Genomic DNA, 288,358 nt, shown 5'->3' with positions numbered 1-288,358 from the left:
CATGTAAAAAATGGTCTTGTGATCCATTATCAAAAATAACTTTTAATGTGCTGTCTGCTGACAACTCAACAGGTCCTCTTTTGATTTTTTTTTGAAAGCAAAAACTTGGAAACTATCTTTTGCAAGAATTAGACTTGCAAAAGGATTTATTTCCTAATCTTTAAAGTTGTTCACCTTTTCAAAATCAATGCCAGTATTTTGAATTGTGCCTTTGTTTGGCCTCCCAGGGGTCTTTCCGCCGTGGGGCAACACCCAAAATAAAACGCAGCACAGGGGACAGGTATGCCTGCCTTTGGTCAACTGAAGGAAGGGAGGCTGGCAGAGAGGCGGCCAGAAGATAGAACCAGCCTGGCAAAGTGCTTTCCCAGCCAAATGAACTCTAGGCGGGAGCACTTGTACTTTCTATGTGTAGAAACTGGTTCCCTACCTCCTCCCTGGTGTAACACACCCTGCAAGAAAATCCTCCTGATCCCCAGGACTCCAGGTACCTCCGTTTAAAGATCCAGACAGTGTTAGTTTAAAGCAAAAACAACTGATAGAAACTCCCCCCCCCCAAGTTTATTTTATTTATTTATTAACCAGTTTATTTTTGATTAGGTAACATGTTCACCTAATTAAAATTAAGAACTAAAGGCTATACAGTGAACCTCCACTCTCCCACCCCTGCCCCTCAGCCACCAGTTCTCTTCTCCAGGCAATGACGTGAAGGGTTCTTGTGTAATTTGCCAAGATGACCGATACATGTTCACGTAATTATGAACAGATTTTCTTTTCTTCCTCCTGTTTCATAATTGTCAGTGTGCTCTACACATTGCTTTGCATCTTACTTTTTTGTTACTGTTTTGCTTAGAAGTTACATTAGAGATATTTTCATATCATCATGTAAAAAATACCCTCATCCTTTGTTGGACAGGACAATATTCTCTTGAATGTTATAATTTGCTTCAACAGGCCCATATTGATGGCTTTTTATGTTGTTTCCCATCATTTCTATTGAAACAGCACTGTGATAAATGTATTGCGTATATATCGTTTGCATATGTGTGACTGTATTTGTTGGGAAAGTTCTAGAAGTGGAGTGTCTGGACAAAGGGCTTGTGTTTGCATTATTTCAATTAGACGTTAGTGTACCGCTCATCTCCAAGGAGAATGTACCAGTTTAATCTGCCACCAGCAAGGTATGAGAGTGCCTGTATTAGTTATCTATAAAGTCTCTAACTATTACTGCCTAACAAATCACCCAAAACTTCGTGGCTTCCAGCCACAATAATCTTTTTTTTTCCTTTTGTTGTTTCTGTGGGGCCCGATGAGGGGTGGCCGGCTGGTCATTCTGCTGTGGGATCCTCAGGAGGTAGCAGCCAGGCGGTGCCTGGGCTGGAGTCCTTTTAAAGGCGTTCTCAGCTGCGTGACTGATGCAGGACTGGAAAGAGCTGAATCACCAGGGGTTGGAATGACTGGGACCACTCAGGTGTCTCCTTCTGTCCTTTTGTGGCCTACTCCAGCCTCGTGGCATCAAGGTAGCCAGACTTCCTTGGAAGTAAGGAGCAAGAGAGGTGCCCAGGACACACAATTTAAGGAGGCACTTTTTTAAAGGCTGACCCTGCACCCGCATGACACCAATAGTGAGCACTTTGCAACATTTTGTGCCCCGGCACCTCCCTTGCCTCACCTAGGTCCCAGCCCCGCTTGCATGTCACACAGCACCCCCTCCATACTTCATTCCTCAAAAGAGGGGCAAGCCCACCCAGGGGCGCGGGGAGGGAGCGGAGAGGAGGGCACTCACCTTGATGGGAACGTGTCAGTCAGGCTGTACAAAGAGCTCTGTACCTTTCCGGCCTGATGAGTGAAACATGGCTTTCTATTTGTTTTTTTAAAAATAAACTTCTTTCTGAACATAACTGAACCATGCTTTTAAATTTGCATTTCTCCTATTGTGAGTGGGGGGAATGCCTTTGCGCGTGTGCTTCCTCCTCAGCTGTCTCCACAGCCTCGGCCCGTTTTCCGTCGGGTAAATCAACCTGGGTGGAGATGAGGGAGCCAGAGAAAGCAGATTCGCCTTTTGTCTGTGATGTGAGTTATAAACATTTTCCCCAGCTTTTGACTGCTTATCGTGGCTTTTCCATAGAAAAAATAATAATTATTTTTTTGGTCATACTTGAGAAAGCCTTTCTCCTAAAACTGTAAAAGTTTTCCCATGTTTTCTTCCACTGTGTGTGTGTTTGATCTGTTTTGTTACATTTTTACCTTTGATGCATTTAGTACTTTTACTCTAAGTATGAGATACAGATGCAAATGTCTTTTTTCCCAGTGACTATCCAGTTGCCTTGAAAGGTCACCTATATCTTATCAAATTCCTGAGGTCTGTGCGTGGTCTTCTGCCCACCCTCCCTGTGGAACCTATGTGACATTCCACACTGCTGTGAGCATGGTGGCCGGGTGATGTAGTTCAGTAGCTGGTAGGGCATTTGCCAGTGGAAATGATGTCCTTTCTCAGAGTTAAGAGGAAAGAATTTCGGGAGACAGGAGACTCGTGTGTGGGAGGTTGAGGTTTCAAGGTAAGATTCACTGTAGAAGCAAAATCAAAGGACTGCCCTGCGGTTCCCATGTCCCATCTCTGTCTATCCCACCATGGAAAAGTCCAATCCTATCTTCATCGGGCCCAGAAACAGGGCCCGTGTCCAGACATTTGGCGCCATCAGTTCAGTCCCGTCATCTCTGTCACCATCCCGCTAGCTTAGCCTCTGTTCCAGGCAGCCCTTCAAATGGCTGTGCCCAGGCCGCACTTGGAGTCCGCGTGGCTGCTGGTCGTATAGCTGCTAAACCTACATGGCTGCTATGGAGAGAAAACACCCACGCAACTGGGGTGATGGCACGTTACCCAGTAAGAGAGAGACAGAGAGAACTTCGTTGAGCTTGGATTATACTATCTCAGTTTTGGGAAGGACCAGGCACTTTTTCAAACCAACCAGTCAACTCCCCAATCTTTCCGGGGCTTCCGATGGGTCCACCCCCTAAGCAATCTATTTCTTAGATCTTCTGGGGTTTTATGTCCCTTGTCTAATCCAATCCTATCCTTTCCTCAAGCTAGACAGAGAGGCCTCTGTGATCACCATCTTGGCTTCCACAGGGCATGTGCCCAGCAGAGGAATTTCCCCTTATTGTTTATAGTCCTGCCCCCTGTAGTCTGCGGGCAGAAGCCACCAGCGGTTCCCTGGGAAGCGTGGGAAGCTGTCGCTGCCTAGTGACCGGGCCCAAGCTCATGAGGCTGAGTGTCTGATTCCCTCTGCCCCCTTCCTTTATTAATATCAGCTACCTGCGCTAACAGGGCTCCTTCTCCTCATTACTCTCATAATTTTCTGGAATACTGTTTTTAGCTGATTTTACCATGAAAGCAAATTTTTAAAGTTAATTGCATGGTGATATTACTAGTCACGAAATGTGATTAGGATGAGTGAGCCTCACTGGGGTTTTGGGGATTTTCTGCTCATAAAAGAAGGGAATGGGAGGTAACCTGGCCTCTGAGGAAGAAAACTGGCACTCGGAGGAGCTAATTTCCATCTCAAATCCGCAGACTGTTCTGTAGCCCTGACCCAAGCCACGATGATCCTTGAACAGAAATGACCCAAAGCGGTGAAGATTAATGAGGGAGGGGAAAAAAGAAACCCTAATTTTTTACAAGATCATTTTCGTTTTAATAATTTTACTGTGCCAAGTCTCTCAGTGTAATTGAGTCTTTCCTTAGTGATTAGGAATCCTGCATCACTGCTGATCGTTCTTCTGTGGTGCCATTTGGGTATAAATTTCTAAAAAGCAGATTTCCCCTCAAAGGTGGTAAGGGAGTGGTGGGCGGGATTTAGTCACTGGAGGTTTCATTCATAAATATTGTGATGGGCTTTTCCATAGTTTTCAACAAACTAATGAATCTAATGAAAATCTCCTAGAACCGCATTTTTGTTGCTTTTCCATTTCGGTTCAGGATTGTAAACATTCACATTTCTATGTTCTGACTAATGTACAACAATTTTAAAAGCATAGGATTTGGCTCTGACTGAGACTCTTCTACTGAAGGAATCAAAGGCATTTTGCTGTTGTTTCTTTCCCATTCTCCTGGGGCACGAGGAGATCCAGCAGTCTCCTGAGGTACATGCTTGTAAAATGCCTTGGGTTTGCAGAGCTTCTGCGATTATTATTTAATAATGGGTCTCAGGATTTCAGGATTTCTATCAAGGGAGAAAGCAAAGCTCGAAAGTTCAAGTAAAGCATGACTATAAAGCCAACAGGAACTGAAAATGTGAGAATCCTATATTGAATGGTGTCTACAAAAAGATATATCCAATTCCTAATTCCTGTATTTGTGAGTGTGACCTTATTTAGAAATAAGGCCTTTAAAAAGTTACTTTTAGTTGTTGGGATATAATTTACATATAACATTGTATGAGTTTAATTTGTACAATGTGCTGATTTGATACATTTATGTATTGCAATATGATTACCACCATAACTTTAGCTAATACTTCTACAATTACCATTTCTTTTTTGTGGTGAGAACACTTAAGATCTAGTGTCTTAGCAATTTTGAGGTATCTAATTCAGTTCGTTGACTACTGGAAAATAGGGTCATTGCCGATGTAATTAAGTTATGGTTCTCGAGATGAGATCATTCTGCATTTGGAGTGGACCCCACATCCAATGACTGGTGTGCTTACAGGAGAAAGGTGAGGGAGCCTGGACACACAGAGACACAGGGCGAGGCCACGTGAAAATGGAGGCAGAGACTGGAATGATGTGTTTCCAATCCCAGGAATGCTCAAGATTGCTTTTTCTGAGCCTCCAGAAGGAACCAACCCTGCTGACACCTTGATTTCAGACTTCTAGTTCGTAGAACTATATAAGAATAAGTTTTTGTTGTCTTAAGCCGCCCAGGTTGTAGTAATTTGTTATCGGCAAAATTATATGTGTGTGTGTGTGTGTGTGTGTGTGTGTGTGTGTGTGTGTATACATACACATGGCAACCACAGGAAACTAATACAAACTCTTCTGCATGTCAAGAGAGGCTGAACTGAACAGCTTTCAATTGAGTCCAGCAAAATTGTGGACTAGAAGAAATACTCTTCAGCAGCTTCCTCCCTTCCCACAGACCCCCCATTCCATCCTGACCCCCGTGCCCCAGTGCCCACTCTGCAGCACCCCTCAGGCCTCTCCTTCATGATTTTCCCTCCTCCAAGTTCCAAAAGCACCCTCACTTCCTCTTCAAATAGTCCCCTGAGCCAAGACCCCCACCAGGGGTCAGCTCACAACAGCTTACACACTTGTTCACAGCATGGTGGAGACCGATAATGTGGAGTGTTGACCCTCCCAGAAATATTCTAATTTTTAAAACAGCTGGAAAGGACTTCACCACAAAGGACTTCTCTGTACTGAGGGCATCTCTGGAATTGGCACACGGGTGGGGTGGATGGTTGTGCCGTGCTCTTCTCCCATCCTAACCTGCCTGCCTCTCCCCCTGTGCCTTCCCAGAGACCCTGGTTTCTGGGGCCTCAATAGAGAAAAGGAAGGACCCCAACATCTCCACCTGCACACCTGCCCTTTCTGGGCCTGGCACCCGGCAATGAGCAGGGACAGGGTGGGAAAAGCAGACTGTCCTGGAGGTTAAGGCTTATGGGGGAGTGTGGAGGAACTTCTTGGAAGGAAGGGAGCTTTTCCGTGAGGGTCACGTGTAGGCAGAACTGGCTATGTCATTTTCAGGGCCCGGTGCCCCAGGTTCAAACTTATTAAGAATTTCTGGATGGTGACAGCAGACTGTCAAACCACGCCAGGGCCCTTCAAAATGTGGGGCTCTGTGCCCCCTCGTAGGCTGCGCACCCACGAAGCTGGCCCTGTGTGGGGGTCGCCAGAACTGAGGGGCTGTGCGTACGTGGATCCCCGAGTATCTATTTGTGGGCTCAAGCTCAGCCCAGAAATCTGTGCAGGACAAAGAGGACCTGCCATCATGAAAAATGAGGGCAGGCGTGGGACCCCCAAGGGAGGTGACATGATGGTTGTTCAGAGGAGTTTGTGTAGAGAAAAAAACATAAAACAGGAAGATGCTCAGATATTTAAAATTCCTCCACCAGGAGGGCTCCCGGTGGCCAGGGAGCTCTTGTTCTTGGACCCCAAAGTCATCCGGCCTCTGCAGGCCTAGGACCTAAATGACTTTGTATAAGCAAAAGGGTAAGAGGGTCGGGATGGGGAGTTTGGGGTGAGGGAGGTTAGGATGCTGATGCTAAGGGGGCTAATAGGGGAAGGGTCTAAAGGGAAAGGTTTGGGGGAAAAGAAACAAGTTGGGGGGACTTTTCTATGTGAAATCCTGTGTGAGTGATGTAACCCCCACCTCCATACCCCATCTCCAGCCCCACTCCCACCCCTCACTCCAGCAGATCTTCAGTAAAGAATGATTTCTCGGGAATCTATGGAGTGAGCTTCTAGGGAGGGGACGAGCAGAAGTGTTTAGTCAAAAATGAGAGCGCAGGGTTGTGGGCGGGCTTGCATATAGCAGCCTTGCTACAGTGGAGAGGAGGTGAGCTTTCCCAGGACTGGCTGCAACGAAGGGGCTCATTGAGCTCCGCAGCCTCAGAAAAATCACGATGAAAATTGTTCTGCCTGGCCTGGCCGGCGTCGCTCAGCGGTTGAGCATCAATTTATGATCCAGGAGATTGAGGTTCGATTCTCAGTCGATCAATGACTCTCTCTCATCATTGATGTTTTTATCTCTCTCTTCCTCTCCCTTCTTCTCTCTGAAATCAATAAAAAAATGTGTTTAAAACATTGTTCTGCCTTTTCATTTAGTCCCTTAGCTAGGAAAAATCATGAGGAAAGAAAAAGAAAGGTTGGTAGGCAGAGTCTGGTTGGGGTGGGTCCAGCTATTGAGGAGAGAGAAGGGTCTGCAGGACTGAAGGTGGTTTAGCTCTGGGAAGAGTATGGAAGCCTCAGGCTCCATCCTGGCTGATAGCAGACAAGGCCCTGATAGTCCCCTGGCTAAAGTCGTGCAATTTCTACTCCTCCTGCCTGGATCGCTTTGGGCTTTAACCCTACCCAGATTCAAAATTACTACCCTGTTACATTCCCTCCGGCTCCTGGATATTTTGCTGATGAGTATAACTATTATTTTTCTAGTCGATAAACACTAGTGATTGACATTTTAGTCTAGAAAGTGCTATCTCTGCAGATCTGTAGTTGGGGGATGTAAGTATGTCTGGCTGAACTCACCTGTGGTTAAGTTGGTCTGAAGCCAAAGTGCATGTCATGGTAACTGCCAGTCTGGAAAGGAACAGAGCATATCTTCTCTTTCCAGTTGCACATAGAAAGAAGTTTTTATTTGTCCTAAGTAAATGTCCAACAATGTCCCACCTAAATAGGTTCTACAGGTGAGTTGCCTCAAGATATAATGCGTCCCCTAGAAACCCTGAGAATGCTCCCACTGATGTTCAGTTTCCATCACCTGGTGTGAATGAAGGGTGGGGGGAACATGGCTGATGTTTGGCATTCTTGAGTAGGGTGGGGAAAGGAACTTCCAGTCACCTGGTTCACCCCTGAGGCCCCGTCTCTGAGAAACACCACTGTTTCTTACCTCTCTCTCGAACTGAAACCTTAGCCGACCTCAGCTGCGGGGAGATTCCCAGGCACAGCACGCTTGCACATGACAAAGCAAAATCCAGCCATTCACTCCTAGCCCGTGGTTTCACCTTCAGATCTCAGGCATAGAATTAACTCGGGTGTGTAATCTTCTAAAGCTATCACTTCAAATCTACTGTATGTACCTATGTCTCTGCTTATGGAACTGTTCTTTATAGTCATTCAAACATGCCAGAAAATATTAATATTATGAACTCCTAAAACATCATTTGATAAAGAAATGTTTTTTTTTTAAAAGTATTGTTTCTGTATGTCACAAAAATATAGCAATACTTGATTATAAATTTCTATATTGTAAGTTAGGGTTGCACGTGGCATTTGATGCCTGGAAAGGGTATTTGCTAGTTTAAAATAACTTTCTTTTTCATCCTGTAACACTTGTTATCTCTCCATTCCAGCCCCCCACTCCTCCCTCACCCCCCACCAAGAGAGAGCCCGCTGCTGGAGGCCAGTGGTCTCATTCCATTGTTGAAAGGACTGAGTGAGATCATCCACTTGGGGATTCCAGCCATCAAGTCAAATGTTTGGGTTTGTTTTGTTTGGTAGATGAAAAAGCCCAACTTGGCTGTCTCCCAGTCCATTCTATATACCACTGTGTGAAAGCCAAGACCAAGAGTCCTCCCAAGAAACAACAGAATATGGATAGTTCTGTGAGCTAAGAAGCCAACAGTTCTCCATCACATCCCAGCAAAGCTGTTCAAATTCCAGCACGTTTGCTTGTCCATAGTCTCCAGAAGTAGCAGGCAAAGGAGCAACCACAGCTGCCCAGGTTCACTGATTCATTCTTTCTTTTCAACAAAGATTAACTGAGCATCTACTGTGCCAGACACTGTTCTGAGCCCTGTGGCTATAGCCATGATCAAGATGTTGATATAGAGGTAGAAGGTTCAGGACACCCATAAATTGTACCACATAAACAAAAGTCAACCCTGGAGAGAGATATAGAGTCTTAGATCCTTATGACAAGGACACTGTTGTCAACCGTCCCTGACCTCCACCCTCTATCCCATGACCATCCTGACAAGTGAATGTGGCCAATGGCAGAAAATTCACTTCTCAAATAAGACTGTTCTTCCCATCCATCCCAGCTTTGTCCCCTAGAACTGCCCGAACCAGAGTGCTCCCTCTCCTCCACGATCCCCCTGCCAGAGTTAGAAGGCAGCTGCCAGGTTTCCATAACTCTTCACCCTCAATGTAGGGGCAAGGATATGGGAGGACGGCCCAGACTGTCCAAACTGAAGTGCAGAAATGCCTGGGCTTCTCCAGAAATTGCTGATGTGCATGTCCACCAGAAGTCTGTTTGGATGAGACTATGACAATCCTATTAGGAATTAATTCATCCAGAGAGAAGACTAAGACTGAGGCGACCAGTCTGACCCAATCACCAAGCCTTGATCATTCAGGAAAAGGGCAAACCTGAGAGCTCTGGGTCTCAAAACAGATTTTAAAAATAGTCTTATAAGTATATGTATAGAAAAAGAGTGAGACAAAATGTTGATTTTTTTTTTTTTCTTTCTGGGAGGTGGGATTAGGAGTGATTTTAATACCTTCTTTATACTTTTTTATATTCTTAACATTTTCTACAGTGAATGTACAAAACCTATTAATAGAATAGAATTTTATTTCGAAAATCATTTAGAAACTGATTTTCTACAGTCATTGAATTAATGCTCCTTTTCACTGTAGGACAAAGGACTTTTAGTTTCTAAATAAACAACATTCTGTTAATACTAGCTGTTAATATTAGCAAATATGCACCATAGAAAATGCTGTTGATATTAGTAAGGATGCGTTATAGAATGGCCCCCGTGTTATCTGTGGGTATTAGCCCTCTCTCCCCCAGTGTGGGAAAAGAAAGTCCCTGGCACCAGGCCAGTAAAGACACTTCCAAATGCCTTGATGACTATCTTTCAGCAAACAAGCAGCAAATTTTCATTAGCATCTGTATAGTTTTTAAAAATGAAAGTAACCACCAGTAGAAACTCATTTTCTCTGCAGAATTGCACAGGATCTCTCCGAGACAAGGGCATTAGGGTAACATTTCCAGAGCAGCTAAGCACTGCTTCTTAACACACAATCACATTCACTAAAATTGCTTTTCCGAGGTTTAAGAGATTCATAAAACTGATCAAAGACATTTATACACATCAAAATTACTATCTAGACAACTTGGGTTGTCGTAAATAGGACTTCGGGAAATAGTAACTCTGAATTATATCTGGTGACCATTGATTATTTAATGCATGGGATAAGATTTCCAGTAAGCATCTTAATGTTCTCAAAACTATGAATTCCATTTTCCTTTCCCCTGTTGGTTGGGTGGTTATCAGACTTTGTTTCTTTCTAGCATGAGGGAAATCACACAAACGTGCTGTTTTCTACTTCAGCAATGAGTTGAAGGGTACAAGGTGAAAATGTCCGCACTACCCTGGTTTTGAGACTGGCCCACTGGACACGCGTGTTCCCAGATGGGCCCGGGATGGGATGGGGTCCCCGTGGAGGCAGAGGCACCGAGGGTTGGAAGGGAACGAGACTCCTCGGCAGTCTTTGATCTGGGAAGTGGTCTTTAACGTCACCGAACAAAACATTTCAAAACCAAAGAGGAGAGGGGGGATTGAAAGGACTAAAATTACTGCCCAGGGCGTGGGATTTTTATGGTCCAGTTTTTTCTTTCCCCCAAACTCTTATTTAGTCTTAGGGAGCGATGGCTCCATCGCAGCCGCTGCAGAGATAACTGGTTAAAGCGGGGCTCAAGGAGGTGACGCTCCTGTTCCAGAAGGAAGTACACCTGCACCGGGACTGCTCTCATCTCGGGAGAAAGAACTTTAGAGAAAGCGAGACTTGGAAAAGTTGACTCTCGGCTTTTTGATGAAGTGCTTGGGCTCCTCTAAAATTAACTTTAAATGAGCCCTACGTTGCAGCGTAGCTTGTAATCTGAGAGTTCGCCCAAACGTGCATTTAAAGCCAAACTCTACTGTTAGACACAAGCTCCTCTGTGCGTCTCAGGGGTGTTCTTGCTAGAGGCACAGTTCAGCGCTCAAAAGCTCGGGCCCTGGAACCAGGCAGCTAGGTTCGAATCCCAGCTTCGCGACTCCGTAGTGTGACCTTGAACAAGTCACTTAATCTCTCTGCGCTGTGGTTTTCCACATCAGTAAAGAAACAATGACAGAATGACAGCAGTGACCTCATACAATTGGAGTTAGAATTAAAAGAGTGAATATACGTAAACCATAGAGAATAGTGCTTCCTGTACAGTAAATGCCACATAAAAACTCCTCTCCTCCCTAGCTGGTTTGGCTCAGTGGTTAGAGCGTCGGTCCAAGGACTGGAGGGTTATGGGTTCGATTCTGGCCAAGGGCATGTACCTCGGTTGCAAGCTTGATCCCCTGCCTAGGTTGGGGAGCATGTGGGAGGCAACCAATCGATGTGACTCTCTCACATCAATGTTTCTCTCTCTCTCCCTTCCACTCTCTCTGAAAAGCAATGGGGAAAAAAATATCCTCAGGTGAGGATTTAAAAACAAAAAACTCCTCTCCATTTTGGGGAGGACTTCGCCCTCTCTCTCTTTCTACAATGTATGAGAAAATAAGAATAACCGCTGTTATTGTAACATGTGGCTGTTATTATTGTGTTCTAAAAGAATGACTATCCTTCTCAAAGTTTCTAATTTATTATCAAATAGAAAATCTGGCATGGGAGAGAATGCAACTCCATATTTTGAAATTGTACCGTACTTGTTTCTTTACAGGTTGTGTGTGTGTGTGTGTGTGTGTGTGTGAGCACCCACGAGGTACATTTTCAAGTGTGACTTTCTAAAGGGGCATTTCGTAATTTCTCTACATGGAAAAAAGCCTGAAAATGTGTCAGCTTTTTTCCAGCTAGTAAAGCAGTGAACCTAAATGAGATCTTAATCTAAACCTTATATGGGAATAACAGCACTTCCTAGATAGAATAGCATCTTCCCGCTCCCTCCAGCAGCCTGCTTACCTTTTCCCTGCAGCTGTTTGTTGGGCGTTGGCACTGGGAAAGCTCCTACTAACAAGACCCACGGGCCTTCCTGGCCTGCGTGGAGATCATTCTGCCCTACGACGTGAACTTATTTCTCATTTGTTTTGTGTGTTTTCTGTGCACTTTTCCTCCCAAATTTTACTTTCCTTTAACTCCTCCTGGAGTTCTAGTGAGAGCCTCTCTTTTCTCTTTCATTCCCTTCAGTAGTTACTTGGCATTTCCTACTTGTGGGCTCCACTTCCCCGAATTCCGATGCTCTGCACCAATTTGGAAGGCCTTTTATTTTTCCTTTTCAGGTCATCTGTGCAAATCATTAAAGCTAGAGGGTTACTATTAATGATTGATCAGCTCCATTAACACAGTCTCTCCTCTGGAAAAGCTTACTTTTCTGGTTCTGGGTCTTTTACTGCAGAGCTTGTTAAGAGTCTTTACTTCTTAAAGAAGTTGCCTCCTAAAATCTTAAAATTTCCTGTTTATATACAGGGCAGGGCCTTGCTGAACTCTCTATGGTACCGGCAGCTCCTAAACTTTGCCAAAAGGCTCTGAGTGGGACCCAGGAGGAGGTGCCACGGGAATTTAATAGCAAGTGTCTGCCTAGCTGCCCCGGCTCTGCTAGAAACTATGAGGAATCACCCGCCTAGAGCTGGGATAGAGATGGTGCTGCCAGTGGATGTCGGGTCCCTGCCATGAGCCTGAAGGGGTCTTGGTGCTAAAGAGGAAACGGCACCCTCTTCTAGGTCCCCAGGCTGAGTGGATAAAAATCAGGGACTGAGTTCCCATAATCCTGGCCACCAGAGAGGTTGTTATCTTTACCTCCTGTCCATACAAATAGTACTTACAGGAAATCTGGACTTCCCCAGATCCCTTCAGTGCCACCCAGGGTCTAGAGGGTGTCGTAGTCTGTTTCTGCTAGAGTATGACGCTAGTCACAGATCAGAGCAGTTCCGCAGGGGCTCAAAGTTTCTGTCCCTCTGAGTTTCTAAGCCCTGCCCTGTATCAAATGCTCCCCTCCTACAGCTGTTCCTATGAATAACTGTTACTCAGGATGCCAGCAGACCTGTGTCTCCAAGCAGCCATCTCTTCCCCACTTGGGAAGTGGGGTGTTTGAGAAGGAATGAATCACTGCAAGCTGCTTTATGATGCAAAACCGAGTTCTTGTGAAAGGCGGGGACAAACCCAGCAGCCCCCACCCTCCCCGCCACAGGGCTTGCCCCACAGTGTTGAGTTTCTGGGTCAGGAAGAACCAAACGGGGTGTTCACCCACATGGCCAAAGCGGCAAATCCCCAGCAGTCTAGCCCAGGCGTGTTCTCATGGCTTGGTGGAGGCACGGGAGGGAGGGAGTGGATGCAGGCAAGCTATTTGATCCTGTTTGTGAGGTGTTGCTAACTAACGAACTATTAGCCAAAGTAAGTCACATAGCCCAGCCCAGAACCAAGGATTAGGGAAACAGTCTGTCTCTTTAGTGAGAAGACCTATAGAGTCACATGGCAAAGGCTGGTGGATGCAGGGAGTGTTGCAAATAACACCCTTATCCTGGTCCCACCTGGTGTTAAGCTCACTCCACAGGGAAGATGAACTCCCATTATAGCAACCCCAACATAGTGATGGGATGCAACCAACAAAGTCAAATCTTTGTCCCTATGACTGATCTGGAGCAAGATCTCTTTGTTGGATTATTACAAAAAGTATTTAGCACAAAGTCATTTTTTGTTTGTTTTTGTTTTAGGCAAGTGTTGGAAGATAATTCTCCATGGGTCTCTCCTGTTTTTTCATATCTTGTGAGCAGAGGCACTAATTGTCATTTGTTCCTAATTATATTTTCAAGTATGTTTATGCAGCAAATGGCCTTGGAAGGTAGAGAGAGTGGCTCCCTGTGGAGCAGAGGGCAAAGGGCAGATGTCTTCCTCCAGAGCGAAAATCAGGCAGACTTCCTCACTCTCATGATAAAATATTCAAGTTCCTCCAAGCTCGTGCTTTATCAGCTTTGACACAAAGCCCGCACACAGTGTGTGCAACATTCACCTGTGTCCCACCGCATTGCCCCTGTGGGACTCGGGACGAGGGCCGGGAGGGGCCGAGGCAGCTGTGGAGCTCTTGCTGCTTGCTGTGCTGTGAGCAACACAATTCCGAGTCTCTGACCCACAAGTCACGTGCTCTGCCAGCATCCATGAAACTATGCACGCTAACTTGTACGTTTGCAATTAGCACAAAACTCTCACACCCTTCATGACTCTTGACACATCCTCATAGGCCACCCATGTATCTTGCTCCTAGGAACACCAGGATCTATTTGCCATCGCCATAGATTCCCTCACCCCGACCTCCGTTGGTCAAAGCACCCTGATTGCTGCCCGTTATAGTAAGCCTGTCCTTCTTTGCTCTGATGATTAACTGCCACCATCTAGTCTCTGTCATTTCAGAATTCTCATTCCCATTGATCCCAGGGAGTCTATTTCCATGACAGCACCTCCTACGGCAAACCCTGGTCCCTACCAAAGATAGCCACCATCAAATTTCTCTATGCCAGGTCTCCCTCACCTGTTCCCCTCATTGTCCTAGTGAGGGAACACGCCCTCTGCCTTCCTGAGGGATACAGTATGTTGGTGGCTCCTGTGGTCTTGCTAGCAAGCCTAGTCTAACAATTCCACATATCTGAGTTTCCTGAATGCTTCATTAACACTATACGAAGGCAATTCCAGCATTTCCACCTCATTTCCTGTGGCCATTGTTTGGTCTTCGAGGAGCTCTCCCAGCAGTATATTAGGACGGGTCCTAGGTGTCCTTTCTCTGATGGGCGAAGTGTGGGAGGGGGCTCCTATGTCAATAACTTCCCCCCCATCCGGCTTTATGTCCTGCTCTTGCCACCAGTCCATCTCCCATGCCCCCACCTGGTTCCTTTAAGATCCACATGCTCCTGTGATCCTTGGTTCCTGCTGGCACATATTATCCAAATCCCACAGTGTCTTTGATGTGTACGAGTTTTATTCCTAGAGGAGCTGCGTGTTTCAGACTGTGCCGAGACCTCATCTTCATTGTGGGCTGGAGACAATACAGGGAGGCAGGTGACCTGTGGAATACGGACATCCAGTGAGGCTTTAGCAGAGTCTGCAGGCAAGGGGAGGGGAGTCTGTTCTGCTCTGGCAGGGAAGTCCCTTCAGAGGGCATGAGGCTTCCTGCTTCTCAGGCTCCTCAGCCAAATATTCCCAAACCAAATTTCAGGGTCTTACCCTATTTCTTACTGACTTTGACAGAAGAGATTTGTTGAAGCTGTGAATTAATTCCCTTTGCAGCTCTGTCACTCTTACAGTTAGATCCTGGGGCCAATGGTGAGCACACTCCACCCTGCCACTGCTGGAGGCCTTCTGGCTTTCACATCATGTCTTCAGCTGTTGGTTAGCTAACCTGAATCATTTCAGTCAAGGTCCTCAGTCTTTGTAACTTCTCTCGCCCCCATTCCATTCAAGTGTCGTAGCTGGCACATAACCCAGTGTTTCACCTTCTACTGTACCTGCACAAGGCAGAGTCTTAGTGACCGTGATTCTATGCCTGTCCAGGGTTATCCCCACCACACTTCAAAATCCCATCCTGAGAGCCTGCTTTCTAAGACCGCTGCTATTAACTTTTTTTTTAAAATTTATTTTTAAATAGATTTTTAGAGAGGGAGGGAGTGGGAGGAGGGAGAGAGAGAAACATCGATGAGAGAGACATGGATTGGCTGCCTCCTGCATGCCCCCTACCTGGGATCGAGCTTGCAACCTGGGCCTGTGCCCTGACCAGGAATTGAACCAGCAACCTCTTGGTGCAGGGGTCAATGCTCAACCCCTGAGCCACACCGGCCAGGCACTACTAACTCTCCTAGACCAGGGTCTCTTAAAAGCAGAGTCTGAGACAAAGGTTTGTGTCAGCTGATTTACTTGAAGTGACCCCCAGGAATAGGCATAGGAAACTAGGGGGATAAAACTGGGAAGGAGGGAAAGCCAATGGAAGGATGCCTCGCACAGCAGTGTTTGCCCCATCCTGTTCCTATTAAGACTGAGTAGGGTGGGTGGGGGTGGAAGAGGCCATCGAGGGGATAAACGGTGATGGAAAAAAATGAAATAAAATTTTAAAATTTTAAAAGAGTTTTCCCTTAGACAAATTTTTAAAAAAATAAAAAAGGTTGAATATTATACGTCTTAATATATAAAAGCTCCTACAACTGGTAGAAGCTTTTATATATTAAAGAATTTTACTCTTTTACTTGTAATTTAAATAGGGTAAATGCAATTTTTCATCAGTATGTCTTCCCCATCTCCCTCTTTGCTTGTGCAGAGGAGTTGCCATGAAGAAAGTTTTCTTTTCATGTAGTCTAGTTTGTCAGTCTTCTCTTTTATGGTTTCTTAGACTTGTATCATACTTAGGCCTTCTACACTCCTAAATTACAATATATATATATGTCTCTTCTATTTCTTCTAGTAATTATATAGTTCTTTTAAATCTTCTAATTACCTGGAATTTACTTTATCTTTGTTTGGATGACTACACAGTTGCCCCAATATCATTTCTAAATGAGCCATTTTTCTCTGCTGATTTGAAATGCTAATGACTCTATCTATACTAAATTTCTGTTTGCATTTGGGCCTATGTGTGCACCTTCAGGTCTGTTTCATTGAACTTCATGACTATTCATGTGTCAGTACCATACCATTTTGCTTATTATATGTTGATAACATGTTTTACCACCCAATAAGGCTTGTGCCCTCATCTCTCTTCTTTTACAAGATAGAAAGCTTGTTTGTTTTTAGTTTAATCCTGATGCTGGACCCATACCTAAGGGGGAGACCCGACTCTCCAACCTAGCTCATGTATTCTTCCCAGGCCCCTGTCCTGAGTTAGGCTCTCTATGCTCTCATTCCCCTTGCACATTTAGAAGATGGTTTACTGAAATGTGAGCCCCTCTATCCACACCCCTTTGGCAGGGACTTCCTTAAAGACCTCCCCTAGTAGTGCTTCCTAGAGGGATACACCCTCCCCTGGACCAAATACAGGGCTTGAAGTACTTCTCTGGTTCAAGTTCTCAGAATAAGTTCTGAGGTTTGATGTTTTTCTCCAACTAATGTCAAATAGCAGGCCTGTAATTTTCCTAAATTTAAGAGTATTTTCCCCTGGCTCCCTGGCTGGCTCAGACTTGTGAAAATATTCTCCATTTCAACCTCACTTCCTCTAACATTGTGCAAGACAGTGTGTGGCAAAGCCTTAGAATATAAAACGTTTCTGACATTTCACTCTGCGACCAGCCAATTTTTCATGCGATTCTTTTCCTTTTTATAAAGACAAATTAGAAAGCAATCACTCCCGTAACCTTTGGCTTTGTTATTTCTTTATCCTTTGTGCTACCCGGTCCTATTTCCCTGCCCATCACTCTTTTCTATTGATTTTGGATGGTTTGGTGTTTGCCTTTGTGCTTTGCAAAGAGAGCCATTGATTTTGAATGGATCTAGAAATGTTGGGAGCTTTTGATGACACAGCCAGTCTTGGTGTTGCCACTAAAGGCATTGGACACTGTCCTGCAAGTGAGTTTATTGTCTCAGTCCTTGATTATGGAAATGAAGATTGCTGACAGCTAGCTGCTGGCAAAGACCTTTAGAGTTATCAACTGTGTATTCATGACATTGAGAGGCAGGAGTGACCTATTGAATGTCCTACTGAACCACTGGTGGCAGATGTGTCTTCAATTTCAACTCTAAAAATAAGGTATGGCATAATGGAAGGAACAATTTGGATGGCGAATCAGGAGACCTGAATATAGTCTTGATATGCTCTGGCTAGGTGGAATTCCTCATCAGGTTCTGGAGAGAAGTGTGGCTGAATAACTCATAAACAGAAGGTAGTGGCATACAGACTATTCCAGAATGTCCCTAAATGATCATGTGTTTAGTGAAGGCTACCTTATGTTTTTACCTTTACTTCTCACAAATCATCCCCCAGATTCTAACCCAGTCTCTAGAGTACAACACATGAGAATTTAGTGGCCAACGGGTAAGCAGCAGAACAGAGCAAAGGAAAAAATGTAAGTCATCTTCAGGGTGGAGGCTAGATGCTAATCAGTTGAAAACAACCTATAAATATATAGGAAGTGTCATGGTGTAGGATGCGCCCCTCATCCTCAGAGATGGTACTAGGAAGGTGACCATAAGGAAGCCTTTACCCAGAAGCTATCTCAGGTGTTTGCTGCTGACTCATCTGCTTCCTGCTGGGCTGACCTGCCCAGTGTCCCCTGTCACTGAGGTCATCCCTGTCAGTGGCCCTACCTCTGGAGAATAAGGAACTGCTCCTCCATATAAAGTGCTTATGTGGGAGGCAGGTAGACATGAGCAGAGCAAGGATGATGGGCCAGAACAGAGGGTCACCAGGGCGGAAAGCCCCGGGTGCCTAGCAAGGGGCAAAACTGGGAAAACAAGGACCTTGTCCCCAGGGTGACCTTTCTTCCCCTAGTATATCCCTGGTCATGTGGTTTAGACTCCCTGACCTTTCATATTGCTGGTCATGTGGTTCGGGCCCTCCCCTGACTTTTCCTTGCCTGGCATGTCATTAGTCATGTGGGTTAGACCCCCTTAAGAGAGGGAACAAACAGGAGGCTGGAGAACAGCCCTTAAGCATTAAGCCCCCAGGACAATGAGGTTCTGACCCACATCAAATACATCTAGGCTTCAGTTGTGTTTCAGCTCCAGGCCCAGAAAAGCAGCAAAACCAGACAAGAGATGCCATGGCTGACCTCAGGACCAGCTGCAGTGACTAATGACCCCTTGTCCTGGTGCTGACCAATCAGTAGAGACCATGATCCTGAAAGGACACACCTGGAAAGCTGATGAATATTCTATTGGGACCCTCCCCTGAGACCTCCACACAAATACCCTCAAGACTGAGGACCCAATGTGGCTCTCTCCATGGAGCACGCCTGGGCCTTTCCCCACCCCCTCCCCCCAGGCACGTTTTCCTTGCCTCTCTCTTTCCTAAGATCCAGGGGCCCTTTCTTTTGCCTCTTTAACTTGTTTCCCGAGCCCATTTCTTCTACAGCTCACTTCTCCTACCTCTGTGACTTTCTAAATAAACTTTCACTTGTATCTGAGTCTTGGCTCTGAATTCTTTCTGAGCCAGAACTCAAGTACCAAGGTTGCTGAACCGAGATCTGGTCTGACTCCATGGGTCTAACACCTGGTGCCATTTTCCCACCAGCACTTAGGGACTCAGGCACTAAAGTGTAACGATGCTCCAAGGTAAAAGGAATGCACCTGCCCTTTGACTCAGTGATCCCTAGGTGAAAACTTGAGAGAGCATTAATTTGAAAAATGGATTTTTCAGTTGCTTGGGTTGTGGTACAAAATATGTCCCCTTGAAATCATCAATAACTTCTATGATTCTCATGAGAGGGGAAGTTTTAAGGGCTGCTAAGGAAAGAGCTCACATATGTGGTGAGGGATAGGGAAATGGGTGGCTGAATAGTGAGAGCTGGGATTTGGGCTCATAGGTTCATAAGCTGATTCACCTGCCAGTCAAGCAAGACTGTCAAGGGCAAGCCTTTGAAGCGAGAATGAAGACATATCTCAGGAAAACACTCACCCACTTCATCCCAGGCTGAGTCACCCTTGTTCATTCGGATCCATTTATGCTTCTTCTCTTCCTGGATATTCAGGGGAACCAGGGGTCCTGGGGCCAACTAGGAGTCAAAAATATTTCTGAGGTCATTTTATTCTTGATTTTCATCTAATTCAGGGGTGGGGACCATCCGGCCCGTGAAATCATCTGTTCTGGCCCCGCCAAGGCAACTGCAGGCAGGACTCAAAATTCAATAAATCGAGGAACTTTTCTCATAGCTAAGTTTCAAGTTGATAATTTTGTATGGCCCTCAAATGATGTTATAAATATCCAAATGGCCCTTGGCAGAAAAAAGGTTCCCTGCCCCTGATCTAATGGGTCAGTTCTCACTGGTAAATCAGTGTGTCCTGGGTGGACTCCCTCAGCCAGAGCAGCCCTGACTCCTCACTAATCCCAGTAGCAGGTGGGGTGGAGCAGAGCGGGCCTTCTCTCTCCCGCGGTGGACCATGCGTGCAGGTGGCTGGGGAGAGATCCTGCTCGCACCACACCCAATTTCCCTTACCCAGCTCCTCCTCCTGGTGGTGAGGTGACTCACATTTTCTCTTGGTGGAGTTTCTGGAATCCTAGAATCTCGTAACATTCATTTAACTTGTTATCTTCCACAATTGTTATCTCACCCAATATTTGCAGTGAAAGAACCTAGGAAATGAGTCATCCTGGATGTAAACTCATTGCGGGGAGGGGGGGCGGGGGGGGGGGAGGAAAAACCCAAAAACAGTCCTCTTTAATCTGATAAAAGATACCTACCAAATTCCTACTGAGAATGGATTAAGTACATAATGGAACATTACCCAGAAGTGAAAGTAAATGAATGACAGCTATGTCATAAAATGGATGTCTTAGAAACGATGCTGAGTGGAAAAAACTATTCCCAGTCTATATGCTACAATCTCCTACTTATGAGTTATTCAGCAGCCTTTCTCTCCAGAGCCTGGTAAGGAATTCCACCTAGCCAGAGCACATACAAAAAAAGTAATTATCTACATACTGTATACAATAAATAGGAATTTTATAAAGGTAAAATCTAGCTAAATGAGCCAGCTAGCTAGATATTTCAGTAGTACACATGTGTAAAACACCATGTATGTGTATTCATTTCCTGTGGCTGCTGTAACAAATTACTACCAACTTTGTGACTTAAAACAACAGATTATCATTCTTTCACAGCTCTGGAGGCCAGAAGTCTGAACTCAGTTTCATGAGGCTAATACCGAGGTATGGGCAGGGCTGTGCTTCCTCCAGGGCCTAGGGAAGAATTCATTCTTTGCTTCTTCCAGCTTCTGTGGCTGCCAACATTCCTTGGACACATCACCCCAATGTCTGACGCCATGGCCACTGCTTTCTTCTCTTCTAGAGTCAAATCTCTCTCTGCCTCTATTTCATAAAGGACACTTGTGATTGTATTTAGGGCCCACCAGGATGATCCAAGATAACCTCCACATGTCAAGATTCTTACCTTATCACATCTCCAAACTCTGCCATATAAAGTAACAGGGTTAGGATATCTTAGGGGCCCATTTTTCAGCCCACCACTAGGCTGGATAAATACTAACTTCAGGATCAGAGGTGCTGGAACAGTCACGTACAGTCTTGCAAGAGCTGATTCTCACATCTTGTCCCAGCTCCAGACTCAGTAACTTCAGGTTGGTAGCTTGAAATCAGTCATGTGGAGTATTTACACCACAGAAATGGACGAGCATTATAGATCAGAGCTTTATCCCCCCCAGAGAACCGGTTTACGCTGCCAGGGGGGTGGTTGCTTTCTCAGAGGAGTTACTCTCTTAGGAGACAGAGGAGTGAGACTGGTTTTGGTAATACTCTAGTTTTTAAATTGGGTAGTGTGCTAACAAATGTTTCTCATATTGTTTTTTTAAGAACTTTTATTTTTCAATTACAGTTTACATGTTTGTTTAATTATAATGATTTGACCTGAAATCGATTTACATATACGTGGGTGTACACACATACACACACCCCTATATAGAATATTGAAATTTTTTTATTTGAAGAGAAAAAAGGGAAGACAGCAGGAAGTTTCTGATCTTTCAAAAAAGAAACAACATAGTACCAACTGCTGGTGAGAATGTGGGGATATTAAATCTTTCATACATTGTTGGTAGAAATGTAAAATGGGACAGCCATTCTGGAAACTAGTACGGCAGTTTTTTACAAAACTAACCCACTCTTATGGTACAACCCAGCAATTGCTCTCCTGGGAATTTATCCCAGAGAAATGCAAATTTATGTCCACACAAAACCTAGGCACAATGTTCATAACAGTTTTATTTGCAATAGCTAAAAATTGGAAACAACCAAGATGTCCTTCCTTCAATAGGTTACTGGTTAAACATACTATTGTGTTTAATTATTGATACAGGTGAAGACTTGGATGAAATTCAAAGGCATTATGCTGAGTGAAAAAACCCAGTCAGAAAAGGTCACATATTGTGTGAATTCTTTTATATTATATTTTCAAAATGACAAAATTATAGAGATGGAGAACATATGAACAATTGCAAGGGATGAGGGATGGTGGAAGGAAAAAGGGTGGAGAGTGAGACTATAAACAGGGAGCAAGAGGGAGGGAGACCTTTGTGGCGATGGAATACGTGGTGTCTTGATCTTGGCAGTGGTTTCATGAATCTGTGCATGTGATAAAATGGAATAGAACTATATACACACATCGTATCAATGTAACTATAGTTACCTAAGATGTAACCATTGAGGAAAACTGGGTAAAGGTACATGGGAGGTCCTATTCTATCTTTGCAACTTTCTATGAACCTGTAAGTAGATTCACAAAACTAAACAAAGGTAAAAGAAAGTTCAAGTTTCAGAAGAAAAAAAAAAGTGAAAAGCTGTGATTGCCTTTTATACTCCCCCCCAAAAAAACTCAACACGAAACCTAAATTTTGAGCTAGTATCTCCTTTGGTTTTCCCCAAATCACCCTTCGAAAGAGGGTAAGTTCCAAATCGAAGCCCCGGCAGTTATTCAGCATCGTGGCCGAGCACCCTGCCTCCCTGGGCGACGTGCTCCTCCCGAGAGCCTGGCTTAAGGCGTCTTTCCCACGTTTCCCCGGGCTGGCTGCTGTTCATGTGGCCTCGGCCTGTCCCTCGGCCGCGCCTCGTCTCAGCCAGCGTCCCTCTCACCTCCCCGTGGCGATCTGCTCATCAGCGTCAGGAGCAAACACCGCTTCTTCTTCACCCTCATCTGCTGGAACTTTCCTCCTCTGCCACCTGCTTTTAAATCTCTGTCCACGTCTGCCTCTCTCACCTTCATCACGGACGCCGACCACTGGGCACAGGTTAAACATTTTCTGACGCTAGCAGTCCACCAAATTCTATGTATTGTCTCTCTGTTGGATTATCATATTTGCATTTTCCCTAGCCAGATGATCAATAATAATTCTTTGTTTTCCTCTTCTCTTTCGATAATTAAATTCCAGCCAGGATCAATAACATCAATGGTAGAAACGCTAGGTCCTTTTGTCACAACCATGCTCAGTTGGTGACAAAGGGCCACCTCAAGAAAAACGTGACCTTGGCTTAAAAGCTGAGGCGTATCCCAAAGGAGTTACCACTAGCTGGAGGCTGTCAGCTGTAACCACGCTGCTTTCAGCTGAGAGACAAGGCGTTTCCTGGGGGGATCTGAGCAGCTTGTTTCCACGTCTGCACAGGCCTTGATTTCTGAATCCTCTCTCTCAATCTTCCTTTACTCCCTCGTTCGGGTGGAGCGCCTTCTCAGGAGTTCCTCAGAGTACTTAGAATGTAAAGTTTTTGAGACCTACAATTGTCTTAAAATGTCATTATTCCATCTCAGGCTTCACAGTTTGCTTGGGTATAGAATGCACATCCCTTTGACCCATAATTTTGATGGCACTGCTCTACTGTCTTCTAGATCCCGGTGCTGCCATTGATAAACCTGAGGCCATTCTGTTTCCCACTCCTTATAGTCTCACTTGTCCCCCTACATTTTTTCTTTCTCCGAAAACTTTTAAGATCTTTATTCCCAAAGACATTCCCATTGTAATTTAAAATAATATGGCTTGGTGAATGCTTTTTATGCCTTAGGTTGGGCACACACGGGCATATTCAACCTGGGGAGTCATGTCATTATAAACTGAGAAACTTCTTATGTTACCTACTCCACCCTTTCCTCACTCAGTGTTTTTCTGTTCTCTCTTCCTTGACCTCTGTTAGTCAGCTGTAGAAATTTCTGGATTGACTCTAACCTTTTTTTTATCTTTTCTCCTGTTGCCTATTTTTAAATCTTTTTTTCATCCACTCTGTGGAGGACATTTTATCTTCTAATATTTCCAATAGAATTTTTAAATTTAATCTATCATGACTTAAATTTCCAAGGCCATTTTTTCTGTTCTCTAATTGTTCCTTCATAATATCCGGTTCTTATTTCATAGACCAAATACCTTCCCCCATTTCTCTGAGGGTGTTAGGGTTGTTGGTGGTGGTGGGTATTTTTTATTTCCAGATCTGTTCTCTGTATTATCTTGATTTTCTTCAAGTTATTATTTTTTCCTTCTTATATGTTTTGTTCTCGTACAAGTTGGAGGTTTTCCTCAAATACCTGGTGGTCCTTAGTTGTCTGGTCAAATTTAAGAGTGAGATATTCCACAGATCATTAAAATGTGTGCAGGTGGGCTTGTTAAATGGTAGGCTCTGCTCTAGGGAGATCAAGAGGTGACCCGGCCTTTTAAAAGGTCAGACCTGTAGAACTTTTCCTTGGAAGCTCTAAGTTTCTTACAAGGAAGAAGACTCCAGCCTTCTCTGGGTGCTACCCTTCTGGCTGTTTGTTCTGAAAGCCAGGAGGAAAGGGGCTCTCTATTTAGTGTATAGATTTTAACTCAGCTTCCTTATTTCATAGGGCATCTCCCTCCCACCCTCCCCTAAGATCTGCATTGTTCTGATGGCCCAGAATGAGGAGCTCCTTGTGTTCAGATTTCCCAGAGAATAAACATATAATTTCCAAAGCGGGGAGAGGGAAGCATGGGAGGTAATTGCTTGCTAGGTGGGGAAGGGGCAAAGACATGGGGTTTTTAATTCTCTTTATACAACTTTCAACTAGCCCTCAGTTTTCATTTCCATAATTAACCTACATCCTTCATAACACCTAACAGGTCAATTCCTGAGACCTTCCTGGGTTCTGTGGTGTGAACAGGCCTGCTCCTCACTCGCTGGTGCCTCTCTCCACAGTACTCAGAGGTCAGCTTTCCACTGTCCCCACATCCACTTCTTCCAAAAGTTTCACCTCTAAGTGGCTGTTGTCCCCTAGTCTTTGGAATATATATTTGAATATATATTTGAGTATATGTATACATATATATGGTCTTTATGGCAGTCTTCCAGACAGAAGGGATACAAATGCATATTTTCAATGTACCACATTTAATTGAAAATCCCTGACATGAACTTCCAGTGAGGTTGCAGGAAGCTCACAGTCATTTCCCTTTACCTTTATTCCAATTCTTGAAACTATTTGGGCAACCTTGTGACACATTTAGGGGAAATTGAAGTTTCAGTTCCTATTTTTAATAGGTATCCCAGCATCCTACGACTGTGAAAATGCGGCCTCCTTCATTGTCCTCGGTGTAACACAGTGTTCTCTATGCCACGTGCCTGTCTGTCAAGGCTCGGGCTCGGTTATTTTCCTTGCTGCTGGGGAATATCCCGCCATCCGTTTGCTTTGTGATTCATACTCCCAGCTTTGGTATTAAGGGTGGGATAGGAGTAACCCTGTGTAATGTCATAACTTCCCTGTAGAAATCCAAATCAAAAGCCTTCAGATTTTTATACTCAAAGGCTAAGGGATGGCTGCCCAGAGAGAGTAAATGTTTTCACTAAAAGCAAAAGAACAATTGTCTTGCAAGCACAAAACTGTGTTCTGTACCTCTCTTAAGAGCCATAAAATTGCTCGGGGTAAAACAGACTCCAAAAGTTGACCAAGCCAACCACTCATGCAAGGCTCAGAGCCCCCCCTGTGCCCCTCCCCACAAAGGAGGCTGGAGGCTGTCCTTGAGCAGCTCCAGTGTTTACTCCTTAGGCAACATCTTCGCCCTTCATAGCTTTAACTGTGCTTATTTTTGCCATCTACAGCTTATTCGGCACCAATAATGGGCCCCGCTCTCTGCTAAGAGCTTCACAAACATCTCATTCACTCCTCATCGCAGCCCTGGAAGTGTTATTGTTCCCATTTTGCAATTCAGAAAACTCAGAGAAACGACCTGCTTGCCCAGGGTCCCACAGCTACAAGTGGCAGGGCCAGGAGGTGAACACTGGTCTAGAGCTGTAACGCCTTGTTTTTTCTATTTGTTCCTTCTTTTCAAGCCCACATACCCCCTCTCTGTCGCCTCCACCCAGGGGGGCTATTTCTGTCTTTTGAGAGCAGCGAGGGAAAAGCCAAACCTCTCTTCCACTCGAGCACTCTTCAGCTATTTCAAGATACTTATCTGATGTCCTTCCACTCCAGGCTAAAGCTTTCTTTAAAAAAAAAAAAAAATCCATGTATGTTTTAGGGGCATTAAGTGCACTTCTCCCTTCAGTTTCTTAATTCTTGTGCTCCCTGTGGCATTGCAGGGCCACCGTCCCGCCCCCCAGGGGGCATCCCCGGGGCCTCTTGAGTGTGGTTAGAAGCTGGTGCCCAGAGAACCGCGCCGACTCGGCCCCAGACCCACCTTCGTGTAGGACCGGGATGGGCCTGAATAAGCTGGAACATCTGGTACGTGGGCCCCTGGAGCTGCACCACACTCACTGGACTTCCTCCAGGAGACCAGCTGAGTCCTGGGCAGGATTAATTGCTTAATAAAAGGCTTCTTAACTAGACTTTGTTGTGTGCCATTAAAGCAGCTTCAAATGATAGGATTCACATTGAGCAAACGCCCCTGTAAATCCCACGGAGAGTCTGGTTCCTTGGATGCAAGTAGGTTATTTACTGTGCTGTTGCCCAAATTCACCTAATCATAATCCCATAAGGGGCTTATTTAAACTACAGAGCTCTGCACCTCACCCCAGACCCCCTAAGCCTGAATCTGCAGGGGAGGGGACCTGCCATTTCAATAAGTGTCTCCAAGGGATTCTCATCATGACCCAAGTCAGGAAACCAGTTTCGAGGAGTTTGTTGCCTGAAAGTCTATTCCTTTTCTTTGCAAATTGGAGGAGAAAAGATCTGAATAAAAAAGTAGTGGTTAATGTTATGTGTCACCTTGGCTGGGCCATGGTGCCCAGATATGTGGTCCAACATGCTTCTGGCTGTTCCCGTGAAGGTGTTTTGGATGAGATTAACACTGAAATTAGTGGACCTGGAGGGGAGCGGGCTGTTCTCCATGATGTGGTGGGCCTGGTCCACCTGAGGCCTGAACAGAGCAGAAAAGCTCACCTCCCCGAGCAAGTGGGAATTCAGCAGCAAGCGGCTCTCAACTGCAACCCTGGCAGTTCCCTGTGGGGAGTGGATGGAAGATTTGAGGAGGAAAGAAATAAAGAGAGTTACAGTGTTTTCGGAAGGGGTGAGGGGATGGAAAGGGAGTCACTGCTCCATGAGTGAACGAAAGCGCTGTGACAGCCCGGCTGTAACCTTGCGGGGCCACAGCTCACACTGAAAGGCCTTGGAAAGCAGCAGGGCGAGGCCGAGGCCCATCTTTAACACTTGATTTGTTTTCAAGTCAGACTCACTGAGGTATAACTGACCTCCAGTAAAACCCACCTTTTTAAGTAGAATGTTCGGTGAGTTTGATGAATGTATAAACTCACTAAATACTGCAACAACAGAGATAGAGCATCTCCTTTATCTCAAACGGTCCCCGAATCCCTTTTCAGTCTCTCCCCTCTGCCATTCCCAGCCCCCGGCAACAACTGATTTGTTTTGTCATTCTGGTTTTAAATTTTCTAGAATTCTGTGTAAATGGAATCACACAGGATGCAGCTTTTTGTGTCTGGCTACTTTTAGCATAATGCTCTTGAGAGTCATCTAACACTGTTGCGTCTCTCATAGGTGTTTCTTTCTCTTGCTGAGTGGTGTTCCATCCTACGGATGTACCACAGCTTTTCCATTCGCCAGTTCACTGACATCTGGGTGGTTTCCAGTTTGGGACTATTATGAGTGACACTGCCATGAATATTCCCATTCAGGTCTTGGTGCAGACAAGCGTCTTCATTTCTCTTGAGTAAACGCCTAGAGTGGGATGACTGCCCCATATGCTGAGTGTATGTTTACTTACCTTTATACAAAATTGACTAACTTTTTCAAAGTGGCTGTACCATTTTGCATTCACACCAGCAATGTAGTGCAGTGTAAGTTTGTTGACAAAGACAATTCATTATAAACCAAAATACAAACACATTTGCGCCATCAGCAGGGACAGAAGCTTAGCTTTGTGTAAAGCACTGCTGAAGAGCGCTGAACCTGGAATCAGATGAGTTGGGTGTGTACTAGTTTCAACAGTATTTCTTCTGTGACTCTGGGAAAGTCAATAGACCTCTCCAGGCCTATTTCATGCATTTGAAGTATGGAGATGACACTCTCTGCCTGCTTGGGGATGCTGTGAGGATTAAATGAGAAAAACACATGAAGCACTTCATGAAGAATGATAAATATAAATTACTCTTATTATTCTAACTACCTTCTTTGGAATAGTATTTGTTGCAGGAGGGTTTAACCATGTGAGGACTGAGAACATGTACAATAGATTTTTACTTCTCTGGGGTTTCTTTGGGGCAATAATTTATAATTCAAGAAAGCCACTGAAGTTGAAAAGGTGGTTTTGTCATTGAAAGAAGATATTTGTAGTTATTTGGGATGAACAACCAGCAATTCTCTTTACATCCTCTATAAACTTTCTGACCTCAGTCTTCTAATCTGTGAAACAGGGGTTAGAATTCCTGTCCTGCCTCTCTCACAGGTTTGATATGAATATTGAAGAAAAAGCTGAGCATTATAAACTGTAAAGTGTTACAGAAATAGTTGCCACCAGTGAAAGTTTTAGAAGAAAACGTTCATAAGAGTTAATTAGAAATTATTAGATAACAGTATCCTTTAAATTTTTCCCTTTTTCTAATGATATGTAGTAAACAATAAACTGATAGGTGGGGGAAATTGCAAGAAAATGCTATTAACATAAAAGATGTATGAAACTGATACCAAAGAGACTGAGCTACCACCTAAGTCCCAAACCAGCACTCACGGTGCCTTCGGTGGGAAAGGATCGCGGCCGCCACTCCCTCCGGCGGGCTGACAGTGGGGTTCACGCGTCGTTCGCAGCTGCAGGAGGATGGCTGGTCTGCATGTGCATCCAAACATCTGCTTTCAGTTGCTGACTTGGATGACACATGAGTTTGAACATGTCACTTGAAATCCTTTCTGGGAGCCTATTAACGGCATGAGAAAAGCTGTTTCACAGCGGCATTTTTGACAGCACCAGGAAAGTTTTAATAGATATGGAAATTATTTAACTCTCCATGGGAACCGTGTGGGGGGAACAGAATGCAAAGTGCAAAACTGCATTTGGGAACCGAAAGGTTACGTGTGTTCAGCACGGAACGGGGTTAATCAGGCCTCTCGCAATTTACGACCGTGGCCAGGCAGTCAGCTTGGGCTTCTGAGTCGTGGTCCGGTCCGCGGGACCTGGGTCTTCGGGTCTGGCCCTGCCTTGTGGGGGGGCCTGTGGTCACCTCGGGCCCCAGCAGGAAGGGGAGGCCGAGGAGGGGGGCTTTGGCGCAGCCCCCCCTCAGCCTTGCGTCATCGATGCGGGAGCTCTTTCTTACTAGTAAGTTGTTTTTCTTCTAAACAAAGCCAGAGCACTTATCATACATTTTTTAAGTGCCTTAAGTTTACTACCAGTTGTGCTCTTCAGTATTGCTTTTGTATATACCTAAAACATTTTTCAAGCGTCAGGGGGCATGCCCCATTTTTAGTGTTCCGAAAGTTGGGGTGCACTTTCCTTCTCTCTCCAGGCTTTCAGAACTTCGTAAAATGTGCCCTACCTCCTAAATGGAGAATACTCAGTTTCACCCCGTAAGCGAGCCTCTTCATCGCAGTTGCCCGGGACGTTTTGCAGAAAACGCGAAAGGCAGAGCCCGCCCTGCCTGCCTCCCTCACAGGCCCCTCCTGTTGGACGCTGTCTGCTCCCCGCTGTCCCCCAGCCCTGCCTTAGGGACACTGGCTCCTCTCTGTCTTCACTCAGGAAGCGGGTAACCAAGTAGGCTTCAGGGCCTTTCCCGCCCTTCAGTAAGTGTATCAGGCTGTTCTAGGCCAAACTACATCCTACCTTTCTGACGAGTGCTAACATCTTAGTCTCAGAAAGCTGTTCGATTGCAAAAAAAAATTCTGAGCAGAATCAAGCAAAGGATGGAGGAGAGGGAAAAGACGCCACTTTATCTGGCAATCAGTCATTCTATGGATCGCACGCAGTGCAGTGGGCCACAGAAAGCCCTGCAGGTTCCTGGGCAGGGCCCAGGCCTAATGAAGGAGGCTCTCTGGGGCAGAGCCCAGGAAACTTTGATTTAGCTGGGTTCTCAGGGTGACTCTGATGCAAGGGGTCAGAAACTCTGCGATGGTGTGATGTGGTCAGTCCAACCAGTCTCTTCTGGAAAGAGGCAGTGCTGCCGATCAAAAGCTAACATTATTCGTGACACCTCACTTGTGATAGAAAATCCTCCTGAAAACTAGGAGCAAGCTAAGAAAGCCAATAAGACACGTGAGCCATCAAAACAGACAAACAAAAAACAATCAGCAAAAATAAATAAATAAATTAGAGTTAAACCTAAATCATAAATAAACTAGATTTACACCTGGGAGGGAAAAAAAGATGAGTAGTATTGGAGGCCCTTCTTTTTTTGAATAGTCTAAAACAAACAAATGAAACCCAAAACAAACAAAAACACCCACCCATCTTATCAAATAGGTGCTGCCTGAAGGAATAGCGGTAGCAGTTCTACCTGCTGGCCCATGATTTGGAGAAAGCATTTTCATTCTTTTCCATAACGTAGAGGAAGAGATGATATACTCAGAGATCTGTGGGCCCCTCCTCTCAGGGCCCTCCAGAAAACCTTTGGTTTCTGACCTGACTGAGAAATGTTTAAATGTCCACATGTACAATCAGATAATCCCCCAAATGCCTTTCCCCTGGTCTAACTCGATTCAGATAACTGTGTTTGTCTGTGAGAAACCCTCGGAGGAAACATTCAGGCCAAATGATCTCATGCCTGGATTTTGCAAAACAATATGTGCACAAGACCAGAATTTCTATCACCATCGAATATGTGCCATTCCCAGATCCAGAGCCAGGGTATCTTCAGCAACGTGGCTCCTCTGCCACGTCTGAGTCACTTCCTGGGCCTGGCTCCAGGACAGCCTGCAGACCCCTGGCCACCGCACAGGCCACACAAGGAAGCAGTTCTGGACTATTTCTAGGAATGGCGTTTTTTAAAGTTATTTTACACTTATCTCACCCATTTTGCTATCCCAGATGTTTTTTAAAGCAGAGCCAGCAGGGCTGAAAGTGATGTTTTATTTTTCCTCAAAATAATTTGAATTTTCTGTTGTGTCCAACGGAGGGAAAAACCCAAAGATGTGTAGTGGTGATAATGCCTGACAACCCTGAAGATACTGGACTGGTCTCTCAGGGCAAAATTCCGGAGATTTATTTGCTGCTTTGGGGGATTAGCCGCCTTTGCACCCTGTTTGGGGGGAACACATGGAGGATTAAGACTCTACTTTTCCAGAGAAATTGATGACGTAGGAAAAGTTGTGGATCGAAACTGTGACCACAAAAAATGGAGAGTAACACTTCTGGATGCTTGAGTTTAGGAGACTACATCACTGTGGTTGGAAAGCTCTCACACTATCTTCTGCTTGTCACTTCTGGAAGGGCCGCTCTTGATGTGGCATATATGACCTACACGTATATTTTCCGGTGAGGAGAAGAGTCAGGGGACTTGCTCTGTGCCCTGCCTCTGGAGAGAAGATGACTGTTTTCAGACAGGCCTGTTCAGAAGGAGCCACATCATGGGGAGCCCAGACCTGGGCACTACGTCATGATGTCTCTGAGCCCAGCTACCCCACACGTTGCCTGCCCAAGTACTTCTTTTGGCTTTTTTTAATATATAAGGTCTGAAATCTCACCATTAGAAATTTATTTACATAGATAGATCTCTATAAGAGGTCAAATAAGAATGAGTTGGGGGCCTAGAATGCTCTTCCTGTAGTTCCTGTTACCTTACTAACTTGGTACTATAAAAATCAGGTGACACTTCTTACAGAAAGCTTTTCCCTCCTTGGACATTGGGTCTCCTATGGGCCCTCACAGTTTAGGGCTGTGTTGTCACTTCCCGTTTGTGGTTAGCATTCTCTATTGGACTCCCTAGGTAGGAGCTGTGTATTGTTCATGGTCGTAACTCCACTGGTCTGGCACATAGTGTTTATAATATCAGTTGAATGAGCCCCTGTATCTTGAACTGTAAAATGGGGGTGACAGTGGTGATGATGCCCTTCTCAGGGTGTCTGTGAGCATGAGATGAGATCATCCACGTCAAAATGTTGGTCAACTGAAAAGAGCTGTGCAAATGGAAGTCATTAAAATAACTTGTCAGGAGGTGGGAGCGACATCTCAAACCTCATCATCTGGAATACTTTCCTGGGGCCAGTTCTAAGTGGTTACACTTAGAAGTCACTACACACATAACTTTGCTCTGTGTTTACACCAATATTCTTTGCCCTGTGTAAACCTGAAAGAACTTAACCCCAGAGGTGTTCTCAGAGTTTGTCTTTTTATAGAATAAATAACTGGAGGTTGGGAAATCAGACACTAAGAATCTGTTTGAGAACTAGTTTGGTAGATAATTGCATTAAATATTAAGGTTAAGAGCCTAAGGTGAAAGGAAACAAGAACTTACTTGTTACCTATGTGGACTGTGATAGAGCAGGAGACTGTAGTGAATTATAGAAAAGATGCCAATTGCTTCCTCCCCACTCAGAACCCCTCCTTAGAGAATTTGCCTCCCCTCGGAGCCCTGTCTGTTCATAGCTGTTTGAACAGGGGTGGAAAGCCATAGATCAAGCCTTCTCACCTTAGAGAAGGAAAGCTAATGCCATTTAGATTGTCGAGAGTTTGAACAGAGACGCTGAGAAAGAGTCTGCCTTGGAAATATTAACAGTGAGCCCCGTTGGGCTAGACTTGAAGCCGGGTGCACACCGAAACAAGGACAGCCGAACCAGGTGCCTTGGCCTTGACCCACATTTCTCCAGGCCCTGTGTGCGTGTCAAGGTCAACTCTCAGAAAGGATGTTTCATTTTAAAGGTAGCTAAAATGTAATGGGAATGAAGGGGACTAGAAAGTAACACACCTATATTTAAATAAGATGGAAAAAATAGAAAAATTAACGGTGCTTATTTATGGTAGAAGCAAAAGAGATTTTTGTAGAAATTCCGGAGGGACTTCGTAGGCTGGTTCAAGTTCTTTAGAGACCGATGACGCCGGTGTCTTGTTATGTTTGCTAAGCTTGTATGAAAAATAAGTTGCCTGCGGTACAAGTCCATGTCCTGTAAACGGTGGAAATGGAGGCTAAAAAACAAAAGGACCCGTGTGCAAGGTTAAAACCGGGAAGAGGGAAGTGGTGAGGAAGGAACAGAGGAAAAGCCGCCATCCACGCTTGTCACCTGTGGCACCTAGTTTGGCCGCACCTGGAGTTGGCGGGAGGAAGGACTTTGATGGGGCCGGTGGAGACAGAGTTGGCTATGACCGTGTAACCCATGTACAGCTTCCTAAGTCATATTTAAAACTGGGCTGTGGCTCTTTGGAGGCTGTATTTGTCTTTGAGAGGAGGTGGTCATAGGAAGTCTGGATCGCTGTCACACTGCAAACGTAAAACACCATGCTGTACTTACAAGACTTGAATATAATGTACCTTTAATTTCAAGACTTCCCAAAGACCTCTGCTCCATGGTTATGTGATTACCACTTCTGCAGATAGAGCTTCAGAGGTTCTCCTCTTCTGCTTGTAAGTCCTAGAATCCTTCAGGGTACTCGCGCTTTCCTTTCCTTTGTTTGTCCTCAATCATTTTTTTCTTCTTTTTCAAGTATTGTACATATAGTTTTTCTACCAATCTCCTTTTTGCTTTTCAGAAAAATTCCTTTTAGATGGTTTTCCATTTCAAAAAACAGTTGGTGCTCAGAAACCTGCAACCCGAGAGGAAGGAGGTAATCGCCTTCCCAGTGTGCCTGCCGCGCTTGCCTTTAGGAGCTCAGCACACCAGGTGGCATTTCAGGCCCCGCATCTCAGAGCAACGTGAAGAGTCTGAAAGAGCTAGAACACTGAGGCCATTTGTAAAGTGTTTGCTCTGTAAGTACAAAGTTTGAGTGAATTTCAATGTCAGCTTATCTCAGATTCCCATTTGTTGTTCATTTAAATGATAAATACACTCAATTTATTGCTCTAATCTTGTACAGGCCGAACTCTGGATCTGCCTGAACATTCTGGTCCCTTTCCAAGTCCACATAATTTCTAGCGATTGCCTCCCCAGAGCTCTTCACTGTGATCCAAGGCTCTTCTTGACTTGCCAAACTGTAGATTATGTGGGGAGATTGGCGGTGCTGGTGGTTTTCTTTTTGGCTACTTCTTTACTTTCATAAATAAAAAATAAGCTATGAAATACTCCCAGGCAGTCGGTAATCAAATCTATCCATCCTTTCTTTAATCAAATGCTCAGTGAGTGCCTACTGTGAGCCAGGCACAGTGCTTGACCTGGGGGTGCAGTGACGACAGTCATAGAAACGGTGACAACGTGCCTGCTCTCACGGTGCTCACAGTCTGACACGGGTACCAGGGAGAGAGGTAACAGCAGGGCTAAGGTGCAACCCCTAGAGGCCCAGTTTGACACCCCCCCAAAGAAGAGGGCTGCCCCGTTCCGAGCTTTACATTGTATTACGTCCCCTGCAGCGCACTCTGGGCGTCACTGTTGGATGTAAGACCATTTCTTCTTACTCTGTGCAGGGTTGGAGGCCTAATGAGAACGCTACACATATTTTAGTACAGTAGGAATCAAGCTGCCCTTTTCTGCTTTTCATTTCGTTGTGTTCTTTCTTTAATTCCACCATTAATCTCTCGAAGGTCTTCTTTGTCAGGAGTTCTCAGAGAACTCGTAGATAATGTCAAGGATCTCACTTGTCCCTCAGGGGCTGTCCTTGGCTCCAGAGAGGGTAGAGCACCAGGATACATCTGAACAATAGTGGACAGCACTTAAAAAAGATTTTTAATTGTCAGGGGGAAAAGAGTCTGTTCTGTTAGTATCACATGCACTATCTTTGGGACAATGCACTTGCTCATTTGGGCCGTTAGGATAAAGGAGGTAAGAAGCCCTAAGTAATATTTTTCATCAGTAACTACCGCAGCCCCAAATCATGCTGGGGTTTGTGCAGCCTCCAAAAGAAGTTCAATGCCTGACCTTTCAGAAGTGAAAGGTGTCATTGTCATAAGCAGTGCTGTTGTTACAGTCAGGTGCTCCTCATGGCCTTTTGCTGGGAGTAATGACTGACTGTTTTTAAGCACTTAATAAAACCTGGAGTCCTACGATGATATATCTTAGCCTCTGTGATCTGTTTGGACACTTATCGCATTACTTCTTGAGGAAGCCTTTTACCGAGACAGTGAAGCTTGGGCTTCTACCTGGTCACAGCCTTTGGGTCTTTGAAGGCAGCTGCTCTGCAAATCAAAAACCCCTATTTTCCTCAAGAATTCCTTCTACACTCTCCTGGCTGCCTGATCTCAGTCCACTGGGCAGTAGGTCCCACATTTCTTCCTTTGTTGTGTCTCTTACGTTGGTCCCTTCTCCCTTTCTCTTTTAACACCTTTACCTGTACTTCTGTGAAAACTCTCTCTCCATAGACATAATTAGACAATCAAAAATCTTGGGAAATATAACATTAGACTCAATCTAATGACTGTTTTTTGGAGGGCATGCAAACAAAACCATGGGCATAAACACTGCCAGTCATTCTGGGTCAGGATTTTAAGTGACATCTAGTTTCAGTTTCACACGCAATTTGCAAAAGAGACCAGGACCAAAACTTTTAGACACAGGGAAGCAGTGTACCTCTTCTAAGAGGTAAGAGCTAAATCTAGGCAGAAATATCTCTATATCCATTAGAACATACCCCCCCAAACCCATCAATGGCTCCCTACTGCATCAAGTATAGAATCTAGACTTCTGAGCAGCCTTTCAAGCACTAATAGCTACCAAGTAAATTAGTCTATCTCTTGCCTGTCCTCTCGAAAATAAAGTTCTGTGTTTCCCTGCCTTTCCTCTCTGGTTTCAGCAGTTTCCTCCATCTGAAACGCCTTCCTTCTTACTTCTACCTGACCAGTCCTCAACACTGATCTCCTGCCTCAGTCACCCATGACACCTGAAAAAAAAGAGAGAATTAGGCAACTCGACTCCACCTCAGACCTAAATATCACATCTCAGGGGGGAGAGCCCAACTCATATCTTTCTTTAAAATGCACTTGCCTGCCTAATCCTTTCATGCTCAATTCAAACCCCCCTCTTCCGGGAAGCCTTCCCTGCCCATGCCAGGGAAGAAGGCCCTCCTGCCCGCCATTAGGAGTGCACTCAGAGGCACATGACTCAGCCTTGTATAAGCCTATGTTAGCTCGGAAGCTCTTGGACTGTGAAGCCAAGTCTTACCACCTCCTGTTCTCAGGCCACTAGCACAGTGCCTAGCCTACAGTGAGCTTTGTAAATATTTACCAGTTATTGGCCCCAGGCTGGAGGGACAGGGCTGACCAAGAATAGATATGGAGCATCGAGGGCAGAAAACTGATGCTGGATCTGAGGCAGGGTGTGTTGTGGGGTGGGGAGGGGCAAAGGTAAGCCACATGAGGACAGGCAGGATTGCAAAGGAGCTAAGTTGTGTGCAGGCCAGCCGAGAACAGGGGCCTCAGAGGTGGGAGAAGTGGACTGAAAGACCGTGATGATGCAGAGGGTCTACGAGCTGCATTTTAGGGCTTTGGGGAGACAGCTTTCAACTGGAGAGAGGCTACCCTCTGACCCAGGCAGATAATGCAAGTCCCCAAGGGTCCAAAGGTACTGAAGAGAGATCCTAGACTTGGATGGGGGCTGGAAGTAGGGTGAAATACAGAGAAGGGGCTGCTTCAAGTGGAGGTGGAGGAGGAATCCAGAGGTGGGGTGGGGTGGGGTGGGGAGGAAGCATGCCTGCCTTAGAAAGACCGATAAACTTCTTGAGTCAGGTTTTAGTCATTCATGAGTTACTTGAGCACAGACTTACATACCAGTTCTTCCTTTTATTCCCCTACCTGATTCCCAAAGTAGGTAGGCCCTTTAAAAGGGCCGAGTATCCATAAGCGGGGCACAGAGGGACCAACGCCTGCCTGCCCGGGACCCTGTCTGTTGAGAACAGCCTGTTCCCCCATCGGAGGGAAGACTTGCCTGGGCCAGGCCGGCCAGGCAGGAGCCTTTGAAAAGTACCCAAAGAAAACTCGACAAAGGAGCCTTCTGTTTGGGAACAGGCCTGGGGTGCCTGTTTCATCACAAACCCTTCCATTTCTGTGATTCCGCAAGTGATAGATACTTTTTAAACAGAAGAACTAGATCTTCCCGATAACACAGCCATTGAAACAGTCCCACCCTACCACAGCTGGAGGATCCTCCAGCCAGAACATCTGATTTGAAACAAATGGAGAAACTCCAGCTGCTGGCCCAGGGGGTTCCTCTCCTCCAGATGGGTGGGTCTCCAGGGAATAGGGACTCTCGGGCTCCACTCAGTGATCCGTGGACCCTAAGAAGGAAACCCCCCGAATGCCAGCACCTGTGCCTCCCTTCTGGCCCTGAAGATCCTCTCTCCCCAAACCTCCCCGCTTAGTTTGCTGAACACCTACCTGCTCTGTGGGCTTGGGGGTGGGCTTAGAACAGGAGCCTGAGACATAACAGTATGATCTCAAGATACGGAAAGATGCAGAAAATGATGAAATAAGTGAACTTAACGTTTTTTAAAAAAAGGATTTTTAAGTTTTTGAGTCAAGCAACAATAAAGAAAAATCTTTCCACGGGGGTGCGTTTTTCCTCATTCAGGATAGTTCAGCAAGGGTTTCTGAGCACCGACTGTACCGGGGGCTCGGAGACGCAGGCATCTCAGCCTTGCCCTCAGCCTTGCCCTCAGCCTTGCCCTGAGAAGTCTGCGTCCTGGGCTGGCTGGGCTGTGCAGCCTTCCCTCCACCCCCCCCACCCCCACCCTCCCATCCCCCCCATCCCACCCCCGCCCTGGGAGAGCAGCCTTAACCCAGCCTGGGGGGCAAACTTTCAAAGGAGGCAGAGGTTTATACTGTGCACTTCCTCCCATCTCCTTCTGCATCCTGCGCCCATCGCCCAGCCAGATTCTTGGCATATAGACAAAAAGTACATCTCTCCCTGTTACTCAACATAAAATGTTCCTAAAGGCCAAACAACTTCATTGCTAATCATTAACTAATAACCTTGAACATAATAATCATCTTTTTCCATGTTTCCTTTATAGAAATCAAATCAGTGCTATAACGTATGAAGAAAAAAGCCTTACCGCTTTTCGGTCTCTTTCTTCCATTTCTTACTTTCTTTTTTTTTTTTTACTTTTGCAAGATAAACCAGTGAGTTTTAATATAGTGAACATAGGTTAGTTGGTTTGGATTCAGATTTCACATTATAACTAACCTCTTAAAAAGTCCCATTTGTTGAGTTTTGGTGTTGTATGAAAGAAGACTACCCACATTTATGCAGAAAGGCTGTTAAAATCGACTCCCTTTTCCTACTGCTTATCTATATGAGGATGGATTTCTTTATATAAATGTATATCTTCAGCCAAGCAACATTGCAACAGCTTGAACGGAGAAGCAAACATGAGCCTCCAGCTCTCTTCTAAATCATGCATAAAGAGATCTGCAAAAATATGAAACAATGTCATTATTCTCACTAATTACTTTTTGGTTTGGAAAAATATGTTTATTAAGTGAGATAAAATTCACGTAATGTACAATTCACCATTTAAACTATTTTAAAGTTTACAGCCCCATGGCTTCCAGTGCATTCACAACCATCACCACTAATTTCAGAACATTTTCATTGGCCCCCAAGGAAACCCCACACCCATTAACATCATTCACCACTTCCCCCACCCCAGCCCCTGGTGACCACTAATCGGCTTTCTGTCTCTATACATTTACCTTTCGCAACATCTCATCTAATAGGCTCATATAATATGTGGCTTATGGTGTCTGGCTTGTTTCACTTAGCATAAAAATGCTTTCAGTGTCTACGTTGCACTATGTATCAGTACTTCACTCTTTTTTGTAGCTTAATAGTACTCTGTTGAATGGACATACTACCACATTTGGCTGGATGTTCGGTTTGTTTCCACTTTTTGATTCATGAAAAAGGTTCTATAAACATTCATGTGCAAGTTTTTGTTTGAACAACTGTTCTCAGTTCTCTTGGGTATTTACATAGGAGCAGAATTGTTTGGTCATGTTTTAACCCTATGTTTAACTTTTCCAGAAACTGCCGAACTGTTCTGAAGCAACTGCATTATTTTATATTCCCACCAGCAATGTATGAGGGTTCCAGTTCCTCCACATTACCAACACTTGTTAACTTCCCTTTGTTTTTTTATTATAGTCATCTTAGTGTGTGCGAAGTGGTATCTCATTGTTTTTTATTTGCATTTTCTCTAGTGACTAATGCTGTTGAGCGTCTTTTAATGTGTTTATTAGTCATTTGTATATCTTCTTTGGAGAAATGTCTATTCAGGTTCTTTGCCCATTTTTAATTGGGTTTTTGTGTTTTTGTTATTGAGTTATAAGAACTCTTTATATGTTCTGAATACTAGACCCTTATCAGATATATACTTTCCAAATATTTTTTCCTATTCTATGGGCTGTCTTTTTGTTTCTTGATAGTGTCCTTTGATGTACAAAAGTTTTAAATTTTGATGAAGTGTAAGAGTTTTATAGTTTTATAGTTCTAAGAGTTTTATAGTTTTAGCTCTTACATTTATGTCTTTAACCCATTTTAAATTCATTCTATATGCTGGGATATATTCTAACATAAGTTCTCTCTAGATATAAATAAAATAAACCTGGAACTGAATCTTTTAAAAGCATTTTCTTACTATCCAACTGCCATGTAGAATGCTTGGTTAGGTTACTTTATTAGAAAAATGGCCAACAATTAAATCATGGCCCTGCCTAAGGCTTTGACAATAAACTGTGAGACAAGAAACTCACCTTTGGTTCTCTTGCTCCACCACTGCCTGAAATGTCCTGTGATAATAACTGAACCATCACAACTGCAGCTTGTACTTTGCAAAATGCTATAAACTATTGCTAATAATTTCCATGAAGATGTGTCAGATTTGGGGTTTAAAAAATATAATAAAACTATAAAGTCATTAAAAATCAATTTATGCATACGAACAAGCATTATTAAGTGGCTTTATTTTGCAATGTTGAGAAATGAGAGAAATGAATACATTTTCTCAAGGTGATTTCACAAGCTAGCTCCTTGAAGAACACAGTAAATGCATGAAGAATCTCTTACATTAAAATGTTAGCAGGTTGCTGGCATTGCTGCCTTCAGATACTGGCAAATTTCCTTTGCCTTCAGATACTGGCAAATTTCCTTTGCCTTCAGATACTGGCAAATTTCCTTTGCTTACAATATCATGAGCTTGGAAGTTTTGGGAAGTGTTCTGGGCTGGAGAAAGAAGCTAAGCTTCTGGACCACAGCCAGTTTCAGACAAAGAATAAGAAAGATTTAACAATTTGTTTTCTAAGCTTGAAATGTTTCTCCTGAATTCCTTTTGTGCTATCAGTAGACGTGGTAGTTGCTTTTTTCTTTTGAGGTCTCTGAAGTTAAAATGCACTTTAAAGAATTGTTTATTTTTGAACACGCATATCATATTGTCTTTCATCCTATGCTGAAGTGGCTGCTTTCTATCAGGTCACAGAAAGTTCAGGTTTATCAGGGAACTTTGCACTGAGAGATAGAGTCCTGTTTTAGAAGTCACAGAGATGGTTTCTGATATTAGCTTTATTTTTAGGATGTGTATATTGATTTTTTTTCCATGTTAATTTTGATCCCATCAGCAATCAATAAATGCATTAAGAATTGCACTGAAACTTTATTTTGACTTGAAAGTCAATAATTCCATTAGAATTTGAGGGCCTTATCTGGTTTACAAAGTTAGGAAGGTTTCCAGAGTAGGATTTGTATGACTGCAAAAGATCAACCCAGAAGAAGGTAAAATTTCCTTTAACTTGTTATTAAGTGGTTGAATTAGCTAATAAGGTGATGCCCACTGGGAATACCGATTTAGGTCACTGGTGCATTTCACATGTCCCCATAATAAATGACAACGATATTTGATTCAACCCAATCTGGATAAACTTCTGCAGAGTCTCCCAGCCTCCATCAGCACCTGGATCATGAAATGCCCTGGGAGAGCCTTTCCTGCAGCCTGTTCAAGCTGATATCTTTCAATCTGCTGGAAAGTGTTCAGTATGCCAAGATTTATCAGCACTATCTACTTCGGTGTAGTTTGAGTGATTGAGACAGAAGTTGGCATCTTCTAGTACCTGAAGGCCTGTCCTTGGCTTGGGTACCAAAGAAAGCTGGGCCCAGCTCCACAGTCTGGTGGCAAAAGCAAGGTTTTGACCCTGGTCTTTAAAGTTTCCAGGAGGGAAGCTCCAGCTTTGCATATCTGTGGCTGGAGCCCTGTCCTCTGAGATGAAGGAGCATTACATTCACCATGTCCCACGGGAATGCGCCTGCTCGTTTCATATTCACTGCCCCTGTGGCTGGCACATCCTGCCACGCATTACCCAGCCTAGGAAACTGGGGGTCACCCTTAACCTCGTTTTCTTCACTGACCACCCAGTTGGCACTGCAAGCCCACCACCACCAGTGATCTAGGTCCCCATCGCCACGTTCCTGGAAGACAGACCTCTCCATTCCTGCCCCTGTTCTCACTGAATCCATCTCCTTAGGCAGCAGGCAGGGCAGTCTTTCTAAAACAAGACCCGATCTCTTCTGAGGTTGAAAACCTTCCGTGGCTTCCCGAGGACCTCGGATGGAACTTCATAGGACCTTTGGGGGTCCCACTAATACCCACCCCTCCCCCAGTCATTCCTTCCCACCTGTCACCCCTCCTCCTGGTGTGCTCGCCAGGCCGTCTGGTGCTTTGGGCCTTCGTGTGTGCAGCCTCCGTTGTCTGAGTGGACTCTGCCCTACCTTGAACCCTGTGCATTTCAGCCTGTCCTTGAAACAATGTCATAACTGACTCCCAAAGACCCTTCTCCAACGCCTCCCCCCGCTGACTGTTTTCCGGGCTGCTGGCCCCGGGGGCACCCGCTCTTATCTTTCCGCCGCGCTTTCACCCAGATCCTTCCGTCTCATCCCCAAAGCCTGGGCACCATAGATGACTAGGACAGGCAATCTACAGCGCTCAGGGTCGTGCATTAGAGGACTACGATATATTACAGCTATTTATTTAATTCTGGCCCCGTTGGCAATTAAAATATGCACGGATCTTCATTGAACTCCATCCAGTCCCTAGATTTCAGGCTCCTTGAGGATGAAGTCCAGGCTTAGTCATTTTTGTATCCCACTTACACACAGTAAATGTTTACCAAAATTAGTCCCGGTTGTTGATAGCACAACTGTTTCTCCTATCAATTTTTTTCTTTATTTCTTTTAAAAATTAAGATACATTTCACATGCCATACAATCCACCCATTTCAAGTATGTAGTTCAGTGGTTTTTAGTATATTAAGAGTGGAGCGACCATCACCACAATCTCCACAATTTTAGGACATTTTTGTCACTTCCCCCCCAAAAAATCATACCCATTATGAATCACTTCTCACTTCTCCTTACCCCAACCCCCTCTCCAGCCCTAGGCAACTGGTAATCTATTTTCTGTCTCTATAGATTTGCATATTTTAGACATTTTTATAAATGGAATCATACAGTATAGTCTTCTGCTACTGGCTTCTTTCACTTAACATAACATTTTCAAAGTTCATCCACGTTGAAGCATCCGTTGGTACTTTTATGGCTGAAAATAAAAGGAATGATATGACTAGTAAAATAAATGTCTGTGCCACTTCGCTCAGTCATTCGTTGACGGGTATTTGGGTTCTCACTCTGGCTGTTATGAAGCACTCTGCTGGAACATTCGTGTGCAGGCTTTTGTGTAGACAGGTTTTTATTTCTCTTTAGCATGTCTCAAGAGAGGAATCTCTGGGACATAAAGCAATTCTGTTTTTCACCTTTGGAGGAAACAAGAGGTGAAAAAAGAAATGGCTTTTTTTTCTTCTTTTTTGGGTATAATTTGCTTAAGACAAGACTCCTTTGTTTTTCCTTTCTTAATTGAGGAGGCCCAGAGGCTAGATAAAAGTTAAGTTCAGATAATGCAGTTTCAGCCATGACAGAAACACAGTCTAGACACTTCTGTCATCTCCTGTTAACTTTCTGCCCTCTCTGCTCTGCAGGGCAAGAGTTTAATGCTTTCTCCCCGTGAAGATGCTGCACCTCGAAGTTTAGACTGTCCAGTGTTTCTTATGTAAGAATTTCCACGATTCAAGTCCTCTTAGAAGTTAGTCCCAGGAGAAAGGTTGCCTGCCTTGAGGAGCAACTATGATTCTTTTACCATCATGGGAACTATATTACTCACTGCGCATGGTTCTTACCTTGGCTCTGCGAAGCCCAGAGCAAAATTTAATGCTCAGCTATGGAAAATGAGGACCCTCGTGAAAGGAGCTCTTACTTTCTTCTGTTATTTTAAATAACAAGTCACCCCAGGGCCATTTGAAAGTAGCAGAATAGTTAATATTACTCAATATTTTTATTATCAATAGAAAAATGATATATCTTCTAATTCTAGCACCATGTGAAAACAGGGTGCTCAAGAATTAGTAGTTTTACAGATGCACATGTTTGTCCTTCTTGTTTCTAGGAAGAAAACTGGCAGAGAAAGTAAGAGAAAAAATTTCCTCACATGTAAGGTTTTCAGATTGGAGATTAGATTTTTTTTTTTTAGACTGGGCCAGATTATGGGCAAGTATCCTCTTCACAATGAGAAAATAAAAATAAAAATAGCAGTAGTTCCCTCAAATTCTCATCTTAGCATTGCTATTGAATCATGCAGAGTGACTATTTTCCAAATTTTATTATAGGGCAATAACTTACTAGGGTAGGGTAGTAAATACTTACTAATGAGGGTAATAGTAAAACCTTACCTTGTAGAGGTTTAGAGAGCAACACATAATTCATAACAGAAAAGACAAAGCTCTTGGAAGCACAAGTCAGGGGTCAGATGTACAGCAGTGTTGCTATACGGGGAGAAGCAAACTTTCTCTGGGTGCTTTTTGGCCTGTCAGGAATACCATTAAGTCAGCTAATCCCCTAAACTTCTTTGTATTTTGGACCTCTTCTGAGAAAGTTTTGTAATCCAGGAAAGTGTCTGCAGGTGAAGATTTGGAGTGAATAAGGATTGAGTGAATTGAATTTGCCAGTTACATGTTATTGAGCAGCTAGGATGTTGCATAAATTGCATGCAACTTATAAAGTAATATTGCAGTAAACCATTCTCACTGTATGGAAATTTCCACCTCACTTCAGGGGTAAGCTCATTTGGATGGGGGCCAGATGGATTTGTTCATGAGAGTGGTGACATAATAGGAGGAAATGAACGGAGCACCTTCTTGGGTTGAGTTTAACCGGAGTCACATGGAGTACGGTTTTGGCACGAGAGGCAGGAAAGCAGACTACTTCTTTAAAAGTTAGTGGCAAATTGAAACTATTTCTTCATTTAGAGAAGAAAGGAAGGCCAAGAGGTAGAGACTGGCTGGAAGATAAAAGTGGCCAACAGCCCTCAGTTTTTCCCAGGAAAGAGCAATGCCTCAAGTTCGGAGTGCTTATTTCTCTCATGACTTAGTCACGATGTATGTTGAGGGCCATGTTTCTCCTTGGCTCAGTCGTTGATGTTGCCCTTAACAGATGTGAGAGGAAAAAGCAAGTCTTTTCTAGAGATCATTGATATTTTCTTTATCAGGAGCTCAGGGCCCTTCATATATGACTTGGTCCCACTGCTGTCCTATTATGTGGTTACTGGGAAACCCTAGGTGCCTACTGGTGCTTGTAACATTTGTTCTCCGTTGGAGACACTTAGCCACCCTCCTTCTTCAGGGAGCCTAGCACCTGGGTAATGGGGTTTCAGTACAGACGGGGAGATTTCTTTTGTGCTTACAGGCTTCATTTTCACCCTTGACTTAAAAACTGCCAGTTGGAAGCAGAAGTTGAACTATGACGTTACTGTCTGCTGGAGGCTTTATCCAGGCCACTTCTGTGGCCCAAACGATGGCTTCTGTCTCATGTAGATCAGAGCACTGATTTCAACAGGCTGGGTCCTTTTTAATCAGGAAGGCCTTTTAGGTTTTTGTGCTCAAAATCGCCATTTCTCAACCTGTATTTGTCAAGGAAAATGGGGTCTTATAATTTTAGGTCGCTTTTTTGTACAATTAGCTCCAGGGACTTAAAAAAGCAGAATGATAATTTTAAGAGACTGATTTTCACAGGGCCCTAAGTTGGTGAACTGTAATTTTGCTAGTTCCCCTGAAGAGATTCTCAGTTTAAATCATTTAATTTTTTTATGTGATTTTTAAAAGACACTGATTTCTAAGGTTGTGTCTAGCACTGAAATTCTATGATCACAGTACAAGGAAATCTGTCTCCCAAAATGGGGGCTAGTGGTGGTGGATTTGAGAGGTAGGGTTTTATGAAGATGAACAGGCCAATGTGATCAATCTTCAGTATGCGGACAATCATGAAAACATTTCAAAAAATGTTACAAATGCATATTTTACTTAAATTCCAAACAGATTCATAGTCAGAATAGGACGCAAAGTGTTCACCATGACAAATGTCCAGCCCTGATGTCAGTTACACCAGGTGGGGCGTAACGTTCAGAGGGCTGAGTGATGTGCACAGAAAGCACATTCAGAATCACAACATTTTACCCAGGCCCAGGGTAACTTTACCTTATGACCCATCTGGCGGTTCACAATTACTTTCTTCCAAGACCTCCTTGCCACTTGATCCAACTTGGCAGGTTCCCTTTCATTTCTTCCTCACGTATGTCCCAGAGTAAGTGTTTTCTGAAAACGTGGCTGAAGCACAGGATAGAAGCAGCATTCATGATACCCCAAAGTTCCTGTTATTGCCCTTCTCTCACCAGCCCTGCCTTTCCAGGGAGCCTAGCAGGTGCTTTCTTTTTGAACTACACCTCTTAGCCTCTCTCTCCTCGATTCTCCCTCCCCTACCCATCCTTAATTTCTTGCTTTCTATTAAGTATAATTCATCTATTCTTTAGATCCAAATGATCCTATCTGGAGATACTTGCTTTGATTTTAGTTCAAATAGCAATAAACATTGTTCTGAGAAAACTTTTTTTTTTTTTTTTTTTGCTTGTCCATGGTTTATTGATATTACAGCTCAGCAGAAAGATTCAAATGGCTCCACGTGGTGTTTTGAAATTCATTCCAACTGTAGGCTGAGTGACCTGCAGGGTGGACTGCCAGAGTCCAAGAGCTTCAGCATTTCCTTAGCGTCAGGATCAACTTCATGATCTCCTGATCCAGGGCTGAAACCTCAGGGACACAGTTATCTCTCTGCGCCCTGGGGCTTGATGGAAATACCTGTCAGGGGCCTCTTTGAACCTGCTTCATCAGGTGTGGGACATACCCTGCTATCTTACTGCGAGCTTCTTGCTGGGAACAAGGACTGGCGATCTCCTCGCACACGCGCTTGTGGGTGTGGAAGTTGTCGCCCAGGCGTGTGTGGGACTTCTCCATGATGACCCTGGCCGCCTTCTTCATGGTCTTGGTGTGAACGTGCCCATCTTGGTGGATCCCTGGTGAAAGAGCCTGAGAAAACTTTGGTTTTTGGTTTCCCAGGTGGTTCTCCTGTGAATTCAACAGCACAAGGTATAAATGGGTGTAAATTCCCTAATTAACACGTCCCAGTAGGTATTTGCTGTCAGACATTGTGAAAGATACGAAACCATAAGGCTCGACTCTAGCCCTCGAAGAGATTAAAATGTAGATGAGGCATCAATTCAAGCTGCATACGTATGAAACGTGAAATATCACCAAATTACACGAGGGGAGACAGTTTTGTGTTTCTCTTTGTTCACTGATGCATCCCCAGGGCCTGAATTACCCCTGGCATGCAGTAAGTGCTCAATAGATGTGTGGAATGAAGCACAGTCTCCTTTCTAAGCAGAGCAGTAAGTGCAGTCTGCTCTGGCGCCAGCATATTTCTGTAACGAGAGCATACGTAACACTGCTTAGCTCATTCATGATTGATACGTAGGGAAAGGATATTAGCAAAATGGGGTGGTTGTGTTGGTTCACATGCACTTGTTCTCAGCACCTCGTATTTTGCATCATCAAGAGCAGCTGCAAGCAAAACACATGGCAGGACGTGAGTGGCAGAGAGCGCACGTGCTATGCCCGATGCCCGTTCACCTGATGCACTTTCTCTTGCATTGGTTTAGCCGTGAGCTCTAACTGGGAATAGCTTATCGGGAAGAGGGAATTCACCTCTTATTTGTACATTTTGTGCTCATCTTCCTAAGTCTGCACCCTCGGACAACTCTCCTCCCAATCTCACCTCTTCCCTCCACCTTTTAATAAAGTCCTATATTTATGTTTACTGTAATGTTTCTTAGGAATTTAACATGGCTCATAAACTCTTGCTGGTATGGCTTTTTGGAATGGTTGCTGGTTTTTTTGTTTGGTTTTGTTTTTGTTGTGTGTGTGTGTGTGTGTGTGTGTGTGTGTGTGTGTGTGTGTGCTGAGGTCCTGCTCAGTGAAGAAACTTCACTGGGCATTTGGGGGAATACAAAGAAATGTAAGACTTAGGTCCTGCCTTCAAATAATTACAGCCCAATCGAGGAGGCCGTCACTGTAACCCTTGTGCATTAGGCCTGCAATAAGCACCTATCTGTATTAGTCTGCCAGAGCTGCAATAACAAAATACACAGACCAGGTGGCTTCAACAGCAGAACTGTATTTTCTCACAGTTCTGGAGGCTAGAAATCCAAGATCAAGGTGTTGGCAGGTTTGGTTTTTTTATGGGCCTGTCTCCTCAACTTGCAGATGGCCACCTTCTCACTGCGTCTTCACATGGTTTCTCCTCTGTGCACGAGTGTGTCTCTGGTGTCCCTCTTTTTAAAATTTTTTACTTTTAATTTTTATTGAATTTATTGTAGTGGCATTGGTTAATAACGTCATTTAGGTTTCACGTGTACCGTTCCATAGTACATCATCTGTATATTGCACTGCGTGTGTGTTCACAACCCCAGGAAGGGTTGCTGTTTTTGTTAGCGCTCTGGTTGCAATGTTACATAGATTTTTGAGTAGTTTGTTCCTAACTCTGTTTTCCCCATAAACCTTGTTATTTCTGTTGTATGATTTCAAAAATGGGAAGAACGCACACATCCTTTTATAGAAGAAATGTACTACGAACTTCATTTTCAATAAAGCTAAGGGGGACTTGGCTGGGAGAGAAGATTGGGGAGAGCACTCCAGTCCTGGCAAGGGCATCAGAAACTCCCCCATGGACACAGTGAGGAACCTTCTGCGGGGAGGGGAGGGCGCCCGGCTGGGGAGGGCACCGGGCTCCGAGGAGCTGTAGGAAGATGGTTTTGAATAGAAAAGTTTTAGAGTAATTCAGAATTCCGTGTCAAAGAGCTTCCCCAGCGGGAAGCGGCCTGCCTGAAGGGTGTTCTGGAGCCCTTAGCCTGCAGGCTTGCTCGGGCGCATGGTGCCCGCGCCAGGGACAGCCAGGGAGGGGACCACTGAAAACATCGGCCTCGAAGTGCCGAGAGCCGGGAGGGTGGCCGTGGTCTTGAGGACGGGGCAACTGGAAAGACCTTAGCAGCGAGGAGCCCGTGGGATCAGCTATTGGCAACGGAGGGCAGAGCCCCAAACTGACCGCTGGGGCCTGAGTTCAGGGGCTGGACACAGGTGTCCCAGGCAGGGGGCTGAGAAGTGGGGGCAGGAGGACGTCTCACGGGGAAAAAGACTCTTAAGAAGGGTTTGCTCGGCCAAGTGCCGCGCCCTGACGTTTAAACCTTAAGGACTAGGGATGGTGACCCTCACCCGCGGCCGCGGGGCGGTGCTGGGCGTGGCGCTCCCGCTCCGCGCAGGGACGCTCCCAGGCTGCGGGCGAAGCGCCCGAGGGGTTCGCGCCCGGGGCGGGGAGGGCGCCCAGGGCCCCAAGCAATCCCCCGACGCCCGTCCGCGACGGTTCTCCCGGGGCACTCCCGGGGCCGGGACACGCGCCCCGAGCCCCGCCGGGAGAGGGCGACGCCGGGGTCCAGGCGCCCCCAGCCCACCCCGCCTCGGGCTCCCCGCGACCCCGGGCGCACCTTCTCCCCGCCCGGCCCGCGCCTGGGGCACGGCCCGGGGCGCTCGGAGCCCGCGGTCCCCGCAGCCCGGCCTCCCGGCGACCCCGACCGCGGCCCCGCCTCCCGGCCGCGCGGCGCGCTCCCCAGACGCCCTCCGACCCGCCCCGGAGGTCCCGGCGGGCCCGGGGGCTTCGCAGGAGCCCGGGAGGCGCCGCCGGGGGCGGGCGCGGGGACCGGCTCCCAGGCCCCGCCGCGCCCCTCCCCCGGGGCCCCCTCCCACACCCGCGCGGCCCCGCAGGACACTCCCCTCCGGAGGCCGGGCCTCGGCCGCCCGCCCGCGCCCCGCCCGCGCCCGGGGAGCCCCGCGCCGACCCCTCCCCCGGACGCCGGCCGAGCGCGGGGCCGCCGGCGATGGTGACTGGGCAGCGGCGCGGGGCTCGCCGCCTCCCTCCGCCCCGCCCTCTTCTCCGCCCCCGCGCCAGCCCCGCGGCCGCCCGGCCTGGCCCGCGCCCCCGCCCCGCCCCGCCCCGCCCCGCCCGCGGACCCTCGCCCCTCGCCCCTCCTCCGCCTCCCTCCCCTCCTCCTGCCCCAGCGGCCGGCGGGCGCGGAGCGCGGCGGCTGCCGGAGGCGTAGCGGGAAGCCGGCCGGAGGCTGCGCGGGCGCCGGGCCGGCGGGTGAGTCGGGGCCGCGGGACCCGCGCGCTGCGGGAGTGAGAGCCCGCGCCCCGGGCCGGCGGGGTCGGCGGGGCTGGCGGGGCGGGCAGGGCACCGCGCCGGAGCCGCCGGGACGGTGTCCGCGCCGGGAAGCGGCGGGAGCGGCGCCCTCTGCTCGCGCCGCGGCCGCCGGCGGCGGGAGTGGAAAAAAGTTGCGCCTGGAGCAGCGCCTCCCCGGGAAGCCGGCGCGGCCGGCGGGAGGGTCCCGGGCGCAGCGCGGCGCCTGGTACCGCGCCCGGGGACCCGGTGCCGCGCGGGGGTCACGCGGGCTGGAGGAGCGGGCGCCGGGTGGGCAAGACCGCGTCTGGGGCGCGCGGGCTGAGCCCGTGGGACGGGGCGAAGGGCCGGGGAGGCCGCGCGCGTCTGGATGCCTTCAGGCACAACTCTTTTCTTTTCCTTTCCCTTCAGCGGTCTAGTGTTCTTTGAACTCTCAAAAGCAAAAGGCTTTTCTACAGCCCCGTTCAACGTTTATTTCTGGAGGGTCCTGAGTTTCCTGAGCGTCCAAGGGCGATTTCAGTGGGAGCAGATGGGAGGGAAGACCAAGTCTTACCCCCCCCCCGTCCCCGCGCCCCCCCCCCCCCCGGGCGTTTCCCGCGTCTCCCGGTGTCTCTACGTCGGTGTGTGCCTGCCTGTAGGCTGCTATCAGGGACCCACATGTAAAACTAGAACCGTTTGAAATCGCAAAGCGGCCCCTGCAGCCGAGCGTGCGCCGGACCGGGGACGAGCGGGGCGGGGCGGGTGGCGCCCGCGCTGCGGGTTAACCGGGAGCCGCCGCCCGAGCTCCGCGCACGCCAGGTGCAAGCGGTGCTCGGAGGCTGATTTCCTAGGCATGGCCCTTTTCTGGTCTCTTCTACGGGTCCTCGTCAAAAACAGCTTTGGCTCAGCTGTTGAGCATCAACCTGTGATCCCGGAGGTCGCGGTTCGACTCCCGGTCGCGGCTCCTGCCGGGCTGCGGGCTCCGTCCCCAGCAGGGGGCGTGCGGGAGGCCGCCGATCATGACTCATCCCTGATGTTTCTCGCTCGCTCTCTCCCCCTTCCTCTCTCTGAAATCAATAAAAACATATTTTTTAAAAAAACATGACTTTTCCTTTTCAAGTTTTAGAGAGAGAGGAAAACATGCTGGTGGGGAGAGGAAATGTTGCAAAGATAGAGAAAGGAAATAAACCCCAAGATTCTCGTTTCTTTCTGCTCTCATGCGGTGGTCGCCTTGTTATTAATCCATGTCAGAAATCTGATTCTGATGAAATATTTGATACCAGATAAAGCCCCATGTTAAAATAGTATTTCCCCCAAGTGGTCACACAGGGAGCAGGTGTGTGGCTGGTTGTGGTTCGCAAAGGGCGCAGCAAACATTTGATGCCAGGAAATAAGACAGCCTGTGTGTTACCAGAGCCGATGGGGGTAGGAGGGGGGGTCCTTTGTCTTCCGAGAGGTTCATTTAGGAAGAGTATACTCTGCAAATGAACATTCTTGAATATAATTTGAGTCATGATGCATGAACCAGTAATTGGTTGATAGAAAGGAACAAGGGTATTTGTGGATGAGACCCAAGGGATGCCTTCTGGGAAGATGTGTACTGTTCATCCGTGTGGTGGGCTCAGAATTGATGGCCTCTGTCACAGAGATGTGTGGACTGATGAGTTAAAGAGATTTGGGGGAATATAGTGTTTGGGCGAGGCAGGAAGGAAAAGTCCATAGTAGAAGATAGAAAAACAATATGTAGAACAGTACATACCTCTTTTTAATGAACAGTGTATCTCTACAGCGTCTCAACTTTTTTATTGCAAAGAATTGGCAAAGTAGGAGACCCAGATTGAGGCTGTTGAGTTCCCAGAGGTGTCACTATCTCAACCGTGGACAAGTTACTTAATTTCTCTCAGCCTTGGTTTCTGTGTTTGTAAAATGGTAGCGATAAGAGTCCAAGTCAAAGAATCACCTTGAAGATTAACTGTGATTACTTTTGTGTAGGACTTGGGTGGTATCTCGGGCTAAGTGCTCAGAAGTGTTAATGATGGCTGTCAAGTGTTTCAAACACCCAGGAAAAGGCAGTGCCATTCTAAGAGGTGGGATGCAAGGACACCTGATGTTAGAGCGAGCAACTGCTGCTGACGGCAGACCCTGAGTCGAGGCTGTACCCATGCCCCGGCAGTGCTCACCCAGGGTCTTTCTAGAACTTGCAGGCTGCATCCTTTTGGCCCATTCTCGCCAGCCTTTTTTGGGACTCCCGTTCCAGGGAGAGAGTGTGTAGTACAGGCTCTGTGTTGCCCTGAGGACCAGAGCCCAGGTGTGGTTTGCAATTCCAGGCTTCACTACCCGCTTGCAGTGTTAAATTCTCATGTTCCAGGTCCCACCAAACTTAATATCCAGATTGTATCAAGGGGAAAGAAAAAAACCTTTCATGGTGGACATGGTGAGTGCTTCTCTTGGGAATCCTAAAAGCAGTGTTTTAACTCAATGCTTACTCCTCGTAGAAAGATACAAATAGCAAGTAAATAATCTCCAGAATTTATCCCAAAAAGCAACTTTAAAGTATCTCTTGAGGTTAATGATACATTGCTCAGTTTTTACTAAGGTTGTACCTAAGAGCAGAGTAAACAAAAGGCATTCTTAGCAAAACAGTATTTTCTGAGCTGGGGAACTATGCTGTATATTGCCTTTCTAATTTGGGAGGAATGCCAGTTTGTTTGCTCAATCACCCGTTCTTTTATCCTGTCCTTCGGCAAATACCCACGGAGCCTCTCCCATGGGTCAGGCTCGGTTCTGGCTTCTGGTAACATCAAGAATGAAGAGCAAGCCTCTCCTCTCACAGAGCACACATTCTAGTTGGAGAAGCAAACCTGTGTGCAAAGGACCTCCACAGACCCTGGAAGCTTCCTTTTTGATTCGGAAGAGCCTGCACCTGGAAAGCAGCGAGCCAGGTGTGCTGCTCTTCCGCAGGCCAGCCTGACCAGAGGGAGTGATCTGGCTGGGGGCGGTGGCAGGGCAGCCAGTCTCCCATAGGGATAGGAGACAACAGGGAGCCTATTTCCTCCTGCGCTTTATAAAAGTATGTGTCCAGTTGGAGCCGCGGCTGACTGGAGCCACCAGCCCATGTGCCACAAAAACAAACAGCAGTTTTTCTCAGAGGTGAGACTTCTCAACCTTAGAAAGGCAAAGAAGGAATTAAAGGTCAGATCTTATCCACTTAAAAAACCCAGAATGTGTCCAGGGAAGAGCCTGGGCTGCCATTTGAAATACTTGGCCCTTTCTTGCGGTAGAAGGCGGGCTGAAACAGTGAAGGAAAGAGTGGAAACCTGGTTTCTCATGTACCTGCAAGGTTTTGTTTCTGTTTTTTACTACTTTTTAAAAGTCACAGTAATACACGATGCCATAATAATGCATATGTTTGGAGTCTGGAAGGTAGGTCACTGACAGCAGTTGCCTGGACTGGAGACACGGCTGTACAGGGAGGTACCTTAGGTTGTAGGGTCTTGGGTGCTGAGCTGGGGAGTCTGAGCTTTATCTCAAACGCTGTGTGGAAGATGAAGAATTTGCAGCAGGTGAATGATGTGATCATATTGTGCGTTAGAAAGAACTCAGTGGCCTGAGATGGGCTAGGTGACAAAGTGTCAGGGTGGGGGACAGCAGGTGAGCTGGGAGGCCGCTTGCGGGAATCCTGAGGGCACTTGGTGTGGGAGTGAGGGAGTGGGGCAGGTCCTGAGCGACTCCCCACACTTCCTTGGTTATCTTCCAGGGGCGAGCACTTAAGAAGAGGGAGTTCAGGTGACTGGTATGGGTCATGGTGCCATTTACTGGGGTACACAGCTGTGGGGAACCTCAGCTTGGGGAGATGACAAAGAGTAGTGAGCTGAGTTGAATCCACAGCTGAACTGTGAGCCTTCCAGAGAGACATGCCCAGCAGAGAGTTGGATACACAGGCAAGAAGAGAGGTCTGGAGCTAGAGATGAAAGATGGAATTGTTTTTACAGTAGTGGCAAGTGGTTGGCTGGTCAAGATTTCCTGAATAGTGCTCAGGGTGAGAGGAATCTGTGTCCTTGCCACTGAAATTTTCTCTTCCATCCTTTCAACAGGCCTGATGGGTAATTAAGCCCCTACCCTGGCCTTAAATGACCAAACTCTTACTGGTGTTACTTTGTAGACTTGGTGAGATCTGTTTATGTTCTTTTGAACTGAGATGGTTACAAGAAGTATATAACAAAATTGTTCTAAGGAGTGTATGTAGAATGGTTCTGAACATATTTAACAGGTAGGATGTAAACTGATAAAATTTATATTTCCCAACCCCAGCAGCACACACATATTTTATGAACAGAACATTTTGTGTTCTTCCAAAATTCATGTGTGGAATGAAGCCCTAATCCCCAGTGTGTTTGGTATTTGGAGGTGGGGCCTTTGGGAGGTAATTAGGTTTAGATGAGGTCCTGAGGGTCAAGCCCATGATGGGATTAGTGCCCTCATAAGAAGAGGAAGAGAGACCAGGGCACTCTCCCTGCCACTGTGAGAAGCCAGGAAGAGGGCCCTCACCTGGAACTGAGTCTGACGGCACCTTGATCTTGGACTTCCAGCCTCCAGAACAGTGAAAAATAAATGTCTGTTGTTTAAGTCGCCCAGTCTGTGGTGTTTCGTTATAGCAGCCCAAGCTGACTAATGTACAAGCATATACAGTATTGTATTTAAGAAAATGTAAGGTGACCTTTACTTGGTGAGAAGGTAAGCTAGTTTTGTGTGCATTTACAAAATACTGGACATAGCTAAAGAGGTATGTTATCTGCATGTTTTCTCTGTTTAACCGTATTACCATCAGCTAGGTCAAGAGAAACACCTAACTTTGACCTTGACTTGGCAGGGAAGAAAGGAGAGCCTCAGTGCATTTTGGCTTTTTCTTCATGTGACTTTGTTCTGATTTAATACACATTCAAAGTGTCATTATTGACACTGTAAAAAATTCTCAGACATAATTAAATAAGACTTCTGAAATGTTTAGTTGGGGTGAACTTTTGAGGTTTTCTTTAGGACAGTGCAACCAAATGAACTTTTAAGACTCTCCACGTGGTTTCTAAGATAATGGGTGCTAAACGCCGTAACCAGTTACAGTATTCGAATGAGGAGCACTGCGGGTTTCAGAGGCTTCATCACAAATAATGTTTAACACCGACTGAGGTGACATTAGCAGTAAAAGCGGTTCTTTCCTCGTGTCTCCTTGATGCCCTGAGAAGAGCTCAACAGGGCGTAACCAGGTGGCCCAGCTTTTGGCTGCGTGAGGCTAATACAGGAAGGATTTGCCGCCCAGGCTGGTGTATGAAACTAGGGTGTTGTAGCAGGTAGTTTGTGGCCTTTTAAAGCACTCCCTGTGCGTGGAACTAAGAACATCCGGCTGTAGATTGAAACTCTGATGTTAAAAGTGCACAGACCGGTGATGCCCCCTGGATGGCTGGTGGGCAGCTGCACACATATTTGTGGTTCCCAGGTCTTTATCTATAACTGCTCTACAACCCTTTCTCCCCAACATGAATTTTTCCCCCTTAGAGAGGGTGGTCGGGTTCCTCCTGGTCTCTTGGGAAGACACAGCAAGAAGGCAGCCGTCTGCAAACCAGAAAAAGGGCTGTCACCAGGAAGCTTGAGAACTTGTACTAGGAGGCCTAACTTTTGTTTTCCTGTCCACAAGGGACAAAGCTTATCCGCCTTTTTATTTGAAGTTACCATATGGCCCTCAGGGGCCATTGCTGTTAATTTGAGTTTCATTCATTTGTGGGATAAATAAAAGAGTGCAAAGTAGACCCTAATGAATGCTTGTTGAATTGCAGGCGTAGTATTTGATTTGCGCACAGCCAGACCATTATTCCTCTCGCCGCTGTGGGTTTAGGGAAGGCCAGTGGGGATTATCAATCATTGTCAGTCTGTGTGACCAGCCATAATGCCTCACCTCACCCAGGCTTTTCTAACAGGGGTGCCGTTTAAGGGAACATTGGTAGCCGCAGACAGACTAGAAGAATGTAGACCAGAATTTTAACTGGTTATGTTGGACTAGTGGGCTTACAGGAGAAGGTTTTGTTATGTTCCTTTTTTCAGATTTTCAGTAAGTAGCATGTTACTTTTAAAATCAGAACAAGACAGTTGTTGGTGGGGGTTTTTTGTACATGTATCAGCAGTTTGGCCACAATACTGTACATCTTCTAACATCTGTGGGACATGCATTATGCAACAGTTCTATGTCTTTAAAAAGAAACAGAAATTCCTACTTGTATGAATATAGTTACCAATACTGGAAGGCTGGGGGACTGGAACCGGGACTGGGTACTGTGTCCCAAAGCCGGAGTGGGCAGCTTCGTGGAACCAGGAGGGAAGAACCCACTCCTTATTGCCCGCGTGCTCTGTGCATTTTCATAAACATTGTAAGTGTGATCCGAGATGGGTTTCATTTCTACAGCTAAATGTGTAAGCATCTGTTTGATTGATAAGTACTGAGTTAAGTCTGATTGATAAGAAGTACTGAATTAAATGTGTACTATACTGACATGTTTGATTTTTTTTTTTTTCTTTTTTTAAACTTTCAGTTCAGCAGAACTTGAACCAGCAGTGAGATCCTAAATATCCCTTTAGCAGCAACTTCTCTACATGCCCGGAAAATTAGAGGGGCTCCTTTTCCTCTGCCGATTCTATTGTTCAGCATTTTCTTTCTTTCCACATGGAGCTGGGTTGTCAAGGGCACCTGGAGTTCAAGCTTCCTTTCTCCTGGGGAGGCGGCAGTGGGCTGGCTCTCACATGTTGTTTTCTGGCTTTGAGGCGCTGAGCCAGTTGTTTAGGGATGGCTCTAACTGCGTAGACAGCAGCCCCACTTAATCTGCGGATAAGGGGTGCATGGCACACACTTATTGGGACAAATTAACCTCTTAGCAATTTCTTTAAAAAATTTTTTCTTTTGCCCATAGGGATCAAAATTTCTTTCTTTTTTGCATTTTATTTCTTTCTTAAATTTATTTTTTAATGACAGTTGACATACAATATTATTTTAGTTTCATGGGTACAACGTAGTGATTAGACATTTCTATATCTTATGAAGGGATCCAAGTTTATGAAATTAAAAATAATAGACCAGATAGTCTGGGAATTAAAACTTACCAGTAAGCAGTCTTCTTTTTTAGATAAATGACTACCATTTGTATATGAAATATACACTTTAGAAAAACATGGCTCCAAACTTTAAAAACAATCTAAAATCACACCCATTCTTTTAATGGCTAACTATTCCTAGAAGATGATCCTACAGGGAGAAATACGTCTAAACAGAGACTTACTCTGTCATTTGCTCTTGTTAGCATAGTCCTTTCAGGGTTCTTCTGCAGTGCTAACTTGTAATTTACCGGCTTAATTACTGATTCTGCATGGACTCGGGCTGTAATATGTAACATAGTGTGCAGCTTAAACAGGTGACTGTAGGTCATTTTTGATCTGAATCCTTTTGGTAATGGGCATGCTTAAGTTGTCTGTTTACATGGTTTTTTCACTTTGTGCTTAGGTATATAGTTCTTGGCTTGATTAGTAAAGGGAGCTCAGCGGATGTGTGGAATTTTAAACTATTTTAAATCCAAAGCCAAAAAGAGCTGTAGCCACGCAGAGGCCACACTGAATGACAGGAACCCAAGTGGTGGTGGTGAAAAGGTGCGACGGGTTGTGTATATACCTGTGTGGAGAGGTGGCTGCAAACAGGTTAGGATGGGCTGATCAGCTGTGCTACCGGGGACCACTGCTCCCCGCGGTCTGGAACCTAGACTGGTGGACACTAAGTGTGCTAGCTTTCTTAGCAGCTACATAAGTCAACATCAATTGCATGTTTTTTAAAAAATTTAAACATTTTTTAAACAGAATTGCCGTCAGGTTAGATTTCCTCTAGCTTATTATATACTGGGTGTCCCCCCCCAAAATGTATACATACTTTGAATAATTATAAAGGCAGTGTTTATTAAAATACATTTCATTCTCCAAATGTAATAGAAATCAGCTGTTAAAGCGTGTATATGTTTTTTTGAGACACCCTCTATTTGTATTTGATGTTTACAGTCTTGGCCCTGAGGCTTCCCGTTTCTCCCTGTGAAATTCCAGCTTCCTCACTGTGTACATGGCTTACACTGTCTGGATACTGTTGAGTTCTGCCCCGGCCGCCCCTGGTCTGCGCGCCGCTCCCCGATACTTTCTGCTCGTCCGCATTCGGGTTCTGTGCGTGGTTTACTGGTGCCCTCTGTCCAGCCTCCCCGCCCCGTCTCCGTCATTCTCCGAATCCTCTCAGTAGCCAAGGGCGCGTCGGCCCCTGTAGGTGGTTGGAGTCTGTGCCAGGACACAGAGGAAGCTAATCGTACCCGTGACCTCGACCTCATTAACAGGGTGCTGGAACCACGAGAGCCAGCACGGCTCATATCGCTTGACTTGGGATTATCTCTGCTGATTTACGGTCATGGGTCCCTGCTCCTGCCCGGGAAGGGAGGCAGACGTGAGAGCCAGATGGAACGGAGGGGACCACGGTCACTTCCTGCCTCCTTTGCACTGCCTAAGAGTTGGGCTTTGATCGTTAGCTGGCCATTGGGCTCTGCTGATGGTGATCTGGCCTCAAGACAAACCGACACTGACTAGATGTGAGTACAGAGTGGGGGAAGAAGGCCTCCTGGAGTCTGGGGCGTAAGTGGGTGGGCTGATGACCCGGATGTCCCACAGGTGGGGTTAGAGTCTCGCATTGGCAGTCTCCACGCTTTAAAGCAGGGCTCCTCAAACTTGGATGTGCACAAGAATTAGCTGGAATCTTTTTAAAGTGCAAACTGATTTGGTAGGCCTGGGCGGGGCCTGGGACTCTGAATTTCTAACAAGCTCTCCCTGACTTTGGTGCTGCTGGTTCTGTGGACCACATGAGTAGCAAGGCCTCACCTAAAGCTGGGACACGAGTAAGACTATGGAACCGTCACCTGGAGGCTGAGGGCCGAGAAGGCTGAGATCGGGGAGGCGCCTGTGGGGCCTGACAGAATTGGTTGCCTGCTGCTCAGGGCTGATCTCTTTTAGGATGAGCCTGAAGGCTCTCAGCCCTGTCTCTTCCTTTCGGGCCTGTACCAGCTGTCAGGAGTAGCCCTGCAGGGAGGGAGGGGAGGGAGAGTCTTCCAGGCAAGATAGAGTTAAAGGGAGAGGTTTTGTTTTGCTAAGTTTTAGTTACATTGACTTCCTCATTACATGTTGATTATATTCCATATTTAACTAGATAAAAAAGGCTCTAACTTCCTCCAATTAAGCTTGCATTTTTCTCATACACCCTAGCACTTTGAAGTTATGTAATTAGAAAGTTACCTATTGTTTCATTTAGAGCATTATTTCTAAAACTCGCCTGACACTGCTGCGGTGCTGGCTAGAGGGATACACTCTCAGACTCCACTCCTACAGTTTTCACTTTATAGGCCTGGAGTGGGTCCTGGGAGTCTATATTTTTTAAACAAAGTATCTAGATGGTCCTTATCAGATAGGTTTTAGAAACAGCAGGCTAGAGGAACATCAATTTAGAAACTCATCTGTCCGAGCCTGTGGTGCTAGCAGTGTCTGAGGGGTGCCCTTCCCTGTTCTTTTCTTGGCCTCTTGGATACTTGGTGGGGAAGGCTGGCTTCCGTCCCGTTGGCTCCACTTCCATTTTTATCTTGACACATGCTTTTATTCTTACAGAGAGGCTCTTATCTTCTTGGATGGGACCAAATCAGAGAGCCTTTTGTCAGCAGTGTCAGTTCTGAGGCTGTTATTTTTAGGAAGGTTTTACAGACATTGATTATTAAGTGCTTTCAGGCATTCTTGAAAGAACTGGGCTATAAGCTTTGGGCCCCTGCAGAGGTCTTAGGAATGTCTTGAGGCCAACTTTTCCCACTTTCTCCCCTACTTTGTTTCGGACACTGGGGATAACGCACATTCCTTTCCCAAGTAAATGCTGGCCAGAAGTGGCTGAAGGCCCCCTCACCCTCCACAGGCAGCTTGGTTCTAATCCAGGTGAACTGACAGACTGAGGAGTCGGACTTCCCACATCATTGTATCAGTGTTCATCTTCATTTCTACAAATGCAGGATCCATCTCAGCCCCACCATAGGGGCACAGTCAGCCTGTGAAACAGATGAAGTGGGAAATGTTCACTGCGATGGGACTAGGGGGCTGCAGAAAGGGTTCCTTACCCACAAGCGGAATTCACTGACTATTGTGCCTAAAATTTTACCATTAGGGGACTTTGGGTGAAATGTTTCTCTTTAAACCTCTTGTTCAACGCGGAAGCATCTGTAGGACAGCTAATATGTTAGTTATTTGTATCTTAACAGGAATAATTTAATAAAATGCTTCTTAAGATCAGTTTGATAAGAGTGTGAGTTTGATGGGATGAAGTATGAGTACTGTGCAAGGAGGAGAGGCCTGGGCGCAGGGCCCCAGAGGGCCCCTGGCGGCACCAGGTGTCTAGGGCAGCTCATGAAGAGCCCAGGGTACCGGGAGGGCACTCGGCGGAACTAACTCTCGTTCACTTTGTGTGTGTGTGTGTGTGTGTGTGTGTGTGTGCATAGTGGGGACTTTAACATCCTCGATGATGCCCCTGGCACACTTCTATCTCACATGGCTATTTCACATACACTTGCCCGGTTGAAATGAAAAGCCAGGTGATTTATATGTGAAAATCAAGGTTAAACACCATAATTGTACTTGGGATTCTTTTGCTCTTTTTTTAGTCTATTTAATTTTAAGAGAGAAGCTCAGGAAACGATCCTGTTTCTGTACCTGCTTAATAGGTGAACTTGCCAGCAGGAGAAACCTTAAGAGGCTTTTCTCAGTCAGTTTTGAGGATGGGGGTGTGATTCCCCGTGGCACTTAGGTGTGCCTTAGTGCACGCTTTTTCGTTTTCTCTCCCATAACCATACAAATACTTCCAGGTTCCGGAGTTCTCAGCGTCCTCTGACCTCTCTGGCATCAGCTGGTACCTCTGAAAAGGCTCCTTGTCGCCTTGCGTTTTCCTCACGTCAGCTCCTACCCGCTGCAGCAGGTCATGATTACCACCTGTTCACATCTGTGTCTCTGTGGACTGTCAGCTCCCTGAGAGCAGGGAACTTGTCACATTCGTGCAACTGCAGGCGAGGCATGGTTTTGTCACATAGAAGGCCTTCTTAATCATCCTGTGAGGGCGCTGTTGCAGGGGAGGGAACTGAGGCACAGGTAGGTTAAGGCCCCGGCTTAGTCACCCTGCTGCTGAGTTACAACACTCGGATTCTCACCCAGGTCATTTTGACCCCACCCCTGGGCCAGGTAACCCTGGCCAGGTTTTCTGCACTGAGACCAAGGAGCCTGAGACAAGTCGGCAGGTCTCTCCTGGGACTGGGACAAGACTGACTGTTCCAAGTTGTCAACTATGGCCCTTTCCTGTTGTTTTTTTCAGGTGAGCTGGGAAGCAGGCTCTTGAGTGCACGGCTGGCCTGTGGCGTTGCCTCTCATTAAGGAGCTCCTCGTACAGGTAAGAGTTGGTTCCTGGACGTGCTCATGCCCAGGTCGGTTGTAGGAAAACTCTGGCCATGACGGTGCACTCTGATAATCATCCAAGGTTCTCATTCATTTAAAAGAATACCCTTAAATGCAGGGCCTCCTCTCAGGCCGGTGTAACATGGTCCCCTGCCCCCTGGAGAGTTACCTGGTGAAGGTGTTGCCTGCCCAGCCTCCTCCTAGGCATCGCCGGCCTTCTTATCACCCGGCGCTCTTCCTTTGTGCTGGGCACCCCCTCCCTGCACCCGAGTTGGGACTTCAGAATCCCTTTTCCTCACTGAAGACCCTGCCCCGGTGTCAGTTGTTATCCACGGAACTGCCTGCCTGCTGCGCCGCGGGCCGCGCTCGCCGTGGCGCACTGTGCTTGCTCGTGCGTGTCTCTTTCCTCTGCTCTGTGAGTTCTTTTCGCTGCCGTCTCCCACCCACCCGCCGTGGTCGCTGGCATGGAACAGACTTTCAGTAAATGGGTGGATGTTAGTCTGAGAGGAAAAAATGCCCTAGGAAACTAAACTGTGGCACAGAAAATCATAATGTATTCCTAAACCCATGAAATGGTTTGTAGAGCGCCTTTTTGGATTAATTACATGGCTGTTTGCTCACATTACCTCGCTTCATTGAGAATTTATCATAACGTAGTCAGTAGGCGTTTAGGTTCTTACCCCCGTTGGGAAGGGTGGGTCAGGAGTTGCCAGTGTCATCCTCCTGAGCGGTGAGAGGCTGGGTCATGGAGCAGTAACGTATTAAGTGGCAGCCGACAGCCCTGAGCGTCCAGCCTGGCTGCCCTGGGAGAGACCGTTGTCAGCTGGACCCTGGGAGCCCTGTCAGCCCTAGGATCCAGCCTGGATCTGAAGGTATAGGCCTTGAAGGAGCGGGCGATAGACTTTCCCAGTTAACAACCCAGAGGAAATCAAAATATTTCTGAGTGGCTTGAGCATTTGTTTTAAAACACAGTTTAGGTTTAAATAATTTTAACAGAAACCTTTTTAATCAGCGTGTTTTGGTTCTCCCCATACCTCGCAGTGCGCTGGGTTCCTTGAGAGGCTCGCCGGTGCCATTGTGCTCCATCCTCTGGGTTGGGAATAGCAACCCCCTGGGTGGTGTTTCTCCTGAATTTTGGAGCCAGAATGGGGCCTGGGGCCTTTCAGAAACTGGTGGGTGACAGAGCTCATGGAAGCCGGGGGAGGGAGTGTACGTCATCTGACCGAGGCCCACTTTCCCGTAGGAGAACAGGGTCTTGAGGTTTGCTCCTGCTGTCTTACCCTGTTTTTACATTAGCGCTGCTCACTGTTCGGCCTTTCCAGGTGCTGTGGTTGGCTGTGTGCAGCACTAAAGCAAAGAGAAAGAAGTTACCTTTTGGTTTCTGCATGTGCTTTCCACAGCCTAGTCGAGGTACCAGCCAGCAGTTCCCGTGTAAAAGCTGTCACATAACCATGGTTTCCTCTGCCCGGTGCTGAGCCCTGTGGTGCAGCTGCCAGAAAGGGAAATTAATGAAGGACAAGGCAATGCGAGAAATCTGATCTCAGCCGATCCTCTTCATGTTCTTCCAGTTTCCTAGGACTTGGATGGAGGGAGGACCTGAGCTTTCCCCAGGAATTTCCAGTCTCCATGGAATCAGTTCCTCTGTCATACTCAAAAAACAAACTAAGAAAATGAATTGCAGTTTAAAAGCCCAGATGTTAAAATACTGAGTGTGTTTTAGCTTTTTAGTAGGTTTTGGAATTTGAGGTATTACGAACTCTTGTGTTGCACCATCTGTTCAGAGACCGAATGCGAGGTGGGGGTGGCTGTGTGTCTGGTCTGCACACGGCCGAACACAAGGGGAGAGCTTACCCAGGTAGTAAGAATCAACTCACCGAGCTTCGGGGAGAGAGCTGGTTCTCAGAGTGCCTCAGGGTCTAGAAAACAGTTCAAATCAGGTTGGGGAAACATGGGGTAGACCAAGCCATCAGGCTATCCTGAGCTGGTTGGAGTGTTGGCTTTGATCCACAGACACTGTCCAGCTCGGGCCCCTTGTGTCCAGGGAAGACATTTGAGAGCAATCCGAGCAAAGGCAACCAGTGCACATAGCAACTGGTCTGCTGGTCTCAGACTCCAGTGTCCTTAACACACTGGTCTCTGGCTGGTGATTTCCTTTATTGCTGAAATGCCCAAGAGCCCAGACGGCAGCTGCCGACAGACACACACACTCCAAATAAATGGCACATCTCCACTCGGGTGTGTTTGGTGTTTGCAGGTGAACCTTTATCTTCTTACAGAAGAAGCAAAGTCTCCAAAATAGGCTTTCAGGCTTCATTGTGAAGCTGCACCCAGGTATTGACATCTCTGGGAAGAGTTTGCCTTTTTCCATTTCCAGAGCGCAGTCAATGCATAATTTAGGAACCGCTTTTTCCTTTGATCAGGCTGCTTGTCAGCTGTGATTTGCTGGCTGCTTTGTCTTACCCACTGTGTTTTGTTGATTTGAAAGAAAACTTAATACGTTCCTGTTTCCAGGAAGAGCTGGTTTTAAATGGAATATCTCAGAACTTTGCTTTACGAAAGGTTTGGAGGTGTTTTGATCACTCTCATGTCCTCTTTCAGTTGAGAAATAACTTTCCTGTTTCCTCACATCTTTTTACAATTAGGGACCTGAGTTGGAAGGAAGCCTTTGGATGACTAGTTAATAAAAGTAACTTTTCCAGATAGGCTAAAGAGAATGAAAAAGCTTCCTCTTCATTTATTTTAATGCTGAAGAGTAAATGTCCTGCGTTTGAAATGGTTCCCTTTCTCTCTGGAGCATTCCTTCCACAAGCAGTTTCCAGGCTTCCAGGATTCTGTTCTCCGGGTTCCTTCTTCAGAGCTGAGGGAAGTTGGCTCCCTTTAGACTGACCCCAGTGATGCTTATCTTTCCTCCCCTTTACTTCTCGATGCGCAGTCCTGGTGCTCACCCCGCCTGCATTTTATCTGCCTGCCTGGGGTGGCTCCAAGAAGTCCATCCACCCTCTCTGGTGACAATCTGAAAAAAACACAAACAGCTGGAGCCCCCCTGCCTCCCAGCAGGCCCGGTGGTGGTGGTGGTGGTGGTGGTGGTGGTGGTGACAGGGAGGGGAGAGGAAGGGAGGGAGGGACAGTTCCCATCCTCCCTGTTCCTGGGTTCAAAGTGCAGGGAACTTTTTATGAGGGTGACCGGCCCTCCCAAGGTGCTGTTGGAGTGGGCCTGGCTTTAGCCTGGTGGGCGATTAATCAGCGACCTCCTCCTCTGGCCTGCGCCTTTCTGGCTAAATTGACATTAATTCTGAGTGAGAAGGGGCTGCTGCTCCTTTGAGTGGAGCACCGGGCAGGGGTGGGAAAACATTTGATCTTGTTCAAAGGGATGTCTCTGAAGCATGAAGATTGAACTGATTGTGACCCCACCCCCGGGGGGAAGGAGAAGTGCCCTCTGGGGAGCCGGCCTGGAACCAGCCTGGAGGGTGAAGCCAGCAGTTTCTAATCCCATTGGCCTGGGGGTCTTCAGGGTCTCATATCTGTTCAAAAGAGAGAGAATTGAGGTTGAAGGTAATAAAATCGGCCTTAAATTGGAGGAGCAGGGGGTCATTTCATCTAATTTTGTGGTTGTTACTGAGGAGTAAAAGGCAGAAGAGATAATTGCATTAGCTCTGCTGAGATCTTTATCATAGTGCGATGGCCTTTGTGGATGCAGCCGGGCCTCAGAGGGGCTGGCCCTTTCCTTCCCGGTAAACCTGGAGGAGATTTCCGTAGCACCAGGGAGGGCCCGGGGGCCACACTAATCACTTAGGGCACTGTGGTCAGTGGAGTTTCTTCTGCCCTGACTGAGAGTAACTGGCTTAAAGTGGTTGCTACAGGTCCTGCCATCCCACTCTACTCGGGAACATGGCATTCACACCAAAACTAAAGAAATCCGCTGGACAAGAGAGGCCGTCAAGAGGCGGGATGGTGTCTTTTACCTCTCAGGAAGGCTTGCCCTCATCTGCTGTGGACGTGATTTATTAGGAGCGTGGTGGTCATCAGATTCCTTTGAGCTGAGCAGTGTTTAAAGTGTTAAACCACGAGGTGGGGAGGTAGCAGAATGGCGACAGCTCTGCCTCCTGTTTAGTGCCGTTCTGTTCACGGTGGAAGTTCATTGCTGCTGCCTCATAAAAGCCCTGCTGGGTAGGCAGGTGCTTCTCTCCATGTTTATGGAAAAGAGAGGACAGCCCAGAGAGGTTATGTGATTCGCCTTAGGTCTCCCGTAGGGGAGGGGGAATCTGGGATTCTGCCTCTGGACTTCTAACTTGTAAATTAAGCCCTCAGTGATCATAATGAGAAGAAAGGGAGCGAAGAAGAGGAGGAAGGGAATGATAAAACGTCCTCCAAGAGAAGGGAGAGCAAGTGTGTTGAGTCGATAGTTCTCTGTACCAGCCAGCAGCTGGCACCATTCCGCAAAGCAGCTTGGTTTCTCTCAGCAGGGAGCACCGAGAGGGGTGGGTGGGAAGGGCTCTTTGTATGTCTGAAACAGCCATAGGCTCAGTGCGGAGTAACTTCTGGAGAGCCTGTGCCTGGGATCAGAGGTCAGAGGCACCAACTGTCTGCGTCACTGCCTCTTGCTGGTTTATTTCGGGGCCCAGCCTTTTCCGTGCCCATCGTGATTCTCACATGCTCTCCTGAGTGCTTTCTAGTCTCCAGCTTCCCCCTCTTGACTGTATACACTTCTGCCCAAGTTCGTGAACTTAGCTTTGGAAAAAAGAAAACTTCTATGGAGATGTGCTACTAAAACCGTTAAGCACCATTGAGAGCATTTAATCATAGCTTCGGTTTGCCCAGTTCTTATAGAAACCTGTTCCCCACCCCCATTGATTGAAGAGCTGATGTTTTCCCGAACAAGTGGATGATGGAGACCGTAGACGGCTCCCTTTCGGGTGGATGTGGTGCCATTGGGAACTCCCAGAAGGTGAAACTCCAGCCAAGTGTTTTCCTGAAATGTTATCTGATGGGAATAAGGCGAAGGCTGGGAGGGGTAGATTTTCGCTTGTTTCAGTAATGCTTCTCCATATCCTGTACCAGAACCTCTGCCCTGCGATGCTTCGAGGCAGCAGCCCTCTTGCCGTGGCCATGTGCTCTTCCTTTCCTTCATTACTGTGGCTAATCAGAAGTTGGCTGCACTTCAGTGCCTCTTAAAAGCTTTTCTCCCTAGCTGTGTCCAGGAAGTTGAAATGCAGTGTCAGAAATGATGTGAGTTGATGAAGAAGAAATAAACAAGCGCAGGCAACATGTGAGGCGGCCTTGGCAGCCCTGCTTCTGTTTTTCTGTAGTTTTGATCTGAGGAACCAGATTTCCTCCATGTGGAAGGAGTGAGCCTGCGAGGGTCCCTGTGCCAAGGAGCCTGGGATGTGCATGCCAGCGGGCCTTCTAGATTAGGGCTCCACTTAGTCTAATAAACACTGGGATGAAAACGAGTTGTTTACGCTTGGCAGAATGGCTATAAGTCACACATGTGCAGCCTGAGCTGTATGTATGTGGAGTAAAAATAGCATCTGTTGGGGGAAGAACATTCCAGAATGCTTCAGCCCCTCTTGGCACCAAAGCAGAATGAAGAGTGGGGGAGCTGGGAGGGACTGAACAAGCTTCTTGTCCAAGCCCTTTCATTCCAGTTTAATTTCACTGAATGACTTGATTCGAACCCCGTGAGGGCATGGACCCTGGTCTGTCTTATGCATCTGGTCCCTGGCATGTACGAGGTGCCTAATATGTGCTTGTTATGTGCGTGAATGATACGGATGAAGCTATGACTTCCGACTTCAGTGCTCTTTGAGATATTTTTATAGGCTGAAAAGTCTGGAAGCAGTGGTGCCAAATGGCTTTTACGTAATTGAGGCTTTCTTGTGATTGCAGGTAGATTAGGAAATGGAGATGTAGCAAGATTAAACTGATTAACCCTTGAAGTTGTTGGGGAGACAGGCTTTCCCAGGCATGGGGTGTGGGTGGAAGGCAGGACCCCTGCATGGTGGTCTGTGTCAGGGGTGTCCCTGGAGGTGGGCGCAGCCTGGACTGTGGATTGGTGATGGCCCCAATCACTCAGCCTCCCTGGATGAATCAAGACAATTGCCTGGAACAAATAGGCCTGAAGTTGCCCATCTCCCAATGGCTGGGAGCCCAGCTCTCCTTCTGTGGCCCATTGCCTCCTTCTCGGCGGGATGTGCAGCTTGCAGCTCACAGACTTGCAGTGTGTGGAAGATGCTGTGGATGTGACTGAAAGGGCAGGAAGGCTCAGCTGTCTGCACTGACAGAGAGATGCCATTAGCCAGTTAATCAGCATCTCCACCACTGCCCAACCTCATTTTGAAAATTGCAGCCCTGCCGTCAGTGGCCTTAGCCAAGTAAACCGGATCTTGCCGTGTGCTGTGCTTAGAAACCCTCAGTGGTCAGCCACGCTGCTGCTTCTGGGCTGGTGAGGCAAAGCATTGCTGTTCATTTATCTCCCAATTTAACTTCCCAGTTAATTCACACCAAAAAGATTGATCATTGCAAGGGAGTTTTAAATTTTGGAATAGCTACAGGACTTTAATTCAAGATGAAAAGTTGCCAAAGAGAACTTGTAAGGTCAAGAAATTTTGTTTAAATTCACCAACACTGAAGAGAGTGTGTGTCATTGTTTGCTGCTTGGTTGGTTTCATCCACCTACTCTGGTCCTGGCTGGGGGGGAGGGAGGGGTGTCTTTAAACTGACCTTTAGGCCTTGAGGTCCAGGGATGAGTGTGTTTCCTCTGGAATCCGTGGCAGCTGACTACTTTCAGTGGGAATTTCTGTGCCAGCTCAGGGGGAGAAAACCCATTTCCTTCTGGAAATCCATGCCTCCCAGCAATCCCTCTCACTGGTTCACTTGACTTCTGCTGATATTGACTTTATACGTCATCTATTTGCTTCTCTCCAGGAAATACACAGCGGACACCCAATCTCCTAGTGGGCATAAGACAAGCTGTAGGCTAACCCTGATTGATTATTTCAGAAAAAATTCGCTGGGTTATTGGCTTCTGCTCTGCATTGAACATCACAGGGCTTATTGATCTAACACTGGCAGGCATTCTGTAGGCCAGAGGTGGGCCTGACTAGGTCTCCGGAGCAACAAGAAGAATGACTACCATTGACTAGATATTAGAGCTTGAATGAAAAGATTAAACTTAATCTTGCGCAGTGGCCTTGATCAGACCTAATTTTCAGTGGAAATCAGGCCTTAGGAAGTGATTTATGGTTGTACCCTCATGGTCTGGTGTTTGAGCTGCTCATGGGGGGCTGCTCCTAGGCGCTGGTGTCATTGTTAGTGAGCCTGTCCTGTTGTATGGTCCTAGCATAGCACTTTGGAAGTGAATAGTAAATATTTTACTTGAACCTCAAATATTCTATGTGCAAAACCATGTAAATGAGCAACAAATTTAATTTTTAAAAATACATATATGTTAGTAAAAACAGCGATTTGGAAAACCTGGTTTCTTGAATTCATTTACATGTGGGGAGAACCTGATTCTTCTCTTTAGAATTCTTGAAAGTACAAACAAAAGTGACATGGGAGTGTCTGACTTCCCAGCTTTGAGCCTTGAGCTTTTATGAAGGGTAATTTAGAAAGCAAACCTTTTAGTGGAAAAGTATTTCACATTGTCTCTTGATGAAGACACACTTTTTGTCTTATTTATTTACTTATTTTATTGCATGTGACATAGTTTCAATTCAGTAGGGGTTTTTTTTTGTTTTTGTTTTTTGGTGGTTTTTTTTTTTTTTTAAGCAATCTATGGGGGGACTGTAGCTACAGTGACACAAAAGAATGTTAATGGAAATTTATATAATAGTGTCCATGATTATGAAATTAAAAGCTAAAATGTAATGAAATTCTGTATTCAGGGGGTTCCAACTTGCTATAAAAAATTTAATGTTAGCTTTGGCCAGTATGGCTCAGTTGGTTGAGCATCCATGCGCAGAAAGGTCACCAGTTCAATACGTGGTCAGGGCACATGCCCAGGTTGTGGGTTTGATCCGTGGTTGGGGTGCATACATGAGGCAACTAATTGATGTTTCTCTCACATCAGTGTTTCTCTTTTCCTCTCCCTCTAAAAAAACCAATAAAAACATATTTTTAAAAAATTTTAATGTTAGAAAATTGGTTCATATTTGTAATTTTCTTATTGCAAAGTGAAATAATGTATATGCATTCACTAATTATTCCTCAAATAAGGTATAAAATAATCTAAGTACAGTTTTATAGGGCATAGGAGTGTAAAAATCAAAGTTTGTGGCTATTTTGCAAGCATCTTGCTTCTCTTTTTACAGCACAAACCAGAGAAATCTTTGGTGTGCTCTGCCTGTCTTTTCTTTCATTTATACCTTCTGTATTTTCTCTAGATGATGTTCTCGCTGCTGTGCTCTTTCCCCAGAACCAGGATTAAATCTCGGACCATCACCCCAGTTTAATCACCCCATTTGCAAGGCCAGAATCGTAGAGTCTTCATGAGAGGACCAGGTTCTTCTTCCAGTGGGGCCAGGCCCCAGGGCTGTCTCACTCATGCCTCTGGTTCTTTCTGGAGCCCAGTCATACCTAACAGGCAACCCAGCTCACCCTCAATCTAAAGAGCCTGTGTTGTCCGTAGCCTAAACATGTTAATGATTAAATACACAAGATTGGATTTTGTTTGGTGCCTGTGCAGCTGGTTTAAGTATTTTAACCAATTAACAAACATTAGAGAGCTAGATGACAGGCTCTTTGGAGAAGAGAGTATTTGGGAGACAGCCCTTCTCAGCCTCATTTTGCCACAGGAGGTAGGGACTCCGTCAGTGTTTGGGCAGGATCTGTGGTGGGGAAGACCCAGCCTTGAGTCAGGCAGGCCTGGTTCCAGCCCTGCTCCCCACTCTCAGGATCTATGATCTTAGTCAAATAACTAGTTTCTCCAGACCTTAGTTTCCTCATCTGTAAAATGAGGATGATAATGCCCACTTTCTAGAATTGTTCTATGAAATGACAAAACCTATGTAAGGTATACCTGGGACACAGTAGGTGGTAGTTGTCACCACTATTACAATAAGAGCAAATCGCTTTAAATATTCCAATAACTTCTGGAGGGGTCCTGAATTGTTGCCAGTCAGCTGAGGTGCTCAAAGCATTTTGGTAGTTGTTTCCAGGCACCTCTTTCCGTATCAAAGCTTGCTGCTGACAGCTTCCTGTGTATGCCCTTGCTCTGTAGCAGACAGGTTCTGCAAACTGGTATTTCTCAGGGCTTCCTTTGCCTTTCAGATCGGAGGAGTTCTAGAGTGTGTATTTTGACCTGAGGTAAAGTTAATAGTCACTTCAAATTAAATTAGTCCTGTGATCAGATTTGTTAGAGTGTGTTTCTCGGGAGGAAAACCTACCAAGTGAAGGTGTTGTCGGGGCCAGTCTGCTGTGAGGGACAGCTAAGAGTCCACCTCCTGGGGTAAAATCTTCGTTGGAAAGGGGGATGCAAAGCCAAACAACTGTATGGAAAGTGTTTATGTTTGTCCTGGGAGAATGGCAACACATCACACACCATTAATGGGCCTCACCGGCTACCAGTCCTTGCACCAGCCCAGCAATGTAATTTATTTCATGGAGGGAGTTGTGGTTTTATGTGCCATGTGCTGGTGTCCTTGAGACCTTGTTTTAAGAGGAAAATAGCAATTAATGTTAGAAATAGGAAATAGCTTTACACATGTGTGGTGGAAGAAACCCAATGAAAGTGACTATTATTTAGAAGTTCCCCCAAAGGTGAACGAAAGAGTTTATAAATGGTGCTTTCTGTCTGAGTTGACAGCTTTTGGTTTGTAAGGACAAACCGGCCTATGAGTGCCACAGACAGCAGGGCATGTGAGAGTGCTCCTGCAGAGAAGAAAGCAACTCCCTGGGTCATGCAGGCCAGTGGCTGTGCTGTCTTAGGTGGCAGAGGACCGGGGCATGTTTGGTCAGAGTAGGCCACTGTGTCATTGCTGCTGCTGTTCTCCAGCTGGGGGATGACAGATGGAAGAGCCTGCAATGAAAGACTGCCTGCTAATCTGTAAGTCTGGCTCTGCTTGCATCCATGCATAAACATTTCTCATTATTTTAAGAAACAAAAGACCAGAGCATATGGATGGGAGCCACACTGAGTACTGAATCCTCTAAAGTTTGTTTGCTTTTAGTATTACCGATGTGATTGGGTCATTTAAATTAAAAGTGACTTAAAAATTAAAGAATGCTTTTGTGATGAGAATTATGATTTTTAGACTTTTAGGATAACTCTTTTTAAAGTGAGATATTCCAGTGGAGCCATAGCATTATGTGCATTTAATTCATAGCGATTCAACTATACATGTCATTCAAAACTAAGGAGATGAAGCCTAGCTGGCATGGTTCAGTAGTTGAGCAGCAACCTAGGATCCAGGAGATCTCAGTTCGATTCTGGTCAGGGCACATGCCCGGGTTGCAGACTCAATCCCTAGCAGAGGGCATGCAGGAGGCAGCCAATCAATGACTCTCTCATCATTGATGTTTCTCTCTCTCCCTTTCCCTTTCTCTCTCTGAAATCAATAAAAGAACATTTTTTAAAAAATAAGGAGATGAAGATAATGTGGGGCTGCCTGACAGTCTGTTCAATTACAGTGGGATTTCTCAGCCTTGGTATTGTTGACATTTTGCGCCAATTCTTTGTTGGGGATTGTCCTGAGCATCCATCGTAGGATGTTTAGCAGCGTCCTTCACATCTACCCACTAGATGCCAGTAGAACTCCCTTCCCCCAGGTGTGCGGATCCAGAATGGCTGTGGACCTCACCACACGTGCTCTGGGGGCTAAGGGGAGGGTGATAGGAAGGGCAGAATCATCATGGCCTGGAACCACTGCCTTAGAGTGTGAGAGACACTTTTCAACCTCTTGTTGCCTCAGGTGACCTCAGTTCCAGGTCCTCTCATGCATCATCTTGCCTTCCTGAGTGTGATTGTGTGAATAAAAGAAAATAAAAACTCAGAGGCACAGTGAGTGTAAATTGTAAAGGATAACTCAGACACAGTGAGCATTAGGGTTTTATTCCTCAGGGGTGAGCAGCCTCTGTGAAATCTCTCTGAGAATGTTCTAAAGGCCACAAAGTGAATGGTCCATTTACACAAATCTTTGCCTCATCAGTTGAGAACTTCTCGGTAATGGTGGGGCTCATGGCCAATTCTAAACTCCAAGTCTGTTTACTGAGCGCAGATAATACCATGGGGCTCTTTCTGACCAATTTTCTGAAAAGCAGTCACTCGGGATCCTTTTCCTTGGGCTCAGTGTCCTGAAATGGGCCGTTCTGAATATATATATGTTCCCTGCTCAGTGTAAAGTACTATTTTTTATTCAGTGTGGCTGGGGAAGTTCTGGATTTTAAAACATGGTCCCTCTCTTTGAATCAGGGTGGGCCTGTCACCTCTCTGACCAGTAGAGTGAGACAAAAAGTGGCATCATGTGATGTCTGTTTGTGGGACCTTGTTTGTGGGAACACTGCCCTTCAAGCTCCGAGCCGCCATGTGAGATGTCTACCAACCCTGAACCCAGCCTGCCAGCCTCCTCACTGACATGTGAGTGAGGCCATCTCTGGTCCTTGGACAAGCCCGCCCACCCACTGATGCCACCCGATGAACTCTACTGCTGCCAATGGGAACTGAAGCCTCACCCAGCCGCTTCTTGCCCAAATTCCTGACCCATAGGATGTGAGACACTATAAAAAAGGTGTTTTAAATGACCTCTAAAAAATGAATCTACCACTTTGTTTCGTGCTCCACAGAAAAACCTGTTCTAGAAGCTTCTTGAGAGATGACTTGCAGATCTTCCTACAGAACTCTTTAAGAGTTGTCACGACCGACCGTGTTTTGCCTCAGCCGCTGACTGTAATGCCTCCCCGGCATGGTCTATTAAACTATGAACAAATGTTTTAATTTTCATAAACATTGCTTAGTAACAACTCTTAAACAAATAAAAGTGAAGTCGCTCTGGTTTTATGTGGAGATAAGGGTCAGAGCCCTTGCCTCCATCTGGGGCCTTATCCCAGATTATTGCTCCATGGCCCCAGGCAATGCCTGGGGCCCTCCCTGAAGTCAACAATTTGAAAGAGATTTTCCGCCGTTCTTACAAGATTAGGCCAGTTTTCCCTAAATCCAGTGCTGGGGTTGTAGGCGCTCTAAAAACGCTGCGCCTCCTGGAAGTGAACATTAAAGGGTAGGTTGAAAAACTGCATCTTTGGGTGTGCTTGGGAACAGACAGAAGGACTTAAAGCTGAGCTGATCAGGGAGGAAAAATATACAATTCTTTGAACTTACCTCTTTTTTTTACATGAGAGCAAAGAGCAACCTTGTAAATGGGAAGTTATTGGCCCTTTTAAGAAAGCCTGGAAATAGCCTAACGGGCATCATCAGAAGAGAGCGGTGACATTTCGGATTTGGAGGCCTGCGTGGTGACTTCTCCCAGAAGCCAGGGGTTGCTTCAGGAAAGTCAGAACCAACCCCCCACAGGCAGGGCTCATTTCTCCTCACTTGGGGCAGCTGGGCTGGGGAAGCTGCTTTTCTGCAGATGGACGCAACATACAAACCAGTCCAGGTTGTCCGGGATCTGGACCCGCAGGATGTCACTGTAATGCTGATGTCAGGAGAAGGGTCAGATAGTATCAGGAACAGTGTGTCAGCTGTGCACGTTCTACACAAAACTCACAAAGCCAAAGCCCTTTTCTGGCTCTGTGACTTTTGTGTAAAATGTGCTCAGAAGCAATTCATAGTCAGGGCGGTTACAAAGTTGATCTAGGAAGAGTGGTTTGGATTTGCCACGGGAGTGGGAGAATGGAGAAGGGAAGACTAGAGAGCAGAAGGACGGGAGAGTGGGGAGCGGGTGAGACCCTGTGACTGTCTTCTGAGGTTTCCTCGTCTTAAGAGCATGGACACCACTGGGCCCTTCATATCCCACATCCTAGCCCCAGCTTGGCAAAGGTGAACTCTTCCTGTGTAGCCGTCTAGGGGAGTTACCGTTGGATGGTCTTTCCAGGCTGGCACCCCTTCAGATGGTGGGGAGGAGAGGGTAGGCTGAGGAAGGAGTGTGGGTGTCGGTCATGTTTCTTGCATATCCATTAGCTTGACCTTGGTTATTTATATTTTCAGAACCAAATGAGTGGTCTCTTTGTGTCAGAATATAGGTTCTTATTCGTTGTAGCACCAGGTTTTGAATCCGAATTTGATGTTTTTGAAGGGGGGCAGTCAGTTCTTTCAGATTAGGCTGGATAAAGGGAAGGGCTTCTCACCATGGCCCGGTCAAGAGAACTGACATGTACATTGAAGGTTGTCTGGTAGGTCCTAAATTAATTTGAAATCTGGGGTTTCAAGTTTATGATAAAACAGATTAAGAATGCCTACCATATATGGATTTGTTTTAGAAAACAGTTTTCTGTTAGCTGCTGGATTTTTAGTCTGATTACCAGCGTAACAGTGCAGGGTTTGATGCAGAAGGGAGGAAATCTGGGATGTGTCTCCCCTTTGTCTCTCCTTTCTTCTTTTTATTTATCTGCCTTTGCTTCCTAACAGGTACTTTTTGTGTAAATGTTCTTGACATCCTTTTGATTTCCTTTTCTGTTTACCCTGATGTTTCTCAACTGGGGCAGGGCTGACCCCTCCTCTCCCCCTCCCTCCGAGTACCAGGGTGTTTGGATTTGGACTGGGATTAGTCTGCTCCAAGGCTTTTAGGGATTGGGGACCAGGAATCTTAAATGCCTGCAGAGGCATCTCTCCTGAAATGTTAATACTACCCACATTGTAGATACAAGTCCGAGGCTCCCAGGCGGTTTATGGTGGAGAAGGAGTCTTGAACCTTGATTTATAAACTGTGACTTACTGAGATAAAACCAGCTCTAGAGTCAGTGGGGTAGTTAAAAGGCCAGGCTGCCTGCTTTTGAAACCAGCTCTAACGTTTACCAGCTGGGTGATCTTTGGGAAGTTACTAAAGTCTGTTTGGTTCAGTCCCTTATCTACAAATTGGGATTAATACTACCCCATGGGTTTTGGGGATGATCAAATAAGTTAGAGCAATACTTGGCATGTTTTAAGTATTCAGTAGTTACTTATAATATTCTAAAGGATCTCAAGGCCTTCTCGCTGTTCCTAAATCCGTTAGACTTATTTTTTCTTTTCCTAAACATGAGTTATATTGATGCTCGTATTTTTATATTTAGAGAGCTAATACGGATTTTACTACAATCTTAAGTTCAAATATAACAAAATGATTTTAGAATATTTCTTAGAGACTTACAATGAAACGGATTGAGTCTTATAATAGAAACTATGTTTGTGTGCCAAATACTGTGAGAAACCACTGTGATAGTCTGATTAGGACTGCTTTTCTAATTCTAGAGGTGGAGCTAGGAAGTAGATTATTTCTCCTTAAAATGAGGGGATTTTACCCAGAAGTTTAGATGCTTCGTGTATTGGTAAGAATAAGCTTTCTGACTTCCCCTACCCTCCTGAGACCCACTGGAGATGAGAGGAGACTCAATAGCCAATTGAAGTTAGATAGTGTTGGTCTTGTAGCATTTTTCTATTAGAACCTTCTTCCTAGGGCCAGCTAGAAATGATCCTGATTCTTTGGCAAGGGCCCAGGCCAGTCTGCCAGTCTGCCCAGGGGCACTGAGGGAGATCAGACCGGATTCCGGGCCAGGACTTTCCAGGCATATTTACCTACAAAGGCTTTTAAAATTTAGAACTTAACACCAAGCCACCACATGCTTTTGCTGCTCTGTCTGCCAGGAGGACCTCAGAACCCCAGGTGTACATGTGGTGAGCTCAGGGGAGAGAGGCTGATGAGTGTGTCTGTCCTCGAGCAATTAGTGGACCATCCCATGTGCATTATGAAGGATGGCTCTTTGCTCAGCCTTAATTCATTAGGAAATCACTATTTCCCCAGCTCATTTGGTGCCAGCTTTAAGGGTACTTTAAATGTAGGACCAAGTGTTTCTATGAAGTGGAGTCCAGCGCCTTTGATTCGCCCCCTGGCACCAGGCTGCCAAACCACCGCGACCCACAGGAGCTGGTTTCATAGAAGTAGTTCTGGGTACTGGGGCAAGGAATGGAGTTTTTGTGTAGAGGAAATGTGCCGTGGGTAAGCAGTTGACTGCTTATTAGTTTACTCTTTCAGCCAAATTATTTTTGTTGCTGTTAAAAATTAATTTTAATAATTGCTTTTGGATCAAGCTGTGAATAACTGAGCCAAGTTTTCACACCCAATGAATTTTTATAGCAGACTCTCCTCTCTTTATGGGGTTATTATGAGGATGATATTTGTAAAGCACTTTAACTGTTTAACAGAAGGCACTAGATAAGTAGTGGTCATATTTTCAGAGTTTTGGAGGAATGATTATAAAATGCATTCCAGTTCTAAAAGATGCAAATCATACTCCACTACTAACCATTTGCTTTAGTGGCTATTTTCCTATTGTTCATTTCTAAAGAGAAAGCCATGCAAAAGACCAGGGTGGTTTTTATATTTCCATATCATTATTCAGCTAGTTTAAAAAGAATCTCTTTAATCTGAGAGGAAATGTTTTTACAGTATCAGAGTTTGAATAGCAATTAGAGAGTAGGAAATGCGCCATTGTCAATGAACAGCCAGCTTTGCATTAATTTGTAACAAAATGTCTAGTGAAAGCACAGTTCTTTACTATAAAAGAACCTTTTTTTTTCTTACTATCCTGTTTTGCCTTTTGAAAGAAATACTCCAAAAAATAAAAATTGTTATTTTCTTATTTCAAAGAGAAATATACTCTCCAGAAAGGAGGATGTTACAATGTCCTGTGGGTTTTTAAAGAGTGAAGCACCTACCGTGTGTGTGTGTGTGTGTGTGTGTGTGTGTGTGTGTTTTTTTTTTCCAGGAGCTTGTCTGTGCCATATGTGGGGAAAATGGAATTTGAAAAAGACTCCGTTTTGTGGCCTCAGTACATTCTGAGTTTTTGTTTGTTTTGTTTTTTTTATATCTTTATTGATTTCAGAGAGAGGAAGGGAGAGGGAGAGAGAGAGAGAGAAAAGAAACATCAATGATGAGAGAGTCATTGATCGAGCCCGCAACCCGGGCATGTGCCCTGACCTGGAATCGAACCCGGATCGCCTTGGATCCTAGGTCGACGCTCAACCGCTGAGCCACGCCCGGCCGGGCCATTCTGAGTTTTAACAGTGGATTATCAGTAGAACTTAAAGTTTGAGCTCCCACACCATCCATGATACACATGGCAGAAGTCAGAATTGTTAAAAATGTAAATTAGACTGCAAATTAGACTATGTTTACTCCCTGCTTAAAACCTCCTAATCCTGTCCTGTTGCATATAAGATGAAGTCCAAATTTTTTGCCTGGACACTAGGTCCGGTGTGATTTGATCCTGTTGCTTTGCCAGCCCCAGCTCAATCTGCTCCAGCCCTGAGATCTTCTTTCTGATCCTCAGCCACCAAGCTCCTGCCCCACTCAGGGCCTTCACGTGGGGCTGTTTCCCCTGAAATGCTCTTGACCCATTCTCCAGTGTGGTTCCTGGGGCTGAGGCTCAGCTCACAGCACCTCCTCAGGCTCTGGTGTATCAGTTATTGAGAAGAGAGGCCAGAAGCCTCATGGGCCGCCACGGTCAGATGGCGATTCTTACCCTGTCAGAGTGCAGAAACTAACCAGGGACAGAGTTCAAGGTGCAGGCTGAGTTCCACTTTCAGAGTCTTTCTTCAATGCCTCAGCCCACATTGACCTTGTCCTGCTCTCTACTGTCCTTGGAACCAGACCACACAGTTTAGAGCTACTGGTGCTCTGGCTCAGTCAACTGCCACTTCTGGGGCAGTGCCTTGGAAGAATTTATACCTCCTCCCATTTATTTGATGGCTTGTAGCAATTTATAAACTTTTTTGTTGTTGCAATAATTAAGCAATAATTAAACCTTAACTGAATATGAGCTACACTAAGGATAATTATTGCCCATATTTTTGATGATCATTGCACACATATAAACACTCACATCCTTAGAGACATGAGATCATATTATAAGGCATGGTTTTATGTATTTTTTTCACAATAGATTGTGGTCGTCTTTTCATGTCAATAAATTTAGACACGTTTTTTAAAATATCTGAAGACTATCCCATTGTATGAATGTGCTGTGATTTATGTAACTAATCTCTTACAGGTGAAATATTTCCCTGTTATGAATAATGCTCCATTAAACATCCTTGTACTATACTTGTCTATTTATCTCATAAGGTAAATGGATTAAAACTGCTGAGTCAGAGTGTAACTATTTTGGATTTTCACACAGATTGACAAACTACCTGCAGAAAGGTTGAGCCATTTTTTATTGTCCCATCGTGAAGGAAAGCCTCTTGTTGACTTTCTTTAATGTTGTTCTCTAGTGTATTTTAAATGATAACATTTCCCAAACTTTTTAGCTGCCTTTTTTCTCTCTTGGCAAATAGACTTTGGATAACTAATTAAGGACAGGTTTAATGATTAATTTTGTAGCTTCAGTGGTTGAGAACCAACAATGTATATCCAGTGTGAATTTTTCCTTGTATTATTCTAGTATGGTTATGTCTTTTTCTTTTTCTTTTCTTTTTTTTTTTTTTTTTAGCTTTTTAAATAAATAATCATCACATTGGAGGTTATGCAATTAAAACAGTGCCCCTTTTCAGTCTTTATTTTGGACAATCTCTCATGCTCCATATTATCACATTACTCCTAAAATTCTTTAAAGAAAACATTTTGCCAATAAAAGTAGCAAATCCTATTTTGCAATTTGATAGGGATTTTAGAAAATAACTCTTGAGTTTTTATTTGGAGGTGTAATCTTCAAGGGAGTACCCCAACGTTTCTGCTGAAGAGCCCTTGCTTTCATGACCGTCTCTGGTTTCTTCTAGGATGTTTTCTCCCTTTGCTTCAGTCTGTGGGAATTTTCCCAGATCCCTGTGATTAATGACCTGTTGTTCCACCTCTTTGAACTTTATCTCCTTGATCTCATTTGTCCATCCCCTGGTGTCACCTGAAACTTTTTACCACTTCATTGGTTAATTGCTTACCTTTCTTTTACACTTTCTTGAATTCTTCTAATGATAAGGATATCAGGTATCTTCTTAAAAAGCTTTTTTTTTATTGTGTGTGCTTTTACCGCCCAGAGTGATTTAATATCTCAGGTTCTTTATGTGCACCCCTCGGGTGGACTTTGCCTGGTGAGATTATTGCAATAATAAGGAGTTGTCACCTTTAGCTTAGGGGGAAAAAAACAATGCCAACTTAGGTGGTGGTTGTGTGTTTTTTAAACTTTTTTGGAATTTGAAGATGACTTTCTCGTCTCCCCATCTGGGAAAGCCTTCTAGAGTAGATCACTTTTCATGTTGAATTTTGATTTAAAGGTCTGGGGTCACCGACTGGAAGGAAGGGACCGCTGTGAAGAGCTAGTCTAGAGTAAAATGAGAGGTAGGAACCGAGAGGAGGGGAGTAACTAGGGGCAGAGAAGAGACATTTTGGAGGAGGTTGGAATAAACACTGCACATTTTGTTTGCGATTAGATCATAGCTTATCTTTAAATATCCTTTGTTCACATCAGCATGGCAAAGTATGAACCTATGGGAGATGATGTGCCGCGGCTTTGGGTGTGGACTGGTGAAGAGAGACAGGACTGCGAAAGGCTCGGGGCCGCTATCTTGTCAGTACTCAGGCTGCAGGGTGAATCAGAATTCGGGGGGCTTCCAAGGGGGGACATTGAATAAAGTGCTTGCTCAGCCATCTAGCTGCATGCCAGGGCTACAGGCTGGAGGTGCCTACTGTGTGACAACTTATGTTGTTTTCCAGTAAGCAGCTGGAGTCCCCTAGTGTCTGAGTGTGCTCATGGTGAGTTGCCTGGAAGTGACTCTTTCAGGACACTAAGGTACCATTTAATGAACTGTTCCTTTAGTGCTATTTAATAACGCACAATCTTAGCCCAGTAAGTGGTAGTTAATTACTGATTCTTTGAGCCACTGGGGAACCATTTAGTAATTACTACTTCATTGCTATTTAATAAATTTCTGTCTTGTACATTAAATAGCCCTGAGCAGTAATTCACGACTTAGTCCCTGGTGGTATAAAAAAGTTAATGCCGTTTCTAGAGATGCTCATCTGAAACCAGATGGTCAGTTAGGCACAGGGCAAGGAAAGATGCAATAAAACCTTTCAAATTGGTGCTCCCCAGACTGTTGGATTTCATGGACCAGTTTTTTTCTTTTAAATGTTTAAGGATATACATAAGGTTATCACATTTTTAATTGTGTCAATTTTTGTTTTCTTAAAGAAGCCTGGCTCGAGTAAACGGCCTAGAACATAGTGGGCTCTTGGTAAATATCAACTGAGTTGAATCACATTATGCATTTTAGGACAGAATTTTTGCTGGTGATACCTGTTTAATTTTACCATTGCTTCATCAGAGCTCATATTGGACAGGTTAATTTTGCTAACTGTGTTATTGAATGTTGCTGAGTGAAGAAATTTTAGTTTATATGGGGATAGTGAAAGTTAAATAGCAGCTCTGAAAGCTTTGGCAGGACCTCAAAAATAGACTGTAAAAGTAAGGTAATTAGTATTGTCTGCTGACAATTCTATGCAGAAATGATTAATCTTTGGATTATATTAAATTCTGGGGTATTCTAAAATGTAGAGCTAATCAATCTAAAGATAACTGATCTACAGGTTGTTGTGTCTTGATTCCTAAGTTAAATTTATGATAGATTGAAGGAGAAAGTGGGTCATTAAGAATGATTTAGTTAAAATTGATAGTTTACAGTGGACACTGCCTTTTCTGTGATTTTGCCTGTCGTAGAAGCCAGGTATCATAAGGTGACCTGTGGGAATTCTATTTAGTTTAGGGGGTATCATGGTCATGGTGGTAGTCATGACGACAGAAAAGACCCTAAAAAACCTGGTGTTTTGAAGGAAGGTGGAAGTAATGATTGATAGCCTGTGACACAGAGACGTGGCCCATGAAACGGGCTCCTGGAACGGCTGATGCTCCTGTCAGCGCCGCCTGTTTCCCAGACGTGTCATCCTGCTCCGAGGCTGGGCACTGCCGCAGTGCGCGTCCTCCTAATCCCTGCCCGCTTTGGGAGTTGCATTGGCTGCCTGGATGTCCTGTAGAATGTCAGCTGATCAGTTAATTGAAACACTTTTCATTAAACTTCCTTCCTAATAATGTTTAAAACATCATTGAATTCCCACGTGAGCCGCAGTTTCTGTCACCTGGCTCCCGAAGCCCGTCAGCCCAGGCAGAGTCTGCAGGGGAGCTGGGGAGGCATTTCTTACCGGAAGTAATGGGCACCTCCTGCCACATTTTCTGACAAAATATATATTTAAAAATGAGTTTTCAGACACATTATTTCGTAAAAGCTCATTTAGCAAATTACTAAACTGTCAAATTGTGTAAACTCAGTGCTCAGGCATCAAGTTAAGTGCATTCTGATAGAAACGCACCGTGCCTTTAATCCCAGGGGTTGTGTAGGTGGTTTAAGTAGAAGGGACTTAGGGAGTTCAGAAATGCGGGGAAGAATAAACAAAAGGACTAAAGGAATGTTTCCTGAGCAGCACTGAGGAACCTCAGACCTCATGACTCTCCCTCGGGCTATTATGGACTTTATTTTAAGGCCAGCCTTCAGGACGCTGCAGAGCAGACAGGTATTTTAATAATAATCTCAGGAATTAATTTCAGTGATCAGAGTGCACATGTGACGTCAGCATGAATACACACGTTTCTTTGACCACACAGCAGTTTATTATTGGTCTCCCTTTGACTTTTTACAGTTTGTATTTTTTTTTTTTTTTAGCAGCTTTACAATCACCATAGCCACAAACTATAGCAGATTGAATTCTCATGCATATCTTCTGATTTTGGTTCTGAAACTGTATCTGTGTGGGACTGTTTTATGGTTTTAATGGTGGGTAAGTACTGTTGCGTTTGAATTATTTAGCACTGTTAGAATTTTACATTCCATATAGCTGCATTACCCACATTCTGCTCATTTTGAATAGCCCGCTTAGTATTTCGTTTTATATGTCATGGTGTGTTGTTTAGCGAGCCCCGTATTAGGACATTTGCATTTTCTCCCATTGGAGGCTGGCATAAACAAGGCTGCTGCAAACACCTCTGAGCAGACTGCTTTCCCTGCATCGGGGCCCCTTCTTGGGGATGCGTTTCCCTGAAGAGATGCACTGGGTGAAGAGTGTGGGCCCTGGTGCTCCTGTCCCACCCACATCGCTGCTTCCCTCGCTGCAAGGGCCTTCTGAGGGGCTGTAATGAGGAAGAGAGAAATTCCTGGAAGGAAAAAGGAGTGTCTCTGAGGTTTGAGATCTTCTACTGGTAAGAGAACAATAGTTTTCAGGTCTCTAAATGGAGACTTTGCTTGCTATCAGCTAATGAATAAGTTAGTTCAGTGTAGTGGTTAAGAAAGAGCACAGGCTGTGGAGTTAGCCAGGCATGGGTGCCAACCTGTTACTTCACCCCTCTGAGCCTCAGTTTCTGTCTTCATAAAATGCACCTGCCTCATTATGGGTGGTGCTGAGGTTTAAATGAAATAATTTGAAGTGATTAGTTGGCACAGGCCTGGCTCATATTCAGTGCTCAGGGAGTAAGAGCTGCTGGGATTTGCTCTGGCTGGGGGGCCCTCGGAAGCAGACCCCTGGGTTGTGGTTTACGCAGTGTTGGCAGATTGGTCCCCAACATCTTTGGGCTCTAAGAGTCTCCCTTGGTGTGTTCACTGAACCCTGGTCTGTGTCCTGCCTGAGGTAAGCTCTCACACAGGTCTCATCCTCGGGTTTCTATGTGAATGCGTGTCGGTGGTGCAGGGTCCCTGTGACTGAAGGCTCCCCCACAGGCAGATGTGTGTTCTTTAAGAACAGAGAAAGAACTAAGAGTTTCAACCATGTCTAAGTAGCAAAACTTATGCCATTTTTTCCTGGTGCCATACTTTTTTGTTTGAGTGAAAAAGGGGAGAATTTGAGAAGGACGCATTTCTTCTGTGGCTGTATTTCCTTAACTTCAATAAAATGCCTTTAGAGAAGCTGGCAGGTATGAATTTTAGATGGTTTGGTTTTGTAAGAAATGTTGCACTTTTCACTTTCTTGTGGCATCATCCGGAGTCTATCTTACAAACACCTAGTTTTAACAAGTAAAAAAAAAAATCAGTGTTATTTGGGTTTAATTTTTTTTCTATTTCCCTTCACTGCTGTCACCATCCCATTTAACCATGCTTGTATTTTTGGATCAATGATTTGCCATTCTCCAGGGTATGTCTCAGCGATGCCCTCCTTTCTGGAAATTTCAGTGGAAAGTTAAGTGTGGGCCCGTACTTCATTAGTATCTTTAGGGGAGGAGTCTAATAAACGTGGGTGTGTTCCACATAAATACATGTTTTAGAACAGTTTTAAATTATTTGGTTTTAAGGAGTTAAACTCCTCGCGCAGTTACTCCTCACATTGAATGTACTGTTGAGGTCCCGCCACCACCTTCACCACCGTTCCGCAGTGTTTAACTAGGGAGGAGGTGGTTCTGAGGACAGTGACTTACCCGTGAGGGGACTAAGGGACTGGAGAAGTAGCCCCCCTCCCGCTTCTCTTTGTCGTTCAGCCTGGCCCTGAGGAATGCACTGAGGGGTGGAAGGTGCTGGTGGTTTTGGCTTTTGTCTTTCTAATGCCGTTGAATTCATTGGTGGCATAGGTTTGCTACTTGGAGATGTTGACACTCTAATTAGAATCAGTCCTTATCTGTTTGTTTTTTTAAGTTCAAACATCTGCCTAACTCAAAAGGGCCCTTCACTGTGAATCCTAATTCATATACTGTATAAACCTGAGAATAACTCGCATTGTCCGCGGGGGTTTTGTGAACACGGGAGAATCAATCATCTCAGCTCAACTCTGAAGGCAAAGCCAGTCACCCCTTCAAGAAAAGGCATTTGTTCTGCTACTTTATCCTCACAGAGAAGTCAAGGGTCCAGATATCTATCATCCTCAGTGACATCTCACTTCTCCTTTCATCACCAGACCAAATGGTAGGAGCTGTTCGATTTAATGGTGTTTTCACAGTTTTTCCTCTGAGGCTTCCCGGCCCGCTGTTACTTGATCTTTCAGACTTGGGTGCCCGCTTGGCCTGCGGGGTCTGGCAAATGGCAAACGTGCTGGTCGAGTGTTGAGCAAATTTAAACGTGATTCCTTTTAATTTTTAGGGTCTTTAGTGTTTCAGTTAATTTTTTCTTTAAGCAACTAATTTGAGTTCAGATACAGGCCAAAATAGAGTGTTGTTCTGGTCGTCTATTTATGTTCTGTCGTGGAAGGTGATTTCTCAGCCGGAGCATTTACTGTGGTTACCACCTTCATAGTATTTTGTTAGTAATAGCTCCCTGAGAGGGCCTGCTGGCTTTCATTAGCCATTTTTTTCTCTGAAAGCTTTATGATTTGATTTTTGAAACTCAGAAAGTAGAGAAATGATCTTTTGACTCAGGTTGTAATTTTAGCTTCTCTTCATTATCCCCAACCCCGGACTGAAGCTGTTTATTGATTCACTTTTACTCCGAAACTTGGGTATGGCCACGTATTAAGAGAATGAACATGAAATAACAAGGCTTTTGTTAGAATTGGTATCGAGTTTGCTCACTTGACAAGGATATATCTGAATTTTTATTTTTTTATTTGAAAGGCTCATCTTACAGTGAAAAATCTCACCTTTAAATTTTTAAAACTATTTAGGAATTTAGTAGGTGCACTGCTCTTAACTTGTGTCTTTCAAAATAACTTCACTCTTGAAAAAGCTCCCTTTATTTGATCTCCTTTGTCTTCTGAGGAAGCATTATTAATCTAAGTGAGAGATAAATTGCTGAAAGTCACAGTTAAGATTTGCTTGGTTGCTTAAAATTTTCTTCTGGTCAGAGACTTGACTCCAAACAGTCACTTCAAAAATTCTCTTTTTTCAAGCATTTTCTAAAGAGAACTCCAGAAACTGTCCATTTAAAAAGTCCTAGCCCAGCCGGCATGGCGCATGGTCGAGCATCCACGTGTGATCCAGGAGATCGGGGTTCAGTTCCTGGTCAGGGCACATGCCCGGGTTGCAGACTTGACCCCCAGTAGGGGGCGTGCAGGAGGCAGCCGATCAATAACTCATCATTGATGTTTCTCTCTCTCTCTTCCTTCCTCTCTGAAATCAATAAAGACATATTTAAAAAAATAATAATAAAAATAAATAAAAAGTCCCAGATTTTAGGGAATGGCTGAGGCAGTTACACAGAAGGATGTCTGCACCGTGCTGGCTGTTGTGCGTCACCTGTGTAGACAGGATCCCCAGGGTAGGCAGTAAATCTCGATGGATGTTATTTGTTTAATCCTTGAACTGGCAGGCAGAGCCTGTGTTACACATACAGTCTCTTCTTCATAAAGTTCTACCTGCTAAGAGGAGGGTTTACCCTTGGCTTTTTAATCGTGGGGAGTTTTTATCTCTAGGAATCATGGAAGTCTCAAATAAAACCCAGTTCACATAAATTGAGAAACTAAAACTCATAAAGTTAATAACACCTCGGAGGACAGAGGACCGATGTAGTATAACAAACAAAAAAAGTACTGCTTTGCCAAAACAGGGCTGGAGATCAACACGGTGAGCTAGGGAGTCAGGCATCCCAGCTGTTAGAGCCCATCTGCGACGTGCTGCTTGAGAAACTAGAGATACCTGGACTCGGGTTATCTAACAAGTCTGTGACTGAAATCACTGTATGTTCAAATTTTGTGAAATGAGACTCGCTCGTGTTTGAAGACTGCAGAAATGTAATAATGCTTACCATGAAAACCAGATATATATATGTGTGTATATGTATCTTTACTTTGGAATGTGATTTGAAATATAACATGGAAGAAAAGAATTCATGAATTATTGGCTAATTAGTGGATAGACATTCATGATTATGCATTGTTCTCACTTGAGAGCACGTGCGGAAGCACTCCCTGGAACTCGCTGGAATGCTCTCTGCCGGAATGCAGCATTAAGCAGATCTGTTTTGATCAAGTGAATTAAGTTGTTGTCTGTGAAAAGAATCTCATTGTAAGGTTGCCCTGACCCAGAACTTCCCAAGTTGTCTCTGTTCATGGTATTCTAAGTGTTTTGATAATTCTTTCCAAAGAATTACCAAACGGTTCTGTTTATTAAGTAAAGTACAAATAACCTAATAAGTATTTGTCCTAACAACTTAGTTGCCATTGGAAAAGGTAATATATGTAAATTGAAAAAATGTTTTCCACTTTATAAAATTTTAAAATTTATTTCATTCTTTGTTGTTGTCATTGCTAATCCTCATCTGAGGATATTTTTTCCCTTGGTTTTTTTAGACAGAGTGGAAGGGGGAGCGAGTGAGAGAGAAACGTAGATCCGCCTCCATACACGCCCCGACGGGGATTGAACCCCAGCCTTTTGGTGTATGGGACGACACTCCAGCCAGCTGAGCCACCCGGCCAGGGCACAGCCACTGTTTGTGTTTGAATGGGAAGAACACAAAAGCTTGAGAGTAGAAGAGACTGACTATTAACATTATCATAAAAGGAGGAATTGCCTTTTCTGGATGTTCGTTTATAAATTATGTTCTGCCAGCATGGGAATGGGGTTGGCTGGTCGTGGACGACAGTCGCCTGCTCAGGGTCTCTTCCTCCTCCTGGGTTCCTAGCTGAGTGCTTGGGCGCCGGGGGACCTGGCTTTTGGACAGTTGGGACTGGGCTGCAGGGGACAGCAGCACAACGGCACATGACGCCTTCACCCGGAATTGGAGCGATGAGATGAGCATCACAAGCATTGCCCAAGGAAGATCAGTAATGTTTACTGTGCTTCTCTTTCTCACTTTTGTGATATGATTTAGAAGAGTTAAAACTGATTTATGTTAAAGGAAAACTGGGTACTATGAGACCATGAAAAGTACTCTTGCCCTGGCTGGTGTGGTTCAGTGCTTGGCCTGCTCACTGGAGGGTTGTGGGTTCGAGTCCCGGTTAGGGGCATGTATCTGGGTTTTGGGTTTGCTCCCTGCCCCCTGTTGGGGGGGGTGTGAGAGGCAACCAGTTGAAGTGTCTCTCTCACAATGATGTTTCTCTCTCTCTCTCTCTCCTCCCTCCCTCCGTTCCACTCTCTCTGAAAAGCAATGGAAAAAATATTCTCTGGGGAGGATTAAAAAAAACCCAGCTCTTGGAACTTTTCCACCCCAGGGCTAAGCTACTTCACTCAAATGTTCAATCACTCATTCATGTCCGCGTGCTTCACTCATTTATTCAACGGGTAAAATACCTCGGAGCCGCCTTCCTCCAGGTGCCTTTATCGCCCGCGGGATGATTCCAGCCGAGCTAGCTTATCTCGAACAGGCCTGTGTGTCCTGGAGTCCAGCTCTTTGGAATGAGAATCTGTTCTCGTTCCATCTTTCTTGAGAAGTAATCTTGTAGTTGTGTATCTTCTCAAGTCAATTTCAAGTAATATTTGTCTGTCTTTAATTGTAGACATTATAATATTATGAAGGAGGGAAAGACATGTATAATTTGGATGTCATATGAGGTTGATTATAATTTATTATAACTCTTGTAATCCATTCCTTCATTTAAGTCCAGAATAGCTGGAGAATTGAGAGTGACACTTCCCCCCTGCAAACTGATGAAAGAACATTTTAATTTTATTATCTTCTATAATCAAGAACAAATTTAAATCCACAAATAAGGGTGATATTACTTAATACCATTATTGCTCATGTAAACCCCCCTTTCTCTTTTCTCCCAGATTACGCTTTGCCAGAATTGCTTATAAGGGAAAAAATGCTATCAGTTTGAGTTTCTTTTCTGGCTTTCTTTGTCTGGAATCCCCTCTAAAGAGGGGCACTTCAGAGACCAGGAGTGCCATAGATTGTCCTCACGCCATCCTGCACAGCCAGGACTCCCTGCCATGCCTCTCGTTCCCAAGACATGGTCCACCCTGAGAGAAAGGCTGTGCAGACTGCACGTGGTGGAAATCTGTCCATTCACTGTACTTGCATTGCCTTTAAGCACTGACGTGGCTTAAACTGGATTTGACCTGGTGCTTCGGATTCAAGCCAATAAATGACTCATTATTTCAGATGTTTGGTTTGTGCTGTTATACTCGAAGCAATCTGTAAGGAAATAGAAAAGCCTGTTGTAAAAATATAGTCTGTCTCCAGGAAGGAGAATCCCTGCATCCTGACTGGAGGTGTGGCATCTGCACATGACTTGTCCAACTTGTTTTACCTTAGATCCTGATTTGAAGCAGCCCTGGAAGATGTCCATCTTGCATGTGTAGGTGGTGTTGCCGAATATTTTTTACATTCTTGAATGTGAGTGCAGAACATGCTGGGTACACACAAAGTTTGCTCTCAGTGGTCACAGAGATAGCTGTCCACCCTGAGGATAGGCCAGCCAGGGGCTGGTCAGCAGGCTCCCCCCGGGGGAGGAAAGAACACAGTGCTTGCACCTATTTGGAGGGTTAATTAACCTCATCAGATGGTTTCTCCCTGAAGTTTGAGATGTGTTGTGTAGTTTATGTTCGTTCTTTGATCATTGGAGAGTGTCCCTTTTCTATATGTGATTTACTAATTTTGGGATGTTTGGCTTTCTAGAATCAAACAGAGACTTGTAAAATTTCATTTTTAAATTAACTTTTAAACTATGTTTAAAAATTTTTATAGATTGATTGATTTTGAGAGCGAGAAGCATCGATTTGTTGTTCCATTTATTTATGCATTCATTGGTTAATTTCTTGTAGGTGCCCTGACCAGGGATCAAACCTACAACCTTGGTGTATTGGGAAGACGCTCTAACCAACTGAGCTACCTGGCCAGGGCCTAAACTATGTTTTTAAGTAAAATATTCCGCTCACTAATACATGGGTGTACTGCCCATTGTTTTTTGTCTTTTTTTCTATTTTCTTGTATCTTGGTTCTTAGCTGTCCCAGGGGAACACTTAGGAAAAATTTATTCAAATCCTTCCCCAAACAGTATGGCAAAGAAACTGTTCAAGATTTGTAGTGCTGTGGCTATGAATCTTCTGTTGCATGCCAGTTTAGACTTATAGCTATTATTACTTTATTGTACAATTTTGATTAACTTATTAGGTGATGACTGTGTGTCTGATGCTTGTTTTGAGAGCTTTCAGCTGGGTGAATAATAGCTTCTATCTATTGAGTATATACCAGGAGTCCTATTTAATCCTTACAGATGCAGCAGGCAGCATATATTACAGATGCAGTGAATAGCTAATACTCAGAGAGGTTAATTAACATGCCCAAGGCCACACAGCTAGTAAGAGCTAACATCTACCCACGTCAGGCTGACCTGGAGGCTGTCTCTACACAAACCTCTCCTGTGCTCCCCCTAAAAACGGGGGTGGGGGCAGAGTTAGCATGCTACATAGTGTTGGGCACACCCTCAGCCTCTCCACTTGTCTAGTGATGTATACACAGCTGTTCTTTGAGAGCCACAGGATAGCGTAATGGTTCACCTGGGACAAGCCCCTCAACCTTTCTGCTCTTGCTTTCTCCATCAGTGGATAAGACAGGCTTGTGGTTGTGAGGCTTAAATAAGTTAATATCTGTACCGTGTTAGAAGAATGGTTCATAATAAGCACTATGAAAGTGTTGGCTATTATTGTGTATTCGCCTAAGACATAGGCATGAGGCCTCTCTCCACCTCCTCTCTTTCTTGCCTCATCAAGCAGGATGCCCTGGGTCAGCGTGGGGATGCCCAGAGTCGGGCAGGTCACGACCGCAGGCTCAGGAGGGAGCCTTCTCTGAAGCCGGGCCCCGTCTTTACCTCTGGACTGTGTGTGGTGCCCACGTTCTACTCCACACATACTTGGTCTGTTCGCTCTCTGGTCTGGTTGCCTGTTCTCCCCAAAACGTGTGTGCCCTCAGCCTCTACCCCCTGCGCTGTAAATATATCATTGCCCACTCAAACACTGATTTACTACCCCAGCCTGCTGGCCATATGTTTCAGCTGGTGTGGTCACAATGGTGCATCATAAATTATGACCTGGAAGCAAGGACCAAGTCTGTGCGGACTTTGTAGAGCAATTTTTAAAAAGAGCTTTTTATCATGGAAATGATATTGTTATGGGAGCATGAGCAGGGAAGCCAAAGGCAGCTGGTGCCTTTAAGGTCCCAGCCCCATCTTCCTCAGCCATAGAACTACAAGGTGGAAACGCATCCCCAAGGACCTCTTGACTCGAGTGCTTCCCCCTTCCTTAATTCAGGGGGCCTGGGGGGTCTTACTCCCCATCCCACTCAGGGCAATGAGCCGCTTCTCTTCTGAGTCCCACGAGGCAGCGAAGGGAGTCAGGCATTCCTGGTGCGGACCCCGTGCTCCCTGGGAAAGGACTCCCTGAGGGGAGCCGTGGTGCAGCCCTCTGGCATCCCCTGCAGTCCCTGCGATTGTCAGAAGCTGGTAGCGACCCAGCCGGCTGTGCAGTGACAGCTCCCAGCCAGCGAGGCAGGCAGGTTACGTACAAATTGCCAAAACCACGTGCGGAAACTGCCTGTTGGGTTTTGTTTCTGTTTGTGTTTTTAATTGTGGTAAAATATACATAACATAAAATTAACCGTCGCAACACTTTAAAGCGTAGTTTCAGTGGCATTAAGTACTTCTGCGTTTCTGTGCAACCATCCTCACCAGAACCCTTTCACCTTGCAAAACTGGAACTCTGCGGCCATTAAGCACTCACTCCCCGCTTCCCCCCCATAGCCCCTGGCAGCCACCCTTCTACTTTCTGTTTGTCTGAATTTGACTTCTCTAAGAACTTTGTAAGAGGAATCATACAGTATTTGTCCTTTTGTGACGGGCTGGCTTCACTTAGCATGTGTTCAGGGCTCATCCCCGATGCAGCAGGAGTCAGAACCTCCTTCCTTTTTAGGGCTGAGCACGGTCGGTTGTCGGGATGCGCCGCGTTTTGTTTTGCACCCATCTGCTGCCTCCACCTTCTGGCTGCTGTGAGGACGCTGCTATGAGTATGGTGTGCTGCCCTGGGTTTTTGTTCTGATGGGGCGTGAGGGACCCGGTAGCGGGTTCTGTTTTGACTGTGAAGGCACCTCTGCTTGTACATCTGTGAATCTGTTTTGGAATTCAGAACAATATCCACCCGAATCGCCACTAAGTAATTCGGCCGAGTGTGTGTTGATAGGTACGAAGATGGAGTGATCAGGCAGAACTCACTGTAGGTAAAATCAGAAGGGAAGAAAGCGAAAGATGTTCTAAAAGGGTCAATTTGGCACATAACTGTGAAGCTTTGGTAGGGAAAAAGGGCAAAAGGGCTCCCCCCTCCCCAGAGTGGAGATTTGACGCAGCTCACCTTGGGAAGCAGAAACCCCACGGGACAGACCCAGGTCAGCTATGCCTTTGAAGAACTACCAGGGGGCCTTTTAGAGATAGGGACCCCCTCAACAGAATCTGCTGTGGATTTACAGAGGCCGCCTGTCCCCCTTGTTCGGACGGAGGGGGGGTGGATGCACCCTGTCCTTCCTGTCCGGTTGGGACGGAATGCAGAGCCACCTCTGGGTACTTCTGGCCTTTTCCGGGGTTTCCTGGGTGAGAGTCTCCTAATGCTTGTGTCACTTCCCCATGACTTCTAACTATGTGTCTGGGTTGCTTGTTAAAAACACTATTGTACTGTTTGCTAATTCAGTTATTAATATGTGTTCTTGACCACTGTGAACAGACCACCAAGAGGAAATGATTTGAAGGGAGCCATTTCTTTTTAGAAACTTTCCAGATGTTGTGCACACAGCACATCTCTTGCAGCTCTCCTGTGCTGGCTCCCAGTCCGGGATTCAGTTAGGAGTCAGTCTCTCAGACCAGCAACTACATGTCCATGCCCTCTGGGCCCCAGATAGAACCGTAAGAAAATTAGATGAATGTACACATTGCCCTTTATTTTTTCTGGCTGTGCTTTAAATGTTGCCTCAGTTGACAAGGTTCCTTTTTGTTCCCTTAAGTCTTCACGATACAAGGTTTCCACGGACTTCTACTCTCCTCACTTACCTTACACAATGCTTGGTTTTAACAATGCTGACTTTTCCAAAAGAATGTCTTGTTTGATAGTTGTCAGGAAGAAAGAGCTCCATAAAGGTAAGAGGGTAGAGATGGTGATGGTGAGGATTACAGGGCCAAAAGGATTGTTGACACTTCCTTTGCATTGCGTTTTCCTTGCCATCCTGTGTTTCTGCCCCAGCTCTTCTGCCTTGCTTTTCCCAGATGATTTCACTGAAAAGCAATGGCAAATTATGACTTGTCTCTTCTGCTAGACCTCTAACAGATAGTTTCTTCCCAAATGTAAACATTTTAGTAAGCCTTTTGCTTCGTGACTCATTAATTTGATGAGGAATATGTCCTAATAAAGATGAAGGAACTGTCAGCTGTTTCCAAAGCCTCGAGGGAAGGACGTTAGGCCTCTGTAGGTCAGTGGCTTGCCCTAGTCTGTGCGTTTCATTTGTTGCTTGGTCATGGGAACAGACCAGACTGGTTTTAAGGGTTATGTCCTGATCTTAATTCTCCTCTGTAAACTTGTACATACATACCAAGTCAAGGGTGTTTTCCTTCTGTAGAGTGTCTGTCAGTAAGGGACTATGTATGAGGGGGTTTTATGAAAAACAGTGAGATTTTCCTCTTTCGCTACAGACTACTAGTGCACTCAATGTGTCACTAGGTTAGCATTAATAAAAACTTGGTTAGTGTTGACTAGTCAACAGAAATGTCACAAATCCCCAGATATAAAGGGTCAAAGATCTCTAAATAGAATCAAAAGCTTAAGAGAATAGGAAACTTCCTTAGCTATAAGCCTGTGGTTACAAAGGCACGATCTGCGTTACCACATGCATAACATTCTCCTGAGGGTATCAGCCTTACTCTACATGATTTTGGTAAGACTGACCATCCCAGCATGGATGTAACTATTTTGTTCAATGAAGTATGAACTTATTCCATGTAAAATACTCTTTATAATAAAAGTATGTTGATCTTTATTAAATCCAAGAATAAACCTCATAGATGTTTTAAGAACAGTTGTCCAATAGCTTTTCACTTAAGTTTCGAGAGGCAGTTGTGTGCCTCCATGATTCTCAGCCTTTGCAGGAGGGAAGACCCATTGAATGCTGGAGGGGGGGTTGAATACCCTCTGCAAACTTTCTTTGATAGAAACTTTATTTGCAGTATTCATTAGTTATAAAAATGTGTGAAGTGAGAAGGAAAAAACGAATAATGGATAGTAAAAATAAATCAGGAGGCAAGGGAAATTGACTTTGAGGCTCTTGTACATTATGAAGAATTTGGACTCTCTTTTATTTACATAATGAATGAGTTAATGTCTTTATCTAAGTTTGTATCTGCTCTCTTGGCAGGTACTTGTCAAAAGAAAATATAATAATCCTAAGGTAACCTTTCATTACAACACGCCTTTAAAGCAACCCCCCTTCTTTTTGCTATTACTGACTGGGTCTTCTTGGATTATACCCCCCTCCCCAAAAACGAACCATAATGAGGCCCTAGCTATAGAACAGCCATGTGTGTGAAAGTGGGTTTAATGATGAAGAGCATTTCATAGCAGACACAAGTCAGGTTTCATAATGATATATATAAATGCTTTAGTTACATGTCTTTCTAATTACATAGATTTCTAAAGTGTCCTTCGTAAGGTGTGATCTTGCATACTACACAGATCAGGAGCAGGTTTAATTCTGGGCCCCTTTATCTTGCTCCTGGGGGTGCAGGTTAAGGAGGGGTGGGGAAGAGAAGTCAAGAGTAGGTGACATTCAAGCTGAGTCTTGACTGATTAAGGCCAATTCTAAAGCTGTTTTTTCAGTAGACTTTGAACCACACTGTGTATGTTAATAGATGACTTTCTGATTTTTTAAGGGAAACCTATATTTTTCTCCTGCTTCATATCTACATGGAAACAATGCAATGGAAAGCACAGTCTGGGTCAGTCAGGCCTGGCTTTGAATTCTGGCTACCACCTAATAGCCACTTGTCCTTTCTGAACTTCACATGAAAAGGGGACAGTAAATTATGCCACATACGTTGGTTGGCAGCATTAATGAGTTAGGATATGTAACAATTATTAGGCCCTCCTCTGTAGCACATTAAAGTTGAATGCTTTGGAAAAGGTGGTTTATTTTAAAAGGTCCTGATGAAACAAGAAAGAAAGGTTAATTATAGGATAAAGAGTGGCTAATATTATATACCATTTATTGTTCTTGGCACTCTTCTAAGTGCTCTCTCACAATAATCCTGGTGCTGTTATTTCATCCCCACTTTACAGATGAGAAAATTGAGGCCTGAGCAGTTAAGTAACTGGAGTTAACCCTGCCAGTTTGGCTCCATAGCTTGTAACTCTCAGGATGGAGCTTTTGAAGAAAAGACTGAGGATGACAGTAATAATAATACCTAGATTTCTACAGTGCTTCATCCTTTGAGGAGGACTTCTGTGTTCCTTGTTATTTTTGTTCCGCATAAGGAAAAAAATAGGAGATTGCTAGAAATTGGATGAGAAGACTGAGGTTCCCAGAGGGAAGGTGGTATGCCCAGGGTTACTGAATCAGTTTGTGGCCGAATTGGTGCAAGAACTTTTTCATCTGATTCTTGTAAGTGTTTATAGGATGAAAGAACAGTACAGAAATCCTTTTAAGAAATAGATGCTGTCAGTTTTTTAAAATATGGGACAGACGCAGGGAGGTTAATTGTGTTGTTCAAGATCCCATGTTGTGCCAGTCCCAGTGGCCAACCATACTTAGAAAGGGCAGCTTCAGCCCCAGAGTCGCACAGCTTCTGAGGGACCCAAGTGGGAGAGTTGGAGAAGCACTGGTGCATCTACCTTCTGGCCCACTTGGAGCCAGGATGCAGCCCCCTGCTCCTTCAGGGATTCAGAAACCACCAGGTGGGGGGGTGGGGGGGAACGTCACTGGCACAGACCCTGACTTGTCTGAGCCCACACTGCCTCCAGCCACAGCCATGAGGCCTTTTTCTGAAGGTACCAGGGAGGCCACAGCCAGAAGGGAGATAAGGATTCACAGGCCTGCGTGGGGAGGATGATACAGAGCACCCGGCCGCCTTCTTCCAGGGCTAATCAGCTCTCTCTGCAAATTGAAGGCTCAGCACAATTTTAAAGAAAGTGAGAGAGACAAGAAACCAAATAAGGTTGGACCCAAAGCCTCTTGGAATTATGTGGTGTTTTGCCCTGTAGCTGGGGATCCAGTTACAGATGCCTGTGATTATGGCCTTTGCAAACAGTTGTCAGAGAAATTCATAAGATGTCCAAAGGCTGCAGAAGAGCAGATGTGTAATTAAATTTCAAGCACAGTTACTCATAATGGCTTACATGTGGACACGAGTATGTAGGATTCAGGCCCAAGTGCCTGTGTCCAGGAGGTGTGGAACCCAGAGACAAAAGCAGAGAGTGGAGATGTCAGCATTTTCTGGTGGTCTTTTCCTGTTGTATCATTTATTCTTGGTTCACAGGCCCTTAAAAGTGGTGAAAAAAATTTTTAAATATATATCTTTATTGATTTCAGAGAGAGGCAAGGAGAGGGAGAGAGATAGAAACATCAATGATGAGAGAGTCATTGATTGGCTGCCTAGCGCGCAACCTGGGCATGTGTCCTGACCGGGAATCGAACCCCGATCTCCTGGATTCTAGGTCGATGCTCAACCGCTGAGCCCCGCCCCGCCGGGCGGAAGTGGTGAAATTCTTTCATAATAGTTAGCTTGCAGTGTCTAACATTGTCATCACTGGGCCTAGTTAGTAAGAAGGCGCCAACCGGCTGCTGTGGCATCAACCATCACAGCAGATAGATTGTGGAAAATTCCGAGTCTCTATGGCCAACTTGAATTGGCTGTGCAACTGACAGTTTAATATTATTAGCAAAGGTCAAGGTATTCGGGATTGCCTTGCTTAATATCTGTTTTCCACAATTCGTATGGCAGGGACTTTAATGACTATAAGCAATACCTTTATTTTATTACTAATAATGAAGGGCAAGATTGAAAGGATAGGAGTAATTACAATAGCCTAACAGTTCTTTTGAAGCAACAGCTACGAGGTTTCTCCCTACCTCCAATAAAGAAATAAGCTCATTGAGTTTAAAAATCCAATAAGCACTCATTAGGCAACAAAAACAGTTAAAAAGAGTATCCCATTATATATAGAATATTCTAGTTTTTATTATACTGAAATGCCCTTTTCTAGAGCTTTTCAAATAATAATTGCTAAAAAACACAGCTTATTCTATATCAATAAGCAGAGGACCCAAAATTGAGTAGTGGGACAGAATTTAAGGATAAACTTCTTTTTCTATAAAATCTGGTACTTTTGCTGCTGTTTTATTTAGTGTGCATGTCTCCTATGTGGGGGACAGCCATGCATGGGATCACCATCGGGACACTTAACCGTAAGTGGGCCCCTCTTCACAGGCTCAGTGGCCGGAGCGTGCTGCGGTTTATGGTGACTGGGACAAAGGGTAGAGGAGGGAGCCGAGGACGAGGGGCCTGCGGCCTCGTGAGCGGTGCGGGGCTCCATGTGCTGGGCCTTCCTTATGGCATTCGTGACATGAGGACACTACTGTTCCTGTGTCCACACGGTGCTTCTGGGAAACCAGCTGGGCCGGCGCTCCAGTGCCAGCGAGATGGCGTGAAAACCAAATGGGATGAGACGCAGTACCAGCCACTGTTTGCGCCCCGCTTTACCCCTACAAAATCATCCTGCTCCATCCTCACAGCTGCCCGCGGGGCGGCAGGGTGATGGATGATCCGGGTTAGAGGTGCCGAAAAGGCCCTTAGAGCTGTGAGTAACTGGCCTCAGGGAAAGGGGAGTAAAATGGACAGTGACCGGCCAGCCCCCACGTGGTGAGGCTGCTACTTAACCCGAAGAATTTGTTCACCGGAGTTGGTGCTGTGGCTCCTCCCCAAGTCCCTTAGATGAAAGTGCTGTAGAAAAATGGCTTCTTACTCCCTCCCTCTAGCTCTGAGGTTTCACGGCCCTGCAGACCACCGGGGGTGATATGGAAGGGTCCGTGCTACTTGTTAGCTGCGTGACCTGGGCAGGGTTCTTTCTCCCCCCCGCCCCCCAACCCCCAGTGTCCCCAGCTGTAAAACAGAGTTACTAGCACGGTGCCTGGCACCTCACAAGGGCTCAGTCAGTTCATGATGATCATTGTTAATTGAGGTTTTAGTTTCGGAAGGGTCTGGCTCCGCGGACCCGTGCATGGCTGGGATGTTTCTGGGCTGAACACCTACTCCTGACCCTCCCATGCTACATCCGCCACAACAGCTTCTCTGGGGGCTGGTTTCCAAGGATAACAGCTTTTGAACCACTCTCATCAGGTTTTCTATTCATTCAACACACCCAAGTTCAAACTTTCAAGGTTTTCCTACCTCATCAAGTAGTAGAGACAGCTGGGCCTATGGCTCAGGCTGACCGCCAGGCCTTCCTAAGGCCAAGGGCACTCAGAGTCTGTGCAGAGCTAATCTGTTAATAATTAATCCTTGAAAGATTTATGGAGCATTTTTGTCCCAAGCAGAACCAAGTGCTTTATATCCCTCTGTGCCACTTAACCAGGAGTGGGCAAGTCATCTCATCTCCTTTCCTGGAAACAGGTGGAGATAGGCCCACAGGAGGACCCAAAAGCTGAGGTGACACTGCTTCCCTCTTTTTCGTTGTTAAAGAGAGGTACTTCCCAGCAAATTCTATTTATTGTTGTTAGCCTTACCTTTCATGCTCATCTTTTCTTCTTCAAGTACTTATGGGAACCCCAAAGAATATAGGAGACTTCTGTTCCATCGTTTTCAGTATTAAACCAAATTTTATGAAAATTCTAAACTGGTCAGCTCCCCTCTTACTCCCCAACTGAAATCATGGGCTTAGAATGCCACCTCCATTTATAGTGTCCTTGTAATCAGCTGCTTGCCAAGAGTTTCATCTTAAACAAGACTAAAGATCCCTTATTAAGCATCTAAAAGAAAAAACATTTTTAAAGCTATCACTCCTTTCAAAACAAAGCAGCTAAGCTTTTGATACTAAACTTAATGAAAATTTGCATGGATTAGGAACAAAGTAAGTTCCCTCCTTTTTAACTCTAGGCTCCTGTTTATGCAAAATGGCCCATAGATAAAGAAGTAGCCAGTCCGAGTTGAGCCGGATGAAGATAAACAAAAGGTTGAAACCTTTATTCAGCTATTTATTTGCTTACTTATTTCCTGTAACTATGTTACTGTTAATGTATGAATTCATCTTCCATCACCATCCTCAAACATCATCCTTCTGACGCCTGTAACTGAGGAGGCTCCAGTGACTTGCCCGGTCTTTTCCTTCACCTAAAGATCCCTGTCGAAGTCCGTGATTAGATATAACCAGCTGCAATAGAAATGAAAAATATTCTTGTTCAGTGAGATTCCAGAGCAGTTTTTCAGGAGTCTTACAAATCAGTCAGTCCACTCACACAATAAGTGCAAATTATACACCAGCAGGGGCATTTCTGTAGACGCATCGTCCTGCTTGGCTCAGTCCTGAGATCTGAGAATATTCTGGCCGTGGCTTCTGTTGGTTTCGCTGGGTAGGCCCATGGTGCGGGGAAATGGCCAGACTGTAACAAGTAGCAAAGTCACTGAACAGGGGACACTTCACAGGCTATGTGAGGCCTTTGTGCTTTGCTTGAAGGAAGTTTTCATCTCTTTCTTTTAAAGAATCAGATTAAAAAAGCTGGAGGAAATAAACCACACTTTTGTATTATAACGAGCGCCTTCTTCAAAGGGTCTGCCCAGAGCACAGCCATTTGTGAATAGACTCCCTCCCTGCTACAGGATGGAGCCTTATAGGCAGCAGGGCACTGGACTTGGAGTCTCTGAGCCCCCCCAGTGCTCACGTAGGCTGTTGGTGGATAGTTTTGCCTTGTTACAGGACAGGTAGCTAGAAGCAAGCATGCTATTGGGAACCTAGAGTTTGAGATGGAGTGGAGTAGAGTGGTGTCAGAAGCCTTGTACCTAAATGATTTCTGGAAGACATTTCCAAGAGGATACTGGCATTCATGTGAAGCCATTCATGTCACCTCTAGACCTCTAGGTAGAGAAAAGTGCCTGTTCCCTAGCAGAGGGAGAAGCCCCTAAAATCCGTATGACCCAGCGGTGTGTGTACATGTAACAGCCCAAGCCATTCCCAGACTGGGGTAAATGTGACCCTTTGAAATGGAATTGTGAAAACCTCCATACCAGGAACCTTCCTTCTTGCAAAAAAGGAAATTATCAACTAAACGCTGGTTGTAGGTGTCCAATTCCAAAACTCCCCGAGTCCCCCCGGCCAGAAACAGCCTGGACTTGGCCTCATTCGGATTCTTTAACTGGCAGAAAGTGGTCTCTCTCTTCCTCCTCTCTGCTCCTTAGGTCATTGTTTTTCTCTGCTCTCTCTTTGCTTTGAAAAACCCATAATATTCCCTATTCTTCCTGTGATTGATATCTTGTTTTTGTCACAAAGATACTGCGCTGGCATTTCCTGTCTTTACATTGATCCCCCAAAAGGTGAAGTGCAGAGGCCCATGCCCGAGAAGGGAGCATAATGAATACCTTTGTGCTGCTGTCCAAGCTCTTGAGAAACTATTAGAACTGGATTGTCTTGGTGTTTGCCAGTTGAGGTCAAGCCAACATCTGTACTTGTCTTTCCTTCCCAGAGGGCATGACAAGAAAAGAGAAAGGGAAGAGTTCAGGGAATTAGAAACAGAGTTTTCATTAGGATAACATTTGGGGTCAGGTAAACATCTCTTTCGAGTTCCATTGAAAAATTCCAGGAGGCCAAGGGCAGAATCTCCGGAAGACTTGTTTCAAGGAGTGTAGCTCGGTGGAACATTTCACCTTTAGACAAATCTAGGAAACCTGAGTATGATATTGCTTGGGGGACCCTTAGAAAAACAGAAAAGGAAAGACATCAAAACCCAACATTTCTTTTCCTCATTTGGAAAGCATGGAAGGCCTGGGAAAGATTTCCCCAGTGACCGGGAAATACTTCTTCATTGCACACGAGCTCCTTTCCTTCCAGGAGCTGTAGAGTTGTTTCTTAAACTTGTGAACTTGAACCGTTGATGCAGACAGCCGTGGTGAGTGCAGACTCATCTGGGCTGAGAGAGCAGCGTGGCCGTGCTCAGTAAGCCAGGCACGTTTCTGATGTCTGGCTTAGCCTGTAGCCTTGTTCTTGGTTCACTCTTGTGTTGTTTTAGTTACCAATTTCAGGGTTCACACGACATCTTTAAAAAGTTAAGCTCTTGTTTAACTTTTTTTAAAGTTGCGAGAAGCAGTCCCCTTTGACTCTGAAGGAAATTAAACCACAAGTCAGGCTACTAGTGGCAGTTGTGGAATTTCTGTCCTGGAGATCTTCAGAAGTAGAACATAAAAATTAGGTCACTTAAGTGAGTCGGCTTGGAGGCTAACCAAGATGGGCTCTTGTAGCGTTCCAAGTTTATAAAACCACTCATATTAATATTCATGTGTCCTTAGAGCATAAGGAAAATCAGTGACATTATCTTTTTTCACTTCTTAAAACCGTGTTGAGAACTCCATGCCTAGAAATGGCTCTGTCTCTCATTTGCATTGTATGCTAAGGTTCCCTGTGGAAAGTTAGGAGTGAGTGGGAGGGAAAGGAAGGAAGAGGGCTTGTTGGTTAGAATATGGCATTCAATCTTTTCGGAGGATGGTACTGAGAGGACACTTGGCTTGGACAGAGCTGACTTGACTGAGCCTGTTAACAAACTCCCCAAAGAACTATGCTTAGCTTGAGGGCGCTTCCTGTAAAGAACGATCACATTACTGAATGACCAAACTTGCTGACTTTAAATGGTCTATAAAATGCAAAGAGGTTGTTTGGTTCAATGTCATTGGGAACTGTTAACTTAAAAAAGTTAAGAAGATTGTCTGAAGCAAGATTTTTAATTTATCTGACTCCAGTATGAGTCTAGAATGACAGAAATTAAAAAGTCAAAAGATTGTTTATGGAACGTCAAACCACAGTGAACATAGTTCTTGGTGACTTGTTGAGTTCCCAGTGTCCCCAGGGCTGTTACTACTTCTGCAAATTGCATCCAGCTCTAGCCTACCACATAGTGACAAACGGTTTTCCCTTTTACTGACCTTAAAGAGATACAGTTCAGGGACTTGTGAGCACCTGTAAGGAGGGTTTGATTGTTTTTAGGAATGGGAGAAATTGAAAGTCATTAAAAGTGGTCAGCAGACAGCAAAAAGTAAAATTGGGAGCCTTGCTTTTTCCCCCCACAGGTAATTTATGAAAACTCTCCTTTCTTCCATTCTTTTTTTAGTCAAGATTTATCTTAAGAATTTAAATTAGGAGGTTAGTGTCCTCTGGTTCTTGAAATTGTTCAGTCAATGCAATGTGGATTTAAGACTTTCCCAGGGACCTGGAAACTAAAATACATCATCTTCCCTTTGTTTGTCTTCTCTTAGTCTTTGTTTGTTTGTTTGTTTGTTTCATTTTCCTGGGTGGGCAAAAATAAAGGAGAGAACTCTTAAGCTATAACATTTGGTGTTAGTGCTGTTTTCTCTCCTTGTTCCATTTATGAAAGGACACATTCATTAAAATAAGACCCTATGTTTTTAGTTCTTTGTCTCTTTTTAACTTTCCTTTTATTTGAAGTTAGTTCTGCCATGTGGTGGTTTTCAAGATGTTTATTTACTGTGAAACCCTTTCTTTCAAACAAAGTCTTGTGTTTAACCCTAATATGATGAAACAGATAATCTGTAGCTGTTCTGGGGCCCTCAGCCTCCTCCTTCCCCATGGCTCCTGGGTTCCTGAGGCACAGCTGACTGGTGAGGGGCTGGGGGACTGGAGAAGCCTGGTTTCTAATCCCCTGGCATGAACACAGGATTAGGAGGGTGTGCCTGGTTTGCTGTCCCCAGCTTTGCCACCAAGACTTTTTGGTCATTTCACTTCTCTGGACTAGAGTTCCCTCTGATGAAATGATGGCTTTGCACAGATCATCTCTGAGGTCCTCCCACCGTAACAGTCAGCAGCTCTGGGTAAGACTCAGAGGGTGCTGGGACCGTGAAATCTTTGGTGACTGAGGAATATGCACAGGGAGTGCAGCAGGCCTGGCAGAAGGAAGAATTGTCCTGTTCTAACAGGAATGGTCTTCAGTTCATGAAAAGGAGATTTCAGTGAGGGATCTGTCACCCTCTAAGACAGAAGAATCTTTTGGAGAAAGGGATTTAAACCAGTCATGAGTTATTGTTTATCACTGATTATAGTCAAAGTTGTTGGTAAGTGCTTAGCTATTAATAAATAAAAGTTTTCACCTTAGCTGGTTTGGCTCAGTGGTTAGAGCGTCAGCCTGAGGACTGAAGGGTTCCGAAGGGCCCCAGGTTTGATTCCGGCCAAGGGCACGTACCTCAGTTGCAGGCTCGATCCCCAGCCTCCGTTGGCACTCAAGCAGGAGGCAGCCAGTCCATGTACCTCTCTCACATCGATGTCTCTCTCTCTCTTTCTCTCTCTCTGAAAAGCAATGGAAAAAATATCCTTAGGTGAGGATTAAAAAAAATAATAATAAAAGTAAATAAATAAATAAAAGTTTTCTCTCACTGGAGAAGATTTCGTCCTATCACTTTTTCTGTGTGTGTGTGAGTTTGGAAATGCATCTGAGGCATAGTTCAAGAACCTAGAGTCAGTTAACACATTTGGTTATAACGAGAATGGGGGTGGTGAGGCCAAGGGCAGGGTTCAGCCGCTCTGGGGGTCAGTTAGCCGAGTGGAGCTCTGCGGCCAGACTGTACTTTTAACCCCGACCAACTGCCTCTCCCATGTGTGCGTGGGTCACAGGGAAGTTAGCGTGGAAGGGCATCCGAACTCAGCTTTTCCTCCTGGGACCAGCAGGGCCTTTGTCCTGGTAGCGGAGGGCTTGGCCTCTCCTCGTGGTGGACGGAAGGTACCCGGCCTCCGTCTTTCCCAGGAAACCCTGACGTACCCCCTGTGGGCCAGTCTCAGTGTCTGCTCTTTGTGGATCTCCCCAGACTGAAGACAGAACTTCCCGCACCGAGTTCCAACAGAGATTATTGAAATCCTGCTCCGTAGCTCCTGGCTTGGATGCACCCTCCGAGGTCTCATTAGGAATTGGGGGAAGGGCTGGCATTGGAAATTGGCTCCAGTGTTAACTCTTTCAAGTCCATTGTTCCCGGCATTTGTTTCTTCATTTAAGTACCATTGTGTAATTAAAATGTGGAACACTTGATTTTTATCTGAAACAGAAGAGCACACAGGAATCTTATGAAAGTTGTTTGGAAAAAAATAATATGTTTCCAATATACACAATTCCCCTAAGGAGTAGTTCTCTATGAATAGATTTTTACTCTTAACTAAACACGGAACATTTTCTCTTGTTTCTTAGCATCAACATAGTCCGCCTTATTAGAACTTCGTTGCCCAGGAAGCAATTAGATGTAGTTAAAATCTGTTTTCTGTGAAAAATAGGGAAGACAGGTAGTCTGAAGTAAAGTATCTCTAACACTTTTTTGATGAGAAAAGTATTAGTTTTTATTATACAAAATTTGAACATTACAGAATTAGAAAGCTTACCCACCTCTTAATCTCAGCACCAACCAACCCCCACGGCAATCACCATCAAGATACTCTTGATCCAGTTGTGAAGGTGGGTATAAAAATTAGAATTTTAAAACTTTTGTTTGTCTTTATCTCCAGATTAAATTTGCTTGAGGTCAGTGGCTTCCAAAGGGTTTTAACAGTGAGTGCCTTCTTCAAACAAATGTGAAGTAGAATTTTCATACAGAAAAAAATGAAAGATAAAAACAGGAATGTTCTCGTTGTCATTGAGGAAGAACTGTGCTTCCTCCAGGGCCCCCCACTGAAGACCCTCAGCTGCAGCGGCCCTAACCCAGTTGCTTCAGTGGTTGGGTGGTGCTGAGCCTTCATCTCCTTGACTAACTCTCCTAAATGGGACACTCATAGTGACGTTGGTTTCCCCATCGTTGACTTTGGTGGTTATTTTTAGTTAAGCTACAGTTAGTCACAAACTTAAAAGCAAACCGCCTAAGTCAACCAGTGATTTTTTTTTTCCTATCTTGAAATTGGACCATTACATTTAACTCAGCCTTTGAGTTTAGCTCAATGGCCACATTTGTTACTACTTTTTAGTCTGTGCCGAGAAGTTTTCCTCCCTGTGGATTTAAGTTTAAATCTGTCACTACAGTGCCTGTACCATGGTAGACAGTCATGTCCGTGGACTTCATGGGAGTGAGTAGTTGTGTTCCTGCTGGCTCTTTCCCCCATGAGATGGTAAAAGTAAGACCCTGACTTAGGTGCCCAGTAGATATTTTTTGTCTGGGGTGGATAAAATAATGGACAGATAAATGTCTTTATGCATATGTAAGATAATGAAAACAGTAAAATTTAGTTCAGGGAGCCAGGCCTCTAAAAGCAAACTCTCCATTTCTCTACTAGAGCTGGCCTTGCTTAGATGCGGACTCCCTTTCTCTGGTTTCTCTCTGTTTACAGCAAATCTTTTAAAGGAAAGGTATTTCCAAAATTGTGAGTTGGCTGTCTTGATGGTGTGACAGCTCTGCACCTTTAACAGTCCTCACCTGTGTCAAGGTAACACTCCACAACGTCAAGCTGGCTCACTCCTGGACTGCAAGGGGCTTATCATTGACGCCAGCCAGGAGCAGGGCCTCTACCTGCTCTAAATGCAGGGTGGAGCAAAAGTAGTTTTACAGTTGTTCATATGGTAAGTCATACAATAATTAATAAATAATAATACAAGAATAAACTCTGTTCCATGTACTCATAACTGTAAACCTACTTGTGCCCCACCCTGTATGCTTCAGCCTGCATGTATCCATATTACCCTGTTTGGAAATCTTAATGAGTACCTTTCCTTCTAGTTGTGATCTTGGCGTCTGTTTTTGAAAAACATTGGGCTGTTACTACTTAAAGGTTATGCCCAGGTTTTGAACACAGACTGCTAAGAAATGTCAAGCAGAGGAACGGTTTAGCTGTACCTCCCGTCCAAGTTAGTCTCGGCTGCCTGTTTGCCTCGGCCCCCCCCCACCTGTCCGCCTGCACCAGCCTGTGTCTGCACATCTTAAAGTCCCTATTCTCAAACAAGTGGTTGGGGTATTTGATGCGTCATACATATTGGTGGTGCTTGACAACATTTGTAGCAGTTTCTGTCTTGCAAAGTGATCACATCCCTATATTCAAGGTTTTTCAAAAAGCCAGAGAATTAAGAGCAGTTGTCATCTGGAGGAGGGTTTCTCAGAATTACCTAAAGTGGTCTTCAATTATACACACTTGCCCCTGTCCCCTTCCTCCACCATCCATATTTTAAGTATATTTCAGCTCACAGAGGGTGGTCCAGACACCGGCATTTTGAAAACACAGCCACCAAGGGGTCCCCTGTGGACAGTGTTGCCATCACCCCAGGTTCTTCTGTGCCTGCAGAGTCATTGTTCGTCTTTCGGGTTTTCTCCCCAGTCTGGAATCCTTGCTGTCATCTTTGCTTGATGATTTTCTCCATCCTAATAACCCAGTATTTCTTTCTTCTTCATATTCTTCTGCCTTTGTCCTGACGCAGTCACCCAATTGTTTATTCAGAAAACACTTATGAAATGTCCACTACATGCCGGGCACTGAGCTAAGTACAGGAGATACAGAGAGGAGGAAGCTAGAGCTGGTTTTGCTCTCAAGGTTCTGGTCCAGTAGATTTATGGGGAAATGCTGACAATTATGTGAATAAATGTGGTCCTGGCTATGTGTGCAGTGTTCTGATGCACAAACCCGATGTGTTGAAAAATGCAGTATAATTGAATCTAACTTGTCGCTGGCACATTGGTAGGCTCTTCTGTTTTACCCAGATACTTAAAATTTACCCTTTAACAGCTTCATGTTGATGCGATTTTTGAATCAAGTAAGTTTCTCCTTCCTTAAGAGTAAAAGGAAGTTTTTGTGATTAACAACATTTGGCTCGTAGTCTGCGAGGCCTCTGGAAACTTGAACTTCAGTCATTCGCTCTGTGGCTGAGTTGCAGGGCAGGGCAGGCATTGCAGAGGTTCAGGTTCCCAGCATTTCACAGGGGTTAGTTAACAGGGCCCAGACTTTGGCAGCCTGCCACTCTCTCTACGGGGTAGACAGTTTCGGGAAATTGGACACTCTCCTGTCTTTCCTTGAAAATCTTGCAGAGTTCAGCAGTCCTTCAGTGGCCGACCCATTTCTGTTAAACTCCTGTTGTCAGACACAACTGTGAGGTTATCCTGGACCTGTTGTCAGAATAGAGTCAATGCACTTCATTGACTTTTAAAAAAAACTACCAGCCTGGTCTTTGAGAAATTCATACTTTAGATGCGGAAACAGGACACTGCTCTTTGTGCTTACGCTGTCACCAACTCCCTTAAAATGGGAACCAATTTCCTCAAGCAGTTATTGTATCAACAGACCATAAGTAAAGCAGGATTTGGACAGTTATTCGTTTAGTTGACACACGTAAGCAGAGCATCTGTCTTCTGAAAATAGAGAGCACTTCTTAGTGAGGGAGAGGGATGCTTTGTGAGAGGAGGAGGTTTCTTAGAATATGCTGCTTCTGGCTTATCTCCTTCGGTATTCATTTCCATGCTCACTTCCTCCCTTGGTCCCATGGATGGGACCGAGTTTTGGGGGCTCATCCATGCCCTGTCCTTGATGAATAAGTTTCATGGTTGAAAACCATCACGTCTTGGTTGTTGAAATATTGCTTAGCTAGAAATAGCCTGGAGCTAGGAATCAGAAGGCCTAGGTTGGAGCCCAGATTCTAGCATTTACTAATTGTGTGATTCCACTTAAATTGTTCAAATTCTTGGTCTGTAAAATGGGAATAATAAACAATGTGTCTGCCTTCGCCCCCCTCTGGCTACCCCTCTACTCACAGTGTGGATGAAATGCGAATATGACTAGGGAAGTGTCATGTGACTTATGCACGGCTTTGCATGAGAACTCTCATTCTCTCCAAAGATGGGTGTAGTGAGCTAACTCTCCCAGGGGTCATGGGAGGACTCTATGTTAGAGGACAGTTATCAGACTTCTCCCTTCCGTGGCTTCTATGATCATGAGCAGCTGACTCTTAACCTGTCCCAGAGGCAACCTGGACCACTGGGGGGTGACTGTTTAATATGACATTTAAGTTGAAATTTATCCTTATAACTAACTCCCAAGATAATTTACACTTCTTGGTTCTAGTTTTATGGATAAATATGAAACAATTCAGATCAGTCCATTTCAAGTCATAAAAAGTTATCATTGAGAAAGGGGTCTTACAACTAGCTCTGCTTCCTGTTTTTGGCAACTCTACTCAATAAATAGAGCTGGTGCCTGTCACGTGGGTGCCCCGGCACTAAAGGCAGCTATTGTTTCTCCTCTGATCTCCGGAAGTGGACCAGAAAGGCATGAGACTCAAATGGAGATGAATGGGAAGTCAACATTTTAAACTCAAAAATAACGGTGATTTTCATTTTATTTAGAATACAGTACTTGGGAGAGTAAACAATGCCTCCATTTATTGGGCTATGAATAATTTAAATGGCCAAGTGGACTACTAAGCTATAAAAATGAAGACAAAATAATGGCAAGTGATAAAGACAATATTTCTAATTTTTACAAGCTCCTGTGTGTTTAACAACCAGTAAGGGAAGAACATTAATTGCACGTAGAGAAATGGAAAAATGGCGACGAGGCAGCATGGTGCCGCCTCTGTGTGTGCTACACTGATATTCTTACAGTGGCCACAGCCCGCCGGAGGGCCCTGCGCTGTTTTGTCAGGGGGTAAGGGTAGGACACACTCCCTACATTGAGTTCCATATTGATGAAAGGAATTTGAAACAAAAACAAGCAAATAAAAAATCAGCATTGGCCTTGTTACGTGCTCTGGGCTCCGTCCTTGACGCTGTTGCTGTCTAGTACTCTGACTTTGGGGAATTCAGTCTTTGCTCCTCAGAATTTGTTTCCCTCAGATTTAAACGGGGAAATTTTCTGCCCTGCCTGTATTATATAGTTGTTAGGATTAAATGTGACGATGTATATGGCTTCAAATCTTCGCTTACTTGCAGCCGTCTAACTTTTGGAAAGTTCTTTAAACATCTGTGCCTGCTTCTTTGTCTTTAATTTGGGGAGAGTACTGGTTAGTGCCTACGTCAGGGTTTTTGAGGGAAGTAAATGGGTTCATTCCCGTCAAGTGCCTGACAGTGCCTAATACAATCACTATTGTTTTGTAAACTTTTGAGGGCTCTGTGACTTAGTATATGTTTAGTCTACTATATTTTTTTTGATATAGCATTTTTCAAAGAACAGAAGTTACTGTAACACCCTATTTAATGAAAAAATCACAGAATTGGCATGTTTTGTCTTTTTTATCAAAACTTGGTGGTTTCACAAGATATGACTTTGTTGTCTGAAAAGCTTAATCATGATACTGAAACTTATTCCCAAATAAGTTTCTTCAGAGTTTTGGCTAAACTTATGTATTCTAAGAGGTGCTTTTGAGCAGCAGGGTGAGTTTGGAAAGCGTTTGGTGGGAATCAGCACTCTACCCTGCCTTCTCTCTTATCCTTGGGGTCTTGAGAGCTGTCTTAACTGTCTAGAGCTTTGCATGTGTTGCATGTAACAAAAGAAATTTTTTAAATGTTATCTTTGATTTTGAACTCTGCTAGTTTGAGTATTTTTTGAGCCATTTAACTTTTAGAGATAATGAAATGTTCATCAAGAAGCCCATTTATAGCAGACCCATTCATAATAGTCCTAGTGGCTTATTTCCCAGAAGCCACTTCCAGATAAAAACACTGATCCTGACTTCCCATGATTTTCCCTAAAGGAGTAAAATTAAATTGTGGGAAATGCTTGGAATTTAACTAGTAATTAACTTTTTAAGAAACATGTATTAAAAAATCATAACTCCCCTAAGCTATTATAACAAAGGACCTTATGAGTTCAGTATTCTTTTTTATATTTATTTTTTATAAAGTGAAACCCAGTGACTATTGTCAATATCTTCAAGTTTGCTACTGAACTAAAATAATTTCTTCAGATGGAGACTTGTAGCCCTGTGCTGGCTTTTTAACCTTAGCTCCAGTTTGGATGAACACTGCTGCTGCTGTTAAACTATCTGGTTATAAGTATGGATATTCATGGCCTGACATTATAGACTTTCATTATCAAAGTTTGATGGGTATATTTGAAAGTTTGATTATAGAAGATGGGCACGTGGCCTTTTCCTATTTTCCTGTTTATTAATAGAATTGACACTGTTGAATGTTTTCTGTTCAATCCATCTTACATGGAGTTAAAAATATCTCTTCATTCCTAATTGTGTTTTTAATATTTCTTAAACCCTAAACCCTTTATTTCTAGTTTTACTCATATGCTATATTCCATTATTGTCCTAAATAGCATGATTAAGCTAATCATTTTGAAATGGAGAAGTTACTTTGAAACATGCAAAAAGCACAAGTTAGTTTTTATATGCTAGCCAATTTCTTTTCCAGTTTTTCATTAAGGACTGTCGGGTTTCTGTTTGGGGGTGATGAAGAGACTATGTATCATGGAAGGGGTGCTTTCAAGGGGCCCATGGCAGGGAAAAGGAGTGCCATTTGGGAACCCTGGATCTGTGTGATACTGGGGAAGGTTCTCTGCTTCTTTCAACACCGGTTTCCTCATTTGTCAGTGGACGTACTGCCTGTCTGGACCAGTTACAATCTGATGCCACACATTCCTGGGCGCACAGCAGATTTCCAACAAATGGTTAACTGTGATACTTTATGTTAGAAATTTGTTCCATTCCTGTTGGGTATTTCAAAGCAGTCCTGAACAGACATTTGGGATTCTCAGTTTTAATGTATTAATAGACTTATAATTTTTAAGGTTACCTAAAGACTCTGAGAACTCACCCAGAGGAATACTTGATTTCTGAATAGGCTAATCATTCAATAAATTCTTACTTCTCGGATCCTCTCTTTACTAAGTTAGAATTTTAATGACCATTTTTTATTTCTCCAGTTTTTGACATCCTTGTGAACTTAGCTTTTAAAAAGTTAACAGAGCCCTAGCCTAGTAGCTCAATTGGTTAGGGCATCATCCCCACACGCCTAAGTTGTTGTGGGTTAGAACCCTGGTTAGGGCACATACAGAAATCAACCAATGAATGCATAAATAAGTGGAACAACAAATCTATTTTAATGAGATGTAAAATTGCATGATATCTTCTTTGTATGTGTTTTTTTTTAAATCCAACACTTTGTTCGATTTGTTTCTCCAGGTGGCATTTTCCTGAAATTGTTCATTGAGAGTTCCCAGCATTCCTGCAAATTCACTAGGTAAGTAAATGGAATCAGATACCCTTATTGTCAGTGATTCTTTGCAAACACTTTCCAGGTTGGTAGTAACTTACTTGAAAGAGGTGCAGTGTTTCAAACTTTTGGGCCCTGAATGGTAAACACAATGTTGTTTTTGTCGGGAGAGGGTTACTGAAATACCACTTGATGAGCATACGTGAATGTTGTAAAAGACACTGTAAAGTTTCATAAATGATATTAAATTTAATGGTATAATTTCCATGCTTCAGTTCTGACATGATCTGTTCTGTTACCATTCATAAAAACAAGTCTCAGAGCTCTTTATAACAGGCATAGCTGACTGAGTTGTCTTTCTTTTTGAGCTTCTCTGTGGACCATTTCACTGTTTGTTATCATTCCTCCCAGAAAGGGGAAGTAGAGGTTCAAATTACTCATTTTATTACCAAGTGTCAGCTCAGGTAGAGGAGTTGCTTAAATAAAAGTTGAAAACAGTTGACTGAGAGGTGATTTATGATTAACTCTATGGATTTTAATTTATAAAGGTCACCTTTGGAAAATATTAGTAACAATAATGGGGGTTGAGCATGCATTCAAGAAAATCAAGGCCTGTTCAACCTATAGGGACCTCATTATGAACTTGAGCATGTAGCTCAGGCCAAGGGAGCCAGGATGGTATATGGATTCGGGACCAGCTGATACTTTCCTACGCAGGAGGGTCCATGCACAGGGGATTTGTAGAGTATCTTTACAGACACCATCTCATTTGTGGAAAGGTGACTTTTTAGCTTATAGATTTTAGAAAAGGAAAAATTGCTATTATGTCATAAATTAAACAATTGGCTTCTCAAATATTACTCAGTTGTTCTAACAACTACCGCTTGGATTAGATTAGGAAAGTTGGTTCATTTTATTTTGTTTTATGGGAACTGTAAATACTTGTGAGTTATGAAATTATTTTAGCAAAGTTCTCTCTCATGGGAAAGTCAGGGTTCACCTGAGACAGGTAGGTATCCCAAGAAGACTAATTGTTGGCACCATTACTGATAATCTGTTTGTTTGTTTATTTATTTAGTGGAGGTGGGAGAAACTGATTTTCTATTAATAAAGACTATTGATTAAAAATATATACCTTTTCCTATATGTTGAAAATGAGGGATTTATTGCATGTGATTTTCTGAACCAGGTATTCATAAACCTTCCTAAAATTTGGCTGATTGTAACTCTCTCATGCGTGGTTCAGGCCCAGAATTTCAGGTGCCTGTCAGCTAGGTAACATTGGGGTTGGTAGTGAGGCCTGTTTTTTGCTCATACAGTTCTACAGACAAAAATGGTCTCAACAGAGACAGGCCTGTACTGGTGAGGGGTGTTTATTTCTGCTCGGAGGCACTGTCTGCTTGAGCGGAAGCAGGGCCGATTGCCATCTCGCCCCGTATGTAAGGAGTCGCATGTTCACTCGAGTAAAGTGGCTCCATGTTTCTGGTGCATCCAGTGCTGGTTTAGTCCCCACTGCGGTTGTCGCCCTGGGTGGCTGCCAGGCTGGCCTGTCTATCCAGCTCTGGGGAGAAGCCAGTTCCATTCCGCCAGCGCCTTCGGGAGCTAAGTTGTGTTCACCCTTGAAGTCCCCCTCTCTGAAGACTTAGCCAGATAAAACCGGCCTTCTCAGTGTCTCTTGTTTTTTGACTGTGAATTCATCCCATACAAATACAATAAAAGTTGACCCAGTCAGACAGACACAAGAACGCCATTCTGAATTAACAGCCTCTGAATCAGAGAAACCTGACCTTGCTTTCTGTTTGTGCACAGTCACTCACATGGACTGGTGGAGGGAGGTTCCTCTGGTGGTTGGGGGGCGCCTCGCTGTCAGGCGGACCCCGCCTGCAGCCCGGCCTCTGCTGGGCACAGGCCCGGTTGGGGTCCCAGCTGTGCTACGAGTTGGCCGCGGGACCGAGGGCAGGTTTCTTTACCTGGTGGAACTTCCTTCCCTTTCTGTGTGGATAATGCTTCCTCCCAAAGTGGTTTGGAAGATTGAACAAGGAAAAGGTGGCAATGCGTGTGGTACATGGTAGACACCAAAGTACTCCCCGTGTGGCTCCCCGATGCTGGGGATCTTGGAAGGAGCACTGGACACGAGTGGAGAAGCCGCTCTGCCAGGCACCTGGCGCCGGTAAGGCAGCGAGGCGACACCCTCTCTGTTCCGCCCTGCCTGCTCTGAAAATTGGGAGAAGCCTTTGCAAAGCGTGAATTTAGGGTGTGTGTTGATATTAGGGAGCTTCTAATGGACAAGCTTTTTTTTTTAATGTAATCAGAACTTCCTGGGCTTGAATCCCACCCCTACACCTTATAATTAGGCATATGACCTTGAACAAGTTATTAACACCCTCTCTGGTTCTCACCTGTCTCACAAGTTTGCTGTGAGATTAAATGATATACTGTGTATAGAATGGGGCATATGGAAGTAACACCGAATGAATCTCAATAAATATGCTGATAAATTTATCAGGACACAACAAGGGAGGCAGAAAATCTGATTCCAAAACAAAAATCCATTGTTTTAAAAATCTCTTGAGTTCGAACTTTGGCTTATTGAGCTGCCTTTTATATCATGTTACCTTAGTTTAGACCAGGGAAGATCATCTTTTACCTGAATAAACTAAGTGACCGCATCATGTGGTTCAGAAGCATGAAGCACTGGCAGTTAGTCTTCCTGGGTTTTCTTCACAAGTGAACAGATCCTTCCCCACCTGGGGGAATTCTTACTAGAATTGACCAAATGAGCAAAGTGAAAGCTCTGGACCTGCGTTATCCAGTGTGGAGCCACTTAAGCACTTGAAATATGGCTAGTGTGACTGAGGCATTGAATTTTTAATTTTATTTCGTTATAGTTCACTTAAAATTTAGAACTGATAGTTCAATTCAGTTATTGGAAAACTTTTCAGTATGTTTGGGACAACTTGGTATGCAGATCTACTTTTTCAACTGTAAACTTTACAAAAAGTTTAAATTAGATCAAGTATTTCTGATGATAATTTAGTGCCTGAATTGAGATGTGTTGTAAATGCAAAATACACACCAGATTTCAAAGTATTAGTTTTGGGAAAAAATAAGGTAGAATATTTTTAATACTCATAGTTCTTTTAAGCAGAGAAGTGAAGAAAGCACCACAGGTGGCAGATTGACCAGAGGCCAGGAGACCAGGTAGGAAGGTGTTACTGGCAAGAAACAATGAGGACTGAGAGGGAGGTGTGGGAGGGCAGGGTGGGCAGGGCTGCAGCTAACTGATGAAGCACAGTCCTGGGGGCAGGTGCCCACGGGTTAGCTTTGGAGAGGAGCTGGGGCAGCTCTGGCAGACCAAGAGTGGGATTGCCATAGATGAGCTTAAAGTACAGGAAAAGATGTTAAGAGAATTCTCATGTACTGGCTTTTGTTCTTTTGAGAAGTGGGAGAAGTCATTTGTCTTGGGGAGAGGAGGTGAAGCCGGGGGTTTAAGAAGCATGCATGCTTTCCTACTTGGGAAGGAACTCTTCTCAGTGCTGGTGGGGCCAATGTCTATCTTCCTGTGAATTCTGGTCCCCGGTCTGATGGATTATTGCACAGGGAATTTCAGCCGTCCGTCAATGGGATTAGTCCACAAGGATGTTCTGGATCCCACATCAGTAACCGTACGGTTTTGTTTTGATCCAATGCCAAAGTCTATGAAAAAGGCTATATACAAATCCTGCAGCAGGTGGGTTTGGAATACCAATTGACACTCATCTTGTAGTTCCATCTACATGAAGAAATCTTTACGTAGACAGCCCATGATCCTTACATAGACAGCTTTTTACTTTAATGATCCACTTTTAAATTGCTGTTTGAAAGGGAGGAGATGAACTGACCTCAGCTGGATGAATATTCACTGGGATGGGATGGAGGTGTTTCCTTCATTGTCCCTGTAAAGTGTACTTATGCTTTTATATGACACTTGTTAACATAGGTAAGTAGTAGCTGTATACAGTTTTATTTTGTATCCCCTTTTATTTCCTACGCCAAACCATGGCAATCCTACTTCACCAAACAAGGCTGTAGTATAGCTCAAAAGTTCCAGAACCCTTCCCCTGTAAACACCCTGTCTGCTCTTTGAAATTTTGTCATGATTTCCTAGCATAAACTGACTTCTTCTGAACTAAATATTGATTTAATCTGCATTCCCTTTTGGATTAATTCAATAACCAGAATAAAGTTCGTGTAATCTTTTCCCTATCTTGTGCTCTCATGCCGCAGGTAGCAACCTGTTATAGGGCTAAGCAACCTGTAAAGATAGGGTTGGTCCCCCCGTCTCTGTACCTTATGTTATCAGCCCAGAACAGCCTATGAAAACCTCTTAAAGCTACTTGGAAAGCTCAGAGGGACTTGGAAATAAATGTACCTGATTTTGATCCAAATTATCCTACACACACAGCCAAGTTGGGTTAGGAAATGGACACTTCCTGTCATTAACTCACGGCTTAGGTCACCCCTTTCATGTACTGAAGGCAGCCACAACTGAAAACCCACTTTAGACATCTCGTGTGACTGATTTGAAAGTGCTGGTTCCTCCTGTTTCCCCATCGCCACCCTTTTCTCTTCGTGCTTCATTTCAAACTCTATCCCTGCTTTCAGTGGAAGTTCGGTTCATTTCCCCCCTTATGTCCATGCGGTGGCTATGGATTGGAAAGAGTCAGCCTAGGCTGGTGGTCACTTGCTTTCATGGATTCTTTAGCATTACTCAAGGTCAGGGCAACTAGTTTATGGGCCATTTACACCCACATCAGGTACATTTAAGTCTATCCTAGAAATTGTCAGGCATTTTGATAAGAGGGCAGTTGCAGAGAAAGCCACTGGGGAAACCCCGAGGAGTTACACTTTTCTTTAGCTGCTGTAATACTCTGTTTTATGCTTGCAGTATTTATATCTGCACATCTCAAAGCAGAGATGGTTTTTCACCCACCCGAAGGTCACACCTCCATCTTCCCCCATGTCCTTGATGAACACTGGTATACTCTTGAAGCCAAGCAACAGCCCTTGTGTACTTATTGTTAAGGCTGGGCTAGAATTGCCAGAAGATGTTTATATGTGTTTTTCTCCTGGTTATCAAAATAATCTCTGTTCATACAGAGAAGTACTAGCATTCAGAGAAGAAGAAAAAAAATGAGTCCCCTTAGGGATCACCACGGCCAGTCCAGTGGCCAGGTTCCGAAGAATGTCCCTTTGTGTACATTCTTTGCTTCACATGGTTGAGCCCTTACTCTGTATAAAACTTTATATTCAGTTACTTTTTTGTTTAATACTGCATTATGAAATTTCCCCATGTTATTAAGTTTCCTGTTAAAAAAGCAATTCAGTGGTTGGATATTCTATCTGATGGTACATATTTGAATCATTTTAACCTTCTATTTTTGACAAGTAAGTTGTTTTCTGATTTATTTTAAACCATTAAATATGAACTTTGAATATCCTTTTATGGATATCTGTTCGGTTTTTAAAATAGTGTATATCTAGGCAAGTTGGGCTTATCACACCCTAAGAGTCATCGGATCCTTAATCTTTGACAGTTTGGGAAGTGAGAATAGCATCCCATTTAAATTTTTACTGTGTTTATTACTAGTGAAATTGAGTGCTTTTTCTGAGTAAAACAGCCATTGGTATTTTCTCTTTTGTGATTGTCTATTTCCTCCTTTCCAGGTGAAATTGTCATTTGTGACAGTTGATTTATGACCTTGTCCCATTTTCCTAGACGGGTTCCTTGGGGTGCACACCTGTGCGCATATTGTCTTCTCGGTAGCGGCTCATTGCGTACAGCATTGCCCTGTATTTGAAGGGGAAGTCAGGTGTGGAGGTGTCGGAGAGAACGTGCTCGGAAATTCTGCTGGGACTGCTCGGTTGTGCCTGTCGGCATCGGAACGGTCAGCTCTGCCAGTGCGCACCCCGTCCTGCCCCACCCCGGCCTCGCCCTGCTCCCTGCCTGCTGCCGTTGCCCCTCCGCCTGTCCAGGCAGACATGACATAGCTCCTGTTGGCAGAATTCTAATAGTAAACACCATGCTGGCTCGTAGTAAAGTGCTCATTGCCCCCCTGAAGTGCTTCTCACCTGTTCCTCTCCTGATGTCGCTTGTCAGTCTGCTTGGCTGGCTTTTCCTGCTGCCCCCAGCCATTGCTTCCCAGTAGTCTTGACTCTCCTGTCTTCCAGCTCCTTGCATGTCCATGTTATCTCGCCCGCTCCATGACTTCAGCTGCCAGCCGCAGGCCGGACCTAACTCTCCTCCAGGCTGCAGACCCACGTGGCCAGCTGCCCTTTGAGGGTCTTCCCCTGGGGTCCCACTGGCACTTCTAATGCGGTGCGCCCCAAAATGAACCCGTTCCCCCTCCCTGGCTAGAATTATTCTTTATTAGCTAGCTTTTCAACTTCACCTCCCAGGGAACTCAAGCAAGGAATACAAATATTTTCATAAGATTCTTTCAGGGAGTAAAATTAATATTTTTGAGAATGAAAATATGGCCAATTGTCTCCCAAGGATTGAAAGACTTTATTAAGATTGCAAAATATCCTTCCCCAGGGGTACTTTTTTTCAGGGGTTATTGGAAATATGGTGCTGGGAAGAATAAAAGGACATTTAATACCGTGGAAGTGGGAAATAGCTAATGAAATTCAATCCATTTTTAGAACACATAGAACGTACTAACTCCCAGAGATTTAAGACAGCTCATTTTGCTTCCTGGGCCTTTCAGGCTCATTACAACCATGACACAAAGGTCCTTCAGCACAAATATGTCATGACCGTGTTTTATTTACTGTGAATATTTACTACACCTGAATCTAGGTGTCCCCATGGGTCTGCCTTCCCTTATCTGTGTCAGGTGGCTTCAGTGTTGGTACTTTTTGTAGGCTGTGTCCCCCTAAAACAGATCCTGTGGTAAAGATTCAAGCACAAGTAGGTTATTAGGGAGGTAATCCTGGAAAGCATTAAGGGAACAGGGATGTGGAGTATGGAGGAGAAGAGAACCAGTAAAGGGATGTGTTTGAACAGGCTGCTCAGTCCCTGTTGAATTCGAGGAAACAGCTTTCGGAATCATCCCCTCTGAGGGGCTGGCACGCTGGGGTATGTCTCCTCCAACTCACATCTGCCACTGAGTGATGGCTGCTCTTGAGGCCAGCTTTAAGGTCTGCTCCTGCAGGTGGAGTTCCTGGGTGCACATGCGGGAATGGGAGCCCAGGGGACCCTGGTGGGCATTGACAGTGCCTGCCGAGTGCACTGCTTTAACATTTTAAACAAACAAGTTCGCTTTAGAGACATGCCTCAGGTGACTGGATACAGAGCACATGCAGAGGTTGTTAGTAGAGTGTACTTCAGTCACATCAGAACCTGATAGATGTCAGAGGGAATTTAAAAGATACCGAGCATTTGATACCACTGATCCTGGAACTGGGAAGGGAAGATATCGGGAGAACTTCTGAGAGGCGTCTAGATGTTGCTCTTAAAATGAAGGATGACATGTCTTGGTAACAACCACCAACAGGCCATGAGAGTAACAAATGGAACAACTGGATTGTCAGACTCCTTATAGGTTGAGGTTTCCTCAGTGCTAATCAGCCTACAGAATTATAACTAAGCTTAGGAGGAAATTACGATATTTTTTCCATGCACTCAGATCTGGAAGAAAACAAAAATCTGGCGGAAATCTGTGGCCAGCCAAGTCTGAACAGAGCCACCTTCATTACTTTGGGGAATTCCTGGGGAAGGAAAGAAGGTAGAATCCAGTGCCGTTAGGGGACCATTAAAAAGGATTCTCTGCTATATGTAATTTGTTGTTCCTCTTTGTTGTACTCACACAACAGTCTTGATGACATATCTTAACACGGAAAATGTATCCTAACGTCCTGTTGACTGTGCTGTTAGTGTCATTTAGGAGATGAGCAGATAAGATCTTGAAGCTGTCAAATATCTAATCATTCAGACCTATTGTGTGATGTTGGCAACGGAGAGTAAGAGAGTGTCCCTGTCCTGAAAGAGCTCCCACCCAGCCACGAGAGCCTGGCGGAGAAGCCACCGCCACTGGAATGAGCTGATAGTACGGGAACAGAGACAGGAACCATTAATTCTGCCGTTTGGAGAGGGCATCCCAGAGCTGTGACATATGACTTGGGCTTCAAGAACGAGTAGGTTTCACTAAGGGATAGGGACAAGAGTGGGCAGCCTGGAAGTGCAGAGCTAGGTCAGGAGGCCACGAGTGGTTTGGTGTGACTGAAATACAAGGTGTAGTCAGCCTGTGAAAGTCCTGAGGGCCTTGCCCCTGCTTTTATGGTCGCTCCCACATTAATGTCAAAAGGTGGAAGAAATGGGAGCCAGGAGGGGGCTACGGGGACCATGACCTTCTGACTATCTTGAAGAAGATGAGGCAGAAAGAGTGGGAGCTGCAACTGCGCATGCTCGGCCTGGACAACACTGCCAAAACAACTGTCTTTAACAAGTTCAGTGGGGAAGACATCGACACCATCTCCCTGACGCTGGGCTTCAGCATCAAGACCCTGGAGCACCAGGGATTCCGGGGGAACATCTGGGATGTTGGCGGCCAGAGTGCCTGTGGTCCCACTGGCGGAACCGCTTTGCGAGCATTCACGGCCTCACCTGGGTGGACAGTGCCTGCTGCCTGCGCACGCAGGGCTGCCAGGGGGAGCTCTAGAGCCTGTTGGTGGGGGAGCTCCTGGCTGGGGCACCCTCCTCATTTTGACTAACAAGCAGGACCTGCCTGGAGCACTGTATTCTAACACCGTCCATGAGGCCCTGGAGCTGGACTCTGTCCCCAGCCACCGCTGGTGCATCCAGGGCTGCTGCGCCCTCTCTGGGTTAACCTGCTGCCCGGCATTGACTGACTCCCGGGTGACACTCCCCACTGCATTTTCACGGGCCCATTGAATTGCTCCAGATGCCTCTACCTTGCAGTCCATTCCCCTTACCCCCACCCAGGCCCTCACTGAGCACCACCCATGGGGGGATGGGAATCAGCCACCCAACTAACATTCCCTATGCCCCTCTATAACTTGCTGCTGCTGCCCACTGCTGCTCCAAGGCCAGCCCAGCTCCCATGGGGGGGGGGTATTTTGGCTCCTAACCCAGCAGCCCACCTGCAGCTGCCGGACCAAGAGGCCAGGGCTGGGGCTGGGAGGGGGCTTGCCTCTGCTGCTATCAGGGCTGGGCCTCCTCCTTTGCTCAGCTGTGAGAATAAACTGTTCCTTGTCCAGAAAAAGAAAAAAGGTAGATACCATTTCTATTGGCTCATGTTCAAGTTCCCACCAAACATCCTGCCATTGTAGAAACGACTTAGGTGCAGATAATAAATGGAGCTTGTAGAACTTGTGCGGTACGCTCACGATTCTTTCTGCTTTAGGAATTTCCACTTCCTCTGTTATCGCCGAAAGAGTGGGTTTTTTTTATCATGGAATTCCCCATTCCTCTGTAGATTCACTTTTATTCCATCCTTTGAAACTGCACTCAGGCTTCCAGGAGATGTTTCCCTGATGACTTCATCGCATAAGATAAAGGCTTAAAAGTACTTGACACCAAAGAAAGAAATGTGAGCATGTCTTGAGTCTGATGTAGTAAATTGGCCCCAGATTGCTGTGTATCTTTGGGAGAATCTCTGTCCTTTAATGAAATGAATGTTAGAATAATCAATTGTGAGAAACCGTTCCAGCAGCCAGATGCATAGATCCATTTGTCCACCCCTCGTCGGTCACTCTCCCCAATACAAGAGCAGATACAAGAGTACACGGGCTGTTTTTCATTTCGTATTTAGCATCCAACGCTGCAGCATGCCTTCACAGTGCACGGAGGCTCTTCTCCCCGTCCAGGGCCTTTGATGGGGTCTCATCCTTGAATTTGAGGACATGGCTTTTGCTGTTCCTGGTCTTGTGAGTGCTCTTATTGTAACAGCCCTTAATGTTGATTTGATTCTGCCCAGCCCACATGACTCTTCACTCCCTATTGGGGCCATTATCCTTCTACCAGAGCATTAGATCATCTCCCACCCCCCATATCATAGCTATTGAAAGCTTTCAATGGAGAACCTGGTTTTGAGGATGGGCGAGCCTTTTTTTCTGACTCAGAAGAAAATTGTGTGGGAGGGTACAGATTGGTGGCCAGTAGGCAGGTTAAGAAGTTGAGTGGCTCTTGTGGAAGAATAGCTTTTGGCCTCCTGCTCTGCTATTGGTTATGTTATTTTCACTGAATTTTAAACTTGGAAAGTTTAGTCAGAGTGAATCTTAACACGTATTCTGTAGGAATCAAGACTAATGCCAATGCTCAAAAATACTATATCTGAAGAAAAAGATCCCAAACCTTTGTGCATATGCTTTTTGGGAAAAATTTCTAGGGCTAATCAAGATGATTTTGAGTGGAAGCTTCTTCGTGTCTAATCTGGGTGATAATTGTGGTGGCCTTTAGCTGTAGAACCCCAACCCAGGGCTCAGGTGGTGTGTGCCACTTCCACGTAGTAGAAGGTATTTTGGAAACATGACATTTCTGGGACATCTCATAAGACATTAAGACCAAGTATGCTACACTAGAACTATTCCAGAATTCCAGGATTCATGACTGAGCTTTCCAAAATGGTGTGACAGGAAAGTGATCTTTTACAAACTTATTTATTCATCATTAAAGTTAAACAGGATTTATTTTTATTGTGGACTTCTCAGAGACTTTAACATGCTAATGTGTGGAATGGCTCTTCAAGGGTGGGACGTATGATTTGGCATTTGTTCTGGGACCCCTTTGATCAGAGAGTACCCATGACCATCTCCCTGAACTCATGTCACTCGGACACAGTTGGGGAGATGCTGGCATGTGGTAGATTTACCATGGTCACACATCCATTTAGCTCTTCCCGTCCAGAACTGGAGCTTTACTTCCCTACCCCTTGAAATCTGGGTTGGCCTTCTGACTTGCTTGGAGTGATAGATGCAGCACAAGTATTGTGTAAGTTCCAGAGCCTCGACCTCGAGAAGTTGTCAGCTTCTGCTTCACCCTGTTGGAACTCTGCCCTGAGACTCTCACCTACAAGAGGAGGAGAGCTGCAGTGCCCCCCTTTGCAGGCAGCATTAATTTCCAGGCATATGAATGAAACCTGTGCCAGCCTTCCATGCCCAGCCGGCCCATGGAATCGTGAGAAATAATAGTTGTTTTAAGCCATAAATTTTGAGGAGCTTTGTTATACAACAATAATTAATGGATATACAGGGTATCCCCCCAAAATGTATACACACTAGAAAGGCAGTGTTTATTAAAATACATTTCATTTTCAAAATGTAATAGAATGTACAGCTATCAGCTGTTAAAGTATGTATACATTTTGGGACACCCTATACTAGCATAAGCAGTAGCCCCATCAAAAACTTTGAAATAAGACAGAAAAAAATATGGTTGTTTAATCAGATACTTTCTATGAGGCTCTTCTGGCTTGAAACTAAATTTTTGGACAGGGATTTTCCAAAAACCTGAGTCAGGTGACTAGTTTACAGAAACAGAATGTGTTTGCACGTGATTAACAGCACCGGGAAACGCACCTAATCGCAGCCCGAGGGGTCCAGTGAGCGTCGTGCTAATGCTGCCTCGGGAAGGTGAGGGGAACCGGTGGAGAAGTTGCAGCTTTCCCACCTGCCCTCAGCCACATCTTCCTGAGGCTGGCCAACAGCTACCTCTGAAGGTGACAGTGTCACTTAGGGCTCATTCTTTCAGCTTAATAATTAGATTTAAGCGACAGAATTTGGGATATGGCCCATCTCCGCTGGCCAGCCTGCTGTGGGGATGTGGGACCTTGCCAGTGTTCCTGTCATAGGGCCGGCTTAATTATTACTGCTTCCTAAGAGCAAATTTGATTAGCAGATGTTGAAAGGACACATTTTCAGTGGTTCCCTGGTGAGATGTGGAAGGGGGAGAGGCTTTGGGACACGCCCCTCACGGAGGCCGTATTGCTGAGTGCCCGGGGCCTGGCAGCGCCACATCCTGGGACACTGCACCCACTGTCTCCTCAGCGCCGCGAGTCCAGGTGGAGCTGTTCACAGGGACGCACGGGCTTCAGGCTGGGAGGCCTCAGGGCCGCATCAGTAGCTACACTGAGGACTTAAAATGCTCAGACCGGAAGGTCCTCACCGCCACACTGCGCCCACACTGGCCACAGTGAGTTGGGAAGAAGCAGGAGCTTCCAGAGATCATGGGAGTTGGAGCTGAAAAAGACCCACTTGGTCACGAAGCCTCCCCTTCATCATGGCCAGATCACTCCCCTGGGAAACCCTGGAGCACTTCGTAAACTGTTTCCGAATGACTCAGGCTGAGAGCCTTCCAGCCAGTCCCTCGGGACATGAAACGGCTTTTTTTTTTTTTTTTTGCGGAGGAAATATTTTCCTCACGATTGGTTGGGATCTTTTGTTGGCTGGCTGAAGCCCTTCACTCCTGGCTGGTCTCCCTCAGACCACCCTGACCGAGCCCCCCCTCGCCTTCCCACAGTAGAGTCGATGTCATGCTTCCGCTGAGCAGCAGTTAAACACTGGGGGGGCCGCTTCCTAGCCTGGGCGCTCTGCGGAGGTGACCTCCCGGCTGCTCCAGCACTCTCATCCCCTGGCCTGAACTTCTCTCTGACTTGGGTCGCTGTAACATTTCACATGTGTGGAAACTGCCGGCACTTCACAGGCACTGTAAGGAGCGTAGATTCCACCCTAGGAGTGGCATGTTCATTGAAAATTATTTGAAAAATTCTTTTTTGAGTCCTTGCTAGATTGGCTTAACCTTGGTTTGAATGGCATGGCCTACTCGGCGCAGAAAACTATAAGTGGACCATGGCTTTTCCAGAAGCCAATAATACTGATATCAGGCATAGGACATACTGGTGGGCACGGCCGTGCAAACACTGTGGTCCCAGGGCATTTTTTGCGGGGAGCTGCTGTAACTCAGTGTTCAGTCAGTAAAACAAAGAAAATAAGGGTCTGTGTATCTGCGCAGACCACAGCCATGTTAGGAACGTTTAGCAAGCGAGGGATCGTGGTTTGTGGGTCTCTGACTTTGTTGTTACTGATGAAGCCAGGAGATGAAGAGCTCACCAATGAGACTCAAGTTCAGGCCACGTCGTGAGGTCCAGATTGGAAGAGCTGTTTAGATCTGTGTTTTTTGAGCATGTTCCACAGAATGCTACAGTTCCTAGGGGCATTGTAGGGGCTGCCTGGCATGGTTGGAGCAAGGCGGCCCTGGTCAACCCCTTGTTTTACAATCAGCACAGCTCCGTTTTTATCTGTTTCATATGCAGAACCAGAGCTGCTTGTCAGATTCTGCTTGATAAACAGTGTTCCAAGTTCAGAAAGAAAGTTTGCAAACCGCAGGTTCAGAGGACTGACTTCTAGTAAAAACAAACAGAGAGAGAAGCCTCTTCAGCCAGGCAGCTAACGATTACATTTCTGGGATCCACATAGATCAATCCACAGGCATTTGGAGCAGCAAAAAGCAAAGAGCTAAACAAATAGATGTTTTGGTGTGACTACTGTGTCATCAGGAAACTTAGTCACTATAAACAGAACATGCAGATAGTGACCTCTAAGTGACAAGGTGAACTAGAGGCCAATTCTGGTCATTTGTGCAGGTGACTCTGCCAGATTGTGTTAAGTCAGCACCAGCAGGTCCTGGAGTTGAGGTTAATAAGAATCCCGTGATAAAGGCGACCATTTATTGAGAGCTTTCCATTTGCTGAGCACTGTGCCTCAGATGCATGGTCCATGCTAGGAAATGTAGGTTCTGTTATTATTCCCATCTCACACATTAGGACACTGAGGCTCAAAGATTGAGTAATTTGCCCAAGGACACACAGCCAGTAAAGTGATGGAGCCAGGGATAGGTCCCTAGAGTTTATGTCCTTGAATGTTGTATATTGGCTCTCTCTGTTAATTTTAATTTTATTTTTGTCTCTGTGTGGGTATTTTCCCCACACCCCAGTGGTTTTGGTATGTGGACGATCTAAAGATACCTAGTTTGAGAAAATGTCTTATCATGGTTACAACTTTATGGTCATTCCACTCAAAGATTGCTCCATACGAAGTTGAGGTTTAGTATTACATGTGAATAATTCTCATTGATAGAAAAAAGAACATAGAGAAAGGAGCCAATAGTCTTGCCTCAGCAGTGTGGACTAATACTAAGCAGGCATGTGCAGCCCTGGAAGTAGTCTGTGCCTGGTTTAATGGCTCACAGACAGTCACTCCAGAGTTTTATTGGTGCAGTAGAAAATAGAATTCTTGAAGTCCATTGCTAAGGCAGGTGGGAATAACCTTTGCACAGGTTTTAAGTTTTTAAATGTTGGGTGTTCTTAGATTCTGTCTTCGCTTCTCCAACCCATCTCTGTATAATGGTCTTAATTAGCAAAGGCTGTTGAAACGTCTGTCCGGTCAGTTGACTCTGTTGGAGCAAAGTAGGGTCCCCTAAAGAGTGAATTGAACGGGCATTTAGTTTTGTTTTTATAGGTGCATTTGGAAAAGCTGGAACTGTTTAGGAAACTGTTTCACAGCACATCCAGGTGGCTCGAGTGATCTGCCTCCATGCATCACACCCATTTTAAACAAGACTGAAGCTGGTCATACGTTTCTCTCCTGGAGCAAGTGAGGTCCTCGGGGAGAAACATGAACTTATGTGGGTGCTTAGGAAGCACTGAGTAATAATTCTTTCAAGCCAGGAGGGCCCCATTTGCCCAGCAGAAATTTATGAACACTGCCCTAGTGGCTTATAAAAGTTCATTTTCCTTCCCAAGTGCCTAGCTCACTTCCTGAAAGTAACAATTTCATTGAAGGATTTGACCATACAAAGTCTTTACAGAGACCTGCCCGAGAAACCCCACTTTTGATTCTTTAGCAGATGACGATGCCATGGCTGAGATAGAGCCTTAGATGTGGCTTCCTGATGAACACTGTGCTGGTGAAAGGAGACATGGAGAAAAAGTTGCTAGTTACAGATACTCAGCCTACCTGACATTGCAGATAGCGGAGACCGCATAGGTCACATTAGAAGTGGATGTGCAGAAACACATCACGGTTTGGACCTGACTGGCTGGAGGCGTGTGTGATTGTCCTCACAGTGACAGGCAGCTTGTCAGGGGTTTCCAAAACATCTGTCTCAAAGAGGGCGGTTGAAATTCCTACAGGGGAGTGTTTCCATTCATTGTCCATGAGAAACAAGAGCGAGTGGGAGTAAGTGAAACAGATCAAGAGGAAATGAGTCTGCTCTCCACTTGGGATTACAATGCAGATGAATTCCATATTTTGGTTAGAGAATGTTTTCTTTTAGAAAAGAAAAGACAAGAAAGGAAAATTTAGATTCTGACCCAGTTACTGAAAAGCAGACTGAGATGCAGTTAAATGCCTGCCCAAACAGTCTCTGCAGTTGGTTGTACTTTTGTGGGTTGTGTATGTGTGTGTGAGTGTGTGTATGCACATGCATGCATGCAAATGTGCAAGAAAATGGCCCAAGACTCACTGGCACACTTTTCTGCCATTGGCCTGACTTTCTCACCAAGGTGGCCTGACCTCGTCAGAACAAGCAGCTTTAAAACTGCCATAGTCAGCAAAGCTCTGGATCCTCACCACATCTGCACACCCCAGCGACTCGAGGATTCAAACAAATAATACATATTCATCCTACTGACTGAAATTCCAACTGAGGTTTTCCTGGCTAATTTTTCCTTGTAAAAAATAGTGGCCCGGTAAGAAAGCAACATTCGATTTTGATTTAGAGAGTTTGTGTGCCCACCCTGTCACCTACTATGTCCAAGAATGGACAGGCTGATTTGCTCTTTGTACATAGTGACAAAATGTGCTACCTTTAATGATTCCAAACCAAGGACCTGAGCTCTGTTTTACCTTCCGAGGTGTCACATACCAGGAAGGTATTGGATACCTGCTATGTGCAAAGTTATGACATTGAGTAGGGGAGACACATGGCCCTTGCCCTCATGGTGTTTACTATCTGTAGCAGCCTTGGTGCTCTGCCTGGAAGAGGGCCCCCCCAGGGAGCTGCTCAGATAACTGGGATGCTCTCCATTGGCAAGTCAAGCATCTCCTTCTCATTGCTACCCTGGCACTGCTGGGTGGTCAGTGACTTTCCTCAGCCACCCTTGGGCCTCCCCATCCTGGTCCCAGGTCAGTGGGCCATGCTTAGCTCTCAGCCCCTCACAACAGCCTAGAAGAGAGTGCTTGCAGCCTGCCCCTCCCACCTGGCCTGGCCACGGAGGTGGATCTGCGTCTAGCATTCCTACCTGGAAATACTATAGGTGACCAAAGGTTAAGGCAGGCTCCTGCCACCCCCTCCAAGTCACCTTCTCTGCCTTCCGGTCACATGTAGCAGTGGCTTTATGTCTTGCCCTTGTCCTCCTGATATTTTGTCCTAGACAGATCTCTCTGTCTCCTGCAGTCCTTTACTGTGTATACCTAAAGGTGACTTGACTAGCTAAGGAAAGACCCTTCAGCTCACTGTGACCTCCCAGGGTTACCTCTGCTTCTGGGGCCTGCACAGGAAGGCCAGGGCTCCCCACCTTATCCCCTGCACCCAGGAGGCCAGGCCCAGGGTCTAAGGATTATATCTCAGGGCTGCCATGCTCTGACCTCTCAGAGGGGCAGCAGAGAAAGGTGGGAAACCCAGGGAGCTCAGCAGGAAGGATGGGACACTACTATCCCGGTGCCTATCCCGGGACACACACTGCCCTCCCTGTGGGCAGGGACAGTTTTAGGGCGGACCCATTGGCATTTACTGAGCAGATCCTGAGTGTACGTCCCTGTGGGGATGTGACAGTGAGACAGACGAGGCCGGAGCCCAAGGAGTGTGTGGACTGTCTAGTAAGGGAGAAAAGGTGTGCTCTTTAATCCACTGTCCGTGGGAAGGGCCGTGCCGTTGTTGGGGCACAGATAAAGACCAGAGCCCACTCGGTGGGGGAGTGGTCTAAAGGGACAGGCTTCCATGGAAGGGGTGGCATTCAAGCTAGACCTTGGAGGACAGGTGGGAGGTGGAGAGGAGCGAGAGGCAACAACCCTGGGGAAGGCTGCTTGGCTGGAGCCCCGAGAGGAGTGGGACAGGCCCAGCTGTGTTCAGTGCCTCCCAAACACAGCGGTCACAGCAGGAGGAGCCCGGCAGTGCAATTCCTGGAAGTCCCTGGAAGTCCCAAGCGCCCTCTGCTAGTAGGTTCCAGTGGGAGAAGGGCAAGGGTTTGGCAGCTCTGTAAAAGTGGGTGTTTGGTCATGCTCCCGCTAGGGCCGCAGCATCATTTCCATCCCAGCACCCAAGGAGCCTCCCAGGGGACCCTGCTGGAGACAGCGTGACCTGGGGTAACACAAGGCCCCTTAGGGACTCTTTTCTTTTCCTGATGGCAAATCAGAGCCCTCACACAATGCTGCAGAACTTATTTCCATAGGGTGTGAAGGTAGTTGGACAAAACCTTGACTTCAGTGGTTTTTTTCTAAAAGACAAATACAAAGGTCACAGAGCTGTTAAGTTTCTGCAATTTAAGGATTCTAAAATTACAAATTGCTCTCCTCTTAAAGTGGACCCTCATCACAACTCAAACTCGAAGCATTCTAATGTTATTTCTGCACAAAAATACTTGTTTTAAGTGGAGATGCCTTTTTTTAAAGTTTAACTTGACCTCAGCAGTTCTGGCTTCTGCCATCTGTGGGTGAGGTGGGCACCAGCTAACGGCTGCCCTCACCTAAGTAGGTAGGCAGGTACTCGCTGCTTTAATTATTACCGTTTTCCTGCCATGCAGGTCTGAACTGAAAGTTCTCTTTTGTGTGGGTTTTGCAGCGCAGTATTACTTTATGGGCTTCTTTTTTACGTTCCCCTCTCTTGAGTGTTACCGGATCCCCAGTCACCGGAAGGCCAGGATCTGATTTATCAGGTGCCAGGCTGGTCACACATTTCACTGCACGAGTTTATGAAAGGGACCCCCACCTCCATTCCCCGGGACTTTGTGACTGGCTCAGCCACGAGCCCGCCACAGAGCGCGTGACAGGCCATGGCTGCCTTCATGTTTTCCACATGGCAGTAAACGCGAAGTGGCTTCTGCAAGGCACAGTCACATGTGAAATATGAGCGCTGCAGCCTCCTCCAGGGCTCCAGGGCTCACGGGCTCACGGGCTCACGGGCTCATGGGCCACGCTCTGGCTACTTCAGGCGCGGGCGAGAAGCTTCAGAGGAAGTGCTCCTAAGGCCTTTGGGCCTTCAGTGAGGTCACAGTGTGTTATCAGTAAATGCTCAGAGGATGCTCTCCCCTCGCCCTCCCTCTAGTTCCCCAGGTGTCCCCTCTCTCCCACCTTCACCGCCCGCCAACTGAAGGTGCTGTTTGACCGCTTTCCAGGCGGCTGATTTAGAGTCAGCACCGTTCAGGTCTGGTTCAGGTCTGGGGTGAAGGGGTGATGGATGCTTGGGAAGGTGGGGCTGCAACTCACTGGCGATACATCAAGCAGTTAATTAGGAGCCCCGCTTCCTCTCAGTGGGCGGTAAGGGATTTTCTGTTCCTTTGTTCTTGCTGCTAATATTCATGCCATTTTCCCTCAGGGAGGCATCAGGCTCTGCTCTGAACCCTCCATGCTCCCTCTGGCTGTGCTAGAGGTTCAGCATTGCTCCCTCACCAGAGAAACGGGATCGCAGGCCTTGGGGTCTCCTTGTTGCTAAAGGCCGAGATGTGGATGACAACTCTGTCCGTTCTCATGGAGGTAGCAGCTGCCGAGCAGGGCTGTGTGGTTTGTTCAGACAAGCAGGTCATTCCAGATCTGCCCCAGAGAGCCACTCAATGAGAGCATTGTCTGCCTCCCGTGCAGGAGGAGCTGTTGTCCAGGGCTGATCTTAAAACAGTGAATTTCGCAGCTGCTTTGATGTGCCACTTATAAGTCGAAGCTGGTTATGGAGACGCAGCGGCAAACAGGATGCTTGAATCCATGCCACAGACCACGGGTCCCAGGAATGCCCCCAGGCACCTCTACTTCCTCCCCATCTCGGGAGACTAAAAATGGTCAGCGTGGTCTTCCTCCCAGCCAGTTCCCACCGGTGACCAGCAGGCCCCCCGCTTTCTAAAGACTGTGACTGTGAGGCCAGCTGAAGCCAAGGTCTGTGGCCTGTTAAGATCAGTGGCTGATAGTTTAGAACTGAAAGGAGGAACTTGAATGGAAACCATTATTTTTGGAAAGACGCATCATGTTTCTTCTGTCAATTTTGCAGCGTTGGCAGATAAAATGCAGCACAGAGATCCTCACCACCCCCTTTTTAAGGAAACAAACAAACAAGACAGTGACCCAATTCTGTCCCTTTTCATTTACTCTACCGAGTATGGTTCAGATATTACCAAAGAAAACTGGAACAGTTCCATTTCATAGTTTAGTTAACGTGAAACATGTCTCTGAGCACACAAGGGAATGCATATTGATGGGCATGGCATGTATTGTGTTTGTCACATTGCCTAACAGTTTGCTGGTACAAAATAAATGCAAAAAAAGACTATTTTGTCTGAAAGAAGGAAACTGTTGTGTGTATGTGTGTGTGTGCTCGCGCTCATGTGTGTACTTTTTAAAACACTTTGAGTTGACCACACACTGTGCTAATTGCCATTAGAGGCCACTTAGAGTTGTCCTGGGGAGTCAGAGGCCTATATGATATATTGCAAGAGCATTAAATGCTGAACTGTGTGGTCCTAACCAAGTGCAGTATGAGTGAGATCAGAGAAGGGAGAGATTTGTGTGGCTTAGAATGGAATTTAAAAATATATCTTATCAACTTCAAAGGGAGGCCTATGGAAATGCTCATTTTTTTTTTTTTAAAGCAAGAACTTCGGCTGGTTTGTGTAGAAGTTGTGAGGGAGTTACGGAAAATGCCAAGGGTAGCTGTGTGGTTTTAGGTCTGCACCCCACCAGCCCACATCCTTGCATGCTGATGTGGGTAGCCTGTCCAGAGGCCAGTCCCCATGGGCTGCAGTGCATTGTTCCCTTCCCTAGGTGACAGTACAAAGGGTCTGAAAGAGCTGTTTCTGGGAAGTGGGATAGTCAAAGGTATCATGGGCGATTGTTCTTGTTGATTTTGGAAATAATTATAGTCTATTATGGTATAGTCACACATCCATGTAAACAGCCAGAATGAGTAAAACAGGCTGCTTAAAACAATAAGGAGGAGTGGAGACTGGGGTAAATTGGAGACTCTAGAGAGAGCAGCCACTACTTAGCTCTAATCACCTATTATCATGTGGAAATGTAGGCCCAGTATTGCCAGGTATACTGATTCTTTCCCCCCCAAGAAAAGCCACAAATCTGAATTTTTTATATTGTCTTCCAATCTTTGAATGTTTGTTACTAAATTTTTAAAAATTTAATGGGTTGCCTTTTGTGTATAAGCTTCCAGTTTGAAACCTCAGGGGAAGTTGGAATAGAAATGGGGATGTAGAGTTTAGAAACTCCAATACAATAAACCAGGGGTTTCAAGTCCATTTCATTTTGGTGCATCTTGCACCAGCACTTCTTGGACTTTGGCGTGCAAACTTCAGTGAATGGGATCCTGTTCAAATGTACATGACTCAGGAGTCATGGGGTGGGCTTTGAGACTCCAGGACTGGGCCTCTGCTGAGAAGGATCCTAAGGCAGCATCTAGGCTTGGTTGGGAAAAGCACTGTGAAGAATTAGTGCCATCTACTGTGAGCAAAGAAAAGGGAAATGGCTGGACATATTTGCCCTCCCTGTAGCACACCAAGATAATATAATAAATTGTGTGTTTGTGGTCATTTCCAGGGTCCCCCTAAAAAGTCAGAATTTGAGAACCCAGCTAGGTAGGAAGCTTTTGAATTTTACATCTCCCTTCTTATGCATACCCCTCTATATAAGAAAAACTTGGATTCATCTGTCTATTATCTGGGAAATTAGGATGAGACTATTAAGTTTGCCACTTGGGTGGGATGAAGAGAGAGTTAACTGATTGGCTCTCCCTTCTTTCTGCTGTGTTTTGAGAATACAAAAATATGTCCTGCATATGTTGGTGTTCTGTTACTTCCACGTGGCCTTGGCGTCCCTGCAGCATGGGGTCCATGATGGGAGGGAAGGGTGGATGCTGAGGAAATTACTCTGAGCAGAAATCATCTTGTTTCCTTTCACTGAGAGCTGTTCTTGGAGCCCTCTCTAGGTCCCCTGCCTGTGTTCGGTGCCCTTGGAATTGTATGCCAGGAAACAATATGATCTTTCTAATTGGGCAAGTGGGAGGAGAGGGACTGGGTGAGCCAGTACGCCCTGGCAGTTGATACCTAAAAATAGATTTTTTCCTCATGAATAAACAAACATTTTGGGGGACAAAATGCTTGCATGTTTCTAACCATCCCGGACAGTTCAACAGGAGGCCATCTGGGCCAGGGTGCAGCCAGGTGGGTGGAATGGAGGCCAGAGGGGGTTGCCATGGCAGCTAGGTCCCTTGAAAAAAACTTCAGTGGCCTCCAGGGAGCAGAGGCTGATCTCAGATCTGAGGCCAATGTCTATGTGTTAGTGAGGTGGGAGGGTCGGGGGTGGGAGAGGAAAGGTCTTAGGGCACTGCTTCAACTGCGCAGTGCCCTAGGTTGCCGCGTGCAAATTCTGATTCAGGAGCTGGGCTGGGGAGGTTCTGTAGTTCTCACAAGTTCCCAGGTGATGCCCAGACTGCTGGTCCAGGGATTGTCACACTTTGAGTGACTAGTTCACCATGACCTTCAGGTCTCCGAGGAAGGGTGGAAGCACACCGTGGCGGGGCGGGGGGAGTTGCCCCACTCCATTTCTGCTGTCTTGTATTTGGCCTAAGCTGAGGACAGGCAAGTGCTTTGGCAGCTGTTTCTTGTCACCCTGACGCACTTGGATGCTAAGTGCAGAACTGTCTCTCTGATTGCTCTGCAAAACCACCTTCTCTCGAAAAACCGTTCTGTTATGTCTTCTCGGTATCTCCCAGGGCTCAAGTGAAGCCTCATTTCCTTTTGTGGGATACAGAGAACTAAAGTGTCATGGGGGCAGTCCTGGGACACTAGAAAATGGGTTTTCTTCCCTTTTATTCCTATAAAGTTGATGGTTTTTCTTCCAACATGCTAGCAAACTTGTTCAGCTTGAAACAAAATGCCATTAAAGCTTTTACCTTTTTGCCATGGACTTACAGTAGAGGGCAAAAAGTAATATTCCAGGATGTGAAAAGCTCATGTTGAGGTGGCTGTGTGATTTTGGCAATGTTCCTCTATGTAAAATCCCTGGGCCTCGTCTGGTCTCTACCTCCCCGGTCAGAGGTTGGCAGGAATGGGGAGTTTTTGTCAGAGCCCAGAGGGGGTGGTGCAGTCCTGCCTGGCAGAGGAGGCCCTGGGCTTGATGAGGTGCTGGGGGCCAAAGCTTAGGCCATTTGCTTCCCCAAGGATCTGCAGGCGCTGCAGTAACATGGGAAGTAGGGGACATTGAGCCCACATCTGGAGTTCTGCCTTTGGGTTCTTGTTTTGTTTTGTTTTGAATCCAAACGATGGTCAGGAAAAGAAAACCCAGCAGTTGCAATGTGGTGGAGTGAGTCAGCACGGGTGGTGAGGCTTGAGGACAGTTAATCACTGAGTCACAGACGGTGGAGCTCTGAGTGTCCCCTGACAACTCACTTTCTAATGGCCTCTGGTATGGAGGAGCCAGCGGAGGCCCAGAGCAACCTGCCCAGAGCGGAGCTGTAAGAGGAGCAGTTTCCTGGACTCCCGGTCCAGTGCTCCCTTCTGTGCACCAGGCCGGTTCCCAGGATCCCGCTGACTCCCTGCCCCTCTCTGCATCCCCAAGCGCACTGCTGGGAGGCTACCCTTGCCTGTCGTTTCACCTTTGGCCCCTGAGAGCCCCCTCTGCTTTTCCTCTGGGAAAAGACTCCAGGGTTTCACGAGGTCAGGTGTCTGGTACCTACTTGCACTGCTCTGAGGCATAGCGTTCAGCCTCATTGTCGTCGTCTCCCTCCACCAGCACCCAGCAGGTATCACACGACAGTTTGGCCACAGCTGCCCAGCTTCTCCCTCCTAGGATGCCATCTGGGGTGCTGCTCTCCTGGGTCCTGCAGAAAGGCTCAGCGAGGGGCAGCCCTGCTGCAGCTCAGAGCTGGGGCTTGGGCGTCTGCCCCGCTGCAGGACTGGGGAAGTCTCAGGCCTCCACTCTTCTGCTGTTCTAATTGCCTAGCTGGCTTTTTCCCCCTCTCTTTTCTTTCTTTGAGCAATGGCTTAAAATCTGAGGCAGTGCCTGCACCGTTTGGAGGGGAGTGGCAGACCTCAGGTTGAAGATATTTAATAAAACAGCTTTAGTTCTGAGAATGAAAAGAAACAATTTTAGGTGTTGATAAATGCTTGGCAGAGTTCTTTTCCTCTTTTCAGAGCTGATCCTGCAGATTAGGGTTTTGGCACATGGCTTATTTCTTAACAACCCACACAAGCAGGGAGAAGCGTAAATGACGCTTTCTTTACTTCTCTTCTGCTGAAAAGGGGCTCTAACCTTGGAACCCGAGCCTTTCGTTCTGGCACTGACATCTCTCCAGCCCAAGTGTGCCCCCCCACCCCCCGGCTTCCTTTATTCAAGGAGATGGAAAAGCTGTGCTCTTACTTACCTTTCCCACGGTGTCCCGCACTTCCCACTCCCTACTCACATTCTGAACGGTGCATTCACAAACTAATACTTGTTACCCTTCGTTCCGATTTACTCTTATATATATTTGTCACACGTCCTCTAAGGAATGTCACCAGGCCGTACTTTGTTCATATGGTTTGAATTACTGTCATGCCTAATAGAACAAAGCTTCAATTGTGTAAAAATGTTCTATAGTTAAGGCTTAATGTTTAGTACTTGCAACACGTCTTCATAAAGGGGTGGTACCCTGGTGGGGGAGCAGCAATACCAGGAGTGTGAATGACGTCTTCTGAAACCTTGGTTTTGGAAAAGATAAAGGCTCTGAATAAGACCTGAGTTAGTTGTTCCTGCAGTTGAGCAGTGATCCCTAGTGTCCTGAGGAAACAGGATTTCAGTGTGCTCCTCCCGTTCGGGAAGGATGTTGGTGGACTCGGGGAAGGAGTGACCAGGAGTGATCTGGTCTACTCCAGATCATGGCTCATTTGGCACCACTGACTTGGCACAGTGTGCCCACCCGTCAGCAGGCGGGAGTGCTGTCGGCCTTGCTAACCCCTGTGCACTCACCATCGGGGAAGCACGTCTAGTCCGTGCCCTGCCCAATTTGTGTCTCTAGGATTACTTGGAAGGACAGTGAAATGAACTTCCTAATAATAAATGGACACTAGAATCATTGGGGTGGAAACATTAGTATTTATTTTTCCCCTTTCTTCTACTTTCCAGAAATTTAACCTTCTGGTAGATTTCATTTATTTGTACAGGTTGCCAAAGGAGTCAATACCTGCAGCAAAAAGACAAGTGTTTTTGACAGTTGCTACAGTCATAGGCTGATTTTTACAAGGATGTTAGAAAACATTCTGTGGCTATGATTCATAGCCCGGTGCTTTGATAAATTTTTACATTGCACAAATTCATGATTCAGTTTGTCAGATGATTTCCCTTCGTGAGACTCTATAGGATTGCGAAAACTCAGCGATTTGTTTCACAAACCCTTTCGTCCGTCTCCTCATGTAGCGCTCTGTTTTTAGAGCCGTGTGCGTTTTACCATCCAGCTCCACACGAGCCTTGCTGCAGGGCGGGCTCCATCCTGCACCAAAGCCCCGTTGCCTGCAGATTGCAAAACACTTTTCTGAGCTAATCTGTGGCTTTATGCTTCAGGGGGAAATGCTGTACTTTACCAGCTCTTTTCAACCCTTCGCAGGAATGCTGTGGCAGTAAAATGAGGTCACCGGTGAAAGTACTTCTCAGTTCTTACTAAGACACATGCTGTAGGATTCCAGGTGTTGGTACGGGTAAACTTTTGGCTGTTTGTGTCCAGAAGAAGAATGTTTATTTAAAGAGCGATTTTTCAAAATTTGTTAGCATTAGGCTTATTAAAGTGGAAGTTTGGTTGTCAGTATTTATCAGCGTCTTTTGAATGTGGATGCTGTATCTTGGATGTTGAAGTGACTGCTCTATGTTGATTCACTTAAAAGGCCCATCCCTCAATTTCCCCTCCTGTGAAACGAGGTAATAGCACTTCCCTGACAGCAGTGAGGGTGTTCAACAGCCGTGCATTCGTGGTACAGGACTAGCACAGTGCTGTCGCTTTGGTGAGACTGTGAATGTCACCGTCACTGTTAGTCACTGCTGCATACACACATTCTGCACCAAATGCACAAACACGGCAATGAGAGGCCCATCTAAGAAATAAGATGGGAGTGTGCTAGCAGCGCTGAGTTAGGACAACAGTGTTTATCTCATGGGTGTATTTTAACTCCGAAGGGCACAGCAGATGTGGTTCTGTGGCTAAATGCCAGCCGGAAAGGCATCAGTTTAAACAGTTCAGGATTTTTTTTTTCTGGGCGCACAATTACCCTAAAGAAAGATCCAGTTGTAGACAGATGGTAGTGGTTCAGAGATCGATTGTAATCAATGAGAAGTCCTAGCAGCTGTCAGGTTCAGAAAGCAAAGAGCGTTATCAGAACAGAGGAACAAGAGAAATGAAAAGTAGAGATTGATGAGTATTGGATGTTACTGTTCATCATCCCAGCTCCCGTCCCTTCTCACTCTCTTCACTCAGAAGAGGAAGCGTCCTGACTTCAGGTTCTTACTCAGGCGGTTCAATAAACATCGGCTGTCTGGACTAATAAAGCTGGGGGCCGGCGGAGGGAGTTAGCTGATTTTTCCTGTTGAATGACATTGTTCAGTTACTCTTGATGGGACTAAAGCCTGTTGTAATAATGACATTTGAAAATTTCACGATCTTTTTTTCCTTCCTTTCCATGTAAATGAAGTAAAATCTGAAATCCTTTGTTCCTTGGCTTCACTAGAAGCACACTAAGTCCTTAATGTCGTCGGTTGTTTCTTCGAAACTATGACATTAAGTGAAACCACGTTTGATGAAACCAGTTTTGCCCTAAGCTAATGGGTATAAATAAGAGTTAACTTCCTATAGCATATTTCCAGTCACAAAGCCATCACCAAACTTCTAAATAAAGACCCAGAACACTTTCACTATTAAACATTGAAATGGGAGCTATACATATATTTAGGAAAGATTAATAAAAACAGGTAAGATTGTTCTTTTCCAACGCACTTATTCCAGTTCAGGGTTGTGGGTGCTGGAGCCCTTCCTGACAGCTTGGGGCACAAGGCGGGCACCCACCCTGGACAGGATGCCCTTCCATTGAAACACTACTCACACAGCCTGCCCATACTCTCTCAGTCTGGGACAACTGAGACACACCAGCTTACCTCATGGGCACATCTTTGGGTTGTGGGAGGAAACCAAAGTCCCCAGAGAATACTCAGGATAGGACCCTCCACGCAGACAGTGGCCCCTGCTGGGAATTGATTGTTTTTTCTCATCAACATTATAACGAAATGATATTGAATGAAATGGCATTATTCAAGGACCTGATACAGTGAAACTGGCCACCTCCCTCTGTTTTTAGGCAAGGGACTTTGTATATAAAACCTGCAAACACAAGGGTCAGGAGAAATAATGGGACAGAAAGCCAATCCAAATGTCTGGTCCTTTTGAATTAAAAATGATCCCAAAATGGGGGTGGACTGTGCCCCCCGGGGCCAGTCCAAAAGTCATGGTGCCACTTGTTAGCCTTCTGCACTCCTAAGCTCTCGTGACTTCTCTTTTGAACTTGTGTGGGGGTGGATCTCAGTATTAAGAGCTTCCACGAAGGTTAATCTTTAGTCTTGCTTCCTGATTTCCAGACAAAACTTGAGTTAAAAACATAAGTGAGTCTGTTTGTTTTTCTGTCTCCAAGGTGTTTGGCCCCATGTTCTTCCTCCCGGCCAAGGTGGGAGAGAAACACTTCGTTACTCAGACAGATCACTGACAGGAACTAACTCTGGAAACGGTGCCTTGACACAATGTTGGCCGGGAAAGTCCAGTTCTCCTTCAGGCAGGGCTAAATGTTTCCCAAATCAATTCTGACAAAGTGAGGTTAGCATTCAACTTTCTGGAGTTTCTCAAAATGGTTTAGGATATTTTAAGTCAACTATATATTTGTTGCCTGTTGTTCGACTTTCTGACCTCTGCTACCTGTTGAGTACTTCATTTGTGTCAAACATTTTACTTTCTAAGCTGTGCTATGGAGGTTTTTGTCTTGTAAAAATTACCCTAGACTGTAAATACCTTGTGATGTCTTTGATTTGATGTTGGGGTCAGATGGAGGGCACTGTGTGGCCTTCCTTCAGGGAAGAATGGAGGGTTGTCTTGTTTTCCTCGTTTGGTTCTTAGAGGGCCTTCAACCAACAATAGCATAATAGCATATCAGGGTAACAAATCACTCGCCTCTACTGGGTTTTGTGTGGACAAGACTTGGGCTCAGAGAGTAGAGATGTGTGGGCGCATTGTTGAATGTTAATGTGTGCGGCCTTAAATGCTGGGCACAGGCCTACTACTCTTCTGGGTTATTTATTTTACTTTAATGAGAAAAGAAAAATACAGTGTATTTGAATGACATAATAGACAACTGCACGTTACTGAGATAAAAGTAAAGTGTGGGTCAGAAAAAAGACAATGAAGAGGGTATTTCAGTATTTCCAGGCTTCGTCTCACAAAGACTTGGTTGTGTGCTTGAATGACTGGTTAGAAGAGATTTCCAATTTAGTGCGGCATTTTCTGTGAGTCAGATGACTGTTTTAAACAGCTTATTTTAGACTTCAGCTACTGGTTAAGGCCACTGTTTTCCAACATAAAGGTTTGGATGCTGATTGACTCCTGGTGTTTGGTTCCGATTGTGCCCCCCCCCCGCCTGCGTGTGCAGCTGTACCAGCGTGGCGCTGAGCGGGAGAGGCAGCTCTTCTGTTCCCTGTTGTGGAGAGGAGATGGAGGGGGCACGGGGTTACAGAGGCCGGCGGGGGAGGCCGAGAGGGTGGCTTTTCTGACTGTGGCAGTTTCCACCGAGGGATTTAAAATCCCGCCCGCCCCACCGAGGGGCCAGGAAACAGCTAGTGGGTCTGAGGCGCCCAGTTGCTCTCCTCAATGGCAAAGGACTCTGGGGAGGCCCCGGCGGCTCTGCCACCTGCTTCAGCAGGCCCAGCTGCGTTGACAGAAGCAAGCTGTGAGACAGCTCTTGGCCAGAGGGAGAGAGTTTGCAGAGCTCCCATCTTTCTGCTGCTTTGATGTTTGTGCCTGTGTTACTTTTCCTCCTGTGTAGATATTCACCAACTCTTACCATGGTATCCTCTCCCCAAATTTAGCATATTTATTTTAGTCTGTGGCCCAGGTAGTTTTTAAAAGGTATGAATTTTTACCCTTTCCTCTTTGTGGCAGGATATTTCTACTTGATCTGTAGCTATTTTCCCATTTCACATCTTTTCCTTTTATTCCTACCCACCCCCAGCCCCCTTCATTCCAAAAGGGATTAATACAATGTGGTTTCCATCAAGGTTAGTATTTACCTGTGGTTGTGTTTCTAGTGTACAAACGTAAGTACCCTTGTACAGACTGTTTAGACATGAGCTATGTGAACGGTTTGTTTTTACCAGATGGCCAAATGTATGACCTACCTGGTCCTGTCTTCCAAGGTCATGGGTCAGCAACTCTCTTCTTCGACCATTTCATTACTACCATTTACTAAATGCTTACTATGTGCCAGGCTCTGTGTAAAGCATTTTACGTGCATTTTCTCATTTAATGTTCATATCAACCCAATGAAGTAGGTAGTATCCTCTGTATTTATACCTGGAGAAATTGAGGCATAGGGAGGATAGTTACTTGTCCAACTTTGTTCTGCTAGTATGTGCCATAACTGGGACTTGGACCTCATCTTAGTCTAGATCCTGTACTTTAACCAAGAGTGGGTGCCTTCTAGAGCAGAATTGTCCCCCAGGGGCATTTTTCAGTACCTAAAAGTATATTTTATTGTTATAAATTAGGAGAGTGCTACTGACATATAATGGGAAGAGGCTAAGAGTCCTGTTCAGCATCATACAATGTATAGGACAAACACCCGTAAGAAAATTGTCCAGCCCTGGCCTGTGTGGCTCAGTTGGTTGGGCATCGTCCCGTGTACCTAGAGGTTGCTGGTTCGATTCCTGGAGTGGAGAGTGCTAGAGGCAGTCAGTTGATGGTTCACTCTTGCATTGATATTTCTCTCTCTCCCTTCCTGTCTCTCTTGAAGTCAATCAAAAAAGAAAGAAAGAAAAAATTACCTGGCCCTGGCCGGGTGGCTCAGTTGGTTGGAGTGTCGTCCCATACACCAAAAGGTTGCTGGTTTGATTCCCCATCAGGACACGTTTCTAGGTTCCCGGTTCAGTCCCCAGTCTGAGCAGGTATAGGAGTCAACCGATCGATGTTTCTCTCTCACATTGTTCTTTCTCTCTCTCCCTCTCCCTTCTTCTCTCTAAAACATATCCTTGGTTAAGGATTTTTTTTAAAAAGAAAATTATCTGACCCCAAATGTTAAAAGTGCCAAGGTTGAGAAACCCTGTTAGAGACGTAGCAGAGTATTTGTGTTTAACACTTAAGGGTACCACTCAGTTGATGTCCTGGGACTTTAGTTATTTCAAGAAATAGTCACCATTTGCATAGTTTTAAACATCTTGACAATACTGAACAGGGAGAAATATATAACTGATTACAAGGAGAAGACATTTAATGATATTCCTGACTGTTGAGGTGCAAAGGCTGTCTAGCAGTTCTTCTATGTCCTTTGTGATGTGGTTATTGGAATAGAACGTGTTGCTTGAGTAATTACACCAGGCATTTTTTTACTTTGGTTCACACTCAGAGGCTTCATGCACATAAGTTCTGCTAGATGTCAGCAGGGAACTTTTAATTGTGAAATTTGGTGCCTTGGCCCTGTTTGGGTTCCATGAGTGAGTGCAGTTCACATGACCCCACAACCATGTACCCCAAACCCCATGGACCAGCTGGGAGGGACATAGGCTGAGGGAGCATGGTCTGGGCACAGGGTAAGCGGCTCCAGTTTCTTTGCCAACGAGGCTGCAGTAGGTTCTGTGGGGAGGAGTTTCTCGCAGCCTTAATCATAACCTTCTGTTTTGTGTCCAGTCATGTGCTCAGCCTCTCTGCTCGTCAGGCAAATTCGAGCGTCCCCAGTTGGAGAAGTTTAAGGTCTTCCTGTTTGTCTGAACTCCTGGCAGCGAAAACACAGACATCTGTGCATTGTCCAGCCGTTTCCTTCCCTCCTGCCTCCCTCATCACGCCCCCAGCAGCATCTCCAGTGCTGTATTGTTCACACTCTTCCTCAACGTGACCTTGTGCTAACTGCCTGTTTATTGTAATGACTTCTCAGATAAAGTATCTTGGGGACTTTTCTTCTTCTAATGAAATGCTGGGTGGAGGGCGGGGGGGATCAAGGATCCAGCTAAAATGCAAGGCACAACATTTTGAAGTGTATCTCAGACACAGTGAGACTGACTTTAGTTCCCGCTCAGCGGTCTCCTTCCTGCATTTTAGGATAAAAGGTTTGCATGGTAGGACGTGAGCAGGCATGTCGGCCGCCCTCTGATCTCGCTCTGCCTTGCCCTCCTGGACACTCGGCCTCCTTACCCTCCCTGCCCTCCCCCCTCGGCCTGCTCTGCACTCCCTCTGGTAGTTTTCTTGGTTCCCCAGGGTAGGCCCTCCTCACCCTCACCTCGGGAGACCTCGTTCATGCCCCTGGCGTTCCTTACTCTGGGAGACTCCAGATCTGAGTGCCCAGTGTACATCCACAGAGGTCTCTATTGGTTCTTGACCCAGACTTGACTCATGATCTTGCCCAACACGTCCCTTCTCCCATGTTCTTACTGCAGGGAATGGAAACATTCAAGTGCTTGTACGTGTCTGTGTCATTCTTGGCCTACATAGCCTGTTGGTCACTGAGTCCTGTTGTTCCTCCTAAACAGTTGTTAAACACGGCCCCTGCACTGCGGGCCCTCCCCCTTTCTCACCGGGATCACTGCAGGATCTTCCGAGCTGGCCTTCCCGCCCCTGCAGGCCTGCCCCCTCTGCGGCCCCTTCCACATCACTGGCCGCCGTCCGCTGGACCAGGGGCTCCGCTGCCGGCTTTGAACAGCTCCCCGCAAGCCTGTGCGTGGTGTCTGTGCAGCAGATACGCTTAGGGGAGGTTTACGCCTTCCTTGGCACTTGCCCAACCTTTGCAGGTATCCCACAGGTGACTTATTTCTAAAATGCAAGTCTGATTTTGTCACTTCTATGCTGAAAATATTGTAGGGGCCCCTCATCGTCATGTGTTGGACACGCATAGCCAGCCCCTCCAGGCTTGCCGTGGAGAGTGGCCGTTTTGCTGTCCCAGCACCAGCTCAGAACCAGGCTGGTGAATGGACTTCGGAGGTTCCTGTTGGTGGTACGTGCATGTGGCCTGTCTTTCGCGCTGTCCAGCGGCAGAAATGACGTCAGTCCACCACTTGGCTTCTGGACTAGACTGTGGTTTCTGAGGAGTGGCCACTGCCACCCAGGCCGCCTCAGCTTTGCTTTCTTTCCGTTGAGGAAATTAGGGTTCTCCTAGCTATTAACTGTCTTACACGATGAAATGCTTGCTGTTTTCTTAGTCACAGTCATTGGAGCAACTTCCCCTCCCGAAAAGGACCCAGGGCACAGGAGCTGAGAGAGAATTTAGTGGGAAGAGACAGATTGCAAAAAGGGTTGCAAATTCCTTTTTGTGATCATACTTTATATTCACAGACTCTTCCCCAAGTAGGATCATTTCTATTTTTCCTGAGCCAGAATGATACATATTTATTCTATCAAAGGCAGACTACCTCTTTAAATGCTAACAGGTTCTGCTCACACCAGTTTTTAGGACCAGAAGATACTGCACTCCAGGACAGAGCTGGAGGGCAAAGCAGCCCTGCCAGGGTCCCACCCGCCCCCTACACCGCGAGGGCTTAATGTCAAACGGAGCACGTTTGTGTCTTGAAAGTCTCTAAATGCCATGTTTCCTAGGAGTTTTTCTTGATTGAATTCAGACCAGAAACCCAAAGTCACTTAAAAGTCATCCTAGTTCCTTGAAATCCTTTTTAAAAGTTTACAAATAATCCTGTAAGTTAAAATGTGAATTTGAATGAGTACGAGGGCTTAGAACATAAAGTTAATTTTTATTCTTCTATTTAAAATTCGTCACCCAGCCGGGCGTGGCTCAGCGGTTGAACGTTGACCTAGGATCCAGGCGATTGGGGTTTGATTCCCGGTCAGGGCACATGCCCGGGTTGCGGGCTTGACCAGTGACTCTCTCATCATTGATGTTTCTGTCTCTCTCTCTCCCTCTCCTTTCCTCTCTCTGAAATCAATAAAGATATATTTTAAAAAAATAAAATAAAATTCGTCATAGTAACTAGCCAGCAAATATGCCTGGACTAAGTATCATTCACCCTTTCAGCCATCATTTCCACTTACAGACAGATGGACACACATACACCCCTACCCCCCAAAAAACCCATGAGTGTTATCAGCCACTTCGGTTTTGCTCGGAACATAAGCAGTGTCAGCATGATCCAGCCTTTTGCCTTCTTTTAAGAAGTGTTCTTGCGCAACTGCCTGGGTTATCCAACAGAAGCAGAAAAACGCCAGCCTTCCCCCCTCTCCCACCCCAGCTGCAACTCTCTCATACGAATGAACGGACCATTGATTTACTTCACAGCTGTTATATTCCTGATAAAATCTTAGTTTTCTCAAGATTCCCCCTCCCGTGCCGCCCCACCCCGCCCGAACCCCAGTTCTCTGCGGCCAGCCGTGCTCCTCGGTAGCCCCGGTGTCTGTGCTTCCTGATTCCAACCTCAGTGGCAGTTTCTTGTAGAAGGTAGAGTATCTTTGTGTCTCCACCCTGCCTTCTCCACCCCATCACCCAGCATGTTCTGCTCACCCTGGACACTGAGATCTTGAACAGGCGTAGCTCCCACAGGCACCTACGTGGCCTTTCCCCCTTAGAAGGTCGGTGCGGCGTCCAGGTAAAGTTGGCTGTTGCCAGTCACTGTGATAAACAAGGCTCAACCAATGCCTATTCTCCGGGTTGGGAAGCTGGCTGTATCAGACTCCTTTTTAAGGGGCAGTTTTAGCAGCTATTTAATGAGCATTACTTTCAAGAAGGGTGCGGTTTAATGAGACAAGAACAAAGGAAAAATCAAGAAATGTTCTGGGTCCTGGGAAAAACAAGGGCTGCTTTTGCAGAATTAATGCGGTTTCACCCATTGTCTCAGAAATCCATTGCTTCTGTCCTTTTAAGCATCTGGGACCTTAGTTTCTCTTGGGGGGAGGGAGGTGTGTGCACAACTCATTTCCCTCCTACACAGAGCCAGCCTTCGAAGGTCTGCATTTTGGTTCTGCCCACATGACCGAAGCCCAGTGCAGTTTAGCCCTTGCTTTTATGAATGGCCATCTCCACGAAAGGGCCGTTTGGAACAAAAGTTAGGAAGTGACGAGTGAAACTGGACCTATTTGCGAGTGTGTTCTTGCTCTTGACATAGCTTTAGTCTCAGTCCATTCCTGCAGCCTGCCTACCAATTTAGGATATGTGTGGTTGACCACCAAATACTTTGTCTTGCCAGAACCTCTCTCCCCTGGCCTTTGCTATCTGTGATTATTATTGTAATCAGATCACTTTTACTGAACCTTGGTAAAATATTGCCTTTGACAGCACTGGGACCAAAATTTTTAAAAAGGACTTTAAAAAAAATCCATCCATGATCTCACTGATAATGCCAAATAAAATTGAACATCACTTTAATGTCAGATCAGCAGCTGCTGCATCACCAGGCTATTGGGTTGGAGTGAATTTTTTTTTTTAATATTTCTTTATTGACTTCAGAGAGAGGAAGGGAGAGGGAGAGAGAAATAGAAACATCAGTGATGAGAGAGTCATCATTGACCAGCTGCCTTCTGCATGCCTCCAACTGGGGATCGAGCCCGCAACCCAGGCATGTGCCCTGACCAAGAATTGAACCTCAATCTCCTGGATCCTAGGTCGATGCTCAACTGCTGAGCCGTGCCTGGCCGGGCTGGAGTGAATTTTTAAACATCATATGAATCATTTGGTTGATCATAACAAAACAAGACATTTTATGACATCATTAATATGAATACTTATCAGAAATAAGTGCCCCTGGATAGATGCCACTCAGCCTCTGGGGCCATTTATAACCAATGAGAGAATTGCACTGCTTGCTTATAATAATTCACCAAGGAACAGAGAGTAAACAGCAAACATTAATTTTATGTAAGTTTATGCTATGAAATAAAAGGGATATGACTTTTGACTCCTGCCTGAAACCAAAGCACTTAAATAGGAGTCTCTCACGTTGCAGCCTCTCCAGCTGGAGAACTCACACTGAGATGCTTTTGTTCATCAGTTGGCACCATTTATTAAAAGTAATTAAGACTCTGTATTCTACCATGTCCTCTGGCATATGGCTGTGAAGTTCTTCACGATCAAGGGTTTTACTTGTCCAGAACAGGAAGCAAAAGTATCGAAAAAGGGAAGGACCCTTTTAGGAGCATGGATTTTCAGAACTGAGTAAGGTTCTTCAATGGTAGGCTCCACCTCTGACACTAAGGACAGAGGAGGCCTCATTTTTAACTGTTAGCCCAAAGACTGGAGTGGGGACTGCTCTGCTGTGTTTCCAAGAACGAGAGACACTCTGGAACTGGGAGTGAAAGGCTAGAGGTAGGTTCTCCACCCCAGTAGCAAAGATGAGGAGAAGAGAGCCAGTCTAGCCCAGGCCCTCCGATCATGGCCCTGGCCAGCTACGTGCAATACCCAAGGGCATGCCCCCAACTCCTGGTCTCCTTCGTTCTGTGATCAGGTAAGACCTCTTCTGCCTCTACACTTGGCATTTGTCATAACCTACAGGTTGTCTCTGTCTCCCATCCAACCAAAGGCATAGGCCCTGGAGAGCCACCTGCTCCAGGGGGAGTCCCTGGTCTGGGAGAAAGTGACAGAAGGTGGCCATGTGCTCGAAATGACTTGACTTTGGGAGCTGAAAGTAACATTGGTGATCTGCAGATTCTCCCCACTCATTTTGTGCCTGAGACATTGAAGCCAGTTAGGGGACTATGTGTGCTCACACACCAGTTAGCTGAGAGCCTAGACCAGGACCCACATTTTCCCTGCTTCTGGTCGGGTGTTTTCCCCCCCATATATGACTTTTGCCATTTGACAAACTTCAGACTATAGTGAGTTACTGATATTACAAGGTGATTTTTCTTTGTATGTGTGGTCTTATGGAGACAAACAGACCTTCAAGAACAGAAAAATAAATGTTAACCACTAAGATCATAAGAGTATTGATTCTTAGCATCTATTGAGTTCTTACATTTATACCTTGCTTTACATGCACAGATTTTGTAATCCTGTAACAACCTGTGAGGTAGACACTTGGATCATTCCCACTTCAGGGAAGTGAAGTTCGTTGTTCAAAGTCATAGAGCTGGTTAATGAGAGAGAGCACTGAAATAGATCTAGCTCCATTTTGTATCCTTTCTGCCACGGGACTCCTTTTACATCGAGAAATTGGTGTGTGAAGGTGAGGCTAATGACCAACATGCCAGATGGGCCCAAGAACAGGAAGTCCCAAATGGCAATGCCAGAGGTGTGGCCTTAAGTGGCCATGTTGATGTGGGGTCAGGGGATGGGAGGCTGGACCCCATTCCAGGAATGGTAGTCTACATGAATGGAGTACTTACCATGTGCCAAACATTCTTGCAAGCTTGTCATTTATTTTAACCTAATTGGTCTCTACAACAACCCTATGTGGTAGGTTCCATTAGCACCCCACTTGAAAAATGGGAACTGAGGTACAGAGGCACATCTGTGCCCAAGGTCACCACCTAGGAAGCGGTGGAACCATGATTCACATCCAGACAGCCTGGCTCCAGGCTGAACCACTCCCGATGCTGCCTTTCTGGATGAGCTCATTGGTCTGGAAGGGTGGAGCAGTGGGGTTGGAGCAACCATGAGAGAGGGTGGCTGTTGAGCTCACTCTTATTCTGTGGGTGAGAGACCTCCCCCAAGCATTGACTGGCCTAAACATATGCTGAGACCAGAATTGTCATGGGAGAGCTTGGCAATGGGATGCAGAGAAGACTTTCTCTGCCACCTAAGGGTGTTTTCTCCTCTGGCCTGTGGTGATTAGGGCTGTGGGAAGTCGTTTGCTATAGTGAAGTCTGTTAGTTCAGAGAAATGCACCAGCACTCCAGGGATGTGCCTTTTTATTACCTAACCAAAACACAGTCTGTTTTTCCCCTCTGCTGATTCCCCCAGGCTCTCTTACTGAGCCAGGCGGGTTCTCAGTGAGTCATGCACTCTGGCCTGGCGCCTGCTGGGGAGGATGGTGGCAGGGGCCCACGGTGGCAGCTGGAGTCCATGGCACTGGACGTACATAAATCTGGAGAGGCTTCCTCTTCACCTACCTTGCTTAGCAGCCCTGACAGTTGAGAAGCTGGGGAACAGAGGTAGGGATGTCTTTTAAGGAAGTGAGCCTAAAGCTGTTTCTTCTCCCAGCCTTCCCAGTGATTTTGCTTTGGTTTTTAAGTGGCTAGATCTTCTGACACATACTCTCTTCTGACACATCCAGTTGAACTTCATCTCTATTTACTGTGCCTTACTATTGTAACAGTAAATCCCTGTTTCTAGAAAGAGAGCATTGGATCGTATGAACAAGTATAAGGGTTCCGACTTCCAGAACAGGGTTTTCTCTGACTGGATTAAACTGTGAGTCTGCTCTGACTTCATCTAGGCCACAGTGAGGACAGCTCATTGGGCCGCCGCCTCCTGTGTGGGACATTCCTGAGTCATAAGGCCAGTTCAGTAATGCAGGCCGAGACTGTTCTCTGCATTTAAGGATCGTTCTGTACCTGCAAGCACCTGAAACTACTGGCAACTGCGTTGAACTTGCTTTTCCTTGAAGACTGTGTCCTTTTGGGAATGACACATAAGCTCATCTGTTTGCAAAACACAGTTTGAATCCTAAATATCTGGGGAATTCCTCTAGTTAATAGATGAAGAGAGTTTAAACCTGTCTACCATTTTTAGTTTGGCATTCTTGTTAGGGAGAGTTGAAAACTGCCGGGTAACTTGATCTCTGGCTATGAAATCACTGAGATGGACAGTGTTTAATGAACTGAGTGTAGGTTCAGCGTACAAGTCTGTCTTGCTGATTTTTTAGATGTTTAAAAATCTACAGTTACAAATATGTGTGTGTATGTGTCTGTGCAGTCCTGATCACACAGTATTTTATGGGTCTTAAATATAGGAGAGAAATAAGGCCCTAGAGAGGGGAAGTCTTCAATACATAAATTAAGTTGTAAAGAACCATGTTTGCACACATGCACTTTGTACATTTTGTTCTGTATCACATGTGTGTTTGCTACATATATCCTCAGGCTGTTTTCAGGTCCTTCTCTGAGCTTGCTGGCTTTTAGGCAGTGTGTTCTATGGACACAGCACAGTCAGTTCGGACCATAAGGCTGCAGGTTGAAAAAAACAGCGTCAAAACAAACAGACAAACAGAAAACCCAGTGAGACTGCATTTTTCAGTTATGCCTTTAGAAATATGAACGTAGTCTGCACTCGACTTTGGCCTTTTACTTTAAGTCATTCGAAAACTCTTTAATTCCACTGCTACTTAGCAGAACTGCTTAGAAACAGAAGTGACCTCAGTGAGAATATACAAAGTGGTTTTTGTCACCTTGTTTGTTTGTTTATTTTATGAGTAGTGAGCAATGACTAGCATTGTCTTGGTCTCTGGGCAGATCCCAGATTAGGCTCTTGGTTTTTAAGGATTTGGGTTGCCTTCCACTGTTAAGCCTAGTTCATGGATAATATCCTGTAGTGAGTAATTAGAAAGGCTTCACTCCCCTGAGAGCTTTGCAGGCAAACCCGTGGCTGCTGAGAGCTTTGTGATGTGCTTGGGGTGTTTGTTTTAATGGGATCCTGGGCGAAGGTCGCTGCTGTGAGCTACTCCTGCCTGGTTCCCTCCAGGAAGTTCTTGGGCTGGAGTTTCACCAGCCTGTCCCCTTGGACACTCTGGGATGAGGTTTCTGTTGTGTCCACGTGCCACCTGCTTAGCGGTGGCTTGGAACCTTGGCTTTTACAGGAACCACTCCCATTTTCTTCGTCAGCAGCATTAATGGTTCAGGTTTTCAGGGCCAGAGGAGGTGCAAGGAAAGGAAAACCTTTTCTGCCATTTTTAAAGTGCCTGTGGCTATTTCCAGATTAACATATTTATTTAGCACTAATTATTGAATTTATGAAATGACACTATATTGCTATTTGTTTGTATGTTTGTTTGTTTTTTAAAAAAGGACATGGTTCAAGAGGAGCAGTACCTAACCTAGAACAACTTCACTTTTGCGGCATCTAAAGAACAAAATAAAACAAAACGAAACAAAAAACCAGAAACAGACTGAGAGATACAGAGAACAAACTGATGGTTGCAGATGGGAGCGAGGTTGGGGAACTGGGAGCAAAAGGTGAAGGAATTCAAAAGTACAAAATGGTAGTTACAGAATAGTCCCAGGGATGTGAAGTGCCGCATAGGGAATATGGTCAGTGATATTGTGATACACCTGTGTGTGGTGCCAGGTGGGTTCTAGACTTATCAGGGGGATCACTTCATAAAATTACATAAATGCTAACCACTGTGCCACTCACCTGAGATTACTATAAAATAATATTGAATATCAACTTTAATTGAAAAATAAAAGTTTAAAAAATTCAGTTTGAACATGGCAGGTATACTCAAGAGCTGATGAAAGTCCTCACGGCAGCCACCAGTTTTTACCCTAATGCTACGCTCTCCCCCTTCCACTCTGAAGTGACCTTATTTCTAGAAGGAATCCTCTGATTCTCATGGTGGAGAATCAGAATATTCATGAAAAAATTTAAAGTGTGGCCACGGCCGATGGCCCACCTGTGATACAGGGTCTCCCCCTCTCGGCTCTGACTGCTCTGCCCAGCTGCCGTTACTTTCCGTTGGGTGGCCGGAGGCTCGGGCGTGTCAGTCTCCCATTCTCCTCCGTGATCTCGTGCCCCCTCTGTGAGCTGATGCCCTCACTCTAGCCCCGTGGTCTCCATGCTTTGGAAAGACCTGGCCTGACCCATGTTGGAGACAGGCCTCTGGGCAGCCCTGCACCTTTGTTCTGTGCCAGCACCTGGTACCAGCTGGCCCTGGAGGCTGCCAGCTGGCCAAGGCTTCTCCTTCAGACAAAGCTCAGCTCTCTCTTCCTGTGCTTGTTGGAAGCAGGCTTCCTAGCTGCAGTCCCAGCGGTGGCCGCAGGAGCTGGCAGGAGCCACCTGGGATGGAAGAAAACAGAAGCAGAGGAAGGAAAGCAAGGGCAGCTCCGAATGAGTCAGGATTGTTCAGTAAGAGACCTCAGGGAAGCACCCGACGTGGGAAGTGATCCTTCAAGCTGCCACCCTGTCGCTTCTGATGTCCTCACTTACTCAATGGGATTTTACCCATTTCTTAGTACTTTCATTCATTAACCTAAAATAAACACATTAGGAGAGCAGAATCTTTATTGTAGCAGCTCACCTCAGTGACCCGTATGGTGAATGCTGAGATAGTTGCCAAGCTTTAATGTGTGTCGCTAGGTGACCTTTATTATTGTTAAAGAGTCCCTTGCCATGCATATGGTAGGGGATGGTGAAACTGAATTTAACCTGAGACCAAAGAGAGACAGGCTGGATGGGCAGGCACTCGGACCCCACTGGGAGCCATAGCCCTCAGCAGAGGCTGTGCCGCGCCGTGGCCCTAAAATCTTACCATTGGCAGCAGAGGTTTGGTTTTTCACTCGCACTGCCCATCTGTGCATCAAGGGGCAGCAGTGCCCCCATTTCACGTTGTTGGGACCCCGCTTGATGGCGGGGTTCTCTGTCTGGGATTTTTCTGACCTCATGGGAGAGGGAAGAGAGCTGGACAGCAAAGCAGCAGCTCATGACTCTTCTGCTCAGAAGCGGCACGACTAGCTGAAGCAGGTCCCATGTCAGGCTAACGTCAGTGGGCTGGGGAAATACAACCTCCTCCGAGGAGGGACAGAGGCTGCTTGAAAGAATAATAGTCTTCCACACGAGCTTTCCCAGAGGGCCTCGTGTTCTTGTTGACTGTTGGGTTTTCGTGTGTGTTACGGATTTGTGAGAGAGACTCAGAAATAACAGGTGGCTTAATCCTCCCCATTTATCGTGTTTGGGCTTTCGTAAGCTGTTGGGAGGGAACCTGGCTGGTGGCATTGTATCCTGTGAACAAACAGTCATTCTTCCTGCCTCTGTGCAGAGGGACTAGGAGGCCTGCAGTTGCTGTGAGAATGAACATGGGTGCTCCCCAGCGCCTGGAGAGGCTGCCCAGCTGTCCACTTAGGCGAGTCAGAAGCCCATCCTCTGGGGGTGGTTTATGCTCAGAGTTGAGTCACTTAAACAGAGGGCATTTGGAGTCTCCCCTCACGACACCAGGGAGTTCATGAAGAAGGAAATTGCGTATCTTGATTTTTATGTATAACTTCTTTATTTTCCACCCATTGATGTTTTTCTCTATTAAAACTGTCCTTCTCGATCCTGAAAAGACTGAGGTGCACTTGAAGACCTGTACTTGGCTGATATCACAGAATTCATTACAAATGTGAAAAATATGTTTGTTTAAAAGTATATAAAAACAGTGACATTAAAAAGCAACTCTTCAAGTTTTTTATTTCATTTAAATAAACAATAATACCTTTTGACCCCACAGTATGCACAGGGCATAGGCATATCGCCCCTGGCTTACTGGGTCTGGGCCAAGTCAAATTTTAGCATCTGCCTCCCGGCTGTCAGAAGCCAAAGGACACCTAAAGAAAGAACTTGCCTCCTAATGACTTTTAGATGATGACATTCGTAGAAGGAAAAAAATTATAAAATGTGGAAGGGGGCTTGAGAAATCTTAAAGAATGTCTTAGATTTTAGAAATTGGGACCAGACAAGCGGGCCGGCTCTCTGGCTGCTGATGCCTCTGGGTGGAAGTGCAAACGGCCTCTCTAGGGAAGGTGCTCAGAAAGCAGCTGAGTGGGGAAGGAGGAGTCGGATGGGGCATCAGGAAGGAACTATGACTGGTCTGGACCAGCGAATTAAAGAACAAAGTTGACAGTGAGCAGGAGCTCGCTGGGCGCTCCAGGCCAAGAGAAAAAGAGGCTTGCTCAGGTCACCACTGGAGAGTTGGGACCTCGCTGCCCCAGAGGAGCCACCCGGCAGCTGAACCCCCAGCAGGTTCGAGAGGAGAGAGGAGCATCTTATGGAAGGAAGCCAAGCCAGGGTCAGGTAATGACCAGAACGTCAGAAATTGTGTAGGTCTACTTGGTAAGTCCCTGGAGATTCCCTGACAGTTTGAGTGGCCAAGGCCACCTGAGCATGTCCTGAGTGGCCAGCCCACCTCCGGGGGAAGGAGTTCAAGAGAAGTAAAGGCCACGTGGCTGAACTTGGTGTTTTCTGAGGCAAAGTCCAAGACCTTCAGGTGGAGGTAAAGAATGTTAACAGCAAATGAACTCCCAGTCTTAACAACTGGGGGTGGGGGTGGGGGTTTTCTGTTTGCAGAATAGAGGTTATGGAAAACAGCTGACTTTGGTCTGTGATCCAGAGACGCTGCTGGGGCCCCAGGAGAAGCAGGGTCAAGGCCTGTCCACTCTGACAAGTCAGATTCTGCATCCCATCGGCCTATCATCCTGGACATACAGATCAGCGTGGAGCTTAAAAATTCCAGAAAAACAACTGAAGCTGTGCTTAATTTAGCAAATACTGCAAATGTCCATCCAGATGAGACAGTGTGACTTTACTCTTTAGAATGTACCATTTTAAAATGTGAGCGTTTTAGAAATCTATTTTAAGTTGCACCTACCAATGTAAAACTGCCCTTGACTGGAAGTGTCCAGAGCAGGGTTCTCACTCTTAACTGTGGACGCTGCGTTGTCCTGGGGGTAGCTGCGTACTGGGGGGTGGCAAGCAGCAACCTTGGCCTCTACCCACTAGATACCAGCACCCCACCCCCACACCCCCAAGTTGTGACAACCAAAGATGTCTCCAGACACTGCCAGATGTCCCCTGCGAGGGGAGAAGAGGCCAGTTTGCCTCTGGTTGAGAACCACAGGTGAGTTTTCCCGGGAGAGTCTAGAGGAAAGGGGTTTATCCCCGAGATTGCAGGATGGATGTTGGCAGTAAACGAGGTGCTGAGCATGTTGAGACTGTACTTCAGAGAACAATATAATTATTAGTGCATTAGGACTCTTTTCTTGAATATAGTCAAAATGTCTGTATTTCCATAGTCTGTGTATTTAGGGGGTGGCCAGAGCAGGTGACAGTTTTTAAAACTTTTGGTAGCTAATTTTTTTTTTTTTTAGTCATTAAAGGTGCTGAGCTTTTTGTCTCAGCTCTATCCCTACAGTTCTAAAGTTGCTTTTGTGCTCCAAGAAGGTGCTGAATGTGTGGGCAGCTCCTTCATGCCCTGCGAGGATTGTTGGACAGCAGGTGAGCTGGGGAAACAGCTGGTTTCCCTGCAGAATCACTGGTCCCTCTGACTTGTGTGGCTCTAAAGCTGTGCTGAGGACAGGTGGTCTGGCTCTGTCCTGGTGAGCTGGGCCACACTCCTCCTGCCTCTTCCCTTCAGTCTCTCCCTCCCCACCAGCAGCAAGCACCCACTTCACAGCTCCAGGCTTCCTTCCTCCTGACTGCTGGCTCTGAGACATCACTGTGAATCTCCAGGGGGCTTGTTAGAAATGCAGATTCTGGTACCACCTCCAGAAAGTTTGATTCAGAGTGGGGGACCAAGGACTTAACGCTTTTTTAAACAGGTGGCCTAAGTTTCCCCCTAGGAGATGACCGGTGGTCCAGGGACCACACTTTGAGCAGCAGCTCCCTAGAGGCTCTTTCCAGTGTTGGAAGGTGAGAGCACATACATCTCCTGTCTGATCCTCTTATATCCAGGAGACATGAGATGGAGGCACAGTGGCACCTTCGTGTGACTTGAATATATCTGAGGGACATGGACATAATGAAAATAGGTGTCAGCCATGAAACTGCCAGTGGTGGAGGCGTGAAATACATTCCTCTTTAACGTGTATTGATTGTTTGGATCACGTGGGTCAGTGTAGCAAAGTTTTTATGAATAATAGTTAAAATTTTCGAGTACATACTGAACCACACATATTTTAAGCTAATTGTGTGATAATGATTGACAGATAATAGCTAGCATGTGTCGAGCCAACGCACAGGAAGCTATGCTGATTATTTTACACACAGTTTCTCCTTTAATCCTCGAGGCAGCCTCACGGGGAAGATGCTGTTAGACTTATCTGCAGAGGAGGAAACTGAGGCTGGCAGAGGTTAAATATAAATAGCCTTCGAAGGGCACATGACTGGTTAGTGGCAAAGTGGAGGTCTGACCCGAGGCCTGTTTACAAAACTCTTAAGACCCTGCCACCCCATCCTGCCTTGGTCAGTGCCCCTTTCCCAGCAGGGCTTGGCCCAGTGCTAATGCCCCTCCACGCTGGCTGAGCGGTGGGCAGACAGCGAGGCAGGAGAGAGGCATCGGCAGCCCAGGTTGGTTCTTTTTAAAAGGAAGGCTCTGAAGTTGGAGGAAGGATGGCCCGCCCTTCTGGTCTCACAAATCTTTCTTGTCGTGATAACCTGCGCTCCCCTGGTTCAAGCAAATCCTCCTGGGAACGGCAGCTTCTTGGAAGTTGTAGCTCCCTTCCTAGGTCTGCAGACCTTTCTGTGTTTTCATAAATTATATATAAAATGTTCCATTTCCAAAAAACACAGCAGACCTTCTTAGAAGTAAAATTCCTTTGGTAAAGGATTTCTTCAGATCCTGGGATGGTATCTCTCAGAACAGGGCTTCTCAACCAATGCATCAGATTCCACCGAAGGAGCCTTCAAAGAACAAAATCCTGCTCAGACCGACTTCTAACCACTTGCTCACAATAGTTCAGAATTTTTAGGACCAGAGGGAACCCTGTGCATGTTCTCTCTAGACAGACAGATCCACACATGCGTATATGTATACATGTATATGTGTGCATTTGTAAAACTATTCTGAATCTGAACTGTAGCCCATCATATTCCTCCCAAATATAAGGCAATAGGAATTACACAGCATCACCTACCAAGGATTCCCCCCAAAATATTGAAGCTGAATCTAGACTAGCCTTTAGATCTAACCTCCAGTTTCTATAAAACAGGATAGAGAGCAATTTTAAATGGCCTCATGAGGAAATAGATAAATCCAGATCATTGGGTATTCTGTAGGACAACTGGCCTGGTAGCTTCAAAATGTCAGTGTGTCAAGGGAGGGATAAATTAGGGTGGAAGGACTATTTTTGACTAAAAGAAACTAAAGACACATAACCAAATGCAGTGCATGAGCCTGGATTGAGTCATGGGTTTAAGAAAACAGCTATAAAAAATGGGGCAGGGTAGGGAAATTTGAGTGCGGACGAGGCTTTGAGTATAAGGGGTTATTGTCCGTTTTCTTGGGCGTGTTAATTTTATTGTGGTTATGGAGGAGAATGTCCTTGTTTTGAGGAGGTGTCTGCTAAAGTACTTCAAGGTGATGTGTCAAGACATCTGTGACTCATTTTCAAACAGTCCAGAAAAGAAATGTGTGTGTGTGAGTGTTGGTGTGAGTGTGTATATCACAGAGTGACAGAGCAAGTACCACAAATTGCTAGCACGTGTCCAGTGGGTGTTCATTGTCTGTTCTTTTCAACTTATATCTGTGTTTGCAAATTTTCATAATAAACTTGAAAGCAGACCCAGGTGAGGAAGTGGGGTCGTGTTCTTCAGAACCGTGTCTTTCGTGGCCTCGTTCGTGGGCTCGGCCGCTGCCGTAATCGTGGGCGGCGTGGGCCCCTGCTGCAGCCTGGACTGCCGTGCGTTCAGGCTGCCTTCCTAGGTAGGTGGGAGCGTGGCTCCCGGGTTTCTGATAGGGAACCGCCTAGCCAGCTGGCACTGGGTGGCTCTCCTCCCGTGCACTTTCTTCCCTTCTCACTGGCAGCGGGAAGCTGCCGAGGAGAGGGTCCCGTGATGGACACTACAGACCTGGCCCGGCTCTGCCCAGCACCTTCACCTTCTTTAACCATATCAGGGCTCTGTGGAGAGCACATATATGCTCGACCCCACGGACCAACCCCTCCATTCTGTTTTCTGACTGTAATATTACTCTAGGTCTCTGCAGAATTCTCGTTTGTTCGGATATTTTTTTTTATTACTTGCTAAGAGGCTTCACTCAGTGGGTCATACAGCAATCACAGCAGCATTTTCTGAACATCAGAGGGTGAGACAGTAAGCCCGGTGTCCTGGCGGGGAAATGGATCGATGGCCCGTGGTTAGAAAACTTACATGGAGTATCAGCAAGGACCTAGTTTTATTAAGTGAGGTTTGAAGAAGCAGAAATTGCATTGAGTAGCAGTGGATTCCGTGCTAAGGAGCTCTGTGCGAGGATCCCTGTGGTTAACAAGATCTGTAACAAGGATCTACCTCCTCTTTGTCACGGATCCTGTCTCAGCAGGCATCCCTGCAGGTGGGACACAGCCAGCCTGGGACACTTTACTGCGGCATGCAGACCACTCTGGAGCCCCAGGCTGTGCTGTGTTTCAGGCTTTTCCTTGTTCCTCCAACCTGAGGACTTTTCTTGGATGCTCCATTGTTGTCAGCCAGCCTCACGTTTCCTGGCTGTTTCTCTTACAGCGGTAATTAGCAAACTAGCTGGGGAGGTCCAAGCAAAGAAGAATAAAGGCCTCATTCCAGCCACTTGGACATGGATGTAAGAGTTTGGTGCAGTGGATTGTTTTAGCACAAATGGACAGGGAACTATCTAGTCGAAATTTAAGCAGATAGGTCCCTAAATAATCCTGCCTTAAATTCGACGTGGACCATTTTCTAAGCCCGTGTGTGCCATCTTCCCTTCTGAAGTTTCACATCCTTTCTTGCAACCAAATTGCATTCCTAGCTCTGAGCAGAGCTTGCTGGCCAGGACAGTGGACTCTTGGCATGTTCATTAATGTCATGTCACCTGAGGGGTAGTAGCAGAACCCTGAGGTTCTGCAGGAGGACAAATATGTAGAGGTTTTATATTCACATTGAATAATTGCCATTAAAAGAAGAGAGGCAGGGTTGGAGATCAGCTGGGCATAACAGTAAATTGGTTTTCTAATCAAATTGGGAGACTTTGTAGAAGCCTCATTTTCTCTAACAGGCTGGGCTCTCCACCGGTTGGCTCAAAGTGTTTATGAACCTGGTGGGCAGGTGCAGCTTCTTGGGGACTCTGGCAGTCCTTGTGGCTTCTTCTCATCCAGAATGGCCATTGTCATTATAAACAATCTCCTCCAAAGCTCTTTTGTATTGTAAGTTTTTCCTCAAAAGGCTTTTCTCTCTGGTGATACTTGGGGAGGGGGAGCGCAAGAATGAGTGAGTGGGAGTAGGTTATACTTCTGGCCTAATGCTAACTTATTTTCCACAGTGGAGTTTCCCAGCTGGGCCAGGCAGTGGGGAAACAGGTGGTCAGACCAGGGCCCCACCCGGAAAGCCCACCAGGGAAGCTTAGATATGAGTGACCTCATTCATCTCTAAGTAGCCCGTGCTTCATCTTTCTCGGTGTGTAATGGCCAAGTTTCTGTTACCTGCTGAGCAGCTCCATTGGTTAAAGTGTCTGACCAGTGTCATCCATGTTCAGGGAGAAATTCCTGGGGGAAGGAGTTGGTATTTATTGAGCACTTGCTATGCTGCGCGCTGAGCAAGGTGCTTTTACAGGTTCTTCTTTACTCCTCACAATATTGTGAGGCAGGGTACTCCTACTGTCCCCATCTGGTAGCTGAGGAAGCTGAGCTCTGAGAGGGAGATATCACATGGCCAGTCAGTGGTGCAGCTGGATTTGGAACCCAGGCCTAGTGGATTCCAAAACTCTTGCAGTTGGACACACGGCCTCTCCCTTCCCCAGTGCCCCAAACAGTGTCATTACACACACTCGCATGCACACACACACACTTACAGTTATTAAGTGCCTATGTTTCTAGTATTGTGCTAATTTCCCAAAACAGCGTGTTGCATAACTACAATGGTATGAGGACTTTCGAATGTGTTGTGTCTTATGAGATAATTAGTCACCACTCACTAGATGTCAGCAGGGACACCGCAGAAACTGACACTGGGCTTCCTTATTTCCCCACTTCCCTCCATCTCCCTGCCCCGCCCTGCTTCCAACATGCCATGGGGATCTTTGTAGCTCTTATGCAGTTGACATGACCTGGGTTAATAAGATCTAATCGTTCACGACACAGCCATGCGCCCAGATGTCAGATGTGAACCCTGCAGTTCTTCCTGACCTTGGAGAGAGGGCAGAAAATGGGGCTGCCGGCGAGCACTGTGGCCAGTTTCAGGGTTCAGGCCCCTCTGGAGGAGATTTGAGCTGTTAGAGCAAAGCCCTCTGGTAATGAGGCCATTTGTCCTTAGGAACAGAGTGAGTCCTTGTGAGATCAGAAACAATGGGCATGTTGAGTCCAGACCTGGGGTGAATGGAAGTCCAGGCAGAGGCACATGTGATGAATTGGGACAGTTCATTCTTTACAGGCAAGTTTCTGTTGTCAACAGGTCCACTCAGTGGTAAAGATACTTAGTCAACCGTCCTTTTTGAATAATTTCCCAAAGTGACTAAGTCATGAACTCGGAGTTTTTTTCTTCTTGCATTTTAATTAGTAGGGTTTATTTTACCTAGAAATGACCCTCTGAGAAAATGGATGAAAAATAAGTTTGGGTAGCAACCTGTTATTTTTTGTGGCATTGTTTCCTTTTATAGTCTCCTCTACCCACGAAGCAAGTACTCGGTGTCTCTGCTGGTAATTTGATTCCCAGGCAATAAAATTAGGTGTTGCTGCTCTTTACTGTTAAGCAGAAACTCTTGGTGCAAGTTTTTCAAAACTCAGCTGGTCCCGTATCCACACAGCAGGCAGAGACCCGTAAACTGTAAAAAGCGCAGCCGGTCCCATCTCCTCGTCGGGCCCCGTGCGGTCCCTTTTTCTGGAGGAGAGAAGGGGCGGGGCGCGGGGCCTCTAGCCTCTGTCGCGCCGCCCGCAGGTCAGGGTAACCACGGGTCGGGCCCGCGAGTTTGGGGGAGACCTGGAAGGAACAAAGGAGGCGGGCGAGGGGCTGAGGCCGCGGGGCCGGCCGGGGTCCGCTGCGGCGGGTCGCGGCCCGGGCGGGCTGCGGGGCGGGGCGGGCGGGGCGGGGCCGCCGGAGTCTGCGGCGCGGCCCGCGGGCGCTCGCCCTGGGCTGGGGTCCCCCAAGCTGGCCACGCGCTGCCGGGGCGGGGCCTGCGCCGCTGACGGTGTCCTCCCTCTGCTCCCGCAGGCGAGATGGCAGCATGACGGCCGCGGGACCGCGCCAGCCAGCGGCGGAGCCAGGACGCGCCGGGAGCGAGCGCCCCGCAGCCGCTTCCCTCTGAGGCCCGAGCCCGCCCCACCGCGGCCCCGGGAGTAACCCCGACTCCTGCCGACTCCCCGCGAGCACCAATATGTGTCATGTCATTGTCACCTGCCGCTCGATGCTCTGGACCCTCCTGAGCATTGTGGTGGCTTTCGCGGAGCTCATCGCCTTCATGAGCGCGGACTGGCTGGTGGGCAAAGCCAAGAGCCGCGGCGGCGCGGAGCCCGGCCAGCCGAGCGGCGGCCCCCCGGAGCCCTACCGCCCGACCCTGGGCATCTACGCCCGCTGCATCCGCAACCCCGGCGTGCAGCACGTCCCGCGCGAGACGCTGTGCGGGCCCTACGCCGAGAGCTTCGGCGAGATCGCCAGCGGCTTCTGGCAGGCCACGGCCATCTTCCTGGCCGTGGGCATCTTCCTCCTCTGCCTGGTGGCCCTGGTGTCCGTCTTCACCATGTGCGTGCAGAGCATCCTGAAGAAGAGCATCTTCAACGTCTGCGGGCTGCTGCAGGGGATCGCAGGTAAGCGAGCGGGGGCGCGGGCCGTGCGCCGCCTGCGGGGAGCTGGCGCGGACCGACGGCGCGTCCCGGGCGGCTCCGGGCTCCGCTCGCCCTGCCCCTCTGCGCTGCGGGGCTGCGCTGCGGCTCCGGGGCTGGGTCGGCGGCCTGGCTGCCCTGTCCCCTGCTTTGCCCGTTAAATTCAAAGCCTGTTCTCTCCCGGCGCCTCCAATGAGGAGTCAGGTCCCACCTGCAGCGAGCGCTCTGCGGGGGCATGTGAGCGCGGGGCGCTCGCTCAGAGGCGGGGAGCCCCGGCCCCGAGGATTTCAGCTCTGTAAGGGAGGAAACAGGGAAGGAATGAGTATCCGCTGCTCGGACTTTAATGTTCTGGTTTACATGGTCTCTCCTGGAGCCTGACGAATGTTCTGTGCAGATCAGAAAATATAAACTAACTCTCCCACGTTCTGGGGGTTTGTCACTGATGAGGCTGGTGAGAAATCGGTGGAGAGAACAGTATGAGCTCTTTACAGTGATGGAGAGGGGTGGCGGTGAGTGCAAGAGAACTTCCAAGGCTACCAGTTCCTTCATGGGCTTTGCCACGTGGCCTTCAAGGTGGATTCTGAACCAAGAGGGGAGGGAATCAGCCTGTGTAGACTCAGGGGACTTATTCTAGAGGGCAGAAAAACACACACAGTGAAGACATCCTCACGGAGCTAGAGGGATAGACTCTTTCTTTGATTTTCAGAAAGTAAATTAACATTTCAACAATCATAAAAGCTATTAATCTGAACTCTAACAGGAGAAGCAGTAATCCACCTACAACCCTAACTGAAGGGCACAGGTGACTCATCCCTCAGCAAATCCTAGTGTGTGCACTGAACTTCCTGACAGTGAGGATAAGCCCTGAGCCTGGTGTCCAGGCCTGCAAAGAAACAGAGCCCAAATGAATTCTCCGGTCTGCCTTACAGCAAACTCTTGAGCTCAGCAGGGCTGGCTTCCAAGTAAACAGATCAAACACAGCCCCCGCCCCCCCCAACAGCTGATAAGATGATGTTTTTCATTAGTTCCTCATTTTTTGGGGGGTGTGTGTGTGTGTGTGTGTGTGCGTGTGTCAGGGGCAAAGGGCCCAGAGAAATGACAGAGGACCCGCTCCACAATCCTGGTCTGTTTGCATGGGGATACTCATCTCTCTTATCTGCCAGGATCAGCCAGACCAGGAATGACGCAGGCACCCGTAGGCACTCACGGAATTAGGGAGACCAGGAGTCTAATTTTTAGCTCTGCTACTAACGTGAAGTTTCGCTTGAGATAAATGTCCCCCCTCTCTGGACCCTGGCATTCCTCCTCTGAAAAACAAGGAGATTGGAAAATATGACCTTACCTTAGATTTTTTTTAAAAATCTTAGATATTTGATTCTGTGAAACTCGTCGCCTTTTTGATTCACTTCTGAAATCTGAAGTTAATCCCCTTTAGCTTGTCATGTCACCTCCCAGAAATGCTAAATAAGGTGGGTTTCAATACCAAGTCATCTTTTTCTTGTCAGAGAAATGCCCCTGCTTCACGTCCCTCAGACACCCAAGTGCCTCAAGTGTATGTGTATATTCATGTGTACATCTTCAAACTTTTGTTGAGAAGTATTACCAAAGGCTTTTAGAAACTGAGGGTGAACGTGCAGGTGAAAGGCAGGCAGCACATAATTTACCAGTCCTGTTGAGTTCTGGTTGACAGAGAGGCACTTGCTGTGCATTTGTGGCTCTTTAGCAATACGCTGATGCGCAGGTGAACCGGGTTCGCCCTCCTGAGAATGCTTTTCATCCTGGGAAGCGGTGCTGTCCAGCGGATCAGTGGTAAGGGGTGGGGCTTCTCGGGCATGACACCACACCTGCCCTTTACAGTCACGCAGAAGCAACCTGTAGATACCCTTCAGTCTTAAACGCTATCTGCAAGCACTTTTTAATACGGTGTTTAGTCCAGCAAACTCTAAGAAGGTGGAATAGTCCAACAAATCTTTTGGTGCTCATTTGCTATTTCACATAAATGGCAACAGCATTCATTTTGGCACAAAGATTCGTACATATCTTCGATATTATTCACACACTCCAATGAGTTATTCCTGCTCTCTCTTTCTCTTTCTGTGTGCATCAGGCCTCTGGAAGAAGGGCTGGAGAGAGGAAAGGAGCAGCACACCCCCCTGTGCAAGCCTGCTGGTCACAGATCTGTTCCAAAGTTTAGATTTTCTAAAAGAAATCTTTACTTTCTCCCCACCCCCATCATTTATGTTCCCCATGCATACACACAGGATCTTTCAAAGACTGAAATTACTCAAACTTTTAAATTGGCAGGAGGCAGGGATTCCTGTATAGTCAGACTCTCTCTCTAGGGCCCACTGATCTAAGACTAAGCACTGAAATACAGGAAAAGCAGTTGCTTTTCTCCTTCCAGCTGAACAGCATCCCTCTGAGAAGAAATCATGGGAAATAAGGACTAGTGGGCCGACTCCCTCGTGTTGGGGTTGCGGGGAAGCATCTGTAAGGGATGCTCATGGGCCCTTTCTCCCCTTATGGAGGTCTACACCAGGCAGCTGAAGCCAACATAAACGACAGCCGTGGTCCTTGATTCCATGGCTGAGAAAGCTTGTGCCTGAAGCAGCGGACTGGCTTTCTCTCCTCTTGGCTGATCTGTTAGAGCATCTGGCCAGCCCCAGCCTCAGCCCAGGACCTGTTGCAGCTGTGAGCATCAGTCTTCTCTCCCCTTGCCCCTTTCTCTCAACCCTGCCTGGGTCTACTCGACACCAAAACAAATGGCGAGAAAGGAGGCTGTTGCCAGGGCAACAAGATGATATTCTTTGGAAATACATTCAGACTGTTGATCCTTACATGTTTCATTTTGGCAAAAATGGCAGTTTTGTAAAATGCAACTGAATGAAAAGTTACAAGATATTGTAAGCATATTCCTTTACTGTACGTAATTTTAAAAAATAAATAGGCCACAGGCATTTTAGCCTTCATGGTGTATAGAAAATATAACATAAATCATCAAAATCTTCATATTTTGATTTTAGAAGCTGGTGTGAAAGAATCTACTTTAATGGGAATCTCAAGATCTGAGTTACTTAAAAAATAATAATAAAATACAACTTTTGACTATTAAGTTAACCCAGATTGCAGGATTTGCCTTCAAGGCCCATTGGGTGGGTACCCAGCTGACACTTCCTAAATACTTGTGCATATATACCCTTGGTGTTCCACACTCACTCTCAGTAGTAATTAGAAATTCAGAACTTACCTGGCCCTGGATCAGTCCTGACCTTGCCTTAAAGTGGCTGTGACATGTTGACCAATTGACCACACTTCTCCAGGCCTCAGTTTTCTCACTAGTAAAATGGGTATAATAGTAGTACATACCTCAGTGTTGTTTTGAGGATTAAATTAGATGATATACGAGAAAGGCTTAAACATAGGGCTTGGCACATAATAAGTAATAAGTAGTAGCCATGTATGATTAGAAAGTATTTCTGTTTTCTTGGCAGGTTTTAGTATCTTTTTTGTTTCCTAGAATTGCTGCATTCTAAGGAACAGGTGTCTTTTATAGTCTCTAATGTTGGCCTTGTTCTGTTGAAATCTGTACAGTGCTGTTCCCTGGCCCCTTAAAAGCTGGCCTTATATAGTACCGAGTATACTGGGGAGTATGGAGCAGTCCTGTGACTTTGTGACTTCGGGTGTCCTCAGAGTTGTTTTTTTTTTTTTTTAAAGCAGAAGATAGCAGTTGAATTGACAGGAAAGCAAAGGCCTTCCACTCCTCTTCCCCTGACACATACATTCTCCATTCCTTTCCTTTCTGGAGGCAGCTTCTAGCAGCTGAGTCTTGATTGCAGGTGGCTTCTCAGGCTTCCCTCGCAGAATAAATCACAGACTAATAGGTCTTCATTGGTGAGGACTTACTTGTCCAGGACTTGGCAGAGCCAGAAACACACATCGGTTCATAGCCCTCTGGGATTCATTACAAAAGCTGGGTAATCGGCCAGCAGGGTGGTTTTCTGCCAGCTGTCTTCCTTAGGTTGTGACCTGGATGTAATCCATAGTGAAACCATAGAATGCAAAGATCCAGGTTTTCCATGACAGCATCAGGCAGTTTGTTTTTGGAAATGCATGAAGGGCTGTCTTGAAATCTGTGGAATCCCCAGTGACTCAGGTTTGGGACAGAAGCCATTAAAATGAGCTCAGGATTTGGCTCACTTGTGCTGGCTTGGACTATTCCACTGGGGTTGCCATGAGGGTTGAACTTGCTCATGAGGTGCCGGGCCTGGCTGCCTGCTGTCTTCCAGTCTCCCCTCCTAGGCCGTTTGCTTCTTTGTGTCTGGTTGGCTCTCACGCTCTCTACTCCCTGCAGCCCTCTCTCTGTCTACATCCGTCTCAGTCCAGCAGGGTTGCTTCAGCAAGCTGCTCCACCAGTCCGACCAGACAGATTGCTGTGGGCTGAACTCTGCCTCTGCTGGGTTGGGGTAGAGGGTGTGCTCATGGGAACTGCTCGCTGCTGTGGCGCTCAGGGCCTGGGCGTGCAGACTCAGCTTTCTTGGAAGTGAGCAATAATTGAGGGTGAAGGAGAGCAATATGAGAAAAGAAGGGCAAGGGGAAGGAGTAAAAGGGGAAGAATCCAAGAGGGAAGGGTGGAAGGTTTTGCCTCTGCTGCTTGTGGAGTTGCTTTGTCATAAACCAGAATGCATTTATTTGGAAGTATGGATACACATATGAAATACGCCCTGGTCACTGTCCAGGATTTGATATAATTGTCGTTTTTCACAGGGTTAAAAATCACCTTAACATCAAGAAGGTAACCACAATTCAGACTGGCCCCAGCAACCGTTTTGATTTATCCCATACCTATCCATTCACTCCCAGGCCAAAAAGACCAGATCAGGCACTGTGGAGGGGGAGAAAAAGAGGAGGGGCTTGGAAAGCAGACAGAAAGGGGAAGAGATTCCTGACTTTCACGGGGACCTTGCCCCATAAATTGATACCTGAAAAGTCCACCCACTTGGCTTCCTCTGAGAAGGTAGTGTGACCTTGGTTGGCCAACTTGAAAATATCCTTAAAGAAAAGGCATGAGGAAAATAGAGGGAACATCCCTGCTTTTCCTTCTGGGAAAGAGGCACTGGAAGCTCTGACCGTCAAAAGGAGGCTCTTGATTTCTGGCTCTCCCGACAGATAAGGCCTCTGCCAGAAGTCAGTTCTAATAGGTCTATGTCTAAATCACTGTGAGATTATGACACACTTACTAATTCACCGACCTTTAGTAATCCCTTGGTAAAAACTAAAGAATGCAGAACCGTTATAAGGCAGCCAGGATTAAACTTTGATTCAAGGAGTTTTTATTGGATGCCTACTAAGTGCAAAGACCTGTAGACTCAAGTCTACAATTGAGTTTCCACTCCCAAGCCTGTATTACAAAGTCATTGTTTCATAAACTGTACCCTAGAGAAGCAAAATATATATATATATATCATTATACATAAAGAGAACAAAGAACTTGACCGTATCATTAGATAAAAAACGGTCTAAAAGCAAATGGAACAAGGAGGCATTAATTTAGGTAAATCCAGGGACTGGGATCTCTTTTTAAAGAATCAGAAGATCTAGAAGAAAACTGCAACTCTCTTAATATTCAGATATAGCCATTCATATGCAAATAAAATGTGGAAAGTGGTTTGCCATGGTGACCACTTAATTATAGCCATAAATTATCACAGAGACATGGATGGTCTGTGTTTCGGTTCCATTAACAAACAGTCACTTAAGTGTGGCTCTGAGTATTTGCGCAGGCAGGCCAGGCACTCTGAGTAAGAGCTGAATGCAGTGGTGGGTCCCGAATCTCCCACGAAGACCTGCACTGTGGCACAGACGGCCGAATCTGCAGATGAGTTCAGTCCCTGTACAGTCTTCCCAGTAGCTTTATTAAATGGCCAGCAATCTTTCCTTCTTTTTAAAGATAGCCCCTAGTACAGCTGAAATTTAAAATACACATATTGAGAAAATGAAGCTGATATTTAAAATGTCAAACCAAAACGCAGTGGCTGTGTTCAGGGTTTCAAGGCCAACGGCAGGGACCTCGTGCTGAAAAGATGGCAGCTGGTTCGTTGTAGGAATTAACATTATCGGACCCCAAGACCTTAGCAGGCAAGAAATTTACCTATTGTCCTGAGTATTTCATAGCTCTCAATAGCTACATTTTTTGTGCCTTTTTACCCTATAATGTAGTGCATTTTTATTTATTTTGGCAGTTTATTTTGAACAATCAATGTACTTTGGTTATAGTCAAACAGGAGCACTTTCTTCGTCCCACATGTCAGGTGGATAATTGATCAAGAAAGTATTTCATAAATTTCTCCCAGTTGCATGTAAATAGTTCAGGAAATAGCCGCTCACTTGGAATGTGAAGTAAAACTTTCTCACTTGCCCCCTGGAAAGAATACTCTTGCTAAGTGACTCTGTTGGGCTGCATTTTAACAGAGGAGTTAAGGCTGTGGAAACCACCAGTGAAGTGATGTGCGTATAAACGTGACTCACTGCTGAGAAGGACGCAGGGAGGCTTCAGCAAGGGGGAAATGCATCTTTCTCAGAGACTGCTTCTCCACATACTCTAAGGGCATCTGACAATTCTTCACTGATGGTCATTAACTTTGAGTAACTGTAGCAGAAACTTCCTCTTGGGACCTTGGCTGTAAGGTCTTTTTCTGACAACTATGCTCTGATTGTCTTCCAGAGAATTCTCTTTATGTTGCTCCATCATCTGCTCCCCAGCCCCCAACCTAAAAGAGTATTTTTCTTGCCAGTCATAATTCCACAGGAGTTTTTAGTAGAAAATAAGTACCCTACTGGACTCCCCCAGGGAGATGATGTTAGCACTAATGCAAGCATTCTTTTTAAATTGACATCTGATCCTTCACTTTTCCTCTCCTTCCCCTAGAAAGTCTTGCTGGTTTAAAATCTCTAACATTATTGATCGATCGTGTACTACGCTGACACACAGCCATAATCTGCTCTCCAAAGACACTGGTCATCCGCTGAAACCCCCTTTCATTACCAGTGAGCCCTCTGACCTTGGGTTCCTGACCGGCTGTCAAGGTAGAGCTACTAAATATCAAAGTTGGGCTCAGACTAGCCTGTCCATAAACTCTTGAAACTACATTGAAGGACATACAGTGAAAACAAGTTTAGATTTTGGACTCCATAGGAACAGAGAACTGGGACAGACAGAGCTTCCTTACTCTGTACCCTGTTACTTACACAGGAAGCAAAGAGGGGCCCCCACCCTAACAGGCACCCTCTGTTTGCAGTAAAGCAGCAGACCAGTGTGATGGCTCAGGAGGGGGCTCGAGCCATACCGCGTGGGTTAAGTCCCATCTCCACCGATTAACAGTGTAACTTTACTTAATCCCTCAATTTCCTCATCTCTCAAATGACGATATTAATATTACCAATCTCATAAGACTTACAAGAACTAAATGAGTTATATTTAGTGTTTGCCAAGCGCCTGGAACATTGTAGTTCTCATAGCATGAACTGCTACCGTTATTTTAATTATCAGTATGATCATTAAAAGGCTCTAGTCACCTGTACGAATGTCCAGCTTTAAAGTATTAGTGAATGTATAAAATTGGGGGATGTGTTTATAGTTAACTCCATGTCATCTTTACTTGGAATCTACCATTTTTACCATAGAAAACCTTTCCAAAAGGTTCTTCCAAAGAGGTGAAGACTGGAAAGGAAATGGGAACCAGAAATGACACATGAAGTTGGTCAACCACACAGTGTGTAGAGGACTGTTATAGGCGCCGAGTGTGGGTTTGGATGGACACAGAAGCCGTGGAATAGGGAACCCACTTACTTCCTTTCCTCTGTAAGTTGACCATCGACTGGGAGTTCCTATGGGCCTAAAATACATACGTGGAGGCACACAGGCAGCCTTGGAACTAAGGCTATTTTATTATGGGACAAATGTATATTATGTCATAGAAAGACTTTTTTTACTATCACTATTCTAGTTAGTTTTGCAGATAGTTGATGAACCATTTACTTGTAATTTTTATTTAAATTTTTACCCATGAAACTCTTTAAATTGCATCTTTCTTAAAACAGTGCAAGGAGCCTAGTTTAGCCTTGTCGTGGTGACTGAGAACAATCACTACAGAGTGTCTCCGAAGTCCCTGCACATGAGAACTGACAGGTTCATACCGTGATCTCTGGGAAGAAAATAGCTTGCCAGCAAATTCAGTGGGTAGGGAAGTGGGTGGTGTGACAGATACGGTGCGCCTTCCTCAAAGCACAGCCTTGATAATACCTGACAGTTTGCCTTGGGGTATTGTGGAAGAGAAAATGTCCCCACCCAACAACAGTTGATGACCCACAAATAGCTATTAGGGACTCTCAAAATGACTTCCCACTGTCAGCATGGGAGGTGATGGGGGGATTTAGACAGAAAAGAGGGGTAGGTATACAGATAAATGTTAACTAGCATGCCTAAGGTTGTTGTATAACGCTGGACATCAGCTGTACCAACTGATGGTTAGAATTAAATAACTAAACATGTTATTCCTCTGCTGGAAACAGAACCCCCCCCCACACACACACACCCCCGGAGACGGAGACATTGCCCTCTGGCTGCAGACAGGAGTGGATCTTTTCCTGGGCTGTAGGGAAGTTCTACATTCTCGCCTTCGGTGTTAAGTCCTTCAGTTGCTTTTTCCATTCTCCAGGCTCATGCTGCTTCTAGATACCAGCCTTACCTCTTCTGCAGACTGCCATGGCCACCTCCTTCATTCCCCTGGCTACCCCTCTGCCCCTTCCCTGAACTGCTCCAGGTTCGTCCCCGCGCTGCTCCTCTCCCCACAGCTGGTGTCCCGGGCAGCTCCCCTGAGTCAGCCGTGGCCTGTCTTGTCAGCTGTCCTCACTGCAGCCAAGCACAGTTGGAAACTATCTCAGAGTCTTGAGGCTAAACTAAGGCTGATCTCTAGATAACTTAAAATTTATTACATTTAATTGACTTACTATCTTTTTCTATGTGATCTCCCCATAAACAGCTATTTTCTGTAACCAGAAAGGAAGTTTTCAGTGCTTGCAGTTAAGTAAAAGGCCAGTCCCATGGTTTGGAACCTGTGTGTGTTTCATCAGTAAGTGTGGCTGGTGTCTGTCCTGTTAGCCAAAATTGTCAACCCCTGGGATTCACATTATCAGATGAAGCTTTTCTCTAACAACTTGCAGTGCTTGGCAAGAACTTTCCACATTGGCTTCATTTTAAATAGAACATAATCTACATCACAGCGCTCTATCTTTTCATTCGCCCAACAAATATTTATTGAACACCTTGTTACATGTCAGATATTGTTCTAGGCAAGTGGGATACATAAAGAATAAACCATAAAGTTCTCTATCCTCATGGAGTTTACATTCAGGCTGATGGAGACAGACAGTAAACAAATAAGTCAGTCATATAGTATGTTAAAAGGTGATGGGTGCTGTGGAAGGAAGGAAAAAAGGTGTAGTCAGGGTAAGAGAGGTGGGGTATGCTGGGGTGGTAAGGGGGAAGTGCAGGGTAGGGTTCAGTGAGAAGAGATTTAACCAAAAACTTGAAGATCAACAGGTTGGCCATGTGGGCAATCAGGAGAAAGAGCTCTCCGGGCAAAGGGAACAGCTAGAGTGAAGGCCCCGGGCTCTGCTGATGGAGTAATGTGCGCTCCGAGGGAGAGGAGTCACACGATTTTAAAGTTTTTTACCTTGCTGGGTATAACTGAACTCCCATCACTGAGACGAGGCCCCAGGGCAAAGGCCAGGTTTTAAAGTGAAGAGTGGGAATCGAAAGTGAGGTTCCGACACAATTTTCAAGTACCTGGTTAGATGTCCAGGCGGAGGTTGGAGGTCAAGAGGAAGCAGTTGGATATGCAGATGTGGAGTTCAGAGTTGGAGATAACAATTCAGGAGCCCTGTAGTGTTTAAACAATGTAGTGTTTAAAGCTGTGGGACCATGTGATGGGCAAGGAGACTGTGGAGAACAGGACCAGGGCTGAGCCTGGGCTCCCCGGGGCGTAGGTCAGGGAAGGTTAGGAAGAGCAACCGGCAGCGGATACTGAGATGGAAAAGCCACTGAGGCTTCCGCCCACCGGGAGGAGAACAGTGACAGCTGATCTGAACTCAGGCGAGGACTCTCCTGGTTTAGTTTTCCATTAAGCCAGTACTGTTGGTGCGTTTTCAACATGCCGATTAAGGCTGCCACCCTCTCGGAGCCGCGTCCCAGCGTGGGGATGGGACACGGGAAGCTAGTCACTCCGGCCTCATTTGCCTTCCTTCCTATTAGATGGCTGCCTGCGTCAAGGGGGCAAAGAGCACAGGGATGTGGTAGCTGGGCAGCCTCCTGGCACATGTAGTGAACTAGGCTGGGTCCACTGTGACGTATACCAAGAGGAGTAAAACTTTTTTCCCCTTAAGGGACTGAGACCTGCTAGGGTACTGCTATATCCTCAGGGCTGAGAAGAATGCCTGGCACTTAGTAGGTAACTCAGTAAATAGCTGCTGAATAAACACACAGATGTAACAGTGCGATAAAGAGCTAAAGAGGGATGTGCACAGGGCAGCGGGAGCGCAGAGTAACAGTCAGGCGGGCAGCGGTGACATCTGAACCAGGGTGAGGGGGTCTCTCCGGCTGGATGAGTCGGCCTGAGTAAGAGCCGGGCTCAGGGCATGATGGTGTTGTCCGGATTCCTTGAGCAGCACTGGCATGAAAGGGTTTAAAGCTTATGAAACCGCACCCCTTCCCAGTCTTCTACCCGTCAGGGCCGCTCATTACTGTGCCTGGCATCAGGACAGGCACCCGGAGTGCACTCAGAGGACACTCCTCAGGAATGATCTGGTTGGAGCCCGGATTTATCCGGGTGCTAGCCTTGCTCTCAGCTGCGTGCTGCGAGTGCCCTCCCCGGACACGGCAGATACTCCACAGCGTTAGAACGAGCTTCCCGACGCAGCCCGGGAGCTGTGTCGTGTCTCTCTCTAGGCTTCTCCACAGATTGCCGGTGGCGGTAACAGATGGTGTTCTCTTCCCATCCTTAGGAAATTTCCTTGGCAAACCAAGGTCTAGCCCGTCTCTACTATTTAGTCTAGAAGTCTGTCTGAAGAGGAAGCAGAAGTGTGACGTCCAAAGACCTGCTTGTTATTCTGTAGAAAGGAGCCAGCCTCTCTGGTTCTTACGCTTCTCAGGCCAGGAACAGTGGCCGCCTTCTGTACCCACAAAAAACAAACCAACCTCGAGTCCATCCCCTTGGCCAGCAGTTGTGAAAGTGCGGAGGTTGTGTGACTGGTGTGGAGGGGAGGAGGGGGCGCTGAAACAGCCAGGGAGAGGCCGAGCAGCAGCTGTGGAGCCATGGGTCAGGCTGGGCTCCCCCATTCCTAGCCTCCCGTACCCTTAAAGCTTGAGGCGGGCGGCTTCACACCAAGTGAAGTATTACTTAATGTATTTAGCGATGCTTCGTCTTTCCAAAATTGGGGGCTTGGCTGGATTATGGAGGTGTTTTTCTTCTCATGTAAGGGACTTGATCAAAACTTGTATTTGATATCACACTGTTTGGTTCCAGGGTGGTAGCAAGAAAATTACCAGAGACCTATAATTTTGTGGCTGGTATAATCATAGTGCTGAATGCTGATCAGAAAGCGGGAAGACTATGACTTAACTTTCCCCGGTGTGTCTCATTCATTTTTTTAGCACCTTCTATGATTTTTGGCACTGGAAAAGCAGTGATGAGACACAGCTCATGGAATCTAATTATTTGAGTTAAACCCAAACCACATGTTTAAGTTGCCCATAGAGACTCTGAAATTTCCTGTGCAGCAGATGGGAGTCCAGGGTTGAATCTGAAAGCTCATTCCAGGTAGGGAAAATATTACAATAGCAGAGGGACAAGACAGACGCTGCATTGTAGTAGCTGGTGCCCACTGATCAGGAGAAAGCCGCCCTATGCTGGCTTCAGTGAAGTGATCAGGCTTCCATCTCCAGCATGTGGTGGCATCTGTAGGGTAGTCCCAGTGACTAGCCATCAGTTCCTTTATATTTACTCTTTCCTTCCCCAGATAAGATTGAGTCACCCCCAGGGAACCCCATGGTGAACAGATGCTGGCATCTTCTAATTCTCTTGGTACAGTGAATTGGGAGGCAGTTGGCAAGAGAGGAGCTAGAGGACACGAGGATCAGGGTATCTTTTAAGGTTGTGGAAGGCAGTACAATCCTGGGTATATCTGTCCGGTCAGGCCGTGGCAGAGATGGCACCCTCAGTTCATTTCGGAGTAGCTCTCTTCCTTGGTTACTGGCCAGGATTGTTCTGTCTGCTTTCCCTTCTCCCAGCTGGGCCTGCCACTGCTCAGCCAGGCACCAGGGAGAGATACCAGTCAAAAGAAAAGCGAACACCCACTGTCCTAGTTCCTTACTGTCATCCTCTACCACACACACACACCACCCCCGCCCCGAGACAAGGCTGCATTAAGGCAGTAGAAAGGCCCCAGAGACCACTATGGGCCGGCCTGACTTCAGGAACTGCCTTTTTAAAACTACAGAAGGAAATCAGACCATTTTCTGGCTCAGCTCATATGTAAAACTCACTCCTGAGCGCACCTCACCTTCTAAACACTAGCTTCATAAGTAAACCAAATATACAAGAGTCCCCGCCCCCTGGAGCTTCAAGTCTAGGGTGGAAGTGGATGCCAGCCAAAATAAGGGTGCCAGGAAGGTGACAAAGTGAGGAGGGGAGACGCAGGTGGCTGGCATTTTAAATAGGTTGGAACAGGCGACCACACCAAGGAGGTAGCATCTGAAGACCACCTGAAAGCTACGTGGTAGGAGAACACGGCAGGTGAGAGGAGTAGCAAGTGCAAAGGCCGAGCATTCCTGATATGTGTGCAAGGAAGAGCCAAGTGGCCCATGTGGCTGAACAGAGAACAAGGGTGTGAAAGGCAGAGGCGAATTCAGACGAGTAAGAAGCAGCTGGATCACATGGGGCCTGGAGACCAGGGAGGGAGCTAGATTTTACCTCTGCTGGACGGGAAACCTTTATGGGTCTTTTCTCAGCAATTTTGCTTCCTTGTAAAAGAATATGTTTGGGTAGTGTTTGTGCTTCACTAAGGGATGCTTATCAGGACCGAATGGCTACTCAGAAGCTGCGCTGGGCCCCAAGAGGAGTGCAGAAGCAGGACCCTGTGAGGTGAGGCCCTGTGTGGCAGTCCCCTGAGAGGGCAGCCTGAGTCACTAAACTGTCTGGAATTCCTTTGATAAAAGAGCCTTTTCCTAAATACCCAAACAAATGTGACTTTCCTTTTTTGTTTACCTGGAGGTCCATTCTTTTCTTTTCCTTATCATACATAGGTCTTGCCTTTTCATGGCATCAGCCATGCTAATGACAACCCTGTAGTGCTGGAAGGAGAGGTCAGGAGCCGGGTAGGATAGCGGCCACTTTTCCTCCCTGCCCCACTGAGAGTTGGGATAAGGCACTGTGTGTGTTTGTCTAGGCTGAATGCCCAGGTTGCGAGCGTGTGGTTTCAGCACACGTCACATCCACTGGGACCTGGAGACATACCACAGTCCACTTTTATTACCCTCCCACGTGGAATGCCCTGTGGGCTTATAAATATTCAAGCTGAGGCTTTTGCCAAACTCATAAGCATGGCACCCTTATCTGATAAGTCTCCCTACTGCCATTCACAAGTTGGCCAGTAACAGCCACTAGATTTGAAGATGGCCTAAAGCACTTAGGGAGCTTCAGCTGAGCTCTCAGAAGAGGGAGCACCTAGGAGCGCTAGGGAGAAGTACTGAGTGAATGTTCCTGGCTATACTGTGAAAAGGGGTCTGATATTAAAATAAGGAGTATGTTATTTAATTATTTGAAACCTGCGTACTTCCCAGAAGGATCTGAGACAGCCAAATTAAGGTATTTTGTGAGCCTAGTACAGGGTAGCCCCTGCTTTCCATCTCCTGTCTCTATCGTATTAAAATGTATTACGTGGCTTAAACAAGCCCAGTATGCAAGATTAATGCAAACAACATGTGTAATTAATATTTAATTGGAGCTACAATTCAAATACAAACTCTGGTCTTCACAGGGGAGAGCAGCTCACGTTCCCTGGCCTGGGGCCTGCACTAGAGCACCTCTGAATCCTTAATAAGTCCCAGTGAGGGTGCCCCCTGGTTCCCACAGTGGTAGCTTAGGATCTAAGGGAGAAACAACAAGGTTCCATGTACCCTGGGGGAGGTTTCCTAGGGGACAAGGGGGATTAACGAGGGTTTATCAAAGGCTTTGGAAACATAAAAGAATTAGCTCAGTAATTTTTGGATCTCCCCAGCTGAGTAAGATCTGTTCAGATGAGGACAGTTTGTTCTTTCAAAGGGACTAAATTGTAACCTGGGTTCTCCCCTCCCTCCAAATTATTACACCTTTTAAATTATACCCTCAAAAATAAGCTGCCGTGCTTATTCATAACTGGTAAACTCTAGGCTGTGCTCTGTACGGGAGAGGCCTGCGAAAGGCTTTACCTACTGTTGGGTGCTGGTCTATATTCCAGTTCTCTTGTTACTGTTAGGATGCAGAAAGTACTCTGTACATACTTCAGTACTCATAACCACCACAAGAGTTAAGCATTAGGTGAGAAATCATACTTAGGTTAAGAGACTTACCCTATAAATGTCAGAGGTGAATTCAAACCTCTATCTTACTCCCAATTCCGAGCTCTTACCTATCATCTGACCATGTCTTAATTTAGTGAGTCTGCTGTGGTCCATCGTCTTGCTGGTTTGTGTTCTAGCTCACACTGGACTAAAGGGCCTTTCCTGCTATGTGATTTCTAGCCTTGGCATTGACCCCAGACACCTAAACCAGGATTGCTGGTTCAAGACCTTGTATATTCCATTCCAGAGTGCCAACACTCTCTCCCTGGCTGCCTTATCCTTGGGGGAATTCGCTCTATGCTCTCAGTCACTTCTAACGGCATCTTTCCAAGATGCCTCAGTCTGCTGCACCTTTCATTTACGCTTCCCAACACTGGATCGCGTTTCCCTAGCTACACATCGCTGCCTCCCAGCGCTCCAACCTGCAGAGAAATAGAAGGTTGCAGGGTTACAAAGCTGCTTCTGTGAAGCACCCTTCTTCAGAAAAGGAGCGTAGGAGCAGATTCCCTCTATCGCTCCCATGCTAGAAAGCTCCCTGAGGCCTTCAGAGTAGAATAATGGGATTCATTTGGGAAGTAGGGACAGTAGACCCAAAAACCCACTCCAGCAGTGCACTGCCATACTTGGTGAGAAGATGCCATCACAGGGTGAAGACAGCCCTATGAATGTTGTGATTTGTGGTTTCAAATGTGTCCCCGATCCTCTTCAAACCTTATACCACAGACTCAGTCATGTTCTTTCTGTGGGGAAGGTGCTTTAAGTGACTTGGAAGCTTTGGTGTGGCAAACCCAGAGAATTTCAGTAAAGGTAGGAAAGGAGAATTGAGCCCAAATTAGTTTATAGGGATAGAAACTAGTCTATGGTATCTAAAAACCAGGTATTTTGGGTTATAAATTAGCGATCTTGACATGTGGGTGTCACTTTTGAGAGACCCCCCCCCCAATAGAATAAAGCCACCCTGCAACATCCTTTCAACTGAGAAAATTTCGCTGGGTAAGATTTGGGGGCCTCAGTTGCCATTGTCATTTCCGGTTCCAGACCTCCTTATAAGCCTTGCTGTATGGTCGCCCCAGGGCCAGGACTAAGGCGATGCAGGCAATGCACTGATTCTCAGGTTCCCACCGCACACAGCAGACACCTAAGACTTACATTTTGTGCCTTACCTTAGTCTTGGCCCTGGAGTAGCTCCTAACCCACCAGGCTGGCAGGAAAATAACTCTGTTCCACAGTGGGCAATAAAGCTGTAAGGAATAGAAAACTGGACATTTAGGATGACGGGGCGGGGGTGGAGGGGGTCAGCAAAATGGAAACAGCTTATTAGTGTCTACTCAAGCTTTTAGGTAAACTCAGTCTTAAGTTTGCAGATGTTTTTTGTTTTTAAATGTTCATGTCAATATAAAACTTGTCCCAAGCATGCAATTGGTAGTTAGGAGTCTGTTTGATGGCATTTCCTATGGGCTTGTTTAAAGCATTGGCATTAGGTTACAATCTGGTCTCCCACATTTAACCAGGGTGACATTAGATAGTTCTGTGTGAATTTCCTTAGACCAGGGATTGGCAAACGTTTTCTGCAAATGGTCGAATAGTATTTTAGATTTGGCAGGCCATAGGGAACCCATAAAACTTTATTTACAAAAACAAGGCCACATTTCCTTGGCCTTAGTTTGCTGACCTCTGCCTTAGACCAGAAGGGAAATGCTCACCTCAATAAGAGCCCTATGAGAAGGGACAGTAACAAGTTCATTTGCTTTTCTAGAAGAGAGTGTGGTACCCATTCCAACATGTACAAAAGAGGCTACAAATGTTTCTGATAAAGTGATAATAGTTCTTGGTCAGGTCAGATTAGCTGCATAAAACAGCCCCTGACACTTGCTATTGGAGAAAGGATGCCACAGCCCAAAGCAGGCAAATCAAGTAACTGACAACAGAACCTGTCCACTCACTTTCCTTGCGCAGCCACGGGGTTGTAACCTCTTCTCTCTTCTGCCCCCAGGCCTGTTCCTCATCCTCGGCTTGATACTCTACCCTGCCGGCTGGGGCTGCCAGAAGGCCGTTGCCTACTGTGGACACTATGCATCGGCCTACAAACCTGGAGACTGCTCCCTGGGCTGGGCCTTCTATACCGCCATCGGTGGGACAGTCCTCACCTTCATCTGTGCCATCTTCTCCGCACAAGCAGAGATCGCAACCTCCAGTGACAAAGTACAGGAGGAGATTGAAGAGGGAAAAAACCTCATCTGCCTCCTTTAACTTAGAAGAGACGTTAGTGCCATTTCCTTCCTTGTGTAACCTTGTGAAAGTCCACCTCTGGCTTCGCCGTTTGAGTCAAGTGAAGAACTAGCCTTTACCTACCAAAAGCCACATTCCACAGCCCTGAGCCTTAACAGGACCAGTGAGGAGCAACATCCAGCAAGCAAAGTGACTGCACACAAGGGCCACAGCGTGAACTATAAGGGACGGAACAGGAAAACAGTGCATAAACCCTGACGTGTAGTTGGCAAGTTCTGTCGGACCGCTTCTCCCTCAAGGCTCAGCGAAGGATGCTGATCTCAACCATGAAAGCAGCGTTTCTCTGGCCACAGAAGCGGCTGTTAGCTGGATTCGCTGGCTGCTCTGAGGTGTGTTTCTGCCACACGGCTGTCAGCCTGTGAGCTTCAGCATGAGGTGTGGGGTTTTTGTTTCCTCCTGGTTTGTTCATGGCATCTCAGTTGGAGACTACAATGAAGACTACACACTTACTGGGGATAGGATGGGCGATAAAGGGCATAGCAAGACCCGACCTCTGGCTTAGCTCACAAAGAGGTCTGGCAGGAACTGTGGAATCCTGGTGTGGAACTTAGTCGAGGATGAATTCCAGGGCCAGGTGAATCAACTGAACTGTCACTCCAAGATTAAAGAATAAGGACCCGTAAAATCATGAGAATAAAGTACAAAATCCTGCTAGTGGGGACAAACCCATTCTGCTTCCCAGCAGCCAGGCTAGCACCAGTACCGGCCCAGGCTCCTCCTGTACCAGAGATCATGTCTTTGTCTGAGGGCTGGGACTGCACAAACTGCCAACGGAAACCTCACTGTTTCCTCATTCCAGGGACAAAGGTCTCCCAGCTGCGGCTCCCTCAGATGTTCTCTGGGAGCACCTCAGCACTTGTGGGGAGACCTCCCACTGTTTGGTAACCATGCTGTAGTCACCTATATTTTCAACCCCAGCAGCAGCATAAAAAAAGGAGCTAATCATGGGACTTAAGTTTTTCTAGTTACTGGTGTTTGGCAGACTGAAATTATATCAAATTGCTGCAAATGGCGAGTTGTATCAAAGGTTTCGTTCCCAGGAAAAGAGAGGAGAAAGTTAATGCAAAAAGAGACAGCTAGACTGAACTCGTAGCACCTGCCTATACCTGTTTACAAAAAGAATCAACTACCACTGTTAAAAAGGGTTCAGGTGCTTTTAATCTAGTTTCTATAAATTACCAATACAACTGATTCAGGAAAATGGTATTAGCTATCACCTCAAGCTTACTTTGGAATGATCACAGTAGCCAGAAAGAGCCTAGTCTGGTATTTCTCTGAGGTCAGAGTTGCAGAATGATACAGAAACACTCCATAGCAACCATAGCAACTTATGCAAGTGGAACGGACCTGCCAGATTTCTGGAAGGATTAGGTCTCTGGGTTTATGAATCTGCTTATCTGAGGGCTTGCTTCATTTTGAAAATGTAACATAATTGCTCACCTTGTTTGGGCAAAGTATTGTGTGCTAAGTGCCATCAGACAGAACCCCGATTCAGATTTCACAGACTTGCCCAAAGTGAGTCCCTTAGAGCTGTGTGAGTCTAACCATACCTGGCTGCAGAAAAACTAAGTGCTCTATGTGTCAGTGGAGTAGAACAACTAGTGTCTTACTCTCTTCTTGCCCATGGCCTCTACTGGAATCCATCTAGGGTGTGGAATCAGGCTTTAATGAGTTCACCATTCTTAGTCCAAAGTTCAGTTTGCAGCCTAGGCTAAGGGCTCAGGAAACATTACCCCTATCTCTGACACCACTCAGAAACAGGTTATGGCAGCCACAGGACCGGGATCCTGCACCTGATGGAGCGTGTCTATGCTCTAACCAAGTCCGAATGCCACCACAGTAACTTTTCAAACCCTGGCAAATCATCTTGCTAAAAACACAAATATTTTTCTTAAGTGTATCATCAGATGATTCATTTTTTTCTGTGTAAGGCAGAGAACCCATTTTCCTCTCACTCCTAAAGACAAGTTGCCATGAGCCTGGAGGATTCTTTCAGCAAGTCCCTCATCTCTGCTGCCCAGCTGACTGCTCTTTGGCTAAGGCGGTAGTGTATCACAAAAGTCACAAGTACAAATGTGACCTCTCTTGGCCAGAAGAAAGTCACTTGACAGCATCTCCTTCATTAGTCTGAATGCAACAGAAGACAGAAAGCACATGCACACACAAACCCCCAAACCACTGACTTAGCAAGCAGAGTGCAGGCAGGATGTCCATAGCCAAGAAAGAGTAAGAGGTGTCACGCTGGGCCTCTGAGACCTTCGGTCCCTTAGCAGGCTTTGGTTGGGGTGAATGGAACATCTGAAATCAGGCTACTCTAAACCAAAGCTGCGGAGCTGATTAAAAACCACTGAATATGAGGAATATGTAGAAAGAAATGTGTTAAAAATAGACTGATTGTTGACCCACACCTATTTTTCTAATAAATTTCTATCGATCACCTAATTGCCTCAGTCTGAAAATCTAATATACCTGGACCATTACAACTACCAGAACAGTCTTATTTATATTTGCCTGCATTTGTGCTTAAAGTTTAGTGATGGGCTGGGCTTCTCAATGAACTCCAAGAACGGAGAGGTACCTGCCTTGGATTCTGTGGATTCTTTAAACCTGTGTGCTAATTCAACAATGTTACATTAATTGTGGAAGGGTTTTTGTATAGTTTTCAAACAGCTGTGGTGTAATGATCTTTGTTAAAACCTGTATTCTGTAAAGTGCCATAGTCTTTGTTATGTGTAGCATATTTAAATATATATATATTATACATGCACAAGTCTGTGTGAAAGATGTGCAATAGCAAAGGTGTGTGTATGTTTTGCTTTTTGGAAACTGGACAGGCGTCAGAACAGGCATGGTTTCTGTTTTGGCAAAGGAGAGTTAAACAGTTTTGCCTTTATGGCCTAGTATTTAACCCATAATGATTTTAATGCTACACACAAACCTATGTGAAGAAAAGACTGGTAAGAAATCGCTTTTTTCTGGGTCTGAATGAAAATAATCACTAGATTTATGTGAAAGGTAAGCTGGCAAGCCAGGCCCAGCTAATGCTAGTCTTTCATGTGAAATGTGAAGCTGCCCTTTTGCCTTCTCTGTTAGTGATAACTAGTAGCTGGTACATAATCACTAAGGAGCTATTTTTTAACATGCTTTGATAGACCACGTTAATGCTAGACCACTACTTAAGGGCTAATCTCACACCTTCTTAGCCATAAGAGTCTGGCTTAGAACAGACCTCTCTGTGCAATAACACGTGGCCACTGGAAATCCCTGGCCTGCATTTGTATTTGGGCAGCAATGAAGGGCCAAAAGAATTAAAGGCACAACTGGGATTTCTTCTGAGACTGTGGTGAAACTCCTTCCAAGGCTGGGGGGGGTCATTAGGTGCTTTGGAGGAACTTAGCACCACTTGATATTCAACAGCCACTTGAGCCAAATAGAAAATTGTATTTACCACTGATGGACTCGATTTGAGCCTTCGAATTTGTGGTTATCCTATGATATTGTAAACTAATACATTGTCTAGCATTGATTAGGTTCCTGTGCATATGTATTTTCACAACGTACTCCCCTCCTTTCCCCAGATCTGAATTAAACCTGATTTTGCAAACTCATTCTGATTCAAGTCTAAGTACATTTGTTCCAATATGATGTGTATAATTTTAAACACTAACTTATGTAATACTGACAACGGGGAAAAAGATATTCGGGTATTTTAACTATTCATTAGAAACATATATATCCCTACCTTAGGTTAGCTTTAACTTCAGAATAGGTACTGTATATATTTACTCCTTGGAGAAGCATCAGTATAATTATAAAGAGAAATAAAAAACCCTCTCAAATACTATACAAATATCTTAATTTTAAAGTAAAATTAAGAAATATGAAAATGCTCCAAAGCATTAAATAGGCTTTACAAAGAAAATATGTATAATAATGACAAAAAGTCTACTGAAGGTCACATTCTCCCCTTCCAACAAAAACACCAAAATTAAAAGCCCAACATGGAGCAGTTCCACGTCCACATTTCCTGAAGGTAATCTGCCCATAAAAAGCTATCCAGGAGCAGAATTCTCAAAGATGACACTAGCAACCCTTTTCACAAACTCTTACCAATTCTGTGTCTCGTGAAGCACTTAACCTGCTGGAATAAACAAAAACCTTTGGTTGATTTCTTTTCCTGACCTAGGGCCTGTGACAGCTGAAAGTACATTTATGTTTTGCTTTCTAAACATACCTGACACCTTCCAGATTTCTAATAGAAACCAAAATTAAAAGCTGACAAAATTATCCAAATCACTAAAGAAAAAATTTTTCCAAACAAATTATGATCTAAATAATCCAAGCAAAATTGGAAATTTCCAGTTGCTTTTTCAGCTGTTATTACATCTTTCTGGAGTTAATCCAGAGGAGACAGGACCTGGGCTTTAAATTTCAGCAGAGGCGGGGAATGCTCACATGCGCCCCGCTTCACCCTTAGCTTTTACTTAGCAGCTTTGCTGCTGGATGGACTTTCCATGAACACGTCACACTGACTTATCCTAGCTCTCTCCTTAAAGCCTTTGCTTAACATAAAACCACAGAGCGGTTCTGACTGTGCTTGACGTTTCCTTTAAGTGGATTATTCCAGTAGTTTCCAGTAATTCAGTACCTTTTTCAACACAAACACTGAAGAACACAGTCATCGAAGCAAACTTTTAGCCTCCTCTTAAAAGCAGCAAGAACCAATAACTGTTTTTATTTCACAGCGTCAGCCGCTGCTCAGTCATGCTCGGGCCGTCCTACTGCGGTCCCACCACTGCCCTCTTCCTTGCAGCTTCCCCTCACCCTGCAAGTCCCGCAAGCTAAGCTAAGGCTGAGCGGCTCACTTCGCTTAGTGCACCGGATGCCGATAAAAGCCTAAAGAACAGGGAGCAGCAAGACCACGGGGAAAACAACAATCAATCAAAAACCTAAGTATTAGCACCGAACAACTTCAAAAATCTAACACCTGCTGGGAGGCAGTCCACCAAGTGCCTATGTTTTGGGGGAAACCACTATAGTACATTCTCAAAAGAAGCCAGCCTGCGTTAAGGCAAGTGATGGCACAGTGAGCGGAACTGGACAAATGTTAGGAAGAGAAAATAGTCTGGGGACTGATGAGAAGGGGGAGGGGAAGAAAGGGAAGAGTCCAGGATGTCTGCTGGGTATTTCGTTTGGGCACAGGGTGGGAAGTGATGCCACCGCCAAGATCTGGAATCCAAGAGGCAGTGAAGGCAGCAAGGTCCTGCTTAGGCTGCCAATGAGAAGTCCTGCGTGCAGCTAGGAATAAACGTGGAGGAAGACCAGGCTGCAGATGGAGATCTGGGAGTCATCAGCACCCACGGCAGGCAGGAAGAGTTTCTAATTGTGCGTATTCCATGTACAAGGACCGTGCCAAGCACTTCATATAATTCACTTAGTCACCAAAACCCTATGAGGAGAAACTATTATCCTCATTTTATACATAAATTAACTGTCACTAAATAACAACTGAAATTAAGGAATTTGCCCCAGGTTAAAAAACTAGTAAGTGGCAAAGCCAAGGCTCAAATACAGGTTTGACACCAAAGTCTACTTTCTCAAACAGCTGGGGTTTCCTTCGACCTAGAACGTACAGGGTGAGAAGGCAGCCCTTACAAACCCCTGGGGACACCAACATCTCTGTGTAGTAAATTGTTAAAATAACTTCCAATTACAATTCCAGAAAGGCCACACCGTAAGGTGACAACTGATGAAAACACTGCTCTTTCCTCCCTTTTCAGAGAAGAAACTGGTGATTTTTATCCTTTTGCAGATGACATTGTGTTCATCGGGTGTACGATAGTGGCGAAACAAATGACAGTCTGACCGTTTTTGCTATTTTCTTATAAATAAGCTCTCCTCCAGGATAAGCAGCTATCATACTTACATAAGAGGCATATTTTCTTCACAGTTAAATTAAGGATTTGTCTTCAATTAGTTTCTCCAAACACACAGAAAAGCAGACGACCATGTGGTAAGGTAAGGCTGCCGACGAGCAGGCAGCAGGTGCGCCCCACAGGCTGTGCAGCTAGGCCTCGGTCTGGAGACATCAAAAATACTTGCAATGTTTTTCGTACTTGATTTTTTCCCTAGGATTCATTGTCCCTAAAAAATGAGTATAATTACTGGAAATGTGCAAGGATGGAGAAGAAATAGAGACCTGGAGATGGGTGGCACCATGTGGCAGAAGCAACCTCACACTCGGCAGGAGCCAGGGGACATGGGTTTCGCTGCCTCCCGCTGGACTGGCGTTCTGCTCCCGACACCTCCCACTCCTCTAAAAAATAAGGCAAATAATAGAAATTACATCATGGGTTTGGTGAGAGTAAAGTGCTGTAAGTAAAGCACTTAGTATAGTCTCTGATACACAGTAAGTCAGGAAGTTATTAGAAGTAAATGAAGAGAATCTGCTGTCTGCCCAGACAGAACACAGTATCATTTAGAATTGACCTCAAAAATGAACAGTTGTTCTAAAAATGTGTGAAGGGTACCATAACCTGTTGTTAAAACCAATCTAATCTTACCCAGAGGGGCTCCCTGGGTGCCTACCTGCGGCCGCCGCGTCTTTTCCCATCCCGCACGCATCCTCCTCAGCTTCGTGCTCTCAGGAAGCAGGCTTCCCCGCGGGTGCGGGACACACGGTCCCTCCCGGCTAGAACAAGACAAGAACAGGCAGTGGGGAATGAGTCCACCTCTGGGAGCCCGGGATGCGCAGGAAACAGGCCTCCTGGTTATTTGTCAAAATCTACCGGAGGCAAAGACTTTCTAGAAAAGGGGCCTGCAATGCTGGTGGATAAAGAGGCCCTTTCGTACACTGCTGACGGAGACGTAAGTTGATACAATCTTCGGAGAGTTTGGCAGTGCACATAAAGGTCTTAAAAAGTGTGCCTGTGCTTTGACCCCTTTTTTTTTCCTAAGGAAAAAAAAAAGCCTAGGTCCCCAAATTTAGCAACAATATATTCCTTGATAAATTATTTAAATAAAAAAATTAAAAATCAGAACCTGAAGGATAACAGGACTTCAAAAATAACTTATGAGGCACACATATAAAGGTAGCTGTACAGCTATTAAATGTTATAGAAATACATTCAGCAATATGCAAAAAAGTTGAACATATATTTACATAATTGAAAAAAGATTACAAACCTCTGCGTTAGTTAAAATTCTCCAGTTTAACAGGAAACCAACTCAAGGTAGCTCAGGGAGAAAACAAGGGTAAGATTATTACTGATGGTAATGGATGAAATATGGGTGAGCAGTTGGACCCATATAGGAAAGGCAAATCTCAACTTCTTTCCGATGTACTTCCATCCCGCCTGTCTGTGATGTCTGTTCATTCTTCAGCTTGACGCTGGCTTGATGCTGGCTCCTTCCTCATGGCAGAGTACCCCATGTTCCATCTCTGGAACACCACAGTTCTGGACAAATCTACCCAGGAAAAAAATTTACTGAGCCAAGCATGAGTCCAACATGGCTAGATGACATCCAGTGCCAATGCGGTCTTTAGGGTCCCCAAAGAAGTAGGCTTGTGAGAGCTAGATAAGCATCCCTACATTACAAGAATACAGAGGGAAATCCTATTTTTTAATTTTAGGGGAAAAGTTGTCTTCTGAGTAAACTAACAGAAGATATAAACCAAATAATAGTAGTTATTTATGGGTGCAAAATTATGAGCAACTTTACATTCTTTTGCTTAAAAATATTTCCTATAATTTAGACTAAAGTATATTAATTTTAGAAATTAAAGAAGTTAATAAACATTGTTTATATCCCTTAACTCTATATATTATGTAGGCATAGAAAATGGGGGGAAAATCCAATAAAATATTGGCAGTGATATCCCTAGATGAGAAGTTACAGATTTTTATTTTCTCATTTATCATTTTCCATATTTCTCAATTGTTCAGCAGATATATATTACTTTCATACTAGAAAAAAATTAATTTGAGAATGTGTATGCACAGTGAGCTCAGTTTTTATGGAGGTGACTGTAACACTGTAGGAATCACTGTGATCACCAGATAAAACAGTGATTTGGGGTAATTTTTTTTCCCTAGCCCCGAAACGCCTGAAGAATTGTACAAATTGCCAACAGAAACAACTACCACAACCATGATTTATCTTGAGAACCACTGCCCCACAAAATATTTTAAAAGTTCTGCAGAATTCTGGGACTATTTCTAAGTGTTTAAAAAAATAAAATTTCATACTATTATTTTACAAATTAGAACTGTTTAAATGTAAAGAAGATAATACTCTGAGTAATCTTACACAAGTATGTGAAACATTACTAGGTAGAAGAGGCTTAACTATTTTCTGTCCTGATTTAGAGAAAAGATAAAATGGGTTTTAGTGGCAAGACGGTTTTTAGCTACACTATCAGCCATGCCAAGCCCAGAAAGATATAAGGTAAAAAACAAGTCAAGATTTGGATAAACATAAAATTTAACACTCACTGCATCCCTACATGGAGCCATGTCCCTTACCATTTGAAAACATTTTAACAGTGCTAATGAAAATTCTATAGGTTGTAACTTTTGTCCTACCCAAACCACAAAGTCAAACTGTAAATATGGAACCCCAGGGAAGGGTAAGAATACCAGAGGAGAGTCCTTCCCTATTTTCCCAGAATCTTTAAAGATATTGTGTCTGTCTAGGACAGAATAGTGGCAATGCCTGGCTTAGAAAATATCTATAGATTTCTTTCTAGCTCTCTATATACTGTGATAAAGACATAAAACAAGGTTTAAAAATACCAATCAATACAAAAAGCATGCTGTTTTGTAAAATGTACCCTAATTTCTAACGGAAATACTTCACTTTCCATAATATTTAACCATCGAGATACAACTTTTTAGTTTAATAAACAAGCACTTAAAACAACACTAATGTTTTAACACGTATTCTACTCTAAATATATACTATGGTACTTCAAAATCTGTCAAATAAGGTATTTTTTATTTTAAAACCACCCTCAATTATTTTCACATTAAACACTTTTATTACACTCCTAAAGGTCTTAATCACATGGAATCAACAAATTCCTCTAAACATGTTCCTTAAGGAAAAAATGGAAGGTGATACAGTGAAATGGTGTTTGACAGCCATGGTAATTCTAACCAGAAAATATGAGAAAAATGGTAACAAGTTCTGTATAGTAACAGTCTAAACATAGATTTTAGCAATAAAGATAAAATTAAATGCTAATGTCAGTGTATTCAGAAAAAGATAATAAAGCATTATGCTACTACAAATAATTTACAGAAACAATAAATTTAACATTAAATTCCCTCTAAAAGGCAACCCATACACTGTCTCAATATGATTTGTAGGAGATATATCCAATGGCAATCCAAACTCACTTTTTTTTTTAGGTAACACCCAGAAAGTTGAAAATATTGTTCCTATTTTAACTGAACACATATTTCTCAAAATAAAATTCACCATGAACATGATTTTATATTATATTTGAACATCCTCTTCAAATAACCAAGTGAAAATTCAAACAGGTATTTTCATCAGCACATAAAAAAGAGTTAAATCGCGAGGTTAGGAAACAGAATACAAGTTCACTCGAATCAGTGCAATACTAGGACAGAAGCATTCATTTTAACCCACTAGGAAAAATCTGAGCCACAAAACACATTTTTCCATTTTGAATCTCTAGGCAGTCTGTGTATTTAAAGTGGTCAAAATATTTAATATGCGTGAGGCTCATGTTCCACTACCTACGAAGGTCTAATGCAACAGAAAAATTATCATTTTATGTTGATGAAAGCTTTTAACTAATCTTTTATATGCTTATTTTGCTTAGCAAATGATAGAATTATATAGATTTCTTTTTAATTCAAATGTGGAATTTCTATATACATTAAACCCTCAACAAACAAACATCCACTAAACAGCGTTTTATTTTAGAACACTTTGTATTAATACAATAAATATACAAAACTTCCAAACCACCGGAGACATGCAACATTAGAGGGACAGATGGAGGGCATTTATATAGAACCATGACAGTCACCATGATGGCAGCTCAGTATTACTCACTGACAAAATATACAAACATCCCTACATAAATAATCCAAGTTCCAAATTACAAGTCACTGAGCAAGAATTTTCCAGTGTTCAAACTTTAGTTTTAAATAAAACAGCCACCACTTAATATTGCAAACTGAAAGATGACATGGGTGCTTGCTTACACTGTGAAAGACCATTTCATGATTCATTACTGAGCAATGTTAGTATTAAACATAAAACACTATCAAATGCCAATCTTTTGCTGAGTGAAAATGTGACTATTTACTAATTAGTAATAGAAAATATAAGAATTTAAAACCCCTACACCTTATCAAACTATAAACACTGCCCTCATTTTAATGCACATTTATGTTTTTAAAAAACAATTCTCTCATAAGCCTGTATTAATCCAAATAACTGAATTTATAACATTTTCCTCATCCGCACAAAAAAGGTACTACTGTTAGTTGTAATTATTCTTCGCTATTTAACAAGGGGGATATCTACAGAATAGATAAAAGCATTTCTGTTCCTGAAGTAGCTCAGCAGTTTTCAAAAGTCTCTATGATGTATCTTTCATTTGCACTTTAAAGAAAAGCAAAAGTGGACTTGAGATATAAATTAATAATGGACATAGTGTTCTTGTATTTTGTGGTTAATATTTTGAATGTAAACCCACACTCAATAGAGCACACAGATGAAACAAATTTTCAATAAGATTATAGATTCTGAAAAACTTGAACTGGCTTATTTGGTTGAGAAAGTAGGTGGAGATCACTGATCAGAAATATTCACAAACAGCTTTAAATTCATACTCTGTACTCTATTTTCATCAAAATAAAAGAAATATATTCCAAGTATATTACTTCAAAAAACTCCCAAATAAATCAAATGTAAACACCACTTGGATGGATCTGTGTCACTTACTAGCACTATCATGCAAAGCTTCCTTCATAAGTAGTGAGAGCTCACCATCCAGCCCCAGCATGAAACTCATTCTAATTCCAGATTTGGGGGGAAGAATGAAAGTAAGTTAACCATTTGTGCCCAGCTGATATTTTTATAAAGGGATGTGAGTCTCAAATAATAGAATCCAAAAATGATTCTTACTTAAAATCAAGTTGAATAAATCACTACCTATTATTCTGTAATCTTAAATTAGCTAATGACTTCCAAAACACAGTATCATGACTTTACAAATGTCTTGAGCCTCTTAATCAGTATTAAAGATGATTCAAACTTTCAACCCAAGTACACTATAAGAATGAACTCCTGTGCTGCAGAATAACAATTTTAAAGTGATTATATTCATAATTAATGCATTCAATTGTATATTTTCTTGCTTGATGCAAGTTAAATGTTCACTTTTTTCTACTACTGAAAAATTTTAATATATACAGTCTGTCTCAAAAATTGAAAGACTGATATGTACTAGGGATTCAACTATATGTAAAATGCCAGAGTCTTTTTATATTTAATGCCACTAGAGATGAGAGGCTAAAAAAAAAAAAAATCCCTTAAATACTGTATGTTCTTTATGGACAAGGAGTTAGGCTTAGACTTGAATACCTTTGTTAAAAATTACACACACACACACCCCAAAAGAGCTGCCAAACACAATCTCAGTTCAATTAAGAAGAGTAGCCACAAGAATATACCAAAGTTTCCACACAGTACTATTTTACTATGATATGAATACTGAAAATTAAAAAGAAAAAAGGTATTCTCATCACTACATTCTATCCCATCAATTTTTCTACCTTTTCTTTTGGATAATGCACTGCACAATATATTCTCATATTGCACCCCAATAAACTTTTACTTAAAAGAAACTATTACAGAAAATCATTTATATAATTCTACAAATGACTCCCCAATTGTACAACTATAAGCAGTGCAGAACCCAAAATACTATTTTTAGAAACTTTGTACCCATGCAAGATCATAGATATCAAAATATCAACTACTCTAAAAAAAGAAAAGAAAAAGATAAAATTTACATTATCTACTATGAAATGCACATAGGCGCTTCACTGATGACTGAAACTGCTAAAAAGCAAGCCAATTAAAAAATCTCTAAGTCTCCCATGGCCTATTTCTTTCAATATAAGAAAAAAGAAATGAAGCATCAGTTTACTGCTCCAATGTGTAATCAATCCTTACGTCTAAGATTCTTGAATGACTGTAGCTAGTACTAAATGCATTTTTAATCATAAGTACCATATTAATTTCAGTGTCTCACCCCTGAAATAATGTGAACATTCATCGCCCCCAAAATATGGAGAATACTTATTTAGCATGTAATATTTTTTTCTGAAAGGGGCACTAAAATCTTAAGAAACTGTTAGGTAAATAATAAGACATGGAAGTTTTTCTAGTTTTTGCCCATGCACAAGTGAATAGGAGATATACATGCTGTGTATACTGTGTGTTTTGAACATAAAAATATTTATAGAATACAGTAAGTGGAGAAAAAGTACAGTCAAAAGGTAACAGTGCATTGCTGGAGGATTCTCTAAATCTGGTTGCCCTTGAAAGCATTCTGAGCTGCACTAGTTGCTGCAGTGGACGCTGCATTTGCAGCTGCGGTCTGGACAGTTTTGTTGGACATCACACCAGATGCGAACTCTTGCTGGGCCTTCTCAAAACTAGCACCTGTTGTGCGATACAGTCCATGTACCTATGGAGGCACAAAAAAGCGGAAGATGATTAAGTGGTCATCTACACATTCATTTTCAATAGCTCTTCAATTAATCTCAACATTACTCACATAAAAGGAGTAGATTCTAGGCATGACTCCTAAGAAGATCAAGAACATCAGCCACCAACCACACTGGCACATAATATTGTATTTAAAGATTTCCTTAACACAGGTTTTTCCTTTTAATCCCCAATGCAGAAGAGATAATGATGCCTATACCAAGCTAAAAATAATTTAAAGAACTTAACCAAATGAAAAAAAACAACTTTGTTTTCTGCTGTACCTAATTAAGATATTACAGCATTACAGGAAAATGTTTTAATATAACGAGACATTCTGACTTTAATACATTCATTTACTACCCTGAACAAATCAAAGAAAATAATGCCTTATCTATTTCTGTATTGGCTACATATATACCACTGATCATATTATAATATGATATCACTTTATCATTTAATGTACTAAGCACTATTTATGTCCTCAAAGATACTTCTGCTATCCACTCTGTATACCATTTAACCTTTTGTGTATGGTCAAATTTTAAAGGATTTACAAAGAAACACTTCTGTGAACTGTCTGTCCATACTGATTCATCACTCAACTCTTGGGATTTATTTTCATGAGTAGGGTTCAAAAATACTCTATTAGCATGTGTTTTATGATGCATAAACTATGAAGCACATCAATACATACAACATCAGCCACTCAATTTAATAAAAATTTGAGAAAGGAAATAATAAAGCAAATTAGAACAAATATTTATTATATGCCTACAAACGGGGGGGGGGGGGGGAGAGACAGAAAAGTAAACTTGTAATTACACTGCACTGTGATTAGGTCTAAATTAGAAGCCTAAATGAAATGCAATCAAAGCAGGTTTGGAGGATGGGGGCAGTGCACCAAAGTCAGTCCTTTCCCCAAATCTGGATAGGAACTGGTAATTATGGAGTAAATGTCAAGGGAAAAAAAGTAGAATGAGTCAAAGACATTTAAGTCAAATTTGGATACTAGAAAGCTGTTTCAAAAAGAAAGCAGAGAGGACAGGCTGGTTTGGGGATGGGGGTTGGAGAGGGAAGAGATGTTGGGTTAGGCTCTAAACATTCATACATTCTATAGATGTTTACTCTAGGCCTGCCACAGCAGGCAGATGATTTGGTTTGGAGCTGAAGAGAGGAATGGGCTAGAGACAAGGACTTGGAAACCACTGGCACATAAATGGTAGCTGCAACTCTGACATAAATTTAACTGTCCATAAAGAACACAAAGTAGAAGCTCCTGTGCAGTTCCCGGCAATTCTTGCGGTTATCTCGCTGGGCCCGAGTACCGAGTTCCATGAAGGCATCTGACCCTGCTGAGCTACTTAAGCTTTATTACCAAAGGCTCTTTCTCTTTGCTTAGTACTATCGCTGGCTCAACTATGGCGGAGTGATAAAGAATTACTCTCAATACTGCCAATTTTCATTCACACAGAAAGATGATATTTACATTTGCTACCAATCCTTCAACAACCAGAGTGATCTGGAAAAGGAGATGCGGAGAATGAATCCATACAAGATTGACATAGACAGGTGTGATATATTCCCACAGACCCAATCAACACAATAAAGTGAAGTTGGGAGCGTTCCAGGATCAAGAAAAGGAACTGGTGTTGTCACTAAGATAACAGACTTTGATGATGTGAGATGTTATAGTTCTGCAGAACATATATTCCAAGGGCTGGCCCCTCATGATGATGGCCATTGCATCATCGACCGGGCACTGAAGGAGGACTATGAATTTAAGCATTGCCTCCAGGTATGTTCTGGAAGAAGAGGTGTTCACTGTTGGGTCTGTGATGAATTATTAGAAAACTGTCCTCTGCAGTACAGTCTGGTATAGTTGAGAACTTGAGTCTTGTAAAGGGTGGTCAAGATGTTAAAAAAAAAAAAAAAAAAAGTTCACCTAAGAGAAAAAATTCACCCTTTTGTCAGAAAATCTATAAACATAAAAAATAAATACTTTGAAGAATATGCCTTGGTTGATCAAGATATTCCTGGAAATAAAGCTGTGATAAGATTGTAAGCTCTTGTTCCTGAAACAATTTATGATGACCAACAAAGCTTCCAAAAGCATCACAGTTCACTTCAGCATTGGGAGCTTTGAAGAAAGTAGCCAGATATTCAAATGACACAAAAAATGACAAATGTGGACCCTGGCTTGAGTAGGAGATCATGTTCCAGTACTATTTTCCACGGCTGGATATCAACGTTAGCAAAGGAATCAATCATTTGCTAAGGAGCCCTTTTAGTGTTCATCCTAAAACAGGTCAAATTTCAGTGCCTATTGATTTACAGAAAGTGGATCAATTTGATCCAGTTACTGTTCCAATGGTAAGGCCCATGAGCCATGAGTTAGATGCCATTTCCACTATGGAAGAAGAAAAGAGAACAAGGCTGAATCCGCTATCAAACAGAACTAGAGGTTGTGAGAAGACCAATCTAGGCCCTTAGGTAAAAGTTTTCAAACAATTTCTTGAACACCTGGATAAATCCCAAAAAGGACTTCTCAAGAAGAGTGATTCACAAAAAAGACTTCTGAAGATAACTCCCCTCCAACCAATGTGGATAACTTCTACCTTCAACCAAGCATCAAATACTTCAGAGCAATTTAATAAATATGGCAGAACCATGTATGTATTTTGATGCTCAAAGCAAAATTTCCTTTTCTTAAAAAATATGTTGAAAAGATTCCTCAGACCACCAAAGGAGAGTGTCCAGATTCCTGGAAGGAGCAGTAATGGGAGGAATAAGCGGATTGCAGATAAATTTGTAAAACTTAATAGTATACAAAGATAATTCTAAGATTTCTGATATAAATCCTCACTCTACCAGTTGCCATACAGAGAGGTAACTGAGCAGCAATATGCCCAAGACACTAATCTCAGCTCACTAGATACAGCCTCCATATTTCTGGATTGAATATTCTAGGTGAATGAGGGCTTTGTCCTTAAGTCTTAGATACTTAAGTTAATTTATACCTGAAGTGTGTATTCAGTCACTTCTTTGCTCACTCATATTTTTATAGGTCAGGTCACATCCCACTACCCATCTTTTAAAAATCGTTTTAAACTGACCATCTAAACCTACCGACACTTTAATTCAAAAGATGTGTTACTAGATAATATTAGGGCCCAGTAGAGTCTTGTTTACAACTGTTCCAACTGACGCTAACTTCTTCCCTTAGAGAACAATTGGACTGATTAGATTCGTCTACATCGTAAAGCTGCAGCTTAGAAAAAATAACCAACTTCACCAACTTAACACCTGTTATACTTGTCAAAAACACTTGAACTTTCTATATATCCAGATACTTAAATTTAATTTTAAAGTTTTCATTTCTTCCATATTGGTTTTGTGTGATAGATTCTGAAGTGTCAGGTTTCTTTTGTCTGATTTTACAATCAATCTGAACAGAACAGCCATTCTGGTTTGCATTCCATCTTCTGAGAAACACTAGGAAGCAAGCTAACAGGCTGGTACGTTCCATGATTTATGAGAAATTTCCTTCCTTTGCATTTCCTTTAACATTGTTTTCTCTATAGCCACACAGTCTTTCTTAAAATCTTTTGGTTTATATAAAACACTTTATAATGCAGTAAACAAACTGAAATGCCTTGCACTTCTTTCTCTTTTCAATTTTTTAAGAAAAATACTGAAGACTGTTGCGTAAAATTAAAAAACCACACATACAAAGTAGGAAGAGAGTCAAGTACCAAAGTCTATTTAAGACACCAATATTTAAGAGGTACTCACAACAACAAGGAATGATTAGCAGAGGAAGAAAAAAAACCAGGGGTCCTTCTACAGATGTCAAGGGAAGAAAGCATATTAAGGAATGAAGAGCTGTCAGAGTAAGAGATAAAAATACCCAGGCAGTCCTGAATTCTTCTGCTATAGTGGTGCAAGCACATGCAATGTTAGGGAGAAAAAGAGAGGACTGAAAAGTACATATACTGGTAAACCCCAAAAGTCCTTTTTTCTAGTAACTATAGCACCATCATAAGTATAGAAGTACTTATTTCCACTCTTTGAAAACCATGTTTTCTATGGACCATTAAAAATACAGATAAATTACTACTCCTATGTTCAAGAAAATATCTCACAGTGAGTACATATGATTAGATTCTAGAAAATGAAATGCATTATAGAAATCTAATAAACTTTCTTTACTTACTAGACCCAGTCACAGTACAATGTAATTACAGGTTCACTTACCTCTTTCCCTTTTCCCCCAAGTTTACAGGCATGTAATAAATGAACATTTGTTCTAATTTGCTTTGTTATTTCCTTTTTCAAATTTGTATAGCTGATGTGATATATTTACGGGCTTCATAGTGTAATTACTTAAAATGACGTTCAAAGCCCCACGGAGAGCAGAGGCAAAATAAAGGTAGGAAGAGCACACATTTCTCAACAGTTTATCTATACAGCCCCAGAGAGCCACCTAGAGGGGAAAGACTACATAAATAAGTATTCAGTGCATAATGCTCAAATACTGTCCCCACTCAAAACCTCAAGTTTACTTTTCATAAAACAAGAATATTTGTTGACCTGTCACTGGGAGTTTACCTCAGGATAAGATAATTATGTAAATATGCTGCACTAATAAAAATTAAATGTTTAAAAATATCTGCGTGTCACAGCCAAGATGCAATTCCAGAAGGGAATACTGCTTCCTTTATATATCTTCAAAAATATATTAGTGTACACTGGGGTGGTGTGTGACTAAAAAAATTATATGGAAAGTAAAGAACCATGGTACTTTATTTAATCAAAATTATCCAAACATATGTTTCCATTAAAGCTTACAAAACACCATTTCAAGAATTCATGCTTTTATTAATATAAGATCCCTGTCATACCAAAATTATTTTAACTTTTTTAAAAGCTGGGAAAATACAAACAAGTAAGTTTTTAAAGTATTTTTATTCTTGTTTTGAGTTTTTAGTAAACTTATGGATCCTCAAACCCAATTTGTTTTCAATTAACCACTTCTTAGAAATCCTCTATAAACCCTCCCACCCACAGATCTGGGTCAGATAACCCTTCTGTAACCTCTTGAATTTCCACTCCAGTTTCATGCTATGGAAATCCCACTCATCCTTTGAGGCCTATCGCCAGTACAGCTGTCCTCTTTCCGCCTGAACTAGCTCTGGCTTTCCCTGCTGTGAGCACCTCCTACACTTTGTGGTGCATATTATACATATTTAGGGATGCATATTATGCCGCTGCTTTTGGAGGATTTATGTACATGTCTGATACCCTACATGCTTTTAGTTCCTTGAGGCGAAGAGCTCATTTCCACTTATTGTTACACCCTCTAAAAGGCATAATAATTTGTGGTAGAAGCCACTGAATAAGTATGTTTCTTTATCTGCTAGGAATTAAACAAATGGCCTAAAATTATCTTTGTTATTAAAAAGTTACCAAAGAAGTGCAATACTGCTCCAGTACACTATATGTACCTGTATTACCAAGTAAAATGCTTAGTTTGTAATTATCTCAGAGGTTAATTTTTTAAAAAGTGAACATTCTACTTCACACCTACAAGGATGGCTATAATCAGAAAAATGGAAAGTAACAAGTGTTGACAAAGATGTGGATAAATTAGAACCCTTGTTGGTGATAATGTAAAATAATGCAGCCACTGCAGACAACAGTTTGGTGGTTCCTCAAAAAGCTAACCATACAATTACCATTTGATGACCAAGCAATTCCACTCCTAGGTATATACACCAAAAAACTGAAACCACAAACTCAAACTAGTATGTGTACACCAATATTCATAGTAGCATTATTCTCAATAACCAAAAGAGGAAGCAACCCAAGAGTCCATCAACAGATAATAACACAATGTACCATATATAGAGAGAGTGGAGTATTATTCAGCCATAACAAAGAAATTCTGATTCATACTACAACATGGATGAACTGGAAAACTTTATGCTAAGGGAAATAAGTCAAACACAAAAGGGAAATATTGTATGATTCCACTTCTATGAAATAGCTAGAATTGACAAATTCACTGAAACAGAAGGTAGATTAGTGGTACCAGGGTTAGGGAAATGGAGAGTTACTAAATGACTACAGAGTTTCTGTTTGGGGTGATGAAAAAATTTTGGAAATAGACAATTGTGACAGCTACACAACATTGTGAATATAATTAATGCCACTGAATTGTACTCTTAAAAATGATTAAAATGGCAAATTTTATGTTATATATATTTGCCACAATTTTTAAAGATTAATAATGTGATATACTCAAAACCATTGTACACTTTAAATGAGTAAATTGCATATTTAAATATCTCAATGAAGCTGTTAAAAATATACATATAAATATTTGAATAAAAATATCTATGTATAGCATTACAAATACTAGTAAGTAGATCTATTAAATTTAAAGGTGCCTAAGTAAATATAACACAATAATTTAGTTATGTTAACCTAGATTTGGGATGTATTATGTAACTAGTCTACTACTTATAGTAAAGGATAAAAAAAATAAAAATTGAGGGCAATAAAAAAAGGTGAACATACTAAGAATACCAACTGAGGACAGAATATAAACAACCTGCTCAGTGTGCCGATTTTTCTAGAGATTCAGAAGTGTTACTATGCCTGCATGAAGACAGCAAGCATGTAGACCAGTATTTTAATAGGCAATGTAAACCATCTGAAATTGATTCCTAATTAGGAAAGACTATAGTGTTGGATTGAAAGGGGGGAAGGGGGGAAGGAGGGGGGGAAGGAGGGAAGGAAGGAGGGAAGGAGGGAAGGAGGGAGGGAGAGAGGGAGGGTACCTATTTGTGATTATAGAACACCAGTACAGTGTAATTATCAGCATTCTGTCCTAGATCCAAAATAAAGATGCCCAAAAGGGGGGTGAACAACAGCAAAACTTCAAATGAAAATGAAAGTCACTTTTAATCTAAGAAGGTTATCTCTTGACATATAATAGATTACTGTCACAAAACATTTACTGTAAAACACCATTTTAACTAATAAATGAGACTTGTCACTATTCTGGATCCTATAGCCAAATTCTATACCCTCAAACAAAATATAAGAGTATTTGCACTAGATATTTTGGTATGCAAAAAAAATTTTAAGCACTTAGGGAAACTTGTTTTTTAAAGAAGTGAAATAACTTTTTCCTAACATTCTTTCAAAATGCCAAAAAAATTCACTATTAATAATCATCTTATGAATGTGCACACAAAAATCTATGGACCATTTTTAAAGTTTCATTGAAAAAAATAAGCATTCAAAACTAGGTCCCAAAATGAATATAAATTATGTATTACCTAGTCATCTCTTCCATACTAAGTTATTCTAGCTCTTATACCAATTAAAAGGGGAAATTTTAGATTCCTTTCATATATAGTCTCCTGTGATTCATTCATTATTGTTATTTGACCCGCTTATAATACCTCTGCCTTAACCCAAAACTATTATTCAATTCTAATAGAAAGAATAATTTTTTTTTCTTAAAAAAACACCACCAATTAGAAATAATCTAAGGAAAAATTTAAGAACTCTATCTGTGAAAGGTAAGTACTGAACTATTCCCCTATTTATGAAGAGGTACAAGAGACAGATATTCTTGCATTTCAGTTTTTTAAAATTTGGATTATTAGATGATGCTATGTAGGAAACTGCAATAAGTTACCATAGTGCTCATACTGGGAACTCTACATTCCAATGATTACCTACTCCAACTACGCAAAACATCAGAATACCAACAAAATTCTCAAAACTGTATTCACTATAAGAGAAATAAATATATACCACAGAACACGTTTAACTGGGGATGGAAACACAGAACAGCCGAATAAAACACAACAATTCTAGAGTCAAAATATTATGTGCACAAATAACTTTTAGAGGGCATTAACTGTTTATGGAAAGCCTGACCCCTAGTGGTTATAAACTATAGCTACATAACGCCAAAGGATTTTTTTATTTTTTATTTTTTGAACAGCCATTTTTTGAGCAAGTGTGGAAAAGAAAAAGAAAAAAACCTCAGGTGTTTTTATTGGATCTCAATTTCTATCAAAGTAAGAGAAATCTATGCCATTACAAATATGACTGGCCCAAATTGCATTTTAGCTTATACTATCCCCATTAATTGTACTTCAGAAGATCATCTCATCTAAATTCCTTCTTTCACAGATAAAGAATATGAGATTCAGAGAAGTTTAGGAACTTGTGCAGAGTGAAAGACAGTGAACACATAAAAAAGAGGTAACTGGGAACGTCCTTATTTATGAGGTAAAAGAAAGAAAGGCTAACCAAAATAGAGTATGCTGTAAAATTTCCATATCAATACAATTATGAGAGAAGCAAGCATATTTCTTTTGAATGCCTGGCATACAAGCAACACAGCTCTAAAACTTTTCTTTTCATGCAATTGGATGCTCAAGAATTGTTACCTGGGGGAAAACATTGCAGGTCAAAGACTTTGGAGTGCTGCACACAGCAGTCACACAGCAGCTGCAAATAAACACTTCCTCTACACTCTGATTCTATTAATCATCAGTGCCACACATTCCCCACCACCAATGCTGGTTAAAATTCCTTCCACACTCTTCCCTCAGTAGATTCTTGAATGTGGGGAGTCTTCTACCCCAGACACTCTTCTCACTTCATATCCACTTTCTAGGCTTCATTCACATCAAGTCAATACTTCCCAAGTCTAGAAATCCAGCCTAAATCTCTTTTCCTTTGCTCCCAACTTACATGTCCAAGAGCCTACCAAGAATTTTGAACTCTCCACATACAAAGTTGAAAACATCTTGATGCTCAAATCTGCTCCTCTTCCTGCACTCTATTCCTGAATGACCCACCATCTAAAAACCTGGGTGTCATCCTTGAGTCTTCCCTCATCCCCTACTTCCAGGCCCAAGTCAAATCAATCACTATCTGTTCATTTTCCCTTGCCTCAGTTTACACTGCCACTTTCTTAGTTTAGGCCGCCATCATTACTAACCAGCTTCCTAGCTTGTCTCTCAGTCTTAATTTCTCCAAGTAATACATTGGTGCTCCACAAATCCCAAATCTATTCCTGAATAGTCTTTCTAAATCTCAAATTGGATCAATTCAACCGTTCTCTTTGAACCTCTTCTATGGCTTACCACCACTCTTTGGAGAAGATCCAAATTTCTTAATAAGGTTTCCTAGTTTACAAAAACATAACTACACTCATGTGTTCGGCCTCATCTTTAACTGTCCTCCATCACAAACAGCCCACTTTTCTCCCTACACAACTCAAGCACCAAGCTTAGTTACCATCCATTCTCAACTACTTTTTTTTTTTTTAATATATCTTTATTGATTTCAGAGAGAGGAAAGGAGAGGGAGAGAAGGAGATAGAAACATCAATGATTTGAGAGTCATTGATCAGCTGCAGCCCCCAACACGGGCATGTGCCCTGACCAGGAATCGAACCCTGATCGCCTGGATCCTAGGTCGGCGTTCAACCACTGAGCCACGCCCAGTCGGGCTCAACTACTTTTAATTCCCTGAATATGCCATGCTATTCCCTACAACTAGATATGAAAATAGTATCCCTGCTACCTGGTACCTATTTATCCTCTCCCTTCCCCCGATTCCTTTACTTAGATAACTCATGTTCATCATGATCTCTCACCCAAGGCAATACAAAAAGACCTCACTACTAAAAGAGGTCTCCAAAACTTAGATGTCCTTCCTGTGTGCTCCATATAATAGCCACTAAATCACTGGATCGTGGTACCCATTCATTTGTTTCTCTTCCACACCAAAATGTGAGCTCAATAAGCTCATAGTGCAGTATCTGGTACATAACACATACTTTACAATGGTTGTTTAACAAATGAATGAAATCTGCAACAAACCACAAAACCCTCTACTGTACTCTAAATTTATTACATTTCTAGTTTTATAAAGCACTCCCAATGATATATCTGGAATAAAAAAGGAATTGTCCAAAGAGATGTTATAATGGTCAGGCTATAGACTCCAAGTTACCAATCAAACACTAATCTAGGTGTTGCTGTGGAGGTATTTTGCATATATGATTATCATCTATAATCAGTTTACTTTGAAAAAAAGAGTATCCTGAATGATCTGGGTAGACCTGACCCAAATAGTTAAAAGGCCTTATGAAGAGAACTGAGGTTTCTCTGAGAAAGAAGAAATCCCACCGTGGACTAGTGCTTCAGCTTCTGCTTGAGAGTTTCCAACCATTCCTGACCTCCTACCCTGTGGATTTCAGGCTAACCTGGCCAGCTCCCACAACCACATAAGCCAGTTCCTTTCAATAAATATCTTCGTACAGTTCTGTATCTCTGATGGAACACTGACTCATAAAGAGTCAGAACAAAAGTACACATCAAACCAGATCTGAATATAGCATGGTAAAGAGGTCCAAAAGACCAGAATTGAGGCCCTGTGCTATGCAACTGACTTTCACTGTTTCATTTAATCCTCACACCAACTTTATAAAAGTAAGTTATTCTCATTCCTTCATTCATTCAACATATATTTGAATGCCTACCACATGCCAATCATTGCCAGTCACTGTTCTAGATATGAGGAATACAGCCTGAAAGCACACAGACTAAGTCCCTGCTCTCATGGAGCTCAGAGTATGGGTAAGGACAATGAACCTGAGTGGTTACAGAAGCATGCTGAGTTCATGATGCATTATTATGAGTTTATGAGACAATGATACCATCAACTGCTGATGTAAACAGTCACCTAAAGATGCAACTAAATGTTTATGCAAACTATTGTATCTTTCAACTTCAACATTTTAGGTAGAGAAGAAACTAAAACAATGAGGGAAGTTGAAATTCCCATGAAAAAGGATTGTACAGCACAAAAAGCAGAGAGCTGACTGCATTTAAGAAGACTTTTAATAATGAGCTGGACAAAGAAATAAATGAAAACAAAAGAATAGCCTCAGAGGCAGAAGAATCAGAACCCAATTTTGAAGACTGAGGAGGAAAAGCCATCAGTAGTACAGAGGGCAACAGAGTTCAAGGAGGAGGAAGAATGAAAACAAACTTTAGGATTTAGTAACTTTAGAAAGCTGAGTTTCAATAGTGTGTGTGTGTAGTTCAGAAAAAAAATAAAAGCTTTTATAACAGAAAGTAAGTAGCAAAACACAGTCCAGCCTTCAGTGAGTTTTGAGAAGGACAAATGGCAAATGTACAAGTGAAATATTTCAACAAGAGTGCAAAGTGTTCTTAAATATAAGGTACAATTATTTCTGTGCATCCCTTGTACATGTTCTCAAGTTACTGCGCATTGAAAAATAAAGAAAAAATGTTGCATAGGCTTATTTTCTTTAGAATTGAGACCCACCGAAAGTCTTTATCATTTTAAAACACAGGTGTTGCCCAGTCAACGATGCTCAGTGGTTGAGCATTGACCCATGAACCAGGAGATCACGGTCTGATTCCTGGTCAGGACACATGACCGGGGCTCCATCCCCAGTGGGGTGTGTGCAGGAGGCAGCCAATCAATGACTCTCTCTCATCATTGATGTTTCTATCTCTCTCTCCCTCTCAAAATCAAAAATGCATTAAAAAACACACACAAAAAAAACTTTAAAAAAAAAATAAAACATAGGTGTTATTCCAAGAGTTTCTATATCATATTTAAACACATGTAGAATATCAAAAATATGTATCTAAAACAACATTAAACTTCATGTAAACAAATAAAAACACTGATTTTTCTCCTACCCTATGTAATGATTTTTTAGGGCTGTGAAAACAGCCACAGAAATTGTATAGGAGGAAGTGCAGATACCTGGGCAGTCACTAAAAACAAAATTCATGTCATAACCCAGCCTGAGCCTCTCACCAGGTCACTTTATACCCTTAGATAAATAATTTAGTGTCTTTAAATTTTAAATACAAATAAAACACATGCCACACTTCATTACTCAAGCTAATATGTTTAATATTCAAAAAAGAAATCAGAATATATAAAAATAATCCAAATTTTAAAATAAAGTTTACTCTTCAATTGATGAAAAAAAATCTTCAGTTAACAGGATTTTAAAATATTTCTTTTTTACAGGAAGTTAAAAATGTGATGCAATTTTCAAAATTATATCTATGTATACTATCAATTGTAAAAAGTAATCCTCAGAGAGCAAACTCATACAAAAAGAATGAAAAAAAATGGCTTGAAGTTACACTAAAGAGCAAAATGGGGAAATGAGTTTCCTATAATAAGTTGCAGGCATAAAATTTCACTTACCTTTTTAAACATAACTAGTGAGATGACTGCTGATGCTGTGAAAAGTGCTGCTATGATTATCATCATGATTCCAACAGGAATACTTTTGTTGAGACCAGTAAGGGATGAAATCCAACCACTATGAAGTAATTAAAAGTATGATTAGGCAAATAAGTCAATGCACATTTAAAAAAAAACAACACATAACTTCTAACACATATTCAGCTCTTATGAGCCAAGGAACGTTCATATTCTTCATACGTGTTAATTCATTTCATTCTCGCAACAATTCTATAAGATAATGCTGTTTTTAATATCTATTTTAGAGGTGAAGAACTGAGTCACAGAAATATTCAGTACCTGCCCAAGGTCATTCAGCTAATACATGTCATAGTCTGAATTCAAACCCAGACATCAAATGATTTTATATTTTTTAAGCCTAGGAATTCATTACTTTCTTTTAAAGTTCATTTTAAATTCTGCTTAATTAATGGAAGAAAATATTTGCAAACCATATATCCAACAAAGGGTTAGTATCCAGAATATATAAAGAACTTTCAAAGCTCAATGGTAAAAAAATTTAAAAATCATAGAAAAATGGGCAAAAGACATGAAGAGATATTTCATGAAGAGGATACAAAGATCACAAATAAGTACATGAAAAGATGCTAAACATTATGAGTCATTAGGGAAATATATATTAAAACCTTGATTAGATATCACTACACACCTAATCAGGATGGCTAAAATAAAAACAGGGACAGTACCAAATGCTGGTGAGGATGTGGAGGCTGAATCACTCATACATTGTTGGTGGGACTGTAAAGTGGTACAGCCATTCTGGAAAACATCTGTCAGTTTCTTTAAAAACACTAAACATGCAACTTCCATATGAACCAACAATCACAACCTTGGGTATTTATCACAGAAAACTGAAAGTTTATATTCACACAAAAATCTGTTCACAAATGTTTATAGTGGCTTTATTCATAATAGCCCAAACTCGAGAAACTCCAGAGTCCTTCAACTCTGGTTACACAAACTGTGGTACATCCATACCATGGAACACTACTTAGGAATAAAAAGGAATGAACTACTAATACAACAACCTGGATGACTCTCCCGAGAATTACGCTGAGTGACAAAAGCCAAAGGTTACACACTGTATAATTCCATTTATATAATTATGTAATTTCTATAATTCCATTTATATAATTCTTGAAAAGACAAAATAACAAATGACAAACAGATTAGTGATTGCTGGTGTTGAGGAGGGAATCAGGGCAGGAGGAAAGTGAATTTGGCTATAAAAGGGCAACATGAGGGATCTTTTGGTGATAGAAATGTTCTCTACCTTGACTATCTCAATGTCAAGATCCTGGTTTTGATATTACACCATAGTTTTACCAAGATATCATACCAAGATATTACCACCAGGGAAAACTGGGGAAAGAGTATCTGGGATCTCTCTACATTACTTATAACTGTATGTGAACCTACAATGAACTCAAAGTTTCTTTTTAATTTGCTGAATTCCATGAGGTTCATCTTAAAACTGGTCACCCTATATCACCCTCACTAGCAGATTCTTTTGCTATTTCATTACTACACATGCTGCTGTGCTCAATTTTAACACTTTTTCTACGTTTGTGCTAAAAAGCAAGACATTACACTTCAATTCCATAATTAAAACCCATGTGCTGTTAATATGCCAGTATTTTGTTGTTGTTAATCCTCAGCCAAGGATATTTTCTACATTGTTTTTTTTTGAGAGAGAGTAAGTGGCGGGGGGGGGGGGGGGGGGGGGAGAAAGAGAAACATCAATGTGAAGAGACACATCGATTATCAATTGGTTTTCTCCCGCACACGCCTTGAACCAGAGCTGGAGATGGAACCTCCAACCGAGGTACGTGCCCTCAGCTGGGAATCAAACCCGAGATCCTTCGTGGGCAGGCCAACACTCTCACCACTAAGCCATGCAGGGCAGGGCATAAGTGGTATTTTAAAATTAAATATTTAAAACATTTCTGTTCCCTCAAATGCCAAAGACTAAACACTATTTAAAATGATAATACTACTTTTTCCTAGAATTGATTTAAAATACCTATGTAAATTCTCTGCATGTATATATGCCCATTAGGAAACCTGCAAAGCTACAGATAGTTGTCTGATTGCCACTCACTACTCCGATTCAGCAGCATACTAAATTAAGTCCTCGATACACTCTAGTCACATGATCATTTTAGTTTATGTACACAGTGCAGCAAATGTGCCTCATATATGCCCTTAGCTTATAAGAACTCAACTGTATGTAACAGTTATAAAAGAAAGAAGAGAGAGAGGGATACTTTGAGATGTGTACTCTTCCACCTGCCATTTCATTCAAGGAATGTTTGCTCCAGAGTGTATGAAGAGAGATATAAATCTGCTATTATCTCCTAGCCTGGGTCCAAATAGTGTCCATTTCTGATGATCCCCCAATGAGCGACCATTTTGCCATGCTAAGAACAATTCGATTATTTAAAGATATATGTACAGATCTGGAAGCAGACCAAGTGTCCTTCAGTAGATGAGTGGATAAAAAAGCTGTGGTACATTTACACAATGGACTACAACTCGGCTGTAAAGAGGAAGGAAATCTTACCCTTTGGGACAGCATGGATGGACCTGAAGAGCATTATGCTAAGCGAAAAAAGCCAGTCAGAGAAAGACAAGTACATATGATTTCACTCATGTAGAATCTAATCAACAAAATAAACTAAAAAACAAAACAGGAACAGACTCACAGATAGAGAACAGACTGACAGCTGTTAGAGGGGAGTGGGGTTGTGTGGCTGGGTGAAAAAGATAAAGAGATTAAGTAAAAAAAAAACACACCAAAAACTCATAGACACAGACGACAGTATGGTGATTAACAAAGGGAATCGGGGGTGGGGGGAGTAGAGGAAGATAGAAGAGGTAAAGGGGGGATAAATAGTGATGGAAGGAGACTTGACCAGGGATGGTGAACACACAATACAATATACAGATGATGTGTTATAGAACTGTACACCTGAAACCTATATAATTTTACTAACCAACGTCATCCCAATAAATTCAATAAGAAAAAAATATATGTATATATGTATGCAGTGGTTCCATTTTTCAAAGACATGTGTCCATGTGCATGTGTGTGTATATGAAAACATGTTTGTATACCTAAAAGAGTGTTTTACATATAATAGGTCCCTTTTTCCTTAAAATACTTGAATTTCTTTTCTCTCCCTTCCACTATTCTTGGCCCTCTTATCTGATCATTTCTCAGTCTCCTTTTCACTTTTCCTCTTGGTGCCCATTATACACACATTTTACTTAAACTAGATATAATGTGCTGTTTTTTAAAATGGGAACATAATTTTCAAATAGAATGGTTTGTCCAAAGGTTATGCCTTAGAAAATTAAATACTAAAAAATACAGTTTTTACTTTTATTATTTATTTACTTTTGCTAATCTGGCTTTTCTCTGTTAACTATTTTTAGGGAGCCAAAAATTATATAGAGATACTAGATGAACAGATTAGAGAAATAAGATGACTTACCAGTTGCCCCAGTTGTGAAATCCTGCAGCCTGTAGTACATGGACAGCAAACTGACAAATATAGACGAAGAAGAATACAAAGAACCTGAATGAACTGTCACTCCTTTGAAACAGGGAGAAAGAAGGAAAAAATGTCATTTTTCTCAATACCTTTACATCACATGCAGACTGACAACATTAAAACATAAAATAATTTTAAATATACCAGTGGCAACTTCCTGAGGCTTGAAATTACAATAACATAATAATTTATGTGAAGCCTTTATCCAAACACTAAATGATACTGTTTTTACTACTGCAACCTCACTTTGTCCTTTCAATTTCTAACTGTACCACAACACATACTGGCAAAAAAGTTGTTTTCCTTTTATTTTGATTTTTTTACTAAATAGCTTCACTGAATTATAATTAACATACAATAAACTGCAAATATTTAAAATGTACAATTAAATGGTTTGACATATGTATATACTCGTGAACCTTCTCCAATAAAAACAGTAACCTTATCCCAAAAGTTTCCTTGTACACATGAGTACTCCCCCCCACTCTATCCTGTTTTCTGTCAGTATAGTTTTCATATTTTAGAGTTTTACGTAAATGAGATCATATACTACATACTTTTTCTGTCTGCCTCTTTCACAAAGCACAATTAGTTTGAGACTCATTCATGCTGCAAGTGTCTAACATTCATTCCTTTTCTTTGCTAAATAGTATTGCATTGTATAGATATACCAGTTCTAGTCATTCACCTGTTGATAGTCATTTAGGTTATTTCTAGATTTTTACTCTCACAAATAAAGCTGCTATAAATATTCACGTATAAGTCTTCATGTGAACATGTATTTCCTTTTCTCTTGGGTAACTACCTAGACGTGGAATGGTACAACACATGGTAGGTTTATGTTTAACACTTTAAGAAACTGCCAAACTGTTCAAAGCGGCATTTATTCCATTTTATGCTCCCAACAGCAGTATCCAGTTCCTCTACCTCTAACACTTGGTATGGTCAATCCTTTACATTTTAGCCATTCTAACAGGGGAATAATAGTATCTCATCTGACGTCACTTTGCACTTTCCTAATACCTAATGTTGCTGAGCATCCTTTCATGTGCTTTTTGTCATCCATGTATCATCCTTGGTGAACCACTGACCACCTATAAAGCCAAAAATTTGCATTCGTATCTCTAATCCTCTTATCAACTCTGCAAATATTATCCCGAATTTACACTCAACAAATTGAAGCACTAAGAGTTTTTACTGCACTTTCCTAGGAGCACACAACTTTTAAGTGGGGAAATCAGAATTCTAACCCTTTCTCAGTGTGTTTCCAATAGTTACACTTCTTCAACAACTCACCCTCTCATTAATAATTACCTAATATTTTACATTATTTACATAATGCTTAGTGATTTGTGGAAACATAAAATTAAGAACGAAGTTATAATCTTTTAAAAACATATAAATGACAAAATGTCAGCTCCAAGTTTAATTCTGACGCCAAATAAACTTGACTTTTAGAAGCACGTACACCTGGAGCATCTCTACATATTCTTCTAACAGCCAGGCAATGGGATGGCCAGACAGAGGACAAAGCCCTTCAAGTGCAGCAGTAACAGCAGCTCAGGCTGAAAACTAGACAGCACATGCGCGTAGAACAGCATTTTACACAATCTGAAACCAGCCTTTTCATGAACTTGTGATATTCTGATGGTGCCAGTAAGAGGAGGTTTTTCCTCAATTTCAGAGAAAAATCTTCAAAAAGGTAATCCAAAAGAAGACTAACTTGAAAATAACTGATCTTATACTTATAGATACATCACTAATATGGTATCAACATTAAATTCCTTCTGAATTCAAACATTTTTGGGGTGCTTTTGAATATCACCCAATTTTTATATATGAATTCTAACCAAAGCTTCAAAACTGCCTACTTTTTTTTTATCTTTATTGTTGAAAGTATTACAGATGTTCCCCCTTCCCCCCCACTGATCCCCTCCACCCTGCACCCCCCCCCCCAGGTATTCTCCACACTACTGTCTGTGTCCATGGGTTATGCAAAGATGCATCTAAATTCTTTGATTAACCTCTCCCCACCTACTCCCCCACCCCCACCTTCCCTCTGAGATTCATCAGTCTGTTCCAATGCATAATTTATGTTATGCATTTCTAGAGGGCAAGTACCATGTCTTCTTTGTATCTCCAGCCTAGCATACTGTCAGTGTTCAATGAGTGATTAATTTAACTTTAGGGTACTTCATATTTTCCAACTGCTTTGCAATCAGAAGTTATTTATTTTAATAGTAATATCGCTCTAAAAGAATCAAAAGAGCTCAATAATGAACTTGCAAATGAAATACTAAAACAGAAACTCAGATGACAATGGAAAACCAATTTCTCATGCATAATAACTAATTTAAAAATAATTATTCCTAAATAGAGCCTACCTTTATCACATTTAAAAATCATTATATGCAATTATTAGTTTGACTTATATATGTTACTGAATATAATCAGTTAAATGTAGACTTAAATTTTTCAATGAGTTTTAAGACTATTATACTCTAACTCAATTTATAATTCAGTTACAACAATTATATTTTTCTTCTCAGATCAGAGTTAATATAAAAAAAGGTTTACTCAGCCATCATATTTATTAAGCCAATTACAAGTTCTTGATAACAAGGTTAATTGTTAACTTTTAAAAAGGAATTTCTTGAAATACTGAGTGTATTTACTTTTAGACTGAGTCAACAGGGAAAGAAAAGAGCAGATAAACTATATATGGCAATTAAAATTGCAATTCCAACTGACCAAGGGACAACAAACAAAGAATGGCTCATTCTAGAATAAAGACTTCCTGATGTGCCCTCTAGTTATTTTTAGCACTCCACCACAAAGCTAACAGCTGGTCTAGAGACTTGGAATTACCACCCATCTACAAGGAAAAAATAATTCCTCTGGGCAACTAAAAAATAAAATCTGATCACATCCTTAAACCTAATGTCCCCCCTCAATGCATGCAAAACATATGTTTGTAATGACTCATTTATTCTAAAATCAATTCCTGCCATGTTGTTCTTATTGCTAACTATTCTTTTCCTCACTTATAGGGAAACCTGGAGAAATAAAATTTGCAGTAGATATTTAAATAATTTTATGACAGAAGAGGCAAATGTATCATTAGCCAGAATAAAACTTGATAAACTTTGAAAACAACTTTAGCTTCACTCAAGAGTCTGATTAATAAAAACTAAATGTTTTCAATAACAACTTCTTTCGAGAAATATGTAAACCTGACCTAAAAAGTTTTAGTTACCCATTTTCTAATGATTTATGTAGTATGTTCAGATGCTTGTTTCATTTCTTAATCATCATTCTTAAAACATAATATGAAATAATTTAATATCCTCTGACTCTGGCCCTTTCTCAAAGGCAGAAATCTCTCTCAAACCTGATCTCAAATAAAGCATTTACATGAATAAGTAAAATCTCTTTTAAACCCTGTATTTAATATACATAATCATATCCAATGTACCTGATTTGAGAGTTTCCTATTTAAGGGAGAAATCTATGGTTAATAAATGTTTTAACAAACTTTACTAAGTACTTTCAAAGAGATTCAGACTCACAAACACTTGGCAATCTATCTGGATGAAGAAAATTTTAAAGTTATACACTGAAAAGGTATATTAATGATTTCAAATATTTTAATTTCAACTTTCCCCATAAAAAATGTTTTCTCTCAGTTCTGCTCCAAGTTATGAAACCCAGATAATTAACATATTTGTGATATACTCTAACTTTTAGCCCTTAGGGTTGAGCTACAGCTAAAAATTTAGCCTACATATTAATAATGCAAGAAATAAAAATGTTCCATAAAGCATTTTTATTTCAACTGGCAAAGAAAGAGAATAAAGGGACTTAAGTGACTTTAAGTAATAAATGGCAAAAAAACTGTATTTTAATAGTTTGTTTTGGCTGCATTAGTCATAGAGGGTTTAAAATCCAGAATCTCCAGCCTTGGGTCACTTTTAAAGTCTCAAATGGACACATCCCCATTGCCACCCACCAGCATCATTACAGATATACTGGTAACACGATGAAAGTAGGCAGGCAGAGGCCAGATGTCAGAAAATAATTTAAAATCCTTGTGAGCCAGGCTTAGATAACAAGGACAAGAACAGCAGCAACTCTCTTCCGAGATCATGCAGAAAGTAAACAGGTCCTTTTAATTTCTCTCCAGTCCACACCTACAGAGGTCCCTCATCCCATTTGTTCCCTGACAAACAACCTCCCATATTTCAATATATACCCAAAGGTTCTTTCCTTGTTTTCCTTCCTCTCATCTATTTTCTTCCCTTCATTTTATTTCTAAACAATTTAGTTTTCTGTTGAATGACACCTTTTCTTTCCAAATTCTCAATCTTCTCTCTTTTCCTTCTGTTTTATTTTTCCCATCTGTTTACATATCTGGGTTTCTAATTCCATTGTGTGTGTGGGAGGGGATAATAAACATTCCAGTTAATCAAATAAATTTTATGTTGAAATGGAAAAAAAAGTTAAATAACTGAATATGGCCTCCTAATTTCCCTAATATATATCATCTGTACAATACATGCCTATTTCTTAGTAATGCTGCCTCTCATTCGTGAGAGCTGAAAGAGGTTCATTATTCGTAAATTAGCTTATTCGAATAAAAATGAGTTAATAGACAACTGAAAATATGGACTCAAACGGGGCTATCATCTAAATCAGCATTTCCCAATATTTATTTCTTAAAGCAATAGTACAAAAAGGTGCTCCACAAAATAATAATAATAATAATAATGGTTTCATGGTCAAATCACAAAGCACACTAGGCTCTTAAAGAGTCTAAGAAATCCTAAAATGAATTAACTTGCTTAACATTATTATCCAGCTGTTCCCAAACATAAACTAGTGAACCATTTTTTCCACACCTACTAATATTCCACAGAATATGCATTAAGGAAATGTTAATCCTAACCACCGATTAAAATATACCACGCAAAGTGTTATACTTCATCTTATAGTCTGAATAGTTTTAAATGTTGCTGTGTTATGAAAAACCAAGAGTGAATTTACACAGAAAATACTTACAAAGTTGCTAGGTGAAAGTGATTCACGTTAAACATTACATGTATATTTACCTTACCTAGGTTCATTTAAGATTTAGGCTATAATCACCACTTGTGATTTTTTTTTTCTTCTTTTGGACAGAGGAAATGAACAAAATGTTTCTTAAAGTTAATTGTATCATATGGAATAGAATGTTTTACAAATATTAAGACTTAAGGCCACTCTTATTTTTCATTCATTCATTTTCATGTTTAAGTTTTCTGAGAGGGATGAAAAACTGGGATTTTATGACTTTAAAAACCTAATGAATACACAGACACATGATATACAGACTTTTCTGAAGGTGTTTTATACAATAACAAAAACATTTTTTAATGAAAATGTCAATTTTCCCTTTAAGGTGCACCATGAGTAATTTACTGTACAGGCTTTAAAGAGCATATTTTAAAGCACACACATTTTACCTGAAAGCTCCATAAAGTGGTCTGTACCAACAGACAAATGAACAAGGAGTGAAAAGCAAGAACCACAGGATACTCAGGCCAAAGTCAACCCCTCTTGTAGGATCAACGCAAAACCAAGCCAAGCATCCGAAGATATTTAGAAACAGTGTTACTGTGTGGACTGTGGAATCAAAAAACAAAATAGAAAAGACATATTTACATTTGAGTTCATTCAACAAAAATTATAAATGAAAAATATACTTCCCAAGAGTGAATATATTTTACATGTTTTCATTTAGTATTTTTCAGAACATTGCTGTTTTTTTTTTAGGCATTTGATTTGAAAACAGAGTAATCACAGGAAAAGGAATCCTAATACATGCACTGTTTGGCAAAAATTCTTTTGGCCCCCTCCTAAAGGGCAATTACACAGCTAAACCAGAGAAGCACTACCTGAAGGGCCTATTCCCTGAGAAGGAAACATGTGATATGTCTCCTGATCCAAGGCCCAGGAAGAAAGCAGTGCCTGCCACAAAAAGAACCAGGACTAGGGAGGGAAAAGATCCTGCACTCAGAATTATATTTTTCCAGAGTGGGACTACAAACATCTCCCCCAGCAGATTATACACAGAAGAGAAGTGCTCTGTGCAATCTCATCATGACATTTTTAAACAACAAAATTAGAATAATTGGACTAAAAATGGCTAATACAGTAGAAATTTCCAGTGACTATATAGTCAATCTATAAGGATTATTAATTCACCCTCATTGAGTTGTCCATTTTTTGAAAGTACTGGGATTCAAACTGTGTTTTGGTAGAGGGTTAAATTTATTAAAGAAAGAAAAAGTACACTAGGATGCATTTCAGCTCCAGTGGCAGACCTTTCTTTAGTTAACACAAATAGATCTTGGAAAACCCTTCATATGTTGTTAATACTTTCCATGACAGGCCAAAAACAAAAAATGTGAGTAACATATAACTATACAGCATAAACCTAAAGATTTGCACATTATAATAACTTAAAGCACTTCCAAAAATTTATTCACTGGCTGAATTTATTATAGGAAACAAATTCTTTCAAAAGTTAAAATAATTTTAATGTAAATTATCACTACAATAAAAATTGAAAGATCTATAGGAAAAGATCGATTAATGATGCTATCCTTAATATATGAATTCCAAAAAAAGTGGATTTTGACAATAAAATATAAAATTTGTTTAACAAATACATAATTTATTCTGTACTCACACATCCACAAGTAGTACATAATCTTCACTGTCTTCTGGAATTCTACAGGAATGTCTACAGAAAAATCCTGATAGAAACAAGGTCCCACAGGAAAATTGCCAGGAAGAGGTGGCCAATTATTTTTTCTGCCTGCAAAATTTTTTTTAAAAAGTTACTTATATTAGGACAAATATGTGCTGTTCCTATTTTTGGTTTCAGAATAAAGAACGATATCTATTGTTATAATAGGTGTTTTACAAATACAACATTGTAATATCTACATTCTTGGAGAGCTTTGAAAGACAATCTTTATATCTTTTAAAATTTTCCCAGAATCACTTTAGAAAACATTAGATGGTAAAATAATTTTCCAGTGTCATATAATATTTAGCAGGAACCATTTATGTACAGTTGAAACAAACAAAAAATAAGAGCATAGGGACACATACCCGGTGACTCTGCCCTAAAAACAAATTTATTTCAGTCCCAAGAGTCTGGCTCTCACATGCAGGTCATGCAGTATTTAAATCTCTACAATTTCTTCCTCAGCATCTTACATCTTATTTAAATTCCTAACCCGTGTGGAGAGGGAAGACCCAGCTTTTGAATCTTGGGAGTTTTCTACCATTAACTCCATGAAAAAACACAAAATTAACCAACACCAAAGTATCAAATTCAGAAATCCCAAAGTCTCAAACAAATACCCACAACACACATAAGAAAATTACAAAACTATGAGAAGACATGAAACAGTCATGAGAAAGAAGCTAAGGAATTATAGCACCTTCAAAAACCTAGAGAAAAAACAAATTCAAATTGTGAGGGGAAAAATATGTGTCTATATAAAAAAATTAAATTGAAAATAGAGAATTGGTGGGGAAAATATAAAACTAAAATTAAAGCAAGAAGTCAAACATTAAAAATAGATAGTAAAAATAACATCTAAAGGCTGTCTTCTCATTTTAAATATTATAATCCCACAACTTTTTAAAATTAGATTTTACAAACATTTTATAGACCAGGAAAATATTAATGGCAGGAAAAAAGCATGACCTATTTCTGATTCTCCCCAACATATCTCCACTATTTATCATTCTTTTCAAATTTCATGCAGTTCACACATTTCTCATACAAGTCTCGTACTACTTGAGAAGCAGCAGAGCACAGCACGGCTCTAAGAATGAGGCTTGAGACCAGATGTGCCCAGCCGCCTACCATCTGGGAGGCCCTGGGCAACTTACTGAACCTCCTAAAGACTTAGTTTCTACATCTGAAAAATGAGAATAACAACTATACCACCCTTCACAGAATTGTTCTGAGGATTAAATGTATAACATACTACAAATCTAACTCTTAATTTCCCACTCTTCATTATAGCCCTTACTAAAATATCTCTCATGGAAATAACTTGTATTAGTCAATGCGAAGGAAATAGGATAGCTTTTAGTTACAGGTATTTCAGAAACACTGATCTCAATTACACCTTTAGTTTCTCCTTTTAGAGATACTGTCTCTGGTGTTGCAAATAAGAAAATGGCCCAGGATAAATGTATCCTTAGGAGCACCTGGATTTATAGATTCTAAGATGAGGAAGAAACAGACCATTTACTATTGCTGTCCTAGCCCTTCATCCCATCACTATCCCAGACATACCAGCAATGGCTTGTCTAGCTCTCTTACCCCTTCTCACACGCAGAGACTTCTAGCTTTCCCTAAAATAGTCTCTTGAAGTGGCCTTTGGTAGTCAGGTCTGAACAGATTTCATAGCTAAATAATCAATTCAGCATTTATTTATTTGACATCATCAAAATACTCTAAGCTTCCTAGAGTCACCACAGACTTATTTCTTTAACATGATTTGACAGACACGATATACTTGTAAGGACAGGGACAGATAATTTGAAGCTAGGCTAACTAAAGCAGAAGAGTCAACTGTAGGGCACACTCCCATGTACTCATAAAGTTTCATCAGATGCAAAGACAGCCCAAGTACATAATCAAAGGTTCCTGGAAATTAAAATAAACCAAAATTATCATATTCAAGTTCACTTTCTGTGTGATAAGGCTAACACTGTTCTAATCTATCAAAAGACTATACAAATCAGCCAAGATCAAAGAGCTACACAGTATTAAGTAGAAAATCTGTTGTGTCTGATCTCCTTGCTAGAATAGGAAAACAGGGCAGAGTTTTATTAACAAACTAAATGACCCAGAGCCAGTCCAGGCATAATTTAAAGTGTTTAAAAGTTATTTTTATTTCAAACATCTTGGATACTACACCATGTTGACTGAGGTTTTGCATTTCTCGTTCTCGACGATCTAATTCTGCAGCTTTTCTTTCTAGTTCTTCCTGGCGCTTAAGAAGTTCAGCTTGGGCCAAGGCATGTTCCTAAACAAAAAATAGTAAGTGAACAGGCTGTTGTAAGTATAAAATATTGTAACATTGATATGCTATCTCCTACTTCTCCCTCTACTATGCTAGAAACCTAATTCAAATGCTCTTCTGAAATATAGGAATTCACTGAAGATTACAGTTTCAGAAACTTTTATATAGATATTTGACCCATTTTGGTATTTCAGTTATGAAAACCTTCATGGGAATGTTGGGCACATTAGGGCAGAAAAAATTCTAAGAGTAGTCAGCATCCTAAGGTAATTGGGAAAATGAAGTTAAGGTGACCTCTGTGCCTAAATGAGTAACAGAGACAAAGGGAAGAGTTGAGGAAAACAGACAAATGGAGAAAAGAGCAACTGAATTGGCTCTTATGAACTGGGTTAAATGGTATGTAAGGTTCCCAATGCAAGAATTTATAACATCTTATATTTCATGAAATAATGAGGTGAAAGAAGGATATGGTTCAGAAATTCTGATTTATGACTCCACCTGCCTTTATGCATTCTAGACAGCTCCTTTTTTCGTGTATTCCTACCACTGTCCCTTGCTTAGCCATAACTCTCTTCCAGTAATATTTATTATTCTATCATTGTTACTATAATGGCATTGTGTGTTAAAAAGTGATACCAAAGGCACTACAATTTCACTATAAAAATTTTACACCAAGATAACAGATGAATTCATTAACTGCTAATCCTGGAACAAAGCAAATGTTATAAGCTGAGAAAGACCCACAAGTATTAGAGTCGACAAGGTGGCTAACCTAGACTAAAAATTAAGTTAAAAACTAAACAATAAGGAATGCAACAAATAACTATTTTGCTCTGGAAGTAAATGATACTAATATTGTAATTTCCAATATGAATTTGCACATGTAACATGAACTAACCTTTGCAATCTGTGTATAAGGTGGAGGTTCCTCTGTTGGTTTCATTATTGCTGGTTGTGTACTAGGTACATTCGGCATTTTCACATTGCCTGGTGGGGGCTAGGAAGATTAGGAAAAGGGCAAATTACATAACACAGAGATCCAACTTGAACTTCTTTCAAAAGACATACCACCAACAAAAAGCAAATGCCAAGAAATGCCTCTCTTCCTCCCCTCCCTTCTCATAGTCAGTGTGTAACAAAGACCTGCTTCAACTCTCCATCTCCACCTTCTAATCCATTTCTGTCCTCTTTAATCTGGTGCTACCTCTAACACTACACCACAAACATTCTCCTCTAAGATACCACATGTAAAAAAAAAAAAAAAAAACACATAAAAATATTTCAGTATTTCTTTTTAGTAAAATACACAGAGCGCCAAACTAAAGGATTTACACCAAGGTTAACTATCAACTCTTCCTTTTTAAGAAAGCTGTGTCAGTGCCCGAGTAGGATGGCTCTTTACAGAACCCCACCAATATCCTTGAAAAAAGTTAAGAGGGAAGACCTTAGGTAGATGTAAAATAAACTTCACAACCTCCACTTTGCCAATGAGAATCAGCATTATTTGAAAGCTGCAACATCAGAAAGTAGGCAGATTATCTACAAACCATCAAAGGGGAACTGGTAAAATTTCTGTGTATACATATGATTCAGCCATTTAAAGGAATGTGTTGGAACTATAGAAGAAGCCTTTTTAAATACTAAATGAAATAAAGCAAACTACAGAACAGCATGCATATGACCAATTTTTACCTTTATAAACACACATCTGTATATGTTCAGAAAAATATTTGGAAGGTCTCAGCAAAATGATATCAGAGGGATTTGCACCTTTTGCTTTAAACAGTTCTCTATTATTTGCCTTCCCCTCCCCAATATACTACCTTAAGTTTGAAGTACTCTTTTATTTTTATTTTATTTTATATTTATTGGTTTGGGGGGGGAGGTAGAAGGGAGGAGAAGAGAGAGAGAGAAAGAGAGAGGCAGACACTGAGGTTGATTTGGTGTTCCACTTATTTAATGCATTCATTGGTTGCTTCTTGTATGTGCCCTGACTGGGGATCAAACTTCAACCTTGGCGTTACAGGGACAATGTTCTAACCAACTGAGTTACCCGGCACAGCCTTAAAGTACTTTTCTAAATGGCCATAAGAAAAAAAAGACAAGATGGAAGGAAGTAAAAGAGGAGGGGAAAAACACATGAAGCAGCAGCTGCAAAGAGAAGTTTAAGTTCAAAGGTCAAAACTATTAAAGCTGGAAGACACCACCAACATAGCAGGATTTCATCCTGACACAGTAAACAACAGCTCTGAAAAGGAAGCCAGGCACAAGCAAAGATAAACTGGAGCACAGCTGATTCTTACATACATATGGAAAAACCAAGGTCAAACAATTTTGAAGAAAAATAAAGAAGTCGGACGTATGACATCAAGACCTATTTTAAGGTTATAGTAATTAAGAGTGTAGTATAGATGCCAAAGATACAGAAATATACCAATAAACAGAAAGGACACAGAAACAAACCCACACAAGTGCAAAAATGTGATGGCCCACAGAGGAGACTCTACAAAACAGTGGAGAAATAACGTATTAGTCAATAAATGATGCTGGGATAACTAACTGGTTACCCATATGGAACAATTAAACCAGATTCCTACTTCATACCATATATAAAAATAAATTCCAGGTGAATTAATGACCAAAAAGTGAAAAATCAAAACTTAAACACTTTTAGGAAAAAATACAGGTGAATATTTTTATGAACTCAGGGTACATGAGAGCTTCTGGAATGTAAACTCTAGAAGTCGTCATTATTTTGTCTATGATGTAGCCCAAGTACCTAAAACAGTGCCTGGAACATAATAAATGCTAAGTATTTATTAAATTAAGATTAGAAAATGAACCACCCATAAAGTTATGATTGACAAATTCAACTGCATTGAAATTTAGTAACATAAAGTAAAGTCAAATCAAATCAGAGTGGGGAAAATTTGTTATAATGAATGTAACAAAATATTGCTAACCAGAACACAAAGAATTGTTACAAGTCCATAAAAATACAAATACTAATATAAAAATGGGCAAAAGACCTGAACAGGTAATACAAATAAAACAGAAATGGCCAATAAAAATATGAACTCAACCTCACTAGTAATCAAGAAGTGCAAAACAGTGGCATATCTTTTCACAACCATAAGAGAGTAAAATTTAAAGCCTGAAATACCAAAATTGGAATTACAGTGCATACATAATGATGGTGTGTATAAAAATTAAAGCATATTACCAAGGTAGCATTTCAAATCAGTGGTAACAAAAAAGATAAATGGTGCTGGGAAAATTATTTAAATGTTTGGAAGGGAAAACCAGATCCTTGTATCTAGGCAGATTTTGTCATTCTCCATCTTTTCCTCCAAATCCTCAACAAATTCCTTCTCAAGGTAGAATTCAGTGCCATTTATTTCAAGCACCTTGCAAACCCTTTGCCTGAATTCAGACTTCTCCTCCAGGGTCATGGTGTCAGCCTTAGCAATAAGGGGGATGATGTTCACAACTTTGCTGAGGTGTTTCATGAACTCCACACCGAGAAGTCACAGGGAGTGTCCTGTTGGGGAGATGAACTCAAGTGTCAGGGACGTGTTTCTTCCTGGCAATGTTCACCTCCTCCTTCAAGAACTTTTCATACTGTTCATTGATGTACTTCTCAATGGGCTCCCAGCAGTTTTCATTGTTGATCTGGTCTCTAAAGCCAGGGGTGTTGATGACGGTCAGCTTCATTTTGACAGAGCCGTCTTCTATCACGTGCCCAACAGCCTTGATCTCTCCTGTCTTGGGATCTTCTCCTCCCAGTTCCAAATGGAGGCCTTGAGGCTCACTTGGGATTTGAAAAGCATGTTGACCAGCACTGACTTGCCCAGTCCACTCTGACAACCAAAATGCTGAAGTTGAACCCAGTCTTCATGGTCTTCTCATGTATCTATTCAATGATGGTGTAGATGCCAATGTAGCCCAGCAGGTTGGAGTTGATGTTTGATAGGTTTCATGGGCACTGCTGGCTTAGGCCTGGGCTGAGATATCAGCTCTGACATGGCTATGTCTGTCCTGATCTCTGGGACCCCTTTGGACATGAATCTCTATGATTTTTTAAGTGATTATTATAAGATTACCATCACATTTTAGTAAAGATTTGGTAAAATGGGTATTCTCACACACTGATAGTGGGAGGATATACTAGTTCATATAATAATCCTGGAGTATAATTTGGCATTATGTTTAGGCACCAGAGAAGTATTTATACCCTATGACCCATAGTTAGCTACTCTTAAAAAATATCTGAAGACATTAATCCAAGATATGCACAAATGTGTATATGTTAAGAATGCTCACTATAGCATTATTTATAAAAGCAAAAAGTTAAAAATAATGCAAGTGCCCAACAACAGGAAAATGTTTAGATAAATTGTGATACATCCATAGGAGAACATATTATTTAGCTATTTAAAAGTTCTGAAAACTATTTAATAAAATGGGGAAAGTCTTTGTAAGTGATAAAAGCAACTTATAAAACAAAACTGTATATACACTGTACTCCCAATTTTTATTTAAAATATAATTAAAATATATCAAAATGTTAATAGTGATTATTTCTGGATAGTGGGGTTAAAAAGCTTTTTCTTGTACTTTATCTCCACTGTAATCTATTGTTACCCAAAGAATTATAACTGCTCTGTTCCATCCCAATATCTCATATTAATAGGCAGAAACACTGAAGCAAATCAGTTCTAACTGTTCTCCAACTAAAAAAGCAGAGTCCTAAAGTCTCACTCTTTGGGTTAATATGTAGCAATAACAAAACAATGATCAAATAAAATGCCTGACAAAGTTAGTTTGGCAGCATACTTGAGAAAAAACAAAGGAGAAAGTACACAAAAAATCACTGAGTTGAAAAATTACTATAAATTCTTCACTGTTTTGAGTAACAAAATATTAAGTACAATAAATTAGTAGGTAAGGCTGGGTTAGAACTACTAATTTGATAGATTTGAGGTCACAGTTGCTTGTGGTATAGCAATGATGAGAAATGTTGGAGAAGTACAAATCTCTACGAGTGAGCCCTGATATTAATGGGATAGCTGTTATCCTGGTAATTTCTTCAAATTTAGAGACATTAGCTAGATCTCTATTTAGCTCTGGGACACAGTATTCTCTTCAGCCACAGCATAGCCACCTCAAGCCAAGTACAGCTGTTGCCATAATTATTAAAGACCTATTCTGATGATAGCCCATAGTTCCTTTCCAATTGTTCACTTCTGCACATATGAGTAAAATGAAAACTAATAAAACAACCCACTCAAAACTTCCATTTCTGGCAATATAGCAGACCACACATTTGTAGAGAACCCCCCCCCACACACTACATAATACCTAATCAAATTTTATTTAAGTATTTTAAATACATAACTAAGCTGACAGGAAATCTTAGGATGGCAGAAAGTAGAAAAAACTGCAAATCCAAACAAAGAAGAGCCCTGATGCCATGCCATTCACAAAATCACTGGGGTTTAATAAGCAGGAGAAAAGCCTGGGAGCCTGTGCAGGCTAAAACCAATCTGAGATCCCTCTATAAAGCCAGGTCTCTGCAAAAAGCAACATTCTCAGTGAATAAGAAAAAGAGCTACTTCACAGAAAGAAACAATAGGAATTCTTGCTTGCCTTGCCCGACTCTGGATAAAGAAAGGAAAATTGAAAAAAAGAAATCTTCTCGCACAATACCTAATCATAAACCTACCAAACTTGCAGACTTTTCACACTACTCATATAGACAAAATAATTGCATTTCAAGATATCCCAGGTTGGTAGTAACCTCAGGCACCTGGCAAAAGTAGAGGAACACACTTAAAACCAGGCTTTAAAAATCTCCACAGATAAAAAGCTCCAAGAAACTTTGGCTCATTCAGAAGGAAACCAGTCACCATGAGTACAGGACCAAAGACATACAAACTACAAAATAAAATGGGTGATGTTGGAATTATTAGATACAAAATATAAAATACATGCTTAATAAAGAAATAAAAGCAGGTAATAACAGTATGACTCAGCAACAAGACTATCAGAACTGACCAAACATAATCTAAAAAAGATAGAAATGGACCTTCCAAAAATGAAAACTGTAATAACTGAAATTATAAATTTAACAGAGAAGTTTACAACAGATTACACAAAGATAAAAGATAATTAGAAAACTAGAAGTGGATCTAAAGAAACTGCACAGAATGCGGGGGGGAGGGGAGAGAGGGAGGAAAACGTGAGAGGTTAAGAGAAATGACAAGAGTGACAAAGTCTAAAAACTAAAGTGTTTCAGAGGAAGAGAACAGAGACAATGAGAGTCAATATTCAAACGGAAAGCAGGACACTGGTTCTCGAATTCAAAACTCTAAAACCCAACCAAATTAAGAAAAAATAATAACACTAGACACCTCACTGTGAAAGAGCAAATCCTAAGAACGACAGATCCTAAAAACAGCAAGAGAAAAAAGACACAAACCTACATAAACAAATGTCAATAAGACGGAGAGTTAACTTCTCTCAACAGCAACAATGGAAGCCCACACAGAACGTGCCAAACTGATGAGAGAAGGTGTCACCATAGATTTCTAAATCCCATGAGATTACATTTGAAAACCAAGGTGATAAATATTGAAAAAGTTACTACCAACAGACCCTCACAAAAAAACTTCTACTTTAGGAATAGGAAAAATGATACCAGAAGGAAAATCTGAGATGCAAGAAGGAATATCTTTCTGCCTCAACAGACACTTCTGAGTATATCACCTTCATTTTACACTCATCAAAACTCCAAATATGGAAGGAAAGTCAGCCTATCTGTAGGGAAAAAGGGACACTCTAGGACAACTGAATGTACCAGAGTAAGATGAGGTCTTCTCCTGCCAGCCCCCACACTCTGTCTACTCTGGCAGACCCTGGGGAAAACCTTAAGTAGTGAGAAAAACAGAAGGACAGAGATGGAGACAGAGGAAAGTAATCAGACAAGTCCGGAGAATCAGAGGAAAGGTACCTGGGGCAGAATAAAAAACACAGTCTGGTGCAGCAGAGCTGTGCACCCTTTTCCCTGGTGGTGACATTCTACCAGTTAGGAATACACTGTGTTTTAAAATACATCTGGGAAAGTTAAGGGTTATGATTTCTTTCATTTATTTTTATTGAAGTATAATTGACGTATAACATTATGTTAGTTTCGGGTGTAAAAGACAATGATTTGATATTTGTATATAGTGCTAAATGATCACCACAATAAGTCTAGCAACATCTGTCCCCATCTAGTTACAAATCTTTTATAGGTGATGAGAACTTTTAAGATCTACTCTCTTAGTAAATTCCAAATATCACCATGCTGTACATTACATCCCCATGACTTATAACTGAAGTTTGTATCTTTTGACCCACTTCACTCATGTTGTCTATCCCCTACCTCGCCTTTGGCAACCAACAATCTGTTCTCTATAAGCTAGATTGTTTGTTTCTTAAGATTCCACATATAAATGAGATCAAAAGGTATTTGTCTCTAATTTACTTCACTTAGCATAATGCCCTCCATGTCCATCTATGTTGTCACAAATGGCAAGATTTCCTTCTTTTTTATGGTTGAATAATATTCCATTGAGTGTATATGTATATATATGTGTGCATACACACCATACACACATACACACAATTTTATTTATCCAGTCATCCATTGATGGACACTTAGGTTGTTTCCAATTCTTTTACCTTTTAACACAAATTACCTTACTATATTTGCCTGCTGTGTGTGGCTTTGGAGAATTCAACTAGGACCAATAACTAAAAGTTATAGGAAGACATATATTTTGGCCCAATAGAATTAAGAACATTGTAACAATCATGGTAATACAATAGTAGATAGACTATTTAAAATATAGTGAACTCTTTGCACTGGAACTTCCAAAAGTGTTTCATTATTAAATAAATGACTTAATATTCAAGATCCCTTTAATGTATGGAGTGTCCACAGCTGTCTTTCTCATGTATAAATAAATATATATTCTCCTTTCTAGTTTTCTTCCATATTTCAAACACCTATTCAAGAAAATTTTCCTTGCTTTTTCCTGTCCTTTCTCCTCCATCTGTGAATCAATAAAGTTCCTAAGTATACTCAGAGTAAGCTCCCAGGGTAATTCTTAAACACCCTGAAATTTGAGAACTGCCCTCTAGTTTACAGCTTCTATAAACCACTGTCCTATCCTTTCCACCTAGTGGAGAGACTGCCAAAAGAAACCTAAAACTTCCTGCAGCTTTCACTGACTTTATCAGTCTCTGATTGAGCAGACAAGAACTGACTGTGGCTGTGCTTAACACAGATTCCTTTGTTATTAAGGGTGGTGAAATGATAAATACTAATGTTAGAATTGGGACAGAAATAATTTTATCAGAATAGATAATCATTTTAAGACAAGGCTTTTAAAGATAAGAATTGGAGGAAGAGATGCATAATAGGAGGAAAGAAGGGAGCTTGTTAAAAAATGCAGACCCCTTCCTCTCAACCCCTGAGTTTTTGAATCAGTATGTCCACCATGGGGCCCAGAGTCCACATTTTCAATAAGCACCAGGGATTTCTTATTCAGGAGATCTATGAACACACATTAACGTCCAGAAGCAGCAATGAGAAGTGAGATGTCTACCCCGCCTTTAACCCAGTTGTCTGAGAACTGTGAGAGAAAAAATAGCTAGTTTTTAAGAAGGTTGCAAGGGAAGAGAGTCCTCATCAACAGGCCAGTTTCCACACAGCAAAAGCTAAAACTTTCATAGAAAAGAATATGGATACATTAGATTTTGATGAAAATGGACTGTGATGTCCAGGGAGCACAATAGAAAGATCCAGAAATTAAGGAAACAGAAGTGTATAAATAAGGAATGTGTAGAGCACTATAAGGATTAAAATCCAGGAGATTTAAAGTAGCCTGGCAGTCTGGGGCTTCTTATATTGATTAACATAAACAGGAATAAAGGGCATAATGAGATTAATCCTGATAAAATTAGACCACACAAGTACAGCAGGGAGAAAACGATAGGTGCTCTGGGGGCTCCACTTTGACCCTTTTAAATGGGTGTGGAGAGAGATGAAGTAACATTATTTCAGTGTAGGGTACAGACCACATACCCTAAGGTGAAACTTAATGATTCTCCCCTCCTGGTGTCACTCCTTATAGAATACCCTCTCCTTGCCCAGCCAGGCCTGGCTCAGTGGTTGAGCGTCGACCTAGGATCCAGGCGATTGGGGTACGATTCCTGGTCAGGGGACATGCCCGGGTTGTGGGCTCGATCAATGACTCTCTCATCATTGATGTTTCTCTCTGTCTCTCCCTCTCCCTTCCTCTCTCTGAAATCAATAAAGATATATTTTTAAAAAAAAGAATACCCTCTCCTTGAGTGTATGCAAGTCCATGACTTGTTTCTAGCCAACAAAATACAGTATAAGTGATGAGATGTCATTCTCTTGATTACGTTACATTATATAAGACTTCATCTTAGCAGACTAGAGTGACAGACACTCTGCAGACTTGATGAAGTGACCATGTGGGAGAAGGTCACGTGGCAAGGAACTGTGGATGGCATCTATGAACTGAGGGCAGTCTCCAGCTGATAGCCAGCAAAAAGCCAGGGCTCTCAGTCATACAATCAGAAAGATATTAATTCTGTCAAGAACCTGAATAAGCTTGGAAGCAGATTCTTCCCCAATCAAGCCTCTAGCTGAGAATACAGCCCAGATAACACCTTGATCATAGCCTCATGAAACCCTGAGCAAGTGACCCAGTTACTGATCCACAGAAACTGTGAAAGAATAAATGTGTGTTTTTTCAAGCTGCGAAGTTTGTAGTAATTTGTTACACAGCAATAGGAAATTAATTTATCTAGCATAAGAGGTTCATCTTGACCCACTGAAGGAGGTGAGGATAACCTAAGGAAGCCAGGCATTATGACCACACACACAGTCTCTCTTGACTCCATTCAAAGACTGATAAAAGGCATAGGGGTGGTGGTCTCAATAGGGTTGGATGTTAGTTAGTAGATGGCTTCAGCTGGAACAAATGGCACATTAGAGGATAGCACTAAAAAGAGTCTAGGAGGTAAGTATATGAGGACTCTATACTTTCTGCTCAATTTTTCTATAAATCTGAAACTGCTCTAAAAAAGTCTATTAAAAAATAATTAAGGCAATCTGAGGTCAAATCATGTAAGGCCCCACATTGTCACATTACTAAATAGGCAATGCATAATGAATGTACACATTTCCAAGGAGAGCAGACCTAATAAGACCTCTGCTTTAGGAAAATAATTCTAGTCACAGTGAAGAGAAAAAAAAAGGGTAAGTAGACACGCCACTGTATTATTTCACAGAAGAACAAGAATTAGGGCAATTTAGTAGGAATGAAAAGGACAGACAGGTAGTATCTCCTGAAGGTATAAGTGACAGGATGTGGCAACTGATTAGGTGTTAAAAAAAAAAAAAAAAAAAAAGAAGCTGTTCAAGCTAAAGAGGACACAGGTTATTTCTAGCCAATGACATAAGAGGACAGAAAACAATAGTTACCATTAATTGGGATTAGAAACAAGGAAGACTGGTTCAAGAAAGGACAGATAATAAGCTCCAAGAAAGATAAAATAGTAAGAAGCAAAGAAGAAAGGAAAAGATTTTAAAAAAATAAATGCACAAGAAAAAATAAAGACAGGAATTACAGTATCAAAAATGCTTTTATAGTATTAGAGATAGGTAAACTACTAAATACAATTATATCCAGGCAGTCCCTGGAGCTAAAATTTTTATCCATTTTCAAAAGAAAAACTAAGCCCTAGTCGGTTTGGCTCAGTGGTTAGAGCGTTGGCCCACAGATCAAAGGGCATCCAGTTCAATTCTGGTCAGGGGCATGTACCTCGGTTACAGGCTCCATCCCCGGCCTCGGCTGGGGTGCATGCAGAAGGCAACCAATCAATGTGTCTCTCTCACATTGATGTTTCTCTCTCTCTCCCCCTCCTTCCCTCACTCTCATTTTCTCTGAAAAGCAATGGAAAAATATCCTCTGGTGAGGATTAAAACAATAATAATAAAAGAAAAACAGAAAAACTGGTATTAGAAATTATTTCACTCAACGTTTTCCACTCTACCTCTATTTTTACACATTGAAAAAAAAAGATGCCCGAAGAGGTTAGATAGCTTGCCTAAAGTTATCAACTAATTAATGGCAGGTCTAGACTAGAACCCAGGTCTTATAACTCCCAGTCTACTTTATGTCCTGAATTATCTGAGAGGCAGCTCTTACTTACATAAATCAATTACCTACGTCCGTCATGGTCAGAAATGATCATGTGGGCATATATGGCAACAACTAGCAGAACAGAAAAGGTCCAGGTAGCCTATCCCTCAAGAAAATCAGTATTACAGTAAACTAAAACCCTGAGAAATATCACTAAGGATTTGTATCAACAGCTCCATACTCCCCCCACCCACCCCACACATATAGGTGTCCCTATCCCTATACTTCAATACCCACCAGAAGATAATGCTATCCAAAGCCATGAATGCCAACACAAGTGGCTGAAACTAGTGAAAATCAAACTGCAGTAGGCATTTTCAACTGTTACCTAATTTCAAAGGAAAACATTCTCCATAAATACATACCAATTCTCAAAGATGAACTAATTCTTCTAGTAATTCATACATTAAATTTTAGAGGATAGGCCAGGGAACCTACCCACCATACTCAATATAAGGTCAGTGGGAAAATGCATTTTAGTTCGAACAAAAAAATTATTTCATGACTCAAGAGTACCCACCATTTTTATAGCACATCTCAAGTTAGACTAGTCACATTTCAAGTTCTCAATAGCCTTCTACTATACTGCCAACAGACTGATTTAGCTTATACTGTGACAACTCCTTTCTCTGAGTTTAGAATATGGAGTGAATTAATATATAAATTATTAGTTATTCAAATACTTAATGTTGCCTTCCTTAAATACCCTAAAGTGTCCACTCAAACAGAAAACTAAATATAAAAGGAAATCTAAAGACAGTACTAGCAAAATGGAAAAGGCAAAAGTTTTGTAGAAAACAGATGAGTTAGTAAAGCAGTTCTGCCACTTATAAGCTGGATGACCTTTGTCTCAGATTTTATTAAAAAATATCTATTTTGAATGTTATAAGAATTCAATACGATAATATAAAGCACATGGCATAAAGCAGACAACCTGATAAAGAATACTATCACTGATAAAAATAATCTGAAGCTGTTCCTGTCAAGGTTAAACATATTTCTTGCATGTAAAATCTTTGAAAAAATTATATGAAAACCTCTTTTTATTCTTTATCAGTACTCTTCAAAAAGTCTTGTTTCCATTTCCACCCCCCGCAAATGAAACTGCCATTTTTACATGTCAAAACTGGCCCCATTTATCGGCCATTTCACATGGTTCAATCTGCAGTTTACTTGCTCAATTAATATTTTAGTGATCCCAGCCTGGGTTGCAGTTGCTACACATAAGCAAAGGATATTAAATGAGGGCTTTGAAATAAAGCAAAATTTAAAAGTTCATTCCTATTTTAATGCTTTTACTTTGTACAGAGCTCTTCCGAAAAATAAAAAGTTAATATAATAAATCTTGAAAAAATTTCTAAGTGAAACCCTAAATAATCTTTTTTTTAATCCTCACCCAAGGATAATTTTTATTGATTTTAGAGAGGGGGAGGGGAGGGAGGGAGAGGAAGAGAGGGAGAGAGGGGGAAACATCGATGTGAGAGAGAACATCAATTGGTTGCCTTCCGTATGTATCCTGACCAGGAATCGAACCTGCAACCTAGGCATGTACCCTGACCAGGAATCAAACCCACAGCCTTTTTGGTGTACAGGACGATGCTCCAACCAACTGAGCTACCCAGCCAGGGCTCCTACATAATCTTTTTGAATTATTTTCTAGACTATGTAAAACATACATCAGAAAAAGGTGATCAATTAAGGATCATTATACTGATATTTTACACCCAAATATACAACTGAAGAACTCTAATACTGTTAAGAGGATGACTAACATTTTTAGAGCCAACAATTAAAATCAGGGACTTCACAAGTATGAAATTTCAATAAAGACTCAAACATAGAAGACAAAATTATTTGCCAGAGAAATTTTGAGGGCGAATTCCTAACAGAACCTACCTCGACAGTTCTCAAAACTTCACAATCAAAGGGCTAAAACAAAACAAACAAACAACAAAAAACTGCCCTAACTGTAAGAGATTAGGGTCTAATGGATAGTGTAATAAAGCTCCGCTGGTGTTTCTAATATTCATCAGGGGTACAGAACCTCTGTCCTGCAAGGATTTTTTTCTCATACTCCCACATTTTATAAATCCAGACTAAATTTTAAAGCAAATAATATGTTCCTAGGCCAGGTAAAGGTCCAGGGGTTCTAGTCTACCAGAGCTAGTACTGTTCAGAATAACATAATTCAAATGACAATCACAAATATTCATGGAACACTTCTAAACATAGGTCTCTTTCACTGTAAGAAAACATCACCCCACATTACCACGAAGACAACATGTATAGCAAAAAAAAAGCCTCCCTCTCCTATTTAAAGTACTGCAGTAACATTTACATATTAGAGGAACTGTTAGCAATTTAATTTGTAGAACACAGAAGGAAATTTTCAATATTTCACTAGGACCATCAAATTTCAATTACTACTGATACTGCTTCCTTTTTAAAAAAATAAAAAATTAACTTGCTAAATTATAAATAAAATACTGCTTGTTTTAAATAAATGTAACCATTCAACTAAAAAACCATAATTTTTATATATATATAAAATTGCTATTTAACTTCACTTTTAACATTTAAAAGTAGTCCAATTAAGAATAGTCTTACTGTTCTAGAATCCGAGAATGGATTGTATTCATCAAGTCCTGGTGGAACATTTCTTGTCACCTGTGTAACTGATGGGTCCTGGAATAAAATGTGAAGGGGGAAAAAAATTACTTATCCTTTAAGACGCAATTTTGATATTTACAAAGCATTTGCTTTAACTGTACTTTTGGTCACCCAGCAAAGCTAACAGAGGAAAATAAAGATTATCAGATTTACTCCGTCCCATTTCAACAAAGTCGAAATTTAAACCCACAGCCCTTGCACCCTGAAAGAAAAACAAATGAAAACTGGGTTAGATGCAAATCAGCTGCTAGCTATTATATAAAGACTGAAAGTAGACCACCTCTTAATAGCTGTGGAACTGATTGCACAAGAGCATCTTAGCAAATCTTGGGGCAACCCACCATCCTTTCCTTTGGGCTCCACAAAGAGTTCATGTTCCCCCTTTTTATATCTTCAATCAGTTTTCCCTAATACAGATTTAAGTACCACATTACAAATCAATGTCATGTACAGGTAACATCTAGAGCATTCAAGATTAAGTACCTCTTATTTTTTTCTACAACATTTCCACTGATCGTAGTTTATTTTTCCACATGATCCTGGACTGTCTCCCCTTTCCCAAGTTTAATATGTTACCTACCAAAGTATCCCAGCTTTTCAAATCTTATAGTATTTGGTCTTCACATAAATAACTCAATCAAAAATTCCTAGATACTTACTCTGTTTCTCTTGATTGCGAATGTAAAATACAAATATAATGAACATCTCAACTAAATCAACTACATAATTAATGTGAAAAGCACTTAAAAACTGTAATGTAGCCTCATTGACCTCCATATCTCTCATTTCAAACTTTGGCATGCATCAGAATCAAATAAAACACAGACTGCTGCACCCCACCACCAGAATTTCTGATTCAATAGGTCTGGGGTAAGAACTGAGAATCTGTATTTCTCATAAATTCCCAGGTGTTGTGCTGAGGACCACTGCTCTTTTTTCTATAGGGTACCTTCTCCGATCCATCTTCCTCAACACAGACATCAAAGTTACCTTTCAAAAATGAATAGCTAAAGTTGTCGTTCCCCTCTTCCAAACCCTCTCCTCTGTCCCTCATCCATTTAAAAAATTTTAGAGGCTCTCCACTAACTATAAGATAAAATACAAATTCCTCGAAATGGGATACAAGGCTCTGGCCATCTTTCCAGCCTTATTGACTTTCTCAGAACCACCCTCATCTTACCAGATTCTTCTACCTTAACCAAATGAAACCAGCTACTGAATAAGGAACCTCAAACTTTGCAAAACAAAACAAAAAAAACGCAAGTAGTAAGGATAAATTAAAAGTACAGCACAGACAAAAAATAAAGGCTTTAGGCTTACTCTACAATAACATGAGGAGGGAATGAAATCACTCTTCTTCCCGGGTTCCCCTCACAAGTTTACTAAAAATGAGAAGCAGAAAGATTATCAAGAGGGGATGCGTGCCTCAGGAAACTTAACAGAAATATGAATGTTTTAATCAAAACTTTTAGAGTTGGCACTGCTGCAGTTAATTTAGAACTGGGTTTATGGTCAGCAAGTGGAGACTTAGTAGGTCCAGATGGTCCAGCTAGTCTCAATGCCCACTCCACCACAACCCACCAAACCAGGCGACCTGTGAGTCCTCAGAAACCATATGTGGCATTGTTTCCTCTAGCAGGAATACTCTTTCAGGCAGGGTCAGCCTAGCAATCTCCTCCCTTAAGGACTCAATCCAAAGACTACCTCACATGCTAACGGAAGATCTTCTTGATATCTTCCTGCTACCCAAGTCACTCCATCCCAGGCTCAGTGCCTCCACAGAGCTTGGTATTTATCTCTATTAGCATTTATTTCAATAAACCATGATGATCTTAATGCAAGTATTTCTTCACAAATTAGATTGTGACTTCTTTGAATACAAGAAATAGGTACATAGGCCCTTTTAATTTAATCACGCATGCCTGGTAATACTCTGTTTCTTGAGTGATTAATACCACCCACGGGGGGAAAATCCAAAGATTAATTCTTCAAGATAGTGGTGCATTAATAACGAAGAAATACCTCCTTAATAAATAAATAAATATGGTGATAGTTCAAAAAGTGTAAGAGAAAACATGTTTAAGCTCACTCATAAGAAGGGAATTACTTGTTAAAACTACATAATCATTTCTCAACTACTGTATCAAATTAGCAGAACTCCAAAAGTCTGACATACTCTATTGACAAAGCTGTAAAGAAACAAGGATTTTCATATATTACTAATAGGAACAGAAATTTTTACAATCTATATGAAGGGAAAAGTTGGCAATAGCTAGCAAAATGCATCTGCATTTATACTTTGCCCACAATCTCACTTCTAGAAATTTATTCCAAAGATATACTGGTAATAGAATGGAAGCAAACTAAATATCTAACGACAGATGGTTGAATAAACCATGGTACATCTACATGATCAAGTACGATGCAACTAAGTATTATGCAGCTGTAAAATGGTATAAGGAAATATATACACTGCCATGGAGTGAGTGAAAAAGGTGCAGAACCGTGTAAATAAAATGTCACCTTTTGTCCACAAAGGAAGATTAAAAATAAATGTGCTTGTGTTTGCTTATATTTTAAAAGTAAAAATAAAAAACTAATAAAACTGATTCCCTAGAGAGAGGAAGAGAACAGTGAGGACACAGCATAGGGTTGGAAGCCAGACTTCTTTGAATATAACTTATTTTATAGTTTTTTTTACTTTGGAACCATGCAAATATTTTTCATAATTATAGAAGAAAATTAATTCAAAAAGAAAAAAGGCAATGCAGGATCAAAAAGATAGATCCAGCTTAGCCATTATACACGCCATCAATGTTATTATCTCAGTGCTACAGGAATACATTGAGTCCAGAGACTCCCAACTCTCATTTTACAAGTACACATACCCAATTAACAAGTGTCCTAAAATTCACATTAAATTCTTTTTTTAAAAATCCTACATAAGGTAGAACTCAGTTCTAGAGAAACCCAACATGAAATCATTCGTCTAGTCTAATTTATCCTTTATTTTTCTTAGTATTAGATACTTCCTACAGTTCAAAAGTTTAAGCCAATTTGGCAAAACCTAGCTGGGGGGTAGGGGTGGGTGGACCTCTCTCCATATTTAAATTTCATCTCTTCCCATCTTTTCTCAGGAGCAGTTATCCTTTTCTCTATGTTCAACTGCTTCCTCTCAACAGGATGGCTCACACCTACATTTCAAGTCTCAGCCATCTTTAAAATGAAGACAAGCAAATAAAAACAAAAACATTCCTTCAACCATGTATCACCCTCAAGCTTCTACCAACACTAGCTCTTTATTTCTCTCCACTTCTCCACCTGTCCCCCACCCTCTACCCCAGATCAAGCTGCTAGTATTTCTCACATGTAAAAAGCAACAGCCTTCTTACTGGTCTCCTTGCCATCTTCTGACCAGCTCCGCAATCTGTTCTCAAAATACAAGCCTGCTCATGTCACATCTATAGATTTATTGTGAAAACAAATGTTTATTAAGTTTGATTTATGCTCTGACTAATCAAAGAGCATATTTTAGGGCTTTGAAAATTTATAAAAACTTGAGAATGGACAATGAATGACTGATCATTTATGGGACAGGAATTGCAAAGATGGGTAAATCCTCACCATCTACATAATTGACTGCCAAAGACAACTACCTTAAAATCAGCAGTACCTATGGACACTTTTTATCACACAGAGCTTACAGGGTTTTTATGGTTTCAAGTCTAACATTTAAGTCTTTAATCCATTTTGAGTTTGTTCTTGTGTATAGTATAAGAAGGTGGTCTAGTTTCATTTTTTTGCACATATCTGTCCAATTTTCCCAACACCATTTATTGAATAAACTATCTTTACCTCATTGTATGTTTTTGCTTTTCTTGTCAAATATTAGTTGACCATAAAGGCGTGGGTTTATTTCTGCGTTATTCTGTTCCATTGGTCTATATGCATGTGTTTTTATGCCAGTGCCATGCTGTTTTGATAACTATGACTTTGTAGTAGTTTGATATCAGGTAGAATGATTCCTCCAACTTTGTTCTTCTTTCTCAAGATTGCTGTGGCTATTCATGGTCTTTTGGGGTTCCATATGAATTTTTGGAATATTTGTTCTAGTTCCATGAAATATGCCATTGCTATCTTTTTTTATCTTTTTATTGTTGAAAATATTACAGATGTCCCTTTTTTCCCCATTGACCCCTTCCACCCTGCACCCACTCCCCAACCCAGGCCTTCACCACACTATTGTCTGTGTCCACGGGTTATGCACATAAGCATATTCTTTGGTTAAAATCTCCCCACCCAACCACCCACCCCCACCTTCCCTCTGAGATTCATCAGTCTGTTCCATGCTTCTATGTAACTGAATCTGTTTTGTTCATCAGTTTATTAAGTTCTTTAGATTCCACATATAAGTGAGGTCATGTGGAATCTGTCTTTCTCTGCCTGGCTTATTTCGCTTAGCATAATATTCTCCATCCATGCTGTTCCAAATGGTACAAGATCCTTCTTTATAGCTGCGTAGTATTCCATGGTGTATATGTCCCACAGCTTTTTTACCCACTCATCTACTGATGGGCACTTGGGCTGTTTCCAGGTCTTAGCTATTGTAAATTGTGCTATGAACATAGGAGTGCATATATTCTTTCTGATTAGTGTTTCAAAATTCTTAGGATATATACCTAGAAGTGGGATCACTGGGTCAAAAGGCAGCTCCATTTTTAATTTTTTGAAGAACCTCCATACTGTTTTTCATAGTGGCTGCACCAGTCCGCATTCCCACCAGCAGTGTACCAGGGTTCCCCTTTCTCCACATCCTCGCCAAAACATGTCGTTTGTTGATGGCAGCCATTCTGACAAGTGTGAAGTGATACCTCATTGTGGTTTTAATTTGCATCTCTGATGATTAGCAATGTTGAGCATTTTCTCATGTGTCTCTTGGCCATCTGTATGTCCTCTTTGGAGAAGTATCTACTCAGGTCCTTTGCCCATTTTTTAACTGGATTGTCTGTCTTCCTCCTGTTGAGTTGTAGGAGTTCTTTGTACACTTTGGAAATTAGCCCCTTATCAGATGCATCTTTGGCAAATATGTTCTCCCATACCATGGGGTTCCTTTGTATTTTGAGGCTGGTTTCTTTTGCCATGCAGAGCTTTTTAGTTTGATGTAGTCCCATTTACTTATTTTTTTCTTCTTTTGTTTCTCTTGCCCTGGGAGATATATCGGTTCAAATTCCATTACGTGAGATGTCTGTGACTTTACTGCCTATGTTTCCTTCTAGGATTTTTACAGTTTCGCAACTTACATTTAAGTCTTTAATCCATTTTGAATTTAGTCTTGTGTATGGAGTAAGTTGGTGACATCATTGGTATCTTGATAGGAACTGCACTGAATCTATAGATTGCTTTGGGTAGTATGGACATGTTAATGATGTTAATTCTTCCTATCCATGAACACGGTATATGCTTCCATTTACTTGTATCTTCTTCAATTTCTTTCTTCACTGTCTTATAATTTTTCAAGTACAGATCTTTTACATCCTTGGTTAAATTTATTCCTAGATGTGGTGTGGTTTTTTTTATGCAATTGCAAGTGGAATTGTTTTCTTAGTTTTCATTTCTGATAGTTCATTATTGGTGTATAAAAATGCAACTGATTTTTGGATATTTATTTTGTATCCTGCTACTTTACTGAATTCATTTATCAGTTCTAGTACTTTTTGGTAGAACCTTTAGGGTTCTCTATATACAGTATCATGTCATCTACTCCTTTAGTATATTAAATACCAAAATAACAGAACAATTACCACTAAATGTGCCAAACAAAGACGTGAACAAATTTTAAAAGGTCTTAGTACTTTGGTCATATTATAGGCACTTAACTTTAAATGTAGTTTTTCCACCTAAGAATAAGTATATAGGTCATAGAAGATTTTCTTATAAAACAAATTCTGGCTAAACAAATAACCTACTCTTGATAACTTGATAGTTAAACTCCCCAGGCCAGTACTTAAAATCATAGCACTACCAAATCTAAGCATTCTCTACAACAATATATCTTTGGGGGGGAAATATTCAGAATTCCAGTTGTGAGACCAAGAATTCATCTCCTGCTAGCTTCCCATGACTTCAAATAGTAATCATAACACTAAAAACAGACTCAAATATAATAAAAAGAACACGTCTTCTTCAAACATCACCAACATTAAACAATGAAGTGCACAACTTTCCAAAATTTAAGAGAAAACTTGTATCACAAGGTGATATGTCATAAAAATAAACAGCTCTCACTATTACTCTCATTTCAAGTTGTGATATATAATAGCTTCTAAAAGCACTAAGCTTTGTAAGACAACCAGTAATTTGTAAGTTTTGTCTTTGTTACTATTTCTGTTAATGCCCAAAAATTTAAAAGTTAATAAAAATGAGAGTCTGACTTAGAAAATATAGGCAATTCAGGGAGAAATAAAGGAGAATAAATAATCACATGTTGCATCCAAAGATAATCTTGCACCATTATTTATTTCCTTTATCCGTTATTTTAAGAGCTTCCCATCTTTGTCTTGATTCAAGAAAAAAAACACAAAAAAATTAAAAAACCAACAAAAAAACCTCCTGGAACTATAAGAAATGTAAAAAAAAAAACTATTAAATATGGAAGGCAGAAAAGTAATTTGCGCAAGGTCACCTAGGAGGTAGAGAAGCAAACTTAGGAGGCCTGGTTTCAGAGCCACCTTTTATCTACTCCCCTCTACTAGTGGAAGACAAAATATCCGCAAATTTCATTTACCCTGTCCTCTAATTCCCCTAACATCAGCCTAAGAACACAGAAATGTTTGTCTGCAATATATATAGTTCATAGAATATTTTCCTGCAAACTCAACTCTACATGGTGGTTAAATACCCCTGAGATTCAAATATAAACATTTTCATAAAAAGTTGTTTTAACTAAATAGAAGAAGCATGTGATACACTTCTTTTTAGTTTGGGGAACACATTAATTCGCATTTTTACAATATACCACTTACTTGCAAGCAAATTCACTAAAATTTATGACTGAGATGCCAAAAATTAGGGGTAGGCCATAAATAAACCCACAAGATTGACTAAAACAAGCATTAACAGCTTTAGGAAATTTGCTAAATGGTAATAAAAATACACTAGTATACAAGCCCCTAGCCAATGACTAGGTGATATTCCTGCTCTTTTCCCATCACCTCCCACTTTCATTTTTCACCACTTTCCATATATATTCCAAATCACCACATGAGGACTCTAACCACCATTCGAGGACTCCCACAGGTAAAATGGCAGCCAACAGCATGTATACAACTCGGCCACTGCTTATTGCTCTTGGAGAAAGTGGAAACTGCCAGTATTTGTTATGTATATAATGTTTGTACACTATGCATTGTTTTGACTGTGTCTGATAAGCAAAAACCTTTAATAGCTACATATACTAAGTCACTTGCATTCAAATGTCGAATTTATTTTTTCTTGTTTCACTATCAATCAAGTCAAAATGATGTGTATAAGTAACATAAATCCCTTCTTCCTAGTTTGATCCCACCAGTACTCAGTTGGACCTCACAATACTCAAAATGAACAACACCTTACAATATACTTATTCCTTCTTTAGATGTTTAAGAGGTTTCAATGTTTTTGTTTATATACAAAAATGTATTCAGTAACTCATCTGTATTTTGTAAAATAAGTGAAAACGTTTCTTTTAATTGTACTGAAAAAGAAAAAAACCCCACAAAACTTTGTTTTGGTAGTAGTATCAGCAAAAGAAGAGTTTATTTTCAAAATTTTTCAGTCACCATCATCTCAATTATGATTATTGTTAGACTCGTGGGACCCAAATAAAGCTGTGTTCAAATACTAGTTCTGTCAATATAGCACTTGTAAAAGACACCCCACCCATACTAGCAGCCTCCCCTTGTACCTGCCTGAGAGTTTTCACTGGCCATAGGAGGTGTTTAACCTAGACAGAAGGTTTTCTAAATATCTTAAGTGTTGATCCAAAGCACCCTGACACTCTATCCTACAGAAAAACAACTGTCTCAAAAAGAATTATGGATGTGTTTTAAGGTACAGTTTGAACCCTGATAAGATTAACAAGAATTGTTAAGAGAGCTGTGCTAGCCTGAACTAAAAGGAACACAGACATTTCAAAATGAAGAGAGGCTTCTGGGCTCCCAACTTTCAACAGGTAGGAAGCCGACTAAAAATGCTACTCAGCTACAAACAGGGCTCATTTATTACAGAGGAAAATGGCTTCTCAGAGTGTGCAGCCAAAAAGCAGAAGAAAATAACAGATTAGGGAAAGATTTCCAGGTAGTGAACTAGGACCTAATCAAGAAACACGCATTGCCCCCAAGTGGGAGCAATGAAAACATGAGCCTGGCTGGATTTCAGACTTGCTATGGACCAGCAATTGTGCCTCCCACTCCTCCCCTATTTGAATGGAAGTGTGCATTGAGGTTATCCTGTACCTGGCTATATCTTTTCAGTTCCTAGGTCTGTATCAAAAACAGCTGCTCCCATCAAGAAGTGGAATCTAATCCCTCTCACTCCTTTTTTGAATCTAGGCTGGCTTTGTGGCTTGTTTTAACTAACAGAAGGTAGCTGAAGTGAAATGACTCAAGAAGCCTTGCAGCTTCAGCTCTTGGCCTCATAGAACAATGCCGCCACTATGTAAAATGCCTAAGCTATTCCTAGTAGAGAGGCCACATGAAAGCGAACCAACTGCTGCCCCGTGAGATACTTTAGTGAGGACATCTTAAACCATCCAGGGGCTGTATCAGCAATTTTCAACCTTTTTCATCTCAAGGCACACATAAACGAATTACTAAAATTCTACAGCACACCAAAAAATATATTTTTCACTGATCTTATAAAGAAAAATAGGTATAATTCTGATTAAAAATAATAATAGTAATTACCTACTCTCTTTGCTCCAAAGTGACTTTTTAAAAAATCAGGTGCCTATATTTGTATATAAGGATTTCTGTTACCAAGAATTAACCAATCAGATGCAACCTTATTATGTGATGTGACCAATAAGATGCAACTCTATTATATGACCTATGCATTTATGATTCAAGACAGGCCATTCATGCCAGAAGGCTACTGTGTTGGCTGTTGTCATTTTTTTATTTGACAATCTAAGGGAAAAGGGTCAGTGCCCCTGACTAAGTAGTCCAGTACTGCATGTTTTAAAAACCTGCAGCACACCATTTGAAAATCGCTGGGCTAGAAGGTTGAAGCCACCTGAGTGATTCCAGGCACTAACATTAAAAAATAAACTGTCCAGCTAAGCAACAGAATAGCGAGCAAATAATTGTTTTAAGCGACTACATTTTGGGATTTTTTATAATGCAACAGATAACTGAGACAATGGTAAATAATGATGCATCTTAATTTGATAAAATAGAAGCAGCAGCAAAACACATGCTTTTTAAAAATATCAACCTGAGAAAGAGAGTGGGAACTCTCGCAGCTGATCTGAATGTAAAATACCATAGATCATAACTACTATCACTATACGCATATTAATGTTGAAAGATAAGAAATCCTCAGAACCCTTTCCTAGTCCTATCCAATCTCCAATCTTAAATTTTAAATGGATAAGGGAGGAGTGACATCAACTTAATGTAAATGAAAACAAAATGGATAACATCTTTGAATTATAGGTCACTTTTTAATGACAAGGTTTTCAACTTTCAACTTCAACTAAACTTTTAGGATACCATCAAAATTACTGTAACTTAAAAGATAACATAAATCAGAATGCTGAGTTGTAAAAGCCATGTTTAAGAGATAGAGTAGAACCAATTTAAATTAATTTAAATAGAGAATTAATTTTTGAGGCCAAAACAAAATGGACATTGTGCTCAATTTTAAAAAGAGTTCTTTAATTAGAGAGGAAGCATCTGTAGTGACAAAGCATTAGAATTCAGACAACCTGGATCTAGTCTAGCAGGGTGACTCAGGGCAAACCACTTAATAATTTTTGACCTTAATTCCTCAACTATGATCTGCCAAAAAGCTACCAGACACTCTAGAAGAGTCAAAAGGAACATAAACTTCACCAAATTAATAAGCTAAGAATAATATGGTTATATATAATTAAATACAATTTCTCTAATTACTATTAATACTACTTATTATCGAATTAAAAAGCCATCATGCATTGAGAACTTATCAAATTAAAAAGCCATGATGCACTGAGCACTTATTACATGCCAAATGTATGTTCATCTAAAATCCTATTAACAATCCTATGGAGAAGGCAAAGGTACCATTATCCTATTTTACAGAATAATAAACTGAGGTGTAGAGTGGCTAAGTAACTTTCCAAGGTCTCACAGTTGGTTAGTGACGCAGCCAGGATCAAATGCACCAAATACAAAACAAGAATGCTGGTGTGCAAAATGCAACCAATTACAGTGCCACTGGCAGTGGCTTGGAATCAGGAGATCTAAGTTCTAATGCCAATGCTGCACTACCTACACCTGGATATAAGACAATGAGCAAGTTGCAAGTTAGCAATGGAAGTCCATCCAATAGTTTTTAATCAAGAAGAAATTTAAATGGTTGCTAAATGTAAAATATCATATTTCTGGGCTTTTCTTCATCCATAGAATGAGATCTGACTAAATACATTTTAGGATTTTCCTTTCCCAACTTTGACATTTTTATTCTATTTTTAAATTACATTAAATGTTATTTCTAAAGTGAATTTTCCAACAAAATCGATTAGCATATAAATGTACTAAAGCATATTAGGAGGCATGACAATTTTCTGACCACTTATTGTTCCCTCTTTTGAACAAGTCTCTGCTGGTTTGATAACTCTCTTCTTTTATTTCACTTTCCAAGCATGTTTGTCTCCATGTTAAGCTAATATTCTTAAAAATAGAGATGTTTCAATATCTGCTGAATGAATGAATAACTGAAAAGAACAAAGGACATATAGCAATTACTCAATAAAGGCACTGACTATGCAGGAAATACGTTTCCTCTCTAGCTTTAAAACCACATTGCAACAACTCAAGATTGGATTATCAAAAATGACCATATAATTAATAATCTATTTTCTTTCTGATTACTATATATTTTCAGTTATTCCAAGTTTCTTGATGCACTATTGAAAACTATTCAAATGCCCTTAACTCATTAACTAAGCCTATCACAACCACTAGAATAAAGCAGGCACTCAAAAAATGAACTGAATGCAGCTAATAATTTTACAACAGCTACTAAATCAAGGAAACCACCATAGTCACATTATCTAAAGACATTATCCTCAGAAATTATGGCTCAAATGAAGATACTGACAAAAAGTGTTCCTAACATAAAAGTGAAGGAAAAGAAATATTTAAAATTCTGAAAAAACAATGAAAATCAAGTAGCTTTTAATAAAAAAGAAATTAGTGGTTGCCAAATACAAAATATCATATATCTTGAAAATATGAACTTTATTTTATAATACTGAAAATAAGAACATATTTGAAAAGATAGATGATCATAAGGTAATACAAAGATGAATCTAGAAACTTTTTATATTTAAGTAGAGAGGACCAGGAATGTTATTTCAAAAATCTCATTTACATAGAAGGAAAGCAAAAGTAGAAAGAAATATGCTATAGATGTAAAGCTTTACTCTGAGAAGAGGAAGGGCAGCTGAACACAAATGGAAAGGGTCAGATACACTGTGCCTGTGACTGTCAACAAAAACAGGGAAAGACCATAAACAGGAGCATATATACAACCAAGTCTTCTTTAGACCCAAATTATCCATCCCTTGAAATATTTTATGAACTTGAATAAAAATTATCCTCTGAGTGCATCCACTTACAAAGAAGGTTTATAATTTCATACCACAATGAGTAAGTATTTACAACTATTTTGAGGGTTAAAATTAGTACAGCAACCTCATGTATGGCAGAAGAGGAAAGTGTCATGGCAACATTAGATGTCACAAAAGAACAGTCTGGGATAAGAAGACAACAATGTAGTGCACTAACAAGAGCACCAACTATAGGGGATGTGAGGAGGTGAAGGAGGGTACATAGGGGGGATAAATGGTGATGGAAGGTGACTTGCCTTGGAGTGGTAAACACACAATACAGTGTCCAGATTATGTGTTGTGGAATTGTGCACCTGAAAACTGTAATTTTGTTAACCGGTGTCACCCCAATAAATTCAATAAAAAGGAAAAAAATTTTAAGTAAATAAAGAGAACCACCTATATAAAATGAGCTATGAAATGGAATGACCAAATGGAAAACAGACAGCCACGCTGTCAGATACTGTATAAAAGCATCAATAAATTATCTGTATTAGGAAAAACTAACAGGTTCTTAATTTTATACCTTTAAAATATTTTAAATAACACCCATTTGGCAAGTTATGAAATATCTCTTTAGACTACCTATGATTTAATGCTCCAATTTTCCACAACATGAATGATGAAACACTAAATACTATACTTGGGGGGGGTGGGTAATTCTCCTTAAAGTGCAACCATATCATCTGTAAAAAAAAAAAAGTTTCAGGCCAGCTGCAGAGAATTTTCTTAAGTGAAATTAGAGGCAAAGGAATAATGACTGGGTCTATTTTACGTTTAGACGGAGTCAAGCTGTCAATTATAACCAGGATCATCTAATTAACATAATCTTCCATCAAATTAATCAGGCTAACAATCAGAATGGGGATATTTCTCCTCTTACAGGACTCTTAATAAGAGATAAAACCAAGAGGAAAAAGATGTAAACTCAACAAGCCAAACGTGACACTTAAGTGACCACAAATTAAAGTCACTATTTCATTTCGTGTGACTATGAGTTAAGGTTACGACTGCATATATCCAGAGGAAATTAAGAAATAACTTCAACCAACATTTGGAAACAACTTGCACGTACTAAGCAGCCGAGCTCATTAAGAAGCCTGGCGTATTTTAAAAGAGTTAGATATGCATTCATTTAAGCGCAGAGAACGAACTCCTCGGTCTTCCCTCGCGGGTTTCGGAGCCGAGTCCTCCGCGGCCGTGGCTGGTAAGGAAGGTCGTCTCCAAGAAGGAGAGCTCCTGCGGGAAATGGTATCCTGACAGCCCAGGAGCCGGTGACGCACCCGGAGCCTGGAAAATACCCGGCGCTCACCTTCCTACGAGCAGTTAGGCAGGAAGGTGATCGTCCCTGTGCACTACCCTTTCACAGGTGTGCTCATCTTTAACTTGGAGATCAGACCCTCACCCTCAGCCTAAAGGAACCGAGGGGGTGGCAGCGCCGCCGGTGGTATCTGGCCGCAACACAAGTTTAAAAAATAAAAACACCACCTTTTTGTTGTTAATTGCAGTGGACTCGGCTACTCGGTGCCCTCACCTCTCCTACACACCTCTGCCATCACCCCCCGCTGCTCTTCGCGGCCACCTCGAGTCCCCATGACAACCCCACCGGAGCGCGAGCCCCGGACCCCCATGCCGCGCGGCCCGGCCCGGCCCGGCAGGTGACAACTCCACCTGCCCAGGGCGCTCTCCGCCCGCTCCCCAGGGCAGGGCCAGGCACTCTCCGGGCGCGCGGGCCCACTCCCGGGCGAGGGCACGCCGCCCCTCAGCCGGGGACGGGGGAGGGCCGGCCGGACGCGGAGACCAGGTTCCGCTCCGACCCCCAAGCGAGCGGCGCGGGGGCCCGGGGGAGACCCCCCAGGAGGGGTCTCGCGCGGGGGCCTGGGCGAGACTCGGGAAAGCGGTGCGGCGGCCCTGCGCCCCAGCCTCGGCGGCAGAGGGGCGGCGCGGTGGGCGCCAAGGAAGTTGCCTGTTTTCACCAACAACGACGCGCCGCGGCGCCTGGCGATGCCGGGGGCCGAGCTCACCTTGAAGGGGTTGTTGAGATCCGGGTCGGCAAACGGGTTACTGTCGAAATCCGACATCTCTCTCCGCTCGGCGTCAGCCACCCGACCCAGGCGCAGAGAAGACGAGGCGAGGACGCCGCCCCCCTGCGCGCTCACGTCGCCGCCGCCGCCGCGGAGCAGATCCGGGTACAGCCGGCCGGGCCGCCCAGCCCGCCGCGCCACTGAGCATGCCCGGTGCGCGCGGCTCCGGGCCCGCGGCCACGCTCCCGCGGCCGCCCCGTTCCTCTCGGCCGACCATCCGCGCTCCGTGCTTTGGCTGCGACTGAGTAGGGGCGGAGGGAGCAGGGAGCTGGGAGCGGGGAGCAGGGAGCAAGGAGCTGGGAGAAGGGAGCTGGGAGCAGGGAGCTGGGAGCAGGGACCTGGGAGCAGGGAGCAGGGAGCTGGGAACAGGGAGCTGGGAGCTGGGAGCTGGGAGCAAGGAGCAAGGAGCTGGGAGAAGGTAGCTGGGAGCAGGGAGCAAGGAGCTGGGACCTGGGACCTGGGACCAGGGAGCTGGGAACAGGGAGCTGGGAGCTGGGAGCTGGGAACAGGGAACAGGGAGCTGGGAACAGGGAGCTGGGAGCAAGGAGCTGGGAGCAGGGTGCTGGGCGCCGGGGGCTGGGCGCCGGGAGCCGGGAGCCGGGAGCCGGGAGCCGGGAGCCGGGAGCCGGGAGCCGGGAGCCGGGAGCCGGGAGCAGGAGCGGGCGGCTAGGTCCCTCCTCCGGCGCCCGGGCCAGGCTGAGAGGCCGCGTCTCGTCTGGACCCCCCCGCGCCCCTTGGTTTAGGCGGTCTTGATTCCGTGGTCATCGATTCGGAGTCGGCCCCTGTGGCCGAAAGTGATTTGTAGAAGAGGGGGTATTTGTGGGCGAAAAGCTGCGGGCTGAGACCGCGGGCGCAGGCCACACACCTGGGGCGGGAGTGCCATTGAACCGCGCTCCCGCACCGGGCGGAGAGGCGCGGGGAGCCGCGGCTCTGCAGCTGCCCCCAAAGACACGTCCCGCGGGGCCGGCCCTAGCTCATGAACCTGCACCGCTTGGGCCCCACTTCGGACCCGCAGCCCCCGCCCCCCGCCCCTCCGACTGCAGGTAGCCGCCAGGTCCCGGAGGCCGCCCGGCGCCGCCGACCCGATGGGCTCCGCGCTGGGCTCCGGCCCCGCTCCCATCCTCTGGAATCTGCAAAATGGCTACTTCTCCAGAAATGATTGGGGGCCGACGCTCACGAGTCGAGAGATCAAGTTAATATTAGTGGACAACAAAAAGATGCCATTTTTGTTTACTTTCAAACATTTGTGCGCAAAATATCCACCTGATTTTTTCCTATTCCCTCCCCAACGCCAGGGATGAAAAATGGGTATGTGTAAGGCATTTATTTGAACGATTTGTTGCCTCACCCCTGAACTAAGGGCATCTCTTTCCCTCAACTTCATCTTCCTTCTGCACTTAGCAGATGAAGCTACAGAGCCAGAATGATCTTCACTTGGTAGGTGCCTAAGAACTGGAAGTTGCCTGGGCCTTTTGAAGGCTTGTACTGTGCAAAGTCAGCTGGGAAATACTTTCTCCCTGCTGAGGAAACACTGGCCAGAGATGATGGACAAAGATCACATTTTGCTGTAATCTGGGTTTGGTGGGATCCAGGTTGGATATATAACAAGCTGCTTCTAGCAGCCGACTAATAAATGACGACAGACAGGGATAACCATGGCAGAGCTGCAAGATTCTAGATACGAAAAAGAGCCGTCTGTTGTGCTCACCATGCTATTAGCAGCAGCCTCCTGTCTGGTTGAATCTTTAGTGCTCAGAACCCAATTATGTGTTCAAATCCTAGTTATGCTACTACTTGTGCTACTCACTTCACCGTTAAGGGTTATTGAAGAAGTAAATGAAATAAGACATAGAAAAATTCCCTCATGTATTTAGTGCCTAACAAATTGTATTTGTTGAATGCCTGAAAATGGCAAGGGGACCCAGCTCATTGTTCTCAGGTGCTTTTCCTCATATCTCCTAGGCTTGGTCTTGCCTGACTGATCTGCTTCTCTCACCACTTTGGCCCTCACTCCCTGCACCTGTCCTCCAAATGACCCAAATAATCAGCAGCTATTTATTATGCATCTACTATGTTCCAAGACAGTGAGGATCAGCTGAGTCTGCATTGCAGGATGGAAATTTCCAAATATGCTCTGCTTACAGCTAGTGACATTAGCACCTAAAGCAAAAATTCGCAGACTTCATTGTTCCAGAATCACTTGGAATACTTGTTAATGATGCAGGTCCCCACCTCTTCACATCTCCTATCCCTGAGATTCTGCTCTAAGGGATCTAAGGTAGAAGCCCTGGATCCCCATTTTTTTATTTTTAAAATGTCTTTATATACAAATACATTCTTTTACATAAATGCCTAAATAGATTCATAGCATATATACTGTGTTTTCATTTAAAAAAAATTTTTTAATGCTTTGCCTTCCCTTGTCTCTTCCCTACATTAAGAACCTGGTATGTTCCTTTCGATATTCTTATAATATTGTATATCTAACTCACATAGCATAAGCCTTTCTCATGATACATGAAAAACTGAGTTTGGACAGGTGAAGTAATTCGCTTCAGTCATAAAGTGAGTAGAGAAACTGAGAACAGATCTCAGACTTCTTGACAATAAATTGATAGATTTGGTTGGCACTCTTTCATATAGGAAGAAAAAATGCTATGTACAAGGTGGAATCAGCATGCAGGAGGCTTCATCTGTTGAAGTAGTTCATTTTCCAGGAGCTGCCTCCTAAATTTGACAGAGCAAATAATGAAAAATCAAAACTAGTTTCTAGGTCCAGCTCTACCATAAACCGGTTGTGTGACTGTAATCATACCAATTCACCCTCTGACTAGAGTTTCCACGAAGTGAGTCAACAAGTATTTACTGAACACCCACTAGTCAGTAAACAATATTTTATATATTGGGGATAAATCAGAGAACTAGATATAAGGGTAGGATCCATTCCCAAGAAACTTCCTAAAAGGTCTAGGACATGCCTAAATGATATCTGAGGTCCTTTGGACAGCTCTAACATTCTATTTACCTGTGGCAGTGGCTCATCCCTCCCTCACTCTGTGCCTCCCCCTCCTCACCTCACCGGCAGGGCATGCCTCACACTGTTCTCTCTCTGTCTGACAAATTGAATTTGTGAATCTGTTGGGCAGAGGCTGTAGTCTGAATTTCATGTTTTCTATGTGGCTAGCATATAGCTAGTAGATGTTGAGAAAATGTCTAGTTAGAAATTTACAGTTCTTACCTCATTGGACTCTGGGTTCACTAATGACTTAGAACTGAAATCTATCATCTCTCTCATTGGACCCAGTCTCCAGATTTGCTGCTGTGATTGCTGTGACTGATACCTATGGACACCCTGAAAAGGAGCATACGTGTCTCTCTATTCTGCCCCCGGCTACACTTCTAGGAGGTATCAGAGGAGGTTAAGACACTGTATGGTAAACCAAATAATGATTTCCCCCTTAAAATGTTTACACTCTAATCCTGGAACCTTCAAATATGTTACTTTACATGACAAAAGGGATTTTGCAGATGTGATTAAGGTTGAAGACTTTGAGGGGGAGATTATCCTGGATAGGTGGGCCGAATGGAATCAGATGAGTCCTTAGTAGTGGAAGGCAGAAGAGTTGTTGGCTTTTAAGATGGAGGAAGGGGTTCATGAGTCAAGGCATGTGAGTGGTTTCTAGAACCTTGAAACAGCCCTTAGCTAACTGCCAGCAAGGAAACAGAGATAGCAGTTCTGCAACCATGAGGAACTGAATTCTGCTAACCACATAAATGAACAAGGAAACATTCTCCCCTAGAATCTCCAAAAAGGAAACTGGCCCCGCTGACATCTTCATTTTAGCCTAATGAGATCCATGCTGGAGGACTTCTGACTTACAGAACTGTAGTCACACCACCACCCATTGTCCAGCACACCACCTAAGCCAACTCTAGCCCAACCAGCTGTATCTAAGGTAATCACCCCTTTCCATGTGATTATATGCTATTCAAAACGCTGAATGATCTGGTTATCCTTCATATAATTACATCATAGTGGTGGTCTTTTATGATTCATTGGATAAAAGTATTCTGTAGTGCAAGAACACAATAAACACAACATAAATGAATGTATATTTTGAGCCTCAACTTACCTAAGACTGTACATGCACAGAGTCCCTTCTACCAAGAATGTCCTTCTCCCTCTCTTTTTCCACTTGTCAAAGTTCAGTCAATCTTTCATGGCCAATTTCAAATACTGTAACATGTCCTCAGTAAATCTGTCCTGGCTATCCCTAATACAAGTTTGTCTCTCCTTTTCCATAGTATCTATTTGTTATAGAATTTATGATATACCATATCTTATGGGTATAACTTATTAGTACATGCCCAGCATATATGGTAGCTCACAATATTAGGAGTGAACAAATGTACCTGTCTCTCTTCTGAAGATAAGGGGGAATTTTATATTATTCACAAAGCTTAACTCAGCATTCTGCTCAAAGAAGATACTCAAAAAATAATTGTGTTTACTGTTGAGATTTCTTTACTTATAAAAGGGATTGCCACATAACATCTTTGGTCAGAGTGAGTCCAAATATAAGATTAAGAGCAACCAATTTATTAGTCAGTTCAAACAGAATTTTGCAGCTGCTGTGATAAAATCTTCTGGACTGAAATTATGAATTCTAAATGTTAACTTCATAGAAAGACCATGAAAGAATTTCAAATGGTATGGGCCAGATACAAGAACTAGCTGTAGAGCTCATTTTATTTCCTAGAAGAGTCTGCATAAGAATGTTATGGTGAAATTATCCTTATTTTGCAAGAGAGAAATATATTATTCTATATATATGTGCATCATGTACACACACACACATATATGTATACATAAATATTAAGGAGGCATCAGTCATATTTAAAATGCTATAAAAAATAAGAAAAAAGTAAAATAGTATTATAGTAAAACATGTTATATAGTATATGCTATATTATATGTACATATATAATATATACTATTATACATAAATAGTGATAGTAATAGTAAAAGATAAATATAGTAATATATAATACATAGTAATATATAAATGTAGTAAAATAAGTATTACAGCCCTGTCACTACATTGGAAACTCTGTAAAGTGACAGAAGGCCGACTACTGTTATTTTTACCTAGATACAATTTCAGAAAACTGATTTTGTTTGTTTCGTGAGCCATAAATTATATAATCATACTTGATATTGCCTAATGTCTATGCAATTTCACAAAAGTCTTCAAAGTAAGAACAGTTTATAATTTTTAAATTGCAAATTATGCATAAATCTTCAGAGGACTTGTAAGAGAGGAAATAATTACAACAATCTAACCCATTTTCTAATCTCCCAAAAGAAATACCCCCAAACCTGATTATTAGGTCTTTTAAAAAAGAAAAGTTATGCCCAGCCGGCATGGCTCAGGGGTTGAGCATCAACCTAGGATCCAGGAGATCACAGTTCAATTCCTGGTCAGGACACATGCCCGGGTTGCTGGCTCAATCCCCAGCGGGGGGTATGCAGAAGGCAGCCGATCAATGGTCCTCTCATCATTGATGTTTCCGTCTCTCTCCCTCTTCCTTCCTCTCTCTGAAATCAATAAAAAATATATTTTTTTAAAAAAAGAAAGGTTACTTTCAGATGTTCCCTCTACTTTAATGCTGAGAATAAAAAAGAAATCAGATTTATTTAGAATACCTATTCTCTTCCTTACCTTACAGGAGGAAAGAGTAGAGACAGCTAAAGTCTTGAATGTCTGGCATTGTCAGATACTGAGATGCTGGGGGCTCAGCAGACATTTTCTCCTATGTGACATACCTTTGGAAGGTAAATATTATAATCTCCATTTTACAAATGAGAAAATGGGAACAAAGAGAGGTGAAGTGAGTCTAAAAGTTGTTTTAAGAATGGTTATGAGCAAAAGACACCTCATAGCTGGGGTTTTGTACTGTTTGCCATTGCATTCTACACTAGGCTTTATTCGATTGCCCCAGGAGAGAATTTCATATTGTTGTTGTTGTTTTAAAGAAGTGCCATAATCTTGTGGGTTAAGTAAGCCATTGTAACCCAATGTCAACTACCAGGTGACTGGGGAGAAACAGACAGGGATGTGGATAACTACATCCATAGTCTCTGGGTCTGAGAGCCAGAGCTCTCACCGTCTCTACTGCATAACTTCCTTCATCTGACCAGTCTGTGGGACACCTGCCACAGCTGGTTTCCCTCCATTTGTGACCTCAGGGACTTTGATAGTTCTGCCTGCCTCTTGGTATAGTTTTAGGCTCTGGAGCTGAGAGAGAACATTGCCCCTCCCATTAACACCAGTGTGGACCTGCTCAAACTTCATACTCTCCAGAGGCCTTAGCCAAAGCACTGGGTTCTGGTGAATGGGTTGCCACAGGGTAGTTCTCATGGTTTTAGTTTTTCACAATGCTTTAATGAATCACAACTTTTCCTTTTGACACTCTATTTAAATTTTCACAGCCCCTCCCTCATGGAACCTGGCACACATTGTCCTGGGAGCTTGGTTACAAGATAGTAGAAAGCCACCATGCAGTGTGGCAAACCAACTGGCCTTTCGTCCCTGACCACAGCTATTATCCTTGGATCAAACCTGGATTTCTTGACATTCTCCTACCTCCACTCATCCTCCCTGGTGCAGGGAATAGTTTCAAAGGTCAAGACATAGAACTGCTCCTATTTATTCTCCAAACTGCTTAGTCTAAGAATGGGCATTAGCTCCAAATGATTTCATCGTTGACTCCTCCCAAAAGCCCACAAGGACTCAGGCATATATCACTCACATAACAGGAGTTATGCAAATTAGTCTTCAATATATCATCCCAGGACTTCAATCCCATATTGAACTCTAGTTAAAGCAATTGGAGAACCTTATCTTTCAACTATCAGTTTCAAATTTCTTCCTTTCTGTGTCTCCTGCAATTGACTTATAGTCTTTCCTGGCAACTGCTACCCAAGAAATTAGTTACTCCATCCTCTAGAGAACAAGAGAACTCTGCTTATATCTTTATCATCTATAGCAATTATTATTTTATATTGGTAATACAAAAATTGGGTTCTGCCAAAAGCAGGGCCTTGGGTGAAAGTGACAAGGAAACTGGATACAAATAGTGTATTTTAATGGTGTTCCCTGGAAGCTGGAGTGAGGAAGAGGGAAGAACAACAGGTAAATAGGAAAAGCCAATAAAGGAGGAATTATTAAGCAGTTTATAACTCTGGGTAATTGGGGCTCAAATCCCGGTGGGAATCCTCTGAGGAACCATATAAAATGTTCCTTATAACTGTCCTTTGATGGATGAAAAGTCAGAGGCATTTAGCTACCAATTCCTGTCCCCCATTGGTTGGGATTTTCCCTGGGGTGTGATTTACACACAAACACACACGCACAGACACACACACACACACACACACACACACACACACACGCAGTAGTAGCTTCAGGGAAATCCCTGAGGCGGTAAAGCTGAGAAGCTCAGTGGACACTAGTAGTGAGGAGCTATCAATGTTCATTGTTACTGTCTGCCACAGCTCATGCCAGAAGTGGCCAAAGGAACGTCACCTGGGTTACCAGTGACATCTGTCATACCTCTTGACATATCTCTGTCCCCCTCTAGATTATATATTCCTCTGGGGATGTATAACACCACACCTGGATCATTTTCACATCCTTGTTGCTCAGCATGTCTGGCATAGGAGGAAGCTAAGTGATTGCATGGATGGATGGATAAGTGGATGGATTCACAGATGGATGGAAAGACAGATGGATAGATAGATGGAGATAAAGCCAAAGAAATTTCTTTCAGATCAGATTTGCACTCACCTAATAGCTTTTCTAATCTCTTTTTGTTACTTGCTTTGTTAATAGTAGTTTTTACCATACATTCTGAATTTTTGCCATATAGTGCTATATTTTATTGTAGTATATAAAAAGCTGCAGTAAAAGCTTCTAAAAACATTTTTTTAGAAACAATAAAATTTCTGTATAAAAATTAAAAATCATTTGCCTTCCCTTTGCCTGCCCACTTTTCACCATAAAGGGCAAAGGAAGCTCAATCACCACAAAATAAGAACAGAAAACATCTACTTTGTCAGGAAAAGTTCTGAAGAAATTTACCACATTTTCACAAGTTTCCTGATTAAACTGTAGTTTGGTACACAAATGAATTTGAAAAATAAACACAGTGGAGATGTAATGATGTGAGATTTAAAAAATTAATGTTAACACAAAAATAATCAAGTCCAATAATTTCTAAATCAATGGAGTCAGGGTTCCAGAGCATTAGCTCCAGCTGAGAAGGTAAGAACTCAGACAGGTCTAAGCAATGTCAGAGTAGCCTGTAGACAGGCTCACTAGGGAGCAACTTCCAGAGGACCAAGGAGCATCATGGGAGGGACAGTGGAAGATGCTGACCGGCAGCCTCTAAGCCTGAGGCCCTGAAGCCACTGGGGAACAGAAACTCTGCCTTTATCATCCCACAGGCGGTGTGGCTGTGGGGAAAGAGTCCAGTCCCAGAGGAGGGAATAGGAGAGCCCAGGCTTGTTCTGCGGACAGAGGCTGAGGTCTGAGAGGGAGGACAATTCTGGATGCAGTGTGAGATGCATCCCTCGATTGCCTTCTGGTCGGGCCCTGAGAAACTCATGCCAAATTCCTAGGGAGAAAAAAGCTGTAATAGAGAGGAAGCTAAATAAAGAGCTATTATCACTAGAAGCACAGCAAGGAACTGACAACCAGACAGCTCTGCCTTGCTTGAGGCAAAAAATACCTCACTTCAGCACCAAGAACCTTGCCAATATTGAGAGACTGGATTGAGGGGTCAGGTGGGGCAACAGGAGGCAGTGTCATGCGCTTCTAGGAGGAAGAAGAGAGAGGTCATGATAAAATGACCTGTAGAGAAAAGCAGTAACATCAAGAGGACGGGGAGAAGGCATCCAGGACACCAGCTAGGAGGCAGATCTGGGATTAAAACCACACTTCATGCCTTCTGGGTGGCACAATCATAAAAGGCACCTTCTAATACGCTAACCCTGTGACTGCTCATTTCAGGCCAAACCACACTGATAAGTTTCATTGATATTTACTAGACAGCACTGATTTTTATTCTTCCTCATGTGCAAAGTTTCTGAAAACTCAATTGATTAAACATGCAAATGAGACATAGTATTAAAAATGTATTAGTATTTGCCAAAGTAAAGAAAATTATAAATAAGAAAGTTATTTGACTTGATTATGAAATTTAACTCATGTGCTTTATTATATAAACAATTGATATCCATTAGAAGATTCTGGATGATCCTATCAGTTTACATCAATTTGAAAAAAATGATTTTGGAATAACATTCTTGTATACTACTCTACCAAACAAACAAAGAAACAAAAACATCATTTGAGAAAAATATAGAAAACTAAAGTCAAATGGTTAAATTAACAATGCTAAATCCATACAAGGAATTATTATATCACCATTAAAATGATGTTTTTAAAAAATGTGTAAGAAATTGTAAAAACAAGTATAATAAGTGGGAAAAGGAAAGTTATATAGAGTATGAAGAGGAAAGGTACAATTTCATTGTTAGGACCTAAATTAGAAAAGAAGATGAATGAAACAATAGGCTACTTTACTTTCAATGTATTTAATAACCATGCATTACTTTAACAACTTACAAGTAAGTTCAGGAGAAAGAAGATAGCTTAGTTTTGACTTTAAAAAGCCCAAATTTTCACAGGGCTTAGAACTGAAAAAAACCGGGCTTTACAGATCTAGAAAAAAACTGGTTTGAATGAAATGATTCTGAGCCTTAGTTTGTAAATCACCGTTTTTTCTCCCACATGATCTGGAACAGATATGCAACAGATTGGAGCACTATGTGCCTGGTGGTTATCTTGCTGAAAGGAGGCTCTTGGTAAAAGTTTACTGATGGTACCATAAGGCCCTTACTACTGGATCTTTCCCAAAATGTAATCGCCCTACTCAATGCAAAACAAAACAAAACAATGTTCAGAGGTTTAAATCCAACTCTAGCAAGGAGACCCCCTACATACCATCCTTTCTCTTACCAGTACCATTTGCCCAGGAATGTCTTAGGACTAAACATTGATGCTGGCATTAATTATATGTTAAATGGGTAATTAATTTACTTTTGATCAACGGGTATAAAAATGCTTCTGGAAGGTGATCTTTGTCGTAATTAATAGGAGTGTCTTTGCTTAGGGTACTAGCTGGCCACACCAGAAAGAACAACCATGTGATTTAGGGTGGGGGCTTTGAGTCGCATGGTATCAGTTGACCTGGAGACTGAGTTCAACCATATGGGTAATCAATCAATTGATTATGCCTATGGAATGAAGCTCCAATAAAACTCTGAACACCAATTCATGCATATTGTCAAACATTGATGCTGGGAGGGTAACGGGTCATTATTCCATGGGCGAGGACAACGAAAGCTTTGCGTTAGGAACCCTCCCATGCTGCGGTCAGTGTTTCTCTTCCTTTGGCTGACTTTAATGGGTATTATTTGCCTGTAATAAATCGTCATTATGAGTAGAATAACTTTCAGTGGGTTCTATGAATTCTAGTGAATTACTAAATTCACCAGGTTTGGGTGGTTTTCAGAATCTTCCAAACTTACTGGTAGTGTCAGAGTGATAGCAATTAGCTGGGGGAGTGTGTCCTCAAACTCTGCAGTTGGACCAGCTCCAGTCATGCAGACAATATGTAAAAAATAGGTGCAGTAAATTTGGACTTCATACCATACTTTGCCAGTCCCTGTTCTAGCTCATTAAAATATATGTACAGTGTAAGTGTACATGTAATTTGTTGTGATGAATGTAAAATTCACAATTGTGTGCAAACAAGCTATAATATTCTACCAATCAAAATAGCATCTTTGTCAAAATGTGCAGATATTTTATATATACACAGCATAACTGAACTGCAACACATTTTTGACAATATTGATGCTGAAATAAAAAAAATACTTTTTGTTTTGTTAAGTCTCACCCAAGGATATTTTTTCCATTAGTTTTTGTTGTTGTTGTTGTTGTTGTTGTTTTTAGAAAGAGTAGAAGGAAGTGGGGGGAGAGAGAGAGAAATATCAATGTGAGAGAGACACATCAATTGGTTGCCTCCTGCACCCTGGGCCAGGGATCAAGCCTGCAACTCAGCTGCATGCCCTTGACTGGAATTGAACCTGCCACCCTTCAGTCTGTGGGCTGACTCTCTAACCACTAAGTCAAACCGGCTAGGGCACAGAAAATACTTATTTTTTTATGTGTACTTCCCTCTTAGCTGCCCATCTTCAATTAGATTTTTAAAAAATGTTTGTGCCTTCGAAGAACTACAGTACTTTGCAAATCAACCTAAGTTTCCTACCATGCTATTGTAGTAAGTAAATAATCCCCTCAGCAGGCGTCTAAGACTACTTCCCTGGCAAGTGTGGTTCAGTTGGTTGAGTGTTGTCCCATGCACGGAAAGGACACTGGTTTGAATCCCAGTCAGGGCACATACCTAGATTGCAGGTTTGGTACGGGAGGCAACTGATCGATATTTCTCTCTCACATCAATGTTTCTCTCTCCCTTCCTGTCTCTCTAAAATCAATAGAAACATGTATTTTTTAATTTTTTTTTTAATCCTCACCTGAGGATATTTTTCCATTGCTTTTCAGAGAGATTGGAAGGGAGAGAGAGGGAGAGAGAGAAAGAAATATCGATGTGAGAGAGACACATCAACTGGTTGCCTCCTGCATGCAGCCTGACTGGGGCCAGGAATGGAGCCTGCAGCTGAGGTACATGCCCTTTGCTGGAATCAAACCCTGGACCCTTCAGTCCAGGGGCCCATGCTCTAACCACTGAGCCAAATTAGCTAGGCTAGAAACATATTTTTTTAAAAAAAATACTATTAAGCAGCATTATAGGAATGATCACCTGACCCCCCCCCAAAAAAAAAAAATCACAGGTTTTTCCCATGAAACAGGAGAAATGTGTACCTTTGGCCCATAAACAAAGAGATGCCAGACAACACCTGTTTTTAACATGTAAATATTTGTTTCCATGTCTTGATGGTCAATATGTCCCTTCAATCTTGTCAAAGAGATTGTAGGAAAAAAATCATATGGGAAGTAGGCTGTATTTATTTTAAATCTGGTTTTCATTTGGTATAAACTCAGTTTTCTGTTTTTATCAGATTCTGCTCAATATTAGGCATTTTGGGGGATAGAAATAATCTCACCATTTTATAATTAACTATTAACCATGGATAATTTATTTCTGTAATTGAATTTTCCATGGTAGTTATAAAGTACTACAAGTTGTTACAATTTAATTGCCAAGTTAGCCTAGCTGGCATGAATGACTCTTTCTATGTGACTGACATACTACAACTAAAATATCTATTGGCTAGATAGTCCCATCTATATAATATCAAAATATGGCCTATCCCCTAATCAATTTCTTCCCTTTGCATATTGGTGGGGAAGCTGTCTCACACTGGCAATAGTGTCCTCTTGCACTCAGTTTATTGCCTTGCATGTGACAAATACTCTCTACTCAGCCAGCATGTCAATTTAATTTTCTGACAACTGCCACCAAGCTGACTTCCAGGGAGAGAGATGAATGGGGCAAAATTCGCATTCCTAAACTATTCTGTTTCAGCTGTAAACACAGGCCCATTCCTAATTCCCCACATGAAGAACACTGGACTGTGGCACTTAAAATTTTCCTGAAGGTATGAAAATATTAAAGGAGAATTAGAACATACAAAGGAAAAAATATAAAATGGAAATTTAGGTATTGGCCCTAGAGTCAATCAGCATCGCCTTGCACTAAGGATCCTCTGCAGCCATTTCCCTCTTTAGCCCTTAGTATGTCACGAGTAGCCAATGTCATCTTCTCGTCTCTGGTTATGTATCTCTATCATGTCCTCCTTAACCAGAATATGGTCCTACTGCCACCAACCAAGAGAGAAGATGAAGTCCTCTCTTGCTCTAATCTAAGGCCACCTTTATTCTTCCTCCAGGAAACCGACGGTGGGGCAACCGTTTTCTTCAGGAGCAATTTCCCCACCTTCACCCTCAGAGATCCTTAGGCCTCCCTAACCTATGAAAAGTGACAAGTAGTCAGCAGTAGAGTCCCCAGCCTCTGGCTCATTCAGTTACAAGTGGCATCACATGTGAGGCATTAACTCTCCACTACATGAGAGGTTGCAGCAGTCCAGAAAGTTTCATTTCACGGTCCTCCTTTCAGCGCGGGAAGGAAGAACTTAGACCTATGTGTCCTCTCTGGCGAGGTCCTAGTCTCACGATTTCCTGTGCAGAAATGACTGAATAAAAAGGCATTCTCATCTCTCAAAAACTATTATTTTAGAATTAGCAGAAAGACTTTTCCCTCCTAACTCTGTCGTGGCCTCATTCTAGAAAGACATAGGATTTAGATTTCTAAACATACTTTAATATCTCAGTTGGAAACATCTGCATTTGGTTCAGTGTGTCCATAGCAGCAATGGCCAGGTACTGTACTTGTTTGCAACACAATGATTTTAGAAGTTCAACAAAGTAGTCACACCAAGAACAGAGAGAAGGGGGAAGATCCAGGTTTAAGGACAAATCCCGGTGTCCAAGAATACAGAATCAGCTCACCACTGTCCTGACTGGTTTTCCAGTTTCGACGGTTTCCCTGAGGCACCAGTTACACTGGTGTGTGATTACAGTCCAGCTGGTTGAATTCTCTGTTGATATTTCGTTTTCCAGAAGGGCAGTTAGTTCTTATAGAGTACAAAGTCCAGAAATCCTGGTTGTAGTGAGAAACATGTTTATGTTTTTCTATTTCAAACAGTACTTCTTTCCTGACAATATTTAAATTATTCTGCTTTAGAAACGTTTATAAACATACCTCCACCCTAGAGATGTCTGAAAATATAAGCACATTGATATTCTGTGGATTATTCAAACAACATATGTGTGAATAAAATAAATACTAAGTAAAAATTATTGAATATTAAGAAATTATTGTAGTATATAGCCTATGTAAGGCCCTAGATGTGGCCCGGTTTGTCTATGAAAGAGCCATTTTGACCAAAATATGCCTATTTTATGATCTTCATAAGAACCATCTTAAAGACCAAAAACATAAAATATAACTTTTAAAAAACTATATTTTGGGATTTATACATTGTTTTTCTTTTCTGCTAATTCACTAATGTGCCCAATTTTTATGAATTCTATTTCCTTAAGTTTATTTTACAATTATATAATTTGTAAAAATAATTACAATCCCAGATTTTTGAGGTAGATGCTTAATTATTTACTTAAAAATTTTTGCAATGATAAAATTATTTACATCTATGAGTTATCCTCTTAATATAAGAACTCCCATGTGTTTTAAGTGTGGTATTATCATTATTATTAATGTCCAAATGATCTGTTATTTACATTTTAATTTTATTTTTTGGACCCAATAGTTATTTAGGAGAGTGTTTTTAAATTTCAAAGTGGTTAGTTTTTTTTACTGCATTTTGTGATCTGAGGATGTAGCCAATACAAATTATATCCTTTGCACTATTTCCTTTTTAGCCTAAAATATGATCAATTTTTTTGTAAATATTTTATGACAATGTGAAAAAGGTGAGTATTCATTGCTTATATGGTACATGTATATTAATATTTTGAATAAAATGAAGTTTATTAATTATGCTCAAGGGGTTCAATAGCAGATTTGAGCTGGCAGAAGAATGAATTAGTGAATGAAGAAGAATGAATCAGGCAATTGTGATTATCCAGTCTGAAGAACAGAAAGAAAAAAGAGGAAAGAAAAATGAACAGATTCTAAGAGACCTTCAGGATATAATAAAGTATACCAACATATGTATAATGAAAGTCTAAGGAGAAGAAGAATGAATGAAAGAGGCAGATAGAAAGAAATAATGCCCCAAACTAACCAAATTTGATGACATTAATCTACACATTCAAGATATGCAACAAAGGATAAATTCGAAGAGATCCAAACCTAGACACATCATAGGCAAACTGTCAAAAGTCAAAAATGACACATACAAGGACTACTCAAAATTTACACCTTACTTCTCATCAGAAACTATGGAGGCCAGAAGGCAATGAGATAACACATTCAGAGTGCTAAAAGAAAAAGACTGTTACCTGAGAATTCCGTATTCAACAAAACTGGTCTTCAAAAGTGAGGAGAAATTCAGACATTCCCAATTAAAAAACTAACAGCAAATTTCTCATTAGCAGGCTTGCCCTACAAGGAATAGTAAAGGGAGCCCATGCTGAAATAAAAGGACACTAAGCAATAACTTGAATTCGCCTGAAGAAATAAAGAGCATCAGTAAAGGTAACTATAGGCAAATATAAAACATCATAAAAATGTACTTTTGCTTGTAACTCTTTTCTTCTATCTGAATTAAAAGACAGTTGCCTAAAGCAATTATTATAAAACTGTGTCCATAGGTATATAATTTATAAATATGTAATCTATATGACAAAAATATCACAAAGGAAGGGGGTGAGGAATGGAGCTTTATTGAGGCAGTTTTTGTATACTATGGAAATTAAGTTGCTATCAATCCAAACTTGACTGTTTTAAGTTAAGATACTAATTATAGTTTACTACAATTAGTGTCTTCATAGGCAACCATGAAGAAAATAACTCTAAAAAGATGTAATAAAAGAAACAAAACATGAAATGTTGTTCATCATTAGTCCCTGGGGAAATGAAATCAAAACCACAATGAGGTTTCATTTCACATCCACTCGAATGGCTATAATGAGAAAGATGGACGATAACAAGTGTTAACAAAGATGTGGAATAATTGGAACCTTTACGCATAGCTGGTGGGAATATAACACGACGCAGCCACTTTGGAAAACATTTTGGCAGTTCCTCAAAGGACAAAACATGGAGCTATGTATAACCAAGCAATTCCATTCACAGGCATATCGTCACAATTATTGAAAACATATTTGCACAAAAATTGTACCTGAATATTTATGGCAGCATTCTATGTTATAGTGACCCAAAACAAGGAAATGTTGAATGTACTTTGTGAAAATGTTCTCCATTACAAGTCCTGCTTTATATGTGAAGCTACTCAACAACCCTGTATAGAATTTACGGAGTCAGTGAATGGGGCATGGAGAAACAAGGAGGTGAGGGTAGAGTGGAAGAAGGCAGAACAGGAGATAAATGACAACTGGTTAGGAAGGGTAAGCGAAGAATAAAGGAGGGGGGAAAAAAAGATGCCCAGATATTTCTTCATCATGATGTTTGTGTCCCACAGTCTTTTCTCTCCTCCATGAACTGGGATATTCCTACATAGAAAAAGTAAAACACAATAAAAAGGAGGAAGTTAACATGCTCAGTGGTTCTCCGGCTGTTCTCACTCCATTACAGGTGTTAAATTATATGAGACACTCTCAGACTTTTTGTTGAGATAAAAAACCTAGCTGTCTGTGGTAGATATGAGGATTCTCTGTCCAGACCACCCGTTAAGAAAGGACTTGATGCCTAGCAGTGGGGAGGGCAGCCAGTAGCAGCCTCTAGCTATGAGCTCTTTCCAGAAAGCTGCTCTGCCCAAAGCCTCCCTCTTCCTGGGGCAGCTTTGCCTCTGGTGACTGAGAGAGGTAGGGGTGTAAAGTCTTGGCCATTTGGGGTACTACTCTCCCGGAGTTCCATGCCAGGTCAGATGAAGTTTTTGGACCTGCATAACAGTTCTTCTTCTCTCTCTGTCCAGTCCTGCATCTTTCCCTACTTTTCACAAATATTGTTTCTAATAAAAACAATTTGTTTTTAAGGCTCTGCCTCACTGTTTGCTTCTAGAGACCCTAATCTGTGACATAATTATCCTCTTTTACTTTCACGTGTGAGGATGAAGAGAGAAGGCCAATAATCCTCCTCTGTTCAACAAAAAAAATCCACAAATACTTACGTCTTTTGGAAAACAAGGATGCCAATTTAAGTATTTATTACTAGCGCAACACATTAAGACAACCAGATTATAACCTTTTAAGGATTAAGGATTGCTTTCACAGGCCATAGCAACAATCTCAAGTCCAGATGTCTAACTGAAGTTGGCAACTAATGAAGTCAGTGAATTACTGCCCCGTCCAGCTTCCATTTTTGTAAATAAAATTTTCTTGTAACTCAGCTACACCCATTCATGTGACTGCTTTCATGCTACAGTATCAGAGGTGAGTAGCTGCAGCAAAGATCACATGGCTTGCAAGTCTCACATGTTTACTATCGGCCCTTTAAGAAAGAGAAGATTCTTTTAATGGAAATAACTTCTGCAAGGACAGTTTTATAATGCAAAATACTATCTTCTTTTTTTAAAAAAAAAAAGTTTTAAAGTCCAAGCCCTGGGATTCCATTCACTGGCACTGAGGAGAAAAAGGCAGTATAAAGAAGCCCACACAACATGGAAACAACAGGGCAAAACGGGATTGTTAACAAATGAAATAAGGAATGTATATTACTTTGAATCTACACTGGTTGTCACAGGCTAAAAATATGAAAGGGGTTTTAGGTGTCTCTGGGCCAAGTCTGAAGAGACTGGGGCTGGGAACAGAATAATAAGAAATTGACAAACTGTGATTTGTTCTACTGTAAATTTTATCAAAAAGCAAAATGAAATGCAAACAACAGAAACTAAAGATATACATCTGAGTGAGCAAGGCCTTCTGGTTACTTCTTTCTGGTCCCCTTTGGGATGCAGCAAAGTAGAGATACAAGGCGAAGGAATCTGTGGGTGCAATGAGGCCCCTTAAAGGAACCCTAGAGAGGGTTAGCACTCTCTGCCAGTGGAGCCTCATCAGTGCCTGGAAATGGTTTACATACATCCAGACTCTACGTCTGTGCTCTCCAGGTTCTGAAATTCTTTCTACCCCATACTTATTGAATCCTGTCTGCTCTGTTCTGGTAACATAAGACCTATACATTTTCAATGTATAGCCAGTTTAGGGTCTTTACAATGGCCAAGTATCACAGGAAAAGAAAATCAGGGCATACAGCGTGTTCTGAAATCTCTTTCCCAGCCTCAGTTTCTTTTGTTCAATTACTGTTCTTTTTAGGTCCCCCAGGCTACCTTCTCACCCTAGGACCTAAGTCATCTGCACTCTCTCAAATGGTCTTTGCAGATACAAGCAAAAAAAACAAAAAACAAAAAATTAGATGCATCACTCATTTATTAACTTCTTTATTCAATGAATAGTTTTGCAGGCAAATTACAGCTTAACGTGGCATAAGACCTTTGAAAGATTTTAAAATCATATAAATAATTATTCCAACCAGCTTTCCTTGTTCCTTTCAGTAAACAAGTGAGCTTGTTACCTGGGCAAAGGAGATTAAACAAGTATGTGTGTTTTCTATGAAACAGGGTTAGAAAATGTGTGTAGTCATTAATTTGACATGTGACCCAAGCCTCTTGTCACATGTCACATTTCCCTGGTACTGTTCCCTTTTGCTCTTTAGGAAAGTGCTTATCCACCGTTTATAATGATCTTGCTTTTTGCTGTTCCACCTTCCTTCCCCAAACCTATTTACACACACTGCTAAATCAAGCTGTGGTAAGACGCCACCTTTTCATCTGAATCCGATTCTACATAATAATTTCCCATTTGAAACAACAATTATTTCATCAAGAAGGAACAGCTGCAAGCACAGCAATCCCTCTGACTGCTATTAACACATGTCCCCTGCCATCAAGCCAGCCGTTTAGCTCTAAATACTGAGCTTTTGTTTAAATGACTAGGGAACCTGGAGATGAGCAGAGACTGGCTGCACCCCTCTGAGGGGTGGGTAGAGGCCCTACGCCAGGCTCTCTGATTCTGGAAACCCTGGAAATACCCTGCCCATCACTCCTTGCCTTTTGACGCTGTTCTCCCTGGACTTCCTGCCACAGCTTCCTCCTTAAGTCCTCAGAAGCTGCATCGTCTGAGTTCTACTGTTTACATCTGTCATTCCAGAGAACTGTAGTGCTACCAAAAGTCATAGTGCTACCAAAAGTCATAACGCATGAGTGCTCATAGCTTCTCTCCCTCTCCCCACAAGCAAGGTAAAGCTCTGGAGTCGTTCATTCTCTAGGCACACTCCACCTTCCTTTCTCTTGGACCTGATTAGAGAAACGGGGGCAGGAGGAAGGAGGTCTAGACCTGTCGACTTTGGTGAACGGCTTTGGCTGGGAGTTGACAATGGGGGGGAGAGTTTTCAGGAGCAGCTGCTTCCATGTGGAAAATATTGAGAATGGCAGAGGTGCAGACAGAGGATTTTTCAATACATTAGCCATGCCTGCTTAAATTTATGAGAATTATGATTGTAAAACAGAGGGTAATGTTTTGAACTGTGGGAGAATAGAGAGATGGGAGGGGTGTAAAGATGCTAATGTTCTCATCTTTTTGTTTATTTATTTATGTTTCAATCCTAGCCCAAGGATATGTTTTTGTTGATTTGGCGGGGGGGGGGGGGGGGAGAAACATGGATCTGTTGCCTCCCGTACACACCCAGGGGATCGAACCAGCAACCTGGATATGTGCCCCCACCAGGACCCTTTGGTGCACAGGACAGTGCTACAAGCAAGTGAGCTGCTCCAGCCAGGGCCTAATGTTCTAATCTATTAAAGCACAAAGTCATCGAAAATATATACAATTGAAATGTGTGTGTGTGTTTTTTAAGTACAGCAAATCCAACTTTTTAATATTTTAGGGTATTTAGAATCCTGTAGGAAATAACGTATCTTGTGGTAAAGAAATTCTGTTTATTTCCAGTTCAACCATTCCTTCAGTTTCTTAGAATTGTTCTTCCTTTTATTAAATCACAGTAAGATTAAGGTTTTAATATGTTTGTTATAAATAATGTGAGACCATGTTTATAAAAGTATGCCTTCTGCTTGTGTTTATGCTTAGAAGGATGTGTATAATAATGTTACTCTAAAACTAATAATGGTTATTTCTGGATGGTAGATTTGGAATGATTTTTAAACCTTTATCTTTATGCAATTCTATTATTTGAATTCCCTGTAATAAATATGAGACTAGACTAATTTTTCTTTTAAAAATGTAAAAAAAAAAAATCCAATATAATAGTGATTAGTTATGGATGGTAGGAATATGGATGATTATTATATTTTCTTTGTGCTTGTCTTAGTCCACTTGGGCTGCCACTACAAAATACTACAGACTGGGTAGCTTATAAACAACAAAATTTTATTTCTCACAGTCCGGAAGCTGAAAGTTCAAGATCAGGGCGCCTGCTGGGCCACCTTCTGGTGAGGACCTTCTTCCTGGTTCATAGCTGATGCCTTCTGGCTGTGTCCTCACACGGTGGAAGAAGCAAGGAATCTCTCTTATAAGAACAATGATCCTATTAATGAGGGACCCAGCATCATGACCTAAGCACCTCCCAAAGGCCCCAACTCCTAAAGCGATCCTTAGGGCATCAGGATTTCAACATATGTATCTGGGAGAACACAAACATTCAGAACATAGCAGTGCTTCTCTAAATTTGCTAACTATCCAAAAATTAAATTATAAAATTAAAATGATAGAAATACCCAATGTTGCTATTATACATTCCTCTATGTTAATGTTTTTTATTCCATGGCAGTTTTATGAAGATGATAATAACAAAGCATTACGTTTTCACAGAACCATTCAACCAAAGATGATTTTTATAGTCGTACATTAAAAAAAGTACCACTGAGCCCAGCCAGCGTGGCTCAATGGTTGAACATCAACCTAGGATCCAGGAGATCACCATTCGATTCCCAGTCAGGTCACATGCCAGGGTTGCAGGCTCGATCCCCAGCAGCGGGCGTGCAGGAGGCAGCCCATCAATGACTCTCTCTCATCATTGATGTTTCTCTCTCTCTCTCTCCCTCTCCTTTCCTCTCTCTGAAATCAATAAAGATATATTTTTAAGAATTATTTAAAAAAATATATCACTGATTCCAAGATAAATTATTACTCACCTCAAGGTTGGCATGTGCAAAGTTAAAGAAGTAGCAGCAGTAATTGCTGCATCTGACACTCTGAGGAAGGCAAGCAGTCCAGAGAAAGAGAACTGGACTATTAGGGGATTTCAGAACTCTCATAAAAATTACCCTAGCAATGAAATAAATGCCTAAGAATAAATAACAGCATAAAATGTCTAAGTGGTAACATGTACAGATAACCTTTTCCATACTTCAGGACTCCGTTCTATAACATAGGGGTAATGATTTCTCTTTATAGTAAATAGCATCAGGAGGTTAGGGGAGTGCTCATGGTGATACTCAGGTTCTCAAGAGAACTCAACAGGGGGATTTGAAACAGTGGTCCCTTGGAGATTTTCATCAGACTTGTGGTTTAGAATCTACAGTCTTCCATAAATTAATGTTTTATATTTTCAGAGCATATGCTACTGTATATTAAAGGAAATGTAAACAAACAAATATTAAAACCCGTTTTTCTTTCATATCCTCATTTACCCTTACTTTACCTTTTTTCTCCTTCATCCATTTAAAAAAATATTTTCATTTCTTATTTTTCTATTATTTTTCCTTGCAGATCATTTATTACTGGCTCTTATCAGTGAATATCATCTCTCTCTGAAGTAAATGTGTGCTTTTTCCTATTAAATTTTTTTTTTTTTATCTCTGTGGAAACCTTACTGAAATTTAAATGGAGCCACTCTGTAACGTATTTTTTTGCTAGAAAACCATTCATACTAAGACTCAGATGGAAAACTGACTCTCACGCTGGCTTCCCACTTCCTCACCCTCTTCTTTCTTTGTATTAGGTAATGGCAAGTAACACAGATTTCAACAATTTGGGTGGTAAAAAATATTCCAGGCTAACTCTATAATATTTAGTTGCAGAAATTCAAAAGGAGCAACAATCTAACGAAGGCTCAAATATGGCATTAAACATGAGCACCCTCTGGCATACTTAATACAAAGTCTGGGCCTGTGAATTATGCACAGCTTTTAATGCACTTTTAACACCATTTATTACCACTTCTACCACTCCATTATATAGAGAAGTATCCTTTAAATTGCACTTACATGTTCTCAAAGCTATTCTGAAATTGTAGGAAAAATGCTATAATACTAAACATCTGACATTTTATTTTCTCAGAGTATTTTTTGCTCACTTAATTAGTTTAACCAATAGAGCTAATTACCACTTGGTTTTCGTTATAATTTTGGTAATTATTGTCCTGACGTTTTCCTCCCAGGCACATGGCTTGTGTGGGTTCCATTATTTATTTCCCGACATCCCTTGAGATAAATTCACCGATGATTTACATCTGGAAATTCCTGTGTTCTCTCACAAATGATAGCTCCCTAACCCCCAAACTTCAAGGAAACCACCTCAGAGAGGTCTTTACTGGCTGCTATGCTCGCTCACTTTCTCCATGCTTCTCTAAAAGCTACTGTCACCATAATGGGGTAAGCTTATTTAGTATGCTATTCAGTGAAAAAACAAGCACAGGGTTTGCATGTGAAGATCGGAAAGTATAGAATATTTCCACCTACCGTAACTGTGAAAACTCTGTGGCATGGGAAGATGAAAGCTTAAGGTTGCTGATGTAGTCCAGGTTAGTCAGCATGTTTTGGTTGTGGCAGTTTATGGGGCAGCTATGACTCTAGATACGGGCTTGCCTCTCACCTTGGCACTTCATCTGGAAGAGTTCAGGCAATGGGAAGACTGGATTCAGATGGTATCTGTGTCCATGTGAGAATTATCCCTACATGAGAACTTGTTCCTGATTTTGAATTTGGATTTTTTTTTTTAGTGAGTTTGGGAAATTTTTTTCTAGGGTTAGTTCCAGGACAGACATGGGGTAGGAGCAGCTGGTCAGCACAAGAGGCAGCCCCAAGGGGACAGGACCCAACTGTACTGCACATGAATACAAATCTTGTGTGAACATTTTTATCTAACTGCCCCTTTTTTGAGAGGGGAGGCTGGAAAAAGTGTTTATTCCAGGCTGGAGAAACAAGCTTGTGGCAACATTGAGCAGTTAAAATCTTCCTTCTTCAATAAGGTCTATTCCAACTATAGCCTGTCTTCTTTACTTCTTTGATGCATAGCTGTGCACTCCAATGTGACTTTCTGCCATCAGAGCTCCATGCATACTTTGCCAGTCCCAGGGCAAAAAGAAAGTGCAAGGCCCCTTGTCTAAAAATTATTTAAAAAATTCAAGACAGCAACAGCAAAGCATTAAACCAAACACAGATCCCTCTAAGCTTGGGGCCCTGTGTAGCTACACGGGTTGTACACCCATGAAACTGGCCCCATCTGTAATGATGGAATTATTTTAAATGCACTGTCAAATATCGCAGCCACGGGCTGAGCCATATATGGCCTTTGTACACTAATGTAATATAGCTAATGCAATTGTGGCATTTGTTTCTACGATCTTGAACAACTTTTCTTTTTTTAAAAAAAAAAACAAAAAACCTTTATTGATTTCAGAGAGAGGAAGGGAGATGGAGAGATAGAGATAGAAACATCACTAATGAGAGAGTCATTGATCTGCTGCCTCTTGCACGTCCCCTACTGGGGACTGAGCACGCAACCCGGGCATGTGCCCGGCCTGACTGGGAATCAAACCACAATCTTTTGGATCATAGGTTGATGCTCAACTGCTGAGCCACGTCAGCCGAGCTTGAACAACTTTTCTAAGACTCAGAGATGTCAGGACTTCAGATCCAGGTAGGGAAAAGGCTGCTAAGAGAAAATTGGTGTAAAGTTTTACTAAACTCTTAAATTGCATACCTGCTTAGAAATGAATTTAATTGAGAGTATTTTAGAAATTACATTAAAAACATTTGCTTTGAAATTGTAGAGTCTAAAGTATTATCACTGAAAATTGAAATAGCTCTACATTATTGGCAGACAGACTTGCCATGGATTTCAACATGGGAATTCTCATCAGAACCTGTTTTTCTACCCAGAAAATGGGCACATTTTGTGATCCAAGTTATTATACAGAAGGATGACTAATCATCAGCTATGAAAGGAACTATACAAATAAATATATTTAAGGAATGAACAGTGTTTATATGGTCTATGTTTCTAGCTAGATGAAAAGAGCTACAAATCATAGATTTAATCCTGGGGGAAAACCTCAGATGTCAGGATTCAGAGATTATTGTGTAATCAGTAATTTGGAGAGGCTGCAGGCTTTTGTTTGGTTTTCAAAGCTCAGATCCAAAGGCTAAAAATTCAGCTATTATTTTCTCTTTATGTCAGTTGGTTCATTTTCTGTAGAGGTTCAATTTGTTGCTAGAGAGAACCATTGCAATTTGAATAATTATATACTGAACTGCAGGGTAGAACTAAAATTGGGGTTGATTGAGAGGGTTGGAAATAGAGCAAGCTCCTTCCTACCATAAGAATTACCGATTCTTATGTAGGAAAACATGGCAATACAAGCAAATATTCCCAACGAATTACAGTTGTTTGATAGGAAATAGGCAAACAACAACAAAAAACCACCAAAACCAACAACAACTCAACTTCATCCATAATAGGAGAGCAGCAAATTAAAACTATACTAAGATATCATTTTAAAAATTTATCAGATTGATGAAACTCTAAAAGTTTGACATTCTGTTGGTAAGGTCATGGTGAAACAAGCCCCCTCATACATGTTGATGGGAGTATAAACTGGCAAACAAACCTAGAGAAAAATTCAGCAAAATCTATAAAAATTACAAATTGAAAGTGTGCGTCATCTTTGACACACCAATTCCACTTCTGGGATTTTATTCTATAAGAATACCTATACTCATATGAAATGATATGTACAAAGTTATTCTTTAAATAGAAATACAATTCAGATGCCATAAAATTCACCATTTTAAAGTGTACAGTTTAGGCCTAGCCGGTTTTGCTCAGTGGTTAGAGCATCAGTTCGCAGACTGAAGGGTCCCAGGTTTGATTCCAGCGAAGGGCACGTACCTTGCTTATAGGCTTGATCCCTGGCCCTGGTCAGGGTGTGCACAGGAGGCAACCAATTGATATGTCCCTCTCACCATGTTTGTTTCTCTCTCTCTCTCTCTCCCCCCCTCTTCCACTCTCTGAAAAGCAATGGCAAAAATATCCTCAGGTGAGGATTAAAAAAATAAATTAAAAAAAATTAAGTGTACAGTTAGGTGGTTTCTAATATATTCACAAATTATGCAACTATCAAGCACTATCTAGTTCCAAAACATTGTTATCATCCCTAAAATAACCCTGTACCCAGTCACTTCTTACTTCTCCCACCTTCGGCCCCTCACAACCACTAATCTACTTTCTGTCTCTAAGGATTTGCCTTTTCATATAAATGGAATCATAAAATAGGTGAAGGTTTATGTCTGGCTTCTTTCATTTAGCATAATGTTCTCAAGATGCATCCATGTTGTAGTATGCATCGGCGCTTCATTAGTTTTATGGCTGAATAATATTTCATTGGATGGATATACCACATTTTGTTTACCCTTTCTTCAGCTGGTGGATATTTGGATTGTTTCTACTTTTGGCCTAATATGAATAATGCTACTGTGAAGATTTGTGTACAAGTTTTTGTATGAACATGTTTTCAATTCTCTTGGTTATATGCCTAGAAGTGGAATTGCTAGGTAATATGGTAACTTTATGTATCAGTAAAAGGTTATTTCTTGAAGCATTATTTGTAATAGTAACAACACATTGGAACAACCAATGTGTTCATCAATAGAGGACTGTTTAAATTATGCCACATCTACACAATGCTGTGCCGCTTTAAAAACAAGAGAAAAATCTTTATAAGGAAAGTATTTTAAGACACCTTAAGAAAACAAGGTGCAGAAGAGTTTGTTCCCTACCTTAGCTTTTGCATAGGATAAACATAAAGAACCATGAAAGGATGTAGAAAAAGCTTCGAGAATTAGGGACAAAAGGCAAGGAGTGAGTATATTACTTCCAATATATATCTTTTAATATCGGTGTGTTTTGTTTTTTTATTTAGAGAGGAAGGGAGAGAGAGAGAGAGACGGAAACATTGATGTGAGAGAAAAACATTTCACAGGTGCCCTGACTGGGGATCAAACCCACACCTGAGTATGTGCCCTGACCACATAAACACTGTTCATTCCTTAAATGCATTTATTTGTATAGTCCCTTCCATCACTGATGATTAATTATCCTTCTGAGTAATAACCTAGATCACAAAATTTGCCCATTTTCTGGTGGGTTAGGGAGGGAGAAAGAAGTTCCAGAAATCATTCCATATGCAGATTACATATTTTATATATTGTCTAGTCACATGCTCATTCTTAGCTGCAGGGGAGGCTGAAAAACAGCCTCAGCTGAGCAATGTGCTCAGTTAAGATGCAGTGTTCTGTTACAATAAGAAACAGGGAGAGAATGGATATTTGGTAGGCACAACCAGCCCCTGCCTCAACATGCTTCATAGGGAGTGTAACATGGTGGGTGAGGGTGCTGGATGGGGTAACAGAAGCCAGACTTTTGAATCCAGGCCCTGCAGCTTATTTGTTATGTGACCTTGGAAAAGTAGTAACTAAAACTCTTTAAGTATCAGATTTCTCATCTGTAAATAAAAAGCAGTTTGCTAATAACAGGAAATAATATATGTAAAGCACCAGGCACACAAGAAGTGTTCAATGAATCACTGTGATTGTACTTGTGATTTATTTGAGATTTGATGACTTTAAAAAAGATTTTTTTCTGCCTTTAATGAGTTAGCAAGACTGTTGTATTAGAGAAAGAAAAATATACCACTGATAAAAGCTGATAAGATTATAAATTCATTCTTTTCCAATTTCATTAATATACAAGTAATACAATGGTCAGCAATATTATCTTCAAATATGAAATAACATAGAACTTTATTGCTGTATTTACTTCTTCTGCAACACCTTTGATATATAGTCTACAGAATTTAACAGGTGTTAAATCAAACCCTATTCCCTCTCAATTTACCTGCCCACATAAAGTAGAAATAGACATATTCCCCATGGGTTTAAAAGTGAGATTTCCAAGATTTGGTCTTTTGAGAAACCAGAAAATAAATCCTGAGAGATCACAACATTCTAGATTAAAATAAATGTGGAAAAGGAGGTACTTCTAATTTATTTATTTTTTTGATTGAAGTGAGGGCAAATAGTGGAGTTGCCAATAAAGTGAATTCAACTTTTTCTATTAGGAAGTTTAAAGAGGAGGGGAAACTGAGATGTGTGAGAAATTCAGGTCGTAATGAGTTTTCGCACTTGTCTCAACTCGACGAGTTTACTGGTCAAACTACTTGCCTGTTCTGTGATATTTTCGCCTCTACTGCTCTCCTTTATAGATTTGCTTCATATGAATTCACTTCTGAAAATGAGAGAGGACAGAATAAAATGTGAATGTTAAATCAATGACAAAAATTTTGTATTTTCATTGGATTTAACTTCTCCTAAGCCAGATTTAATTTTCTTTCTGGAATTGTGATGACTATCATGGCTATTTTTATTAAGCTAAGAATTAATCTTAGAGTCCCCAAACTAGAGTAGGTTTAAATGTTATATAATCTAATTGTCCTTCCAATGCTTGAGATCTATTTCACACGATCACTCCCTACCTTCTCACCAGCCCCACATCCTGATCCGTGATCACATAGTTTGAGCGCCAGGACATTTTTCTTTGTCAAAACAAGCCATTCTTGCTATGGTGACTAGAAATCTCTCTGTCTGGTCTCTTCCACTCTCAAGCTCCCACTCACTTTTCCCGATTCTCCCTACTGTAGAGATGCAGAAAAAGCTTAATCCCCCTTCTACCTAGAAGCCTTTAAAAGTAGTATTTAAAGACATACGATCATTGCATCACCCAATGCCGTTTCTCCTCTGGATTAAATACACCTAGCTCTTTTAACTGTTCTCCTAAGCTCTGTTTCTGAGCCCTTCATGTTGGTGGCTCTCCTAAGGGAACTCTGGTTTGTCTACACACAGATTTGTTAGAGCTTTCTGCCCATATTTATAGGGCCTCTTAGTAATGGACTGCAAAGACAAAAGAAGACTGAGCCCTGAGGTACTTGAACATTCTGATGTTGGGGATATGAGGAGGAACTAGCAGAGGAAACAAAATAAGTTAGAACGGTGAGCCCAAAGCCAAGTGGAGAAAGCGTGTCACAGAGAAGAGGCTGACCAACTCTCAAAGATGACCAAAGGACTCACAGGTGCCATGAAGGAGGCATGAGCTACTCTAAGCAGGACGGACAAATGGGAAAGGGTCACACAGTCTCTGAAGTGGTCTTAGGTCATTTAGTCAAGCCATGCCAAGACCCCGTGTAACCAAAGTGGTTAAGAAGGGAGGTGCCTTGTCCTGCAGGAAGTGATACAACCAGGTGAAGACCAGAGTGGGACTTTTCTTGCCCAAATCTAAGAGAAGAAGTCATGACTTATTCCTGCTTGTAGGGTTGTTGTAAATATTAATTGGACTGATTCACATGAGGAAGAACTTAGTACAGTGATCGGCACAGGGCAGTCACTCAGTACATATTTATCTGATGCTACTATAGATTGTATTCACGGTGTCCAGCACAGTAACTGTTATACAGCAGAAAATCGAGACGTTTTAAGTGATTTTTAAAATAATAGATGTATTATTTTCCCTAGTATTTTAAATGCTCATTGAAGAGGATTCGATTTTAAGATTTTAACTGCAGAAAAAGGTGATACTTAAAACCACTGGTTTTATATTTAAAACCACTGTGTGTGCATGCATGTGTGTGTTTACCCTGATGACCGACACGCTGGGTCACTGATTATTCCTCTAAGGAATCATGGAATATTTTATGGTCATTGACCTAAACTGCTTAGCAGATTTACTGGAGCCTCACCAGACTGATCAGCCTGTGACTTGGAATTTGGAACCAATGTTAATCATCCTAAGGGCAATTAATAGCAAGAGGGAAGCAAGTGTGGCAAATGCGTCTTCGTTACCAAATAAGAAGATAGCCTCAGGCTCCATACTCCTATCTCAGCCCTGCCAGGAGATCATTCTGAACTCCTTTTCTGTAAAATATTGCTTGTCAGTCACACTTATCCAATGTCTTAGCAACACAAAAGGAATCCAAGGAAAGCCAAATACTGCAATTGGATTGTTCATGATTTGATTGGTACCATGATTTAGTAAATTACTTTTTTGGAGGTTGCTTTTCTTTTTTGGTTTGTTTAAAGCCAAAGACTAAATGCAGTAATAAAAATTTAAATTACTTTGGCTCTTGTCGGAAATGCTCAGTATTCCACAAATGCTGTGTTCTTCATTTTAGTGCCAGGGAGAAGAGCAAAAATAGTCGACAATGATTCTGCATTACTGATTCACTCTACTCATTAGATTTTATTGAAATATTATGACTCGCTGGGCTCAGAGAGTTATTTTGGTTTTGCCTCAAGCCATTTCAAGTTAATTTTTGCTATTATGTAACAAAAATACAAAATTATTTGAAGCAAGACTTTCTAATGGGAAATAATAACTTTTAGATAGGAAATTAAACCCTTTACTAAATAATGTTAGATTATCATCAAAATTACATTTTTATGAATAATTTATCAATACCACATCAGCTGTTTAGCTATGTCAGTATTGCTAAGCTCTAGTAATTGCTGGTTTAATTGTATTCTCTTGAGTTCAGTAGAAAAAAAATAAAATCAGGTCATAGGTTTTCACTGTAAAATATTATCTTGTTAGAGCAAAAATTGACTGAATAAAAATACTCCAGGAAAGTATGTTTTTGGTAAACATATTCCAAAATGTTATTGTCATGTTAGCTACTTCAATTTTTTTGTAGAATTTCTTTAGTCAAGACAAAGCAAAGGTTTTCTCCCATATAGTCCCAATATAGCTTCCATGTTGTATATTCCAGGGATTTTTCTATGTTTATTTTAAATTAAATGCACAATCAGTGCAACAGACAGCAGTTTTTGGTTGAATTATTTATTTGTGTCCCTCTGTTTAAAGAGGGTAAAAACAGTGTGCTATTCTTACTGACTTGCCTAGGGCTTCAATCAAATGATGATAGCACACACTCATACTTACTTCAGTGCAGTAAAAATGTTACAACAGTTCATCATGGATATGACAGAAACAAATACATTCTAGTTTTATAAGGCAGTATCTCGTTGACTTGTTGGCAATGGATTAAAATGATTTTTACCACACTTAAGGTGATTGAAGTTACGCACCCCCTCTTTAGGAATCTTGGCCAATTTTCCACATATCAGAAAAATAAAATACGTTACATTTCTATTGTTATTATTCCTGTCTCTGCTCTCACGGTGCCATCTAAATTATTATTCCTTTATCAACGTTTGTGTGCTTTGCTGTGTTTTATCTCCAACTTTTTTAAACAGTGGAACTTTATGAAAGTAGGGTACCCAGTGGGAAATGAGCCTTGGGGTGCTGGGGCTCTCAGAGGGGCAGTAGGGATTGAGGAGTGAGGGGAGCAGCAGGAATGAACACAAATTAAATAGAAGAAAATTATCCTGCACAGAAGCTTTGAAGTCAGCGTCTTAACAGTATTATCACTGGCAACAGCTTAGTACTATCATTTACCTTTGCCATACTCCCTTGTGATCCGCAGCGTCTAGATATTCCAATTGGGTTGACGTGCTAATGGCAGACACACAGAAAGAGAAAAAGAACCAATATTTATTGAGCACCTACAGGTGACAGGCACTGTTCTGATGTCTCACATTTCATATCTCTTTGGCCACCACTATACTCCTCTAAAATTCATACGATTACCTTCATTTTACTGTTGGAGATACTGAAGGTGAGAGTGGTTAAGTGACCTACTCAGGGTCCCACTGATTACGCAGTAAACAGAGCTAATTGCTCTAGCAGAGACCAAATAGGCCAACATGGATTTGCTCTTGTCCTTTTGAATGTTGACACTAGTCTCATCTCAGGACACTATGAGAGGATTTGGAAAGAAACAGTTTCCAGGGCTGAGTGTCATATTTGCTATCCCCAGACTCTTGCTTTAAACCTCTTGTGCTGAAGTAGACATTTGTTCTTTATTTTCCCCAGGCCACCTTCCACAGTACTTTTACATTATGATTACTTAATAAATACTTATTAAATTTAATTTAAAATCTTCTTACAGGAGCAACAAGAAGCAGTCATTTTATAATAGTAGTATAATTATGCTAGTGTCCAACCTGGGATATTTATGCTTGTCATAGTAATTGAGGACCCAATTAGCGAGTTAAAAACTGAGTAAACAAAAAATTATTGATACTGTTGACCTGTTGACCTGGATAGCAAAACATACTTGCTAAAAAAGGGAGGGGTACAAAAGGAAAAAGAAAAGATAAGGAATTATAATACTTAAGATCAATACTTTATAAGATTTTAACATTTAAAAATTATAATTAGGAGAGAAACTCAAATATGAGCAATTATTATCTCATGTTTTCTGTGAAAACAACTACCTCTGCTGCCGATGACTGGAATTACCACTTATCCCAGGCAAGAGCTTCTTTTACTAATTGGGTCAGATATATTTTTAGTACAATTTTATTCTAATGAATTCCGGCCCTTCCTATTAAATTTAACAGTCAAGAAACATGAAACAACGGGAGAATGTATCATTTGGGACTTCAAACTAACTGTATATGCTAATGTGACAGGAGCGACTGCTTGAGGACAATTTTATCATATCGATTGCAATTATGAAGGGAAAATAAAATCTTCTCAAGTATTTGTCACTCTCTCTGAGTTAATTAAATTTTATAACCTTTGTTAAATTCTTCAAACAGTAGAATCTTACCCAGGCAATATCAAATAATTATAAAGAACTTTATTATCTTTCAAAAATTCCACTGGGTTGATAGATTTAGCAGTTTCCTTTATTTTCATTGCAAGAAAAACTGATAGCATTTACTGAATCTGTAGGACATTGTGCTAGGTAGAGAGACATCAAGAAGTGTAAGATACATTCACTACCCTTGAGAAATTTATAATCTAAATGGGGATATATAGATTGGTTAAAGTTGGTCCAAAATAATTTATTTAATCCTGTGATTTATCAGAATCATTCAGTGGGGACACATATGGGAATAAAATTGGACTCCTGTCTTAAAGTTATCTTCAAATAAGTTCTACCTCCTACCTCTGCAGAGAGACAGATATGTTTTGAAAGATAATGTAGATGTCATTAGTTATCTCTCTGCAGAGAAAATAAAATCCATCGATCCCTATAGGATACAATGCTAATTCAATGAGACTTTTATTTGGTTGACTTGGGAAAGCAGTTTAAGTCCTAGCTCTGCCACTAACTGGCAGTGTGACTATCACTTGTAGTTTGTTATTGCTCCAGCTGCTATGCTAAACGACAGGCTTTCAATGTCTTTGACTTGAGAGAAATCCTGTATCACTGAATGGGATGGCATATTTGCATCACTAGACCATAGAGTCTCACCTTCTTCTCCTCATAACCAACCTGGCCAACAAATCATACTGAAATTGTAGTGGATTCTATACCTCTTATGTGTCAGTGATAGGCACATGACCCAAGGTGGGCCAATCAGAGCCCTTTCCTGGGAATTTGCTAGAAAAAAGACTCTACTTCATGGGAGTTGCTAAACTGTGACCTTATAAAGTTGGAGCTCTCTGCGGCTATGTCCTCAGCTTGTCTGAGGTTCAAGAGAATGAAGCCAACACAGACAGAAAGCAGAGCTGAGAGATGGGAGAGAAAATCCTGGGGATATCATTTGAGCCCCTATGTCTACTCATCTCTGAGCGCAATGCTACCCTTGTCAATACATTTCTTTCCCCATACCCTATTTTTTCCCATTTATTTTTTGCTAAGTTGGTTTAACAGGGATATTTTCGCTTGCGACAAAGAGAGTCCTGATTAAGAGAACAGTATTCTTGTTAATAATATACAATGGCTCATATTTCCTCAAGTTGTAGTTCCACAATTTCCTTAACTATTCTGCTAACATTGAATTTTAAAGTTATTTGAAATATTTTCCCATTATAAATGCAGTGTTCTTTTTCAGTGCCTTCTGAACGACTTCTAGCAAATTTTCCATTAGTTTCCTCAAACATGGGCCCTTGGTTTGAATTCTGAACGACAAGATTTTAAATTGAGTGATTTACCACCTAATTTAAGGCCATTCGATTTTGCTTTATCCCTTTCGCTTTTTTACTTCCATTACAATCATTCCATCTGTGATTATGCCAACTGTTGTGGCACCATTTGCTCCAGCTGCATGGGCACATTTGAATGCATTAGTGTGCTATGTCAGTGACTTAGGAAATTTTTTACGGTATCACGAAGATTTATTTCTGACCATTGTAGGACCTGCTTTTTGATTTCCTTTAACTATTAACCTCAAAAACTATATTGTTCAATTTTAAGCCTTTAAGACTTTTACATTCACTTCAGAGAGAGAATTACTCTATTATCCTAATGTCTGTGAAAGTGCCTCCGATTCTTTCATTACTATGAAGCCTCTATGTACCCCACTTGCCTGCATAAATTAACTTTTCCATATTTTAAGATCTAGTTAAAATGTTATTGTTTTCTCTGTGATTTCTTTTATCACTTTGCTCACAATTTGTTTTCTCCTCTCATTTCACTTAGTAAATCTCCCTCATGTCTAGGAGAAGTGATGCAGTAATGGGGGTGGTGAAGCTTTAGGGTCCTGTAATAGTCATAGACTCACCTTGCAGAGAATCGTAGGTAGCAATATACTACAAAACATATTACCATCAAATTATTTATGAAAGCATAATTTGTGATATATAAGGATTAGAAAAAAGTCAAAAGTTCATCATTAGAGGGCTAGTTTAATGAATTGTGATACAGTCATAAAATGGAATATTTTATGCAACTATGCAACTGTAAAAAAGAACAAATAAGTTTTATATATATTGATATGGCACAACCTGCAAGATATATTATTAAGTATGTGAAGAGGTGTTATAGCAGAGTAATTAAATGTGTGGACCCCAGAGTCTGGCCTCAGTTCTAAGACCAGCTCTGCTATTTATTAGTTGTGTGAACTTGGACAAGTTTCTCAAGCCCAGTGCCTCCGTTTGTTTCACCTGTGAAATGATGATAATGGTAGCTACCTCCCACAGGAGTACTGAATGAGTTAATACATGCAAGAACTTAGGAGAGTGCCTGGCGCAGAGTAAGATAATTGAACTATAACAATGGAATGGGATGTGAGTGAATGTTTTTGAATTACGTAACATAATTCATAAAAATGAAAAATTAAGTATTTTTGACTATATTGCTATTAAATATTTTCACCAGTACTGCCTTGTGTTGTAGTATCGTACATATTCACATAGAGGCTTCTCTCTACATGATATTATTATGTCTTTGAGGATAAGGCCTGGCTTTTCCTCAAGTGCGTGCACTACGTGATTTCCATCATGTGCCATGTTCAAGGAGAGTTCAATATGTACTTATTGACTGTATTAAAATATTCAGATTCCTCTCTGCATATAAATATTTCAGAGTTTTAACATTTAGAGAGTAGTTTTAGAAAATGTATAAGGGAGCTGGTCCTATAATTTCAACATTTAGGGGCAAGTCTATAGATTTTGTTAACAAAGGAGTCAGGAAATTTACTTCTACTTGGAACAGTATTCTGAAAGTGTTATTTCCTTTTTCAAAAGGGAGTTTCGTTGTTCAATAAGGATGGGAACTAATGATTTTCAGGACCTCTGAGTCTCAGAAAGGTTAAGAGCCTACATGCCTCATACCTCTAGCAAGTGATGGAGTCAGGGTTCAGATCTGAGTCTGGCTGACCATTCTTTCTGCTGCAGAAGGGACCCTGAGAGAGGACACGAGAAGAGATTTCTAGGAGTCCTGTACATCAGCAGTGCTTCACTTGGCTGAGCACATTTCCCAGCTATTGGAACTTCTTTCAAAACCCAGTACTGAATACAAATATCCAATGTATTAGGAATATGAGGGAAAGTATCACAACATGATCACTTTGTAAGACTTAAGCCTTTGCTTCTGAGGTAAGACCATCTAGATTCTTAAATGAAATGAGAATTATATATAACTGGCCTCAAATGTTTCCTTTGTGGTATTTTGTAATATAGTCTCTCAATTCCTAAATCAGCATGTCATTATCTAATCAAGGGTTAATCACATTTCATTTTTCCAGATCAATTTCATTATAAAGCATGATAATGAGGTCATGGCATTTTTAAGGCATACATTTGCAGGCGTGTACCATTTCAGAAAATGTGAAGTATGAAAATCCCCAAATGCTTGCTAAATTGGAGGATTGCATAAATTCAATTACAGAAGAGTTCTTCATGTTCCAAAATAATTAATCATGGGGTTTCTTTAAATAGGAGAGCATGGCAACTCATGCTTATTTGGCAAAAGAAACTTTGTACTCTATCTGGAAAAAATGGTCCTTTTGTAATGCATTGCAAAGCTTCCAAAGGAATATGTATCAGACTCAGCTACCTAAACAGATCAGCTGAGCCAATCAAGTATGTAACCACTAGGGGTGGGGAACAGAAGGAGATGTGACAGTAGATTGTGTGGTCAGGGGAGACCTCTCTGAATTGGTGATATTTGATTTAACAGATGAATAGAAAAAAGCCAGAAAAAAATGAAGGAGCCAGCCTTGACTGTTGCTGGCAGAGAGCTCAGTAAGTAAGGTCTCTCAAGTCAGAACAAGCTTGGTAGAGTAAGGAACAGAAAGGCCAGATGGTCTGGAGCGTAGTAAACTAGGGGAAATGGGTCACAATGAAGTCATGAGATGTAAAGGGGGGCAAGATCAATTAGGACCATGGTAAGTGCATGTAAATTACTTAACTTGGAGTTTCAAACTTTAAAGAACTTAACAAATGGAAACTCATAGTTATTAGAGATATTATGGTCTTATTTATAATTCAAATATAACTATTAAAAAAAAGGAGTAGCTTTATTCCTTCCAATAATAAATTCAAATGAACACTTAGAAAATACTTGCAAAATTCGAAGTTCCTATCTTCACAGCCTGTAAAGTTTAAATTCTATTAAAAAACATAAGAAGAATCATTTTCTGATTGCAAAGACTGCTAAAACTATTTATATAGAATTTGTTTTACAAGTATTTGTTTATTGTTTCTAGCTGGATTTATGCTGAGACGCTTTTTTGGCCCAATCCTCAACCATGAGACACCCCCAATCCTGAAAATATTTTTCTGAACTTCATTCAATTTTTGTGGTTTATTTTTATTTTAATCAATCTGGAATTTACTTATAGGTATTGTGTGAGTTAGAGATTGTGGCAGGCTGATGACCTTCAATATATACCCAAATCCTAACTCCTGGAAACTGTGAATATTACCTTATAAGGCAAAAATGACTTTGAAGATGTTCACGAGCGTCCTTATAAGAGGCAGGCAGAGGGAGGTTTCATACAGACTGGGAGAAGGCAATGTGAAGATGGAGCAGAGATTTAAAGATGATATGCTGTTGGTCTTATTGGATAGAAGAAGGGGCCAAGGGCCAAGGAATGCAAAACATACAAGGAAAGTAGTGCTAGAAGCAAGAAAAGGCAAGGAAGGGCTTCTCCTATAGAGCCTCTGGAAAAAGTGGCCCTGCCCATACCTTAGACTATGCATCTTAATTTCAAACTTCTGGACTCCAGAATTGTAGGAGAATAAATTTTTGCTGTTTTAAGCCACTAAATTCGTGGTAATTTGTTACCGCAGTCATTGGAAACTAATACAGAGATCTAACTTTATTTTTTGCCACATAGTTAACTAATTAATTGTCCTAGTACCGGTCATTGATTAATACATTATTTCCTAACTGATCTGAAATGTTAACTTTATCATAATGTCAATACCTGCACATAGCTGAGTCTGTTTCTGTTCTGTTCTACCAATCTATTTACTCTTGAAAATAATACCAAACTTTAAAATTACAATAACTTTATAGTACATTTGAATGAGTGGTAGGGTAATTTCTTCATCATGCTTTTTTTTCAAAACAATTTTTCTTTAAGTTGCATTTATTCTTCCAGGTGAAATTTAATTTTTTTTTAAATCCTCACCTGAGGATATTTTTTCCATTGCTTTCCAGAGAGAGTGGAAGGGAAAGAGAAAGGGAGAAACATCGATTGTGCCCGGGACCCTTCAGTCCACAAGTCCACACTTAACCACTTGGCCACACTGGCCAGGGCTTTCTAGTAAAAAAAAAAAAAAAAAAAAAAGAATTTTGACTGAAACTGCATTAAATAAATAGATTTACTTGAATATTCCTATCTAGAAACATGCTCTCTTTTCAGGTCTTCTCCCCCATTCCCCATATTTAAACTATAAAATGTTATAGTTTTTCTTCACTTGGGTTTTATACATTTTTTTAAGGCTTATTTGTTGCTACGGTGAAAGAGGATCTTTTAAAATTATATTTTCTAATTAGATATTACCGGTGTGCAGGGGTGTTGCTGGATTTTGAATCTAGCCACTCTGCGGAACCAATTTCAGGGCCTAATAATTTCCTTCGGCTGTCCAGCGCGCACCCCCGTATTCCAGCCTCTTCCCCCCAGCCCACTGTTCTCCCAGCATCTGCACACTGTTCCGTGGTAATCGCGCTAACAGGCCTGCGCGTCCCTTTTCTGACTGTCGTTGGGGTGGCTTTCATGTTCCACTACTACTTGGCACATGTTGTGGAGGTGCTGTAACGTTATCCGTACTCTTTATAACATTACACACCTACACACATATCTGCATGCGCATAAAAAGGGAAGACTATCCTTCTATTTCTAGGTTACCATTGCTTTAAATCCGAAAGCTGGTGAAATGCTAATTTCCAATACCTCTTAATAGCTATTACATAATTATACAAATATAATACATTTCATGTTTAAAGTTCTTTTATTATATAAAAAGCTGCTGAGTGATTCTGCATTTAGTATTTGCTTAGTATTTTATAGGGAAAGCCTGTAGCTCTCCGTTTTTTTTTTTTGTATTAAGAAAACTCCGGCTTGGACGTCGTCCGCCCGCCCCGGAGCGCAGCGGGAAGCTCCGCCAGCCCCCGGGCCCGCGGGGCGGTCGCCAGGGCCGCGGCGGGGGCGGGGGCGGCCGGGGAGCCAGGGCCGCGGGGCGGTCGCCAGGGCCGCGGCGGGGGCGGGGGCGGCCGGGGAGCCAGGGCCGCGGGGCGGTCGCGGGGGCGGCCGGGGAGCCAGGGCCGCGGGGCGGTCGCCCGGGAAAGCTGACCTGCTGTGTTCAGCGGCGCGTCCGGAGGAACCTGAACGCTACGGGCTTACAGCAGGGGCCAAGCAACGGGGTGTCGGAGGCGGGGGACCTCCTTCGAGGGCTCAGATTGGGCGCGACGGGCGCCTCTGCTCTACGAGACTGAAAAGCCAGGACGCGGGCCGGCGGCGCTCAGGGCCTCCCGCGCGCACAGTCCGGTCCGAGCCTCTCAGCTGCCTCGAAAACCCGGAGGCGGCCGGCCGGGCCGGCCCCGGAGCGGCCGGCCGGGGCTCCGGCCGTGGGGCGCACTGGGCATGCGCGGGGCGGCCCCGGGCGGCCGCAGCCGCCGCGAGAGCCCGGAAGCGCCTGCGCGCGCCCCTCCGCGCCGAAGTAGTTTGTTCCGCGTCCTGCGGCCCGTCGCAGTTCGGCGACCGCCCCGGCCCGACCGCCCCGCCGCCGCCGCGATGTCCAGCAACAGCTTCGCCTACAATGAGCACTCCGGGGGAGGGGAGGCGACGGAGCTGGGTCAGGAGGCGACCTCGGCCACGTCCCCCTCGGGTGCCTTCGGCCTCTTTAGCAGCGACTTGAAGAAGTGAGGAGAACGGTTGGGGGTGCGGGGACGGGACTGCGGAGCTGGGACCCCGGAGAGGGGCGGGCGGCGGCGTTTCCCCCGTGGGTGGGGCTGGGGCGGCTGGGTGGGTGGGGAGAGCGTGTGCGGGGTCGCGGATCGTTTCCAAACTTGAGGGGAAGAAGAACTTGGGAGAGCCGGAGCTCCGTCCGCAGAGACTCGCTGAGTGGGTGTGGGGCACGGGAATCTGAGTTGGAACAGGCCCTTCCAGGTGGTGTGATGTTGGTCGGAGCGGACTCGGAGACATTCGCCTGTTGGGGTGGGAGAGCGCTCGGGGAGCCGAGGGGGCGGGAGCGGGAGCGTTGCTGACGGGAGACCGCGGGCGGCGGTGGGCACGTGCCGAGGGACCGGCGTCAGTGCCCTGGACGGCCCCCGGCCCGCGCACCGCGCCGCCCCGTCGCAGACCCCTGCTACTGTGAGCGGGCCGAACCTTTACAAATTAATAATGCGTGGTTTAAAAATGAGCACTAGACAACGGCCACTTTGTTTTTAAAAAGTTAAGAATACCTTAAGTACCTTTGAAAAAAGGTTTCCATATGGTTTTATTTTGGGAGAGGGGTTTAAACTTACAGAATCAGAGTAACTTTACATTTTATTGTAGTCATTTTTACATTTTCCTTATTTTTATTTTTTTAAGAAACATATCTTTATTGATTTTCAGAGAGAGGAAAGGAGAGGGAGAGAGAGAGATAGAAACATCAATGATGAGAGAGTCATTGATCAAGCCCACAACTAGGGCATGTGCCATGGCCGGGAGTCGAACCCCGATCTCGTGGATCCTAGGTCGAGGCTCAACCTCTGAGCCACGCCCGGCCGGGCACATTTTCCTTGTTTTTAATCTCTCAGTACTAAACACTATGGTCACATAATATCGTCTTGCTAGATTCATGCTAAATTAAGGTAAAGTACCTGTGCTCCTTTCGGAGGTGTCAGAAGGGTGTATAATTAAATTTTAATTTTACTGTCAAGATAGGGCAGTCTGGAAAGTGCTAGTAGTTGAAATTGGGATTAAATTTTGACTTAAAATGACTGAAATCTTATATGGACTACTGTCCCCACCCCCACCCCCCCATTCTCAGGTTAGAAAAGTTTAAAAGTAAGATAGCTAATTTCTTTTCATTTTTCATTCTGTGCACTTAGATGATGGATTGTTCTAACAAGGAGCTTGTGGCAGCTCTACAGTTTTATTAGCAACATGTTTCAGCTGTTGAATTAACCCACAAGTCGGCATCAGCCTGTTTTGCATGTGATTTGCTTATAATTAATTACTTTTCTGGTTTGTGAACATCTAAGATGTTTTTCTCTTAGAGCCTCTGACTTCCTATTTTGTCAGATTTGGGTGGGGAAATGTATGGCTTTGACTATGACTAGTGTTGCTGAGGTGACTTAATAGGTTGAGTTTAAAATAAAAATAGCAAAAATTTATTTAGTTCTTGTACATCTGTGCACGATACTTTACCTTTATCATCTCATTCAGTGCTCCTAACAATCCTATTGCTTGTTAACAGATACTGTACTTCTCTGATCCCACTTTGCCTATTGGGAAGTTGGAACACAAGTGATTAATTTGCCCAAGATCTCACGCACACACAAAAGCTAGAACACTGCACTGACTGAATTTGAACCCAGACACTCTAAGAGCTCATTCCCTCAAGCACTTGGGTATACTACTTTTTACTTGGTGAAATTTATGGTGCTTTTATTAGAGAATGCATACAGCTCATTAGTTTAAAACTTAGATGTAGACCTTGAAGCTTCCAGGAGTTAGAAACACTTCGGCCATTGAACTGCATCATAATGGGGTTGTACAGAAACAAGGAGACTCCTGTTCTGGAAATGGTCACTTAAGCTTTTTTGAGCCTATATTCTCTCATTTATAAAATGGTGATATTTCTTGCTTACACAAACAAAACAAAACCAACTGAAAAAAATTATGCCAAAAATGTGAAAGCTTACCCTGTTCCTTTGCTCTAGTTTTTGATAATTTACTCTGAAATGGTTTCAAATTTACAAAAAAGTTGCCACTATAGTACAGACAACTTCCCTTTGTGCAGACTCAACAGTTTAAAAAGATTTGCTACATTGCTTTCTTTCTTTCTCTCTCCATACATACACAGACACACATTCACAATGTTTTCTGAACCATTGGAGACTAGGTTGTATACATCACGTCCCTTTACTTTTAATACCTTAGTGTGTAATTATAAAGAATGAAGACGTTCTCTTACACAACCACAGTACTGTTATATTCAGGAAATTTAACATCAGTACAGTCTACAGTCCGTAATCTAGTGTTGTCATTTGTTCCAATAAATAATATTTTAGCATTTTTTCCTCCTCTAGTACAGGATCTTGTCCAGGATCATATATTTCATTTAGTTTTCCAATCTCATTAATCTGGTCTAGTTCCTTAGCCTTTGTTTTCACTACCTTGGCATTTGAAGGATGCAAGCCAATTATTTTATAGCGTGATATTCAGTTTGGGTTTACTGGTGTTTTTCCCTCTTGTTTAGATTCATGTTATTTATCCCCAGCCATAGTACCACCATAGGTGATGTGGCCTCCTTCCGGAGGCATAGGATGCCCATCTTCATGATAATTGTCCAGTTGTCCATTATTATTTTTTCCAATAATCTATCTATGGGGGAACACTTTGAGACCTTGCAGATGTCTTGCTTCTCATTAAATTCACTACCCCCTATATTTAGCAATCATTAATGAATTTCCTTAACCAGTCTTTGCCACAATGACTGCAATATGATAATGTTTGAACTCTCCGACTCCTTCCAGTATTTTGCTCTGTGGCCTCTTGTTCTAGAGCTCTCTGTGTCCTTTGATCCTTCACTGATCATCTCCAGGATGTCTAATGACTTCTTAGTCACAGGATTATTGATGAATTTTGTTTTCTAAATTTAAGCACATTTATTAGTCTTATTTATCCCTTCTCCCCTTAAACAAAACCATAATTAGGGAATTTTAGATGGTTTTATAAAAGATCCTATACCCCATTTATTGGTTAACCAAGCCTGTGTATTAGATTATTGGCTTCAAGATTTTCAGTTTCTTCATTTAATATGTAAAGAATTAATTTTTTTGTATTCCTTTTGAGACTGTTGTAAATTTTATTGCTTTTAGTTTTTTTCTAAATCATTTTTCTTTGTCTTAAACAATGAAGCTCTTTAAAAAAAAAAATCTTTACCATTAGGCTGTGTGTGTATAATTAAAAGTATTTTTAATAATTTTATTTCTGGATTAAACATTTATTTAGGAATTAATTTCTAGAAAGAAACGAACAAGACCAATGAATAGTAAGACTAAATTATCTAATTATTTTTATTTTGAGAACATCTCAGTGTATTACAAAGAGCATTGGATCTAGAGTGAGAAGATCTGGATTTAAGTAAATGGTTTCCACTTGTAATGTTTCCTTGTTCAAATTGCTTGATCTCCATGATAATACTTGTCTATTTTGTGATATTCTCATAAGATGGTATAGTTGAAAGTGATTTCTAAACTGGAATATTAACTAACACTATTTGGAAAAGTTGGTGAAAGTTTCACTGAGGTGGTGACATTTTAAGGCTTAAAGCCTGGGAAGGTTTTTGCCCGGTGGAAGAAAGAGGGAGTTCTTCAGACAAAGTGTGTAGAAACCAGAGAGCTGCAGAAGAAAATGCATGTTCAGCTGAGATACAGATCAGGGCATCAACATTTAGAATTGTAGATAGTAATTAGAGCATAGGAATGGATGATGTCATCCAGGGAGAACTTGTTAGAAGAGAGGGCAGTTTAGACAACTCCCTACATTTGAGGTGTGAATGGAAGAAGAACCAGGAAGAGAGAAAGTGCTGAGAGGGGTAGGAAACCAGAGGAAGGTTAAAAAAAAAAAAAAGCTAAGAGGAAAGTTAGTAAGAGGAAATGGTCAGTTATGTTAGGAGTTGCATACTAAGGGCAAATAGAATAAAGGCTGAAAAGAGGCCATTAGGTTTAACAATTAAAAGCTGACCTTAGTAACCAGTAACTTACCTGTGCAGTACCATCTGAAACACATTGAAAGGTAGCATTTTTAGTCCCTTCTGAAATTGGGGTGGACTTTTCATTTGTTTAGATTCACAGAGCTGATTTAGACCCCAACAAAGGTCTACATGCTTTCCTGTAAGCATGCTACATCATGTTGTTATGATATAGTCAGTACTCTACATCAGTGTATTTTCATTGCATTAATAAGGCTTTATTTTTTAGCTTAAATTTTATTATCAATTTTACAGCACCAGCCATGAAAATTACGTTACAGATAACTCTTTAACCTTTAATACCAGTATTTCTCACTGGAGTCTCCTAGGAAGATTATGTGGGTTGGTGGTTTGTCTGCGATTATAACAAATCTAAATATAGCTCCACCACTTTTTCTTTCAGGAAGGATATAGAAGTGCAGCTGAATGAGCATAACCTTTTTTATAGGGATGTTCTTGAGTTCATTAAAAATAAAGTTAAACCAGTCCCGGATGTCAATATTGACTTAGTATGAGCTGGTAAACTTGTTTTTTGTGTGTGTATGTGTCACTCTTTCCATTTTTATTTATAATAATTAATTTTAATTAGGTCTATACCATATTTTTGTAATTTTTTCATTTAACACTTTTATAGTTTCAGTGTTCAAAGCTTGCTCCACTTTCTTTTTTACTTGTCCTAGTATTTCTCATTGATACCTTTATCTCATTCAGTCATTCTGCATTCTCAGATTATGTAGTGACTCAATGAATATTTGTTGAATATTGTATACAGGAATCTCTCACACACTCACCTGATATTAGATGGTGTAATTTATCTGAAGTTGCCTAGCAAAGTGTTCTGCTCATAATTTTGCTTAATAAATATTTTCAGGTCCTTTATTCAATTGAATTACTCAGATTCTACTAACATTTACTGTCTCCTTAGCCAGTGTACTTAAAAATAAAGGATGACTGATTCAGAAGACCTTATACAGAAAGAAAACCTGCTCTGGTATTCCTATTGCATCGTGTTGTGTTGCTTTGCATTATGTTGCATTGATGTATTATTGTATCACCCTGAAGTTAAATTGTATATATGTCCAGAACAGTTCTTTTCATGTCATTGCTTGAGTCTTTGCTATAGTGAGGGTTAATTGGCTTGGAATTGTCACGTAGATTTTGAATGAACTTTACCATCAGGATTTCTTACCTCTCTCTTCTACTTTTTGAAGACATCCTTATTTGTAAATTTGCGATTTTAGTTCATTCCTCTGTGTTTTCAGCACAAAAATACAAATTGATTATAAGCTCTTTACCTTACTTTTAAGAAACTTAGAATTTAGTTTGTGAGATAAGGCCAGTGAAAACTAACAGTAAATACAAGTATGTAATACATATTGTGTAATACTTCTCAACCTTTCAGTGTGATATACCTACCAGAAGGTATTTATTATAGGCTTTTTTTTAATATAAAGAATGATTTACTGAAGAAAATTGAAATGCTGGAATCTGAAATGTCAAACATGTTTTAGTTTGAGATGCTGAAATGTTGGCCCCTCAGCATATTATGAAGAGGTACAGACCCCTCATTGCATTCCTTTGCCTTGTGCTCAGGAGTCTAGGGTTACAGGTATGAGAATACAACCCATTAATTTCTATAGCATACTGTTGTCCTTATCATCTTCAAGTTCTGAAGATTTAAATCCGTTGAGTTCTAATAACTCCAGTTTTGGTAGCTGATCTGTTTTGTTAATTCTGCCTAGCTGGTTGAAACTTATGGTCACTAGATCTACTTCTGGTGATGTTAACATATTCGCCATGGTATATACAGGGGTGGGCAAAAGTAGGTCTACAGTTCGTATGGAAAAAGACATGCAGGTAATGATTATTACAATAACTTTAGTAACTCCATGTTTCCCATTCTCACAAATGTAAACCCACTTTTGCCCTCCCCTGTATGTAAATTGAATCCTACTTTATTTTATTTACAAAGGCACATAAAATACTAGCCAATTTCGGTGTTTTATTGATGTTTCAAAGTAACTAACTGCCTTTTGTTCCCAGATGGCTATTTGAAGGAGAAACTGTGTGGTGGCATCTGCAGTGCCTTCCTAGCTAGATGAACTACTTGTTTTTGTCTTCACGTGAAGACTGCTAGTTTTACAAAGGGCTGACTGCTCAAGTTAAGGATCGGCACTTCCGTGGTGCAGTAGGTCTCCTGTAATTTAATTCTTGAAATACACTTAAAATCAAATAAGATTTTAACCATTAAACATAAACTTTGATGAAATACTGTTCCGTTTTATTTGCTTAGCTTGCTTTTCTTCTTGGAGAAGAGTCAGTTCTGCCTTTTATTATTTATCTTAAAAAATATTCATCCAGAAAGATACTCATCCCTTGATGTAGGATATGTTATTTTAAGATCACTGATTTGGTGAAATCCGAGGAAGAAAACTGGAATACTTAAATTTGAAGACTTACCATTATTTTAAAACATTATTCTCAAAAATTTTAGAATTTAGAGCAGCATTACTGTAACTGAATGATTAAAATAAAAAGGCAGACTAAAGGTTGGTTGAAATGTTTTTATTGCATCAAAAGTTAAAGTGCTCTTGGAATGACAAATGTATTATAGTGAAGTAATTTGACACTTTTGCAGTTACATGTATAAATGAACTATTGACAAAAACAAATTGCCTGCAGTCCAAATTCAAAATTTAAAGTGAAGAGCCCAAAGTAGAATAATCAGGAAGGAATGATTTTCGTACATTTCATATTACTGTAAATAACATTCACTGGTTTGTGTACTTAGGGGAAGACTTATTTAGCATATCAGCTGGAAAGAGTTCATAGATTTACAAAAGTGAACAATTTATGGTCAATGTCTGCTTATTTGTATTTCTGATAGGAACTGACCGAATTGGAAGGCCAGTGTCTTTAATCCTTCATCTGAGTGAGTCAGTCAGTAACTATTAAATGCCTGCTGTGTGCCAGATTTCCTGATTCAAAAAGGCTATAGTCTGGGATACTTGGGACCTGCTTGCTCATTTCTTGTGTTTTTTTTCAAACTTAAAACAATTACAGAAGTAATTTATCAATTCAACAAATACAAGTGCCATCTGTATGATAGGCACCGGTTCTTGATGCTAGGGATTAAGCAGTGGACAAAATGACTGCTCTCCTGGAGCATACATTCTAGTGGAAGGAAGATAGGCAATAAACAAAAAGATGTCGTTGATCATTTGATGACAAGGAGTACTATGGAGATAAAGCAGAGAAATAGGATAGAGAAGGTGGTGGTTGAGTTGGGTTTGAAAAAGCAGGGTCAAGAAAAGATCCTTGAGAATTTGTTAATAGAGCACATTGCTGAAGGAGGTGAGGGAGTGACATGCAGATGTCTGGGGAAGAGTGTTCAGTAAGAATACAAGAATGTTCAGAGGTGCTCAGGCTCTGAGGCAGGAAAATTTCTGACCTGTGTG

At 42.6% G+C, this 288,358-nt stretch overlaps 3 protein-coding genes and 3 pseudogenes across 3 annotated transcripts in view; 4 read left to right on the top strand and 2 right to left on the bottom strand.

Annotated features, from left to right (window-relative positions):
• Positions 1-49,424: 49,424 nt before the first annotated feature.
• On the top strand, positions 49,425-178,243 carry LHFPL2 (LHFPL tetraspan subfamily member 2). Its single transcript, XM_087815428.1, has 5 exons — positions 49,425-49,451; positions 60,916-60,990; positions 110,338-110,395; positions 158,839-159,431; positions 176,093-178,243. Exons 4-5 carry the CDS (start codon positions 159,002-159,004, stop codon positions 176,347-176,349), a joined length of 687 nt encoding a protein of 228 aa, XP_087671554.1. The 5' UTR covers positions 49,425-49,451; positions 60,916-60,990; positions 110,338-110,395; positions 158,839-159,001; the 3' UTR covers positions 176,350-178,243.
• On the top strand, positions 96,423-119,336 carry LOC107535070 (ADP-ribosylation factor-like protein 2 pseudogene; annotated as a pseudogene).
• A 7,121-nt stretch (positions 178,244-185,364) lies between the features above and the next one.
• On the bottom strand, positions 185,365-242,134 carry SCAMP1 (secretory carrier membrane protein 1). Its single transcript, XM_087815427.1, has 9 exons — positions 241,990-242,134; positions 228,052-228,129; positions 215,058-215,156; positions 214,054-214,162; positions 211,795-211,923; positions 210,566-210,725; positions 205,005-205,106; positions 201,448-201,565; positions 185,365-189,127 (listed from the first exon to the last, which is right to left on the bottom strand). The coding sequence occupies exons 1-9, from the start codon at positions 242,044-242,046 to the stop codon at positions 188,963-188,965; spliced, it is 1,017 nt and encodes a 338-aa protein (XP_087671553.1). The 5' UTR covers positions 242,047-242,134; the 3' UTR covers positions 185,365-188,962.
• LOC107535048 (DNA primase small subunit pseudogene) lies at positions 190,484-191,832 on the top strand (annotated as a pseudogene).
• LOC107535050 (neuronal-specific septin-3 pseudogene) lies at positions 217,441-218,223 on the bottom strand (annotated as a pseudogene).
• A 38,577-nt stretch (positions 242,135-280,711) lies between the features above and the next one.
• Positions 280,712-288,358, top strand: part of AP3B1 (adaptor related protein complex 3 subunit beta 1) — a 186,837-nt gene continuing 179,190 nt past the window's right edge. Inside the window, exon 1 of the mRNA XM_087815426.1 lies at positions 280,712-280,854. Within this exon, the coding sequence (XP_087671552.1) occupies positions 280,727-280,854 (128 nt within the window). The 5' untranslated portion in view covers positions 280,712-280,726. The remainder of the gene's footprint in view (positions 280,855-288,358) is intronic.

Source organism: Miniopterus natalensis, chromosome 3, assembly GCF_054644295.1.
Source record: "Miniopterus natalensis isolate mMinNat1 chromosome 3, mMinNat1.hap1, whole genome shotgun sequence".
NCBI lineage: Eukaryota > Metazoa > Chordata > Mammalia > Chiroptera > Miniopteridae > Miniopterus > Miniopterus natalensis.
This window is presented reverse-complemented; position numbering and strand designations above follow the sequence as displayed.

What these genes read in the sequence shown, in the direction of transcription:
- SCAMP1 (XM_087815427.1), bottom strand. Translation starts at nt 242,046, where the DNA reads ATGTCGGATTTCGACAGTAACCCGTTTGCCGACCCGGATCTCAACAAC. An exon ending in GCAAAACCTCAGTCAACATG is followed by an intron (nt 211,924 to 214,053) that starts GTGTAGTATCCA and finishes AAAATTTTGCAG; the next exon opens with GCAGAAAAAATAATTGGCCA. An exon ending in TATGTACTACTTGTGGATGT is followed by an intron (nt 210,726 to 211,794) that starts GTGAGTACAGAA and finishes TTGATTCCACAG; the next exon opens with TCCACACAGTAACACTGTTT.
- LHFPL2 (XM_087815428.1), top strand. Translation starts at nt 159,002, where the DNA reads ATGTGTCATGTCATTGTCACCTGCCGCTCGATGCTCTGGACCCTCCTG. An exon ending in GCTGCTGCAGGGGATCGCAG is followed by an intron (nt 159,432 to 176,092) that starts GTAAGCGAGCGG and finishes TTCTGCCCCCAG; the next exon opens with GCCTGTTCCTCATCCTCGGC.